The following is a 288,358-nucleotide window of genomic DNA, read 5'->3' as shown; positions in this document are numbered from 1 at the left end:
TTAGAGAAAGCTTTTGACAATGTTGACTGGAATACTCTCTTTCAAATTCTAAAGGTGGCAGGGGTAAAATACAGGGAGCGAAAGGCTATTTACAATTTGTACAGAAACTAGATGGCAGTTATAAGAGTCGAGGGACATGAAAGGGAAGCAGTGGTTGGGAAGGGAGTAAGACAGGGTTGTAGCCTCTCCCCGATGTTGTTCAATCTGTATATTGAGCAAGCAGTAAAGGAAACAAAAGAAAAATTCGGAGTAGGTATTAAAATTCATGGAGAAGAAATAAAAACTTTGAGGTTCGCCGATGACATTGTAATTCTGTCAGAGACAGCAAAGGACTTGGAAGAGCAGTTGAATGGAATGGACAGTGTCTTGAAAGGAGGATATAAGATGAACATCAACAAAAGCAAAACAAGGATAATGGAATGTAGTCTAATTAAGTCGGGTGATGCTGAGGGAATTAGATTAGGAAATGAGGCACTTAAAGTAGTAAAGGAGTTTTGCTATTTGGGGAGCAAAATAACTGATGATGGTCGAAGTAGAGAGGATATAAAATGTAGACTGGCAATGGCAAGGAAAGCGTTTCTGAAGAAGAGAAATTTGTTAACATCCAGTATTGATTTAAGTGTCAGGAAGTCATTTCTGAAAGTATTCGTATGGAGTGTAGGAATTGTATGGAAGTGAAACATGGACGATAAATAGTTTAGACAAGAAGAGAATAGAAGCTTTCGAAATGTGGTGCTACAGAAGAATGCTGAAGATTAGATGGGTAGATCATGTAACTAATGAGGAAGTATTGAATAGGATTGGGGAGAAGAGAAGTTTGTGGCACAACTTGACCAGAAGAAGGGATCGGTTGGTAGGGCATGTTCTGAGGCATCAAGGGATCACCAATTTAGTATTGGAGGGCAGCGTGGAGGGTAAAAATCGTAGAGGGAGACCACGAGATGAATACACTAAGCAGATTCAGAAGGATGTAGGTTGCAGTAGGTACTGGGAGATGAAAAAGCTTGCACAGGATAGAGTAGCATGGAGAGCTGCATCAAACCAGTCCCAGGACTGAAGACCACAACAACACAACATTACTGGCCCGGCAGAAGATAATAGCAGTAAGCTTATATTTAATTATTTATTTATTGCTGGTGATGCACTTATCTCTAATGAAATACTGCATCAATATTGTAACACCCCACCCATCACTTAGCTGGCTGTGGCGTGTGTTCACCCCAACTAATTGACTAACAGATCAACAAAGAGTGCAAAACTGCCGCAATATCGAATAACGCAAAAAAGAAATATGGCCCTGTGACTCCTGACTGAACTGCAGTGGCAGTGTTGACATTAATTTATTCAGAATTGATCCCTTTTTAATTAAAAAGGTGTGCACATTGATGTTATATTCAGCTATTGAACACCAGATGCAAATGTTGAACATAAAATTAGTTAAGAAATTGACTTGGGATTTCAACTACTTGATTGAAAACAGATGCAGTCGATTAGCACAGATTTATTTCAACTCACGACCTTCAATCATCACATTACATGACTCTCCTAACAGGCAGCAGTAATGAATTGCGTTTGTGTGGAGTAAAGCACGATAAATCAAAAGTAATTCCTATCGACTAATCAAGGCGTAATGCAAAGTGCGAGAAGAATTCTACAATACACGGCCCATGAAAGCCTCGTGGAACCTTTGCCAACATGATCCAACAAATTAATCAGTGGCCAGAGCGGGCGCAATATCACCAAATTCGGCGTGGCGGAGTGGGATCGTTATGTGGACGTCGGCCGACCTCGTGGTGCTACAAGGCTGCACTCATCTGTTCACTCCTAGCTATCTTGCTCAATACATAGCTGAACCAAAACTTCCTATCTCCAAGCTCAATCATTCCCTTTGCTAAGTCCTAAACTCCAGAGATGCTCACTCTTTCTCAGGCAAGCCGAGTCAAAAACGCCACGTCCGCACTCTAGGCAAGCTGGGAATGGAAGACCTCTACTGAGACTTCTACCTCGGTTTCCCCTCCAGCAAAATCCCTTACGTCAATTGCAGCACAAGTTGCGTTAATTATGTGTCGCTTCCCAGCGCCGACCATTGCCTGCTCTGGGAAGTGAACAAATTCCCACAAAACATCCCTTCCTCTCAACTTCTTTTATATAGCTCCTCCCAGGCCACCCATCAAGGTTAGCGTCTGCACAAACACCAAGTTTTCCGGAATTCTGACTCCCAGGAGAGTACTTAAAATTCCTTAGTCGTACGTTCCCATTGGAGGCCGGCGTATTTCATGCTGTCGCTCTGCACCTGATTTACTTCAGGCTCCGCGGACCGTGAATTTACCGTGAAGTTGCTATAGTCACGAACATGCATATTTTGACATCTGTTGACCATTCCACCGTAGCTTTGCTCGGCTTTCTCGCATGTTTCACAGAAAACGGGACAACGGACATTTATCAACAGGCATAAAGTTCTCCATCTGTTTCCCAGTACATCAGCATGGGGTCGGGGTCAACCACCCATGCTGTCACTCATCTTAAAGCGGCTGGAGGCCGCTCCGCGTTACCGCTTTCTCAGAGCTTGAGCCGCCCTAAGCTGCCTATTGTCACTTCCCTTCGCCATTCCACATCCGGCCACGGTCAATTCTAAATACTTCCCTGGGGTAAGCTAGCGCCAGATAGCATTTCAGTGTGATGCAAGGATTGCTAACTTACTTTACATATTCATAAATCTTAAATTATCCAATACAAAAGCAAAACATAATAGCGTATGACTGCAGTTTTAATATGTCGCACCTGAATGAGTCAGCAGGGCACATACGAAATAGGATTACCAAATGGTACTAAACATGTACAAAGAAGAGCGTCCATCATGTTGAAACTTCATTTGACATATTGAGAGAGCGTCACTGGGTACTGAAAACTCTGAAGAGGCAGAATATTGAAGATAAATGCCAATTATCCAGCGAAAGCAGTACTGTGTGAGAAACGCACGAAAAGACTACAGACCCAACTGTGCCAGTTTTTGTTTTTTTTTCTCCGTCACTTTTGAATTCTCGCCGTAGCCACCGGTTGCGAAGCTCCTCTGCGTGTTTTGCAGACGGTTCGTCATCGCTGATCAACGCTCTGCTATCGAGTGGCACTGCCGACGGCCGGTGTGGTCGCCACCCATGAAGAGGGAGGCTCTCAGAGGCATGCCGTCGGCCATTTCGGTAACAGCGTCGTTTAAGGGCTCTGCGGTGGCGATGTAGAGTTTTGGCGTTTGCCCTAGTCCTCGTATTCTGTTTTGATATGGCAGGACATGGTCGCAATTAGGTAGCAGCCTGGACTCGGTAAAAGGTTTCATTCTTTGCATACATTAACCGCCACTGCTTGTTATGTTCAGTTGCTTGGTCCCAGTGAAGGTACAGGCCACTGAAATCTGCCATTGAGTGTGTGACACCTATTTTTGAGCTATTATGTACACTACTGGCCATTAGAATTGCTACACCAAGGAGAAATGCAGATGATAAACCGGTATTCATTGGATAAATATACTATACTAGAATTGGTATGTGATTACGTTTCCACGCAATTGGGTGAATAGATCCTGAGCAATCAGTACCCAGAACAACCACCTCTGGCCGTAATAACGGCCTTGATACGCCTGGGCATTGAGTCAAACAGAGCTTGGATGGCGTGTACAGGTACAGCTGCTGCCCAAGCAGCTTCAACACGATACCACAGTTCATCAAGAGTAGTGACTGGTGTATTGTGACGAGCCAGTTGCTTGGCCACCATCGGCTAGACGTTGCATTTGGCGAGAGATCTGGAGAATATGCTGGACAGGGCAGCTGTCGAACATTTTCTGTATCCAGAAAGGCCCGTACAGGACCTGCAACATGCGGTCGTTCGTTATCCTGCTGAATTGTAGGGTTTCGCAGGGATCGAATGAAGGATAGAGCCACGGGTCGTAACACACTTGAAATGTAACGTCCCCTGTTCAAAGTGCCGTCAATGCGAACAAGAGGTGACCGAGACGTGTAACCAATGGCACCCCATACCATCACGTCAGGTTATACGCCAGTATGGCGATGACGAATACACGCTTACAATGTGTGTTCACCGCGATGTCGCCAAACACGGATGCGACCAGCATGATGCTGTAAAAAGAACCTGGATTCATCCGAAAAAATGACGTTTTGCCATTCGTGCACCCAGGTTCGTCGTTAACTACACCATCGCAGGCGCTCCTGTCCGTGATTCAGCGTCAAGGGTAACCGCAGCCATGGTCTCCGAGCTGATAGTCCATGCTGCTGGAAACGTCGTCGAACTGTCGTGCAGATGGTTGTTGTCTTGCAAGCGTCCCCATCTGTTGACTCAGGGATAGAGACTTGGCTACACGATCCGTTACAGCCATGCTGATAATGTGCCTGTCACCTCGACTGATAGTGATACGAGGCCGTTGGGATCCAGCACAGCGTTCCGTATTACCCTCCTGAACCCACCAATTCCATATTTTGCTAACAGTCATTGAATCTCGACCAACGTGAACAGCAATGTCGCGATACGATAAACCGCAATCGCAATAGACTACATTCCGACTTTTATCGAAGTCGGAAACGTGATGGTACGCGTTTCTCCTCCTCACTCGAGGCATCACAACAACGTTTGACCAGGCAACGCCGGTTAACTGCTGTTTGTGTATGAGAAATCGGTTGGGAACTTTCCTTATGTCAGCACGTTGTAGATGTCGCCACCGGCGCCAATCTTGTGTGAATGCTCTGAAAAGCTAATTACTTACGTATCACAGCATCTTCTTCCTGTCGCTTAAATTTCGCGTCTGTAGCACGTCATCTTCGTGGTGTAGCAATTTTAATGGCCAGTAGTGTATCTGTATCGATATTTCTATCTCAATTTGCAGTACTAGTTATGTAGAGAACTTATCTGTCATGGAAATTCTTGACTATGTATACACGTTTCAGTTATGTGAAACTTTGGAACGATGTTGTTTAAAATGTGCTTCTGAATTTAAATAACTACTGATATGACTGTTATGTAATGTACTGCAAATGACTTGGTCCATAGTTAGAGAATGTAGGGTTAAATGTACGCAGCGACGGAAGCAGCCTGGCGGATAGGAAATGGTGTGCTTGGCGTGCAAGTTACAACTCGTTCTTTCTGACGGGTAAGGAGTCCGGGCTGAGAAGTACTGTGGTTAACACCTCGATAGCAGTACTGGATAATTGTGGCGCATATTCTTGGAGTTTTGAGGCCAGAAGAGCTTAAGGGCAGTTTTTATGGGCCTCGGATGCTGCATTTGGTGATACTATTATCATGGCATGGTATTGGGCCCTATAAGAATATAATTCCGACCCAAAGAAGATCCGTAGCAGGGCGAGGCCAACAGTACTGTCATGCCTGCATCTCCGCCAGGTTAACAGCCACTGCAAATTGCGCAACCAGTGCCTTACAGTAAATTGTTTATGTTTGCCTCTCTGCTAATGGACCAAGTATCTGTGAAATCTGGTTGATTTTAATCGTGGTGTTGCTAAAAACTCTGTCATACACCTATGATTACCCCAAATCACAAACCTGGACCGGAATCATATCATAGTGAATTTAATTCCGAGCACGCTAATTTATTAAGAGAAAGTGGATGAACTTGAATTTAATTTTGTGTTGTCATTTGCACACCCAATTACAGTTTTGAGTAGGACAAAAATGACATATGAAACCACATTTGTTATTTAAATAGTTATAATTTGCTTTGATTTACTCAATTAATAATTTATGATAAGAATGCTTACCATTTCTCTTACATACAGGTGCAATTTTGTTAGTGAGCATTGTTTTTCAGACCATAAACGTTTAAGGGTCCTCGTGTACTAGGCTGATTAATGAAGCAATGCAAAGTTTCCTTCAGAGCCAATGTAGTAAGATTTGCATTCTGTTTAGTTGCTTCAAACCGAATTTTAGAAAGAACTATTTACTGTGTTAAAGTTCGTTAGTGCACAGGCATAGAGACGCTGTACTATGCACAGAAGTTATAAATTATGATCATTAGCCTCTTGATTTAAATTCAGAATCATTTCAAGCTTTTTCCCCTTCAGTATTGATACTAGTTTCATGTGTGTAGGTGATCGATTTTATAAACTGTTACACCTAGTTCATTCAAGATACGTGTTGTTGTGAGGCATATGTAACTGTTTACTATCTCATTGGCCATTTGTTTGTTAGTAGCACATTTATCTGCAACGTTAGGTTACTGAGTTGTATTATGAACAGATGTGCGGAAAGAGAGTAGTGAGTGTGTCAAGGAAAGTTAGGTAAGCCTTACCACTGCCTTCTGCTTTATCATGTTGCTTGGCAGAAGAATGCCTAATTAGGCAAGCGACCGATTTTAATATGTAATACTGAACTCGCTATTGTGCTGGGAGAAGGTCTGTTCCAGACCCACCTTTACTGTTGTTTATGCTCTGCTGGAGTGTTTCGGAAATGATTCCCAATTTGATTCTTTTGTTTCCATTAGGTTATATCACGGTCCCAACTTTCACAAATTCCTCGCATCGATTGCCGTTTCAAGGTTTTCCGTTGGTTCCGAGTGTTCGTTGGGATGTTTGCAGATCGTTACACCGTTGTAGGTGAAGTTGTTATAGTGCGTTTAAAATAAGTTGAAAGTTTTGACAGTTTAGTTCGGAGCGAGTGGAGGGCTCGCTTGACTGCGTGAAATGCAAGCCGGCCGATTTGCAGTCTTTCTCAACTGATTTCAAAGAAACTATTCCGTAATAAACTCCGATTCTCGTACTTCTCAAACGATTTTAGAGAAACTACTCCATAATAAACTCTGATTTTGGTACATATCATAGCTTAATTCGTCAGCTTCATGATTAACTACGTATCATTTCGTTAATGGTCGTACTTATTGTGAATTTTCCATGTTACGTAACTACTGCAAGAAATTCTTAAAGTTGTAAGGAGTGTGTCAGAACACTCCATGGTATAAAACATAATATTCAACTTACCGCTATTCTCTGCATAGTGTAGGCACTCAGATATCGATAGTACTAATCTGAGAGCGAAACATGGGTGCGCGATTCTAAGCATTGTTGTGAGACGAGGTCTGTCTGCGAGAGTGGAAGAGCAGTATCGGTCGAGAGCTCGGAGACAGAAGACGTGTCACTCCACCTTCACGTCGGTGATGGCAGATCTTACCACACTCAAGGCCTGATTTCAGTTATATAGCCAGGAGAGATTTAGAACGCATAACTACGCTTGAAGATGGAATTCAATTTAAAATTCGCAAGCATAGCGTGAAGCGCACTTGCAGTGTTAGGCTCGTGATTGTTAGTCTGAGATTGTAATAATCCCATGTTTTGCTTATCAGTTAAAGAAGCCTCCGTACCCTCCAAATAATAATAATTATTCTCCACATCTAATCTATAAATGTGCTGTGGTCTTTAAATGGTAACGGAATTTTGAAATTGAAATAACTTGTTAATCTGGCACTCAGCCATTATTGAGACATATGCCATTTGTGATAGTCATTATTAATTCTTGTTCATGATTATTTCTGAAGTTTTAAATATACTTAATTAATGAAATCCGTTCACAAAAGTTATTTAGTAGTTAACAGGACCCAAGCCAACTCCTTTTTATTAAATACATTCTTAGTAACAATAACCTTTGGCCAGTGTTACCGCATGCTGCTGCGAGTTGCTGTGAAACACATGGAAAAAGGCAGTCATCTAAAGAGATGAGTGCAAAATTCAGGGCCGAAACGTAGACACTGACACACCACAACGTGTCATGTACTATAATCCAGTAAATTCTGTAGCACAAGTCAGATTCTGTATCACTTATAGATTCATATTCAAATACGCAGTCAGATAGCTCATCCAAATGTTAGTTTTAAGTTTTCATGTAACGATCTGTTGAGGGCTCATACAACACGCACACAGCCTTGCGCAGGCTAAAAAATGGCTGTGAGCACTATGGGACTTAACATCTAAGGTCATCAGTTGCCTAGACTTAGAACTACTTAAACCTAACTAACCTAAGGACATCACACACACCCATGCCCGATGCAGGATTCGAACCTGTGACCGTAGCAACAGCGGGGTTCCGGACTGAAGCGGTTACGCAGCTTAGATTCAGTTTACTGATAGCTCAGGTTGCTTATCGAGTCCAATTTCACAGACGAACATAGGAAATATTTGCAGTAGCTACGTTACATATTATTGTATACACGTTGCTTTAGCCGCTGCTGCTGCGGAATTAGTCGCATTTACGTTACAAAGTGACTACAGGGTTATAAACACAAAATAAAATAGGGGCAATGCAGGAGTAGGTTTAATAATGAATAGGAAAATAGGAATGCGGGTAAGCTACTACAAACAGCGTAGTGAACGCATTAATGTGGCCAAGACAGATACGAAGCCCCCACCTACTACAGTAGTACAAGTTTATATGCCAACTAGCTCTGCAGATGACGAAGAAATTGAAGAAATATATGATGAAATAAAAGAAATTATTCAGATAGTGACGGGAGACGAAAATTTAATAGTCATGGGTGACTGGAATTCGGTAGTAGGAAAAGGGAGAGAAGGAAACGTAGTGGGTGAATTTGGATTGGGGCTCAGAAATGAAAGAGGAAGCCGCCTGGTAGAATTTTGCAAAGAGCATAACTTAATCATAGCCAACACTTGGTTCAAGAATCATAAAAGAAGGCTGTATACATGGAAGAAGCCTGGAGATACTGACAGGTTTCAGATAGATTATATAATGGTAAGACAGAGATTTAGGAACCAGGTATTAAACTGTAAGACATTTGCAGGGGCAGATGTGGACTCTGACCACAATCTATTGGTTATGAACCGTAGAAACTGCAAAAAGGTGGGAATTTAAGGAGATGGGACATGGATAAACTGAAAGAACCAGAGGCTGTACAGAGTTTCAGGAAGAGCATAATGGAACAATTGACAGGAACGGGGGAAAGAAATACGGTAGAAGAAGAATGGGTAGCTTTGAGGAATGAAGTAGTGAAGGCAGCAGAGGATCAAGTAGGTAAAAAGACGAGGGCTAGTAGAAATTCTTGGGTAACAGAAGAAATATTGAATTTAATTGATGAAAGGAGAAAATATAAAAATCCAGTAAATGAAGCAGGCAAAAAGGAATACAAACGTCAAAAAATGAGATCGACAGGAAGTGCAAAATGGCTAAGCAGGAATGTCTAGAGGGCAAATGTAAGGATGTAGAGGCTTACGTCACTAGGGGTAAGATAGATACTGCCTACAGGAAAATTAAAGAGACCTTTGGAGATAAGAGAACCACTTGTATGAACATAAAGAGCTCAGATGGAAACCCTGTTCTAAGTAAAGAAGGGAAAACAGAAAGGTGGAAGGAGTATATAGAGGGTCTATACAAGGGCGATGTACTTGAGGACAATATTATGGAAATGGAAGACGATGTAGATAAAGATGAAATGGGAGATACGATACTGCGTGAAGAGTTTGACAGGGCACTGAAAGACCTGAGTCGAAACAAAGCCCCCGGAGTAGACAACATTCCATTGGAACTACTGACAGCCTTGGGAGAGCCAGTCCTGACAAAACTCTACCATCTGGTGAGCAACATGTATGAAACAGGTGAAATACCCTCAGACTTCAAGAAGAATATAATACTTCCAATCCCAAAGAAAGCAGGTGTTGACAGATGTGAAAATTACCGAACTATCAGTTTAATAAGTCACAGCTGCAAAATACTAACGCGAATTCTATGCAGACGAATGGAAAAACTGGTAGAAGCCGACCTCGGGGAAGATCAGTTTCGATTCCGTAGAAATGTTGGAACACGTGAGGCAATACTGACCCTACGACTTATCTTAGAAGCTAGATTAAGGAAGGGCAAACCTACGTTTCTAGCATTTGTAGACTTAGAGAAAGCTTTTGACAATGTTGACTGGGATAATCTCTTTCAAATTCTGAAGGTGGCAGGGGTAAAATACAGAGAGCGAAAGGCTATTTACAATTTGTACAGAAACCAGATGGCAGTTATAAGAGTCGAGGGACATGAAAGGGAAGCAGTGGTTGGGAAGGGAGTGAGACAGGGTTGTAGTCTCTCCCCGATGTTATTCAATCTGTATATTGAGCAAGCAGTGAAGGAAACAAAAGCAAAATTCGGAGTAAGTATTAAAATCCATGGAGAAGAAATAAAAACTTTGAGGTTCGCCGATGACATTGTCATCCTGTCAGAGACAGCAAAGGACTTGGAAGAGCCGTTGAACAGAACGGATAGTATCTTGAAAGGAGGATATAAGATGAACATCAACAAAAGCAAAACGAGGATAATGGAATGTAGTCGACTTAAGTCAGGTGATGCAGAGGGAATTAGAATAGGAAATGAGACTCTTAAAGTAGTAAAAGAGTTTTGCTATTTGGGGAGCAAAATAACTGATGATGGTCGAAGTAGAGAGGATATAAAATGTAGACTGGCAATGGCAAGGGAAGCGTTTCTGAAGAAGAGGAATTTGTTAACATCGAGTATAGGTTTAAGTGTGAGGAAGTCATTTCTGAAAGTATTTGTATGGAGTGTAGCCATGTATGGAAGTGAAACATGGACGATAAATAGTTTGGAGGAGAAGAGAATAGAAGCTTTCGAAATGTGGTGCTACAGAAGAATGCTGAAGATTAGATGGGTAGATCACATAACTAATGAGGAAGTATTGTATAGGATTGGGGAGAAGAGAAGTTCGTTACACAACTTGACAAGAAGAAGGGATCGGTTGGTAGGACATGTTCTGAGGCATCAAGGGATCACCAAATTTAGTACTGGAGGGCAGCGTGGAGGGTAAAAATCGTAGAGGGAAACCAAGAGATGAATACACTAAGCAGATTCAGAAGAATGTAGGTTGCAGTAGATACTGGGAGATGAAGCAGCTTCCACAGGATAGAGTAGCATGGAGAGCTGCATCAAACCAGTCTCAGGACTGAAGACCACAACAACAACATCAACGTTACAAAGTTCGCAGTGAAAAACAGTGGTTATTAATCTGCGTTTGGTGCGTATGCCGCTGCGTATGAAATTTATAAAACATAATGAATCATCCTTCAAAGTTGAAAGGATGTCGAGACATGTCTCCAATACCGAAGAAATGGAATGTATGTAAAGCGCTCCATCACCAATGCATCTACCACCGAAAAATTCAGAATGAAACATTCATAAATCCCTCGTATCTCATTAACAGTGAGAGATATTGAAACAAAATTTTGGCAAATGACAGAGAGGAGAGTATTTTTCCGTACCATTAATATGCAAAACTTCGATATCCATCACGATATTCAAGCAACTACAGGTTTTTTAATGAAATACCGTAATTTTTAAGGACCACCAATAGCTGATGAAACGACAATTGCTGTGGGTTTTGCCATAATATAAGACAAGAACTTACACGTTTATTTTTATACAGGGAATGGCTTTTTACATAACTGTGACCGTCTTACCCTCAGTCGCTTGTTTAGTAAAACACTGTTTCAGGATTTTGTCACAATTTCAACTACATTAGAATGTTAGTGAGACGAATATTTGTAAATTCTGCTTTGATTGAGTAAAGGAAGCATGTTTTAACAAGGCAACAAGAAAAGTTACGTGTCAGTCAAAACTCGCCATAGTCCTTCATGAACCCATGTCTCCTCAACTGCCTTCTCGGCATGCCTGACAGCTGGAGTCTTGTGGTGTAGCATTTGCAATGGCTACTTTTATTCTTTTATCAGCACCTCAGCCTCAGGGCGATATATTCTCAGTCAGATTTAAATGAGCGTGATACGGAGGCAGCGTGATTAAACTATGCCCTTTAGCATTAGCCAGTTCCTCGACCTGGTAGCACGTTTTCGGCCTGTACACCACTACATGCTCCATTAACTTCGCCTTATACGTTATAGCTTCAACTTCATCCAACGCAACATTTATTTGTACCCACAGCAAAATATCTGATATCCTCCACTGAATTGGCGGAGATTGTCCATCAGAATGGAATGGTATGGCGCATTGTCCGCTACTGTTGCCGAATTTGATGGAATATTCCGCAGCAGAACATTATCTTCACAGCCGGTCAAAATGTTCTTGGACGACCACTTTTATTGCGGATGTCGTGTCGAGACGTGCTGCGCTGTTAGTATTACGGCAGCGCCAACACAAAATATTTGTTCACAATACTAATGGGACCACGCCCTGTCTACATAACCCATGTTAATTTAATCAAGTATTTGACCCATTTCTGAAAGAACTATTTTATGCAGGACCTGAGACTGATGACATCATTCACAGCATGTCCCGTCGTCTTCAGGCCTGTACTACTGCCAGACGTGGTCACACCACATACTGAGCACATTAACCAGTTGTCGGAATGTGTGCGCAAATCTGTTAAGTTGGAAAAAACGAAGACCAATTTTCGTCTACCGTTATACTTGTTGCAGTTGTTTGCGTTATGTATTTTTTAGATGGTTTCTGCTTAACTACCACCTGTCTGTCCTGTTTTGTGGCCAAATAAAAGCGTCCCTGCAAAATTTCCTTTTGTTGCTCTAATTTTGGACACCAGTGTATTTCGCTCTACCAATGTACCCATATTTCTTGGCAAGAGCATCTACTTCTTCATTTATTCTGTAATGCGTTGTGTGTGCTCATCCAGACCATACCGGTAGTCATATTTACGAGGAACCGCATTTGAACTGCTTGCGAAATATGGTGTACTGGTATACTAAGGTGCGCGCCATATATCTTGGCGGCCGAGTTTAGGTTCGTTCTGCACATTTGACGTCACAAATCACAGTCAGCCAATGAACAGAGAACGACATTGCCAGATCTCGACTGCAGTGCAGAGCACGGACGAGTGTCCTCAATTTTAGAAACGTTCAGTCATAAATAAAGTAATTGAACAAAAGCAATGTCTTGATAGCAGACTTTCTTTTATAGAAAGTTTGGAAAAAGCATTCTTTACACCAATTGCTTCATATTCTATTAATTAATTAAACCAAACAAACCATAAGCCTCCTAATTCAGGCGATAGCAAGGAAAGGTGTTTGTATCAGTCTCACGAACCGCTTTTTCGCAATAAAGAACAGCGGTAATTGTTTATTTCCTATTGTACTTCGACGCAACGTGAGTAATTCATAGACATCTCAACAGTGTTTGTCGGTATTTTGCAAACGTTTAGAGTGCTCCAGGAGATTGCAGAATTGAGTAGCTGCGTTGTCGTAATGGTTAAGGTGTTGGGCTGCTAATCGGAAGATTCTGAGTTCAAGGCTTGTTGCATACTAAATATTTTATTTATTTAAAAACAATAGTGAAGTGTCATACTTAATGAATTTTATTCGTTGAATGTAATGTTTTGAAATTTCCTGTGCTTCATTATAATCATAAGTTTTCAGTTTTTGTAATTTTCTCCTCCAATATTTCTTTTCACAGCAATTAAAAACAACGAAAAGGCACACATACAATATTCATGTTATCCGTTTTGTTTGTATATCGCCTCTTCCGCAGTCGCTGTTTTACTATTCATATTGAGATATATTCTTTTGCGGCAGTATTAAAAGTATTATTTAAAGCAGAATTTCGGCTCGTACGTTGCCGAGCTATTTGATTGCCTGACGGAATTCTTTCCTTCGCTGCTTTGGCAACATCATATTCAATGGTTTCGTCGACTGATCTATGTTTTGGCAAGTATTTGCTGTCCGTTGTGACAAAAACAAAATCTTTGCGCACTGTGCCTCACTGGCAATATATTTTAGTTTTATGTTTTATTACGTCCAAAATTCAGTTTTGTGTACTTCGCCAACTTCGTTTTAATCAGAACGTTTTAGAAAAAAGCGAAATGACTCTGGTATAAAGAAAGTTTTGTTACAGTTGCTAAAGATAGAATATTTCCCAATTTATAAACACTGTTTATGTTATAAAGGGTGTTCATTTTGTGGGGACATTGAAATCTCTTGAAAACGACACACAGAGCCAAAAGAAATCCTAATGAAAATTAGTTCCTCCCGGAAGGGGACATCCAATTATAACAAATTTGACTACAAATTCGTCGAATTTGGTATCATTGGATGTCCCCCTCTGAGACAAAAAAAATTTAGTTATAAATTTGTTTGATCCGATGTGTAGATTTGCGGATATTTCAATGTCTCCAATTAAAATGAACACTCTGTATAGTTGGAACCATGAACGACTGCGGTCGATTTAAGGCTCGTTCTACGCACCTGACGTCACGCATCCGCTGACAGTCAATGAGTGTTCAGTAGTTTTCTGAACGGTCTGCTGGGAATGTCCTGGCGAGTGCGAGTGTTAAATATGATTGTAGTTATTCTTTGGTGAATTTTTATCGCATTTGTTGCAAGTTGTCATGGCTGATAATGGTGGTAAGCGACAAACTCTCCATAAACAGGCGAGGGACATAATTTACCGGATTCACGCTTTTTTCAAGCGCGAAGCAGAAAACGGTGGACCTATCACGGATGTCGCCAGATCTCAGGAACGCACTGCAGAAGCGACAGGCGTTAGCTTGAGAACCGTTCAGCGGATTGCCAATGAAGGAAAGTTATCTACGGAGACCTGTGGAAGCCCACTTTTCAGATCGCCAGGGAAATATCGCACTCTTGAGAGGACTGTAACTAATTTAGATAATTTCGACAAAGATGTTCTAAGACGAGAAGTGCTCAACATGTACAACACAGGCGAATTTCCTACTGTAAAAAAAATCACTGTGAAAATGCGTGAAACCATAAATTTTAAAGGTAGCATGACTTCAATGAATAGAATACTTAAAAACATTGGATTCAAATATGTACATACAAATGACGGAAGAAAGTTTTTAATGGAACGTAGTGATATCGCTGCTTCAAGGGCACAGTTTTTAAGACGTATTATTGAAGTAAGAAAATCCGGGAATAAGAACATTTTTTTCTTGGACGAAACATGGGTGAACCAAAATCACACAAGGAAAGCGTGTTGGAAAATGAGTGATGGTTCGGGTGGGTTTAAAGTACCAGTTGGTAAAGGTGGACGAATAATTGTGCTTCACGCTGGTTCTGCTTCCGGATTCATTCCAGAAAGCAAATTAGTGTTCCGGGCAAAAAAGAGAAATTCAGGGGACTATCATTCCGAAATGAACTCTGAGACATTTAAATTGTGGTTTAGGAATCAGTTTCTCCCTTACTTGCCTGCAAACTCGGTGATTGTAATGGACAATGCGAGTTATCACTCTGTTGTTGTTGACAAGACACCCACAACAAGTACAAAAAAAGCCGATATCATGTTATGGCTTGCAAGTAAAAATATTCCACATACTGCCAACCAAACTCGTGCTGAAATGTTGAATCTTGTAGTGCTTCATAAGCCTCGCACAAAAGTTTATGAAATCGATTGTATTGCACAGGAACATGGACACACAGTTTTGCGTTTGCCACCGTACCATTGCCAATACAATCCGATAGAGTTAATTTGGGCACAAGTGAAAGGGTATGTCGCAGAACGAAACGTGACATTTAAAATTGCCGATACAGAAAGGCTTCTGCACGAAGCACTTGACAGAATTACTTCTTCAGCATGGACTGAATGTGTTCGGCATGCACAAAGGCTACAGGAGCAGGACATGGACAGGGAAATTGCAATTGACAATCTGCCTGAACCCATCGTCATAACTCTAAGACCTGATGATTCGGACTGCGACACTGACTACAGCGATGCAGAAGACTATCGCAGCGATTGACAACAATGAAGGATAAGGCACATACACAATAATACTCATGTTCTCTTTCTTGTTTTTGTTCCACAGTTGCAATTTTACCAATGGTATTGAAATATATTCCTCTTCTGCACCTGTAATAAGCGTCTTATTTAGACCAGACGCGTTTTTTCTCTTTTGAAGCATCTTCATTGCCCGCATCTCGTGGTCGTGCGGTAGCGTTCTCGCTTCCCACGCCCGGGTTCCCGGGTTCGATTCCCGGCGGGGTCAGGGATTTTCTCTGCCTCGTGATGGCTGGGTGTTCTGTGCTGTCCTTAGGTTAGTTAGGTTTAAGTAGTTCTAAGTTCTAGGGGACTGATGACCATAGATGTTAAGTCCCATAGTGCTCAGAGCCATTTGAACCAAGCATCTTCATTGGACAGCATTTTGTCTCCTCCATTGCCAAGTCACCTTTCGTAGTTTTGTGCTGAGGTAACACAATATTCAACGTTTGTGTCGGCCGATCAGTGTTTTAGCAAATAAATGCTTTTTGTGTGTGCCACACACAAAAATTATATTTGACATAGCTCAGAGCACTGATACACAGTATATTCAAGTCCTAATGTTTTTGTAAGTCCACAGTTTTGTTTAACGTATTTTGTGTACTTCCTTTTGATTGATTGAAGTGCTTTAAAATAAAGTCAAACGCGCCCGGTGTAAATAAAACTTTTATTACAGTCGCGAACGACGGAATATTTCTCAATATTACATACGACACCAATCTGGTACTTAAATGAGATGTTGTTATACAGTAAATTTTATATGAAATTTAGGTATCTTGTCCACATTTCATTCTCAACATTGTGGTAACTACAATCGAACATACGGAAAGTATACGCTATGAACTTTACCTCTGCAAACTCTTCAAAATTTCGTGCAATGGTTTACTACATTTAATGCTGCAATATAACTGCGTTGAAAATCGAAACAAAATTAAGTCATTTATGGGGGGAAGGTATCAGTCAAGAAGATGTGTCAAAATCAAATTTTTGGGCCAAATAGTTTTTGTGAAATCGAATGATAAGTGTGTCAAAGCAGTCGGAACACTATGTGTCTGCACAGGCGAGCTGTGCAGTGGTTACAAAATCGCGCACGGCGTGGAATGCGGGGAGCACGTCTCTGTAGCAGCGAAAGGTTTAATGCGGCCGTGGTGGCTTTACTTCATAAACTGCGCGCTCCCCCCTAAACGTAAGTTTGAGAACTACACTGCTACGGCGCTGCTTCTCTTGGCGCGTACAACTGGCAACGCTGCAATCTCCCGCGTCTGGGCGGGCATGCGCGAGCCGCCAAGATAAATGAATTGAACTATAGATAGTTTTTAATAATATTGACGTATCAGTTTTACAGTATCAGTGACGAATGTTGAGCGTGCATCCAAAAAAATAATTATTGTTCCTCCTGGAAATTATTTTGTGTGTATAGAGTTGAAAAGACTTGCAGATGATGGACAGAGAATAACGCTCAGCCAGTCGGGGTGGCCGAGCGGTTCTAGGCGCTATAGTCTGGAACCGCGCGACGCTACGGTCGCAGGTTCGAATCCTGCCTCGGGCATGGATGTGTGTGATGTCCTTAGGTTGGTTAGGTTTAAGTAGTTCTAAGTTCTAGGGGACTGATAACCTCAGAAGTTAAATCCCATAGTGCTCAGAGCCATTTGAACCAAAAACGCTCCACCAAACCAATCTTCGCGCTGGTGACTACAGTAACAAAATTAACTTTTCCATAAGTGTTGTTTTTCAAAATTGGAAACTGTATGCCCACATTAACCTTTTCCGTCTTTTGTTTCAAGAGCTTCACTGTTTTTAATTTTTATCAATGTGCAGGAAATAAACCGCATCGTAACGACTAACTTACCTTTCCAGTTTGTTCACGAGGACTAATAACTGGTTAGTAGTATTTACTAAATAATAATTATCGCACCTTTCTCCTTCCACATATATTAATGCTAGCAGCTGAAGATGAGTGCATTCTATTAGATGCGTCGAAACCCATCAGGAAACTATGAAATTTCTACAACAATTGTGAAAGAAGTACCGAAACAAGTAGAAATAACCAAATCAGTTCTGACAACCAGATATTTGCCTGTGTCTAGTTCAATAAATGGTTCAAATGGCTCTGAGCACTATGGGACTTAACTTCTGAGGTCATCAATCCCCTAGAACTTAGAACTACGTGAACCTAACTAACCTAAGGACATCACACACATCCATGCCCGAGGCAGGATTGGAACCTGGGACCGCAGCGGTCGCGCGGCTCCAGACTGTAGCGCCTAGAACCTCTCGGCCACTCCGGCCGGCAGTGTGTCTAGTTTCTTAACACTATTAATGAACTTACCAACTTAATTAAACAGCAGAATATTGTACTTGAAATGCAAATAGCGCTCCCTGCTACGAATAAATCCACCCCTTATGAACACATTGTCTAAGGGCCACTGAAAAGGAAAGGAACAACAGAGTTAAGCGCTAATTCGCCTGCTCAAAACATAAAAGAGACAATCTTCTAGGTTACTTTGCGAATTCCACCATGTACTAATTGCACGCACGCCTGCATTATTAATACAGTTCCTGGGGCTGTTAGCGGCCTAAGTGGCTTAATCCCAGTTAAGAGCTAACTCGGCGCCCAACTGGCACGTGCAGCTGCAGGTCCACGGCGCAGAACTTTGCGTCTTCGCACGTGTGTAACCCTTGCAGATTTGATATTTTCATATTTCCAAAATTAAGCTGCAGAACGGTAAATCTGACACCAAAACGTTGGAGGAAGTAAAGAGAATTTTAAAAGTTGGCTGGCAAGAAAAAGAAAAAAAAAATTCCTGGTGAGGAAAAGAATCTCAATTTGAAATATAGCCGCAAGTGTAAAAAAAGTGTAGAGTGCAGCTTGAGATTGAAGCGAAATGTGTACAATACTCATTTTGGACGAAAACAGAGAAGAAACTTTTGGACTGAGATGCTAAAGAAAAATACTATAGATTCGATGGATACGTTCAGAAACTAATCAGGAGATATGGAATCGAATTATGGCATCGATGTCGAATGACCGTCTCTAAATATTTTCTGGTACATGAGCTGATCTCCTTTATCGAATTCCTACTACTACCACCTAGAAATACGACAGTGTAATGGTGCCCGAGTCTTCGCTGACAGCACAGTGTCTCTCTCTTGCTCTCTCTACCTTATTTTTGTAATACACCACGGGGTACAAGTACGAAACATAAAAATTTCGCTGACTTAACAATGGACGGATGGCATGGAAAAATTTCCGTCGATATTGGACGATGTACTGAAATAAGCATCATAGTTGATAGTGCGATCAAGTTTAGCAATTTTAGTACTTTTGCGGTAATTTCAACGTCAACCAGTTACACGGCAGCATGCTTTCCAACTTCCGTAACATGAATAAACCACCCCTACTGTACTTTGAGAATATCATATACTAGATTGCTAATGTAGGTAGATGGATGCGCAGTACGTCCAATCACGATTAATTTTCGGCCGGCCGGTTTGGCCGAGAGGTTCTAGGCGCATCAGTCTGGAACCGCGCGACTACTACGGTCGCAGGTTCGTATCCTGCCTCGGGCAATGATGTGTGAGATATCCTTAGGTTAGTTAGGTTTAAGTAGTTCTAAGTTCTAGGGAACTTATGAGTCCCATAGTGCTCAGAGCCATTTGAACCATTTTTTTGAACCATTAATTCTCGGACATATACACCAAAGTATGCCAGACAGCTTCCTGTACCGATGCACTTAGCTTATTTATATATTTCTTGCACTTCAGTCACAGTACGGAATTTACGATTACGAGTCGATATCATTCACTATGTGAATGGGGGTACAGAGTATTCACGCTTTCATTGGATGCACCCATCGTCGAGGGGTAGTAATCAAAACATCCTGCATCCCAGGTTCGAAACGCACCACCGCTTTAGGATACAGGGCACTTTTCTGGCTCAATATTATGTAAAACTTAACACCTATTTCTTTCAGGCGCTGTTTATAATGTATATGTTTTACAGATTTTTTGTTGATATCAGGTAATGCAGCACACTTTCTAAACAAATTAGAAGTATTTTGAATGTGTATGAACCTGCTTAGTGTTACTAAAGTAATTACATAGAAATTTATGCAGTTTTTTTTCCAAAATGCTTCCTCTGATTGAGGTACCATTTGATCCAATGTTATACATTTGAAGGAAACCAAATTTTGCCAGATATGCATGACATGATGACAGAGGTACTAGACCTATTTAGTTCCACCTATTATGTATATTACAAGGATAAAAAGTATCACATCTTACATTTTAATTTTTGCAATTTTTTTCCTAATAAAAATGTTATTTTTATCATTTAGTTGTTTCTGCAATAAAGCTTAGGTCTACTACGTAAGTATGGACTATTGCAAGTTGCAGAAAAAAATTAGAGCAATACTTTGTAAACTTTAGGAAATATTTTTACCTGTATTCTGAAAAATACAACTTTCTGGAAATTGAGAATGAAGATACGAGTCCAATTAAACTGTGCCTCTGAACAGTCCTGAAGCGTAGTCTTCATCCTGCAACATTTCTTCACCTTCAAGCTTACTCTTTGCATTCCTTTTAGCACTTCTTGCTTCTTTGGTCATTTGAAGAGCGAATCTTTCAGCTTCAATCACCCGTTGTCTGTCACACACAAGCAATTGATCTTCCATATTAGAGAGAAATCTTAAGCCTATATTTCTGAGCACTTCCAACCTTCCTGCCACTCCATCATTGTAACATGTCACTGCGTCTAGTAAACCAACTTTTAGTATATATTTAGTCCTACAAAAACATTCTTGTGTAATCTTACCCATATGTAATGGTTGAAACTTTAATTTATATTCTGAGTGCCCTCATGAAGACATTTACTATGCACAACAGGGTCACACAGGATTCTAAAAATTGGTTTTATTTCATTCATAACAGGCTCAAGATGAGAGTGCTTATGATGGTATATTTCACCACTCCCTTTTGCTCTTTGGTAACCACACCAAGAATCTGCTGCTTTAGGGCAATGTCCATGAACAGGGCGGTGATCTGTGGACAACTTATGAAAGTAGGTGGCCCGTGCAGCTTTCCTCATGCTGTAACATCATTCAGAGGTGCAGTTCGTCTAATGGCCAGTCCATAATAACTCTGAAGAAGGCCTATTTCAGTTCCTGTCAATCAGCCTCGGCCAGATAGAGATTTTCCATCAGATAGCAACTTTCCTTTCATTTCTCTTCGTAGCTTCCTCAGTCTAACACCCATCCTCTTTTGCACATGTCCACAACACTCCAGTTTGGTTACCAAGGTATCACCATAAACAGTAAACTAATTAATTTTTATGAAAGCTGTAGAGTCACCATCGCCTCGGTACTTCGTATATCTAACGTTATAAACGGGCACTGACCTCTGAAATGCTTTTAGAGCTCCATCACACTCCATACCTCCTTCGTAACCATCATATTTCTTAGGACACTGATATTCAATATGTCCTTCAGTGTTACCATGGCAGGTGTGGCAGTACTTACATAAACGATCAACATCAACATCTTTCCCATTCTCCAGAGAAGTAGCACTTACAGGACCATTCAAGGAACGATGTCCTCGACGTTGCCATGTCCCTGGTTCAGATAATATTTACAGTTTCTTCTACTGCAGCTTTCATAGATGCTTTAGACACAACCATCAAGGCACCAAAAGTATTTTTATGCACTTGCGTAACCTACTGCGAGGAGGAGGAAGGTCCATCAAACCACAAAAAGTTTGGGCAGCATTTCTTCCTTTTCCTATTGCACGCATTGCATACACTAACTTCAAATTCACATCATATAAATAGTGTACGATGTTCAAAGTCATTTTCGATGTAGAGTTATTGTAGAATCTACACAGAACAACTAATTTTGACGCTAAACCCTCCCAGCTTCGTGCCGGCCGCGGTGGTCTCGCGGTTCTAGGCGCTGAGTCCGGAACCGCGCGACTGCTACGGTCGCAGGTTCGAATCCTGCCTCGGGCATGGATGTGTGTGATGTCCTTAGGTTAGTTAGGTTTAAGTAGTTCTAAGTTCTAGGGGACTGATGACCACAGATGTTAAGTCCCATAGTGCTCAGAGCCATTTGAACCATTTTTTTGAACCTCCCAACTACTTTGTTGTTCAGTTATTTCCTGATAGCCTATACCATCACATTGTTTACATTTCGTTACCTCCTTTATCAAAGAAGAAAAGATGCCCACATCAACAACAACAAATTCACTACAAACAGTGTCACTGTTAACACAAAAATTGAATCACCAGGACGCGTGCCATGTGGGAGTTTCTTCCCTGAAGAACTGTTGCATAGGGTACTTTCAACAGTGAGGCTTGCTCTGTTTGTGACCTGTTTACCACGGAATTTCCTTTTACTGAATTTCTTGACGTGTGGCATAGTTCATATTTATTGCACACTAAAGTATATGTACTTCTACAAATATATGTAGCACTTGGGCAAGAAACATTCAGTAACTCGCTAACAAACTGTTTCAGCGAAACAAAAGTAAATACTAGCAAAGATAATCATTTACAGACACTATAAACCTGCACTGCTACCAAAATATACAAATTATCATACGTATAATCGCTGGAAACTGAAAGTTCGCAGTTCTTTTCGAAATAATACTGATTTCTGTAACAGAAATAAAGGGGACGTGACGGCATACATGACCGTAACTTTAAAATTTGGTGTATGTATAGGCCATTTTCCATTTGAAACCCTATAATGTGTACATCAATGTAATCAGGAAAGACTAGAATTTAATGAAGTCGTAGAAAAAATTTCGATTTTTCCACCATTTGTAGGTACCCTGTGTCAAGCTTTGATTAATAATCAGCACTGGCGGCCGAAGACTTACCGCATAAGAAATCACCCACATTGTGCCAACGGCCTCGTCAAAGGAGGCCGAAATGCGGACAGAGTTTTAGGGCACTCTCTTCTCCCTGAAGTGGGAAACTACCCCTAAAGGTGGAAGAATCGGCAATGATCAACAGCATGAGGGCGCAGATGGCAATGGAAACCACTGCATTAAAGACATAAAACGTGTATCCACATGACATGTGGCCTGTAATTGAAAAAGTGTCATGATGGTGTCTCCATTGGCAGAATGTTCCAGAACAGTCTCCCATTCGGATTTGCGGGAGGGGGCTGCCAAGGGAGAGATGATCGTGAGAAAAAGATTGAATAACCAACGAAAGGATAACGTTCTACGAGTCGCGGCGTGGAATGTCAGAAGCTTGAACTTCGTAGGGAAGCTAGAAAATCTGAATATGGATGTGCAAATACTTAATCTAGATACAGAAGGGTATAGAGTAATATCAGGAGCAGCAGAAAATGGTATAACGGGACTAGGATTCGTTATGAATAGGAAGGTAGGGCAGATAATGTGTTACTGTGATCAGTTCGGTGATATGGTTGTTCTTGTCAGAATCGACAGAAATTCAACACCGACAACCATAGCTCAGGTACACATGCCGACGTCGCAAGATGAAGATGAAGAGACAGAGAAAGTGTATGACGATTTTGAAAGGGTAATACAGTACATAAAGGGAGACGAAAATCTAATAGTCATGGGAGACTGGGATGCAGCTGTAAGGGAAGGAGTAGAAGAAAAGGTTACAGGAGAATATGAGCTTGGGTCAAGGAATGAGAGAGGAGAAACACTGAGTTCTGTACAAGTTTCAACTAGTAATAGCGAATACTCTGTTCAAGAATCACAAGATGAGGAGGTATACTTGGAAAAGGCCGGGTGATACGGGAAGATTTCAGTTAGATTACATCACGATTAGACAGAGATTGAGAAATCAGATACTGGATTGTAAGGCGTACGCAGAAGCAGATATAGGCTCAAATCGTAAAGTAGTAGTGATGGAGAGTAGATTGAAGTTTAAGAGATTAATGAAGAAGAATCAATGCGCAAAGAAGTGGAATACGGAGGTCCTATGGAATGAAGACATACGCTTGAACTTCTCTAAGACTATAGATAATGCGATAACGAATAGCTCAGTAGGCATCTGAGTGGAAGAGGAATGCCACATTTCTGAAAAGGGCATTCACAGAAGTTCGAAAGAAAACCGTAAGTGCAAACAAGACAACTGCGAAGAAACCATGGGTAACAGACGAAATTTCAGGACATTCAGGATTAGAGAAATACAAGTCGGTGAGGAATGAAAGAAATAAAAAGCGCAGGGAAGCTAAGACGAAATGGCTGCATGAAAAATGTGAAGAAATCGAACAAGAAATGATTGTCGGAAGGACTGACTGTGCTTTTCGAAAAGCCAAAACAACCTTTGGTGAAATTAAAAGCAAAGGTGATAACATCAAGAGTGCTACGCGTATTCCACTGTTATATGCAGAAGAGAGAGCGTGTAATTGGAAAGAGAACACTGAAGGCATCTGTGAGGGAGAAGATTTGTCTGACGTGATGGAAGAAGAAACAGGGTTCGATTTAGAAGAGAGGGGGGATTCAGAATCAGAATTTATGAGAGGATTTGAGGACTTATGATCAAATAATTTCAAAAATTGCGGGGGAAGTGGCCACAAACTGACTATTTACGTTGATGTGTAGAATGTATGAATCTGTCAACATATCATCTGACTTCCGGAAAAATATCATCCACAAAATTCCGAAGAGCGCAAAAGCTGACAAGTGCGAGAACTGTCGCACAATCAGCGTAACAGCTCATGCATTCAAGTTGGTGACAATAATAATATATATGAGAATGGAAAAGAGAATTGAGGATCTGTCAAATGATGATCAGTTTGGCTTTAGAAAAGGTAAGGGTATGAGAGAGGCAATTCTGAAGTTAACATTGACAACGGAAGAAAGACTGAAGAAAAATGAAGACACGTTCTTAGAGTTTGTTGACCTGGAAAAAGCGCTCGACAATGTAAAGTGGTGTAAGATGTTCGAAATTCTGGGGAAAATGGGGCTCAGATATAGGAAGAGACGGGTAATATACGAGAGGTAATAATGAGAGTGGACGACCAAGAACGAAGTGCTCAGATTAAAAAAGGAATGTAAGACAGGGATGTAGTCTTTCGGCTCTGCTGTTCAATCTGTACATCGAAGAAGCAATGATGGTAATAAAAGGAAGGTTCAGGAGTGGCACTAACGTTTAAGGTGAAAGGATATCAACGATAAGGTTCACTGACGGCATTGCTATCCTGAGAGAAAGTGAAGAAGAATTACGTGATCTGCTGAATTTAATCAACAGTCTAATGAGTAGAGAATATGGATTGAGAGTAAATCGAAGAAAGACGAAAGTAATGAGAAGTAACAGAAATGAGAGCAGCAAGAAACTTAGTATCAGGATTGTTGGCCACCAAGTATATGAAGTTAGTATACGGTTCAGAAATTATGATTTGTTCACAACAGTCCTATAAAATGATTGTCAGCAACTGTAAATGCATACTCAGAAACAGCGACATGTTTTACGCGCATGTCATGATCCGATGCTCGAATGTATTGCTCATGTGCAGAATAATACGGCCGTTTCGCCTTTAGAATGCCTCCTCTTTCCTCTGTTAAGGAGTGTATATGCAGCACCAGTCCATTCTGATGCAGAACACGCAATTTTATTGATTTCGGTCAGTAGTTCTTTCATGGTATTTTTTGTCTAATTTTCGTATAGCCGGCCGCTGTGGCCGAGCGGTTCTAGGCGCTTCAGTCCGGAACCGCGCGACCGCTACGGTTGCAGGTTCGAATCCTGCCTCGGGCATGGATGTGTGTGATGTCCTTAGGTTCGATAGGTTTGGGTAGTTTTAAGTTCTATAGGACTGATGACCTGAGATGTTAAGTCCCATAATGCTCAGAGACATTTGAACCATTTTTCTGCGTATACTCAGCGAATTTTCGTAGTTTTGCTAGGTTTTCGAGATTTTAGATGTTTCCTCTTATTTCCCTCAATTTCATGTATTGTACATCATTTGTTTTCGTGATTACACCCTGGTTTAGTCGAATTTTACAGATTTAATTTAATTCTTTAATTTTTTTCAACAGTTATTCCACATGTACATGGTCATTTTGTTGACATCCCCATGTGTTGATTCATTTTCTACTATTTGCGTGTCTTATACACCAGCCTCCTAAAAATTCATAAGACATCCCCTATCCCCGATGATCCACATGCAAGCATTTTGGATAGTAGGATCATACCTATGTGAGGCTCAACGTGTGGAGCAGATGGTGAATGTATTGGAAACTCGAAGTCTGGACACAATTTCATGTACTGTCTGACCCATGAGAGAACCAGTCTGCAGACTGATGTAGTGCTGCACTTGATGGAAACTCAGTCTGGAAACAGTTCTACGTGTTCATTTGAATTCCACTCTACCTTGTAGGGATCTGTAATGCAGAGTTGACGTGTGTACTGAGTTGATTTCTGTTGCTGCACAGATTTTTTCCCCATAACTACACTCCTGGAAATTGAAATAAGAACACCGTGAATTCATTGTCCCAGGAAGGGGAAACTTTATTGACACATTCCTGGGGTCAGATACATCACATGATCACACTGACAGAACCACAGGCACATAGACACAGGCAACAGAGCATGCACAATGTCGGCACTAGAACAGTGTATATCCACCTTTCGCAGCAATGCAGGCTGCTATTCACCCATGGAGACGATCGTAGAGATGCTGGATGTAGTCCTGTGGAACGGCTTGTCATGCCATTTCCACCTGGCGCCTCAGTTGGACCAGCGTTCGTGCTGGACGTGCAGACCGCGTGAGACGACGCTTCATCCAGTCCCAAACATGCTCAATGGGGGACAGATCCGGAGATCTTGCTGGCCAGGGTAGTTGACTTACACCTTCTAGAGCACGTTGGGTGGCACGGGATACATGCGGACGTGCATTGTCCTGTTGGAACAGCAAGTTCCCTTGCCGGTCTAGGAATGGTAGAACGATGGGTTCGATGACGGTTTGGATGTACCGTGCACTATTCAGTGTCCCCTCGACGATCACCAGTGGTGTACGGCCAGTGTAGGAGATCGCTCCCCACACCATGATGCCGGGTGTTGGCCCTGTGTGCCTCGGTCGTATGCAGTCCTGATTGTGGCGCTCACCTGCACGGCGCCAAACACGCATACGACCATCATTGGCACCAAGGCAGAAGCGACTCTCATCGCTGAAGACGACACGTCTCCATTCGTCCCTCCATTCACGCCTGTCGCGTCACCACTGGAGGCGGGCTGCACGATGTTGGGGCGTGAGCGGAAGACGGCCTAACGGTTGCGAATGGTCCTCGCCGATACCCCAGGAGCAACAGTGTCCCTAATTTGCTGGGAAGTGGCGGTGCGGTCCCCTACGGCACTGCGTACGATCCTACGGTCTTGGCGTGCATCCGTGCGTCGCTGCGGTCCGGTCCCAGGTCGACGGGCACGTGCACCTTCCGCCGACCACTGGCGACAACATCGATGTACTGTGGAGACCTCACGCCCCACGTGTTGAGCAATTCGGCGGTACGTCCACCCGGCCTCCCGCATGCCCACTATACGCCCTCGCTCAAAGTCCGTCAACTGCACATACGGTTCAAGTCCACGCTGTCGCGGCATGCTACCAGTGTTAAAGACTGCGATGGAGCTCCGTATGCCACGGCAAACTGGCTGACACTGACGGCGGCGGTGCACAAATGCTGCGCAGCTAGCGCCTTTCGACGGCCAACACCGCGGTTCCTGGTGTGTCCGCTGTGCCGTGCGTGTGATCATTGCTTGTACAGCCCTCTCGCAGTGTCCGGAGCAAGTATGGTGGCTCTGACACACCGGTGTCAATGTGTTCTCTTTTCCATTTCCAGGAGTGTATATGCTCTTATTGCATACCAGATGTGCTTCTTTATTTCTGTTTATGCCTTCCAAGTCAGATATGTACCGACAACCCTGTCAGGACATTAACGAAGTGTAGCTTTTGGGTATTTGTTAGCTAATTAACCCAGTAATAAGTTATTCGTTAGGTGACAGTGTGTCGACTGCAGGTAGCGTCTTGAGCTGTAAGAGTTTCCCTTCTGTCTCTCTGCCCACAGAGTGCGTCTCCCCAGCACCGTCATTTACAGATGAAGAGTTAGGAAGTTATGCGTCCAAACCGCAGCCATACACCTCTGACAACTCTACACACATACACGTAAAGACACTACACGAAATATTAACAATCGCGAAGTCTCGATTTCAACCACTTGTGCGTTATTTCCGACAGTGCTATCAAATAGCGATATACTCTTCACAAAACGGCTCTGCAGTGGTTGTAACCACATATAAATTCTTCCTGCTACAGAGCATAACATCTTCGATATAATTTACATTACCAAAATTTGTAAGAAGATTGTCTAGATTCTCCAATACGAGTAATAACTTCCATCCATGGCATCATGCTGCGTCTATCACACCTCCTTTGATACCCTAAGGATTCACAACAACAGCGCATGACAACCTGAGTCACACTATTTTGTGTGCTAGATGTCTGTTGGAAAGAGGGAGACAGTCCTTCGTGTCAATCTTGTGTACGAGACAGAACCGCACATCAGTTGGTATTGCACTGTGCTCGGATACATCCAGTCACTTCCAACCAAATATTCTACAGTTGTAGTGCATTTGCTCTATTTTCTCTGTCTGTGTCTGTGCGTGTGTCACAGAACAATATTTTAGAATTGGTAGCACAGCTGATTCAACCTCTATCTGCCTGGAGCTCCATCATGCACAAACCGCACTTTTCTCTTTAACTGTCTGTTATATTACCACAAAACTCTCATATGTACTATATACCGATAGCGGGTGTTAAACTCATCGACGTTAAAGTGTCTTGAGAGATCTTCTGCACTTGGATGGGTGCCATGAGTAAGATATGCCTGGAACAGTCTCCGCTGGACAGCAGTTACGGACTCAGCTCAATCTTTTCCTTCACAAGATGTGGAATTTGGTGGGTATAGTACCCTCCTACTTCTGGTAAGTTGCAAATTAAAGCGGTAACAGTGTTGCATGGAGGCTGGTCAAAGACAATGCGGTGAGATTTTTCATTCTCCATCTTTATCCGACGAATGCGAGAATACTCTGTGACTCCCATCCACGTAGGGAATGATGGCCAGTCGTAATCGTAAATTCCCCACAGCGATCAAAGTACAGGAAATACGTTCTTTGTCTAACTGCATCGGTTTGACACTGTCTGGTATACTGTGGAGTGTATGTGCGAGAATTAATCATGAATGGCCGTACTGCACAGTCATCTATCTACTTTCGGAATCTAGTATATGGTACTCGCAGAGTAGTGGAGGGGTGGTTTAGCGATGAAACAGAAATTGTCATTACTTGGCTTTGAAATTACGGAAAAACTGGTGCAGTTGATAAAATTGATCGCACTATCGACTGTGGTGCTTATTACAGTACATTTTCCCGTATAACTGTCTACTCGCCGCGCGGAGTGGCCGCGCGGTTTGAGGCGCCATGTCACGGATTGCGCGGCCCCTACCGCCGGAGGTTCGAGTCCTCCCTCGGGCATGGGTGTGTGTGTTGTCCTTAGCATAAGTTAGTTTAAGTAGTGTGTAAGTCCAGGGACCTATGACCGCAGCAGTTTGGTCCGTTAAGAATTCACACAGATTTGAACATTTGTGTCTACTCCATCCCATCTGTCCACTGGTACCTTGCTGATTACCACATAAAGACTGACTGACACCACTTGCTTGAGGCTGAGAGTGACTTGGTGGGATCAACACATTCTGGGGACGGCCATCACCGAAACATTGATCATGTACATGGCCAGAATATGAAGACTCTATGTTCTTTGTCTCTTTGAAATGGAACACCAAGACATCTGCTACATCGTCACGTTAGAAGATGAGATTGAATATTGAACGCATCACCTACAGACAGCTGTTTAGAAACGTTCCAGAATGGTGCAAACTCTTCCAGTTTCCTTACCTTTCCACGTCTTCTACATTTCTGTCAATAACAAACACCGTCTCTGTCTTTTATTTCAACCATCCTGTGTGTTGTGGCAGCACAGATTACACCATGCGATTTGCGGCTGTCTGTGAGAACTATGTATAGAAACATGTTAATGTCGGTTTAGCACCTAACACAGACCTCGAAGTCACGGTATGGAAAAAAAAAAAAAAAAAAAAATGGATCTCTACAACAGCTGTAGTCATACACTACTTCGATGTGTTACATAAAAAAAAGTGTATAAAACGGCTTATAAAACAACCACACAAGAACCCTCTCCTTGTGATAAGTTGTCGATATGGTCTTCCTCCAGTACAGGTGACAGAACTTTACCAGGTTCGTGGAAGCGACTTCGATGATTGTTCCCCAGCTCCAGTAGACATGTAAGTGTAATGGGATCACGACAGATGGTCGATGTCAACACGCTGACGGTATTTGTTTAACAGTGTACTGGAAAAGAGGGCTGCAGCAGCATCTTCTTGAGTTCTCTACCAGGTGGCGTTAGCGGAGTTTTATAGTTCGCAGTTTTACTCCATTGTGTGTTACACAAATAAAGAGGAGAGAGAGAGAAGGACACTGTGCTGTCAACGAAGACTAGGACACATTATGCTGTCGTATTTCTAGCGTGGCAATCATAGGAATACGATACAGGAAGGATATTTATAGACTGTCCTTAGATATCGATGTAGGTTTTGTGCTTCTGAACTTCATTGTGCATTCCGTGTATTCTCTATATGGTTATCAGTTTTGTCCTGTACATTAGCGTGCTATTTTCTAATTGTGATAGTTCCCTGTCAGCCTTCTAACCAATGGAACTGTGATGTCGGATCTTGAAGGGTTATCCAGAGAATTGGCAGGGGTCTGTAACTTGACGGGGGACACCGCATAATCATCGAAATCACGTGGATTCAAATGCTATATGTTGAAGACTGGAGAATACGGCGTATAAGCAATACTCTGACGATAGGGAGATTGACAGGTGAGCTCTACACCGTTTCTTCTAAGTTTTGTGGGCAAACATATTGCAACCTCTCACGTATGTCTCGCAAAGTGAGGGCAATGAGAGGCCGGCTGGAGTGGCCGTGCGGTTCTAGGCGCTACAGTCTGGAACCGAGCGACCGCTACGGTCGCAGGTTCGAATCCTGCCTCGGGCTTGGATGTGTGTGATGTCCTTAGGTTAGTTAGGTTTAATTAGTTCTAAGCTCTAGGCGACTGATGACCTCAGAAGTTAAGTCGCATAGTGCTCAGAGCCATTTGAACAATTTTTTTTTTTTTTTAGTGGAATGAGAAAATTAGGGGCTAATACGAAGGTTTCTACAGAGAGACAATCAGCAGAAGAAGTTCTGTCTTTTGTTTTTTCGGTAAGTAATATTCAACATTCCTCTATGAGTTTCGTGTGCCTATACATTGATAGAGTGATATCTTAATAGGTTGAGTAAATTTACATCTACATCCGTATGCATACCTCAAAACCATTGTATGGTATGTGGCGGAAGGTACCCTGTACCACTACTAGTCATTTCCTTTCCTATTTCACTCGCAAATAGAGAGAGGAAGATGAGGAGTACCTATATGCCTTTCCATGAGCGCTAATTTCTCGCATTTTATGCTAAATGTACGTTGGCGCCAGTAGAATCCTTCTGAAGTCAGCTACAAATTTCGGTTCTCAATAGTATTCCTCGAAAAGAACGTCACCTTCCCTCCAGGGATTCCCATATGAGTTGTCGAAGCATCCGCCCACTAATTTGTAGAGAGCCAATAGGAATGCTTCTATAGCGCTGTATTCTGAAGGAAGCCTAGGACTGCAGACTTTTACATGTTTGGGATGTGACGATCAGTAGACAGGTACTTTGATATTGATCAGTGCATCAGCCTTTCCGGGATATTTTGTAAACACCTTTCAGAACGTTCTGTTAGCAAGAGGGATGAGAGGAAACATATTGTTGAACATCCTGGTAGTAACCTCAGCGACATATAAGCGCCTAGTCCTTCTGAAGAGGGTAGGACATCTTTTGCGAGTCTGTAGTCATTAACATCTGTCCTGCACAGCGAGCAGTAAGTTGTAGGCTGGGAGTGCGCGGGAGAAGGTTCGCGGCCTGGTAACTGTTCACATGTAACCTGGTGGATGAGGCGTCCTGGGATGGAGACGAGAATGAAATATTCTAAACCTCCCATAAACAGGTCCCCAGGTTCGGGACCAGTATACCACAATTCTAATTGACTTTCTTCCACCGGCGCAACGAGACAACCGAGAGACAGAACAAAATTAGCGTTGGGTGTCTTCAACTATTGGATGACAGTTATCACAAATTGTGGTATCAGATGAAGTGACTACCTAGCCAGTGGGAAATCTACAGAGGCGTCACAGAACTACCTATAAGGGTTACCTGGTGAGTGTAGTCCGACTGCAGTAAAAAAATTACTCACCATGCAAAGAAACTCACGTAATTAAGTAGCCTATCAACTGATATCACTGTTGTGCTGCCTGGTGCGTGGAACTGAGGGCAAGTGTGACGTGGATATGGTTCAAGAGTTGGAGCGGTGATTAGGCGCTTTTTCGTTGCTGCGATACCTTTAACGAAATTTCAATCTCCCACCTACCCGGAGTAAGATGATCATCATAATAAAATCAGATTTAGTACCGAATTTATAATGTGATACGTAGTATAAACCTGATATTTACAACTTCACTGTGCTGTTACCTTAAGAGATTTCTTTTGCAGCAAAGCATTTGTTTACTTTAAGAGTGTTCAAAAGTGAGGAGAGATTCCCGTGACAGCGGTAGAGCATGTCCTTAGCATTATATCATGGGCAAAAAATGAGTTTCATAATCTAACTTTGTGATGCAGGATGTGGCAGATAAGAACAGATTTTTCTACTGGATGAGAGAATACGTTGAGGAAATATAGCCTATGCCATAGTGTTGAATGGTCTCGCGGTTCTAGGCGCGCAGTCCGGAACCGCGCAACTGCTACGGTCGCAGGTTCGAATCCTGCCTCGGTCATGGATGTGTGTGATGTCCTTAGGTTAGTTAGGTTTAAATAGTTCTAAGTTCTAGGGAACTGATGACCACGGTAGTTAAGTCCCATGGTGCTCAGAGTCATTTGAACCATAGTGTTGAAAGCGCGTGTGTGGTCCAGCTTCTTCTGTCTTCGAAAATATCTCATATAAATTGCTGGAATCTCCATATCGCGTGAGAAATTCGACATGTATTGACAAAACATCCCTGTTTCGGATGTTCGGAACTGTGTCAGAGGTCGGACTGCAGTTAGTGCTAGTCATGCCGCATTGTGGCATACCCAGTGGCAGGACTGGTCACGAGGATGTCGGGGCGACCGGAAGTTGAGCCTTATGGCCATCACGGCTCACAGCCGATCCTGTGGGCCAGCTCTTCAGGTACGCAATACGCTCGGTGGATGGTAGTGGACCATACTGGAGGTGACGGGCCAGTTTTCTTTTTCGTCTTGAGACACCATGTTCAGGAAAGACAATCCCAGCCCTGGGCTCATGGGGCAGGGGTATGAAATGACAATAAAGGGGGAAAAACAAGCACAGTGGGTCGCTATTCAAATATCAGTATCCATCCTTATGTTCATCCCAGCAGCAGCTCTTCACTTGTAGATTAGCAAAAAATGGCTCAAATGGCTCTGAGCACTATGGGACTTAACATCTATGGTCATCAGTCCCCTATAACTTAGAACTACTTAAACCAAGCTAACCTAAGGACATCACACACATCTATGCCCGAGGCAGGATTCGATCCTGCGACTGTAGCGGTAACGTGGTTCCAGACTGAAGCGCCTAGATCCGCAAGGCCACACCAGCCGGCGTAGATTAGCAGCAGGCTACTCCCCTGTACTTTATTGATAGCACGTTGTCCTATTATTACTATTACTATTATTGCTATTATTAGTACCCATCATTCCCAACCATATCAATTGGGCAGACTGGCAGGAGCAATTCTCTAGTGCTAGACTAGTAGCGATCCGGCAGTTGTTGACGAAACTGGACGGAGCTATTTTCTAGTACACAATCAGTGGCAACTACCTCGTCCAACTCAAATTATGTAAATGAAATATATTCTGGATTGCATACAAATTATAGACTTACATTCATCCTATCTGGCAGCCAAGCATAGACTTAATCGTTTTCCCACCAATTTCGTGATGTGGAGGGGAGAGGGGTGGTGGTGGGGGAGGTGGGAGAGGAGTGGGGATTGGGGAGTGATGCGTAGGGGAGAGCCAACAGCGCCTTCTAATGATGGTGTTGTGAAGTAGGTTAGCTTGTCTCCGAACCTCAACGTGAAGACACAAAATTGGAAATTTCAGGTCAAATATTTGAATTTCCTTCCGCTTTCTTAATTTCCCGCCATTTCTAGGATAGGGAGGGGGTGGTGGATTGGGGTGGGGAGGGGGAAAACCTATGACACAATCGGGGGGTTGGGTTAATTAATTGATCAGTTATTTAATTCGCATAATTAATTTGATATCAACTTGATATCAAAAGTGCGCCAGAACCGCTTTACCATTGTACTGTTGTGCCCATTATCTATGTAGCACCGGTCACCCGAGAATGACTGAGAAGTACGAGGGCGTGCAAAAATGTAATATCTCCTAACTTTTAACGTGAAAACTATTACAACATTTTAAACAAAACGAGCGTTATTAGGTTTCTACGTCGTTATAATTCATGTCAGTACATTTTTTTCTCAACATTGTCACCGTGCTGATGTACCCATTTCTCCCAACGAGGGACTAGTTTGTTGATACCGTTACTGTGGAATGTTTGACCCTGTTGACAGAGCGACAGTGTGACCTCTGCTGGCATTATTTCACCACTATCAAAGTGAAGTCCTCAAAGGATTTCTTTAAGTTTTTGAAACAGATGAATACCGGATGGGTCCAGGTTGGTACTGTGTGGACTATAATCGGTGACAGTGAACCCAAGGCGACTAATTGTTGCAGGTGCTGCAGGGCTTGCCTGTGGTCAGGCATTATCAAACAGAAGGAGAGGGTGTTCCGTGTGGTCGAACTCTTGGAACTCGGCTCTCGATTACAGCACGCTGTTTCTCATGCATCGACAAACATGGAAATGAGCGTGTGGCATCGTTGGCCCGGAGGCCCCTATTCGGGGAAGTTCGGCCGCCAAGTGCAAGTCTTATTTCGTTTGACGTCGCATTGGGCGACTTAGGCGCCGGTGATGGGGATGAAATGATGATGAGGGCAACAAAACACCCAGGCGACGAGCGGAGAAAATCTCCAACCCGGCCGGGAATCGAACCCGGGCCCGCTCGTATGGGATGCAAGCATGGTACCACCCAGCTAAGCAGGCGGACTCATGCATCGACGTAGGTGCGATACACGTCGATGCGTTACGCGCTACAATTCGGAGCCCTCTAGGTGCAAAGGTCTGCAAATGTGTTCACATGAGGAATAAACGTTTTGTCTTCTACGTATTTCTGTCTCTTTTTTTTCTGGAGTTGCAAATATACAGGACACCTAGGTTAGATAGCGTCATTTGAAACTATAACGAAAATGCTATTAAAACTAAACGTGTGTTCACTTCATTCTAAACTATCTTCAGTGGTCAGTGTAACGATATGGTTTTTTTTTCTCTCTTTCAATTTTTTTTCTAGGGTCATGAACAGTTCGTATGGTTTATTGTAGTATTGTAATTGTTGTCGCTACTCACGATTCTTGTTGTTGTTCACGCCATTCTTCCTGTTCTTTCACGTATATGTGTTAGATTTTAGCGCACAGAATTTTCACTAACACTGAAGAGATTCACGTTCTTATGTTGCGAAGAACCACTGTCGCAGACGAAATCATACAGTGACTAGTGAAGATGTTTTAGAATCAAGCGAAACGCGTTTGATCTTGAGAAGTCTTTCGTTACAATTGCAAAAGACGATATGTAACCTATACGACTTGTGTGAAGAAGAAAGTTATGTTGTGGGTGTTCGTGGATATAAAGCTGTCTTGCAACAAGCGACACTCACCGACGCGAAACCATTATACGGACAAGCTATTCTCGTTCACCATCAATCTTTCGACTGGTTGGTAACTCTCTACTTCGATCTATTACAAACTAACTAGCAACCCCGCCACAAGTTTTCCAAGGGATCGAACTCCCACGTAGTAAATATGTTCAAAAGTCTCATTACTTTACAAGTGAGTTAGTAATAAAAAAGTAATAAATTTAAGCACTCAGTTGGACAAAGAAGTTTCACTGCGTGAACAGTACTAATTTTATAAAGCATGAACTTGTTCCTTCCACAATTTTGTGTTTATGTGCGTGTCTTTGCGAGAGGTAAGAGGGGGGAGGGATGTCAGTGAGAATTGACAGTACAGTTTGTCAAAATGGAGTTCTAGCATCAAAACATCTTGAACTTCAATAAAAGAATGAAAAAGACGGTCTGGCAGGAAATGTGAAGCAAGTAGAAGACATGGTCAATTTAAAGTTTACAACATCGGCGACTAAGTACAATGGGTGACCAAAAAGTTTCCGTTCGGAGACCGTATAACCCAGAATCGCTGTGAGCATTAAGGCAATCGTCCCACCGACGCACCAGACCTTTTTTAAAAGACCGAAGGCATGATAATCGCCTGGTGAGAGAACAGGACTACAGGCCGCGTACTCAGGCCACTTGAGTTGGTGTAATTTCTGCGTCAGGACATTTGGGATATGGGGGCGTGTGTTAACATGAAGCAGCAGTTTCCCTTAGTTCACGTTGCCGCATTTACGGCGCGCTCGTCGGAAAGACGAGAATGCCACACTAATCGTTTTCCTACACGTCGGTGTTTGCATGCACGCATCGGAATCCTGCTACGTCACATATGCGCTGAGGCAACATCCTCAAACGGAAATTTCTGTATCGTCCCTTATAAATTGGGGCTGAAATTCCCCGTGCCAGGGAGAACGGCCAGCAGATTATATTAATTTTAATCAAAATATCCACGGGTGTACTTCCGGTCTACGGTGCCCAACTGGCACAATATTTCGGCGATCATACATGTCGCCATCACCAGGTGAACTGACGGACTGAGCTCCTGTTAACGTGCCGGCACGGAGATCCGTACGCTATGGCTGCTCAGAGGGCACTGGGTTCGGTCGTGGCGGCGGCCGATTTAAATACCCTCCGCCCGCGGCGCGCTCCCTCCGCTGTCCGCGCCCCGCGCCACGGTTGCGCGGTGGAACAGATTGCGACGGCGTCTGAGATGACGTCGGAGTGATGGCTCTGTCCGCCGTGGTCGTCACAACTATACTTTGCTCGATTTACTCTTGATTAACCCAATCGCTGGTTCCCAAGCCTTGCTAAGATTATAGCCACAGTCACGGTTTATGAGGTCGTCATTGGTGCGAATTTCGATGGCCTCTCTAACAACGCTGTCCCAGTATCTCGACGTCTGTACCAGAATCCTCGTGCGGTCATACTCCATGGCGTGATTTTCCGACAAACAATGTTCAGCGACCGCCGACTTGCTCGGATACATCAGTCGAGTGTGCCTCTGGTGTTCACGGCATCGATCCTCGACGGTACGCATCGTCTGACCAATATACGACTTGCCACACTGGGACGGAATCTGGTACACGCCGGCCTTCCTCAAAGCGAGGTCATCTTTGGCGCTCCCCACCAGTGCACGAGTTTTATTCGGAGGACGAAACACACTTCCGACCCGGTGTTTCTTCAAAATGCGGGCGATTTTCCCCGAGAGTGCGCCTGTATATGGAATAAACGCAGTGCCTACCTCCTCCCTCGTGATTTCATCCATCTCCACAGGTTGTGCTCTAGTGGTTGGGTGGAGAGCACGTTGAATCTGCCACTCTGAGTACCCATTTTTTCGAAATACAGTTCTCAGATGTTCCAATTCCTGGATATTTTGATTATCAAATACGCCGGGAGAAACTCAAAAATTATATTAATTTTGTTCGTGTTTAGTGTCTTTACCAGGGTTGGTGGGGTAGATAGGAGGCGAGAACAGCATCAGTTGTTGAGAGTTCACTGTGAAGGGTACCAAGCTGTCCAGATTTGTGAGGCATGCAGATGCGGCAGTGGCCGATGTCCGACTGCGTGTGAACGTGGGGGCAGCTATACAAGGCGTTTGAGGAGGAATAGTAAATACCTGAGGAGGTTGTAGTATAGACCAAATGCAATACAAATGCCATATAACATGTGTCCAGTTTTTATTGACTGTTGAGATACAACTGATAGTATGTAACCAAAACAAACGTAAAGCAAGGGCAAATGAGGATGTACACAGTTGATTTTGAAAGATTCCACCACCAACTTCAGTGCACTTTGAATCTCACTTGATAACATCACGCCGGCCGGTGTGGCCGAACGGTTCTAGGCGCTACAGTCTGGAACCACGCGACCGCTACGGTCGCAGGTTTGAATCCTGCCTCGGGCATGGATGTGTGTGATGTCCTTAGGTTAGTTAGGTTTAAGTAGTTCTAAGTTCTAGGGGACTGATGACCTCAGAAGTTAAGTCCCATAGTGCTCAGAGCCATTTGAACCATCATTTGATAATATCACGTGTAGCTGTTCTGAGGTCGTCCTTGCGTCACTTTATGGGGGCTGCACTACTCATAATCAGAACAATCAAGTCAGCTCTTCTGACTACTTTTTCTTTGTAGACGTCGCCTTTCAACCATCCTCACAGGCAATAATCGAAAGGGGTTAGGTCCAGGGACCTTGGTGGCCAAGAAACGTCCCCATATCTTCCGGTGCATCTTCCCTGGAATATTAGGTTTATATGATGTGTTACTTGACGACTTCAATGTGCAAGAGTCCCGTCATGCTGGATGAGAAAACGCATCCTCGTAGCCAAAGGAATCTCTTGTAATAACGTTGGAAGCTCTTTTTCAAGAAAGTGTTGATAACGGTGTCCTGTAAGACGATGCGGTAACACAACAGACCCAATCAACTGATTGTCTATCAAGCAATACCACACATTTACAGAGAATCGTTTCTTGAAAATGTCTCTCCACAGTGGCATGAGTGTTTCCTTCAGACAACTGATGTGAATTACGAGTGTTATTGAAGCCGTCACGAGTGAAAGTGCATTCATCAGTGAAGAGTAAAAAATGGGATTACCTGGCGAATTTCAAGTATCCAGTGACAACATTACAGTCGGCTATTTTCATCTTTTGCTCGAAGGTGTGAATGAGCTGTAAATGATGCGGATGGAACCCGCGCATAAGTAATGTCTGCCATACTCTTGTATGGAATACCAAAGGGTGCATAAATTCTATACGAGCTTGTTGAAGGACTAGGTTCTACCGACTGAACAATGTCTTCTATTTCATCCACAGTCTGTTCGTTTACACGTTCAGATGCAATATGACTGCTGGTTCAAATGGCTCTGAGCACTACGGAACTTAACATCTGCGGTCATCAGTCCCCTAGACTTAGAACTACGTAAACCTAACTAACCTAAGGACATCACACACATCCATGCCCAAGGCAGGATTCGAACGTGCGACCGTAACAGTCGCGCGGTTCCGGACTGAAGCGGCTAGAACCGCTCGGTCACCGCAGCCGGCCATGACTGCTGGGCATTGTACAAGTGTCAAAGAGTATAATGAACACACGAGTTCCGGCTGTCTGCGGTTAGGAAATCGTATGCCGTATTCTCTACAATCATCGCAGCGTTTCCACTAAGAAACGCACAATCACAAATACCTTATCGGCACACTCAGCATGTGTAAATACGTGCGGCGTGTCTACACGATACTGTACAACAGTCTTGGCCAACAAATCGCTATGAAAACTTCAACTTGAATGTGCACTAAAGCGCAACTTCACATCGTGAACATCAACTCCTGACATTCGATAAATAGGCCCATAGCAACAGATAGCAACCGGTGTACCAACAGACGAAACTAAAATACATTGAAGTCAGCTGTCTGTCTGTACTCAATAAAAATTGGACACACGTTATAAGGCATTTTTTTGCAGTTCGTCTACTGTATTGTATTGCATTGTATGTTAACCGGGGGCCTAGAAACGGCGGAGACGCTCCGTTCCCGCCGCAGCCGCAGTGGTTCAAAACCGCACGACGACTACCGCAGTCCACTTCACCCCTCCACCACCCCACACGGAATCACTCTTTCAGGGTTATTGTGCGGTTCGGCCCCCGTTGGACCCTGCCCCTCCCCCAAAGGGAACGTCTAACACCAGATGAGTGTAACCCCTATGACTGCTTGGTAGAGTAATGGTGGTGTAGGCGTACGTGGAGAACTTGTTGCCGCAGCAATCACCGACATAGACTGTTCGTCTGTACTACCACCTCCTAAAATGCTTACCTTTTATCGTGACCACCCTGTATTCGTCATGAAGGTTCCAGTCGACCACGTGTGACAATCACAGGGGGAGTTCGATCTATCCCTTCACATCCTTTCTGCCATCCAAGGACGAGTAACGGACTCCCAAGAACATTCTGCGTCATACCGCACCACTTGTCGAAGCCTAGCGGCAGCCGCGCTGAGGCATTGACGTACCATGCGCAGGCTGCCGTTAACAGCACAAAACAAACGGCTGCTTTTTTAGTGGTGCCACGACTGGGAAGCATGTAGTGCTCATGAATGGCGTGGCGCTTTCTTCATCAATAAATCGCGGTTCTGCACTAACATGAGTGACCGTCGTCTCGAATATGACGGCGACCTGAGCAGAGGTTCCGTTCTTCCAATATTTTGGAGAGACACAGTGGTCTTATTCTCAAATAGTTGTGTCACTTTTCAATAGGACAATGCTTGTCCCAACACTGCACGTGTCTCTATGAACTTTCTGTGAGGTACTGAAGTACTCTTGTGGCTAAAAATTTTCCCAGATCAGTCGCTGACAGAGGATGTGTGGGATGAGCTCGAACATCAATTCCATCCCACAGCCAATATGCGGGATGTCAAGGGCCAGTTAAGACAGTTACGGGCCAGTTTGTCGCAGAACAGAGTACAGTGGCTTTATGACACTTTTGTCAACCGAATCTCCAATGGCCCTGCTGCAGTGGTAACACCGGTTCCCAACTTCGGTAGAAGTTAGGTGCTGTCGGGATTGGCTGATACTTTGATAGGTTACCGTCCTGGTCTGCCGAGTGCTGCTGGCAACTACATCTACATCTACATTTATACTCCGCAAGCCAGCCAACGGCGTGTGTCGGAGGGCACTATATGTGCCACTGTCATTACCTCCCTTTCCTGTTCCAGTCGCGTATGGTTCGCGGGAAGAACGACTGTCTGAAAGCCTCCGTGCGCGCTCTAATCTCTCTAATTTTACATTCGTGATCTCCTCGGGAGGTATAAGTAGAGGGAAGCAATATATTCGATACCTCATCCACAAACGCACCCTCTCGAAACCTGGCGAGCAAGCTACACCGCGATGCAGAGCGCCTCTCTTGCAGAGTCTGCCACTTGAGTTTGTTAAACATCTCCGTAACGCTACCACTGTTACCAAATGACCCTGTGACGAAACGCGCCGCTGTTCTTTGGTTATTCTCTATCTCCTCCGTCAACCCGATCTGGTACGGATCCCACACTGATGAGCAATACTCAAGTATAGGTCGAACGAGTGTTTTGTAAGCCACCTCCTTTGTTGATGGACTACATTTTCTAAGCACTCTCCCAATGAATCTCAACCTTGTACCCGCCTTACCAACAATTAATTTTATATGATCATTCCACTTCAAATCGTTCCGCACGCATACTCCCAGATATTTTACAGAAGTAACTGCTACCAGTGTTTGTTCCGCTATCATATAATCATACAATAAAGGATCCTTCTTTCTATGTATTTGCAATACATTACATTTGTCTATGTTAAGGGTCAGTTGCCACTCCCTGCACCAAGTGCCTATCCGCTGCAGATCTTCCTGCATTTCGCTACAATTTTCTAATGCTGCAACTTCTCTGTATACTACAGCATCATCCGCGAAAAGCCCCATGGAACTTCTGACACTATCTACTAGGTCATTTATATATATTGTGAAAAGCAATGGTCCCATAACACTCCCCTATGGCACGCCAGAGGTTACTTTAACGTCTGTAGACGTCTCTCCATTGATAACAACATGCTGTGTTCTGTTTGCTAAAAACTCTTCAATCCAGCCACACAGCTGGTCTGATATTCCGTAGGCTCTTACTTTGTTTATCAGGCGACAGTGCGGAACTGTATCGAACGCCTTCCGGAAGTCAAGAAAAATAGCATCTACCTGGGAGCCTGTATCTAATATTTTCTGGGTCTCATGAACAAATAAAGCGAGTTGGGTCTCACACGATCGCTGTTTCCGGAATCCATGTTGATTCCTACATAGTAGATTCTGGGTTTCCAAAAACGACATGATACTCGAGCAAAAAAATGTTCTAAAATTCTACAACAGATCGACGTCAGAGATATAGGTCTATAGTTTTGCGCATCTGCACGACGGCCCTTCTTGAAGACTGGGACTACCTGTGCTCTTTTCCAATCATTTGGAACCTTCCGTTCCTCTAGAGACTTGCGGTACACGGCTTTTAGAAGGGGGGAGCAAGTTCTTTCGCGTACTCTGTGTAGAGTCGAATTGGTATCCCGTCAGGTCCAGTGGACTTTCCTCTGTTGAGTGATTCCAGTTGCTTTTCTATTCCTTGGACACTTATTTCGATGTCAGCCATTTTTTCGTTTGTGCGAGGATTTAGAGAAGGACATGCAGTGCGGTCTTTCTCTGTGAAACAGCTTTGGAAAAAGGTGTTTAATATTTCAGCTTTACGCGTGTCATCCTCTGTTTCAATGCCATCATCATCCCGGAGTGTCTGGATATGGTGTTTCGAGCCACTTACTGATTTAACGTAAGACCAGAACTTCCTAGGATTTTCTGTCAAGTCGGTACATAGAATTTTACTTTCGAATTCACTGAACGCTTCACGCATAGCCCTCCTTACGCTAACTTTGACATCGTTTAGCTTCTGTTTGTCTGAGAGGTTTTGGCTGCGTTTAAACTTAGAGTGAAGCTCTCTTTGCTTTCGCAGTAGTTTCCTAACTTTGTTGTTGTACCACGGTGGGTTTTTCCCGTCCCTCACAGTTCTACTCGGCACGTACCTGTCTAAAACGCATTTTACGATTGCCTTGAACTATTTCCATAAACACTCAACATTGTCAGTGTCGGAACAGAAATTTTCGTTCTGCTCTGTTAGGTAGTCTGAAATCTGCCTTCTATTACTCTTGCTAAACAGATAAACCTTCCTCCCTTTTTTTATATTACTACTAACTTCAATATTCAGGGATGCTGCAACGGCCTTATGATCACTGATTCCCTGTTCTGTACATACAGAGTCGAAAAGTTCGGGTCTGTTTGTTATCAGTAGGTCCAAGATGTTATCTCCACGAGTCGGTTCTCTGTTTAATTGCTCGAGGTAATTTTCGGATAGTGCACTCAGTATAATGTCACTCGATGCTCTGTCCCTACCACCCGTCCTAAACATCTGAGTGTCCCAGTCTATATCTGGTAAATTGAAATCTCCACCTAAGACTATAAAATGCTGAGAAAATTAATGTGAAATGTATTCCAAATTTTCTCTCAGTTGTTCTGCCACTAATGCTGCTGAGTCAGGAGGTCGGCAAAAGGAGCCAATTACTAACCTAGCTCGGTTGTTGAGTGTAACCTCCACCCATAATAATTCACAGGAACTATCCACTTCTACTTCACTACAGGATAAACTACATCTAACAGCGATGAACACTCCACCACCGGTTGCATGCAATCTATCCTTTCTAAACACCGTCTGTACCTTTGTACAAGTTTCGGCAGAATTTATCTCTGGCTTCAGCCAGCTTTCTGTACCTATAACGATTTCAGCTTCGGTGCTTTCTATCAGCGCTTGAAGTTCCGGTACTTAACCAACGCAGCTTCGACAGTTTACAATTACAATACCGATTGCTGTTTGGTCCCCGCATGTCCTGACTTTTCCCCGCACCCGTTGAGGCTGTTGCCCTTTCTGTACTTGCCCAAGGCCACCTAACCTAAAAAACCGCCCAGCCCACGCCACACAACCCCTGCTACCCGTGTAGCCGCTCGTTGCGTGTAGTGGACTCCTGACCTATCCAGCGGAACCCGAAACTCCACCACCCTACGGCGCAAGTCGAGGAATCTGCAGCCCGCACGGTCGCAGAACCGTCTCAGCCTCTGATTCAGATCCTCCACTCGGCCCTGTACCATAGGTCCGCAGTCAGTCCTGTCGACGATGCTGCAGATGGTGAGCTCTGCTTTCATCCCACTAGCGAGACTGGCAGACTTCACCAAATCAGATAGCCGCCGGAAGCCAGAGAGGATTTCCTCCAATCCATAGCGACACACATAATTGGTGCCGACATGAGCGACCACCTGCAGATGGGTGCACCCTGTACCCTTCATGGCATCCGGAAGGACCCTTTCCACATCTGAAATGACTCCCCCCGGTGTGCACAAGGAGTCACATTGGTTTTCTTCCCCTCTCTTGCTGCCAAATCCCTAAGGGGCCCCATTACACGCCTGACGTTGGAGCTCCAAACTACCAGTAAGCCCACCCTCTGCGACCGCCCGGATCTTGCAGACTGAGTGGCAACCTCTGGAACAGGATAAGCAGCCATGTCAGGCCGAAGATCAGTATCAGCCTGAGACAGAGCCTGAAACCAGTTCGTCAGACAAACTGGAGAGGCTTTCCGTTCAGCCCTCCAGAATGTCTTTCGCCCCCTGCCACACCTTGAGACGACCTCCCACTCTACCACAGGTGAGGGATCAGCCTCAATGCGGGCAGTATCCCGGGCAATCACAGTTGTAGTCCGATCGGGGGATGCGTGGGACGAGCTGGCCGTCCCCGACAAACCCCCATCCGGACCCCCAAAGTGATGCCCATTGGCAACAGCCTCAAGCTGTGTGACCGAAGCCAACACTGCCTGAAGCTGGGCGCGAAGGGATGCCAACTCAGCCTGCATCCGAACACAGCAGTTGCAGTCCCTATCCATGCTAAAAACTGTTGTGCAAAGAACGTCTGAACTAATCTACAGAGAGCGCAAACAAATCGACACAAAATTTAAACGGTTATTAAAATACAAGATTGCCTAGTAAATCCAGTAATGCTGCTACTTGCGCACTGCTGACACACTGCTCGGCGGCGGAAGGAGACTACGCGATTTTACACTATTCAGGTACTAAAGCGCGATGCTACAACTCTCAAATACTAATATACGCCCGAAATTTATGAATTAGACAATGCAAGTACCAAAAACACGCAAAGAAATTAAGAATTAAACTATGTAACAAATGAGTGAGCTAGGAGTATACGACTTGCTGCTGCAGCTGCTTATCCAACGGCGGCAGGGAGCACACTGACTGTGACCAACCGACACCGGCCGTTCAAAACAAAAACAGAAGACAGACGACTACGCGAATTTACACTATTCAGGTACTAAAACGCGATGCCACAACGCTCAAATACTAATATACGCCCGAAATTTATGAATTAGACAATGCGAGTACCAAAATCACGCAAAGAAATTAAGAATTAAACTATGTAACAAATAAGTGAGCTAGGAGTATACGACTTGCTGCTGCAGCTGCTTATCCAACGGCGGCAGGGAGCACACTGACTGTGACCAATCGACACTGGCCGTTCAAAACAAAAACAGAAGACAGACGACTACGCGAATTTACACTATTCAGGTACTAAAACGCGATGCTACAACTCTCAAATACTAATATACGCCCGAAATTTATGAATTAGACAATGCGAGTACCAAAAACACGCAAAGAAATTAAGAATTAAACTATGTAACAAATGAGTGAGCTAGGAGTATACGACTTGCTGCTGCAGCTGCTTATCCAACGGCGGCAGGGAACACACTGACTGTGACCAACCGACACTGGCCGTTCAAAACAAAAACAGAAGACAGACGACTACGCGAATTTACACTATTCAGGTACTAAAACGCGGTGCTACAACTCTCAAATACTAATATACGCCCGAAATTTATGAATTAGACAATGCAAGTACCAAAAACACGCAAAGAAATTAAGAATTAAACTATGTAACAAATGAGTGAGCTAGGAGTATACGACTTGCTGCTGCAGCTGCTTACCCAACGGCGGCAGCGGTTGTGTAACTCGGGTACACTCAGCCCTTGTGGGATCAGTTGAGGAGCTACTTGATTGAGAAGAAGCGGCACCGGTCACGAATACTGACAACGATTGGGAGAGCGGTGTGTTCACCACACGCCCCTCCTCGTCCGCATCCGGAGATGCCTACATGCTGAGGTTGACACGGCGGCCTCTCGGTAACGTTGGGTCTTCAAAGCCTGTTCGGACAGTTGTAAGGGGTTCTTTAGGTGCTCATTACTATTCGCCAGCGCACTTGAGCAGATGTAATTTCGATGGATTGCTCAATCGCTGCCTGAGATATGGAATACCTATGCTACAATAGAATCGCAGGTCACAGCAGTGTTGGCAGAAAGTCAAGTTTAGTAGCTCGCAGACGGCAGTCGTGTTTTGTAGCTCGCACAGAGCACTTGAGTTATGGAGTTCGGACAGGGCAGGCCAGCGGTTGACTTGTGTTGGGCCGGTCGTGCAGACCGATGGCAGTGCCTGAGCGAAGTAGTATAAGGTAATTAAAAAAAAATATTGTTCTTTGTTGCCGCGCGCATATGTTAATTGCCACAACTGATTTAACCACAATTGTAATGTTAAAATCCCATATAATTCCTTGCAGAAATGTTTGGGTAATAACTTTTGTTCGGAAGAAAAACTTTTTCAGTGTTCCTTTTCTTTTCCCAACCGAATCAGTACATGCATCCGGACAAGAGGCAGTGCAACGTCAAACTCACAAGTTGCCACATACTGCCGAGTTTCATATCAGTTTGACTCGATTTTGTGATCACTTAAATAACGTCACATACATTCTGATAGCTTGAAGTTTTATTTAGTTTCCTCTTCCCTGGCTGCGTACTTTATTCTTTTTAGACAGACACTCTGAGTACAGCTCGCACGGGGACAGACCTGTATACATAATGAAATGAACTGATTGTATAGCTTTATTGGCTGGGATTTTGGGTTGTATGGCCGTCTGGTGCAGGACTTTACTCTGACGAAAGACTTTGAGAATCCTGGTAATCTGATGGAACACCGTGTACATTTTGAAGTTCGATAGAGTTCTCTTTGAAAATGAGAGAAACTGGTTTTATTCAGTGATTCAAATCGTAACGAATAACTTGGAAATCTTAACAATATTAAAAGAAATTAGTGTCATCAAAGTATCGAAAGAACCATCAGTTTGTCTCGGAGCACATATTCGCTTCTCATAGAAGACCAGTGTTCCGCGGAACAGTCTGGAAAACCCAGCCCTAGAGGTTTCCTCTTGACCACGATTGGCCCCGGTGGTTAGTACACGTTTAAGCTGGATTTCAGCTTTAGAGAACACAACCATCCTGGTGATCGGCTCATTTAAGTCAAGATCCTGTTCACTGCGGAACACTATGCCCCACTGCCATTCCGTATGGTGGTGGTTGAAGCGTGCACCGACTTTAGTGCAGATTATACTGGGCGAGTATTCTGATACGGTCACCTTTTGATTCAACAGACTATGAACTTACGGCTCGTCTAATACCATTGATGCGTCGGGAGTTATTTAGTTTAAGTGTCGTGGTGGTTGTTGTCCTACTTCTCAGAGTACATTTTTAGTCCCATGGGACGAAGTATCTCTGGTAGATGTCCGCAACATCCGTGACTACACCATTCCTTTCTCTTCTATACACAGGTAGTTCTTCAAAATCAACTCCTCACATTTACAAACTATTGTAGCCTGACAGTAATTTTCATGTCACGCATCCAGTGGTCGTGTCTCTCCTGCAATCCAGCAAATCCCAGAGACCTCTACCCTTTTTATTTTATTTTATTAGAGAATTTGGCCAATTCTAGACTGCTTAGAACCTTTGCTGATGGCCTTACTCTGTTCATATGACGCCACTATCCTAGACTGTAATTTCCCTTGTTAGGTTGCAAATTCAGCAGTACCGAACATTAGCCTGAAATGTCCCCTGTCCTGTATGGTGTTTCCTGCAAAGTTAGGTTTTCTCAGACCCTTTCTTGTCTCTTCCAGCCATCGCGTTGTGTTTTTCAATTTTGAAACAAAATTAAAATTTTCTTTGTTAGCGTATTGTCATTTGCGTCTTTGATTTTTCGGTGTTTCTGTATAAACCTTCGTTTCTCCTCTACATTCAATGGTCACCTATGTTCGCTTGTATCCAGACTATTTCCCATACTTTCTTTTCCTGTTCTTCTTGCTCACCACTTTTATTCATTGTAAGACATTCAGATCCGTATAACTCTACCGGTTTAATTGCTGTTGCTGAGTGTTCAATTTTTACCCGGAACGATCCTGATCTTTCATTGTACCGGTTTTGGGTGAGTTTCTTTGCTGCTTCAATTTTCTTTGATCTCTCTTTATTCGTGGTGTTATGAGTGATATGAAATCTGTTTAATCGTATCCATTCTCCCTGATACTTAAAGTTATCAACCCTTTTAATGCTTCCGTGTTTTGATTATAAATATTATCTTTTTTTATGTAAAATGTATTCCGTTTCCTTACACGATATTCCTATCCGGTTTTAGCCCGGCTTTTGTGAAGCGTTTTTATAATGTTTGCATCTGTTTTGTCCATAGGAATTACTACAATGTCGTTAGCAAAAGCGAGACATTTCACTTCAAATCTTTCTTTTCATCAGTATTTTTTCTGTAAATTGATTATATCGATATAATGATGTTGTGAGAGAATATGGTACTTGACGACACTTGAGGACTGTGCAGACTCTGGAACCACCAACACGGCAGACTGGACGTCATGGCCCACGCCAGCCAGGGAGGGCGAAGGGAACGGACAGCCGTAATGACTCTCAGCTGTGGCAGCCCAGGTGTGGGGGACCCTCCACTGTGACAGAACTAGGTCGCAGCTCGCTGACGCGCCTGCGTCACGCAGCCCTGTCGTCTGCCAGTGGGGGCGGTACATCTCAAGCCAGTGCGGACGGGAGGACGCCACCACGTACCAGCAGCCACCCCCTAGCGGCCAACGACCTGCCAGACCGCTATTTGAGGGACAAGCGAGTCACGTGGCACCACAGTTGACGCACACGCAGGTCCTAACCGACTCAGCGTGGTGCCCAGAGGGACGTGTCTCATCAACAAAAGGCAAGCTAATCCAATGTCCGGCACCAGCAGGTGCATTCCCATGCAGAGGCGAACGGGAAGAGCAGGGCTGTCCCACATCCCACAAACGCTGAATGGATTTCCATGCCAGGGGATGGGTTGCACTTCAAATGCAATGCTGTCACACCAGTCGCTGATGGCTAACTGCTGCCTGACCAGGATGACGCCAAGGGTCTAGCTGTGATCCGTAAGCTGCCCTAAGATGGTGGTTGCTGCCCAGTCGCCAAATGCTGCCTCGAGACTGGAGAAAACTCCAGAGACGCTGCCGCCCCTTCTGCCATGTCATGCACTGAGTGAGAGACCATTCCCTTCTGGCGCAGCACATTGCTGTTCTTCGGTACTACCAGCCACAATTTGTGTGAGTGCATAAGTGCTATGTTTTCAATTCGTGTGACATTTTCAGTTGTAAATTTTGTCTCCCCAGGGACCCTCGTAGGGGGAGTGATAGGATATCGGATATCTTTCTGCAATATGATTTTGTAATATCTCTTTGTGTTTTTGTATGTATCCATTGAACTGTCTTGATTGTGATGTATATGTTGTTCTGCACATTTATTAACACCCTGATTATGTTCCTGTACTTGTTTTCATGGTGTAGAAAATAATACACAAATTACACAACTTAAGTAATAAGACAAACAGATTACACATGTGATTTCCTTGTTCATTGAAAATTTGAGAATGTATGAGTTTGATGAATGTGACCAAACGAGTGATAGAGCAAGGGTAAATCAATGAGCAGGGAACAGTTCATTCTCCAGGACACTGTAAATGATTAGGGACATTAGACATCTCTGACCTCAGAATGTGGTGTGAATGGGTATATTTGTTTGCTGAATGGCCTTTTAACTGCCTGTCAAATGTTTATCAGAAGTCTGTGATGTAGCAATGACCCCTGGACCTAACATAATTCATACTACTTACAGGAAACTTTTCATGTACTCTTAATGGCTTGCAGCTTGATGTGAGTGAATGACCCCTGGTATGAATGAGGTCAAGCTAGGATGTGTTTTAGCCATGGGCAATCCTGATTGGCCAAGTTATCTTCTTTCACACATGTATATCGGTTATAGGGATGAGATTCTATTATTATTTTTAATGATTTCCTTTGGTTTGTGTCATGCTAACCAATATTGAAGTGAGACACTACCCATGCAGAAATCAACAGCAGGTAGAGAGCAATGAGAGAGGACAACTTACTCTCTAACCTATTTTTCGTATACCGTAAATTATTAAGGATTTTGTTACAACCTTAGACACCTTGAGCGAGACACTAGAAAGTTAACAGCCTGAAAGTTGTACTAGGAGATTTTAACTGTCACGGTCTCGCATGGGGTTATAAAGAAACAAATGACGATGGCGAAATGCTGGAGGCCTGGGCAGACCAGACTAAACTGAAATTGATACATGACCCAAAGTTGCCGGCATCATTTAACAGCGGAAGATGGAAACGAGGATATAATCCAGATAACATCTTTGTCTCCGAAAAGGTATCCCTGCAAACTGTAAAGCAAATCGAGGACCCAATTCCAAGATCGCAACACAGAGCAATAACTTGCTGCATTACTGCAGTAATCAAATCAGATGTAATGCCCTTCAAGAGACGCTTCAATTTCAAAAAAGCTCATTGGGAACTTTTCACAGAGGACCTTGATAAGGAGATCCTGGAAATTAAACCAGAGATACAAACATATGAAACTTTTATAGACCTTGTCAAGAAAATCTCTCGTCGGCGCATACCTAGAGGGTGCCGCACCCAGTATATCGCTGGACTCAATGGTAGCAGCAAGGAAGCTCTGAAAAAGTATGAAGAACTGTACAATAAGGACCCCTTCTCAGAGGAAACGATCCAGGCAGGTGAGGCACTGATGTCTGGTATCTCCGAAGCGAGAAAGGAAAAGTGGTGCAACCTCCTACAAGAGACGGACATGAAGCACAGCAGTAGGAAGGCATGGAGACTGGTCAAAAGTCTCAACAACGACCCAACAGAACCACAACCAAATTACAGTGAAGTTACACCTGATCAGATAGCTCACCAACTACTCATGAACGGAAAAACTAAAAGGAAGATCAGGAATGGCAAAATTAAAAGAAAATTGAACGAGGAGATTAGCTTCCTAGCTCACCCGTTCTCCATTCAGGAGCTACAAGATGCCATCAAAGATTTGAAAAACAATAAGGCCGCTGGCCTCGACGATCTGAGATCTGAGCAAATAAAACATTTTGGACCGGGAGTACAAGCATGGATCCTAGAGCTAATGAATAACTGTATTACAACAATGCAAATTCCTAAACTGTGGAGGAAAGCCCGGGTTATTGCGTTACTAAAACCAGGGAAAGACCCAGCTGAAGCTAAAAATTTCCGGCCTGTCTCACTGCTTTGTCATTTATTTAAAGTGCTGGAGCGAATGATCCTCAAACGCATAGCTGATTATGTGGACAAAGTCCTCATTAACGAACAAGCTGGATTCCGACCAGGAAAATCATGCTGTGGCCAAATCCTGAATATCACACAGTACATCGAAGACGGCTATCAGAGAGGTGAAGTAACTGGGGTCGCATTCCTGGATCTCAGTGCTGCATATGACACAGTTAACCATAAGTTGCTTACCCAGAAAGTGTATAATGTCACTAAGGACTACACCCTTTCTATGTTCGTGCAATGTATGCTACAGAACAGACGCTACTATGTAACCTTACAATCTAAAAACAGCCGATGGAGGACACAGAAAAATGGACTTGCACAGGGCAGTGTTTTGGCTCCAATATTATTTAACATCTATACCAATGATCTTCCCATCAGCCACCAGACACGAATGTTCATATATGCTGATGATGCAGCAGTGGCCACACAGGATAAAACCTTTGAACAAGTGGAGGAGAATCTCACAGGAGCCTTAACAGAACTTGCTACCTATTACGACGGCAATAATCTCAAACCAAACCCCAGTAAATCACAAGTATCCGCCTTCCATCTTAGGAGCAAACAAGCCAAACGGAAACTCCGAGTCATGTGGCAAGGGGAAGAGCTGAAACATACAAACAGCCCAAAATACCTGGGAGTAACATTGGACAGAGCACTTACTTTTAAGCAGCACTGTCACAACACTAAAAAAAAGGTCTGTGCCAGGAACAACATACTGCGGAAGCTAACAGGTTCATCGTGGGGAGCTCAACCACATGTTTTGCGCACCACAGGTCTGGTGCTGAGTATCTCAGCTGCGGAATATGCGGCGCCAGTTTGGAGGAACTCTGCCCACGCTAAGCAAGTTGACGTCGCCGTAAACGAAACTGTACGTATTGCCACAGGATGCCTCAAACCAACTCCCACAGACATCATTTACCCCATCATAGGCATAGCACCACCCACTATCCGCAGACAAGTAGCCGCCGAGATCGAAAGATCAAAACAAAAGAATGATCCTCGACACCCGTTGTATATGCACCGAAAACAACGTGTCCGGCTGAAATCCCGCAGGAGTTTCATGGAAACTACTGAAGAGCTCGCCACCAAGCCCGTCGCAAGGTGGCTATCTCTCTGGGAAGAAATGGTGCCACACTCCACAATGGAACTACTTGAGGAGGGATCTGCAGGATTTCAACTACCTTTTACAACTTGGAGGTCATTAAACCGGCTGCGCACTGGAGTAACTGGGTGCAAATCAAACCTATTTAAATGGGGTTACAGTGATAGCGATAGGTGTGAATGCGGAGCAATACAGGACTTGGACCACCTACTGATCTGCCCAGACATGTCTATGACATGCACTAAAGATGATATTTTGAAAGTCAATGACAAAGCAATCTACGTTGCTAATTACTGGGAAGGGAAGTTATAATTGGTGCATCCGGACACGGAAGAAGAAGAAGAAGCCTGAGCAGACGTTGATGGAGCCTCGTAGGGAGCTAAAAGCATGAGGTATTCTTACGGCTCTCAGTTCGTTGGAACGGCATGTTGGAAGTTGAAGGCAATTGATGGCTACCCCATCTCTCAGTAAATTTTGCTGGACGGGCCCACAGCCATACAGGGCAGACAGAGCAGCCCCTAATTGAGACAGGACTCCAAGAGGGCAATGCCGCTATACCTTCATTGGCGCCAGCCAAAGGCTGGCTCAAATGGTTCAGATGGCTCTGAGCACTATGGCACTTAACATCTGAGGTCATCAGTCCCCTAGACTTAGAACTACTTAAGCCTAACTAACCTAAGGACATCACACACATCCATGCCCGAGGCAGGATTCGAACTTGTAACTGTAGCAGTAGCACGGCTCTGGACTAAAGCGCCTAGAACCGCTCGGCCACTACGGCCGGCGCTAAGGGCTGGGAATTGGCGATCGACTAAATGGACGCGTCTACACAGTGGAGTCGTAAACCCGACATTGTGTGCAGAGCCATGCGTAATAAAAATTCACGTTTTCGTTTACGCCAATACAGCAAATAGACCTGTGACTCTCTTCCCTCGGCCGCCTCGGCTGTATGAGAAACTCCAGCGTCTGACGAACGTTTAGAGATATAATCTTTATTACTAACTTAGGTAGGATTACATGCTTCAAGGCAGATGCGATTTAGATAAAGGTCTTTAAGACTATATCTGTTCACTTGTTGCCGTGGGAAGCGACGCGACTTCGGAGAAAAAAATCTTCTCTCTCCTTGAAAGCTTTAAAAAGCCAGTAATTGGAGGTTTCTTTTTTTTCTAGAGACACAGGTTTCCTACCTCTTGCGCTGGATTGACATGAGTTTGTGCTGTCGTGTAGAAAGGGAGGTTCAGCGCGTCTAAAGTCCTGTGATTGGCTCAAGGTGGGGGTAAGGCGGTGTCGCTAGTGCACTTTGCGGAAAAACGGAATTTTCTGTCTGGAGACGTGCGAGGCACTCGGGTTCTGGACTTCGGTTTGGCAGCATCTTCTGGTCGAAGCTGTGGCTTGTGTGATTGGTGCTCGGGACCTGCCCTGAGACTGACTCCACTTGCAAGTAGTTTAGAATGGGCAACATGTGGTGAAGTTCTTACTGTACCGATAGTGTGACTTCAAACGTTTCGGACTACTCGTTTGCTGAGGGCACACTTACTCGTTTTTGGTTTACCAGTCTTGACGTTTGGCATCCTTGTGTGATCCGACGTATAAGTGAGCCAAATTGGTCCTTGGTACGACCAGCGAACGGGTTTGTCACACACTGAAGTCCACCGTGATTTCAGGGCTCTGGTAGAGAGTAAATTGCGATCCGTCAGCCTGATCACTAGACGGTGAGAATTTGCATTTCTTTCGTGGCCGCGATCGATTCACAGGTATCGCCTTATGTGTCGCCTCCGGCGCACACATCTCGCCAGCTGCAAGTTACATCGCTGCACGAAGCAAACGGGGTAACATGCTGCTGCTCCGGCTTTGTCAGGGCGTAGAGATCTCAATTGCGAGTTGCTCTCAGCAGCACCTGTATAAAGTTCTGTAGATTTGAACACTCAAAGTATGCTCAGCGTCAGATCAATTCAGATTGCGTTATCCACATTTTTAGGGTTGGAGTACTTGACTCAATTCAGCCACCCATGATCTTTGTCCATTGTGGTCTTAAACCACCGCCGGCCGAAGTGGCCGTGCGGTTAAAGGCGCTGCAGTCTGGAACCGCAAGACCGCTACGGTCGCAGGTTCGAATCCTGCCTCGGGCGTGGATGTTTGTGATGTCCTTAGGTTAGTTAGGTTTAACTAGTTCTAAGTTCTAGGGGACTAATGACCTCAGCAGTTGAGTCCCATAGTGCTCAGAGCCATTTGAACCATCTTAAACCACCTGGTAGTTCTTTAAGATATCCAATCATTACTTGTCTAGCATAATTTATGTCTGTTTTGGTTTTGGGAAAATAAATGTTGTCAGTAAACTAAATTTTGCATACCTTCTCAATCTATTTATATAGTCACCCCACGGGTTAACTTTCATTGTGGCGTCCCATGCCAGGATAACTTCCAACTTGCGCGGAAAAGCGGGCGAATCCTCAAATGTAAAAACATAATGATATGTGCTGCCATCTGTTGATGGGTACGGGACATTGGTGTCATCCCTAAATATCACATTAGGATGTAATACAACGGAGAGACTTTCTTGCGTTTAGCTAGATATGATTCCTGTAATGTCAAAAACGGGCTAACCTTCCGCTACACTCCAGCTTCCCTCTGACGAAAAGAGGCTGATTAGCTCAGTAGCAGGATAGGCAACACTGTGCCAAATGATAAACAAACAACAGAAAATTATCTGTAATTCGAAAAGTTTTGAAGGGCAGAGGTAGATTATATTGGAATCGATGAAACTACAAACAAGAAATATAATCTTTGTGTTGTATGTAATATTACTCACTTTATGAGCCAAGTTTAGCGTGATAGAAGTGTTCAGTTGACACATTCAGAATGGAATAAAAATAGGGAAGATAGCGGATGTAGAAATGGGGAACGTTGACTGAAGTGTGAAAATCACTGGAATTTATTGAAAGAAGAAGCTTAGTCCACAGAACCGTCAAATGGATCAAATGGCTCTGAGCACTAAGGGACTTAACACCTGAGGTCATCGGTCCCCTAGACTTAGAACTACTTAAACCTAACCAACCTAAGAACATCACACACATCCATGCCCGAGGCAGGATTCGAACTTGCGACCGTAGCAGCAGCGCGGTTTCGGAATGAAGCGCCTAGAACCGCTCGGCCACAGCGGCCGGCGCAGGGACAGCTTTTCAAAACTGGCTTTAAAAAACTACGTAGTGACACTAGTCAAGTTTTTTTATCATTTTAAGACGCAAATTCAAGTTTCATCTGAAAAAAACAGGCAGAAAAAGTAATAACTAGAAACAAAGTGAACTTCATTGATAAATAGACTACTGCCGCCTATGAAAATCTGAAAATGGACTCAGAGTATTCAGAAACTAATACCTATGTTGTGGCCACTGCTTTAATCACTGGATGCAACTTTTTTGCGACATCAGACTATGATAGTCGCCATTGTCTCTATCTGCTTGAGCCATATGTGATATTTTACCACCAATTTTCCCTTTTACAGTGCTTTTTACTCCATTTAATGGTAATTTGTGGTTGCGGATGTTTAATAATGTGCTACGAACCATCACGTATCATTGATCTTCTTTATAATTTTTATTTTTCTTGCTACATTCCAATATAAAGGATATGGTAGATCAGAGAGATTAACTGGCCTATACAGTATGTTAAAAGAAAAGAATAAAGTAATATGATACACATTTTCCAGCATTATTTACAAAACACCATTTTTTTCTATTTCTAGACACAGTGTGTTAGCTCGGTTTTCCGCGCATGTCTTCAATTGTTCCTGGATAAGGAAGCCCAAAGCTAATGGAGCAAGTTAACTGACGCACACCATCTCACGAATTTCGCACACCACGTCACTCGTAACTATGGGCCAGCTCGCTAGTGTAACGAAGAAGTCTTGCACGTCTCCTGCTGACAGATTCCCAGAATGAAGTGCCTTTTTCGAACCGTATCTCTTTCAGACTGGCTCCCATAACGAATGTTCACACTACTTAACCGGTCATTGTCACTTTATAGTAACTTCGGTTCTGAGAATGTAATTATTCTTTCCATATATTTGACGGGACATAGACCACCTTTAGCTATATGTCTTGAATTTAAGGAATTAGTGTTTCTAGTAAATAGGGCATACACAATTTAACTGCAGAGCCATGGTTCGTCGACTAAGGTTTTTGGTGGACTCCATAGCTTTTAGGCTGTACCGTCGCCCCCAAATATGCCCTCCACCCCTGGTCGCTCATTAATATCCTTCCGGTCTGCGAAATCCGACTTGGGACACGGTACATCTTCCTCACGTGCGTCTTTTCTGGGATGCATTCAGCCCTGACTGGGTGACAACGTGCGACCGCTTCGTACGGCGCAACTGGAGAAGTTCTCGGAACGAAAGGATATTTGGCAATGGAATGGCCTGTCCATTCTTCGGACATAAAACCCATCGAGCACCTGCGCGATGCGATGGGGAGGCCTACTGCAGCACGTCCACATGAACCAACGAGCATCGAGCAGTTGTCAGAGGCACTTGTGGAGGAATGGAATACCGCACTGCAAGAACTCGTAACGAACCTTGTGGCCAACATGACAACACGCAAGACTGCGCATGGCTATCCGCTGTGATCACACACCCTACTAAGGACTCTGTCAAGCCTTTTGTAATGTCGAGGAGACCATCAAAAAATGATTCAAATGGCTCTGAGCACTATGGGTCAACTTTTGAGCTCATCAGTCCCCTAGAACTTAAGACTACTTAAACCTAACTAACCTAAGGACATCACACACATCCATGCCCGAGGTAGGATTCGAACCTGCGACCGTAGCGGTCGCGCTGTTCCAGACTGAACCGCCTAGAACCGCTCGGCCACTCAGGCTGGCAGTTACTTTCGTCCTTAAGTTTTGCACACCATTGCTTTTGTTAACGGTCACGCTGGCACTCTCAGTTTATGAGTGACAAATTTGAAAGTAACGTGAACATAAAATTTCACTGACAGAAAAAATGATGCAGTAACGACGTGAGGCTGAATATTTTAGTTATTTCTATTCTATGAATATGATGGTTATCTAGGATTCTGGTAATACTGGGCATGAGATTTGGGACAGTTTGTGGAATTGGTGTGATTATTATTGAAAAAATATTAAAGTATGAGGGAAAAGAGCTAATGAGTGGGATGTAGATACTATGAGGCGAGTAGGATTGCAGCTAGAGAAGGAAAGAATTGCTTGAAACGTACGTTTGACTAGAAGGAGTAAAAAAAAGGATGCAAGATTCGTATTTATAATCTCGTCGACAAAGAGGTCATTACAGACGGAGCACAAGCTCGGATTAGGGAAGGATGGAGAAGTAAATCGGTCGTGCCCTTTTGAAAGGAACCATCCCGGCATTTGCCTGGAACGATTTGGAGAAATCACGGAAAACCTCTGGATGGTCTGACGTGGATTTGAACCTCTGCCTACCGAATGTGAGTCCAGTTTTCTGGCTAGGAAGAGAGCGGCCGCTTACGGGTGATACTAGTGGCAGATCTCGGAGATGATGCAATGGTCTGGGGGAATGGGGGAGGGGGTTGATATCATGCGGAGTGCTTGGAAATTGGGGAAAGGAGGGACATGTTGATAGAAATGCGGTATCATTTCAGCGTTCTCGGGGACTGGAGATCCCAAAAAGTATAGGGACTCAGATTTACTGTAAATGCATTACAGGTGGGAGTGTTTTATGTGTGTTGAGGAGATGACTATGAAAACATGAAGTGATTGGGGAAAGGCTGCGAGGTGTGAACTGCGAGAAGGCGTGGATGTCGTTTCAGGACCTGGAGTCTGCAGTGAAACTTGGGAGCAGTGGAGGTCCATGCTGCATTCGCGTAGATGAGGATGGGATTAAGGAGGATCTTGTATGTACAGACCATGATCGTGGGATTTCGACCCATGTTCCGCTGGTTCTTAATTTTTATTGTGGGCTTTCTTTTCGAACGTTGGAAAGTGAAAATAATATATGAATTTTTAGTTATTATTCGAAGATATTTTAGTGTTTTAGTTATGTAAAGTAGGTGGTTTTTTATAATAAGATAGATGTCCGTGTGATATCGAAACGAGGAGGGAAGTGCTTAACTGGAACCATTTATAAGGTTATTAAAGATTACTAGGAGACAGCAAGATTTCCGGACGATTGGAAAGAAGCCATAATCCATCCACAACGTATGAAGAGAGACAGGACAGACACATGAGAAATGTCTACTTTCAGTCACCTACAAAATTATATCCAAAGCTCTACTGAATAAGCTCTACTGAATAAGACAGCAGACCATGCAGAACACACAACTGGCAAATACCAAGCGGGGTTCAAAAAGGGAAAATCGCGCTTAGAGTAAATTTTTAACTTTAAAACAATCCTCAAGATCATAACAGTGAGGAACCTTAACACAATCGTTACAGTAATTGATTTAAAGGACACATATTATTCCGCAGAGAGACATTCAGTATTCCTAACAGTGTAAGAAGCAAATGTTCAAATGTGTGTGAATTCCTAAGAGACCAAACTGCTGAGGTCATCGGTCCCTACACTTACACACTACTTAAATTAACTTATGCTAAGAACAACACACACACTCATGCCCGAGGGAAGACAGGATCCTCCGCCAGGAGGGGCCACGCAGTCCGTGACATGACGCCACAAACTGCGCGGTTACTCCGCGTGGCGTGGAAGAAGCAGGCATCGGCAAGAACACCATTCTCACAGACAGAGAAACAACTTCAAAAGTTCCATTCCTAGGAGAATTTGCTGAACTGTTCAGAACTAACAGAGGAGTTTGGCAAGTCAATACGCTGTCATCGATCGTCTTCAGTTTGATCTTAGACAAGGTCATGATAGATTGGGATAAAAAATTGCAGGAGAAAAACTTCGAAGGAACCAATGTAGGGAAACACAAATTTTTTACCTTTATGTAATATAATTATGTATTTATTCCATTTATTACTAAGGACGGAAATCCAAAAATTAATTTAATGAGTGTAGGTCCCCGTTAACGTTGAATGGACGTAAATTATGTGGAGTGAGGTGTCTTTGTTTGTGTGCGCACGTATTTTTGTTAGTTCTTTGGTTAGTTCTACACGTGACATGTACACTAATTTTTACACTGCCGCTACCTCTATACCTCCACCAACGCGCAGACTTCTCCCAGTACAAAATACTAACTTATATAAATACTAACCTTTGCTAATACTACCAAAGCGAATTTTCATGCATTTCATTCCTTTTATACTCCTCTTTTATTTTCCGATGTCCAGCAGTGTTGTCTGCTGATGCTGATGTGACCAGGAAGGGCGTCTACTCACTCAGGTGCTGGTGATTTGCTTGAAAACTTTGAAGTGGCATTTCATGATTGTGTACAAGTAATTTTACATAGTAATAGGATCCCTCCTGTCCCCTCTGTCAGGATCACTGCTGCTGAAATTAAACACGAACATTATGCATTATTTATATGTATACAGGGTGTTACAAAAAGGTACGGCCAAACTTTCAGAAAACATTCCTCACACACAAATAAAGAAAAGATGTTATGTGGACATGTGTCCGGAAACGCTTAATTTAGATGTTAGAGCTCATTTTAGTTTCGTCAGTATGTACTGTACTTCCTCGATTCACCGACAGTTGGCCCAATTAAAGGAAGGTAATGTTGACTTCGGTGCTTGTGTTGACATGCTACTCATTGCTCTACAGTACTAGCATCAAGCACATCAGTACGTAGTATTGACAGGTTAGTGTTCATCACGAACGTGGTTTTGCAGTCAGTGCAATGTTTACAAATGCGGAGTTGGCAGATGCCCATTTGATGTATGGATTAGCACGGGGTAATAGCCGTGGCGCGGTACGTTTGTATTGAGACAGATTCCAGAACGAAGGTGTCCCGACAGGGAGACGTTCGAAGCAATTGATCGGCGCCTTAGGGAGCACGGAACATTCCAGCCTAAGACTCGCGACTGGGGAAGACCTAGAACGACGAGGAAACCTGCAATGCACGAGGCAATTCTTCGTGCAGTTGACGATAACCCTAATGTCAGCGTCAGAGAAGTTGCTGCTGTACAAGGTAACGTTGACTACGTCACAGTATGGAGAGTGCTACGGGAGAACCAGTTGTTTCCATACCATGTACAGCGTGTGCAAGCACTATCAGCAGCTGATTGGCCTCCACGGGTACACTTCTGCGAATGGCTCATCGAACAATGCGTCAATCCCCATTTCAGTGCAAATGTTCTCTTTACGGATGAGGCTTCATGCCAACGTGATCATATTGTAAATTTTCACAGTCAACATGCGTGGGCTGACGAGAATCCGCACGCAATTGTGCAATCAACACAGATTTTCTGTGAACGTTTGGGCAGGCATTGTTGGTGATGTCTTGATTGGTCCACATGTTCTTCCTCCTACGCTCAATGGAGCACGTTATCAGGGTTTCATACGGGATACTCTACCTGTGCTGCTAGAACATGTGCCTTTACAAGTACGACACAACATGTGGTGCATGCACGATGGAGCTCCTGCACATTTCAGTCGAAGTGTTCGTACGCTTCTCAACAACAGATTCGGTGACCGATGTATTGGTAGAGGCGGACCAATTCCTTGGCCTCCACGCTCTCCTGACCTCATCCCTCTTGACTTTCATTTATGGGGGCATTTGAAAGCTCTTGTCTACGCAACCCCGGTACCAAATATAGAGCCTCTTCGTGCTCATATTGTGGACGTCTGTGATACCTGTGCTCCCTGCCGCCGTTGGATAAGCAGCTGAGCAGCAAGTCGTATACTCCTAGCTCACTCATTTGTTACATAGTTTAATTCTTAATTTCTTTGCGTGTTTTTGGTACTTGCATTGTGTAATTCATAAATTTCGGGCGTATTATAGTATTTGAGAGTTGTAGCATCGCGTTTTAGTACCTGAATAGTGTAAATTTGCGTAGTCGTTTGTCTACTGTTTTGTTTTGAACGGCCAGTGTCGGTTGGTCGCAGTCAGTGTGCTCCCTGCCGCCGTTGGATAAGCAGCTGCAGCAGCAAGTCGTATACTCCTAGCTCACTCATTTGTTACATAGTTTAATTCTTAATTTCTTTGCGTGTTTTTGGTACTTGCATTGTTTAATTCATAAATTTCGAGCGTATTATAGTATTTGAGAGTTGTAGCATCGCGTTTTAGTACCTGAATAGTGTAAATTCGCGTAGTCGTTTGTCTACTGTTTTGTTTTGAACGGCCAGTGTCGGTTGGTCGCAGTCAGTGTGCTCCCTGCCGCCGTTGGATAAGCAGCTGCAGCAGCAAGTCGTATACTCCTAGCTCACTCATTTGTTACATAGTTTAATTCTTAATTTCTTTGCGTGTTTTTGGTACTTGCATTGTGTAATTCATAAATTTCGGGCGTATTATAGTATTTGAGAGTGTAGCATCGTGTTTTAATACCTGAATAGTGTAATTTCGCTTAGTCTCCTTCCGCCGCCGAGCAGTGTCAGCAGTGCGCAAGTAGCAGCATTACTGCATTTACTAGGCAATCTTGTATTTTAATAACCGTTTAAATTTTGTCGATTTGTTTGCGCTCTCTGTAGATTAGTTCAGACGTTCTTAGCAAAACAGTTTTTAGCATGGATAGGGACTGCAACTGCTGTGTTCGGATGCCAGCTCGTCCCACGCATCCCCTGATCGGACTACGACTGTGGTTGCCTGGGATACCGCCCCCATTGAGGCTGATCCCTCACCTGTGGTAGAGTGGGAGGTCGTTTCAAGGTGTGGCAGGGGGCGAAAGACATTCCGGAGGGCTGAACGGAAAGCCTCTCCAGTTTGTCTCACGAACCGGTTTCAGGCTCTGTCTCAGGCTGATACTGATCTTCGGCCTGACATGGCTGCTTGTCCTGTTCCAGAGGTTGCCCCTCAGTCTGCAAGATCCGGGCAGTCGCAGAGGGTGGGCTTACTGGTAGTTGGGAGCTCCAACGTCAGGCGCGTAATGGGGCCCCTTAGGGAAATGGCAGCAAGGGAGGGGAAGAAAACCAATGTGCACTCCGTGTGCATACCGGGGGGAGTCATTCCAGATGTGTAAAGGGTCCTTCCGGATGCCATGAAGGGTACAGGGTGCACCCATCTGCAGGTGGTCGCTCATGTCGGCACCAATGATGTGTGTCGCTATGGATCGGAGGAAATCCTCTCTGGCTTCCGGCGGCTATCTGATTTGGTGAAGACTGCCAGTCTCGCTAGCGGGATGAAAGCAGAGCTCACCATCTGCAGCATCGTCGACAGGACTGACTGCGGACCTTTGGTACAGAGCCGAGTGGAGGGTCTGAATCAGAGGCTGAGACGGTTCTGCGACCGTGTGGGCTGCAGATTCCTCGACTTGCGCCATAGGGTGGTGGGGTTTCGGGTTCCGCTGGATAGGTCAGGAGTCCACTACACGCAACAAGCGGCTACACGGGTAGCAGGGGTTGTGTGGCGTGGGCTGGGCGGTTTTTTAGGTTAGATGGCCTTGGGCAAGTACAGAAAGGGCAACAGCCTCAACGGGTGCGGGGCAAAGTCAGGACATGCGGGGAACAAGCAGCAATCGGTATTCTAATTGTCAACTGTCGAAGCTGCGTTGGTTAAGTACCGGAACTTCAAGCGCTGATAGAAAGCACCGAAGCTGAAATCGTTATAGGTACAGAAAGCTGGCTGAAGCCAGAGATAAATTCTGCCGAAATTTTTACAAAGGTACAGACGGTGTTTAGAAAGGATAGATTGCATGCAACCGGTGGTGGAGTGTTCATCGCTGTTAGTAGTAGTTTATCCTGTAGTGAAGTAGAAGTGGATAGTTCCTGTGAATTATTATGGGTGGAGGTTACACTAAACAACCGAACTAGGTTAATAATTGGCTCCTTTTACCGACCTCCCGACTCAGCAGCATTAGTGGCAGAACAACTGAGAGAAAATTTGGAATACATTTCACATAAATTTTCTCAGCATGTTATAGTCTTAGGTGGAGATTTCAATTTACCAGATATAGACTGGGACACTCAGATGTTTAGGACGGGTGGTAGGGACAGAGCATCGAGTGACATTATACTGAGTGCACTATCCGAAAATTACCTCGAGCAATTAAACAGAGAACCGACTCGTGGAGATAACATATTGGACCTACTGATAACAAACAGACCCGAACTTTTCGAATCTGTATGTACAGAACAGGGAATCAGTGATCATAAGGCCGTTGCAGCATCCCTGAATATGGAAGTTAATAGGAATATAAAAAAAGGGAGGAAGGTTTATCTGTTTAGCAAGAGTAATAGAAGGCAGATTTCAGACTACCTAACAGATCAAAACGAAAATTTCTGTTCCGACACTGACAATGTTGAGTGTTTATGGAAAAAGTTCAAGGCAATCGTAAAATGCGTTTTAGACAGGTACGTGCCGAGTAAAACTGTGAGGGACGGGAAAAACCCACCGTGGTACAACAACAAAGTTAGGAAACTACTGCGAAAGCAAAGAGAGCTCCACTCCAAGTTTAAACGCAGCCAAAACCTCTCAGACAAACAGAAGCTAAACGATGTCAAAGTTAGCGTAAGGAGGGCTATCCGTGAAGCGTTCATTGAATTCGAAAGTAAAATTCTATGTACCGACTTGACAGAAAATCCTAGGAAGTTCTGGTCTTACGTTAAATCAGTAAGTGGCTCGAAACAGCATATCCAGACACTACAGGATAATGATGGCATTGAAACAGAGGATGACACGCGTAAAGCTGAAATACTAAACACCTTTTTCCAAAGCTGTTTCACAGAGGAAGACCGCACTGCAGTTCCTTCTCTAAATCCTCGCACAAACGAAAAAATGGCTGACATCGAAATAAGTGTCCAAGGAATAGAAAAGCAACTGGAATCACTCAATAGAGGAAAGTCCACTGGACCTGACGGGATACCAATTCGATTCTACACAGAGTACGCGAAAGAACTTGCCCCCCTTCTAACAGCCGTGTACCGCAAGTCTCTAGAGGAACGGAGGGTTCCAAATGATTGGAAAAGAGCACAGATAGTCCCAGTCTTCAAGAAGGGTCGTCGAGCAGATGCGCAAAACTATAGACCTATATCTCTTACGTCGATCTGTTGTAGAATTTTAGAACATGTTTTTTGCTCGCGTAAAATGTCATTTCTGGAAACCCAGAATCTACTATGTAGGAATCAACATGGATTCCGGAAACAGCGATCGTGTGAGACCCAACTCGCCTTATTTGTTCATGAGACCCAGAAAATATTAGATACAGGCTCCCAGGTAGATGCTATTTTTCTTGACTTCCGGAAGGCGTTCGATACAGTTCCGCACTGTCGCCTGATAAACAAAGTAAGAGCCTACGGAATATCAGACCAGCTGTGTGGCTGGATTGAAGAGTTTTTAGCAAACAGAACACAGCATGTTGTTATCAATGGAGAGGCGTCTATTGACGTTAAAGTAACCTCTGGCGTGCCACAGGGGAGTGTTATGGGACCATTGCTTTTCACAATATATATAAATGACTTAGTAGATAGTGTCGGAAGTTCCATGCGGCTTTTCGCGGATGATGCTGTAGTATACAGAGAAGTTGCTGCATTAGAAAATTGTAGCGAAATACAGGAAGATCTGCAGCGGATAGGCACTTGGTGCAGGGAGTGGCAACTGACCCTTAACATAGACAAATGTAATGTATTGCGAATACATAGAAAGAAGGATCCTTTATTGTATGATTATATGATAGCGGAACAAACACTGGTAGCAGTTACTTCTGTAAAATATCTGGGAGTATGCGTACGGAACGATTTGAAGTGGAATGATCATATAAAACTAATTGTTGGTAAGGCGGGTACCAGGTTGAGATTCATTGGGAGAGTGCTTAGAAAATGTAGTCCATCAACAAAGGAGGTGGCTTACAAAACACTCGTTCGACCTATACTTGAGTATTGCTCATCAGTGTGGGATCCGTACCAGGTCGGGTTGACGGAGGAGATAGAGAAGATCCAAAGAAGAGCGGCGCGTTTCGTCACTGGGTTATTTGGTAACCGTGATAGCGTTACGGAGATGTTTAATAAACTCAAGTGGCAGACTCTGCAAGAGAGGCGCTCTGCATCGCGGTGTAGCTTGCTGTCCAGGTTTCGAGAGGGTGCGTTTCTGGATGAGGTATCGAATATATTGCTTCCCCCTACTTATACTTCCCGAGGAGATCACGAATGTAAAATTAGAGAGATTAGAGCGCGCACGGAGGCTTTCAGACAGTCGTTCTTCCCGCGAACCATACGCGACTGGAACAGGAAAGGGAGGTAATGACAGTGGCACGTAAAGTGCCCTCCGCCACACACCGTTGGGTGGCTTGCGGAGTATCAATGTAGATGTAGATGTAGATGTAGATACAATACGCCATTCTCCAGGGCTGCATCAGCGCATCAGGGATTCCATGCGACGGAGGGTAGATGTAAGTATCCTCGCTAACGGAGCACATTTTGAACATTTCCTGTAACAAAGTCACGCTGGTACGTTCTGTTGCTGTGTGTATCCATTCCATGATTAATGTCATTTGAAGAGAAGTAATAAAATGAGCTCTAACATGGAAAGTAAGCGTTTCCGGACACATGTCCACATAACATAATTTCTTTCTTTGTGTGTGAGGAACGTTTCCTGAAAGTTTTGCCGTACCTTTTTGTAACACCCTGTATATAAATATTTTTCTAATTTAACTCTCATCCATGGACCATCATTTCGTTTCTGATTCCTATAGCCGAGTCTGGAGTTCGCCACACTACCATGATTTGCACTTGTCCGTGCTAATTCCCATACACAATATTTCTCTGACGGCGCTCATTCGACCGTGATGGCCGAGTGGTTCTAGGCGCATGAGCCAGGAACCGCGCGACTGCTACGGTCGGAGGTTCGAATCCTGCCTTGGGCATGGATGTGTTTGATGTCCTTAGGTTAGTTAATATTAAGTAGTTCTACGTTCTAGGGGACTGATGACCTCAGATGTTAGGTCTCATACTGCTCAGAGCCATTTGAACCATTTTGGCGGCTTTCACATGGCTCTGGCAAAATTCCACCACGAGACAGGCTACATCGCACGACAGGCGATTGCTCATATCAAACCGAGTGTTAGCGTCGACACGCGCCCAAAGCGTGGACTGCTAACACCATACGAAACACATCCGAAAATGGAGACGCATATGCTCTATGGCACGATTTACCGCCTAGACACCACGAAAAACATTAAGTGACGTATACCCGTCCCTTGGACAGAGTACAAGAAACCACGGAAAGTAAACAGAAACTATTTCATCGATCATGGTGATAATTGTGAAGGCTCTTCTACGAGAGCCGACAAGTGTGGCCGAGCGGTTCTAGGCGCGTCAGTCTGGAACCGCGCGACCGCTACGGTCGCAGGTTTGAATCCTGCCTCGGGCATGGATGTGTGTGATGTCCTTAGGTTAGTTAGGTTTAAGTAGTTCGAAGTCCTATGGGACTGATGACCACAGCAGTAGAGTTCCATAGTGCTCAGAGCCATTTGAACCATTTTTTTCTTCTACGAGAATGACATGACAGAGTACGACGCTCAATTGTGGAAATCGGATAACAGTTGTGAGGCCCAAAGAAATAACTGCAGTATTAAGTTGTTTGGAGTACTCAGTATTGTAACGTGCCTGGTTTGGTATGCCACAAAAAGTGCCAATTGGTGATTACATATAACTGGTAACGGAATTGTAATTCCATCTGACACCTTACAGTAAATGTTGGCGTGAAGATGTCAGAAATACGCAACTCATTTGACCTAGTTCAACAAGAACTCACGCTGAAAACTAATGAAAATGACAAAGAAACAAAATAACACTGAAATAAAACAAATGAAAAATTACGCTAAGGAACACAATATCTACATTACATTACGTTAAACAGTTCATCCATGGAGACTATTTACATACTGCACCTTCTCTTCCCATTGCAGTTCTCTTCTAACAGGTTAATATCGCTCGTTCGGGTAGTTTTTGCAGCACTGTTTTAAGCTGAGTCCGGAGTGGCTGTGTGTCAATTCCTGTCCTCTTGCCGTCCCCCGTTACTTTCGTCTCCTGACTCAGACGTGTCGCCATACTCTGCAGGTACTACGCTGGAAATTTCTGCCCGCTCTGCAACTGTTGTCTGTTTATCATTTGGGAGAGTGTAGCCTATCCTGCTATTGAGCTATTCAACTTCATTCCGCCAGAGGGAAGCTGGAGTGTAGCGGAAGGTTAGCCTGTTTTTGACATTACAGGTATCATATCTAGCGAAACGCAAGAAATTCTCTCCATTGCATTACGTCCTAATGTGATATTTAGGGATGAGACCAATGTCACTTTTGACAGTTCCCGTAACCATCAACAGATGACAGCAGTTACCTCTATGTTGCCGGCCGGAGTGGCCGAGCGGTTCTAAGCACTACAGTCTGGAACCGCGCGACCGCTGCGGTCGCAGGTTCGAACCCTGCCTCGGGCATGGATGTGTGTGATGTCCTTAAGTTAGTTAGGTTTAAGTAGTTCTAAGTTCTAGGGGACTGATGACCTCAGATGTTTAGTCCGATAGTGCTCAGAGCCATTTGAACCTCTATGTTTTTACATATGAGGGTTTGCCCATTTTTCCGCAAAAGTTGAAAATTATCCTGGTATGGGACGCCACAATGAAGGCTAACCCGCGGGGAGACTATATAAATTGATTGCGAAGGTATTCAAAATTTAGTTTACTGACAAAATTTATTTTCCCAAAACAAATAGAGACATAAATTATGGTGAACAAATTATGACTGAATACGGTAAATAACTAACAGGTGATTTTATACCACAATATCTAGTATCGTGGGTGGCTGACGTGAGTCAAGTACTCTGGCCCTAAAAATGTAGGTGCGGATGAGAGCAACTGGCAATTGAGATATCTACCCCCTGACAAGGCCGGAGCAGCATCATGTTACCCCGTTTGCTTCGTGCAGCGATGTAACTTGCAGCTGGCGAGATGTGTGCAGCGGAGGCGAGACATCAGGCGTACCTGTGAATCTATCACGGCCACGAAAGAAATGCAAAAATCTCACGGTCTAGCGATCAGCCAGACGAATCGCAATTTACTCTCTACCAGAGCCCTGAAATCACGTTAGATTTCAGTTTGTAACACGCCCATTTGCTGGTCGTACCAAGGACCAATTTGGCTCAGTTATACAACAGAGCGCACAAGGATACCAAGCGTCAAGCCTGGTAAACCTAAAACGAATAAGTGTGCCCTCAGCAAACCAAACGAGTATTGAGAGCCGTTTGAAGTCACACTGTCGGTACAGTAAGAACGTCACCACAGGATATCCAGTCCAAACTACTTGCAAGTGAAGTCAGCGTCAGGACAGGTCCCAAGCACGAACCACACATGCCAGAGCTTCGACCATAAGATTCTTCCAGAGTGAAGTCCAGAACCCGAGTGCCTCGCACCTCTTCGGATAAAAAATTCCGTTTTCCCGCAAAATACACGAACGACACCGCCTTCACCCATCTTCAGCCATTCACAGGGCTTTAGAGGCCCTAATTCACCCCTTCTACACGACGGCACAAACTCATGTCAAACCAGCAAAGGAGTTAAGAAACCTGTGTCTCTGGAAAAAAAGAAACCACCAGTTACTGGCTTTCTTAAGTTTTCACGGAGGGAGAAGATGCTTTTCTCTGAAGTCGCGTCGCTTCCCGCGGCAACAAGTGAACAGATATAACGTTAAAGGTCTTTATGTAAATCGCCTGTGCTTTGGAGCATGTTACTCCTAGCTATTAGGTGTAATAAAGATTCGATCACTAAAAGTTTCTCAGACGCTGGCGTTTCTTATACAGTCAAGGCCGCCGATGGAAGTACGTCACAGGCCTATTTGCTGTATTGGGGAACACGAAAACTTGTAAATTTTTACTACGCATGGCTCTGCACACAATGCCTGGTTTACGACTCCACTGTGTAGACGCGTCCCTTCAGTCCGTCAGCCATAGCCCAGACCTTGGCTGGCGCCAATGAAGAAGGTATAGTGGCATTGTCCTGCTGGAGACTTGTCTCAATTCGGGGCTGCACTGTCTGCCCTGTACGGCTGTTGGTCTGTCCGGCAAGATTTACTGAGGGATGGGCTCGCCACCAATTGCTTTCAGCTTCCAACATGACGTTTCTACGAACCAAGTACCATAAAAATACCTCATGCTTTTAGCGCTCTACGAGGCTACATCAACGTCTGCTCAGGCCATTAACTTTGTAGTCTCACTCAAGGTGTGTAAGGTTCTAACAAAATCTTTAATAATTTTCTGTATACAAAAAATAGGTGAGAGAGTAACTTGTCCTCTCTCAAAGTCTTCCATTCATGGCTTAGCCATACTTATGTAAGGAATTAACGTAAGATATAATTAGTGGTTCCGATAAGTAAGTTAGCAAAGTAATGTTGTTCGTGTATAGATATTGTAATAAAAATAGGCTTATCCTGACATTGTTTATACCAGACTGGGAACGCGCTGGCAATGTTTGCGTTTGTGACAGTTCCTGCTGTCATTGTTGCACATGCTATATGCAGAGCGTTTGCTGTATCCATTGTGCGACAGGACGCAGAGATGAATATATATGTGGTGAATGGTCAGCTCTGCTTGGGCAGTACGAAGCAGGTCTTTACCTTCCGCAAATTACGGAATTCCCAAGCACAAGCAGAGCACAGAAACAGCACTTCTACATCTACATCTACATCCATACTCCGCAAGCCACCTGACGGTGTGTGGCGGAGGGTACCCTGAGTACCTCTATCGGTCCTCCCTTCTATTCCAGTCGCGTATTGTTCGTGGAAAGAAGGATTGTCGGTATGCTTCTGTGTGGGCTCTAATCTCTCTGATTTTATCCTCATGGTCTCTTCGCGAGATATACGTAGGAGGGAGCAATATACTCCTTGACTCTTCGGTGGAGGTATGTTCTCGAAACTTTAACAAAAGACCGTACCGAGCTACTGAGCGTCGCTCCCGCAGAGTCTTCCACTGGAGTTTATCTATCATCTCCGTAACGGTTTCGCGATTACTAAATGATCCTCTAAAGAAGCGCGCTGCTCTCCGTTGGATAGTCTCTATCTCTTCTATCAACCCTATCTGGTACGGACCCGCCGAAGTGGCCGTGCGGTTAAAGGCGCTGCAGTCTGGAACCGCAGGACCGCTACGGTCGCAGGTTCGAATCCTGCCTCGGGCATGGATGTTTGTGATGTCCTTAGGTTAGTTAGGTGTAACTAGTTCTAAGTTCTAGGGGACTAATGACCTCAGCAGTTGAGTCCCATAGTGCTCAGAGCCATTTGAACCATTTGGTACGGATCCCACACTGCTGAGCAGTATTCAAGCAGTGGGTGAACAAGGATACTGTAACCTACTTCCTTTGTTTTCGGATTGCATTTTCTTAGGATTCTTCCAATAAATCTCAGTCTGGCATCTGCCTTACCGACGATCAACTTTATGTGATCATTCCATTTTAAGTCACTTCTAATGCGTACTCCCAGATAGTTTATGGAATTAACTGCTTCCAGTTGCTGACCTGCTATTTTGTAACTAAATGGTAAGGGAACTATCTTTCTATGTATTCGCAGCACATTATACTTGTCAACACTGAGATTCAATTGCCATTCCCTACACCATGCGTCAATTCGCTGCAGATCCTCCTGCATTTCAGTACAATTTTCCATTGTTACAACCTCTCGATACACCACAGCATCATCCGCAAAAAGCCTCAGTGAACTTCCGATGTCATCCACAAGGTCACTTATGTATATTGTGAATAGCAACCGTCCTATGACACTCCCCTGCGGCACACCTGATATCACTCCTATTTCGGAAGACTTCTCTCCATTGACAATGACATGCTGCGCTCTGTTATCTAGGAACTCTTCAATCCAATCACACAATTGGTCTGATAGTCCATATATGCTCTTACTTTGTTCGTTAAACGACTGTGGGGAACTGTACCGAACGCCTTACGGAAGTCAAGAAACACGGCATCTACCTGTGAACCCGTGTCTATGGCCCTCTGAGTCTCGTGGACGAATAGAGCGAGCTGGGTTTCACACTACCGTCTTTTTCGAAACTCATGCTGATTCCTACAGAGTAGATTTCTAGTCTCCAGAAAAGTCATTATACTCGAACATAATACGTGTTCCAAAATTCTACAAAATGGTTCAAATGGCTCTGAGCACTATGGGACTCAACTGCTGAGGTCATTAGTCCCCTAGAACTTAGAACTAGTTAAACCTAACTAACCTAAGGACATCACAAACATCCATGCCCGAGGCAGGATTCGAACCTGCGACCGTAGCGGTCTTGCGGTTCCAGACTGCAGCGCCTTTAACCGCACGGCCACTTCGGCCGGCCCAAAATTCTACAACTGATCGACGTTAGACATATAGGTCTATAGTTCTGCACATCTGTTTGACGTCCCTTCTTGAAAACGGGGATGACCTGTGTCCTTTTCCAATCCTTTGGAACGCTACGCTCTTCTAGAGACCTGCGGTACACCGCTGAAAGAAGGGGGGCAAGTTCCTTCGCGTACTCTGTGTAAAATCGAACTGGTATCCCATCAGGTCCAGCGGCTTTTCCTCTTTTGAGCGATTTTAATTGTTTCTCTATCCCTCTGTCGTCTATTTCGATATCTACCGTTTTGTCGCCTGTGCGACAATCTAGAAAAGGAACTACAGTGCAGTCTTCCTCTGTGAAACAGCTTTGGAAAAAGATATTTAGTATTTCGGCCTTTAGTCTGTCATCCTCTGTTTCAGTACCATTTTGGTCACTGAGTGTCTGGACATTTTGTTTTTATCCACCTACCGCTTTGACATAAGACCAAAGTTTCTTAGGATTCTCTGCCAAATCAGTAAACAGAACTTTACTTTCGAATTCATTGAACGCCTCTCGCATAGCCCTCCTCACACTACATTTCGCTTCGTGTAATTTTTGTTTGTCAGCAAGGCTTTGGCTATGTTTATGTTTGCTGTGAAGTTCCCTTTGCTTCCGCAGCTGTTTCCTAACTCGGTTGTTGTACTACGGTGGCTCTTTTCCATATCTTACGATCTTGCTTGGCACATACTCATCTAATGCATATTGTACGATGGTTTTGAACTTTGTCCACTGATCCTCAACACTATGTGTACTTGAGACAAAACTTTTGTGTTGAGCCGTCAGGTACTCTTTAATCTCCTTTTTGTCACTTTTGCTAAACAGAAAAATCTTCCTACGTTTTTTAATATTTTTATTTACGGCTGATATCATCGATGCAGTAATCGCTTTATGATCGCTGATTCCCTGTTCTGCGTTAACTTTTTCAAATAGTTCGGGTCTGTTTGTCACCAGAAGGTCTAATATGTTATCGCCACGAGTCGGTTCTGTGTTTAACTGCTCAAGGTAGTTTTCAGATAAAGCACCCAAAAAAATTTCACTGGATTCCTTGTCCCTGCCACCCGTTATGAACGTTTGAGTCTCCCAGTCTATATCCGGCAAATTAAAATCTTCACCCAGAACTATAACATGGTGGGGAAATCTCCTCGAAATATTTTCCAAATTACCCTTCAGGTGCTCAGCCACAACAGCTGCTGAGCCAGGGGGCCTATAGAGACATCCAATTACCATGTCTGAGCCTGCTTTAACCGTGACCTTCACCCACATCATTTCACATTTCGGATCTCCGTCAATTTCCTTCGATACTAATACACTTCTTATCGCTATAAACACGCCTCCCCCTTCACTGTCCAGCCTGTCTCTGCGGTATACATTCCAATCTGAGTTTAGGGTTTCATTACTGTTTACTTCTGGTTTCAGCCAACTTTCTGTCCCTAGTACTATATGGGCGTTGTGACCGTTTATTAATGAGAGCAGTTCTGGGACCTTTCTATAGACGCTCCTGTAGTTTACTATTAGCACATTAATTTTGTTATTCCCTGTAGCATTTTGCCTACTCCTACCTTGCCGCGTCTCAGGAGGCGTCTTGTCGGGCCTATGAAGGGAGTTCTCTAACCTAAAAAACCCACATGTGCACTCCATACGTACTCCGCTAGCCTTGTAGCCGCTTCCGGCGTGTAGTGCACGCCTGACCTATTCAGGGGGACCCTACATTTCTCCACCTGATAACGGAGGTCGAGAAATTTGCACCTCAGATCTCCTCAGAATCATCTGAGCCTCTGGTTTAAGCCTTCCACTCGGCTCCAAAGCAGAGGACCGCGATCGGTTCTGGGAACGATACTACAAATAGTTAGCTCGGATTCCACCACGCGAGCGAGGCTTTCCGCCTTCACCAATTCCGCCAACCGCCTGTACGAACTGAGGATGACCTCTGAACGCTGAAGGTAGGAGTCATTGACGCCGACATTAGCAACAATTTGCAGTCGGGTGCACCCAGTGCTCTCTATCGCCGCCGGCAGGGCCTCCTCCACATCTCGGATGAGACCCCCCCGGCAAGCAGAGAGAGTGAAAACTGGCCTTCTTCCCCGATCTTTCCGCTATTTCCCTAAGGGGCTCCATCACCCGCCTAACGTTGGAGCTCCCAATAACTAATAAACCCCTCCCCCCGTGTGCCTGCTCGGACCTTGCTGAAGGAGCGGCCACATGTCCACTCACAGGCAGAGCGGGCGATGCCACACGGCCAGCCCCCATATTGACCCTTCCGCCTCGTGCGCCGCGAACGCCGCTGAACCCGCCACTCCCCTTGGGGAGAGGGTTGCGCAACCGCGCCCGGTACCCGCGAAGATTTCTCGTCAGCAGGGACAGTGGGTGAAGCATGTAAACCCTGGGGTATACCATGCGACGCACCAGACTCCCCACTGCCGCTACACTCCGAGGTAGCAGCCTGAAGACGGCTGACCGCGGCCATCAACACGTTCAGCTGTTCGCGAACAGTGGCCAGCTCCTCCTGCGTCCGTACACAGCAGTCACTCATCCTATCCATCCTAAGAAATCAATTTACTGTAGCGAGTTAATCAACTTTTAACTAGACTGCTAATTCACTAAAGGCGGCTGATTGCTGACTAAACTGTGGTTGCTATCCACTTCTTGTAGAAAACAATGAAATAGCGCTACCTGTCTCTGGACTGTATTGAAAACAAACACTAGCACTATGGTTGACTAAAGGGACGCTGACTATTCAAATCAAACACGAAATCTATGGAACACTATTACTAGCGCTCGACAATTAAAACTTCCTAAAAGCAAAAACACACGGAAGAAGAAGTGACAAGTAAGAAAAATACATTTAATGGCACAAGCACGTCATAGAACCGCAGTAACTACTCCAGGTACAGCATACGCTTCGTAGCAAGCATTACCGTGGGTGGGTTTATTTTGCTACGGCCGCCAAAACCCTGACCTTTGAACCTGAGCGCTTGAGTGAGTCTGCCTGTTGTCGTCTTCATCACGTCGCTGCGCAGTACTCACATCTTCCACAATGGACTGTGAGCCATGGGACCACCTGAACGTTCAGACTAGCCAGCCAATAATATTGCTTGGTGCGGAGTCGTGAGTTCGCTGGAACTGTTTCTTTTGGATTGATAAACAGTCCTGCCTCACCAAACACTGTTTCGCCTTTCGGCTGCTGCTATGAACAACACTCTTCGCTGGCTGCCGTGAATGTGGCGAACAGTGAAGATGCTTCGCCTTGTGATTCTGTGGAGGGTACAGTGGAAGTGCATTGTCCAGGAGTCTGGTGAGGTGGTTCCTTGCACGCGTTGCATTGCGTAATTGTATGTACGCAATTTTTCAAGTATATTTACGTGAGATCTTTGGCAGTTGTATTTCACATTATTAATGTTAGTTCCTTGTTCTTATTTGCGGCATGTTTAGAACACGTGAGCATCGATATCTAATTTCTTTTAGGTCATCCAAGTGTATAAGTTACTTATCTCATTATTTTATCCCACATTAAATAATTTTACAGGTGTCTGTATGAATATGGGATTATTCTTCTGTCTTTTAAAAGTTTGTGTTTCTGTATAGGTCAATTGAAATACGTGTTTATTTATTATTAACGGGGCTTCGTGTCCATCTTGTAACGTTCTGTTTTAAAAAAGATATTTAGTATTGTGTTTGTTTCTTACTGAATATGCAATCCGTAATATTCGTCTTACGCAAATTTTCTGTGTGATGCGTTGTTGAGCAGATAGTGTGCTTAAGCAGTTTTACTGTAATCCAAAAAAAAATTTTTGACAACCTTATCTGGAAAACAAGTATGCATTGCTTATAATGAACTCAGTCCCTCTGAAATTTACTCAGTCTTGCGAGCACCGAATTCTATGGCCCTGTGCAAGAAACTGATAAAATTCCCTATGCAAATAAACAATGAAATATATTTTCCATAGCTCTTGAGTCGCAATGGATGTAATCTTGGTATTCTGTTATCTCCACAGTAGGCATAGAAAATATTCCGTCCTAGCACAGTGAAGTGGAATACCGGCCATAAAATAACTTCATAGAAATAATGCCAGTAGAGTGGTGGATGAATGAATAATCTTGCAAATGTTCAGGGATAATTTTGGATATTGGTTCAGCGCTGTGCAATGCTACCCGCAATGAAGCTGTTACAAACATTAATATTTTATGATTCTGGTACAGTAATATTTTTCTGACTCTGATTGAAAAATCATTTCTTTTAAAAATATTCATTGGATTTAAGAAAGTATGACATGGAAGAGGATGAGGCATTGATAACGGGATATGCTAAGACCAACTGCTTCAGTTTGAGAACTGTGTTCAAAATAAGGTTTCACCTTCACAAAGTCTGATATGAAACATTTTACATTAACTTGAAAATCAGTTAACTTCTGAGATTTTCTACAATTCTAACTTACTGTCGTAATTAAAAACACTTCGATTGTTACATTAGAAAAGGTCTGACGTCGTTTGAAGATATAGATTCCTAAATTTAACTTCACTGTATCAGGTTTACAAAATACACAAAATATTGCAAATCGGTTATAACTAATCAACCTCTACATTAAACCTGATGGAAGATACTTGGTTCCTACATAAAAGGGTCGGTACTGTTAGAATTGGCAAAAATCCATATTGCGTTGCTGCATACTTCAAACTAAATATATAAAATTTCATTACCTTATAAATATGTTCCAATTGCTTTACCTTTGATTTACAGTATCATTCATCACTTCATTTCATAAAAACTGTATTTTATTGTGTCCATCGGCCAATAACTAAATTCTCACAGGTAGCTACAAGCTTAAGTCTTACATCCCACCTTTAACAGAGTGCAACGGCAACTGCTACTGTGCTCTGCGCGCCCCTACTTACAATCGATTCTGCCACTCGGGCAACATCTTTGGTTCAGTGGTGTCAAAGATACAATCTCTTCTACATGTGATAACCATTACATGTCACTTTTCATAAAATATATTACAAAATCGGGCTCTACGCACAAGTGGACCCTCACAATCTTCTGAACCGAATAATAATTTATGCATTCGGTTAGCATATAATTTGGATTTCTTACGGAGCTATTTTCACTCGTCTTGTCACTATCCTAAAATCCTCACATCTGCTCACTTTAATCTTGTTCGTGAAAGATCACTGTTGGAAAGCAGTGTACTGAAATATGAAAGCACATGACCTGCCTGTAACAGAGATAGGTTTTTTTTTTTTTTAACTTAGTGTTTATCTAACAAGTTAAGTGTAGGTCGCAGTGGACAAACAAAACACGTCTTTTGTAGCCACGAAGCCGCCGAGATTTTGCTATGAATGAGGCATTTTTCACTTTGGTTTGTAGAATACGGTGTGCAGGAACATTTCGATGGCACGAATCGCTTTTGTGCTAGTGATTCACAAACATTTAGGCGAAGCATTAGATTCACTGCAGAGATTGTGGAATCAGTCTACCTTGTCTTAAGTTATGTTAAATACCGCTTTGATTAGTCTGTTACGCTGTGAGACTTCTGGTTCACTACAGCATCCACACGAATTCCAAAAATTGATCCAAGTATGTGTGTATGCATGTACGTTCCACATCTCCTCCTAAACCACTGGACCAGTTTAAACCAAACTTAGTACACATATCCCTTACTGACTGGTAACAATCACAGAGGTGGTAATAATCCTCTACCTATCATAGTTCGGAACATGTGATGTCGTAAACAATGAGATAAGTCAAAACCTGCAGGATTGAGCATGACGTTTCAATTTATTACTTCTTTTCTACTAATTGTATTCGCAAGACATTTTTTAGACAGTATCCACATATGCCGCCGAATGTACCTACAAAATTATATCATTGTGTGACTCACAGATCAGCAGATATGAGGCAATAAAGACTGAGATACGGGAAAAACTGCAGTATCATTCATGACTTTTAAATTTATTACTTTTGTGCTACACAATGAGTTTCTCAGACAATAGTCACGTATACCGCTAAATTTATCTACAAAATTATATCAAGGTGCGACACATAGTTGAAGAGGTATGACATCATAAACACAGAGATACATGAAGAAATACGACGTCACGCATGAAGTTTTAATAAATTTGTTGTTTACTACTGGGAAACTCCTACAGTCGAGTTAACTTAAGGAAATCCCTGACACCTGACAGCTTTTGCCATAGAGACATTTAGAAAATCGCTTTGCAGACACAGGAAGCAGCTACGCCCATTTTACTTCAAGAGACTGCAGTTTCCGGTGATAGTTGCATTTGCCATTACAATTAATAAATCACAGGGGCAGTCTATTAAATAGTTGCGGAGCCTATTTGACATATCGAAGTTTTTCTCATGGACAACTTTTACGAGCTTGCTCAAGCATGGGCTCACTCAAGAATTTTTTCATGATGGCTCCTGGACACGTAACTAGAGATATTGTTTGTAGTCGGGTTCTGAGTTACATGAGTATTTCAGAGAATTTCTGTTTTTCATACTATGGTTCTTAATTTGGTTCGAATGGTTCAAATGGCACTGAGCACTATGGGACTTAACTTCTGAGGTCATCAGTCCCCTAGAACTTAGCACTGCTTAAACCTAACTAACCTAAGGACATCACACGCATCCATGCCCGAGGCAGGATTCGAACCGGCGACCGTAGCGTCTCAATTTGGATATTGTACTTATACATATGTAAAGTATGCATATTTCTTTATAAGACTGTTTCATAATTTCAGAGTTGTTTTCCCGAATCCATAAAATTACGGTTTTTCCATAAAATACGGTTAATTTTTTGTTTTAGTTTCTAATGAGAAATTTAAAATCTAAATCTACATGCAGAGTCCGCCTCACACTTAAGTGCCTGGTAGAGGATTTATCGAACCACCTAGACACTAATTCTCTATTATTCCACTCTCGAACAGCAGGTGAAAAAAACAAACACGTATATCTTTCCGTGCGAGATCTGATTTCCCTTATTTTGTCATGATGCTCCTTTCTCTCTATGTAGCTCGAACGTTTTCGAAATATATCGCATTCGGAGGAGAAAGTTGGTGATTGAAATATCGTAAGAAGTTTCCGCCGCGACAAAAAACGCCTTTCTTTTAATTATTTCTGTCCCAAATACTGTATCGTGTATGTGACACTCTTTACCCTATTTCGCTATCGTACTAAACGTGCAGCCCTTCTTTGAACTTTCTCGGTGTACGCCGTCAGTCCTATCTAGTAAGGGTCCCACAGCACGCACAGTACTCCAAAAGAGGACGGACAAGTGTAATGTAGGCACTGTAAGATGGTTCACCTTCCCCACATTATTTTCTGTGTGTTCATTCCAATTTAAGTAGTTCTTACTTGTAATTCATAGGTATTGAGTTGAATCTGCGGCCTTTAGATTTGACTGATTTATCGTGTAACTGGAGTGGAACGAATTCTTTTTAGCACTAATGTGGATGACCTCACACTTTTCACCATTTAGTGTCAACTTCCAATTTCCGCACCATACAGATATCTTTTCTAAATGAATACACAGGCAATGCCGCATTTGTCAGCTGTATTCACTACAAGTGTCGATAGTCAGGTGGCGTTGTTGTTCATTTATTGGTAAAATTTCATATAAAGAGGACTGTGTCGGGGTATTGAAACGAGTGTCATAAAGTGTTATGTACTCAGAGGTTAAATTTTAGATGTAATGGTCATTTTCGAGCCTTCCTTCTTTAGTATTTGACCCAATAATGATAGACAATGAGTTTAATATTCAGATACATACCGTCCTAAATTTTCTGTAACAGTGGGACGACAGGAACAGAGTGTCTACATCTACATCTACATCCAAATGATTACTCTGCAATTCACATTTAAGTGCTTGGCAGAGGGTTCATCGAACCACAATCATACTATCTCTCTACCATTCCACTCCCGAACAGCGCGCGGGAAAAACGAACACCTAAACCTCTCTGTTCGAGCTCTGACTTCTCTTATTTTATTTTGATGATCATTCCTACCTATGTAGGCTGGGTTCAACAAAAGATTTTCGCATTCGGAAGAGAAAGTTGGTGACTGAAATTTGGTAAATAGATCTCGCCGCGACGAAAAACGTCTTTGCTTTAATGACTTCCATCCCAACTCGCGTATCATATCTACCACACTCTCTCCTCTATTACGTGATAATACAAAACAAGGTGCCCTTTTTTGCACCCTTTCGATGTCCTCCGTCAATCCCACCTGGTAAGGATCCCACACCGCGCAGCAATATTCTAACAGAGGACGAACGAGTGTAGTGTAAGCTGTCTCTTTAGTGGACTTGTTGCATCTTCTAAGTGCCCTAACAATGAAACGCGACCTTTGGCTCGCCTTCCCCACAATATTATCTAGGTGGTCTTTCCAACTGAAGTTGTTCGTAATTTTAACACCCAGGTACTTAGTTGAATTGACAGCCTTGAGAATTGTACTATTTATCGAGTAATCTAATTCCAACGGATTTCTTTTGGAACTCATGTGGATCACCTCACACTTTTCATTATTTAACGTCAACAGCCACCTGCCACACCACACAGCAATCTTTTCTAAATCGCTTTGCAACTGATACTGGTCTTCAGATGACCTTACTAGACGGTAAATTACAGCATCATCTGCGAACAACCTAAGAGAACTGCTCAGATAGTCACCCAGGTCATTTATATAGATCAGAAACAGCAGAGGTCCCAGGACGCTTCCCTGGGGAACACCTGATATCACTTCAGTTTTACTCGGTGATTTGCCGTCTATTACTACGAACTGCGACCTTCCTGACAGGAAATCACGAATTCAGTCGCACAACTGAGACGATACCCCATAGGCCCGCAGCTTGATTAGAAGTTGTTTGTGAGGAACGGTGTCAAAAGCTTTCCGGAAATCTAGAAATACGGAATCAACTTGAGATCCCCTGTCGATAGTGGCCATTACTTCGTGCGAATAAAGAGCTAGCTGCGTTGCACACGAACGATGTTTTCTGAAACCATGCTGATTACGTATCAATAGATCGTTCCCTTCGAGGTGATTCATAATGTTTGAATACAGTATATGCTCCTAAACCCTGCTGCAAACAGACGTAAATGATATGGGTCTGTAGTTCGATGGATTACTCCTACTACCCTTCTTAAACATTGGTGCGACCTGCGCAATTTTCCAATCTGTGGGTACAGATCTATCGGTGAGCGAGCGGTTGTATATGATTGCTAAGTAGGGAGCTATTGCATCAGCGTAATCTGAAAGGAACCTAATCGGTATACAATCTGGACCTGAATACTTGCCCGTATGAAGCGATTTGAGTTGTTTCGCAACCCCTAAGGTATCTACTTCTAAAAAGCTCATGCTAGCAGCTGTTCGTGTTTCAAATTCTGGAATACTCCAGTCGTCTTCCCTGGTGAAGGAATTTCGGAAAACTGCGTTCAATAACTCCGCTTTAGCGGCACAGTCGTCGGTAACAGTACCATCGGCACTGCGCAGCGAAGGTATTGGCTGCGTCGCCGCTTGCGTACTTTACATACGACCAGAATTTCTTCGGATTTTCTACCAAATTTCGAGACAATGTTTCGTTGCGGAACCTATTAAAGACATCTCGCACTAAAGTCCGTGCCAAATTTCGTGCGTCTGTAAATTTTATCCAATCTTCGGGATTTCACGTTCTTCTGAACTTTGCATGCCTTTTCTGTTGCCTCTGCAACAGCGTTCGGACCTGTTTTGTGTACCATGGGGGATCAGTTCCATCTCTTACCAATTTATGAGGTATGAAACTCTCAATTGCTGTTGCTACTGTATCTTTGAATTTGAGCCACATCTCGTCTACATTTGCACAGTCAGTTCCGAAGAAATGGAGATTAGGAAGGCTTCTAGTGACACTTTATCCGCTTTTTTACATAAAATTATTTTGCGTTTGTTTCTGGTGGATTTGGAAGAAACGGTATTGAGCCTAGCTACAACGACCTTGTGATCACTAACCCCTGTATCAGTCATGATTCTCTCTATTAGCTCTGGATTGTTTGTGGCTAAGAGGTCAAGTGTGTTTTCGCAACCACTCGGTACCGTAACGCCAGTTGAGGAGCAACACTAATAAGTAGCCCCAGCAGCGTCTGGGAGGCTTACAACAGCTGGGAGAGCGCTGTGTTGAATCCACGTCCATGCACACAGCATCCAAATGACGCCATTGGCAGAGTGGTCAGTCGCGGCCCGGAAGGCCGAACTTGTAGCGCACGAAGAATATTACAGGAGGACGAGTCTTATAATGGGAATCATCGGTGCTTCAGGCTTCAGTGCTCCCGGCCACCGTAAAAATAAACGACCTACTGACAAACAACGTCCTGAACCGGCGTATCGACTACTGCACGAACGAATTTTACTCCGCGGATGTCCACAACTGCTCCTTCCTGTGGAGATTTGCCGACGCGATGAACGCCATTAAGACGCAGTAATGTCTCCTTAGCAGATCCATGAAATCCGTAGCGGAACTCGGCGCGCAGTATTTATGGTAATGAGGCAAGCTTAATAGGGCTAACTTGGAAGTTCTTGGGCGAGCGAATGTCCACCCTCGAGATTTGCCTTCTTCCGGCACTTCCTCCCTCCTTCCCACACCACTTTTACGCCCCCTATTCCCCCTCCCACACCTCCCACACCCCTCGCCCCCCGACCCTCGCTTCCTTCTTAAGCACACCCGTTGGCGGCGGATTAAAATGCAAATAACTGTTCGCAATAACGTGGCGAATATCGCGAGGGACGCATCAAACCGCCTCCACCCCGTGCGGCGTCCGGACGTCTTTTATACGTCCTAAAGGCTGCACGCCGGAGACCCAGTGCGTGTTTCCTGTTCGAAATTACAAGGCGTGTAATTCTAAGCTTTTCGCCGGCCTCTGGGTATCTGCAAGAGCCAGTGGTTCCCTGGGGGTCGTTCTGGCTTGATGTAACGACCCGCACGCCTTGTGAGGAAGCGGTGATTACAGCACCGTAGTCGGTCTCCTGCGCGGAATAATCGCCAGAGCCTTTCGCTCCCGCCGCTGCCGTGATACTAGACGCTTTACGGCCTGCGAAAATTGCTTACAAGATATTCGTAACTGGACGTTAGTACCTGAAAGGTCGAGGAGAGCGTATTAGATTTTATAAGACTTTTGCGCGGGCGAGAATAATTTGCATCAGCGGGGCTTTAGCGGAGTTCGTTAAGTCGCAGGTCATGTACATATATTAGCCGTGAACGAGGAAGCTTGATAGACACTTGTCACGCTTTTGCATATCACACCGTCGTTCGTGCATATATGGGAAAGAAATCTCTTTCACGCAGCAGTGATCAAGATAAACCTCTCTGACCAATACGTTTACTCTCCTTACTCCCATTGTAAGCAATGCAAAGCAGAGTCAGAAACGTGTATAACAAATACTTGAATTGTGTCATACCAGATGGAGAAGGCCAGAATAGTTTTGAAGGGGTTCGTCAAGGAAGAGTTCTCTCACGACAGTTCGTAAATATAGTCATGGACAACATCGTACGGAGAGTTTGCCAAGGGTAAACAGCAGGAGATATGAAAATCATATCGTATGCCGATGATGTGATGATTTTGGAAGACAATGATCAGAGCTTTGATGAACTCCTAAATACCTGGAAGAGGGTAACTGAAGAATTAGGCATGGAGATAAGCTTAACATAAAGCGAGGTAATGAAAAGCGACAGGAAAAGTAAAAAATGAAGGTTGTTAGTTGTAATGGAAAAATTTATTGAAGAAGCGGATGCTTTGAAATATCTTGGAAACAAGCTAAGAAAGGAATCATCATGAGTGGCATTTGGAAGATAACTAAAAATTGTTCAAAATATTATTGTTGTGTACCGGTTATAATTAGGAAATGGAAAATACCTGCCAAAGCAAAGATCATGACAAACAGCTCATATAATCTACCAGTTTTGACATTGGATCAGAATGTTGGGGTTACACAAAGAAACATCTGAGTAGAAGAGAAGGGACAGAGGGGCACTGCCTGCGAGGGATCGTGGGTAATACGAGGAGGAAAAGGATACGGAATAAAACAAGGGGAAAACACACTTGAAGTCAATCACCCAAGAATAGAGAATTAGGCCGAAATGGCTCAGCGAAGTTCAATGAAAGGGAGAAGAAAAACATCCAAGAAGAGCTTGGAATGTACAGAATCTGGAATAAAACTGATCGGAAGGCCACGAACAAGATGCATGGACAAGGAGAAGATGATGTCAACCGAGCAGGACTACAGCGGAAGGAAATCCTGAACTGTGCACTGTGGGAGAAGAGAGAATCTTGGAAGAACCCCTCTGAACGACCTGCATAAGGAGAAACGTTACAGGAACAGTAAGAAGAACGAAAAGGCATCCACCTTCCGGTGCACATTAGGACAACAGCTGTTGTTGTGTCTTACACGTGATAATATTAAGACCATAAGCTGTATTTATTATTTTCGTTCATATATACCCGGCTTTGGCTGAATAATACACCATGGTTAGGCCCCTGTATAACTGGGATATCACACTGATACTGGGAATCAGCACCATACCTTCTGTGTACCGATAACATACATCATAAATATAATGCTTTCCTTAACACATCTCTCATGCTGTTTAAGAGCTGCTTTCCATTAGAACGCTCTAAACGGGCTACTACCAGTAATAGTCAGCCCGCGTGGCTGACTAGTGGGATAAGGATATCATGTAGAACAAACAGCGAACTATACCAAAATGTTAGAAATAGTCTCAATCAAGCTACAGTAGCCCATTACAAACAGTACTGTAACGTGGTTAAAAATGTTATTAGGAAGGCAAAGAGTATGTGGTACGCAAATAGAATAGCTAATTCGCAGGATAAAATTAAAACCATATGATCGGTTGTGAAGGAAGTGTCCGGTCAGCAACATAAGGTCGCCGATATAAAGTGAGTTCGTAGTAAAAATACTTTTGTTACTGATAAATCAGATTATGTACAGTATTTAACAATCATTTTCTGAACATTGCTGGCGAATTAAATAAAAATTTAGTTTCTACATCGAATCACATAACATTCCCGGCAAATGCTTTTCCGAGATTGAGGTCTGAAATACTCCTCTGTGATATAGACAAGGGTGAGTTTGGGTCAATAATTAAATCACTGAAGACTAAGGACTCTCATGGTTATGATGGAGTGCCTAGTAAAATATTAAAGTACTGTACTGCACATCTTAGCCCTGTATTTAGCCATATTTTTAATTTTTCTCTTAGGAATGGTCAGTTTCCTGAACGGTTAAAGTACTCAGTAGAAAAGCCGCTTTATACAAAGGGAGAAAGGGATAATGTGGACAATTTTAGACCTATTTCTGTGGCACCAGTGTTTGCTAAAGTTATTGAAAAGGCTGTATACATAACGATAATTGATCATTTTATATCTGACGGTTTGCCGTCAAATGTACAGTTCGTTTAAAACTGAAAAAGCTGTATTCTCTTTTCTCTGTGAATTACTGAATGGGTTAAACAAAAGGTTTGGAACGGTAACCATATTCTTTGATTTAACTAAGGTATTTGATTGTGTTAATCACAAAATATTGCCCCAGAAGTTAGACGATTACGGAATACAGGGAGCAGCTCACGACTGGTTCACCTCTTACTTTAGCAACAGACAGCAGAAAGTCATTACTCATAGTGTTGAGAGTAGCTGTGACGTAGGGACTGAGGTGTACAGTCAAATAGGGGGTGCCCAGGGATCAGTGTTGGGGCCACTCCTGTTCCTTACTTATATAAATGATATACCCTCTAGTATTATGGGTAACTCTAAAATATTTCTGTTTGCTGATGACACTAGCTTGGTAGTAAAGGATGTTGTGTGCAACATTGGCTCGGTTTCAAATATTGCAGTTCATGGCCTAAGTTCGTGGGCTGTAGAACATAAACTAACGCCAAATCACAGTAAGACTCAGTTTTTACAGTTTCTAACACTCAGTTCAACAAAACGTGAAGTTTTAATTTCACAGAGTGGGCATATGATTCGTGAAACTGAACAGTTCAAGTTTGTTGGTGGTCTGATGGATTGTAAACTGTCGTGGAAAGCCCACGTTCAGAGACGTAAAGCTGCCATTTTTACTATTCGAACGGTATCTGAAGTGAGTGATCATTTGACACGAAAATTAGTCTACTTTGCTTATTTTCATTCGATTATGTCGTATTGTATTATATTTTTGGGTAACTCTTCCCATTTTAAAAGGCTATTTTTGGCTCATAAACGGGCGTTTCGGGCAATAACTGGTGTAAGTTCACGAACCTCTTGTCGACCCCTGTTCACGAGTCTGGGTATTTTGACATTGGTCTCTCAATATATATATTCTTTACTGTCATTTCTTGATAACAATATTAGTTTATTCCTAAGAATAAGCAGCTCTCACTCAGTTAATACTCAGCAGAACTCAAACCTGCATTTGGACCGGACTTCCTTAACTCTTGTGCAGAAAGTAGTGCAGTATACTGCTGCATCCATTTTCAGTAATCTTCCGCTAGAATTCAAAAATCTTAGCAGTAGTCCACGCTCTTTCATATCAAAACTGAAGAGTTTCCTCATGGGTCACTCCTTCAGTTCTGTCGAGGAGTTCATCGAAAAATTAAGCAGATTCTTGTTGTACTATTGATTGCGTTTACTTAAACTTAAGGATTGACTTTTTTCGGGTTCATAAACATTTTATTTTTATCTGTTATTACTTTTATGTAGTAGTTTCATGTACTGACACATTCCACGACCTTGGAAATTTACTCCTCAGTTCGGTCCTACGGAACTTGACGTGTAAATAAATAAGTAAATAACCATACGTGATAAGAAATGTAGTGGTGGTTCCCGAGTACGACAAACCAAAGTACAGTACAATGCCTGAGAGTAGTAACAAAAAGTTGAACGAGGCCACGTAGTACTAAAACACTGTTAAACAAATCTTAGTACTAAGGTCCGTGTAAGTCAGAAAAATCAATCACTTCATCCTCTAAGAGCCTAGTGAGACTTAGTACCGACAAGTCACAGGATAAATATTATGATCAAAAATAGAAAGAAGAATGTGTACAATTCCGCAATATCTTTGCCCCTGTAGAGACAGTAGCAACCACGGGGATCAGTTGACATGCGTGGCGACCAATATAGAGTGACGCCATCGGTAATGGTAATCTCTGTGGACTGTAATACTTTTTCTAAGCAAACTCTTAGTGACTTTCGTCAATTAGACTAGTCTTTATGGTTCTGTACTTTTTTTTTTTTTTGGAAGATGGCAGATGATGAGCTGTGTCCGAAACGCGTCAATAATAAGCATTTTTGAACACCTAGTAACCAGTTATTCTAGCGATATATTCAGCTGTGGTTTAAGTCTCCTCAATAAGACCCCTACACTCCGAGCTTAACTGTCCGCCATGTTTTCCGCAAAGTATAGCTTGTCCATACTTGTTTACATCTGAGTCACGATCCGAGTGGAGATTTCTAACTAAATTTATTGAAGAATTCGTCGAAGATGTGGGTGGCCGCTCAGCTTTGAACTGCACTAACTTTTCCAAAAATAGTGTTCGACTGTTTGCATTTCCCAGAGACCTCGAACGAAGAAAAATTGGGCCATAAGTTGCCGGAGAGACAGTAGGGAACCTGGACCTGGTTACCTGTTGTTGAGTTTTGTAAATGCCTGTTAATAAAAGTAGTTATAAACGCGAAACCAATTGTATAAAATATCGTTTTTCCCCCAGTTAAATCTATTCTAAAGCAGTTAGTCTCAATTTTTACGATTGCTGGGATATTTTCGCAATTAGCGAAGTAGAGAGGAATATGTGTCATGTATTTATACGTCCTACCATAACCATACATAAACATCTGAATAATATTTAACCACATTTCTTATAAGGGCACGGTAGGACGAGTGGTATTTCGGATATTTTTATAGCGGAATGCTCAATGTGAGGGAACCTGCCCAAGTACTTACAATATAATCGTCAAAGAGTAAAGTTTTTACCGCAACTCAACAAGCGACAAACCTGTCACGAAGTACAAATGAATATTGGTTAAATAATAGATGAAATAATTAGTAAAAATTCGTTTCACTGTAACATGAAAATATTTTTTAATCATGATCGGGTAATTTAAGAAATGCGTCATTTTTATTGTACAGCGGGAAGAAAAGTACAAACACCATTTTTACGTGTATCTGTATGTGGGCGAATACTAATAAATAGGCGCAGTTTGTTAGTGTATAATACCTATGTTCGAAGGTATTGGTACCGAGTTCGTTACTCATTACTTTAAATATTTACTAACTATCACGCAAATTCCAAGCCTACATTTCTACAGCTGTATATTTCAGTTTTTCTGTTATATGAAAAAGGCATGCCATACACAGTAACTGCTGTTCGGTACACTCCACACATGCAGTGTCAAATATTCTATAAGAAATATTCTGTAAAGTCGCGTGAATAAGTTAACCATCGACAAGGTAAATATAGCCGAGTCCTCAGAGCTGGGGAAAACATCGCGGACGCTTCAGCTTATTATCTAGGTACTCTACTCAAGTGTACGTCACGTTCTCAGGCCCCTTGCACGGCTTTATATCGAACCTTAGCAAAGACAACACGGCTGTCAGGAATCATCTCTTTTTTCTTTTTACTGCTCATGAGGAATAGAGGTGCATATTTACATACACCACCAATTTAAAGCTCTGCGCTGAGTTTCTGTCTGCATGTGAAGACTAACATCAGGAACTGCAGGGATTTTGACACAGTTTTCATTCACGTACAGATTATCCATAATTAAAGTTCCAGTTTTAAAACTCTGTAGAAAAAGAGAACCACTGGTCAAAATGATGTCACATTTGAACAACATATTACTTAAGCATGGGGAAACGTCAGGGAAGCAAAAAAATTAACGAAAATTTGACCAATACATGAGGCTATAAGCGTCAGAATACGCACACCAACGGACGAACGGAGCACAGCTGTTTCTCAACGCTGCTAGTAAAGCTCTGTTACAAGAACGGTGATAGCGCTCCAGTAGCTTTGGACAAGTTCCGGACGTTCCAGGGTATGAAAAAAGGCATTGGTCCGATGTCTGCTAAGGGTCTGGAGAAACGATTATGTAACTCGAAAACACAGGTTCTTTTGAAGTGTAGTGTGGCCGAGGGAAGAAAGCAGTCCATCCGGCGTTTCTCGTAAATGTGGCCACAACAATGCAGGACGGGTGAGTGCTGGTGTGCAGACACTGTTGGGGGAGGTGCCCGCACGTTGGACATCGTGCGAGCACGGTGCATAAAATCCTATGAAACATCCTGCATTGCTATCGATACAAAATCCCCCATGTTCAGAAGTTGCTTCCTACTAACCTGCCAACTAGACAAACGCTGGCATTAGAATTTCTTGCTCGCGTGGAGTTGGACAGTGATTGGCCATGGGACACTCCTTGGACAGATGAAGCCCATTTCCATCACCAAGGACATGCCAATACAAAGAATTGCAGAATATCGGCAACGGAATATCCCCCGCACGTCAACCGGTACCACTCCATTCTGAAAGGTGGCTACGTGGTTCAGATTGACACCATCGTTTATCGCAGGGCCGCATTTTTTTCGAGGAGATGAGTCCTGAGGCTCATGTTACCTGTACCGGCGCTGGTAAACTCCACGACAGTCTAAACTTCCTGGCTGTGCCGGACCGAGTCTCGAACTCGGGACCTTTGCCTTTCGCGGGCAAGTGCTCCACCATCTGAGCTACCCAAGCACGACTCACGCCCCAACCTCACAGCTTTATTTCTGCCAGTACCTCGTCTCCTACCTTCCGAACTTTACAGAAGCTCTACTGCGAGCCTGTAAAGTTTGGAAGGTAGGAGACGAGGTACTGGCAGAAATAAAGCTGTGAGGTTGGGGCGTGAGTCGTGCTTGGGTAGCTCAGATGGTAGAGCACTTGCCTGCGAAAGGCAAGGTCTCGAGTTCAAGTTTGGTCCGGCACACAGTTTTAATCTGCCAGGAAGTTTCATTTCAGCGCACACTCCGCTGCAGAGTGAAAATCTCATTCTGTCCACGATAGTCTTTTGCGCACCAACGTCATTCTAGCCCTTCAACAGCGTGAGTGTGTGGGTAGGATCATTTTCATGCAAGATGGCGCTTCTCTGCTCGTTGCACATCCGAAGAAACGAGTGCTGGAGAGGCATTTCAGAAATGCTAGAATTATGAGCGTCATCTTCCTACAGTCTGACCGTCCAGATCACCTGACGTTAATCCGTGTGACTCCTGGCTGTGGGGGTAACTGAAAGATGTTGTGTTAGTGTTCCAATTACAAACGTAGTTGTGTTGAAGGCATGAACTGTGCAACGCATTCTGAACGTGACCCTCAAGAAACTCCAACATGTTTCTCGGTTACAGAAAACGGTGGCAGAAAACGGTGTACAGAACATCGAACATGTCTTGCGGCAGAGTCACGAGAATTAGAAACCGACGTCGCTTTGTTTTTTATGCAGTCTTTGGCCCCAGGACAATGTTCCACAGACAGTGCCACAACTGTCGACTGCCGAACTTGTGCAACACATTGGACAATACGCGTAGTGTAATAAAAAACTCAAACCATAGCTATCGAACTGCGATTTATTTGTCGTTTATAGCCGACCCTATTTACTTTAAGAGGCTTACAGCGCCACCTACTAGCAAAATTTTAGTTTTTTGTTCAATTGTTCAAATGTGTGGGAAATCTTATGGGACTTAACTGCTAAGGTCATCAATCCCTAAGTTTACACACTACTTAACCTAAATTATCCTAAGGACAAACACACACACCCATGCCCCAGGGAGGACTCGAACCTCCGCCGGGACCAGCCGCACGGTCCATGATTGCAGCGCCTGAGACCGCTCGGCTAATCCCACGCGGCTTTAGTTTTTCCTCCCCATGACGTTTACCCCTGCGTCAATAATATGCTGTTCAAAAAAAATGGCTCTGAGCACTATGGGACTCAACTGCTGAGGTCATTAGTCCCCTAGAACTTAGAACTAGTTAAACCTAACTAACCTAAGGACATCACAAACATCCAAGCCCGAGGCAGGATTCGAACCTGCGACCGTAGCGGTCTTGCGGTTCCAGACTGCAGCGCCTTTAACCGCACGGCCACTTAGGCCGGCAATATGCTGTTCAGTTTGACGTCATTGTCAGCAGTGGTTCTCTTTCTACAGCGTTCTGAAACTGGAACTTTGATTATGGACACCGTGTATATACTGATTCACGGGGAAGGTCTGCATACATAGTTTATTACCACTTCACCAGACAGATTGTCCGGCCGTAGATGCTTGGTGTCACACGTGCGAAGCTTGGACAGGTCGCTACTGCATACTAAACAAAAAATGTCTCCTGTACAGGGAACTTCTCTAGGCCTATAGGCGGTGGGGCAAGATCTTTAGACTGCATCGAGAGTGAGATGGTATAACTCTGCCTCGGAGTATGTTTTTGCTAATACCCCTTCAAATACTTTTCTGCTACAAAACTGAAGCAATTTTCCGAATGTAATTTATCTGGTACTTTGTGGAAGACCGTTCCTTAGTCGTATTCCAGATACAGAACCCAGACGTTTGATATAGTGCAGCAGAGGGGATTTTTGTTGTTGAGAGCCACTGATCCCGATATGCCGTTTGGATAGCAGCGTCACAGCATGTTCGCCGAATATGCCCCAGGAAACTTAATGTTCCACATGCTTTCCCCTGCTGCAAATCTAGATTTCAGGTGAGAGCATTTTGAAGATGTCCAACCGATTAAACGCAGTGTGGCAGCGATTTTGAACAGCATTCAAGTCGGAGTCTTTGCCAAGTGTTCGAGAGCCTCACTGGTCGGTAGCGCGAGTGTGTGGCGAGGGTAGGCCATGTCCATCTACATCTACATCTATCTGGGTATTCTGCAAATTACACTTAAGTGTCTGGCAGAGGGTTCTTTGAACGAACCACCTTCCAACAATCTTTTACTATTCCAATTGTAACGCCGGGAATGCATATCCTCCTTTCCATCTATTGTACTATAAATTTTTTGCTTATTTTATTACCTGAAGATATGACATTTCTGTGTCTTTATATAATGTAATTGTTCTACAATTTGTATATATATGTGTCGATGTATAATTGGTTTGTTTTGTAAATATTACTTGCATTTTTACGCTTGGTCTTTCCTAGGGAAAACTGTGCTATCGAACGATTACATCGATAGGTCGTGTGGAGAACCAAAGTGTGTAGGATCTTGGAGAGTGTTAACTCTCCCGCGTGGAGCGCGAGCGGAGCAGAGTCTGGCTGGGGTAGGGCAGGGGAGCAGGTGTGTTGAGTGACGCACCCGCGAGTTGCCGCGCTTTCTGGGTTTGGCAGCATGTAATTGCTCTCGACTTGCTATGATAGTTTCTGGCACGGTGTAGCGGACGGAAAACAGCTGGCACACATCAAGAAAAAAATGGTTCAAATGGCTCTGAGCACTATGCGACTTTACTTCTGAGGTCATCAGTCGCCTAGAACTTAGAACTAATTAAACCTAACTAACCTAAGGACATCACACACATCTATGCCCGAGGCAGGATTCGAACCTGCGACCGTAGCGGTCGCTCGGCTCCAGACTGTAGCGCCGAGAACCGCACGGCCACTCCGGCCGGCGCACATCAAGAGCCCGTTTCGCCTGGTGACCGTGTCGAGAAGATGGCGCGCCAACATCCAGCTTCTGCAACAGCGACGGCCGACAATAAGTGATGGTCGCTGCCTCCTCGATCGACGACTTCAAACTTTCAATCAACCAACAAGGAAGACTGAACGCACGTAAAGTTTTAGAACTGTATGGCAGACCTCAGCTTTTCAAACTGTTCCATTTGCATCACAAAAATACAGCAACTTAGCATGAACCTTTGTTGGTCATTGTCCCAATTGCATTACCAAGCAGGGTCCCTTCCTCTTGCGAAATGAACGCAAGTGTCGTTGAAATTCAAACGCCAGCATTAAAGTAATATCATTCCATTCCACTGCTTTCATTTCAAAGTGCAGTTAAAGTATTCATAGCTGGCTACAATAAACAAACAGAACTATATTTATATTACACAAGCACAAATTAAGAGTGCTAGTTTTGTCACCATATTTTAGCTTACCTGTGACTGCAGCTCAGCTTGGTACGTACTAAATTTTACTATTGTTAATTGTTCAAAATCATTTAATTGAAGTTCAAAGTTAAATCTATTATTTCCAAATTGGGTAGATTCAGGTTGCTTTTGAGATAGCCAAAGACTAACCTTATTTCATTTAATTTCGTAGTACTACAGAAATAAATTTCACTATTAATTTCAGTCACTAAATTAACTTTCAGTTTTCCAGTTTCATTAATTCTTTTGCTAAATTAAGTCAGAGTGTAGTGAAATTTATTACTCCTCACAAACATTCAGTTTTCACACAACACATGTCATCCTTCAGTTGCCACGCTTTTAGTGCTAATTATATGTGCATTAACCTTTCTTTTTCAGTTATTACAGTAGTTGTCCATAGGACTGGCGACTGGAATTTTCCCCAAATCTCAAATATCTAATTAACACCAGTTGATTGTTAACGTAACGATCGCACATTTACTTTCTTTATTAACATAACCCTTTTTCAAAATTAATTTCCACCAATTTCATTTGCATGTTTCCCTTCATTTAGATGTAACCCTTTCTCCCTCTTTACCGACAGATTAACTTCGGTGACGATTGCTTTTCCCAAATTTCCATTAGGTACAGATGGTTTAATTTTTCACTGTCATTAAGGTCGGTAAGAGAGGGGGAGATTACACAATCTCGAACAGCGCGCTGGAAAAAAAAAAACACCTATATCTTTCCGTTCGAGCTCTGATATCCCTTTTTTATTTTGATAATCGTTTCTCCCTATCTAGGCCGGCGTGAACAAAATATTTTCGCATTCGGAGGAGAAAGTTGGTAATTGAAATTTCGTGAGACTATTCCGCCGCAACGAAAAAGTGACACTCTCTCCCCTATTTCGCGATAGTACGAAACGTGCTGCACTTCTGTGAACTTCCAAGATGTAAAACCCCGTGGCAGTACACCAAAAGAGGACGAACAAGCGCAGTGTAGGCAGTCTCTTTAGTAGATCTGTTACATTTTCCACGCGTTCTCCCGATAAAACGTAGTCATTGGTTTCCATTCTCGACAACATTTTCTATGTGAAAGGAATCCGTTAAACTTCGGTTACACTCGTGTGGATAACCTAACACATTCCATTATTTAGAGTCAATTGCCAATCTTCACGTTATTCCGGTGTCTTTTCTAAACCGTTTTGCAATTTTGTTTCCGTCTTCTGATGACTTTACTAGACAATAAACGACAGCATCACCCGCAATCAAGGTAAGACGGCTGCTCAGATTGTCTCCTAAATTATTTATATGGATAAGGAACTGCAGAGGACCTATGATACAACAATTAATTTGCTTAGCGTCGATTAGTGTTTCATATTGAGGTACTTTCAGAACCTACTGATGGTACTTGTATAACAGACCATAAAATTAGAGGTACCTTCTTCCTCATTATTAAATTTTCTTCGTTTACTCCCAGAATCGTTTCGTTCTTTCTCTTATTCTGTGCACTCTTTCTCCGATATCTTCTATACTCTGTTCTTCTGTCTGCTCCACTGGTGATTTTGAATCCTGTTCCTATGACGTTTTATGGCGTTAATCTGTGCCATACTCTTTGGCGTGTACTTGCTACTCCCGATTCCATTTCGTTTCATGTTACCCTCAATTCCGATCAATTCTTCATGTGTTCAGCAATATACTTGCTTGCACACTAACCATTTGTGCTACCCGTTCTCTCCCACATTCTTCTTGCAATGTTCGTCCGGATCACAAGTCTCGCAAGTATTGTCCTTTTTAGTTTGATTCCTGTTCTTGTTCCTCTAAAGTTTTTCGCTATGTCTTCGCATGCATCCCTCACCACCTCATTCAGGGTCTAGTATTATCCTCATTATTTTTCTTTCTGTTTTTGATAATTGATGTGCACCGTGTTATCGTCTCATTCGCACACAGTACCACATTCCTTACTGCTACCTTGCAGTGTCCAATACACCTATCGGCACAAATTTTCTTTTTTGTTGCTTTTACCCCAAGCCATACTGAAGGCTGGCCTCATCCTCTTCATCCCCTTCACAATTCCAATTTCCAATCTCCAGTGGTGTTGAGCGTTTTTATTTTCCTATATGTGATAGTCACATCCACCTGGTTGTCTGACTTACACCATCGAGTTCTGTCTTTGTCTTCTTCTGTCCCGTTTACTATAACTATCCCGTCTGCAAAGGCCAGGCAATCTAGTTGTTCCCTATTGTCGTTTCTGTCCCATACGTGCGTCTTTGGGGTACCCATTTATTTCCTCGTTTACCACCTCATATTCCAGGTACAGAATCCATGTCGGGACTAGAGAAGAGATTAGACTAAAATATGTAATTGTAGACCTTTAGTCTGAACATTGGTTTGATTCAGCTATCCATAACAGCCTATCATAAGGAAGCGTCTTCATCTCCGAACAACTACTCGCTCTCCATCTACAATCCACCCCCCCTCCCCCTCCCACCGGCCTCCAGTAGCAAATTCACTGTTAATCGGTACCTGAAGATGTTTCCTACCAAATGACCATTACTTTTAATGCTGTGCCAACAATTAATTTTTTCCTCAATTTGACTCAGTGTCTCGTCATTAGTTACTGATAAACCCATCTAATCCTTAGTATCCTTGAACAGCACCAAATTTCAAAAGCTTGCATTATGTGCTGATCAGAATTGCTTACCATTCACGTTTCACTTCCACACTAGACCAAAGTCTAGACAAATGTCTGCAGAAGAAAATTCGTAACACTTGTATTTATTTTCCATATTAATAAATTTCTTTTTTATAGTAACGCTTTCCTTGCCAGTCTCTATTTTATAATCTCTGTGCTTAGGACACCATAAGCTACTTCGCTGTCCAAATAACTAAACTCATCTGCAACATTTAGTCTCATTTCCTAATCTTATTTCCTTCGACTACATTACATTAGCCTTATTTTACATCTTTGGTGCTCTCCTTATGATCCCCTCTTCAACACAATCTGTGTTTCGTTCAAGTGTCTTTCCAAGTCCTTTGCTGTCTCAGACAGAATCACAATATCATCGACGAACCTCGAAGTTTTTATTTATTCCTTCTTGTTGTTGTTGTGTTCTTCAGTCCTGAGACTGGTTTGATGCAGCTCTCCATTACAGTAAAAGCTGCATGCCCTCGGGAAAAATTACGGCTGTAGTTTCCCCTTGCTTTCAGCCGTTCGTAGTACCAGCACAGCAAGGCCTTTTTGGTTAGTGTTACAAGGCCAGATCAGTCAGTCATCCAGACTGTTGCCCCTGCAACTACTGAAAAGGCTGCTGCCCCTCTTCAGGAACCACACGTTTGTCTGGCCTCTCAACAGATACCCCTCCGTTGTGGTTGCACCTACGGTACGGCTATCTGTATCACTGAGGCACGCAAGCCTCCCCACCAACGGCAAGGTCGATGGTTCATAGGGGCGGATTTTAAATCCTTCCCCAAATTTTTCTTCGGTCTCCTTCGCTGTTTGTTGAATTTACTGACAGAATAACATCAGGGGTATACTACACACCGTCTCACTCCCTTCTCAACTGTTATAAAGATTGCTTCATTGTCCTTGTAGCGTGGAATGTAGAGTAGGTTTGCGCGAGTTGTACCACATAAAGGAAATATACTGTATTTGATAGGATGGTTTAAATAACAAATTTTGTTATGCATAGAATTAAAATTTATTTTTTAAGCTTTCAAGTGGCTTCCACACCATTACAGAGATCTTTTCTCAAAATGAAGTTTTAACCTTTTTCGAATCTGTACCTTCTGTACGATTAAGGAGTCTGGTTTACTAATCCGTACTCCCTACAGCCTCAGTCGTACGCAGTATAGGAAGTCAGCTACGGCATAATAAATCCATGAAATAAAGTAACAAAACGTCACAGAAACCAATTAGAAACGATAAACGTAACGCTACTTTCATGGATACACATAATGGGAGAATGCAGAGGAAGAAGTATGAATTCATAACAAATTAAGTTACTTAATTCGGTATGTCGAAAATCAGTTAGTTTGCACAAGATATCACAACAATATTTGTTATTTTTACAGCTAAATTGCTTCTAAAATTTGGTGTGTGTACAATGTCACCCAGTGAAAGCAAAATTTGTTCCTGGTCCCTTTTTTTCTACTTTTGTACATGTTATGAAATGTTGTAGCCTTCTATAGACAGTCCTAAGGTTACCCACCCATTTTTGGAGCATTTAAATGCTGTGTTTGGTGGAGCTCCGCTTCTTACGACATCATTCGTTCGGCTGCTCTTAAATATTAATCGGAGGCATGAATTCTCATGCTGCGTTCGCTGCACATACACATGTCGTTTTAAGTCCCTCTCTCCGTCTATGATTGCGCCCACCTAGAATTTTCCTTCTCGGACAGTTGCTATAGACGCTTTGTGAACTGTGGATAATGCGATTTCATCTAAGTTACATAATTGGACTGCAGTAAATTTATGTTTATGAATTATTTCCTCATATTTATCAAAGCGGTCAATAACACACTCTTTATTAAACAGTTTCCTTCGTGCCGTCAATACTGCTTCGGCAACTCGCAAGCACAGAATGGGATGATCTTTCGTAAACCTGTAATACGATTTTTTTAGCGGCTATCCTTTTCTTCTTCATTGAAGCGAATCGGTAGATGATATTTCTCAGTAAGTTGGTAGACAAGTTTGTTTATTCAGTAATAGTTACTCCGAAGAAACTAGACTCTAAATTAATTATATGCTGTACTAACTCATCTTCTGTCCCTGCGGTTGGCTTTGGTACAGTAAATCTTATACCTGCTTCATTAAAGCCAGTTACGCTAATATGATATTTCCATAAAGCTTCGTCAATGGCCTCCTACTACCACTTATTGTAAGCCCTTTTCGTCATATTGATCAGCTGAAACAAATAATTTTTAGCTTGTAACACCAATAATCGACAGATTAATGTATAATTCTCTCCTGGGATTGTACACTAGTGTATCTGCATAATCAAGGTCTCTGGTTGTGGAAATATGTAATAATTACATTAATTATTTTGGTGTTTTAAGGAAGTATATTGTAACTGTACGTCTGGTTTTATATGTAATACTCTGTGATTGTAATAACTGTAAAAACTCTGTACATTTTACTGATACATAAAAGTGGGGAAGCTAAATGTAAAACCCGTAGTAAAGTCCCGCCTCCGCGGAATTAGTTTGCCGGGACTGGAAAAGGTGGACTTGGCGCACAAGACTCTTGTTTCTTTTGTGGCGAGTGGTAATTCGAGCTCTGACTGTGATACTGAGCGGTCAGAGGGAGCCTTGGTCATCTATTGTGGTTAACTTGGATGTCTAAATTGAGGCAAGAAGAGCTTGCGAGCGTATAAATTGGCCTCGGATGGAATGTAAAGTGGCCTATCGACCATGGATCATTATTGGCACTGTTTGGTTGAATTTACGATGCCAAAACGTGTTATATCGGGGTATCGCTAAAATCAAGAACCATGGTTGATTTACTGCCAGTTTTATGGGCAATGTAATTTGCCACACGCACCACCGCTTTCAGCAGAACTTTTATCAAAATATGTATCTACAATGGACCAGGCCAGGTATTATGTACTGAATAATAACTTTTTGTGGAACTTCTAACTTACGTGGGCACATCCGTGATTATCCCTCATCACATTCCTAGACAGGGCCCTCTCCAAGTGAATTAATTGACGAGTATCATGTGTTTATTAAATTAACAATTTTGGCAGTAAAATATTTTGCAGTTTTATTAACTTTGTAGAGTATGAAGTTTGGTTAGTTTTCTGTACAGTAGTAAGTGATTTACTCAAAATAATTTTTCATCTTAAGGCTTCCTAAAGAGTGTCCATAAATAAAGCTTTTCATTAAATAATGAACTACCAGCAAAATAATCAACGACAAGAATATAAAATGCTTATAGCTGTCTGCAAGTAAAAATTGTAAAAGGGGAGCAGTATTATTTCGCTCTGAACAGGTTTGCATACTTGTAATTTTTTTCTTTCTTAGTATATGTTCCTCTAAAGTGGCTTTTCAGGCTGTATAGTGATTTATAAGGCCAGTTTGACTTTGAGTCCAATGAGAGACTAGTTGCTAGGTCCCCTTATTCACTGTTGAAGTAATTTTGTATTATTCGTTATACTTAAACTTGCGACTAAAGGTATTTGCCATGTTCTTAATTTTGTCTGTTACTATTTACAAATGCTCATGATTCTCCAAACCATGCCATTTTAAGGGACCCCATAAACTACTTAACTTATGTGATTAATGAAAGTAAAGAATCGTTATGAGCAATTGTAGCAGTCAGTACAATCATTTGTTCTGCTGCAAAACTTTTCTTTTAAATAATAATTTTACTGCTCATTTGTATAGAGTAGCCTCTTGTGCTAATTTCTGAAGTCCATAGTAATCATTACTGTTTCAAATCATTATCTTTTTTGTAAATGTTACTTAAAATAATAGATCATCCTATACCTGACAGACTTTGTTAGTAGGTTCATATGCCCTTCTGCATTTGTTCATTATACTGCATAGTGTTTTTTGCCAATAGTAAGTGTTATTGTGAGACAGTGTGTACTGCTGCATTTATTGGCGACCCTATGTTCTGTACAGGGTTTATTTGTTCTGTTGCTTGCTAGGGCAAGTTACTGTATAATATTGAGTGTAACTTCAGATGGCTCTGAGCACTATGGGACTTAAATGCTGAGGTCATCATTCCCCTAGAACTTAGAACTACTTAAACCTAACTAACCTAAGGATAACACACACATCCATGCCCGAGGCAGGATTAGAACCTGCGACCGTAGCGGTCGCGCGGCTCCAGACTGTAGCGCCTAGAACCGCTCGGCCACTCCGGCCGGCTTGAGTGTAACTGTGTTAGAAGAGATTAGTTATGTTATCAAGTGACGTTACTTTAGGTAAAGTGTATTTCCGCTTTGCCATAAAATTTGATACCATATTGCCTAATTAGGCTGGTGACCGCCTGTATATACAATTACAGTTTACTTTCGTAGCAGTAGAACTTATGCTCAAAACCATTTTGCTTTGCTGTTGTTACTGTTTCACTAATTTCATGATTACGAAATTACAGTCCGATTCCTTGTAATTAAGTACAATCACGGTCAGGCTAAACATTTTACAGAAGGTTCACGGTCAGGCTAAATATTTCACAGAAAATTGGCTCTGAGCACAATGGGACTAAACTTCTAAGGTCATCAGTCCCCTAGAACTTACAACTACTTAAACCTTACTAACCTAAGGACATCAAACACATCCATGCCCGAGGCAGGATTCGAACCTGCGACCGTAGCGGTCGCTCGGTTCCAGACTGCAGCGCCTAGAACCGCTCGGCCACCCCGGCCGGCATGTCACAGAAGGTTAACGTTATCGGCGATTGCCGATTTGGTGAGGGCCGGTAGTGCTACATGCTGGTATGTAATTGCCATCAACGCCTTAGTCGTACCGGTACGATTAACGAATTCTCCACAAGTACGACTTAGACAGTGAGACCTCTACCGTTTGAAACCAGAACTACAGGCGTGACCTAAAAGATTTCTAACGCGGAGTAGCAAGAAAATAAACGCTATAGAAAACATTTACTTTAATCATTGTCTTCTCTGAAACTGGTTACAACTGTGAGAGAAAACATAATAAAAACAGTTACGTAACTTTAGACGGTAGGCGAGTTGAGGGGAGGAGGGGGGTGAGGAAGGAAGGAACTGTCGATTTCAGCTGAATCGGGACTTCATGCGAAATCAGCGGCGATGCGTGAAAATGTGTGCCGGATCGGGACTCGAACCCGGGGTCTCCTGCGTAGCAGAGAGTTGCGTTAGTCACTACATCATCCAGACACGATGTGCCTGTGCAGACTATCTCTTCATGCTCTCTAATCGACCCACATTCCCACCCAGCGCCACCTGTCCCCGTACGTGTCCTCCATAGTCGCCTCCTATTTTTGTACGCCATCGTTCATATGAGGCTTATTTGTTAATTATATTTCTGTCACGACAGCCAGCGGGCCGGGCATTAATTTTGCTTACTAGTCTCATTATTTAATTTAATTATAGGGCTCTTGCTGTACTGTTTATGCACTGGGGATCGAATGTTACAGGAATGTGACTTGGGCTGTGGTATGGCTGATGCCGTGACTTGGGCTGTGGTATGGCTGATGCTTCATGGCCGGGGGGCGGATGAGTATTTGCATGTGAATTGTTTTTAACGTTTGTTTAAGTTTCTGTGACAGAATGTCATTTCCAGCTGCGAGAGAAACAAAATGTATCTGCCTGCGAGAATACAACATGAAATGGGCCCTGATTTACAATCTTTCTAAAAATGTGCAAACGGCTAAATCCTAAACTTTCCATTCATCTATTTAATTTAACAATGTGGTCCCTGTGCGTTAATGATCTGCCTGATTCTGCTGTTCCTGGAATGGTCCCTGCGCTTTTTCGTAGCAGACTGATCCTGAAATGGAAATATCTTACTTCGCAATGTAATTGCTTGTAAATGCGGTACTTGCTGCTCCGTGTGCGCCGAGTGCAAAATTCTGACTGCAGTAGCAGAGGGCTTAACGCAATGTTCCAGGCAGCAAGTAAACTGTTCTATACTAACCACAGAGTGAGACACTTTTCAAATAATCTGACTTGGATCGAGGATGTGGACACTACTCTTAGGCGAAATATTTCTTTAAGAAAATGTATTTAAATTACCTGACTTATTACTGCTTGTATGAAGTTCATGTTAGAATACTCATTAGCACAGACAAAGGGTAACATTGATACCAAACTCTTACTCTCAGAAATGTTAGACAGGTCATTAATAAACATGAAAAAATATCTTACAGTGAAAAGTCTTTTATGAAAAATCTAAAATTCCCTGATAATGGATGTCTCATTTAACAGTGACTCTAATCACGTGTGACTGCAGTGGCACTAAATAAAATTATTACTTTCATTCCTCTTCATACTCTTTTCTAATCACATTACATCTCATTTCATTCTAGGCTATTAATCAAATCATTCTCCTATATTTTATAATACTGAAATACATCTACATCTACGTGATTACTCTCCTATTCACAATAAAGTGCCTGGCAGAGGGTTCAATGAACCACCTTCATGCTGTCTCTCTACCGTTCCATTCTCGAAAGGCACACGGGAAAAACGTGCACTTAAATTTTTCCGTGCGAGCCTTTCTCTTATTTTATCGTGATGATCATTTCTCCTTGTGTAGGTGGGTGCCAACAGAATGTTTTCACAATAGGAGGAGAAAAATGGTAATTGAAATTTCATGAGAAGATCCCGTCGCAACGAAAAACGCCTTTGTTTTAATGATTGCCACTCCAATTCACGTATCATGTCTGTGACACTATCTCCCCTATTTCGCGATAATACAAAACGAGCTGCCCTTATTTGTACTTTTTCGATGTCATCCGTCAGTCCCACCTGATGCGGATCCCACACCGCACAGCAGTACTCCAGAACAGGCCGGACAAGTGTAGTGTAAGCAGTCTCTTTGGTAGACCTGTTGCACCTTCTAAGTGTTCTGCCAATGAATCGCAGTCTTTGGTTTGCTCTAGCCACAATATTATCTATGTGATCGTTCCAATTTAGGTTATTTGTAATTGTAATCCCTAAGTATTTAGTTGAATTTACAGCCCTCATATTTGTGTGACTTATCGTGTAATCGAAATTTAGCTGATTTCCTTTAGTACTCATGTGAATAACTTCGCACTTTTCTTTATTCAGGGTCAATTGCCACTTTTCGCACCATACAGATATCTAAAGCATTTTGCAAGTCGTTTTGATCATCTGATGACTTTACAAGACGGTAAATGATAGCGTCATCTGCAAACAATCTAAGACGGTTACTCAGATTGTCTCCTACGTCGCTAATATAGATCAGGAACAATAGAGGGCCTGTAACACTTCCTTGGGGAACGCCGGATATTACTTCTGTTTCACTCGATTACTCTCCGTCTATTACTACGACCTGTGACCTTTCTGACAGGAAATCACGAATCCAGTCGCACAACTGAGGCGATACTCCGCAGGCACTTAGTTTGATTAGAAGACGCTTGTGAGGAACGGTAGCGAAAGCCTTCTGGATATCTAAAAGTATGGAATCAATTTGACATCCCCTGTCGATAGCACTTATTACTTCATGAGTATAAAGAGCTAGTTGTGTTCCGCAAGAACGATATTTTCTGAATCCGTGCTGACTATATGTCAATAAATCGTTTTCTTCTAGGTACTTCACAACGTTCGAATACAGTATATGTTCTAAAACCCTACTGCAAATCGACGTTTGTGATATAGGCCTGTAATTCGGCGGATTACTCCTACTTCCCTTTTTGGGTATTGGTGTGACTTCAGCAATTTTACAGTCTTTAGATGCGTGTCTTTCTGTGAGCGAGTGGTTGTATATAATTGCTAAATATGGAGCTATGTTACCGGCATACTCTGAGAGGAACCTGACACGTATACAATCTGGACCAGAGGCCTTGCCTTTACTAAGTGATTTAATACAAATCATTTCATTTGAACACAGATGCACTTAGCTTTACGCCTACATTGCCACGGGTCCTCTACCTAATCGGCGTCTGTCTCACTACTCTTCTGGCGACAGAACTCTCGCTCTCTTCATCTCTAAGCAGCGATGACAATACAAGCTCATCTTCCAGCGACAAGCTACTCTGACCAAAGACTGCGCACAAATAAGAAGCGACTCAGAATTGTGTCTTAGGGTCTGAGACATCCAAAGTACACTACTGGCCATTAAAATTGCTATACCAAGAAGAAATTCAAATGATACACGGGTATTGATTTGACAAATATATTATACTAGAACTGACATGTGATTACATATTCACGCAATTTGGGTGCAGAGATCCTGAGAAATCAGTATCCAGAACAACCACGTCTGGCCCTAATAACGGCCTTGATACGCCTGGGAATTGAGTCAATAAGAGCTTGGATGACGTGTACAGGTACAGCTGCCCATGAAGCTTCAATACGATACCACAGTTCATCAAGAGCAGTGACTGGCGTATTGTGACGAGCCAGTTGCTCGGCCACCATTGACCAAACGTTTTCAATTGGTGAGAGATCTGAAGAATGTGCTGGCCAGGGCAGCAGTCGAACATTTTCTGTATCCAGAAACGCCCGTACAGGACCTGCAACATGCGGTCGTGCTTTATCCTGCTGAAATGTAGGGTTTCGCAGGGATCGAATGAAGGGTAGAGCCACGGGTCGTAACACTTCTGAAATGTAACGTCCACTGTTCAAAGTGGCGTCAGTGCGAACAAGAAGTGACCGAGACGTGTAACAAATGGCACCCCAAACCGTCATGCCGGGTGATACGCCAGTATGGCGATGACGAATACTCGCTTCCAATGTGCGTTCACCGCGATGTCGCCAAACACGTATGCGACCATCATGATGCTGTAAGCAGAACCTGGATTCATCCGAAAAAATGACGTTTTGCCATTCGTGCACCCAGGTTCGTCGTTCAGTACACCATCGCAGGCGCTCCTGTCTGTGATGCAGCGTCAAGGGTAGCCGCAACCATGGTATCCGAGCTGATAGTTCATGCTGCTACAGACGTCGCCGAACTGCTCGTGCAGATGGTTGTTGTCTTGCAAACGTCCCCATCTGCTGACTCAGGGATCGAGACGTGGCTGCACGATCCGTTACAGCCATGTGGATAAGATGCCTGTCATCTCGACTGCTAGCGATACGAGGCCGTTGGGATCCAGCACGGCGTTCCGTATTACCCTCCTGAACCCACCGATTCCATATTCTGCTAACAGTGATTGGATCTCGACCAACGTGAGCAGCAATGTCGCGATGCGATAAACCGCAATAGCGATAGGTTATAATCCGACGTTTATCAAAGTCGGAAACGTGATAGTACGCATTTCTCCTCCTTACACGAGGCATCACAAAAACGTTTCACCTGGCAACGCCAGTCAAATGCTGTTTGTGTATGAGATATCGGTTGGAAACTTTCCTCATGTCAGTGTCGCCACCGGCGCCAACCATGTGTGAATGCTCTGAAAAGCTAATGATTTGCATATCACAGCATCTTCTTCCTGTCGGTTAGATTTCGCGTCTGTAGCACGTTATCTTCGGGGTGTGGCAATTTTAATGGCCAGTAGTGTATGTACAAATTCCAGAAATACAAATAACATATTCCCGTGTTTCCACTGCAAGGAACCCGCGCCAGGCCATCCTACTTTAGGTCTTCCAACGAAATCGCTTCAGGCAAATGCCGGGATTGTTCCTTTGAAAGGGCACGGCCGACTTCCTTTGCTAATCCATAGGACTGATGTCCTCGCTGTTTGGTCCCCCCCCCCCCCCTTCCCTTCCACCGCAAAATAAACCGACCAATCAATTGCTTGAGACGACATCATTACAACGGCGACAAGAGGTCGCGATCACCGACGTCATCGCGCGTGGAACTGGAGCGAGGGAGGAGGAGGAGGAGGAGGAGGAGGAGGAGGAGGACGTGGGGGAGGAGGGATGGCGGGGAGTGTTGAATAGAGAGTTGGACAGGTAGCCGACACGGATGCCTGAAGAGAACTGAGGGAAAGGCTTCGGCGGCGTTGCTGGCGGGAAGGAGACGGGAACTGGTCGCTTAATGAATGGCGGCGGTGCGGCGTGCCGTGGCGTTCCAGGCTGCGGCGGGCGGGCAGCCGGCAGCCAGACGCGCCGAGCCGGCTGTGGGCCGGTCGATAGCCGGCGGGGCTGCGAGCCGGGCGCGTGGGTGCGCGGGACCCGGCCCGGCCACTGTGCGGCGCGGCGTAGGGGGCCTGCCCGTAGACTGCCTGCAGACGGCGTGTACACTGCCTGTAGACAGCGTGTAGAACCCAGGGAGAGCCGTGCGGCGCGGCGTAGAGGGCCCGCCCGTAGACTGCCTGTAGACGGCGTGTAGACTGCCTGTAGGCAGTTTGTAGAACCCAGGCAGAGTCGTGCGGCGCGGTGTAGAGGGCCTGCCCGTAGACTGCCTGTAGACGGCGTGTAGACTGCCTGTAGGCAGTTTGTAGAACCCAGGCAGAGTCGTGCGGCGCGGTGTAGAGGGCCTGCCCGTAGACTGCCTGTAGACGGCGTGTAGACTGCCTGTAGGCAGTTTGTAGAACCCAGGCAGAGACGTGCGGCGCGGCGTAGAGGGCCTGCCCGTAGACTGCTTGTAGACGGCGTGTAGACTGCCTATAGACAGCGTGTAGAACCCAGGGAGAGCCGTGCGGCGCGGTGTAGGGGGCCCGTCCGTTGACTGCCTGTAGACGGCGTGTAGACTGCCTGTAGGCAGTTTGTAGAACCCAGGCAGAGACGTGCGGCGCGGCGTAGAGGGCCTGCCCGTAGACTGCCTGTAGACGGCGTGTAGACTGCCTGTGGGCAGTTTGTACAACCCAGGGAGAGCCGTGCGGCGCGGTGTAGGGGGCCCGTCCGTTGACTGCCTGTAGACGGCGTGTAGACTGCCTATAGACAGCGTGTAGAACTCAGGGAGAGCCGTGCGGTGTGGCGTAGGGGTCCTGCCCGTAGACTGCCAGTAGACGGCATGTAGACTGCCTGTAGACAGCGTGTAGAACCCAGGAATGGCCGTGCGGTGCGGCGTAGAGGGCCTGCCCATAGACTGCCTATAGACGGTGTGTAGACTGCCTGTAGACAGCGTGTAGAACCCAGGGAGAGCCGTGCGGCGCGGCGTAGGGGGCCCATCCGTAGACTGCCTGTAGACGGCGTGTAGACTGCCTGTAGACAGCGTGTAGAACCCAGCCGCGCGGCGCGGCGTAGAGGGCCTCCCCGTCGACTGCCTGAAGACGGCGTGTAGACTGCCTGTAGACAGCGTGTAGAACCCAGCCGTGCGGCGCGGTGTAGAGGGCCTGCCCGTAGACTGCCTGTATACGGCGTGTAGACTGCCTGTAGACAGCGTGTAGAACCCAGGGAGAGCCAAGACAGGGGGAGCTGGGGCACGGTACACGACAGTGCCGATCTGGTGTCCAGTGGAAGTCGCAATACCCTGACGAAGAAAGTAATCGTAGCAACAGAAAGGTTGTGAGACAGGTGTTACGATTAATCAAGGAAAACCCCCAGTTGGGAAACGGGGCCAAAATTAGTTGTATATTGTCGAGTTGAAATTTACAATTTCTTTATAGATTACTTCAACCATTAAAAGTCATTTCTTTATCTTTTGACCAGGAGCAGATCCAAAAAAGCTAGTTGGCATAAGTGCCTTTTCAAAAAAATTTACCTTGCAGTTAACCGCCAAGCCATTTTACTTAAAACCGACTTTGATAAAACATTTGATAACAAATAAAAATTTTCCATGTTGTTGTTTTTGTTGTGGTCTTCAGTCCTGAGACTGGTTTGATGCAGCTCTCCATGCTACTCTATTCTGTGCAAGCTGCTTCATCTCCCAGTACCTGCTGCAACCTACATCCTTCTGAATCTGCTTAGTGTATACATATCTTGGTCTCCCTATTCTATTTTTACCCTGCACGCTGCCCTCCAATACTAAATTGGTGATCCCTCGATGTCTCAGAACATTTCCTACCAACCGATCCCTTCTTCTAGTCAAATTGTGCCACAAGCTCCTCTTCTCCCCAATTCTATTCAATACCTCCTCATTAGTTATGTGATCTACCCATCTAATCTTCAGCATTCTTCTGTAGCACCACATTTCGAAAGCTTCTAGGCTCTTCTTGTCGAAATTACTTATTGTCCACGTTTCACTTCCATACATGGCTACACTCCATACAAATATTTTCAGAAACGACTTCCTGAAATTTAAATCTATACTCGATGTTAACAAATTTCTCTTCTTCAGAAACGCTTTCCTTACCATTGCCAGTCTAATTTTGTATCCTCTCTACTTACGACCATCATCAGTTATTTTGCTCCCCAAATAGCAAAACTGCTTTACTACTTTAAGTGTCTTGAATATCTACTCCGTACTTTTCTTTTGTTTTCTTCACTGCTTGCTCAATATACGGATTGAATAACACTGCTTTCCTTTCATACCCCTTGACCCTTATAACTGCCATCTGCTTTCTGTACAAATTGTAAATAGCCTTTCGCTCCCTGTATTTTACCCCTGCCACTTTCAGAATTTGAAAGAGAGTATTCCAGTCAACATTGTCAAAAGCTTTCTCTAAGTCTACAAATGCTAGAAACGTAGGTTTGCCTTTCCTTAATCTTTCTTGTAAGATAAGTCGTAGGGTCAGTATTGCCTCACGTTTTCCAACATTTCTCCGCAATCCAAACTCATCTTCTCCGAGGTGGGCTTCTACCAGTTTTTCCATTCGTCTGTAAAGAACTCGCGTTAGTATTTTGCAGCTGTGACTTATTAAACTGACAGTTCGGTAATTTTCACATCTGTCAACACCTGCTTTCTTTGGGATTGGAATTGTTATATTTTATTGAAGTCTAAGGGTATTCCGCCTGTCTCATACATCTTGCTCACCAGATGGTAGAGTTTTGTCAGGACTGGCTCCCTCAAGGCTGTCAGTAGTTCTAATGGAATGTTGTCTACTCCGGGGGCCATATGCCTGCCCAAAAATACACTTCCTCCCATGCAGTACTAATAAGAAGCCAAAAGATCACTGCCTATAATTACACCGCCGACCGGTGTGGCCGTGCTTTAGTCTGGAACCGCGCGACCGCTACGGTCGCAGGGTCAAATCCTGCCTCGGGCAGTGATGTGTGTGATGTCCTTGGGTTAGTTAGGTTTATGTAGTTCTAAGATCTAGGGTACTGATGACCTCAGATGTAAAGTCCCATAGTGCTCAGAGCCATACGAACCATATAATTAACCCGGCGACAGGGACAGGAAATCCGAACACAGGAGGCCACAAGGCAGAAAAAATCTAATCTAAAACATTAATCACTCCCCAAAAATACACTTCCTACCGGGCAGTACTAAAAAGAAGCGGAAAAGATCACTGTCTATAAATACACCGGCGACAGGGACAGGAAACCCGAACGCAGGAGGCCACAAGGTGGAAAAGACGCTGGTTTCACAAACCAAAATTCTTCAGTTAACATCTAAACCCTTAACCAACTTAACTTGCAGTTTATCAGAGGAAAGGCCGGTGAACTCCGATGCAAAGGTTCCTCACACCCGACCGTGTACATGTCGCCAGCGTGCCCAACTGGGCACAGTCACACAGCCACGCGCTCTGTCACCGGAGCCCCCGTCTTCTCTGCACGCACGGCGGCGAAATACCACTCCTCAGGTTAGGCGAGTTACTACCCCATCATTCCCGCCTCCAGACGGCAAATTTAAAGACATCCGTTGCCTCTCCCACCAAGTAGTGACTCGGAACCACAGCCGTGGCCCCCGGGTGCTCACAGCAAGAGCTTACAGCCTTGTCCAGTCAACTCGTCCCACTTGTCTCGCACTGCCAGGATAGACCACGCGGCTTCTCGGAACAACAGCCAACTGTCCACCGCCACGCCACGCCGCGGTCTCTCCGTCCGACAATCTCTAATTCCCTATTTTAAAAACCGACCGACAGACTCGTCATCGCTAGGCAACCAACCAACCATCCCCCCAACGATCTTATTCCCTTACACAAGGCTAACAGGAAGCAACGACTCGAAGATCGATAAGACCAGACACGCCACAAGAGGGGAATCTCAACAGAATCGTACGCAGCATAACGATAAATATGAACGAATCAATTAACGATGGAATGGAAGGACTCAGGACAATCTTTACAGCGCGATATATGTTGAGAGCCGACACACGGCTCAGGTTGAAATTCCGGGAATATATTCGTCTGCGTGACATATTTTAGTGAATATCGTTGCAACATCACAGGTTAATGTAAACGTGAGATAAGCCTTCGCAAATGTGAAATGAACATTTTCAGTAGGTGACTATTAACAGACGTCGAGTAATGTACAAGAGGCATCTTTGACCATCAGCTGCTTTTTCATTAAAATTCAAATATCGAGCAGTTTCCGTCGCAGACCATCTACACGGATTAGGGCTAAAACAGATTAAACCACAACATCACACCTGTCATTACGTAAATAATGGATACGTCTCATATGTACAGTATGCCATGAATTCTATTGTAGCACACAGGGCTCTTGAAGGCAACCGCGCTAAAGCTGCTTCACAGAGGAAGACTGCACTGTAGTTCCCTCTCTAGACTGTCGCACAGATAACAAAATGGTAGATATCGAAATAGAGGACAGAGGGAAAGAGAAACAATTAAAATCGCTTAAAAGAGGAAAGGCCGCGGGACCTGATGGGATACCAGTTCGATTTTACACAGATTACGCCAAGGAACTTCCCGCTGTTCTTGCTGCGGTGTACCGTAGGTGTCCAGAAGAGCGTAGCGTTCCAAAGGATTGGTAAAGGGCACAGGTCATTCCCGTTTTTAAGAAGGGACGTCAAACAGATGTGCAGAACTATAGACCTATATCTCTACCGTCGATCAGTTGTAGAATTTTGGAACACGTATTATGTTCGAATACAATGACTGTTCTGGTGTCTAGAAATCTACTCTGTAGGAATCAGCACGGGCTTCGAAAAAGACGATCGTGTGAAACCCAGCTCGCGCTACTCGTCCACGAGACTCAGAGGGCCATACACACGGGTTCCCAAGTAGAAGCCGTTTTTCTTGACTTCCGCAAGGCGTTCGATTCATTTCCCCACAGTCGTCTAATGAACAAAGTAAGAGCATATGGTCTAACTGACCAATTGTGTGATTGGATTGAAGAGTTCTTAGATAACAGAACGCAGCATGTCATTCTCAATGGAGAGAAGTCTTCCGAAGTAAGAGTGATTTCAGGTGTGCCGCAGGGGAGTGTCGTAGGACCGTTGCTATTCGCATTATATATAAATGACCTTGTGGATAACATCGGAAGTTCACTGATGCATTTTGCGGATGATGCCGTGATATATCGAGAGGTTGTAACAATGGAAAATTGTACTGAAATGCAGGTGGATCTGCAGCGAATTGACGCATGGTGCAGGGAATGGCAATTGAATCTCAATATAGATAAGTGTCATGTGCTGCAAATACATAGAAAGATCCCTTATCATTTAGCTGCAATATAGCAGCTCAGCAACTGGAAGCAGTTAATTCCATAAATTATCTGGGAGTAGGCATTAGGAGTGATTTAATATGGAATGATCATATAAAGTTGATCGTCGGTAAAGCAGATGCCAGACTGAGATTCGTTAGAAGAGTCCTACGGAAATGCAATCCGAAAACAATGGAAGTAGGTTACAGTACACTTGTTCGCCCACTGCTTGAATATTGCTCACCAGTGTGGGATCCGTACCAGATAGGGTTGATAGATGAGATAGAGAAGATCCAACTAAGAGCAGCGCGCTTTGTTACAGGATCATTTGGTAATCGCGAAACCGTTACGGAGATGATAGATAAATTCCAGTGGAAGACTTTGCAGGAGAGACGCTCAGTAGCTCGGTACGGGCTTTTGTTGAAGTTTCGAGAACATACCTTCACCGAGGAGTCAAGCAGTATATTGCTCCCTCCTACGTATGTCTCTCGAAGAGACCATGAGGATAAAATCAGAGAGATTAAAGCCCACACAGAGCCATACCGACAATCTTTCTTTCCACGGGCAATAAGAGACTGCAATAGATGGGAGAACCGATAGAGGTACTCAAAGTGCCCTCCGCCACACACCACCAGGTGGCTTGCGGAGTATGGATGTAGATGTACATGTAGAGTAGACTTGTGTAGGCCGGCCGATGTGGCCGTTCGGTTCTAGGCGCTTCAGTCTGGAACCGCGCGACCGCTACGGTCGCAGGTTCGAGTCTTGCCTCGGGCATGGCTGTGTGTGATGTCGTTAGGTTAGTTAAGTTTCAGTAGTTCTAAGTTCTAGGGGACTGATGACGTCAGATGTTAAGTCCCACAGTGTTCAGAGCCATTTGACATGTGTAAGGAGAGCAGTGCTGAAAAGGCACCTCGGTATTGCTCTCTTTAGGGAGTCATTAGTATGGTTGCCGTCAAGAGTCCTGCCTGCTGTACTCGAATTCATAGCATGCTCTACAAATAAGTCGTGCCCATTATTTACGTAATGGCGGCTGTGTTGTTGTGGCTTAAACTGTTTTAACCCTAATCCGTGAAGATGGGCTGTGACGGAAACCGCTCGATATTTGGGTTTCAAATTAAAAAGCAGCTGATGCTCGAACAAGCATTTGATACAAATGTGAAATACTGGTGCACTAAAAACCAGTGTAACAGCCGAAATGTTGAAAGCAAGCATGCAGACGTGCATGCATCGAGTTGTACAGATGCCGGATGTCAGTTAGTGGGACGGAGTTCCATGCCTGTTGCACTCGGTCGGTCAGCACAGGGACGCATGATACTGTAGGTGCATGACGCAGGAGTCCTCGTCAGATGATGCTCGATTGGAGACATATCTGGTGAACAGCGGTATGTCAGCGAGCGTTGTAAATCGTATCAAGTTAAAATTTATGTTGGAAAACAACCCGCTTTGATGCTGTTCATGAAAGGCAGCACAACATGTGGAATGAACAGACTGACGTACAGGTTTGCAGTCAGTGTGCGTGTGATATATACTAGAGTGCTCCTGCTGTCATATTAAATTGCACACCCCAGACCTTAACTGTAGGTGTAGGTCCACTGTGTGTTGCATGCAGACACGTTGGTTGCAGGCACTCAGCTAGACTCCTCCTAACCAACACACGGCCATCACTGGCACCTAGGCAGAACCAGCGCTCGTCAGAACAAACAGACCTCCATCCCAATTATGCCTGACACAACTGAAGTCGCTAATGGGGGTGGTTTTGTGTCAGTGGAATGCACACTGCAGCGCGTCTAGCTCGGAGCTGTCCTTGTAATAACCGATTTGTAACAGTTGTGTTACAGTGGTGGCAACTGCTGCTCAGGTTGCTACAGGAGATGAAGTACAATGTGCCAGAGCCGTACGCCGAATACAATGGTCTCCCTTATCGGTCCGTCTGGAGCCCAGTCATCTTGCAACCGTACATTCTCGTAGCCAGCGCCGCCAGCAATCATGTACAGTGGCTACATTCCTGTCAAGTGTTTCTGTAGTATCGCAAAAGGACCATTCAGCTACTCGCAGCCGTATTACAAGAACTCGTTCAAACTGAGCGAGCTATTAATAATGTCGTCTTTATTGCCTTAATGGCATTCTTGACTAACATCAGCTCACCACGTCCAGTCTCAAAAGCAACTGACCTTTACAGCGTGCATTTAGAGCAAACCTGATTTTCTACTAGCGTCGCTCTTATCCGACTGATGCCAAATTCGGATATACATCATCTTTCAGATGTAGAAACACGCCTACCAACTTTAATTTACGTCGCACAGCTCCTTCTTGCTGCTGCGATGTTTTTTTTCCCGTCAGGGTATTTCGATGTCTATCATATGGCTTGCTCGCAACGCATCTGTTCTCCCAGGTGCCCCCGGTGCTTTACAAAGACGATCATTGCTTGAAAAGACTAGACGGCTAGTCCTAAGATTCGCTCAGCAATGACGTTAATAAGAAAAAATTGTATTTACTCAACAGTGGAAAGCAGGATTCTCAACCTGTGGGGCGCCCCCCCCCCCCTTAATTATGTATGCGGACATTTCATCCATAATGGAAACCGAGAATCTCGATCACTTTTGCCTGGTATCTACTCTGATACTCGCAAGATATTGGTCTCAGGGATCCAAAGACTATCGAGAATCTTGCACTTTAAACTTGGAAGTCGGGCATCAGATGACAAATGGAATATTTTTTGATGTCATATAATTAAAATTTAAGTTTTTCAGATTATTGTTTCTTTACTTGTACCGTGAAACCCTGATTCTTGCGAAATTTCGTGATACTACGTCACCGGGAAGTACCCCATATGTTTTAATGAGTGAGAATACGAGTATCAAAATATGTTACATGACTGGCTGTATCATTTGACTGCAATGACTTAGAAGCTAACGTTAATTGCACCACCAAGGGTCCATATACCTTGGTATGTGATATAAATTTTAGCTTGGTACCTCTATCCGTTTCTGAGAAAAAGGGGTGTTAACATGAAAGAGAGTGGTGTACTTACAAATTAACAATTTTCCGAATTTTTTTCTTTGTTTACACTGTAAAATCTTCCTTCCTCTCAAATTTCATGATTATGGACTACGGAGAGATACCCTACAGATTTTGGTGTGTTAATTTGCAAGTATCAAAAAATGTGACATACACTACTGGCCATTAAAATTTGAACACCAAGAAGAAATGCAGATGATAAACGGCTACTCATTGGACAAATATATTATACTAGAACTGACATGTGATTACATTTTCACGCAATTTGGGTGCATACATCCTGAGAAATCAGTACCCAGAACAACCACCTCTGGCCGTAATAACGGCCTTGATACGCCTGGCCATTGAGTCAAACAGAGCTTGGATGGCGTGTACAGGTACAGCTGCCCATGCAGCTTCAATGCGATACCACAATTCATGAAGAGAAGTGACTGGCGTATTGTGACGAGTCAGTTGCTCGGCCACCATTGACCAGACGTTTTCAATTGGTGAGAGATCTGGAGAAAGTGCTGGACAGGGCAGCAGTCGAACATTTTCTGTATCGAAAAACGCCCGTACAGGACCTGAAACATGCGGTCGTGCATTATCCTGCTGAAATGTAGTGTTTCGCTGGGATCGAATGAGGGGTAGAGCCACGGGGTGTAACACGTCTCAAATGTAACATCCACTCTTCAAAGGGCCGTCAATGCGAACAAGAGGTGACCGAGACGTGTAACCAACGTCACCCGATACCATCACGCCGGATGATACGCCAGTATGGCGATGACGAATACACGCTTCCAATGTGCGTTCACCGCGATGTCGCCAAACACGGATGCGACCATCATGATGCTGTAAACAGAACCTCGATTCATCCGAAAAAACGACGTTTTGCCATTCGTGCACTCAGGTTCGTCGTCGAATACACCATCGCAGGCGCTCGTGTCTATGATGAAGCGTCAAGGGTAACCGCAGCCATGGTCTCCGAGCTGATAGACCATGCTGCAGCAAACGTCGTCGAACTGTTCGTGCCGATGGTTGTTGTCTTGCAAACGTCCCCATCTGTTGACTCAGTGAGCGAGACGTGGTTGCACAATTCGTTACAGCCATGCGGATAAAGTGTCTGTCATCCCGACTGCTAGTGATACGAGGCCGTTGGGATCCAGCACGGCGTTCCGTATTGCCCTCCTGAACCCACCGATTCCATCTTCTGCTAACAGTCATTGGATCTCCACCAACGCGAGCAGCAATGTCGTGATACGATAAACCGCAATCGCGATAGGCTACAATCCGACGTTTATCAACGTCGGAATCGTGATGGTACGCATTTCTCCTCCTTACACGAGGCATCACAACAACATTTCACCAGGCAACGCCGCTCAACTGCAGTTTGTGTATGACAAATCGGTTGGAAACTTTCCTCATGTCAGCGCGTTGTAGGTGTAGCCAACGGCGCCAACCTTGTGTGAATGCTCTGAAAAGCTAATCATTTGCATATCACAGCATCTTCTTTCTGTCGGTTAAATTTCGCGTCTGTAGCACGTCATCTGCGTGGTGTAGCAATTTTAATGGCCAGTAGTGTAATGGTCCTTATCTTTTGCTGCGTTGACTTACAAGTGTACATTTATGACATTGCCAAGGAATTATAGACCTTAGCACGAAAATTCAACTTGACGCGTCTAGCCGTTCTTTCGAAAAAGGGGACGTGACAGACGGATGGACAAACAGACTGACAGTCACGTAAAAAAGACCAAAATTTTTTGTATGATATAGTTACAAATCAATAATTTTCAGATTTTTTTCCAGTAGTTGTGCAGTGGAATCTTTCTTCTTGCCAAATTTCATTATTATAGACTAACGGGAAGTATCATACACGTTTCGATAAATGAATTTGCAAGAATCAAAATAAGTAACACAAATGGCCGTATCCTTTGACAGCATTCATTTAGATGTTTAAATTTATTAGGGACGATAGAATTTAGTCTTTTGCATAAATTTTAATTTGGTATGTGCACATGTGCCTCAGAAAAATGGGTCTTAACGAAGTGACGGACAGACAGAGAGTCTGAAAACAGGTGACAAATTTTTTTTCGTGTGATGCAATTACAAATTAACAATTTTCGGAGGTTTTACTTTGGTTGTACTGTGAGATCTTACTTTTTGCCAAATATGATGAATCTAGCTGAACCGAAAGTACAATATAGGTTTTTATGAGTAGAGTTTTGCGAGTATCTAAAACGTGGCATGAACGGTCGTCTCTCTTGATTGCAGTGACATGGACGCTTCACTTTTATACATCGCCAAGGGATCGTAGACCTTAATAAGTGACAGACATTACAACCTGATACGTATACCCATTTCTGAGAAACAGCGTTTTTAACTATCGCACAGACAGGCACATACATAACAAAGGGATTCTGTAAGGTTCCGATTTTCCAAATCATGTACAGGACCCTAAAACATGAATTCAAAAACCGATTAATTTCCCGAATGACAAGAAATACAAAGTACATGTTGATAAAATAATACTTTAACATTTGTAAAATAAAGAACAAAATACTTCAGTCATAGTCGCGATTTTATTTAAATCCACGATGCATTTCGGGTCTCGAGGACTCATCTTCCGGTACTCTGACAGTCTACATCAACTTCCTTTCCCAATGTAGGTTAACTTTTATCCTGGACCAGTAAATGAACCTCAGAGTTCACAAAGCATCGTGCGGTAAAGTCAAATCACGATTGTGACTGAAGGCAGGTTTTCTTTACTTTACTGAAATAATACAGTCACGGAAGAAACACTACCAGCAATGAATACATTAAAACATTAACATTCACATGTACCCCAATATTAAGGGCTTATATATGGGGCTATGTCAGTACTGCACAGTGGATTTAATTTAAATCAAGACCTGGCTAGAAGAGGTTAGTTTTGACTTGCATTCATTGAAACTTTCACATTTTGTTCAAAATAGTACTTATGAATGTGCAGTGCAGTACTGTGGAAGCAGGCAGCGTGTAAATACAGCTGTGTATTTTAACAATAATTCCCATCCCCTTGTGTTCTTTGTCATAATCAGTTTCGCGGGAATTCGTTCGCGTCGAGGCAACCAGCTCCGCCCTTCGCATACGTCTCAGGTTACCAGTATATTCCTCCTCTCACATCCTCGTATCCTCGTACCCCAAACCACTCGTGCTTCTTCTCCTTTGCACCCTCTGTTCCGCTGAGATAATCCATCAACTTTTTATGCGCTACCTCTAACACAGACAGTAATAGAGCGTTATCGGTTCTCGTTTTATCAATGTAACGTATTGTTGTTGCGAAATAGCCCTACACTTACTTATTCTTGGTAATCTGTAAGATTTGTAACTTTGTAGCTTTAGTACATATATTGTCATTGATTGAGGAAAGGGCGATGGGTGAATGGAAGGGGTGTGTGGGGCGGGAGGAGTGAGATAAAATTTTAATTTGTAAGATCTTTCACGAACACTGAAAGGTTGAAAAACTGCTTTACAGAGCGTACAAGGGCAGCGATCTGTCCGGTGTTTGATCAGATGTAGATGTTCAGCACGTTGTCGCTCGGCCACTTTTCGTAGATTCCCGTCGAGTACTTGACATACAGAAGACAAAATGTTGTGCTGAATAATTCAGACAGTGTACGAAAGGTAGAAAATTTTAGTGACTGGAATAAAATAACAAAGGGAGTCCCACAACGTTCAGGTTTCAGTCGACTCCTATTCTTAACAGAACCGGCTTTTCCCAGATGCAATGTGTCACCGGCACACTAAGTTTTTACAGACGGATTGAAATATGCAATTAATAGACCACTTCATAAGAATGTTGACAAGACCAACTTAAACAGTTGTTATCCAATTCCATTATTGGCATCTTTTTCCAAAACGTTAAAAAAATGTATTCAAGAGTAATCGCGCAGTTGGGTGGACACAATAACACAGTTGTGATTCCATGAAGGTTGTTCGACTAAGATTGTTATTTATACATTCACATATCAAATAGTACAACCCTTAAATAATAATGTATCGTCAGCTGGTGTCTTTTGTGATCTCGACAAGGCCTCTGGAGATCTCAATACTCTCCTAGAAAAACGGAAGCTCCATAGCTTTGCGCACAGCTGCTTTAAATCGTACTTGATCCTTTATTGTGTGATTATATGATAGCGGAACAAACACTGGCAGCAGTTACTTCTGTAAAATATCTGGGAGTATGCGTGCGGAACGATTTGAAGTGGAACGATCATATAAAATTAGTTGTTGGTAAGGCGGGTGCCAGGTTGAGATTCATTGGGAGAGTCCTTAGAGAATGTAGTCCATCAACAAAGGAGGTGTCTTACACAACACTCTTTCGACCTATACTTGAGTATTGGTCATCAGCGTGGGATCCGTACCAGGTCGGGTTGACAGAGGAGATAGAGAAGATCCAAAGAAAAGCGGCGCGTTTCGTCACAGGGTTATTTGGTAAGCGTGATAGCGTTACGGAGATGTTTAGCAAACTCAAGTGGCAGACTCTGCAAGAGAGGCGCTCTGCATCGCGGTGTAGCTTGCTGCCCAGGTTTCGAGAGGGTGCGTTTCTGGATGAGGTATCGAATAAATTGCTTCCCCTTCTTATACCTCCCGAGGAGATCACGAATGCAAAATTAGAGAGATTGGAGCGCGCACGGAGGCTTTCCGGCAGTCGTTCTTCCCGCGAACCATACGCGACTGCAACAGGAAAGGGAGGTAATGACAGTGGCACGTGAAGTGCCCTCCGCCACACACCGTTGGGTGGCTTGCGGAGTATAAATATAGATATAGATGTAGACAAACAAAGGCCAAAATTTGTGCTGAATAATTAAGACAATGTCAGAAAGGTAGAAAATTATAGTGACTGGGGTAAAATCACAAAAGGAGTCCCTTAGTGTTCAATTATGGGTCCACTCCTATTCCTCATATATGTGAATGATATTCCACTTAAAATTGAACGAGCAAAATTGATACTATTTGCAGACTAGGGTTATTACAAATCCCATTAGAGAGAAAGCAGCACAAGAGTTAGTAAAGTATATTGTACGAAGAATTATTAAGTGATTCTCTAAAAATGGACACTCGCAAAATCTTGAAAAAGAAAAGAAAACAACACTACATTAAGTTCTGTAGAAGAAATAGAATCATACAAACAAATGATGTAGCATATGGGCAGGAGTCAGTAAGTAGGGCAGAATGCTCAAGATCAGACTGACGTACAAATCAGCAGTGAGGGCGCATTGAGTAACCAGGAGGGTGCGCCTGCTGTCATACGAAATCGCACCCCAGACCACAACTCAAAGTATAGGTCCAGTGTGTCTAAAACGCAGACAGGTTGGTTGCAGGCAGTCTACTGGGCTCCTCTACGGCAACCACTGGCACCGAGACAGAACCAGCTTTCATGAGAAAACTCAACAGCCTTCAACCCTGCCCTCCAATGAGCTCTCGATTGATACGACTCAAGTCGCAAATTGTGGTGGTTTGGGGTCGGTGGAATTCACGCAACCAGCTGCCTGGCTCTAAGCTGTCCTTCAAGTAACCGACTTGTAACTGTTCATTGTGTCACTGGGGTTCCAACTGCTGTTCAGATTGCTACAGGAAATGCCGTACAATGTACCAGAGCCATACGCCGAACACAATGATCTCCCTTCTAGGTATTGCCAAGTGGTCGTCCGGAGCCCAGTCATCTTGCGGTCGTACATTCTCGTGATCAGTGCCGCCAGCAATCATGTACAGTGGCTACATTCCTGTCAAGTCTTTCTGTAGTGTCGCTTTACACGACCTCGTTCAAACTCAGTGACGTGTTGATAATGGCGTCTTTACCGCCTTAATGGCACTGTTGACTAACATCAACTCACCACCTCCAATCTCAAAGGTAACTAAAGCTCAAAGTCGTTACAGTGTGTATTAAAATGCAAACTTGATTTGAATCCTCATAATGGCGCTACTAGCCCCACTCTGATGTGACTGATACGAAAAGGACATAGATACCATCTTTCGGTTGTAGAAACACGTCTACCAACTTTCATTTATGTTTCGCAACTCTTCGGTGTTGCGATGTTTTTCTCTGTGTAATTCTGCCTCTCACTGCTCGGCATTTATCCCGTCAGCAGCGGCGAGTACACATCCCCGTTAACAAGGATCGTGCAAGGCAGGGCTTCGCGTGAGTAACTACGTTAGTACTCGCCTACAGACATTTCGAAGAGCTGCGCAAAATGTAAACCATCACATCTGACGTGTAACGTCGAGAGCTGACTGTGATTAATACCGCTAATTGTATGTTGAAACTGGCTAGAGTGGCACGCGAGATTCGAATATTTCGGCCGTGTTAGCGGGTGGGATATCTGCAGCACTAAGCAGTTTCGAGAGTGGCAGTTCCGATCGCTATCAACATACACTTCACCGAAAAGCAGAGCTGTCTCCTTCTTAGACAAACAGTCCATGCAACGATAGAATGATAACGTGAGAGAAAATGTTAAGCATTTCAAAAGGAGCTCCGAAGTCTAAACAGTCTTTGTACACATGGTAACAAATCTTCATGTTACTATAGTATCAAGGGTGACTAACATTAATCAGAATGGACAAAAACATTAAATATGCATTATCATCTAACACATACTTGACTGATTCGGTATGCAGTTCTACCGAAACGCATAAATTTGATTAATGATATAAATTTTCTTCTCACGTGTCAATAAAATGTTCTTTTGCTCTATTGTACCCAGTTCTATAAATTTGTATTTCAATACCATCTCAATATTTTTCAATGAAAAACTGGTCCAACATGACTCTGACTACGCGGTATGGCGACAGTAGTGATAAAGGCGGAAAGATTTTTATTATTACAAAGTATAAGACAGTATATAAATTAAAGGAACATCGCTATTAATGTGTAATGAACAGGTTATTGTGTTGAAAATTAATGTAACTACAAATCAGATTTCTTCATGTTAATACCAGTTATACACTCATTTTACTCCCATCATAAAGGTTGATAGTTATTGAACTATATGGAAGAAACTTAAATTAATTACAAACTGCTGTGTGCACACACTTTATTTAACACGTGAACGTCACACAGATATTTGGATTTAGGTTACGACATGTTCGATACGGCTGCCATCACTGGCGTTGATGTGACGCTGACGAATAGCGAAATTCTGCATGACCCGCTGAAGTGTCGGAACATCGACGCTATCGATGACCTCCTGAGTGGGTGTTTTCAGCTCAGCAATGGTTTGGTGTTATTGCTGTAAGCCTTGTGTTTAGTATAGCCCCAAAAAAAGAAGTCACATGTCTTCAGATCTGGAGAATATGGCGGCCAGTCGAAGCCCATACCAGTGGCCTCTGGGTATCCCAGAGCCACAATACGGTCCCCTGGGTGCTTCTCCAGGATATGAAACACTCTCCTGCTTCGATAGGGTCAAGCTCGGTCTTGCATGAACCACCTCTTGTCGAAATCAGGATCACTGTGGATAGTGGGGATGAAATCATCTTCCAAAACCTTCAGATACCGTTTGGTTGTCACTGTGCAATCAAAGAATATCGCACCGATTACTTCGTGACTGGACATTGCACACTACATAGTCACCCATTGAGGATGAAGAGATCTCTCAATCGCGAAATGCGTATTCTCAGTCCACGAAATGCACCAATTTTGCTTATTGAACGAACCCATCGAAATGAGAGTTCCTTCGTCGCTAAACCAAACGGCATTCACATCAAAATCCTGTTTGTCAATTCTGTGGACAAAAGTGTTGGCGAAACACATCCACTGTTCCATGGGCTTGGCGATTAATGGCTAACGGGTTTGAATTTTGTATGGGAAGAGATGCAGTTGTTCAACAACTATTTGTCACAGTGTCTCCCGGTTGATTCCCACCTGTTGCGCTGCTCGTCTGATCGAGTTCCTGGGGCTGGTCTGAAACACAGTACGTGTCGTCTAGATGTCTTCAGGCGTTTTCACCCTTTTTAGATGGCCGACATTGCCAACGCTGTCATCTCAAACTTGAAAATGTAGTTCTTGATTGTTAGGACACTTGGACCAGTTGTCTTGAGCTTGAACTCAGTTGCAAAGTTCCTTTGAGCCGCAGTTGGGCTGTTGTTGCTCGCACAGTAGGCCTTCACAAGCGCTATACTCTCAGGCACGCTGTACCGTGATAATTTTCACGTGCAAATGGCCGACAACAACAAGACACGTGCGCATGTGCATAGTAATTCCCATCATCCCCGCCCCCAACGGCTAACAGTGCTAACGCAAACCGTTCAGAAGTTATGATGATTTAATTTCATACAGTTCAATAATTATTACGCCACAATGTGTGATATTTGCAAAGTACATCCTAGCACATGAGAACACTGTGCCGCACTTCCTTTGGATGGTTTCATCTGTTGCTTTAAACGTGCTTGTTACGCCTTCTTGTCAACCAAAATATATTTCATAGATGAGTCAGTTAAAATAATAGCACATTGCATACTGTGACTCTTCCGTGGTCACCGAGCGAGGTAGCACAACAGTTAGCCACTGTATTCCCATTCGGGAGGCCGTCAACAGTTGTCGGCAGACTCAGCAGCAACAGCGAAGTAACAGATTTTGTGACGTTTTACGAGCTCCGAACCAGGAGCGAATTATATACTTTCATCTGTGTGCTTTGGAAGTTTAGTTTATGAATTTCTGTGTATTAATTTAATATTTAATACACACAGTTCTCGCGTTTTCGTTAGCATCGGAGAGTAAAACGATTTTGTGACATTTTACAGATTCCTAACCAGGAGCGAATTGTTTACCTCCACTTGTGTGTCTTGGTAGCTTCGTTTTTGAATCTCTGCGGGTTAATCTAACAAATCATTTTCGTCACTGTCTGCAGTAGAGTTATGCAGTACGTGTCGATAGTTGTTGGTTTGTCCGTGTAGGGTAGTTTCTCACGGTCTTTAGTATGTATATGGACTGTGATTGCTGTGCGTGGATGCGAACCGAGTTGGTGACACTCCGCTCTCAGCTCCAGGCTGTGCTGGCGTCGGTTACACAGCTTGAGGCTGCTGTGGATGAACATCACTGTTGCGGGCCTGCCATGGGTATCCAACGGACGTCCAACATGACCCAAGAGTCTGCCGATCAGTTCACACCAGTGGCCAGTTTAGTTATTGCTCGCACTGAGGTTAACTCCTCACCGATGATCCAGTTGGAGGTCGCCTTGGGGCGTGCCAGGCTGCGAAGACTTCCCAGGCGGCAAAGGTAAAGCCTCCCCAGCTTGACAAACAGGTTCCAGGCGCTGTCTGTGGCTGACATTGTCCCTCAGCTGAATTCAGTATCTTGTCCTGTTTCAGAGGGAACCTCTCAGCCTGTAAGATTCGGGAAATCACAGACGGTGGGATTATTAGTGGTTGGGCACTCCAGTGTTAGGCACATTGTGGGGCCCCTTAGGGACATGGCTCTCAAGGGTGGGGGGGAAGAAATCCAGTTTGCACTCTGCGTGTGTACTGCATGGAGTTATTCCAAATGTGGAACGGATCCTTCTGGATCCATGAGGACTACAGGGTGCCGCAGACTGCAGGTGGTGGTTCACGTCGGTACCAATGATGTGTGTCACTTTTCACTGGAAGAGGTTCTTTCTGGTATCGAGTTGCTATCACAAATGCTAAAGGCTGCTAATCGTGCCTGAGATGAAAGGAGAGCTCACCATTTGCCGCATAGTCGAAAGAACCGATTGCGAACCTCTAGTACAGAGGCGAATGGAAGATCAGAATCAGAGGCTCGTATGCTTCTGCGACCGTGTAGACTACAGATTCGTCGACTTGCACCATGCGATGGAAAGGTTTCCGGTTCCGCTAAATTGGGCAGAAGTCCATTACTCACAGGATACTGAAAACAGATACGTTCAGCCGAAAGTTTTAGGAAGGACCTAAATGTGTTAAAAAAGGATACGCTAAACACAGTTGGTGGTGGCGTGTTTGCTTCTGTTGCAAGTAGTTTATCTTGTAGCGACATTGAAGTAGATAGTTCCTATGAGTTAGTGTAGGTACACGTCATTCCTGGAAACCGGAATAAAATAATAATTTGATCAATTCACCTACCTCCCAACTCACATGATGCAATTTATGGAAGGTTCAAAGAAAACTTGAATCTCCTTTCAAACACGTACCCGACTCATTCAGTTACAGTTGGTGATGACTTCAATTTACCCTTGGGAGAAAGTAAATGTTTAAATAATAAAGCGTCATCCGAAATTGTGCTAAAATCATTCCCTGAAAATTATTTAGAATATGTAGATTATGAGCCCAGACGAATACAGGGATTAGTGAACACAGGGTTCTCGTGGCGAGACTCAGTACCGTAAATCCCAAATTCTCAAAAAATAAACAAGAAACATATCTATCGAAAAAAAGCAGATAAAAATTCATTCGACGCCTTCCTAAGAGACAGTCTCCACTCCTTGCAAAATAACAGAGTAAGTGTAGACCAGTTAAGGCTTGAATTCAAAGAAATAGTATTTACAGCAATTGAGACACTTATACTAAATAAAATAATAAACAACGGCACTGATCCCCCATGGTACACAAAAGAGGTCTGACCACTGTTGCAGAAACCACGCAAAAAGCATGCCAAATTTAAACGAATGCGAAATTCCCAAGCTTGGTAATCTCTTACACAAACTCGAAATTTAGCACTTACTCGAATGCGAGATGCTTATGACAGTGTCCACAACGAAACCTTATCTGGAAAACTGGCAGAAAAATCGAAAGAGATTTTCTGTGTATGTGAAGTACGCTTATAACACTAACGTGCCGAGAAAACCGCTAATGTTACCCTCTGAAACGATTTCGAAGTTCGACCGCGTGTGAGTCTAATGGTCAAGGAATCGGACTATAATTTCGAATCTGGTGAAATTGACAGAAAAACCAAACGGGCTTTAACCCTGTGAGTTAACGAAAGTGGTAAAATCGTAAAGGAATGAAAAAATGAACGGTCAACAGCCCAATTGGGCACATTAATTTTGAAATATCTGTTAGATAAACCTGAATATTAGTTGTTGAAGTTGAGATTTCCCTTTGAATAGCAAAGAAGATACAAACTGACACAGTGTTCTCTGTACTATGTGTAGCAGCCGTTGCAAGAACACACTGAGCAGTAAATTATGAGGAGCAAATTTGCGCAGAACTCATACTAATGACGACCTCACTCAAGAACATTACTTAACCAAATACTGAAACGTCACTGCATGAAGTACAAAACTAATTTTGGACACGAGGGTGCGGCGCGTCACGTTTCTTTTTACCGCCCTACCAATGTCCAGCGGTGTTCATTTGTCTAGCTAAAAAAAAATGGTTCAAATGGCTCTGAGCACTATGGGACTCAACTGCTGAGGTCATTAGTCCCCTAGAACTTAGAACTAGTTAAACCTAACTAACCTAAGGACATCACAAACATCCATGCCCGAGGCAGGACTCGAACCTGCGACCGTAATGGTCTCGCGGTTCCAGACTGCAGCGCCTTTAACCGCACGGCCACTTCGGCCGGCGTCTAGCTAAAAGCTGTAGTAGAAAATACTAGACCACTACTGTCTATTGCAGGTCGCAACTTACATAGAATTGTCCGGTGAACGGGATGTGGCCAGCTACTGAAATAAAAGTTTTAACTTGGCAATGTAAATTTTCAGGTGTATTTTTACGATAAAGATCACAGTTAATACTGCCAAGTCCGTACTAAGTGACTACGCAATGTAAAGCTCCCACGCACACCACAATCACACACGTAGCCAGTTTATGGAATTTTCACCCGTTACCGAAGTTAATAGAGTTCACTGGATCGTTTAGTTATGAAAATGCTCGCTCAAATGTTGTGCACTCTGCTCTACACGTAATACCTGTTCCAGTCTTAGGCCGCACAACACGCCACGCGGTTTTAACTAACAGTCAAAAGCAATAATTTTGATATTCCGTCCGAAATTCCACACGACTTCCACTATACCGTTCACTTAAATACACTTTGTACTACTTCGAGAACTCGTAATAGGCATTTTTCCGCGATTTTACAGTACTGTCGTCGGAGCTGCTTTCAGTGAGATGTTACTAGTTCGAACACTCAGCGCCGACTTACCTAGATCACACTAAAGGCTTTGTTCCCAGCATAGATTGGCGCGAGCCTGCATTTTTCTGATTGGCTGATATCACAAACAACAAATCAGGTTGCAGTATTATCCCGCGCTATCTCGCAATTTACTTCAATGACCAATCATAGTAAAACATTTCTTTCTATGGCAATTGCTAAATAAATAAATTTAGAAAAGTATCAAATATAAAATTACTCCTTCCGAAATTACCGATTAATTTGTGTTCTACTCGCGATTTATTAGTACCATAAACTGACTGCACATTTAACTATAGTAAATCCCCTGTATAGTTTAACTAATACTTCGTGAATAAACAAAACAATTTTCATTTACTTCTGTTCTTCTTCACTCATACAACACTCACACTGCTAATTACTACACATATAAAACAATTATAATTGTGCAAATACATTAAATATTAAGCAAACATAACTTTACAACATTGTTTTGACTACGACTGCTAGCACTGTCCATCAACTGCTGTCCTCTGCCGCCTACTAGTACAACTACGTGCAGCTCTGTGACTCAGGTCCATGTCAGCTGGTGACATCTGTCGATGACTCATGCCTATAACGATATCGTCCTAACAAGTGACAGGAGCGATGCGAAGGCGCTACGCCTCAAGGGGATTCTATCTTGACTGACATGAGAAACACAAATAAAGATGAATAACATCTTTAATACACTGTTTAAGCTCATCTGCATATAGCAGTTTTCCTTAGTAACAGTAACAGTCAAATTTTTTTCTTAATAGGTGGAGAAAATGATGACTACCCATAAACTAGTGTAGTTTCACTAGTCAAAGATGATTGGTTATTGCAATAATAAAGACTAACTCTAAAAGCTAATCATTCACTTAAATTATTTTGCAAGGCAATAAGATACAATAATGGGCTTCATTAACGTCGAAAAGGTACCTTTCATGATGGTTACCAAAACTACCCTTTCTTTGAAAATGTGCATAATTTTACTTCTATCAGTACTACCATAAATCTGTCCATTAAAGATTTATATGTACTTGAACATTAGTTACCTGCGAAGTAGGTATTCTTTGCAATATTATTTACACAATCTTGCACTGTAATACTACAAAAATGTATTTCATAATAAACTAAGCATACCTTAACAAAAGCCTATCCAATTTCACTTTTGTGGTTTCAGCTTTTTAATAAGTAAGATTTTGACCTTACTATTAATCGATTTTTGAATTTTTGTACTTAGTGTTCCCACCTTAACAATTTCACTTGGAGTAGTTCATTAACAAAGCATCCAAATGTTACTCTTACTTTAAATTGTACTACTGCTTTTGCTTAAAACAAAAAATCATTTTTAAATACATGAATGCAAGAATTGTTCGTTTAAATCAGGTTACTCGGTTTTAGTAGCACTTGGGTGAGGACCCTGCGTGCGTTAGTGATCAGGATTGAAATTATGGTTCCGGACACGAATTTATGCTTTATGTGATCATTATTGAAACAATACACAAATTACTGGTCCATGCCCATATACATTACTTAACTCAATATATGAAGTTTGTGAAGCAGTGGCGAAGGTTGGTGGCAGGCTCAATGCCGGCTAACTGCATTCACGGCTCTTGATGTGCGAATGCTCTATAAATTCTCATCTTGCTGTCGGATTTCCAACATACTCGTATTAGAGTCATTCTACGAGTATTATGCCGTGAATACAAAACAATAGCCAGATCCACATCCGAGGTAAATCCATTATAATGCAGCTTCCAATGGCCTGTCTTAACATCGTCGAGGTACACCGTGTAAGGATAGCCACACACAGTGTGTCGTTCAGACAAAGGAGCCGCTCGGTTCGACTGCCAAGTCCACCTTTTACACCACACCATGCTACTTTCGTTGCGGAGGACAGCGTTTACATTTTACAAGTACAAATCCCCTAAGCATGAACCAGATTTTAAGAAACATATTCTTACTCATAAACATACTCATATTATAATAATTTAAAATTTCTACGTATTCGTTTGCTTTTTTCTTATATACATTACAAAACTCTAATTTTCTTGCCATACATAAAGGAGTTTAAACAACACAGAATACACACTTCATAAATTGCAGATACACAGTTACATAAAATAAACCTACTCCTAATCGATGTAAGTGTTACATGCTGGCGGCAAGACACAATCAGTGCCTTCCCTGCGCGATAGCAATGGAAATACTATCAGTGAGAGTGCTGCTAAAGCAGAGCTACTAAACACAGCCTTACGAAATTCCTTCACCAAAGAAGACGAAGTAAATGTTCCAGAATTCGAATCACGAACAGATGCCAAGTAGATATCCTCGGAGGAGTGAAGCAAATCAAATTACTTATCAAAAGCTTCCAGTCGAAACTGTGTACCAACTAGGTTCCTTTCAGAGCGTGCTGATGCAATTGCTCCATACTTAACAATCATATACAATCACTCCCTCGACGAAAGATCCGCACCCAATGACTGGAATGTTGAACAGGTCACACTAATATTCGAGAAAGTCACTAGCAGTATTCAACTAAACTATAGGCCGTATCATTAACATCGTTATGCAGCAGGATTCTGGAACATATATTGTGTTCGAACGTTATGAATTACCTCGAAGAGAACGGTCTATTGACACGTTGTCGACATGGATTTAGAAAACATCGCCCTTGAGAAGCTCAACTTGCTCTTTACTCACAGAAAGTGTTGAGAGCAATCGTCAAGAGATTTCGAATTGATTCCGTATTTCTACACTTCCAGAAGTCTTTTGATATGGTATCTTACAAGCGGCTTTTAATCAAATTGCTTGCTTATGGAATATCGTCTCAGTTATGCGGTTGGGTTCGTGATTTACTGTCAGAGAGGTCACAGTTCTTAGTAAGTGATGGTAAGTCATCGAGTAAAACAGAAGTGATTTCTGGCGTTCTCCAAGATAGTGTTATAGGCCCTCTGCTGTTCCGTATCTGCACGCACGATCTAGAAGACTACATGAGCAGAGGTTTTAGGTTTTTTATAGATGATGCTGTCATTTACAGTACAGTAAATTCATTGTAAGATCAAAATGAATTGGAAAACGATTTAGGAAAGGCATTTGTATGTTGCAAAAATTGGAAGTTGACCCTAAGCAATAAAAAGTTTGAGGTCATCCACATAATGCTAATAGGTATCCATTCAACTTCGGGGCCACGATAAAATACCTAGGAATTACAGTTACCAAAAACTTAAATTGGAAATAACTCACAGAAAATGTTCTTGTAAAGGTGAACCGAAGACTGCGTTTTATTGACAGAACTCGTAGAAGATGCAACATAAGTGATTTCCTACACTGCGCTTGTATGCGGTGTGAGATCCTTACTATACGGGATTAACGGACTACTTCTAGAAAGTTAAAAGAAGGGAAGCACGTTTTGTATTATCAAGAAATAGGGGAGAGAGTGTCACAGACATGTGGAGGATTTGGGGTGGACATTATTTTTTAAAAAAATGGCGTTTATCTTTACAGCGAGATCTTTTCACAAAATTTCAATCACCAAATTTCTTCTCCGAATACGAAAATGTTTTGTTGACGCTAGCTTACATAGATAGAAACGATCATCAAAATAAAATAAGGCAAAATCTGAGCTCGAACGGAAAGAAATAAGAGTTCGTTTCCTTCGCGCGCTGTTCGAGAGTGGAATAATAGAACATTATTGTGAAGGTGCTTCGATGAACTCTCCGCCAGCCATTTAAGTGTGATTTGCAGAGTATGCCTGTAGATGTAGATGTAGACGGTTAAAACCCGCCTCTGGCCATCATGATTTAGGACCGCCCAGCACGCTGGAATAATTGTAGGTCAGTGGTACAACGCGTTACGAAGCGGTACAACGAAAAACCAGCCAAATTTGCAAATTTCATTTCTTTTAATTACTCAGTGATTAGTTTCGGGCGGGGACCCGTTTTCACATCATCGTAACAGAGTCAAAAATGGTGTTTCCGAAACTATAAAATCCATGACACATTTTTGACAGGGTTTTTACATTTCCGAAAATAGCATCTCTGGCAAGTCAATAACGCCCTTATGCGATCGGTAATTCGGCTTGACACTGATTGACAGAGTTGTTGGATGACGTCCTGAGGGATATAGTGCCAAATTCTGTCCAGCTGGCCCTTTAGATCGTTAAATGAAATGTCGTCTGGCTAGGGCAAGCCGTCGCCTGGTGCAAGTCTTGTTGACGCCACTTCAGCGACTTGCATGTCGAAGGATGATGATATGATGAGTAATACAACAAAACCGCAGTCCCTGAGCGGAGAAAATCTCCAACCGAGCCGGGAATCGAACCCGGGGCCCTTTGCATAGCATTCCGGTGAGCTGACCACTCAGCTATCGAGGCGGACCTTAATATCGTGAAAATCCCGAGCTAGTTGGAGGGCCGTATCCATAATGTTCCAAACATTTTCAATTGGGGAGAGTTCCGGCGATTTTGCTGACCAAGGTAAGGATTGGCAAATACAAAGCAGTAGAACGTCTCACCGTGTGCAACCGAAATTATTTTTCTCATACATAAGCCCAGGATGGCTTGCCATGGAGGACAACAGTCAGACTGGTATGCCATTGCTGTCCAGGTAGTCTCCAGACACGTCTTCGACCTGGAATCTCATTGAATGGAGTAGAATTGTCTTCACTGACGAGTCTCGCTTTAGACTGTGTCCCGAGGACCAGCAAAGACGTGTCTGCAGACGCCCCGGACAGTGGCGGAGTATCAGCTACACTGTTGCCCGACAAAACCAGGAGTGATGGTCTGGGGTGTCACTTATTTTCATAGCAGAGCCTCTTTCGTTGTCATCCGCAGCACACTTACGGCATAGCGGTACGTCGACGATATTCTACGAGCAGTTTTTTTGCCCTTCATGACAGGCCATCCTGGCTTACTTTTAACCAAGATAATGTCCGCCTGAACACGGTGAGAGTTTCTACGGCTTCTATTCGTGCTGGCCAAAACCTACCTTCGTCTGCAAGATCACCAGATCTCTCCTCAGTTGAGAATATTTGGAGTATTGTGGGCAGGAGCTTCCAAACCATCCTGGTATTCCGACAACCTAATTCGCCCAATGGGCAGACTTTTGCACGATATTCCTCACTGAGAACATCCAAAAACCCTATCTAAATTAGAATTGTATATTAATACCTTCAGCTGCTGACGGACCTTGATATACGTCAACGGGGACAGGTTGAAATGTATGCCCCAACCGGGACTCAGACCCGGGATCTCCTCCTTACATGGCAGACGCTCTATCCATCTGAGCCACCGAGGGCACTGAGGATAGTGCGACTGCAGGGACTATCTCGCGCGCCTCCCGCAAGACCCACATTCTCACCTTATACGTCCACACACTACATTCGTAGTGTCCCAACCCAACACAGTCATTACTAGTGGAAGATATTCTTACCTAGTCCCGTAAGAGTTCGGGTAATAGGTATGCATCCGCACAGAAGAGGAAGGTCATGGCCGGTATTGCCAGAACTATATACTTATATGGATGCCCGAAAGAACAGACACCACATTCATATAAGTATAAAAACCCTATCAGTCAGTCCTAAGCCGAATAACTGCTTGCATAAGAGACAGAGGTGACAGACGCGATATTCATTTGCTCAATTTATGAAGCTATTTGTCCTGAATAATTCATCCAATTTTTTACAAAATACAGGAAGAAAGTTTGTCTATTGTTGTAAGACAATTTGTTTTCAAAATGCTTCAAATGGCTCTAAGGACTATGGGACTTAACACCTGAGATCATCAGTCCCCTAGACTTAGAACTACTTAAACCTAACTAACCTAAGGACATCACACACATCCATGCCCGAGGAAGGATTCGAATCTGCGACCGTAGCAGCAGAGCGGTTCCAGACTGAAGTGCCTAGAACCACTCGGCCACAGCGGCTGGCTGTACCGATATCCGTCGCATTCGGATACTTTCTTCGTAGTGCTTGCGTCGGTTTACTTTTCAGTTTTTTGAGTGTATTAGAACACCTGGTTAACACGTTTCATTTTTTTTTAATTGTATCTACGAGACTTGTCGATGGCTGCTCTATCATTATCAGCCGGAGAAGCATGTCTAGCATGCTACTTCTTTTCGCCATCAGTTACGTAAATAGTTCAGTTGACGATGATGGAGTAACCACCGAAACGTATGAGTAGTAAATTTAAAAACTTGTGACTATGGCAGGTAATGTAACATTTTCATTCGCGAAAGTAAAAGCTATGGCGGCACGTCTCTAATGGCAGCTGCACGATACGGACATTGTGTGTCACGCTGGTAAACATAACGAATGCTGGATAGAACCTCAAAAACAATTTCAAGCGGTAACCAACAAACTTCCTCCACAGATATGACGATGCCATCCGTACCATCCATATTTCCCACTGAGCCCCTGTGAATGTTTCCCGTGGCTTCAGACTCCCGTATGCCCAGACTGCCAGTATGCCCAGTATGCCATGCTGACTTAGTCACCATATTTCTGAAGGTACATTTGTAGCGTGCTCAATAAAGGTGCGTGGGTGCACCTAGAGTGAGGTCACAGGGCGCCATGCATTTATACCATTGTAGAGGAAGGTTGTTGGCACTTTCTAGCCAAGTTTCAAACCTATGGTCCGCAGTCGGAGACAATTATGGACTCCTTTATGCCACGCAGTTTTACTTGAGCTTGAAAGAAATATCCGGGAACATATTCCTATTTTTCCTACTTCAGCTCCTAATAAGGCGCAACATGCCAAATTAGAGCTCCTGTAACAGACTACAGAAGCTGCCAATTCGGCAAACATAGCAATTGTAAAATAGACTACTGGTCATTAAAATTGCTACACCAACAAGAAATGCAGATGATAAACGGGTATTCATTGGACAAATATATTATACTAGAACTGGCATGTGATTACATTTTCACGCAATTTAGTTGCATAGATCCTGAGAAATCAGTACCCAGAACAATCACCTCAGGCCTTAATAACGGCCTTGATATGCCTGGGCATTGAGTCAAACAGAGCTTGGATGGCGTGTACAGGTACAGCTGCCCATGCAGCTTCAACACGATACCGCAGTTCATCAAGATTAGTGACTGGCGTAATGTGATTAGCCACCATTGACAAGGCGTTTTCAATTGGTGAGAGATCTGGAGAATGTGCTGGTCAGGGCAGCAGTCGAACATTTTCTGTATCCATGAAGGCCTGTACAGGACCAGCAATATGCGGTCGTGTATTATCCTGCTGAAATGTAGGGTTTCGCAGGGATCGAATGAAGGGTAGAGCCACGGGTCGTAACACATCTAAAATGTAACGTCCACTGTTAAAAGTGCCGTCAATGCGAACAAGACGTGACCGAGAGGTGTAACCAATGGCACCCCATATCATTACGCCGGGTGATACGCCAGTATGGCGATGACGAATACACGCTTCCAATGTGCGTTCACCGCGATGTCGCCAAACACGGATGCGACCATCATGATGCTGTAAACAGAACCTGGATTCATCCGAGAAAACGACGTTTTGTCATTCGCGCAGCCAGGTTCGTCGTTGAGTACACCATCGTAGGCGTTCCTGTCTGTGATGCAGCGTCAAGGGTAACCACAGCCATGGTCTCCGAGCGGATAGTCCATGCTGCTGCTAACGTCGTCGAACTGTTTGTGCAGATTGTTGTTGTCTTGCAAACGTCCCCATCTGTTGACTCAGGGATCGAGACTTGGCTGCACGATCCGTTACAGCCATGTGGATAAGATGCCTGAAATCTCGACTACTAGTGATACGAGGCCGTTGGGACCCAGCACGGCGTTCCGTATTACCCTCCAGAACCCACCGATTCCACATTCTGCTAACAGTCATAGGATCTCGACCAACGCGAGCAGCAATGTCGCGGTACGATAAACCGCAATCGTGATAGGCTACAATCCGACAATTATCAAAGTCAGAAACGTGATGGTACGCATTTCTCCTCCTTAAACGAGGTATCACAACAATGTTTCACCAGGCAACGTCGGTCAACTGCTGTTTGTGTATGAGAAATCGGTTGGAAACCTTCCTCATGTCAGAACTTTGTGTGAATGCTCTGGAAAGTTAATCATTTGCATATCACAGCATCTTCTTCCTGTCAGTTAAATTTCGCGTCTGTAGCACGTCATCTTCGTGGTGTAGCAATTTTAAAGGTCAGTAGTGTATATTTTCGTTGTTATGTTTTGTGAGCCGTAGATTCAAACATACACATCCTTTGAAACTGTTAATTACAGTAATGTAAGAAAAACCATCTCGTAACGCCATTAAGTTTCTTCGATTTTAGTTTTTCAGTTTTTATACCCGAGAAGAAATTCACATATTTTCAGTGCCAGCTGTCGAAAGACTCTATGTGCTGTGATTCGTATCGTTGGATTCCACCTCAGAGATGAAGCCAGGCTTGTTTTTTTAACTATCAGCATACGTTTCCATGAGGAGGATGCAATAAATAACGCGCTCTGTAACTATATCTACTGCAAGCACTGGTTTTCTCTCGAGTTTCTTGGTTTCTGTCCCGATTAATTTCCTTCGCTCTTTCTTTTTCCAACGTGCACTCGACTAGTTCACATTGTAAATCTAAACGTTTATTAGTTTTCACTCTACCCATTTCTTTGTTCTTGATAATGTAGATGCAACTTGAAAACTTGGTAAGTATCATTTCATCAATTTCCTAATCTCATTTGGGATCTGCCCGCATCTCGTGGTCGTGCGGTAGCGTTCTCGCTTCCCACGCCCGGGTTCCCGGGTTCGATTCCCGGCGGGGTCAGGGATTTTCTCTGCCTCGTGATGGCTGGGTGTTGTGTGCTGTCCTTAGGTTTGTTAGGTTTAATTAGTTCTAAGTTCTAGGCGACTGATGACCTCAGCAGTTGAGTCGCATAGTGCTCAGAGCCATTTTTTCATTTGGGATCTATTTAAAAAAATTGACTGTATTAAACTGCTAAGATTCAAAAGTGGGATACTCAACGGAAGGACGGTATGTGGTACATGATATGGATTTTTCCAGAGTTATCTATATTGGGGCGATATTGACACAATTCATTTGATAAGTTCACTCAGAACACTATATCTCAAAAAGCTTATATTTGTTAAATGCTATATTCTTAATACTCCATTTGAGGCTATTTAGATAGTATCAACCGAAAGAAGACTGGGTACACATAGCTGATCATATCTCACACGAAACGCTGGCCAAAGAAATACGATAACAAGGTTGGAAACCCTCCAACTCCATCACTGTCTTGTATGTCAATGACTAGAAGCTGCGTGTAATGAGACCATAAAAATGACAGCATGAGATCAGAGATGGCGAGCATATTGCCTTAGGAACAGGTGCGGACAGTAAGAACCACGGATTCATTATTTGGGACGTCATCCAGAGCTAGTACGTTCTCGACTACTTGTGTTTTACGACTGATCGTCTTCAAATACACACGGTGTAACGGGTATAAGTGGAGATATTTTTATTGTTAACTGCGGATAGTCCACTGAACTTTACGTTAGTATTTACTTCATTTGCAGACTAATAATTATAGCCATTACAAGTTTATGTCTTTAGGTTGGGTGATACCTCCAAGTATATGTGGCAAGAACAGGCCGTTAATGCTTGTTTTCCACTGGGCAGCATGTCAGGTGTTGAAGTGTGCATAAATGGACGCAACAGGGTTAGTCTAAGCTGAGAGGCCCAGCCCACTTAGTGGTGCAGCTACGGTCATGCAGAAAGCATCAGGCGAAGTTTGTGACGTGTTTGTTGAAAGACTGTTACACTGAAGGAAAAAAACCACCACATAGATATATGTACCGATTAAAGTGCCAAACATGTGAGCTTATACACGTTAAAGCTTATTTCCTTGTTACAGCCTTTAAAGATTCATTGACTTAGCTTGATGACACGTGATTACTACTTTCGGACCCTACTTTACACTTAATAAGGACGACAAAGTGATGAGATCGGTATTTTATATCATGCCTTACTACTCCAATACCACTGCTCGTAATTTGCTAGAATCTGAATCTCGAAGACAAGTATCCTGCTACAACTGTTGGGAAAAAGATACTCTCACTGTCAATGACATAAGAGTAAAAACAGGCAACTGAAATTCTGATTTGAAAACCTGGTACGTAATTGTATTTCTGTCACAATTGCCTTAAGTTACATAGACTACTTACAATTTCATTCCTTTAAAATATGCTGACAAAAGACGCCGTTTCATTTAGGTATGCGAAATTCTACGACCAATACTTCTCTCCCTCCAGAGAACCCAGCAACGGCACCAGAATAAAGATCATTATTTCCCAGATACTACTTCGTCGAGCTCTATTGCCAGTGCCAGAATATCGGGAGTATTTCAGGCGCCTGCAGTTTCAAACTATGCAGCAAATATGAATGAGTCCGCTGCGAATTCCGTAGAACAACAGAACAAGAAATCGCTTTCCTAAAGTTCTGCGGATATATATAGAGCGCCGGGACGAATTTCTCATTGTTTTCATTCAATCGTTATGCGCCTCACGATCGTCCTGAAAAGCCTCCACCTTGCAACTTCAATACCTTTCGGATTTACAAAAAAGAAACAACGTGGCTTATATCGCCACGTTTCTCCAAAATACATTTTCTGAGCAAAAACCGAATACCAATGCTTTCTCTGACATTTTTGTAACGCCACAACTCTACCTCCGTTCATTTCCTGTGCTTTGTCATAATATTGTTATATGGTCGTCTACTACATCCAGCTACGATAATATATCCATTATCTATCCCATGACTAATTTGTCACGTCATTTATTTGTAGTTGCATTTATCAAAGTATTTCGGTACTCATCTGTATGTTTTGGTATCCTTTCAGTTCGTAATACACTCCTAGAAATGGAAAAAAGAACACATTGACACCGGTGTGTCAGACCCACCATACTTGCTCCGGACACTGCGAGAGGGCTGTACAAGCAATGATCACACGCACGGCACAGCGGACACACCAGGAACCGCGGTGTTGGCCGTCGAATGGCGCTAGCTGCGCAGCATTTGTGCACCGCCGCCGTCAGTGTCAGCCAGTTTGCCGTGGCATACGGAGCTCCATCGCAGTCTTTAACACTGGTAGCATGCCGCGACAGCGTGGACGTGAACCGTATGTGCAGTTGACGGACTTTGAGCGAGGGCGTATAGTGGGCATGCGGGAGGCTGGGTGGACGTACCGCCGAATTGCTCAACACGTGGGGCGTGAGGTCTCCACAGTACATCGATGTTGTCGCCAGTGGTCGGCGGAAGGTGCACGTGCCCGTCGACCTGGGACCGGACCGCAGCGACGCACGGATGCACGCCAAGACCGTAGGATTCTACGCAGTGCCGTAGGGGACCGCACCGCCACTTCCCAGAAAATTAGGGACACTGTTGCTCCTGGGGTATCGGCGAGGACCATTCGCAACCGTCTCCATGAAGCTGGGCTACGGTTCCGCACACCGTTAGGCCGTCTTCCGCTCACGCCCCAACATCGTGCAGCCCGCCTCCAGTGGTGTCGCGACAGGCGTGAATGGAGGGACGAATGGAGACGTGTCGTCTTCAGCGATGAGAGTCGCTTCTGCCTTGGTGCCAATGATGGTCGTATGCGTGTTTGGCGCCGTGCAGGTGAGCGCCACAATCAGGACTGCATACGACCGAGGCACACAGGGCCAACAACCGGCATCATGGTGTGGGGAGCGATCTCCTACACTGGCCGTACACCACTGGTGATCGTCGAGGGGACACTGAATAGTGCACGGTACATCCAAACCGTCATCGAACCCATCGTCATACCATTCCTAGACCGGCAAGGGAACTTGCTGATCCAACAGGACAATGCAGGTCCGCATGTATCCCGTGCCACCCAACGTGCTCTAGAAGGTGGAAGTCAACTACCCTGGCCAGCAAGATCTCCGGATCTGTCCCCCATTGAGCATGTTTGGGACTGGATGAAGCGTCGTCTCACGCGGTCTGCACGTCCAGCACGAACTCTGGTCCAACTGAGGCGCCAGGTGGAAATGGCATGGCAAGCCGTTCCACAGGACTACATCCAGCATCTCTACGATCGTCTCCATGGGAGAATAGCAGCCTGCATTGCTGCGAAAGGTGGATATACACTGTACTAGTGCCGACAATGTGCATGCTCTGTTGCCTTTGTCTATGTGCCTGTGGTTCTGTCAGTGTGATCATGTGATGTATCTGACCCCAGGAATGTGTCAATAAAGTTTCCCCTTCCTGGGACAATGAATTCACGGTGTTCTTATTTCAATTTCCAGGAGTGTATATTAGCAGCCTTTATCTTTAACATCCTCCCGTCACAACATGTATAAGATGATTTATGTTGTGTGTTGTCTGTTCTTCTCTTGGACCACGTTTTGTTTTCTCACAGTGCTCTATGCAGTCAATCAAAGTCAAGAGTGTCTTTCTCAGTGCCCTGTCAAAATTCGATACCAGCAGAGTTCTGCTGTTGGTGAACGATTTCTTCATGTGCAGAAATATGCGTCCTGATCTCAGAAGTTCTCACGAATCTTATGCCCCATATCTGAGCATTCCTTTGTCTCTACTTCACGTATCCAGTTCAGCTGATTAGCTTCTTCTTACTTTCGTTTACCTTTACATGTTTGCGCTACATACACTTCATTGAACATTCCTTCCGACTATCGTTTCCCTATGCCAGCTGATCTAATGTTTTGTCTCCGGCGAAGTCTACAAGGCTATGTGAAAAGGATATTAAATTCCATCTTTCAATTTTTCCGCTTCCACTAATGAAGTTGCCGACCAAGTGTTTATACTAAACACATCTTCAATGGCGTTAGTGCTCGCAATGGTATGAAGTATTCTTCGCCACGAACCGTAGACTGGCTTGCTGCAGTATATAGTAAATTGGTATAGTCATGCATATTCAAATACACAGATACATAAATAGGCAGAATACGGTGCTGCGGTCGGCAACACTTACATAAGACAACATGCTTCTGACACAGTTGAAAGTTCCATTACTAATGCTACAATGGCAGGTTATCAAGATTGAGTTTGAACGGGGTGTTATAGTCGGCGCACGAGCGATGGGACACAGCATCTCCGAGGTAGCGATTAACTGGGGATTTTCCCGTATGAGCATTTTACGAGTGTACCGTGAATGCGAGGAATCCGGTAAAACATCAAATCTCCGATATCGCTGCGGCCGGAAAAAGATCCTGCAAGAATGGGACAAACGATGACTGAAGAGAATCGTTCAGTATGACAGAAGTGCAACCCTTCTGCAAATTGAGGCAGATTTCAGTACTGGGCCATCAAGAAGTGTCAGCGTACGAACTACTCAGCGAAACATCATGGATATGGCCTATCGGAGCCAAAGGCCCACTCGTGTACCCTTGATGACTGCACGACACAAAGGTTTACGCCTCGCCTGGACCCGTGAACACCGACATTGGACTGTTGATGACTGGAAACATGTTGCCTGGTCGGACGAGTCTCGTTTCAACTTGTATCGAGTATATGGACCCTGCAGGTCAGGAGTACACTTCAAATTGGCGGTGGCTCTGCAATGGTATGGGCGTGTGCAGTTGAAGTGATATGGGACCCCTGATACGTCTAGATACGACTCTGACAGGTAACACGTACGTAAGCATCCTGTCTGATCAGCTGCATCCAGTCATGTCCATTGTTTATATCGACGGACTTGGGTAATTCCAGCAGGACAATGCGACACCCAACACGTTCAGAATTGCTACAGAGTGGCTCCAGGAACACTCTTCTGAGTTTGAACCCTTCCGCTGGCCACCAAACTCCACAGATATGAACATTATTGAGCATATCTGGGATGCCTTGGAACGTCCTGTTCAGGAGAGATCTCCACCCCCTCGTACTCTTACGGATTTATGGACAGCCCTGCAGGATTCATAGTGTAAATGCCGTCCAGAAATACTTCAGACATTAGTCGAGTCTATGCCACTTCGTACGCCATGTTGCGGCAGTTCTGCCTGATCCCGGGGGGCCTACGTGACATTACGCAGGTGTACCAGTTTCAGGCAGACCTATAGGTTTCACTGTTGTCTTCCACTACGAACGGCAGCTGTGCAACGTGGTCAATACGTTGCGAGTGTCAGCCGTAGTTAGAACAGCGTTCTGTTTTGTTGTGAGTGTGTTATGTCGGAATTAAGTGAATTCGAACTTCGACACATTATTAGTGCTCGTAAGGCGGGTGCATCCGTAAGCAATGTAGCCGAAGGTTTTTAAATGGCACCGTACCGAAGGTTATAACACATAGAGATAGGGCAGAAAGAGATCATTTGCTAAGTGACAACGCGGATAAAAGTGTGTGTTGGTTGATCGTGGCAGAGGACCACTGAAAAGTCGTGTGAGGAAATATAAGAGGACGGCAGATGAAAAAATCACTGCAGAACTGAATATTGCACTCACGAACCCTGTTAACGCCAAAATGACACCGAATTCCATAGTGAAGCAAATGCCCGTAAGAGGAAAAAGGGGTACCGAAGCAGCATAACCTGGACTGTGGAGGAATGGCAGAAAGTCATTTGGTCTGATGAATCTTGGTCATAGTGTTTCTAACTTGTGGCCGATCTTATGTGTAAAGAGTGAAACGTAGTGAGGATTCGGGCAACCATATCTTGGCATTACGTGGACCTTATGATTGCTCTGCAAGATTGCCTTATTGCCGCCGGTAATATCACAATTTTGGGTGGTGAGGTCCATCCCACGGTACAGTGTTGTCTCCGCAGTGATGATGCTGTGATCTAAGATGACAGGATCATTGTTCCGTCAGCTTGCGTCTACTGGGATTGTTTTGTGAACAGGGGGGTGAACTGTCACACCTCCGTGGGCTACAACAATCGCCTGATCTCAATATTATTGCGTCTTTGTAGCCTTCTTTTTTTTTGGGGGGGGGGGGGGGGGGGAAGGGTGCGTGATCACTATCCACCCAAATCATCTTTATCTAAACGTGGCACCATTTTTGGAAGAACGATAGTATAACAATCCATTGTAAATCATACGGGACCCGTATTTTCACATTTCGATAGAAGTGGATCCGGTTTGGAGGCTAGCGCTTGTCCTGCACTACATTGGGCATGGTAAAGTGCTTTGTTTGTGGTGTTACCTTATATTTGTCCAGCCCCTCTAGGTACAGGCCTACGTAACGAACAAAGTGTAATATCTAGTGATGATTTTGACCTATCCTATTAAGGATGTACAGTTATAGGACTTAATACCATGTCAGTTTTTGGGATATTAGTTGAGTCATAATCAGAATACATCCCATGCTATATACTTTATTGGGCGACTGTTTGCTTACGAGTAAATCTAGGAAATATACCGCATGTAATAAATCTACTAACACCAGCTTCACTGCCTCAGATAGTGAGTTGTAATTTCATCCCAACTGTTGATGTTCCAGAAGCTTAGCTAGAGATATTGTAACTGCTACGAATCAATAACATATTCTACATTTCAGCTTTTTAATGTTTTTCTACAGTAACCCATATCGTTTCTCTCTGGTTACATCTTTGGTGTGTGATCGGTTTTATTAAATTTAAACCACGGTGATTTTTAGACGTAAATTGTTAGCATGCAGGCATATCTTCAAATAAACGAAATCATTCCTGATTATTTCGATTGATCTGTGGGACACGTGTCAAACTAGTTTTGGGCGTGGTCTGAAAACCGTCGGAGCACAGAGTGTCAAATGACTGGTTTCATTGCCTTCTATCAGTATCCGTGCTAAAGGTACGTATTTATTAGTGGTCAGTTTTCGCTATCCAAATATATCTTTTAATAAGGTCGTGAAAATTTGAAACCTTGACGAAAAAACAGCCTCCTCAATCTCATTAACTCATTACTAAATTCGTCGTTGTTACTACTCACATTTACTTGAGCGATTGGCTGATGATTGTCTGTAAGCTGTCAACATAAATGATGAATAGAAACTTGTACTTTCCACTTGACAACTTTAATGTCTGAAGGCTTAATAAATTTTGTCCTCACTAAGAATCACAAATTAATGTACTGGGTTCGATATCATTATGAGACATGTTTGGTGAGAAAAAATATTGTGTATGTTTAAAATTTTAACTTTCTGGCAATTATAAATCAGTCATTAGCGATAGAATGAAGTGTGTGGCACCTAGGTCAGGCACTAACAACTCACTCACCCTAAGGTAGTGCAGCAAACATTGTCGTCTGAAAATGGGTTGCTTTGAAGGACGATCAATAAAGTAATGGAAAACATATTTTTTCGGCCGATTTAGGTTGAAAAATTGCGGAATTTGTTGTGGGGCAACGTGGAATAGTCCCGCTTCAGCCCCTATAGTTTCGTGAAGTTTTGATGAGTGGCGGCGCTATATGTGGCCTTCAAAAATTCAAATGGCTCTGAGCACTATGCGACTTAACATCTGAGGTCATCAGTCCCCTAGAACTTGTTGTTGTTGTTGTGGTTTTCAGTCTTGAGACTGGTTTGATGCAGCTCTCCATGCTACTCTATCCTGTGCCAGCTTCTTCATCTCCCAGTACTTACTGCAACATACATCCTTCTGAATCTGCTTAGTGTATTCATCTCTTCGTCTTCCTCTACGATTTTTGCCTCCAGGCTGCCCTCCAATGCTAAATTTGTGATCCCTTGATGCCTCAGAACATGCCCTACCAACCGGTCCCTTCTTCTAGTCAAGTTGTGCCACAAACTCCTCTTCTCCCTATTCTATTCAATACCTCCTCATTAGTTACGAGATCTACCCATCTCATCTTCAGAATTTAGAACTACTTAAACCTAACTAACTTAAGGACACCACACACATCCATGCCCGAGGCTGAATTCGAACCTGTGACCGTAGCATTTGCGTGGTTCCGGACTGAAGCACCTAGAACCACTCGGCCACCTCGGCCGGCTGTGGCCTTCTAAATGGCGTCTGTAACGGAGCTGCGTTCCAAACCCAGAGCTTCTATTGGCTTCTTTTGGCTGAAAACCAGAGCATCACAGATGTTCGTAGACACTTGCTGAATGTCTACGGAGACCTAGCCGTGAACAAAAGCATAGTGAGTCGCAGGGCGGGGCGTCTATCATCATCGCAACAAGGTGCGAAAACCTGTGGCGGTCGGCCGCACACAGCTGTAACTTCTATACTGTTGGAACGTGCGGACACTCTCATTCGAGGTGATCGGCGGATCGCAATCAAACACCTCGCTGCTGAACTGGACTCCTGAAAGGCCTGCCCACTGGGTTCCTCGTCGTCTAACAGGAGACCATAAAGAGCAACTGTGTGGAATTCCTTGTCCGTTAAGAGGCTCATTGTGATAGTTTTTGTCAAAAATCGTCAAAGTAGGTGAAACACGGGTTTGTCACTTCAAACCAGAAACAAAATGGAATCCCTGGAGTGACGCCACACAATCTCTCCTCAGAGGAAGAGGTTCAAGACTGCATCCTCAGCCAATAAAGTCGTGGCGAAGGTTTTATGGGACTCTCGAGGGACATTCTGTTTTATATACTCACTCATGATGATGCAACGATCAACTCTGAAGTGTATTGTGCTAACCTCAGGAAATTGAAGAAACGACTTCAGCGTGTTCGTAGCCACAGAAATGCAAACGAACTTCTCCTTCTCCATGGCAAGTCAAGGACTCACTCAAGTCTGCGCTTCCGAGAGGAGCTCACAAAACTTCATTGGACTGATCTTCCTCTTCCATCCTACAATCCGGATATAGCACCTTGCGACTTCCGTCTTTTTCGCACAACGAAAGATGCAACGAAAGAAGTGTGGGGAATAATATTGTCTATAAGAATCCTAAGTAAAACAACCTGATTTTTCAGAAAAAAATGTGTCGCCTTATTTGTTGAGCGTCCCTCATAGCAATGGATTCTAACTCTAGGTATTATTCATTGCTACTGTTAGTGCAACATTAACTGGCTTACGCAAAGGGAACCACAACACTCTCGTCAGCATAATATGCTTACTAACAAGTAATGCAATTCGACAGTGGAAGAGCGGCGAAGAGGTTCATATTTGTTAGTGTATATCATAACGTGATCGTACTACTTTGCCCTAACAGCATGTGCCGTATATTACTAAACAAACAGGTTCTTGGCACCGGTTACGTTTGGAGGTTGTCTGCGTCACAGATTCTAGGTACAAATAAAAAAAAAATTGATCGAATTTAAAAATTTAAAATTCAGTCGTGATATACTTAAGGGGTACAGCATTAGGTTAAAGGTTTAACACATAAGACAAGTTTTACGATTGGAATCTTTGTGTACGTCTTGAAGCTGTGTTACCCTCAGCTCTCTCTTTGTATATTCAAGCAGTACCTGAGAGTGAGAGCACTTTGCGATTTGCAACAAAATTTACACATAATTTCAAACGTTTACGAAACTCTTCCTCGCTGATAACCCCTATTAAACAAAGAAAGAAAAAAAAGAAATAAAGTTTGTCGCTTAATACATTGTTGCTCTTCACGCGGGGAAACTCAGCATCAGGAACGACGTTTTAATATATTATTTCTTTACTAATAAGTCTATTCTTAGCATTTTTTGTACACTGTATCCATATATAACACTGAAAGTACGTGCAAAATTACTTTATTGTACGATACATAGGCCAGGATAAATGATGTATTGAGCATTGAGCTACATGAATAAAAAAAGAAGAGAAAGAAGCTCTTGCTTCACAGAGAGCGCAAAATTACCTAAAATAACTCATGCAATGGTTGGTAATGAGAGCACTTTACGTCTTCCAAGAAACTTCACATATCCGAGAGTTATTTGGAAAGTAAGGAACGATCGGTCGCGTAATGGAAACCAGAGTGAAAATCCGATGCAGTTTTGCACAGGTGTGTTGCGCAGTGTCTCTAAGTATGCCCGTCGATCACGTTACGTCGTTCCTTTTAGTTCTGAGCACACAGGAAGCACATAAAGATACCTAGAACAACAGTGTCTCCCGCCAAGTACGAGGGCCTGGTGAGAAATTTCGCCTGAAGCTATGCTGCCAACATTACATAACTGTTGTGCGGTTTCTTCTTCAAGATCATTCTCAGCCGCATTCTGCAGAGGCAATGAAGATGTCCCTGCATCGCTTTCAATTGTAAATGTTTTATTACCCACAATACAGCCCGTAATTGTCTCCCTCTGAGCTTCATCCCTGCTAACATGAACCGCTGGCTATGAAGACAACATTTTGGCACAGACAACGAGCTGTAGGCCACACAGAAATGGCGGAAAGCGCCGGCGGCTGCCTTCTATAACGAGGGTATCGGAAAGTTGGTACAACGCTACGACAAACGTCTAAGTTGGATTGGCGGCTATGGAGATAAGTAGCTGGAAGTTGTAACTAACTGTTGCAAATAAAACAGTTTTGATTTTCACTGTGGTTTCCATTTCGCGATTTATCGTTCCTTCCTTTCCGGATAGCCCTCGTAATTTTAAAACTGTTTCCAAACTTTACTCGCTTACATGCTTATCGTCAAATATTGGACATATTTACTTATTTTTAAAGTAATCAGACGTTAGAGTCTGTTTTATAGAGGGGAGTTCGATACCTGAAGGAATCGGTAGTGGAGGGTTTCCTGATCAATATTAAGCCCAAGCAATCTGTAGCAAAAGTCACTGCAGGTTTGGTGTATTAATAAATATTTGCACAGTAACAAGTTACAGAAATTATAATGTTCTTAGCCCGTCTAGAGGGTGAATTTCGGCCCTCGGATCTTGGTGAATGAGTACAAAGGGGAAAAAACAGATTTCTTCTTCATTTCATTTGTGGCGTTTATTTCAAAATATTTTGCAAAAACATTTAAATGAACGGAGTATGAGATGATAATGATCAAGTCCCATCAGAGAACAGTATGCGAGGCCACTTCTCTTTGGTCCATTTCCTAAGAGATCTGCGCAAAAGCAATCGGCAACCCTTAGGGCACCTCTGGCGTGCGTGCAGCCTACATGGCCCCTGCACGCCTCAGTGTCACTCACTCACCCTGCCTCAGTAACGGAGGGAGACATGGGGGCCGTACCAGCGCTAGCAGTAGCCGCCACTTCCAAGGAACCTATTTGTATCTACTACACATGTGAGCAGAAAATAGTGCCACGAGTACTTCGCCGCCTTCCGCCATAAAAGTAGGAATCAGAGCTGCACAGCTGAGTTCCTCCGGCTTCCTGAGCCTCTCCTAGCCTCTTGGAGGGGCCAGACACACCATGGTCTTAGAACACTCTCGAAGTCCATCGTAGGGACCGAAGCAGCAGTATTCAGCATTCATTGTTGTTTCCATTGGTGAAATTAGACTGAATTCTGGATAGACTTTTCTGTTCTTATTCTGGTGTCATCCAGGACAGCTTCATCGGAATTGGAATATTTTCCATACAAGCGCATTTATCCTTGAAGATCGTAATTGTTTTTCTTGTCAGACTCTGGAATCGCCATACTGTCAAGTCTTCGTACCTGTGAGACACTGTAATTGTGATTTCGTTGTTATCATCAAAGCAGACATTTCTTTGCTTGGTCAATAAACTTTTGTAAGCTTTGATCACTGTTTTCACTGTGTCGGTGTGAGCGGCACATTACCCAATGCTCTTGGCACTTACGCAGATGGTGTCGCCAATGTGCGGGTGTCAATGAAACACAACGCACTGGTCGTCGGGAAAACAGACCATCCCCATTCTGTCTCCGTGTCATTGCATAGTGTAATGTTGCGTGCCTTGCAGTCCTATTAAATTTGACTGCAGCCGCGCGGATTGGCCGTGTGGTTTGAGGTGCCATGTCACAGACTGCGTGGCCCCTCCCGCCGGAATTTCGATTCCTCACTCGGGCGTAGGTGTGTGTGTATGTGTGTGTTGTTCTTAACATGTTACTTTAAGTAGTGTGTAGGTCTAGTGACCCATGACCTCAGCAGTTTGGTCCCTTAGGACTTCACACACATTACATTTGACTGCAATTATTACCGCTGCTTGATATGTGTTCCTTCTTTGGTACTGCACAGCCTAGCTGTCATCTGCTGCTGCAGTTGACAGTAGTCGACCACTCCCACTCCTTTGGGCAACAGCGCATGTGGTTCGAAATGTCCCCCATGCATATGAAACTCTGTTGTGAACAACGGCAAACACCTGGGGTACAATCGTCACACTTCGTCCTTCTTCCAGTTTCCCATTGATTCTTCTTCGTGTGAAGTCGTCCATGTGTTGTCTCCAAGCCATGTTGTGATGAAGAATAGCACCACAGAGCACCGTAAGTGCTCGCTGATAGACACACGCTGTCTTTTTCCATCCTTCAACTGCCTCATGGTGTGGGGCCAGCCCCATTTGGCGCTGTACTCATGACATTTGACTCCCAGCTTTCTGTCCTCAACACGCTACAGCACCTTCACTCATTTCCCCAGAGCAATTAATATGTTACGTAAATGCTATCTACTTCGTCCTCAAGTTTTGCAGTACAGTGTAGACTGTTAGGCACCTTTATAGGTATCTGAACAAAATCCCATCTGACCAAATAGCGAAGTTGCTGGTGCTTCTAGAACAAATAAATAAATTACATTTAACAAACACATAATAACCAAATCACAAGATGGGCAAATCTTCCAAGTCCCCCAAATTAAACCTCACAAACAAGAATACGTAAAAAACAAACAATAATACTTGTTTCTCACAGCAATAATTATTAACTTTTCATTAATAAACCACCAATAACAAGTCCTGGTAAACCTAGTACATTCGTACTACAGCTGCGTTCAATATTTCAAGAAAGTGTGACGATCACAGGAATACAATCAAATAGAATTAAGCAAAGTTGCACCATGAAATAAGATGACGTACAAAAAAACTGACATAATATAAATCTTAAAACTAGACGCATTCGCTGCACAAGATCATATCAGCTGCACCACTCAAATTTATACTACCCCTTCACCCTGTCACTCAGGCCAATGAGCGAGCAATTCAAACTTAAGACCAAAAAATTAAATTTCGACCCGCGATGACAGGAACAAATTAACGGGTGGAAGCCATATAACATGAAACAAGGAATAATCCACTCTTTTAAAATCTGCTAGAATTAAGTATCAAAACCTACCGCAACCCAGTGGGGAGAAAGGTACGGTAAACAGCACTAAATTGACTGAGCTCTATGTTACAGTCGGGTCTGCGGTACGAGCGTACAGGAGCTGGCAATGTTTCGAAACGTACTCATCAAGTTTAGTTCTTTTGGGTTGAAAGGGAGCTGTCCCAAGTGGTAACTGGTACATCGCACCCCGAGACCCGACGCTTTCTTTGCCCAAAGTGCGAGTGACCACTTTGCCTTCTGTCCACACTCTCGTAGGTCCCGACGCTGAAGTCGCACAGTTGGCCACACACCCACCTTGTCCATCGGGAACCCGAGACGGCGCTGTTGTTGCCAGCCGGCTACCTCGTTCTTGGCCCGCCAGCGCGAGTCTCCCCCACGTAGTCCGCTACGCCCGTAAAAAGGCTCAGAACTCGCCGCACACAACCTGTATGTCGCTACGCGTGAAGCCGTTGCTTGGCAACAGTCAGAGAGTGTAACTACGCGCAATATCGATAAGAGCCGACACGGGTGAGCAGTATTTAGGGCAAACATACGTCTACTAAATAATTCAGAGATAATCCATTATATTATACAGTGTGTGAAAACAAATGTTATCTCGAAGATCTCATAAATTTACTACACTCATGCTCATAAATTAAGGATAACTGCAGAATGTGGTGCCACACAACGTGGCACTAGACAAAACTGGCGCTAATAGCATAGGCACATAGGCAACACACACGATACCGATCTGTAAGCCCATGATATTGGTGATAAGTAGAGAAAACCGTCCCGAAACACATATGCTACAAAACGCGACTGTATCCCGACATCAATATGGGATATGATCACCATGCCCACATACACAGGCCGCACAATGTGTTGGCATACTCTGGATCTGGTGGTCGAGCAGCTGCTGGGGTATAGCCTCCCATTCCTGCACCAGTGCCTGTCGGAGGTCCTGAAGTGTCCTAGGGGTTTGAAGACGTGCAGCGATACGTCGTCCGAGAGCATCCCAGACGAGCGCGATGAGGTTTAGGTCTGGAGAACAGGCAGGCCACTCCATTTGCCTGAAATCTTCTGTTTGAAGGTACTCTTCCGCGATGGCTTCTCGGTGGGGCCGTGCGTTCTCATCCATCAGGAGGAAGGTGGGACCAACTGTAACCCTGATAAGGTGGACACACTGGTGCGAAATGATGTCCTGATCCACCTGACCTGTTACAGCTCCTCTGTCAAAGACATGCAGGGGTCTACGTGCACCAATCATAATCCCACCCCACACCATCAAACCACGACCTCCATACAGGTCCCTCTCAACGACATTAATGGGTTGGTATCAGGTTCCTGGTTCACGCCAGATGAAAACCCGGCGAGAATCACTGTTCGGACTATACCTGGTCTCGTCCGTGAACATAACCTGAGACCACTGTTCCAATGACCATGTACTGTGTACTTGACACCAGGCTTTATGGGCTCTCCTGTGACCAGGGGGCAGTGAAATGCACCTTGCAGATCTCCAGGCGAATACACCATGTCTGTTCAGTCATCTGTAGACTGTGTGTCTGGAGACAACTGTTGCAGTGGCTGCGGTAATTTCCCGAGCAAGGCTACCTGCAGTACTCCGTGGCCGTCTGCGGGCACTGATGGTGAGATATCGGTCTGTTTGTGGTGTTGTACACTGTGGACGTCTCGTCCTGTAGCGCCTGGACACGTTTCCTATCTGCTAGAATCGTTGCCATAATCTTGAGATCACACTTTGTGGCACACGGAGGCCCCGTGCTACGACCTGCTGTGTTTGACCAGCCTCCAGTCGCCCTAATATTCTACCCCTCATAACGTCATCAATATGCGTTCTTTGAGCCATTTTCAACACACAGTCACCAATAGCACGTGTGAAAACGTCTGCACACTTACTCGCTGCACCGTATTCTGATATGCAGCAACATACCTCTGCGTATGTGGACTGCTGCCAGCGTCGCCGTGCGACGACCGCAGGTCAGATGCACCGCACGGTCATACCCTGAGGTGATTTAAACCCACAAACCGGCCACCAGAGCGTTGTTTCACCATGTGTCATCATTGTCCTTAATTTATGAGCATGAGTGTAGAACAAGACATATCAATTTCATCTGATAAAATACCGAACATGATTCTTGAACTATACTTCAAGGATTTGCATTCATGTCTTAATAATACAAAACAAACTGCTTCTTCGTAAACGTTAGGGGAGCCAGATACACAGTGAGAGGAGGATGGTCATGAGATACCTTGTAATATGGTATCGGACCTGCCTTTCCTCGGCGTAGAGCTTCAGCTCGACGTGGCATGGACTCAACGAGTCGTTGGAAGTCCCCTGCAAAAATATTGGGCCATGCTGCCTCTATAGCCGTCCACAATGACGAAAGTGTTGCCGGTGCAGGATTCTGTGCACCTTTCGATTATGTCCCTTACATGTTCGATGGGATTCATGTTGGGCGAGCTGGGTGACCAAATCATTCGCTCGAATTGACTAGAATGTTCTTCAAACCAAACGCGAACGGCTGTGGTCCAGTGAAGTGGTGCATTCCGTCACTTTTTGGGAACATGACGTCCGTGAGTGGCTGCAAATGGTCCCAAAATATCCGAACGTCCAGAGCACCCAGTTTACGGCACGTAAATACAGCCCACAGCATTGTGGAAACATCACCAACTTGCAGAGTGCCTTGTTGACGACTTGGGTCAATGGTTTTGTGAGGTCTGCGCCACACTCGAACCCTACCATCAGCCCTCACCAACTGAAATTGGGTCTCGGCTGACCAGGCCACGGATTTCCAGTCGTCTAGGGTACAACCGATACTGTCACCATACCAGGAGAGCCGCTGTAGACGATATCGTGCTGTTAGCAAAGGCAGGCGCGTCCGTTATCTGCTGCCTTGAGTACTGCTCATCCATCTGGGATCCCTGTGAGGTAGGACTAATAGAGGAGATAGAGAATATCCAACGAAGAGCGGCGCATTTCGTCACGGGATCGTTTAGGTGGCGAGAGAGCGTTACGGAGATGCCAAACAAACCCCACTGGCAGACGTTACAAAAGAGACATTGTGGATCGCGGAGAGATTTTCTATTCAAATTTCGTGACAGAACTTTTCAGGAGGAGAAGGACAACATATTACTTTCCCTCACATTCATCTCGCGTATTGACCACGGGGAGAAAATACGAGAAGTTACGGCCAATACAGAGGGATTACCAACAACCATTCCTTCCACACGCTATTCGTGAGTGGAACTGGTTTGGAAGGATCAGATAATGGTGCTGAAAGTACCCTTCGCCACAAATCATTAGGTAGCTTGCAAAGTATGATATAGATGACATCGTCCGTTAACGCCAAATTTCACCGCGCTATCCTAACGGATACGTTCGTCGTACGTCCCACATTCAATTCTGCGGTTATTTCACGAAGTGTTGCTTGTGTGGCAGCACTGACACCTCTACGCAGACACCGATGCTCTCGATGGTTAAGCGATAGTCATCGGCCATTGCGTTGTCTGTGGTGAGAGGTACTGACTGAAATTAGGTACTGTCGGCACACTGTTGACACTGTCGATCGGAGAATACTGAATTACCTAACGATTTCCGAAATGATTTGTCCCATGTGTCTAGCTCCAACTACCATCCCACGTTCAAAGTCTGTTCTTCCCCGTCGTGCGGACGTAATCACGTCGGAAACCGTTTCACATGAATCACCTTGAACCCACGAATTTACTTTCAAACTTTTTCTTAAGAATTTGCTTTATTCCCTAGCGATTCATCAAGATCATTAACACATTTAATCACACTATGTGAGCGTGGAAGTAGTTGCCAGGGAGTAACTGATGAAATCAAAACGAAATTGCCTTTAACATATGGGAATTTTATTCCCAAAAGCTTTTTTTTTTAAGAAGCAGATTTAAAATTGTAAGCAGAAAGCACCCTCTAAACATCGAGTTACAATGTATTCAGAGGCAGAAAGAAACAAATTTTTGAGTGTATGAGCTTTCGGGCTGAGAACCTTGCCGCTCCCTTTTGACACGGCTGTAGTCACGACCGCTCACAACAACCTCTGAAAGACTACACAGGTGCAAATCTGCAACTCACCAGATTACCTTAAAGTAAAAGTTTTAACAATTCACACAAGCACACAAACTATGCACCCCGTAGGAGGGATGGGAATGGTACAAAACAATAAAATTAAAAGATTAACTTGCCACCGAAGATGCAACTTGATTTTAACTTCTAAGGAAAGTCTTACGGTGGAAGGGTGGCAACTTTATATACCAAATGACCATTTAAATGAAAGCCCATGAAATGCAGTCTTACATAAAATTATACAAGGTTCGCCAAACATGCTCTACAGTACACATATACCGCCTCTCAAGACGACAGGCAAGATAGAAACTTATTTCAGTAATTAGGCCGTTACACTTCGAGCAATAAATTCGTTAACACACCGAATCCGACAAACATTACAGAGGCAGCTATTAACGTACGGCAGATTGATAGGGAGATTACCGAACAACCCGAACCGCAGGTTGCTCTAACCCGCCCCTACTCCACAAGGGAAAAACGGACCACCCAATTCCTAAATAATCAACTTCCCGCGGTTGGGCAAACGGAGAAGAATGGTGGGACGACCCCAAAACAAAGCGGCTAGTGACCTCATCAAGAAAACAAGTAGAATTTAACAAGTAAATGAAACAACACATCACCAATCGCTTAACTTCTAATAAACTGCGATATCTGGCGAAGACCTGGCGCAGCACCCTCAAAACGATCTCCCGAACCGTCCGCTGCCAGCCGCTTCAACGGACGCAGGAAGGCGCGTCGATCTCCCAACTCAAGGCGTCGCAGCTCGCACAAGCCAGACCGATGTCGTGGGTTGACTCCTGTTGCTCTCGTGTCGGCCGCGAAGCCACTACTCCTCGCTATACGGCGCGGCCCACTGGACTCACGTGGCGACCTCACATGCACCCACACTCAAGGCCGACAAGTCATCTTGTGTCTCAGTGCGCGACAGGCCAACTGATCGACCCAACCGCCAATGACCATTGCCTGAGCAACTCGAGCAGACTGGCGGCCTAACGCACAGACTCAGATGCAGGAACTAAGCCACCGACCGGGCGATCACTCGTTGAGTTCTCTCACTGCGCCACAAATTCGAACGAGAGACAGACTAGCAAGCTGGGGACGAGAGACTGATCCCACACTGACTCCAGACTCACCCAGACTGACCCCGGACTGACCTTGGCGAGCTCATAGCGCCCCTCAAATGCACGCGAACAGGCAACCTTTCCCCTTTCCCACCAGAGGGAGACACCAAAGCTTCGGTTGCCACAGCGGCGCCACCGCCAGAAACGGAGGGCGACTGCTTCACACTATGCGCTGCGGCGCGCTCTTCAAAAGAGCAATTTTTACCACGGCTCACACCTGAGTACAAATCACAGCTCCAGCTATCCACCGCCCTTTTATACATTATGTACGCGATACTACCGACATCTGCGTATCTGCATATCGCTGTCCAATTACTTTTGTCAGCTCAGTGTGACATATGAATATAAATTACCTGCTCCGTAGTCTCACAAACTTAATGTAAAATACAGCTTCTTCTTCAACAAAAGGGAAAGCAGATATAACTCTGCTGAGAACAATGGCACGTGGGAATCTGGGGAAACGAGGTGTAGGTTGTAATTTCGCTGTTGAATCAGAGAGGCACGCAACTATGGAAGCAACAGTAATTGCCCGTGAAGGACAATTATGTGCGGCCAGTGAAGCCAACTGTCTGGCCGCAATATATCTCAAGCTCGTCGCGCTGGCGGGTTGCAGTAAACCTGACCTGCTGTGCAAAAGAGCATTGCCCCCTGACACGTGTCTGCACTGCAAACTCCGGGAAGAGAACCAGGGAACTCCCCTCCCCCCACCCTCCCGTCCTTCCCACGAACCCTTTGGTGTACAACTCACTACATGCCACATTTTGACCTAGTGCATATTATGTTGTGATGAGAGGTCAAATGTAGGAAGAAACCTGCACAGTGAGTGAGAGACGAGTGTAACGAAGCTTTTAAACTTTTGGATGGTATATGGACTCCAGACTAAGATGCAGACGGCTTGGCTTACCCTTTCTATTCCACTGATCGGGCAGCTACAGCTATCTGCTGTACTATCATGTAAATTATTTCTCAAGACAACATTCCTTTTTGTCAACACCTACTGTAACACCGAAAATGCAGGATGCATGGCACCTGCTACCGATATGTAACTTTTTTTTTAATTGTATGTAAATATTTGTAATTTAGATGCTCTCTTTTACGTTTCATTGTGTTTATCTGTGTTTTACTGTGAAACTTATAAGCTCTGGGAAAAAGCCAAAGGAATTGTTATATGCATCGACTAGCAACGATAAAAGCAGTGCTTGTGCGTTGTAAAATCTTTGGGTACAGAGTTGTTGCGCAGACCCCGCGGAGACAGGGAGAGACGGGTTCCAGCGCTTGCAGTGTGCGGAAGTGTGGTGTTAACGCTCTCGCAGTAGAGAGTACTATTTTCGGCGGCATCACGCACGCGCGCCGGCCATATGTCTAGTGCAGGAGTACGGACAGTGGACGGGAGGAAGATGCTGTATTAATTACGATTGCCCGTTGTTCTAATTAGCCGTGGCTCCACAATGTGCTAGCGTCGTCGACGACAGCAGCAGTTCCAGCAACACAGTTTCGTCGTCGGCTCCGAGTTTTGTCGTATGCACAGCACTGAAGTAAGACTGTTCATTGCTAGAAAGTATTAACGGCTAACCCAGCAGCACAACTGAATGTGATTTGATTGATAAGATTTATTTAATTAATAATCTGTTAAACTCACTGAGGTTGTGTCCTCATTGCCCCCAGACATTGTTACCAAGCAGGGCCCTTGTTCCTTTTTTTCCCTAATATGCTAACTGAGTGTCATAAGAAGGAAATTGAATAGTTACAGCTAGTTTATTAATGAATAATTTCTCTTTCAAGAATTTTTGCAATTAACTGTTATACAACAGAGGCTTCAGTATATAACTAAAGTAAAGCAATTTCACTTTTCAAGTTTGAGAATCAATCACTGGAAAAAATCCAAATCTAAAGAAATACACAAATTAAGAGTGCAGAAGTTTTATTTATTTTACATACAGCTTGGAGCACATTATTGTTTGGTTTGGTACGTATTCTAGTATTTAATTCTGTTCAAGTCAGTAAAAAATGCTCAGTTGTTCAGACAATAATATGAAATCCAATTTGCAAAATAAGTAATGGCAAAGTAAAATCTGCTTGCTTTTCTTCTAAATTACTTTGATGACGTTATGCCGAGGTCACTGAAAGTCATTGTTCACGTAACGAAGTTCAGTACTAACAAAGAGTTTAATTGCATAATTTCAAAACATTACTCGATTGCCTTTTTCAATATTAAATGCCGAAAATAACGTAAGAGTGACTTCTCAGTTTTCTTTATCATTACATACTCACTTAAAATTAGTGTAAAAAATTTAAAAGAAATAAAAAGAAAAACGTGGCAACTTTAACAAATAAAAATAAAATAATATTAATTTTTAATGATAATAATTATTGTTGTTTGGATAAGTAATTGAGAGATTAAAGTTTGTTTCGCCTTTAAGATTGGAATTGAATTTCTTAATGTTTCATATAATCTTACGTAGTATTTTTCATTGAGGTCACACAGTAAAGTAAATGCAATTTACGCCGTGAATTTATCGAGCACAAAAAGTCTGATATCTGACCTCAGCTTCAATCATGACAATGGGGTGACTAAAACTACTAAAACAGAGAAAAGCATACTATTAAATAAAACATACATTCATTTCAACATTTACATTACGATATGAATGACACTTACGTAAAATTCTAGGTAAATAATTGCAGATAATTCACAAATGAGAGCGACTTATTAATTCTGTGCCTCTTTTCTGCAAATAAGCATCAATATGGCTAACTGTGGAGCCACACAAAATATTATGTCCTTCTAGGTCAAGGAATGACATAAGAGTGTGTTGATGCCTACTGGCTGCGACAAGAGAGCGGTGTTAATTCCTTTGTTTCGCTTTCTCTTGTCTTAAAAAGTCGATACATATAATCTAAGTTCAGTAAATTAAACATCGTCTGTGCTCGAGTGGAAATGGTTCCTTAAACAACCTTTAGTTGCCACGTCAGTGTTTAATGATACATGTTTTCCTTTCCCATCATCTTGTACAGCATTTTGGATGTAAATTGCTCTAGTGGGCTGGCGACCGTTAATTACTTCTTTTCGTTCATTAGTGTAACTTTTGGATTCATGATTAGTGGTACCCCTTTCTGTCCAGTGTTGTTCGTGAGTGAATGCAGAAAATAACTTTCATTTTCCAAATTATAGTCCTGTTCGGTGTAGTTACTTTTATTTTTAGTAGACCTTCCATCAGAAGGGTCGGTTGTACACGTTGCTCCTACTTATCGGTATCACTTCTTCGTGAAAGATAGCCTTATACAATTAGAAAAAATCCGTTAGGCATACACGCGATTTACGATCATATTTTATATCGCAAGCAGGATAGGTCGATTAGTAAGAGGGAGGTTACAGTACTAATCGTACGGGGAGGCACGGTGTATTGTTCGAAATGCATTTAAACAAACTTCTGACTTTGCATATCGATTTTGGGCTAAAACTTACTACCTGTGAAAAATTTTAACATGAAACAGACTTCGAACTATCACTGACAAAAGGGCATCATCGGTGCCCAGCTTCTTACCTGTAATTTACGAATCTAAGTTATTAATAACAAATAAGAGTCTTTCTTTTCATATTATCTTATTAGAAAGACCAATTTACTTCTTTTAAAGTAGTTGTTAACTGGATAATTTGTATACAGCATTGTCATAAATAAAATCCGTGGCCACTGCGGTACTCCGTCATCTCTGCCCGCCGCACAAGTTGAGTTTTCTAAACCAATAAACTTTCCAAAACACAAACATATTTGTCATTGTCACCTTCAATTGCCATTTACCTATTGCTAGTACGGCCTAATGTGCTTACTGTAAGTGAAAATATTTGTCGAGTTTAAATTATAGGTTATGTGGCCCTACCGACAGTCCGCGATCTCTGAATTGTCTACAAGCCGGGACAAACATTCCGGATGCAAAAGACGTGGAAACGTGTATACAAGGATGAATCATAAATTGATGATTATTATTTCACATCGTTCGGTTCATTTTTAAAGATTAATCTCTTCAGTCTCGCAGCTACCCTTACCTCAACTGCTACGTTTATTCCAAAAACTGTCATTATGTAACACTATAAATCAGCGAAAGTTTCGCACGTGTCCCTCGGTTTTAATTCTTTCCCACAAATTGATGCTTCAGTTATATTTGTGCTTTTATTCCACTGCCATTCGCATGCACATCGTCTAAGAATTTTAGTATCAGCCCTAAATGTCTGGCACTGAAACAGAGGATGACACGCGTAAAGCTGAAATACTAAACACCTTTTTCCAAAGCTGTTTCACAGAGGAAGACCACACTGCAGTTCCTTCTCTAAATCCTCACACGAACGAAAAAATTGGCTGACATCGAAATAAGTGTCCAAGGAATAGAAAAGCAACCGAAATCACTCAACAGAGGAAAGTCCACTGGACCTGACGTGATACCAATTCGATTCTACACAGAGTACGCGAAAGAACTGTTCCCCCCCTCCCCTTCTAACAGCCGTGTACCACAAGTCTCTAGAGGAACAGAATGTTCCAAATGATTGGAAAAGAGCACAGGTAATTCCAGTTTTCAAGAAGGGTCGTCGAGCAGATGCGCAAAACTATAGGCCTATATCTCTGACACTGATGTGTTCTAGAATTTTAGAACATGTTTTTTGCTGGCGTATCATGTCGTTTCTGGAAACCCAGGATTTACTCTGTAGGAATCAACGTGGATTCCGGAAACAGCGATCGTGTGAAACCCAACTCGCCCGATTTGCTTATGAGGTCCAGAAAATATTAGATACAGGCTCCCAGGTAGATGCCATTTTCCTTGATGGCTCAAATGGTTCAAATGGCTCTGAGCACTATGGGACTTAACATCTGTGGTCATCAGTCCCCTAGAACTTAGAACTACTTAAACCTACCTAACCTAAGGACATCACACACATCCATGCCCGAGGCAGGATTGGAACCTGCGACCGTAGCGGTCACGCGGTTCCAGACTGTAGCGCCTAGAACCGCACGGCCATACCGGCCGGCCCATTTTCCTTGATTTCCGGAAGGCGTTCGATACAGTTACGCACTGTCGCCTGATAAACAAAGTAAAAGCCTACGGAATACCAGACCAGCTGTGTGGCTGGATTGAAGAGTTTTAGCAAACAGAACACTGGATGTTGTTCTCAATGGAGAGACGTCTACAGACGTTAAAGTAATAGATAGTGTCGGAAGTTCCATGCGGCTTTTCGCGGATGATGCTGTAGTATACAGAGAAGTTGCAGCATTAGAAAATTATAGCGAAATGCAGGATGATCTGAAGCAGATAGGCACTTGGTGCAGGGAGTGGCAATCGACCCTTAACATAGATCAATGTAATGTATTGCCAATACATAGAAACAAGGAGCCTTTATTGTATGATTATATGATAGCGGAACAAACACTGGTAGCAGTTACTTCTGTGAAATATCTGGGAGTATGCGTGCGGAACGATTTGAAGTGGAATGATCATATAAAATTAATTGTTGGTAAGTCGGGTGCCAGGTTGAGATTCATTGAGAGAGTCCTCAGAAAATGTAGCCCATCAACAAAGGAGGTGGCTTACAAAACACTCATCCGACCTATACTTGAGTATTGCTCATCAGTGTAGGCTCCGTACCAGGTCGGGTTGACGGAGGAGATAGAGAAGATGCAAAGAAGAGCGGCTCGTTTTGTCACAGGGTTATTTGATACGCGTGATAGCGTTACGGAGATGTTTAGCATAATAAAGTTGGAAACTCTGCAAGAGAGGCGCTATGCATCGCGGTGTAGCTTGCTGTCCAGGTTTCGAGAGGGTGCGTTTGTGGATGAGGTATCGAATATATTGCTTCACCTTACTTATACCTCCCGAGGAGATCACGAATGTAAAATTACAGAGATTCGAGCATGCATGGAGGCTTTCCGGCAGTCGTTCTTCCCGCGAACCATACGCAACTACAACAGGAAAGGGAGATAATGACAGAGGCACGTAAAGTTCCCTCCGCCACACACCGTTGGGTGGCTTGCGGGGTATAAATGTAGATGTAAATGTAGTGTGCGCCCAGACATCATTACAAAAGAATGAAACTAAATACAGATCATATTCCCTCATTTTCCTAATCGTCTACAGCACAGCCGGAAGTCGGACGCCCACAATGCCCTGTGGAGTCTGTCCTATGAATAGGATCGTATCACTAAGCGGGGATCAGCCGGGTGGAGGTGAGGAGGTGGAAACGGCCGCCTCTGGCGATATGCACGGCAGGCACCCCGTGTGTACCGAGGCGTTTAGGGCAGCACGTGCGCGGCTCGTGTAAACACGAGCTCAGCCGCAGTTGCGGCCGCCATGTTCGGGGGCGGCAGGTGGCGATCCTGCGACGTCACGGCTGCTGCAGCTACAAGCGCGGGACACAGGACACGCCGTCACGCCACGTCACGTGTAAGGCAGCCGTCAGCTTGCGACTGCCTATGGTCTACGCTGTCTGCTCACTTCTGAGCTGGCAGTTTGAGGACTGTAGTCCGTGAGGCGAATGATTGTTATTGACAGTTTACACGATAAGGTGGCAATGTTGCCAGACTAGTTTACGGCACCCTGCGTCCTGTCAGTACTAGATGCCCACTCTAGTCTGTGATGCAATGAGTCCTAAGTCACAATATGAACTCTGTGATACTGACGGGTATCGAACCGCCAGGGTATCCGAGAGCGCTAACGCGCTGCTTCCTGGGCTCTGGGAGGCTCGCCGGCCCCGGATCGAATCCGCCCGGCGGATTAACGACGAAGGCCGATGTGCCGGCCAGCCTGGATGTGGTTTTTAGGTGGTTTTCCACATCCCGCTAGGTGAATACCGGGCTGGTCCCTATGTTCCACCTCAGTTACATGGCTCGCAGACATTTGAACACATTCGCACAATTCCCTGGATTACACTCGATGCAGACAGTTGGGGTGGCGGCAGGAAGAGCATCCGGCAACCCCTTAAACATTAACATGGCAAATCCGATTAACGATGGCTGACCCTGCGTAACTGCGGGACAAGGCTCAAGCGATAGAAATAGAATAGAATACTGACAGGTATCGATAATTTCATTCGTGAGAAAATAGCCTCTATCAAAACTATATGCACGAAAATATCACACGTTTCATGTATTGCATGTTTAATTCATTCATTTTGTGTGATCAGAATAATTTTCTTCGAGACGTTATAATTCCGCGAGACCATGGCCGATCGTTGTTCCACTTATCAGTTGGTACTGACTATGTTATAGGAAGAAATTGGGACTGCTCTCCGGTAAAGAGTGCTCACATTCTTTAAGACATGCCATTAAGTTGTTCAACGCTACAATTCGCGCCTCAACACTGTTCATAACAATCATTTATAGCTATACTACATTCAACAATGTGTAACTACTTTATTCAGCCCGCTATCAGCACGCAAGTCGCGATCTTAAACTCTTTAACTACACTGATGTCCAAAATTAAATCAATAAACCCCTATTTTCCCGTCCTGTGTCTACTTCACGATATCATCATACAGACGGCCAACAGATGTCCGTACGATCGAGATGGCATTCTGGTCAATGAACAACCACTTCAACGATGATGTCCACCCATACTTTACTTTCAAGGATTCTATTACATTTGTATTAATAACATCATTATTAATTATATTGTGCTTGATTAATCCTTAGCTCCTAGGGGATCCAGATAATTCTGTACCTGCTAACCCAGGGCGGTCGGCCGGTGTGGCCAAGCGGTTCTAGGCACTTCAGTCTAAAACCGCGAGACCGCTATGGTGGCAGGTTCGAATCCTGCCTTGGGCATGGATGTGCGTGATGTCCTTAGGTTAGTTAGGTTTAAGTAGTTCTAAGTTCTAGGGGACTGATGACCTCATAAGTTAAGTCTCATATTGCTCAGAGCCAATTGAACCATTTTTGACGTCAGGGCACCTATCAAACGATGTAGTGTTTTCCGTGTAGTCCCGTTTCCACACATGCTCAGTACACAGCCACAGGAGGCGCAGTGTGACACAGAGATGACACCTACCAGACTCTCTGCGGTGGAGGCAGTGGAGAGTCACAGGAAGAATGGAAGCAGGAATGTTGCAACTTGATGTGGCCCGATGGCTTAATGTGAATTGTTATGTTGTTTCTCGAATGTGGTGACAGTTTACAAAGGCCGGAACTGTAGCCCAAAGACCAGGACAGGGCCGACCACGTGTGAAATCAGGAAGAGGGAACTGTTATTTGGCTGTGAGGGTTCGACATTACCGCCATAGTACTGAGCAGCAACTGGTGTCTGACCTCGCACCATCCAATGGAGGTGTTGCATCTAGGCAAACGGCGTACAGAAGACCGACGCAGAGTGGCCTTTATTTTCGGAGACATGCTGTATGGGTGCCTGTGACGTTGAGAGATTGCTGTGAAAGATTGCAGGGCACTCTCAGTTCTGATTTGGTGTAGGGAATACAATCTACGGTGATTTGACTTCATACATTTGGATGACATGGTGAACAGCAGTTTATGGTCTTGTTTGCGTACTCAAAGAAATACGAAAAGCTTTACCTGCATTCAAAGGAACAGGGAGCTGACTTAAACAACTGCAGTAAAAGCACAGCGTTGGTGGGGCGACAAAGCGCGTTTTGTCTGGAGGACGATGGAGAGACACTTCCAGACAGCCCCGTGATGTGGTCATATTGTGCAAAACACATTAGCTTTACCGGCCGGTGTGGCCGTACGGTTGGGGAACCGCATGACCGCTACAGTCGCAGGTTCGAATCCTGCCTCGGGCATGGATGTGTGTGATGTCCTTAGGTTAGTTAGGTTTAAGTAGTTCTTAGTTCTAGGGGACTGATGACCTCAGATGTTGTGTCCCATAGTGCTCAGAGCCATTTTGAACCATTTTTGAACATTAGCTTTGGTGTCAGACGTCCAGGTATACGGCCTAGCGCCGAAAAGTGGCCGACAGCGCATTGTAGGCCTTATTAGCTAGCAAACCGCCAAATGTCTGTGGTGTCAGGAAAGCTGGCGCCCAGACATGCAGACTCTGTTTCAAAACATCTTTTGACAATGCGAGTTTATGGCCGTTCCCTGCAAACTTTGAAATGGGCGCAACAGGGGAGATAACAAGCTGTTTATGGAGGGCTGTGCTTCCACCCTGCATTGTATTAGCAAAAGACATGGCAAACGTGTGGGAAAGAGGCCGCGAAGCTGAATTTTTTTGCGTTTTCTGCCAATTAACTTTAAGTCTCTGATTGGTCAAATCGGTTTGCAGTGCAAAGACCATTCACCAAGCTTAGAATGCCGGGCTCCAGCTCGTGATTGGCTTGTGCGAAATTGGGGGAAGTCAAAAATGAGAAATGTGGTTTTGGAACCGAGCTGAGAAGGCAATACAGAGAAAGGGAGATCGTCACTCTTGTAAAAGTCACTTGTACCCATGCTTCGCTAGTAAAGAACTGCAGGTCTCTACCTAAACAGTGTGACTTGTGTCCTTTGCTAGGGTGCGACTTAGAGCCTATGCCAGTCACCTTCTGAACCATCAGAGGTACTGCTTATATCATCACGGTCACAACGAGTGACGCATGGTTGTACTTATTCGTCTTGAGTCGGCCGTCTAAACGTTTGGTGTATTCCGACATGCACAGTCGTGGCACGGAGTCAAATTGGTTTGTCAGACCAGCAAACGGGTCCACCTGCACACTGGAGTCCGTCGGGGTTTCAGAGGCTCTTAGGGAAGTACCTGGATTCTGAATTAACTGAACGCGAGACCGCGTACTTCCGTTTTTCGGGAACGCGCATTTAATAACAGATTTCCGCCGTCCATGAATTCAGTCGCTGAACGCATGATAGTGTGCCGCCTTGACCAGTAGGATGGTAAAGTATTGCCTGCTGCGAAGTGGGGCTATAATATCTATTTCGCAGCACCCTGTTCTTTTGAACCATATTTTTTCCTTTTTTTTTTTTTGGTATGGTAGAATAAAGATGCTTGGTGGTGGCGTAGTTTGATGCCATAACCTGGATTCACGTGTGTGAAATGAGATAGAGCGAGTAGTGTCCTGGTTAGTGTCGTGTGTCGATCCCCAGCAGATCGCTGTGTCCACCATTGATCCCATTTTAGTAAGGCTTTTGTTAAATAAATATGTTTTGTATGCTGTTTCTTTAATAATTTTGTTGTCTTGTCTTGTTTAAAATCAATAAATCGATTGTGAATTAGACTATAACTTCTCCCTGAGTTCTGATTAACAGTTCATTCGCATTTTTATTGCAGTCTAGATCAGAAACATGAGGAGTAGCTTTTTCATTTGGTGTCCACTGTGTGTATTTTTACTTCATTAACAGTAATCTTCTTTCAACGTGTCTTCACAGAAGGGAACGTCTAGAGTGGAGTCATCAACATGCCAGCTGAACAGTCGAACAGTGGGCCAATGTTCTTTTTACAGATGAGTTCCGATTTAGTCTGAAAAATAATCCTCAACGGATTCATATCTGGAGGGAACGTGGACCACAATTTCGTGATCCAAACGTAGTTGGAAGAGATCAATATCGAGGAGGATCCCTAATGGTGTGGGCAGGGATTATGTTGGCCACACGAACGCTTCTTCATGAACTGGTGAATCGGCAAGGCTTAACTGCTGTCAGGTATCCTGACAGGATCTTGAGACCTCATGTGCGGTTGTTGCTAGGTTCTGTGGGCCCAGACATGGTACTGATGGGCGATAACGCTTGACCTCATAGAGCGCGGGTGGTTGAAATTTCCATGGAAGCGGAAGATACTGCACGCGTGGCAAGACCTGTTCGCTCTCCCGATTTGAATTCCATAGAGCAAGTCTGCGATGTACTAGGGAGACGGCTAGCATCACGTCAGCATCCGCCAACCACTCTTGAAGATTTGCGAGCAGCTCTGTAGGACGAATGGGCGTTACTGCCTCAACGTGGGATTGATAGAATCATTTAGGTCTGTACTGCTGCCAGAGTTAGTTACACCCCATGCTGAACACATTAACCAGTGACGGAACGTGTGTGCCAATCCGTTAAGTTGGGAAAAACGAAGAAAATTTTTGTCTTCCGATATGCACGTTGCAGTTGTTTACGTTCTGTATTCCAACATTGTTTCTACTTTAATGTTACATGTTTATATTGTTTTGTGTCAAAATAGACCCCCCCCCCCATGAACCATGGACCTTGCCGTTGGTGGGGAGGCTTGCGCGCCTCAGCGATACAGATAGCCGTACCGTAGGTGCAACCACAACGGAGGGGTATCTGTTGAGAGGCCAGACAAACGTGTGGTTCCTGAAGAGGGACAGCAGCCTTTTCAGTAGTTGCAAGGGCAACAGTCTGGATGATTGACTGATCTGGCCTTGTAACAATAACCAAAACGGCCTTGCTGTGCTGGTACTGCGAAATGCTGAAAGCAAGGGGAAACTACAGCCGTAATTTTCCCCGAGGGCATGCAGCTTTACTGTATGATTAAATGATGATGGCGTCCTCTTGGGTAAAATATTCCGGAGGTAAAATAGTCCCCCATTCGGATCTCCGGGCGGGGACTACTCGAGAGGATGTCGTTATCCAGGAGAAAGAAAACTGGCGTTCTACGGATCGGAGCGTGGAATGTCAGATCCCTTAATCGGGCAGATAGGTTAGAAAATTTAAAAAGGGAAATGGATAGGCTGAAGTTAGATATAGTGGGAATTAGTGAAGTTCGGTGGCAGGAGGAACAAGACTTCTGGTCAGGTGACTACAGAGTTATAAACACAAAATCAAATAGGGGTAATGCAGGAGTAGGTTTAATAATGAATAGGAAAATAGGAATGTGGGTAAGCTACTACAAACAGCATAGTGAACGCGTTATTGTGGCCAAGATAGATACGAAGCCCACACCTACTACAGTAGTACAAGTTTATGTGCCAACTAGCTCTGCAGATGACGAAGAAATTGAAGAAATGTATGATGAAATAAAAGAAATTATTAAGATTGTGAAGGGAGACGAAAATTTAATAGTCATGGGTGACTGGAAGTGTAGGAAAAGGGAGAGAAGGAAACATAGTAGGTGAATATGGATTGGAGCTAAGAAATGAAAGAGGAAGCCGCCTGGTAGAATTTTGCACAGAGCACAACATAATCATAACTAACACTTGGTTTAAGAATCATGAAAGAAGGTTGTATACATGGAAGAACCCTGGAGATACTAAAAGGTATCAGATAGATTATGTAATGGTAAGACAGAGATTTAGGAACCAGGTTTTAAATTGTAAGACATTTCCAGGGGCAGATGTGGACTCTGACCACAATCTATTAGTTATGACCTGTAGATTAAAACTGAAGAAACTGCAAAAAGGTGGGAATTTAAGGAGATGGGACATGGATAAACTGAAAGAACCAGAGGTTGTACAGAGTTTCAGGTAGAGCATAAGGGAACAATTGACAGGAATGGGGGAAAGAAATACAGTAGAAGAAGCATGGGTAGCTTTGAGGGACGAAGTAGCGAAGGCAGCAGACGATCAAGTAGGTAAAAAGACGAGGACTAGTAGAAATCCTTGGGTAACAGAAGAAATATTGAATTTAATTGATGAAGGGAGAAAATACAAAAACGCAGTAAATGAAGCAGGCAAAAAGGAATACAAACGTCTCAAAAATGATATCGACAGGAATTGCAAAATGGCTAAGCAGGGATGGCTAGAGAACAAATGTAAGGATGTAGAGGCCTATCTTACTAGGGGTGAGATAGATACTGCCTACAGGAAAATTAAAGAGACCTTTGGAGATAAGAGAACGACTTGTATGAATATCAAGAGCTCAGATGGAAACCCAGTTCTAAGCAAAAAAGGGAAAGCAGAAAGGTGGAAGGAGTATATAGAGGGTCTATACAAGGGCAATGTACTTGAGGACAATATTATGGAAATGGATGTAGATGAAGATGAAATGGGAGATATGATACTGCGTGAAGAGTTTGACAGAGCACTGAAAGACCTGAGTCGAAACAAGGCCCCCAGAGTAGACAACATTCCATCGGAACTACTGACGGCCTTGGGAGAGCCAGTCCTGACAAAACTCTACCATCTCGTGAGTAAGATGTATGAAACAGGCGAAATACCCTCAGACGTCAAGAAGAATATAATAATTCCAAACCCAAAGAAAGCAGGTGTTGACAGATGTGAAAATTACCGAACTATCAGTTTAATAAGTCACAGCTGCAACATACTAACACGAATTCTTTACAGACGAATGGAAAAACTAGTAGAAGCCAACCTCGGGGAAGATCAGTTTGGATTCCGTAGAAACACTGGAACACGTAAAGCAATACTGACCTTACGACTTATCGTAGAAGAAAGATTAAGGAAAGGCAAACCTACGTTTCTAGCATTTGTAGACTTAGAGAAAGCTTTTGACAATGTTGACTGGAATACTCTCTTTCAAATTCTAAAGGTGGCAGGGGTAAAATACAGGGAGCGAAAGGCTATTTACAATTTGTACAGAAACCAGATGGCAGTTATAAGAGTCGAGGGACATGAAAGGGAAGCAACGGTTGGGAAGGGAGTAAGACAGGTTTGTAGCCTCTCCCCGATGTTATTCAATCTGTATATTGAGCAAGCAGTAAAGGAAACAAAAGAAAAATTCGGAGTGGGTATTAAAATTCATGGAGAAGAAATAAAAACTTTGAGGTTCGCCGATGACATTGTAATTCTGTCAGAGACAGCAAAGCACTTGGAAGAGCAGTTGAATGGAATGGACAGTGTCTTGAAAGGAGGATATAAGATGAACATCAACAAAAGCAAAACAAGGATGATGGAATGTAGTGTAATTAAGTCGGGTGATGCTGATGGAATTAGATTAGGAAATGAGGCACTTAAAGTAGTAAAGGAGTTTTGCTATTTGGGGAGCAAAAAAACTGATGATGGTCTAAGTAGAGAGGATATAAAATGTAGACTGGCAATGGCAAGGAAAGCGTTTCTGAAGAAGAGAAATTTGTTAACATCCAGTATTGATTTAAGTGTGAGGAAGTCATTTCTGAAAGTATTTGTATGGAGTGTAGCCATGTATGGAAGCGAAACATGGACGATAACTAGTTTGGACAAGAAGAGAATGGAAGCTTTCGAAATGTGGTGCTACAGAAGAATGCTGAAGATTGGATGGGTAGATCACATAACTAATGAGGAAGTATTGAATAGGATTGAGGAGAAGAGAAGTTTGTGGCACAACTTGACCAGAAGAATGGATCGGTTGGTAGGACATGTTCTGAGGCATCAAGGGATCACCAATTTAGTATTGGAGGGACGCGTGGAGGGTAAAAATCGTAGAGGGAGACCAAGAGATGAATACACTAAGCAGATTCAGAAGGATGTAGGTTGCAGTAGGTACTGGGAGATGAAAAAGCTTGCACAGGATAGAGTAGCATGGAGAGCTGCATCAAACCAGTCTCAGGACTGAAGACCACAACAACAACAACGTCAAAATAAATGCTAACTTCCAAAATTTCCATTTGTTGCATTAACCTTGGACACCAGTGTATAATGCTTATCACTGTTAAACCTACGTCGTCAATAACAATGACGAATGTCCTTAGTGATCAACGAACTTCCACTGAAATTACGAAGCAATCGCCATTAACTAAATGGCGAACGTTGGCCACCTCTCAGTGTATTTACCTTATGCTTTCAGTTTAGGAACTTATGCTATTGCACTAACAAGTTTTTTAGTTTTCGCAATATCAATAGACACAGCACGCAGTACACTGAAACTCACTGAAGGTTATAAATGTATTGCGCACAATCACTGTTGATACAGGCCTTATCTCTCTTTTATCGATGTTGTTTCCAAGTCAACAGTATTGGTGTTTTCTTGTAAACTTCACCATTACCCAAGTGAAATTATCAAATTGGAATAAGCCACTCTTCCTTTAACGCAACCCAACTATATTTCGATATGCCTGTGAGAGCTGCAACAGTCAAATAAATACAATACTTTCAAACATTGAATAACACCACTCTTTTCCACAGTTAGCTGAGATTTATATTTGAATAGTAAAATTAGAGTATCATGTAGATGTGTCCTGTTGGAGTATCACACTCGAAGAAAAACGCTATTCCAGTCACTAACCTCCGGCGCTCATTATGAACTTTTTCTGATCATCCATAGCATCACTGCTTTGTCACATGCCTCTCCACTCTCGACTCATGCTCCCTTCTCCGAGAGTCCAGCTTTACGTCGATCAGCTGATATTTTCGCCTCGATCGAACCTATCCGTTACGAGTGGCTGCGCTCGATTGGAAGGAAACGGAAAACATCCGAGTGCGTTCTCCAAATATGCTGTTTCGGTACATTGTGCTGACTAAGCGACGTCGACGGCAACCTTTCTCATCTCCTCACCCTACAGACATGCCCCACTGTAATGGTAGTACTTAGCATGAATGCGATGGGAGTACTTGCACCCAAGGGAGTACTATTTGGCCAGCCTGCATTAGACCTTTACATAAAACCTAACGCGTCTATGGTAACTTGAAAATAGGCGGAGTACTTATTAACGATTATTCTTGATTCACAAACACTGTAGTCTAAAAAAATGTATAATGCAGAGAGTGTCGAGAAGTGGAGGCTAAGAGTTTGTCATCACTGACTCTTACACTGAGTGAGAACCCGCAGTTAAGATTCTCCTGTGGTGAACTTTGGTTTAGTGGTTACGGCGTACGAAACATTTATCTTCCATTTTCAGGCAACCTCGAAAATTGTGTCCACGTGGTACAGGATGTGTTAGTAGTGTTCAGTTCTATGGTCTCATCGCATCAGGAATAGCATTATGGGAGGACAGATCCTGCGCGCGGTGCAACATGACATATGGCAACAAAAAATATTAATGAGAATGAGAAGGTGGAAAAAACTTGTAGGTAGAAATGTTGAGCTTGTCCCGGAAGCTAACTGGGTACTTCAACTGCCAGAAGACTATTCACAGTAGAAATTGATCCCATTTGTGTGCCATCCTGCAACAAGACATCTCTTACAAATGTCCACAAAAAATTGTGAACATGTGGGAAATTTCTTTCGTTCGTGCGATGATTTGAAGGAGGAGCACTATGATCTTGCTCAGTGAATCAGCTTTGCAAAAAGACGTTCAGTATTTCTGCCTTTCCTGTGTCATTAGATTAGATTAGATTAGATCAGTACTTGTTCCATAGATCATGAAGACGACACTTCGCAATGATGTGGAACGTGTCAGGTTAATAAAAGGTGTCTATACAAAATATTACATTACACAAAATATTACATGACACTTAATTTTTTTGTGAGGTTGGGGAAATTACCCACTTATTATATCCAAAAATTCATCTAATAAGTAGAAGGAGTTGCCATTAAGAAACTCTTTTAATTTCCTTTTAAATGCTATCTGTGTGACTTTTGATGCTATTAGGTAAGTGACCAAAGACTTCACGTGGCAGCATAATTTACCCCCTTCTGAGGCAAAGTTAGATTTAACCTTGAGTAGTGAAGATCATCTTTCCTCCTAGTGTTGTAGCCATGTACACTGCTATTACTTTTGAATTCGTTCGGATTGTTAATAACAAATTTCATAAGTGAATACATATATATTGTGAGGCTACAGTGAAGATCTCTAGCTCTTTAAATAAGTGTCTGCAGGATGATCTTGGATGAGCTCCAGGAAATATTCTGATTACACGCTTTTGCGCAATGAACACTCTTTTACTCAATGATGAGTTATCCCAGAATATGATGCCATACGAAAGCAGAGAATGAAAATAGGCGTGGTAAGCTAATTTACTCAGATGTATACCGCCAAAATTTGCAGTGACCCTAATAGCATATGTAGCTGAACTCAAACGTTTCAGCAGATCCTCAGTGTGTTTTTTGCAGTTTAACTCCTCATTAATGCATACACCTGGAAATTTTGAATATTCTACCTTACCTACCGATTTTTGATCGAATTCTATATTTATTAATGGTGTCATTCCATTTACTGTGTGCAACCGTATATACTGTGTTTTGCCAAAGTTTAATGAGAGCCCATTTGCAGAGAGTCACTTAATGATTTTCTGAAAACCTTCGTTTACAATTTCACCAGTTAATTCTTGTCTGTTGGGTGTGATAGCTATACTCGTATCATCAGCAAAATGTACCAGCTTTGCATCTTCGTGAATATAGAATGGCAAGTCATTAATATATATTAAGAACAGCCGAAAACTTCGTTTCGATCTACAACTACATTATACATCTACATGAGTACTCTGCAATTAATACTTAAGTGCGGTACCTGGCAGAGGGCTCATCGAACCATTTTCACACAATTCCTCTACCGATCCACTCTCGAACTGCCCGCGGGGAAAGACGAACACTTTCATCTTTCCGTGTGAGCTCTCATTTCTCATAGGCCAATTTTATTACAATCATCATTTCTTCCTGTGTCGGTGGGTGTCAACAAAGTATTGTTGGATTCGGTGGAGAACGCTGTTGATCGAAATTTTGTGAAAGACTTCTCCGCAATAAAAAGAATGCTTTTCTTTTAATGATTGCCACCACAACTCGCGAACCATGTCCATTACACTCTCTCTCCTATCTCGGGATAACACAAAACAAGGTGCCAGTCTTTGAACTTCTTCGATCTCCTCCGCCAATCCTATCTTGTAATGATCCATTACTGCACAGCAGTACTCTAGCAGGGAGGACGGACAAACGTTATGTAGGCAGTCTCGTTAGTAGACTTGCTGTATCTGCTAATATGCTTATTATAAAACGTAGCCTTTGATTTGGTTTCCCCACAAAATTATCGATGCGATTGTTCCAATTTAAGTTGTCCGTACTTGTATTCCTAGTTATTTAGCTGAATTGGCATTCTTTAGAGTCATGTGATTTACCACGTAACCGAAATGTAATGGATTCCTCTTAGTACTCGTGCGGATGACTGCACACTTTTAATTATGTAGCGTCAGCTGCCACTTTTCGCGCATGGAGGTATCTTGTGTAACTCATTTTTCAATTAGTTTTGATCTCCTGATGACTTTACAAGATTGTAATTGACAGCATGATCTGTAAACAATCTAAGATTGCTACTCAGATTGTCTCCTAAATCGCTTATACAGAGTAGGAACAGCAGAGGTCTTGTAAACTTCCTCGGGAAACGCCAGGTGTTAACTTCTGTCTTAATCGATGACTTCCCGTCAATTACTACGAATTGTGATCTTTCAGACAGGCAATAACCAATCACGCAACTGAACCGATACTCCATAGGCATGCAGCTTGATTATGAGCCACTTGTGAGGAATGCAATCAAAATCCGTTATGTCCACAGATTGTCTGGAGAGATGGCTTCGATCCATTTACTGACTATCTTAGGATTTTGTATCAGGTCGGTGGATAGAATTTTACTGTCAAATTCATTGGACGCTTCACGCATGGCTCTCGTTTTGTTCTCCCACGAGACGCAGAAATCAGTGGTGTATACAGGTGCCCAAGTTTATGCTTTCTTGCTTGTGTTCTGGCAGGGTTCGATGCATTTCCGCAATAGGGGACAAAACAGAATGCCACACCAGTTGTGTTACTGAACTGAAGACTTTCTAGCAAACAAACACGGAATGTTATTCACAATAGAGAGAACTCTTCAGACGTAAAAGTGGCCGTACCACAAGGGGGTGTAATAGGACTCTTAAGTACCTCTGCTTTTCAAACTGTATGTAAATCACTTAGTGTATAGTGATGGAATTTCCATGAGGCTTCTCGCGAATGATGCTACTGTATACAGTGAAGTAGATTAGAGGAGGGGTAGGAGTAGGTTAATGTTTAAAGTCCCGTCGACAACGAGGTCATTAGAGACGGAGCGCGAGCTCGGATTAGGGAAGGATGGGGTAAGAAATCGGCCGTACCCTTTCAAAGGAATCATCACTGCATTTGCTTGAGGTGATTTAGGGAAATCACGCTAAACCTAAATCAGGATGGTCAGACGCGGATTTGAAGCGTCCTTATTCAGAATGGGAGTCTACTGTGCTAACCACAGGGCCACTTCGTTCTGTGCAAAGTAGTTTGTAGTAAAGTACAGGAATACCTGCAGAGAGTCAACGCCTGGTGCCGGGAATGGCAACTGACCCTCAACATAAACAAATGTAACGTATTGTGAATACGTATCCAAGAAGAACCAAAATTGTATGATTAATCGATTGCAAAACATTCAATAGACGCAGTTATTTCCATACGATTGTGCGTAAGGCGCGACCTGAATAAGAACGATCGCCTAAAATTACCCGTGAGTGGGGCACATGACAGACCGGCACTCATTGGAAACATTCTCAAGAAATGGAGTCCATCAGCAAAGGAGGTAACTCACAAAACCGTTGTTCGACCAGTACTAGAATATTAGTCAAAAATCTGGTATTCGCACCAGATAGAACTGATAGGCGAAATAGAGAAGATCCAAAGAAGACCGGCGCTTTTCCTCACGTGTTCATTTAGTAAGCACGAAAACTTCACGGAGATGATCGGCCAACTCCAATGGCAGACACTGCAACAGAAGCGCTCTACATCACTATGTGATTTACTGTTAATGTTCCGAGACAGTACGTTCCTGGAAGAGTCAACCAAAATATATCTTCTTCTTCCGTGTATCTCGTGAAAAGACCATGACGATAAAATTAGAGAGATTACAGCCGACACAAAAGCCTACCAGCCATCTTTCGGTCCTCTAGTCACTGACGAATGCAACAGCAGAGGTGGAAGTGACACTGATGTAAAATGTACCCTCCGCCGTAATCGGTAAGCTGGGATGCGAAGTATACACTCGTATGTAGATAACCAAGATTCGAAAAGTTCTTTTCCTTCCAGATATACCATTGGTGTCGGTTCAATGGGGAACGACACATATCTTGTGCAATTTCCATGTCAATGTTTATGTATCAAATAACATTATTTCATAGAGAAAGCTTTGTTCAGTGATGTCAACCGACTTCAGATGTTCTCCTCTCCTTGAGCACAATAACTTTCTTTCTAGATAGGGGAGTTGTTTTGACTTCAGCATCGATGCTACGGATTGTGGGGCATTTTATATGAGTACGGTACATTGCTTTGAATCTTGAGCGCATAGTGCATAGAAACGGTGAAAACACGAAAAACTGTGCCCAAAAAATTAATTTCCGTCTGCAGCCGACTATCAGAAATTTTGCCTTCTTTATATCTGCAGGTGTCTGCCTTGCATAACAGAAGTCACCCTGCGTGACCTTCCCTTGATAGTGCTACTGAGAAGGACGGTTTGTCGTCGTGGAAAGCCCGCGAGGTTGAGAAACCACTTACATATCAAGGAATTTTTCAATAATCAACTAGTCAAAGTTTATGTCTGGATGTCGTGGCATACACCTGCAAATGTGCGTATTCCTGGGTCCTTATAATATGAATCAACGGTACTAACTGCACTCAGAACAATAAGCAAATGTTGGAGGTGGTGCGAGAATGACTGAAAGACGGAATACCGTGGTTACTATTAGCAATTATAATATTTATTGTGTTGAGTACTTTAACATCTCACATTATTCAAGGATTCCGATCGGACGATCGAGGTTGGCTGAACTGAAGCTCTAAGAACACTGCAGTTTATTCAGTATATTTCCAAATTCCTTCGCATTTAAGGAGCATAATTAATTTACTAAAAAAGCTCAAGTTCATGTCATTCACGACGAAAATACTCATACACTGTTTAACTCACCTGCGACAAGTACATTAGAAAATCTACAGTATTAATTTAAATTCAAATTTAAAGACTCCATCAGAAGCGTTTATTATTTCTAATAGATTTTATGTTCGAACGTAATGTTATATCAACCATACTTTTGGACAATGTAACTGATAAACCCCTACGCACACATGCTGCCAAATAAAACAGCAGATAAATGTAACTTACGCTAGCCATCCGCAGGTTTTAAAGTAGTTTTTGGAAGCAAATCTTCATTTACTATTTTCAAATGCCATGAAAATTATTCTTACATATTTATATCATATGCAAAGTGATAATAAAATATTCGTTATGTGTTTAGGTTACTTGCTGCATATTTCTGAGAGTTCAATCGTGCGTTTACTATCTATAGACAAATTTTGACACCGTACGCAGACGCTTGTCGTTATAATTGTGCGCAAAATATTCCAATCAATCAAATCAGCCCCTAATGACGTAATTTTGATATTGCCGTTAGCACGAGGTACGCGTTCGATAGCTCTCGACAATACCTATCCATTGACATCTTGTTTAACAATGTCTCGTCATTAAGTTAGTAATGTGACGTGTATTAATTAGCTCATACCATGGTATGGTAATTTGGTCTTTGTCGCTTTACTGAGATGTCGTATCGAGACTCACGGCACGAGGAAATTAAAAGTCATCGCCTGCTACATCACCTGACACTTTATCCCAATGTGTGACTCTTTCAGGTCAAAGAATTAATTTTCAGTGTTATATTGCATTATTTACGTTGACTTGCATCGTGACAGGTCACAGCGGATGAAATCCACGCCAGTCAGATGACAATTTCCCGCACTCGCTTTCAGTAGTCTTTCCACTATATCAGCGCGACATTTGGCCTGCATCTTATGACTTCATAAATGTAACTGCGTACGGAGCCAACAGATCCGCAAGCACTGTTTGTACTGCGCCTAGCTTAGACATGGTGTTTTCTGATACTGTTCTCATTACGCTGAAGCACCTAAATAACAGGTATAGGCATGCTTAATCAAATACAGAGACACGTAAATAACCAGAATACGGTGCTGCGGTCGGTAACGCCTATATGACGACTAGCTTTACGCCTCGCCTGGGCTGCCGACATTGGACTGTTGATGACTGGAAACATATTGCCTTGTCGGACGAGTCTCGTTTCAAATTTTATCGAGCGAATAGACGTGTACAGCTATGGAGACAACCTCATGAATCCATGCATGTCAGCAGGGGACTTTTCAAGCTGGTGGATACTCTGTAATGGTGTGAGGTACGTGCAGGTGGAGTGATATGGGGCCCCTGATAGTCGAGATACGAATCCAACAGGTGGCACGTACGTAAGCATCCTGTCTGATCACCATTATCCATTCATGTCCATTGTTCATATCGACGGATTTGGGAAGTGCCAGCAGGAAAATGCGACACCCACACGTCCAGATCTGCTGCAGAGTGGCTCCAGGAATTCTCTTCTGAGTTTAAACACTTCCACTGGTCACCAAACTCCCCAGAAATGAACATTATTGAGCATATCTGGGATGCCTTGCAACATGCTGTTCAGAAGATATCTCCAGCCCCTCCTGCTCTTGTGGGTTCATGGTGTCACTTCCCTCCATAACTACTTCAGACATTAGTCGAGTACATGTCACGTTATGCTGTGGCACTTCTGCGAGCTCGCGGGGGCCCTACACGATTTTAGGCAGGTGTACCAGTTACTTCAGCTCTTCGGTGTAGATTCTGCGAAAGCATGTGCTCGACGGAGATTTGGAATATCTCACCAATGTGTTGATGAATTCTGGCTATTAGTAGGCTGAAACCAAACAAGCTTTAAGGTTCCCACAGAAAGACCACAGTAACCTGTAGCCGACTGTGAAAACCGACGTCTTCCTTCCCTGCAGTAAAAATTCCAGTGACCTCATACATAAGATCGTACAGAAACGTATGATCGGTGTAGTTTACAGAAACATGCGAAAGATAGAGGGACGCCTTAGTACGGAAATGATACTCACAAGCCACTAGAATACGCAGGAATTTCCAGGTTACCATGTAGTTGTGGAGACGTGTACGTGGGTACTGCAAAGGGAGTGATAGGAAAACGACTGCGAGGGACGTTTGTTCATGATATGTGGTCGCGAAGTGTATGTACAGCGTGGTGAAAAGTTTATGTTGCGTGATGATGAGAGAAGAGAGAGGATGAAACACAATTCTGGTGCAAAGTCTACGCCTCTCGAATAGCACCAATGCCGCCACCGCCTACGGCGCTACGTATTGGCAAGTTTGTAATCAAATATGAAGCATTCAGAGACGTAGAGGCGGCTCAAAAAAAGAAGAGCCAGACCTGTTGATGGAAGAAGTGTCGAAAGTAACTTTTGAGGAGATTTAATAACAAGAAGAGAAGAAAAAGAGTAATTAAGGGTCGTTTACTGTCAAACAGCAGGTGCGACTTGAATGAACATCTGAACAGCTAACAGGACTTCGATTTTAATACAGCTAGCATAAGGTGAATGGACTGTGTTTTACCGACAGTGACATTAGGAGTCATTTTATTAGGCGACGAAGCAGTAAACGTATTTTGAGTATGTAGCGAAGACGAACTGTGGCGTAAGAACAATCTGATTATTGAAATTTTTGCTAACAACAACCTGTTTAGAACCATTGTAACTGACTGTAGCAAAGCACGAGCGTATGGAATTTTCAATAAATGTGCCCTTCTCTCGTCAAATACAGCTACTGTGCAATTCCGTTGTTATGATCAACTGTTTTTCTCGTCATATCTTATTAAAATCCGATGCAGACGTTTTAACATTTGTTGTTGCCGAGTAGAATTTTGAAGCCAATATTGGAACGGAAGTAGCTACCTGTGAATTTATAAATCTTGAAGTGGGAGAAGACGTCATCTGGTCGTCATCTTAGTCCAGCAGAATCGAGGCAGTCAGAAATCAGGTCACTACAGCTCCAATCTCCAGCAAGTACGGCGATGGCAAGTAGGCGAGTTGAGAAACTATAATTTGGAACAGTCACTTTCAAAACAGCGACATAAGACGACGCAAACTTCATTATGTCAGTGTCGTTAATGATTCAGTATTATACTGGAACAATCTACAACAATAATAAATTAAATGACAAAAATTAAAATATTGTTACGACAAATTGTAAGAAATAAATTCAAATATCAGTGTACAATCTAACTGCCGTTATGTTCTCGGCAATAACGAATTGTTCCACAGCTATTTGACGTACAAATTCTGTAGCTATATAATCATTTACGTCAGATTATCTATGAAAGTATTTTGAATGTTAATAACAGATTAACCGTTGTTAACTTCATGTTCGAGAATTCGGACAGTAATATTGATGTTTCGTTATTCTGCTCTAACTTAATGTTATTAACAAATACTACATCACTGACTCAAATAATTAATGTTATTCTACGTTATTATCATTATGTACATTTCGTTTTGTTGTAGGGTATGAACGTGGATGTGTGTGAGTATGTATACTGCTAGTATTAGCGAGAGAAGACGTGTGAGAGCGCAGTAAGAGAAATTTGTGCTTACCAGTGCATTTGGTTACCAACTGGACAGGCTAAGGACAGTGAAAGGAAGTTTTGTGCCGGCCTCGGTGGCCGAGCGGTTCTAGGCGCTTCAGTCTGGAACCGCGCGACTGCTACGGTCGCAGGTTCGAATCCCGCCTTGAACATGAATGTGTATGATGTCCTTAGGTTAGTTAGGTTTAAGTAGTTCTAACTTTAGGGGACAGATGACCTCAGATGTTAAGCCCCATAGTACTCAGAGCCATTTGAACCAAGCCAAGTTTTGTACGTGTGTCAGACCAGTAGCTGGGAGCATTTTGTCATAGATTCAGTAAGATATTTCGATGTGTTATAACAGAGTTGACAACTATTTTCTGTTCATTTTGGTAAAACGCTATTATGTGAAAGAACGTTAGTTAATACGAGTTAAAGAAAACAAGGAAGATCATGGTTTCACCATCCGATAGATGGATCACGGCCGGCCGAAGTGACCGTGCGGTTAAAGGCGCTGCAGTCTGGAACCGCAAGACCGCTACGGTCGCAGGTTCGACTCCTGCCTCGGGCATGGATGTTTGTGATGTCCTTAGGTTAGTTAGGTTTACGTAGTTCTAAGTTCTAGGGGACTAATGACCTCAGCAGTTGAGTCTCATAGTGCTCAGAGCCATTTTAGATGATCGCCGTCAACACTGTCACACGCTCTCGCTCCACGAGACATTGCGAAGAGGTTTGGAATTTTATCCAGTAAACTGGTCTCCACCTCAGCATTCTTGCCATGTAAATACGGCTGGAGAAAATTTTCATTACCGTTAGGATTAGAGCAGGCTCATTCCGAGTCGAGCGCCTCTGTACGGGGCCTGTTAGTGGTCTTCGGTGTGCGGGCAGGTTAGGAGCTAACATGCACTGTTCAGTCACCTATCAGAAGACTGAATAACCATCTACTGCAGCGCGAGACGTGCAGGAGGAGAGTCAGTGAGGTTCTGCGAGGCACCGGCAGGGATGTGGAACCACATCAAGTGCCGTGGCGACTTGCGCTAGGACTGTGGATAGAGGATCCATTGCGCGAACAGCCCGATCGAAGTGATCCCACAGGCTCTCGACTGAGCTGGAATCGGGGGATTTTGATGGCCAGAGGAGTACGGTAAACTGGTTTTCGTTCTCTTCGAACCACACACACACAGTTTGAGCTCTGTAACAGCTTGCATTGTCGTGCTAGTAAATGCTATCGTTCTAAGGATAAAGAAACTGCATTAGGTGGATATGTTTACCAACGATAGATGCTTACCTGTGTCGATCCATAGTGCCTTCCAGAATTACGATGTTCCCTAGGGGAGGCCACGAAAACATTCTGTGGACCACAACGCTCCCACGAGTGGTGCAGGGTATTCGCTTTCAGATTTTTCGCGCCAACGGCGATCTGTCCCATGGCAATTACGATGTTCCCTAGGAGAGGTTACAAAAACATTCCGTGGACCACAACACTCTCTCAATTGGTGTAGGGTGTTCACTTTCAGATGTTTCAGGTCATACGCGCCAACGGCTATCTGTCCCATGGGATTTACGATGTTCCCTAGGGGAGGTCACAAAAACATTCCGTGGACGACAACGCACCCTCGAGTGGTGCAGGGTGTTCGCTTTCAGATGTCTCAAACCGTACGCACCAACGGCCATCTGTCCCACGGGAATTACGATGTTCCCTAGGGGAGGACACAAAACATTCCATGGACCACAATGCTGTCTCGAGTGGTGCAGGGTGTTCGCTTTCAGATGTTTCACGCCGTACGCACCAACAGCGATCTGTCTCATGGAGCATAAAACGTGACCCATCTGAAAATGCCACCAGTCGTCGCTCAGTGGACGGCCAGGTGAGATATTGGCGTGCAAAATCCAGCTTTTGTCGCCAAAGAACAGCAGTCAGCATCGAAACATCAACCACGCGCCTGCTGCAGAGGGCGATACGCAGTAATGGTTGCTGAATGGTCATTGAGGAGACGCCGCTGGAAGCCCCTTAGTTCATCCGGGCGACAAGTTGCTCAACATGTCGTTCACCCCTGTCATATATGGCACGTGGCGCAACACATCTGCCTTGGCACTAGTTTTGGATACCACCATTGCCGAGCGGTCCTAGGCGCTACAGTCTGGAACCGCGTGACCGCTACGGTCGCAGGTTCGAATCCTGCCTCGGACATGGATGTGTGTGATGTCCTTAGGTTAGTTAGGTTTACGTAGTTCTAAGTTCTAGGACACTGATGACCACAGCAGTTAAGTCCCATAGTGCTCAGAGTCATTTGAACCATTTGATAGCACCATTTCGCCCTGCATGATGTATTCCAGCTATGGCGGCACACGAACAGCTTACAAACTTAGCCGCTTCAGAAATACTTCCACCCTGTAACACCACAACCCCTTTTGGCACCCTGTATCCTATCCAGTCACATCTCCACTCTCCCGAAGAAGACATATATGTAATATTAGTGATGATGACGATGAGGTCCCATACTCCGAGGAGCGTAGGGGACGATGCAGGAGACCCACACGCCGTACTAGGCAAGGTTCTAGCGGAGGTGGTTTGCCATTGCCTTCCTCCGACCATAATGGGGATGAATGATGATGATGACGACGACACAACAACACCCAGTCATTTCGAGGCAGGAAAAGCCCTAACCTCCCCGGGAATCGAACCCGGCACCCTGTGTGCGGGAAGTGAGAATGCTAGTGCAAGACCGTGACTAATGTTGGTAATTTACACTAATTCAAACTGTTGCTTTGACATTGTCGACATTGTGTCTCACTAGTATATAGACTGAAGGAAACACGGTGGATTAAAACCTAATGCACCATCTTAATTTACACACAATAAAAACTACAGGCAGATTGTAGGAATAAAATTGCTATTGTAATTATAGAGTAATTAACGATTAAAATTCCGATATCTCAAGTCAGCGAGAGACAGCTATTTTCATGTTTTTTAAGCCAAAAATTGTTTATTCTCCTAACAGAAATATTACACGGTGATTTTTCAGTCAGAATCAAGCATTCTCATGTGCTTGGTGTTAGTTAGTAGAATTGTAATTACGACCATATAGTAATGTAAAATTTTACTCGTGCAAAATTTACTTAATTGAATCTAGGCCTTTCGTTCAATAATACTAATCGCTCTGTTCACGCGAAAATGATAATGTCATTTCCCCTTAACTCAGTAAAATAATATATGCAAATTAACAAAATACATTGTTGCAATTATAAAACATGTGGTTTATAGTGTTAATAGAAACAGATTTTTTCCTGGCTTTGTATGAAATTATTCACTGTTGTTCCATGTAGTTTTCTATGTGATTTGGGAAGATGTATGCAAAAACTTTAACTGTTACCATGCAAAATTTTATACGTAACAATGACTGTGATTGTTTAAAACCGTATAAATAGAGGCGACTTGGACGCCACCATAAGTTGGTCTTGGATCGAATTTTGTAGCAACAGCATGTAGTCAGACTTTGTAAGTTCGCCACCGAACATCTTGCAGAATAAAAGATATGGTGAACATGAAGCACTGAAAGTTATTGAATCCATTGCATAAATCCCATGTGTCAATGCAGTAACATCACAATGACTCTAAGGCAGCTTCAAGAAGCAGCACCCCGGATTAAACAAGATACGTATTATTTTTCTTGGTGGAGAATATCCGTACTAATACATGGTATATTGAACATCGTTTTTCTTGAGTTAAGCAACGATACACATCGCAAAGTGCACCACAAAAACATTTTCGCCACGTTTTATTACAGCCCTAGTCCCGAAAGCCAATGATCATGTCCTTTGGGCCGTCAGATAAATCGCTCACTTCCAGCATTACTACAACAACGACACTGTTTTCTGCGTCCCCCCAGCGCGTTATGTATACCCTCGATTGCTGGTGCTGCCGCCTGCCGGCTGTAAGTGGTAATTGGACCCTGAAGTCGAACGTAAGTGGTATTTACATTGATGTGACTGGATCGTGTTGTTGCTTGCGTTAGTTTTGTACTGTGAAAATTGTCTTTTATTATCTATGCGATTGATACAGAGAGTGGAAAAGCAAGTACGAGTTGACCACAAGTATCTGCTGTCACTATCTCACAAGTACACGGTGGATTCGGAAGAGCGGTGGTACAGTAGAATGGTTCAAATGGCTCTGAGCACTATGGGACTTGACATCTGAGGTCATCAGTCCCCTAGAACTTAGAACTACTTAAACATGACTGACCTAAGGACATCACACACATCCATGTCCGAGGCAGGATTCGAACCTACGATCGTAGCAGTCGCGCGGTTCCGGATTGAAGCGCCTAGAACCGCTCGGCCACCGCGGCCGGCGGTACAGTAGATAAATGCAGAAATTCTTACCTACAGGAAACATAGATCACGCAATGCTGCACCCCTGCAGTCTGAAAGTTGTCTGTGGACATTTATCATTATGGCCTAATAGACAGCAATTAATTATATAGGGACGCGAGAATCGCGCCGGCGTCAGGAGATAAATCACTCAGCGCGACGCCCAACATGCCTGTACCGCACTTACCCCAGATTCTCTGGAAAAGATGGCGGTAATTAATAACGCATTATTGCCAACTTAACAGCGGTCACCTCTGCAGAGTGCCTACGTCCATTCACAGAGGACCATCGTTCATTAGGCCAGCTGCTCTGCCCCCTGTCTTTATTTTTATTTGCACCAAGAGGGCGAATAAATATTTTATGCGTCAGCTGCCAACGGCACATGATGGCAGGCACTTAGTAACCGTCGCGATAATTATTTCTCGTAAATCATTCGCACCTGAGCTACACGTCAAGATTTGTACAGTTCACAGTATACGGCAGTGGGCACACAGAAGTAGGGAGCGAAGCTTTCGTTATGCCGGTGGTAGGCGGTCCATCTGTAGCGATATTGAGCAATTTAATGTCTAGGCCTGACCACGTGGGTGAGTTCTGCTACATCGGACAGAGCGCTAATGAAGAAGGCAGAAGTGCACTTATCAAAAGCACGAGGCCACCTTAATATTTAATATGGGGTGTGTATCTTTCGCCTCTTTGACGGACTTGAACCCTCCTGGAGACACTTTCAACGAGTTGTCTCAGTGTGTATGGACGAAGGGCAGCACATTCTTACTCAGGAGCTGAAATCAGAAAAGGTAGATTTATTTAGAGGTGAGGGTGTAAACATGGAAGCGTGTGGGTAATGTGGAAACCTCTAGTATTTGGCCTGCAGAGTGCTGCACTGTAGCGGGGCAGCCAGAAAATGTCGCAATAGTTCCTATTTGTCGCGGTAGAGGGTTAGCAGTCAGTTGAGCAAAAGACGCCGTGACAATGATGCAGTTGATGTTCGCGCATTTTCTAAGCCTTTTTCGAGGTAAGTTTTGGTATTACATTTATCTACATACTTTGTAGTTATCTTTCCTTTACGTCTGATAGCTTATAAAGGGAGGTGCATAGAAGGGTTTAGCAGTCGTTTGTCAACCTTAAATGGATAGTTGCTTAATGTAATCTTCCGAAATATAAAATGGTCATTGTGTAGGTAATGTGGAAGCATACATACGATGGCATTGTGGAAACGTTTCCACAATACCAACATCAAATACATTCCAATACGTTTTGCGTCTGTTTCTAGATGCCACGAAAGCTAACTGATCGGAAACCAAGAGCTATTGTGAAGAAGTGGGATGCTGGAAACATGTTTAGGGCTATAATAGCCTTAAGGGAAAAACAGGTGGGGTTAAGAAGAGCAGTAAAAGCTTTCAGTGTACTTCAGACGACACTTCAAAGGTTTGTGCATAGTGATATGTCACCTGAAGAATGTGTTTATTTGAGACTTGGACGTAAGCCTGTACTACTTGATGCTACTGAGAAACAGTTGGTGCAGTATCTCATTGAAATTAATAATCCCTTCTATGGCCTTATCAGATTAGATCTCAAGACAAAGGCATATCAGCTAGCGGAAAGAAATAATATTAATCATCCTTTTACTTCAAATGCTGCAGGTAGAGCTTTGTTTGACCTTTTTCTTAGACGACACAAAAATAAACTCACAATCCACAAACCTATGGGTACCTCATTCTCGAGAGCAAACGGGTCCAACAAAGAAGCTGTAGACAAGTTTTTTGATATTTTGGAAGCTTAGTACAGTAAACACTTCTTCAGTTACCTGAGGATTCAGATGAAGAACCCAATGCACCAACTGTCTCTTCAGGCGAGTCAGATTTGTATCTCCCGGTTGGGGAACAAAAACCTACTGAAGAAGATGCCATTTGTTTTTTTTTTGTGGAGGCGCATTTTCCAAAGACTTTCGGGGAGAATTATGGATTAAGTGTGTAGTGTGTGAGGAGTGGAGTCACTCTTTGTGTGCCAGAAATGAAGGAGATATTTACATATGCGATTTTACTTCGCTTATGAAGCATTTTTCTATTACAGTTGCGTTTAAAAATATTTTTGTGTAATTTAAATTTAATATAAAATAAAGTAGTTCCCAAAATTTTTAATAGTTTTCGTTTGAAGTAGTCAATTTCCCACAAATTTATGGCGTTTCCACATTACCCGCACTTCTTGAAAAATTAGTGAGTTGTTGTGCAAGCAGAAAATGTTTTTTAATTTTTAACATATTTCGTTTTTGTGTTTCATAATATTACATTAATTTCTAAAACATTATTAATTAGCGTTGGCTAATTTTTGAAGCTGAAAGAGAAGTAAACATTTCTTTTATACAGCAAAAACAAATTGTGTTTCCATATTTACACCCCTACCTTTAATTATTTCTTTTCACAATTGGAAACTGTTATTTTAAAAGTTAAAATAGGCCACACATATCATTTTTTCTCGGTTAATAATAAATTTATGTATTAACTATTTGTTGAATGAAACAACAAGTTTACTGTTACCAGTCACGACGCATTTCAAGGATTTAAAACCCCATTATTAGGTGAATTTACATTTGTTAGTATGACATTTGTGTATATGTTGTGTCACGACTTTTTTTGAGGAACTTATGGCACTGTCTCCAGTGGTCACAGGTACCTTTCGCAGTCGTAACGCACCACATGTTTACTGTCATATTTTGTAGACAAATCGTGACAAGACACACACTGTGGGGGGAGGGTGGCTTTAATATAATGATAATAAATAATATAATAAGTCATAAGTAGTACGAAATATTAGAAATATTTTAATATTGTTCGCCGTCCTTTAGGAGAGCCTGGAAAGCGATGGAGCCAGCAGAGAGCGATGGAGAACATACTGACCATAGTCCCGAGTCTGCAAGTCCACATTCTTGTCCAGCCCACTGAAAGACCTGTTCCTAGTCTCTGTTTGGTCAGCGGGATCAGAACTATGATTATAAATGAATATTTCTAGCTCTCATTGATATATTTGGTAAAGTTTCACATACACAACATCGTAATAACCATTATATTAGTACTAATAATAATCTCTCTATCCTAAACAGCACTAAGAGCAGTTCACAGAAGCGACATCTACGGTAAGTTCCTATTAGATTGTCTTTCGCCTTGATTTTGATTATCAAAATAACTGCTTGCCACAAAAGTGGAAAATAATTGTTGCCACTTTCCCGCAGGTTTGTTTAACCTTACGGGCAGCACACTAACAGTTACTTCCGCGAAATCTAAGCGATCCAAGACGGTATACAGTCCTCGTGATTTCACTTCCTGTTTGTACCGAACACATGAGTGTAGTTGCGGTCTGACTGTGACGTCATCCGAGGCATCGCGTACTCCGGCGTTTGACTGATGAGGATCGTACAGTGGCTAGGTGCGAAGTGAAGACTAGTCTTCCCTCTTGGGCTGTATCTATATACTGGCGCAGCGGACGGCCAAGGGAACACCTGGTGTTATTCTCTCTATGCCCACGCTAGCAACTTTCTCGGAAACATAATATTTTATAGCATGGTTGTGTATTAATTTTCAATGTTCGTAATTTTTATATGAATGTAGTCAAGTTATTTAAAATTACAGAAAAAGGTTTAGCTCGTGTGCATTTAAACTTCGCCGTCTAGAATTTTTAAAAGAGAACTGACAGTAGAACATGACCTCTGAACTACAACTTTTAGAGACTTTGTATTCGTTATTATTTACATCCAGGCCTTGAAACTTTTTGTAGCTCTATTATTCAATGGGTTTAATCACGTGCTGTAACCAAAATTCTCTAGCATTAATATAACAGATACTTAATCTATTACACATAAGGACGTTTTTGTTCCAAATTTAGTTTACAGCAAATTACTCGAAAACTATTAGTGGTAGCTCAAAGGGATTACATAGTTATTACTTTTATGTTGAACTCGAGCTCCATACAAATTTTCATATTTCTAAGTCTAAAATTTAGCGCCTTCAATTTTTCTTGAAAACGCGGATTCTGACCAAAATATTGCGTTAATCACGTTGAGACTTATACCAGTTAATTTTGAGATATATCTGCACATTATGAGCAATTTTTAGCCTCATAGCTTTATTATTTACTGCCACTTTTTTTTCGTAAAACGATGTATTTAGGGGAAAGTATTCGTCTGATCAGTCTGAGATATGACAGTTTAAACATGAATATACTAAAGCCCATGCCCAAAAAGTTTAGAAAAGCAACTTTAACTTTTAATTTTGTTCATAAATTATGGTGCAATACTTTGTGTGCTACGCACAGATGCGCTGTGGTGACGTGGCGCTACTGGCAGTTGACTGGGCTGTCTCGGCACACTCGCTCACCTCGGTGTCTCTAAAATGATACAGCGCTTGTTTCGCCACAACACAAATGTCATATTAAGAAATGTAAATCCGCCTGATGATGGAAGTTTAAACCTTTGAAACGCGTCGTGAAGATAAATAAACAGCGATTGGTAACAGTAAACTTGTTGTTTCATTTAATGTGAATAACAGTCACGGTAGAGCCTAATCTAAAATGTTCGCATTTAACTATTTATTTCTGATACTTAGTTCCTTTAAGTACTACAACGGCTTCTACAACTAGAAAAGTATAGTAAAACACTTAGCCGGTTACTACTATATGCACTACAAAATCTGTTCTGTGTTTGTTCATTTACTTTGGTGCATTTAACCTCATATTACCTCGGTCAACAGCCATTGTTGCTGGTTTCCTTGGGAGTCAGGCAGCACGCTATCTACTATGTCATTTATATATGAGGTGTTTATTTTAACACGAGACAGCTAAATATCTCGAAAATGAAGCATAGTACGTACGAAATGTTCTACGTGATAAGTTAATATTAGTAAAGGGGACATATCTCTCTGCCAAAACCGGCCACATCCTAACCACCCTCTTGCATGGGTGGGGTCAACTATGTATTTTCAATAGGTAATCCCTCCCCCATTTCACATTTCTACTTCATGCTCGGATGCTACGCCAAGAAATACGTACGGTTTACTCGAACCATTGTTTCCTATTCGTGGCAGAATACGCTGTAGCCGACAAATATCAAGTGTCCCTGTTTATGCAATTAAGAACAGACGCATTTGATACTACATTTCATTTAACACGTAAATGTAACGCTTTGTGATCTAATGGTTGACATTTATGTTCTAAATTTACTTAACTGATGCGAATTTGATTGTCCGGCGTAACATGGTTAGACGTTTCAATGTCTGCTTAGCAACTTAGCGTGATGCAGGAACAAGGACGTTGATGTAATGGTTTCCTGTTGGGATTCTGATGCTTGTTAGCGCTGAGTCTCCCTGCCTCTCATGGTTGGGGTGCTTGATTGCGGGGAGCGTCTGAGCGGACGATATGGGGGTATCCACGGCAGGTGAACCTGCCGCTATAACTTCATGGACATTTTACCTTATGACGATGTTTGTATTTTGTATTGCCCCAGTACTCGCATAGCGACCAGCACGAGAGTTACGGCGACTGAATGGAAACTGTAATGTTCCACAAGTGTTAGTGGATTTCGTGACTGTGTGTTTTCGCGCAGTAGCGCTGAGACGATTTTATCACTGCTTAATAGACACTGCGATTACAACAAAACCTCTCTGTAATTATATAATCTATGTAATTTTAAATGAACCGGACAGGCAACCTTTTGCTCTCTCTCTCTCTTCCTGTTCACCCATTGTCCGGTACGGTCGCAATAATCTGTGATACCTACGGATTCTGTTTCTTGCGCTCATTTTACGTAATAATAACTAATTTCATTGTGTTTATCATTATGACTAATCATACCTTATTCCCTCAACTTTTTTCATGAATTTGATAAGTAAATGGGGCTTACTTTGTGTGGGTATGCCTGTTCGTGAATGTCGGCATATTAACGGCACCAATCAGTGCATACGTTTGGTTTACTTTCAAAATAGAACCTGCATCTAAAATTTCACTTTCTGCAAAACGGAGTCCGATAGCTTTTAGGCGTAAATCACGTCCCAAAATTATACTCGCGAACAGACAATCGGGTAAGGAAGCCCAGCTAAAGAAATGTGAATCATGATGACGGTAATTAAATTCCAAAAATAAAATAAAATGTAAAATATAAAAAATAATAAAACCACCACCATAAAACGCACACCGAAATCAGTCACCCTGATGGCGGTGTTTGAGGACGGGTGCCGAAATCAAGCATTCCAATGGTTCGGGGACTCACCACAATCAACTCCTTTGGCAACAGAGAACTGTGTTACCATACAGGTAGCTTATTTGGCAGGAGAGCCAATGTGTAACCATATTATCTGTACCGTACAATCATATTTGCAACATTCAGTTAACGTCTGAATATCAGTATCAACCGTTAGAACACGACAGTTTACATATGAGTCCGTTTGCTCAGGAGAGGTGGATAGGTGTGTGTGCGTGTGTGTGTGTGTGTGTGTGTGTCTGTTTCTGAACCGTATTCCGCCAATAAATTGTTTTCTTACCACTAATAATTGTTTAGGCGCTTAAAAACACTGCTCATGCAGTGAACGCAGTTGGATTTAAATTAACAGTCCGGAAAAAAATGGTTCACTAGACTCAGCTGTGTAAACCTGGTCAAATTCACTTACATTACTTCTTTTATGCACTTAATAATAGTGCTCTGCAGCGGCGTAGTGTACTAACTAAGAACGATTGTTTCATGTGATACAGATCTATTTTGGAATAGGCCTACGCATTCTAATATGCTTACTGAATTACTATTGTTCTCTGAAGAGCATTTGTTGTTTCATGGTAAGCCAGATGTTTTCCCCTTATATGCAGTTTAGAAATACTGATGCACTTGTAGTACCATGCCAGAGTTATCAACATAAAAACTAACATTATAACTATAGTAAAACCTGTTTTTACATTAACAGACCATACATTTTGCCGCCATTTTCGTTTGGTCCTGTTTAACGTCCATTTATGACACAACTGATTCTTTTAATATGTAAAGAACGAACAATGGGCGTGCTTTCAGGAAAAATGCTTAAATGTTGCTCAAGAATGCATTTGTAAAAGTTAACAATAAACTGCTGGTTCATCTGATTATTCCCATTGTTCCCTCACTTGCTGTTGTTAATTTCTACTACGTGTGGGTGTAGAAATAAAAATAGAGATACTTCGTAGGCAATAGCTGTAAGACGGATATTTAACAATTTTGCACATCTTGAACGAACGAGATTTCTTAAAGAAAAACACACAATTTTTAAATTTATCATCATTTTTTAATTTCAGTTCGCTTCTGCTTTAAAGTTTTTCATTGCTCTTGTTCATCCTGTAATTCTGTTTATATATGTTTTATATCATTTTTACGTTTATTTTATCGATATTTTCCGGTTATTTTAGTGGAAATTTTACAGGTATTTTAAACCATACATAACTGAGCCCTAAAGTTACAGATAGTTTTTATATTCGTAAACTGAATGAATTCTCACTAGGAGCAACTGCCCCCCCCCCCCCTGGCCTCCGGCCCCCCCCCTCCACCCCCTGCGGGCGCCTCTGATTCGCAGTTGTGAGTATGGACAACCATCAGCTATGTAACGGAATGACAACAATGAAAATTGGTGCCGCACCGGGCCTCGAACCCGGATTTCTCCCTTATCGCGAGCACTCACCTTTGCATTTGGCTCTCCGTGCACGACTCGGGACCAGCCCCAAACTTCCATAAGTCTTCAGCCATGTGTCTACAATCTGTACTCGGACATTCATTACGTACTGCCCCATACAGGGGAGACACTTTTAAATGGAAATCGCTTGCCCAGTAACAGCGGCGCTGCAATACCGCACCGGGTGCTTAGGAAGTGGCCAGTTGTAGCAAAGACACGTATTTACAATACTAACACTAAATTTTCAACTGGAACATTTTTTTCGTACTATGCATTCTTTTGAAGATATATAATTGTCTAAAGTTCAGACACTCTGTATAGTCTGAAAAGTAACGGCCCCGTAACACTCCGCTGGGGAACGGCCGATGTTACTTTTACGTCTAAGGATTCCTCTCCGTTGAGAATGACATGTTACGTTCCCTTTGCTGAAAACTCTTCAGTTCAGACTAAAACTGGGATGATATTCCGTACGCGCGCGTTTTTTATCTTAGGCGTCAATGTAGAACCTAATGGCTTCCGGAAGTCAGGGAACAAGTCATCTACCTCGACCCCTGTATCCGCTGCTTTCTGAGTCTCGTGGACGAACCTGGGATTCACACGATCATTGTTGCCACAACCCAAATTGATTGCTACAGAGGAGAATTTCGCTCTCCAGAATTCTTTAACAGGTCGACGTCAGCGATGTAAAACAAAGTTTTTTGTTCGATAAACCACCTTTGAAACGGGAATTACTTCCTCTTTTTCCGCGTCACTGCGGACCTATCGCTTCTCCAGACACCTACGTACACTGCGGTCTGAAGAGGAGCTATTTCTTTTGCATACTCTATACAGAACTATACAGAATCGTATCGGTATCTCATCAGGTCACTTGGCATTGTTTCTCGTGAGCGTTTTCAGTTACTTTTCTATCCCTTGTTTCCATTCGAGACATTTTAATGTTCGTGCAGCGATTGAAGTGAAGCACTACGGTGCGAACATCCTCAGCAAAAAAGTTTGGAAAATCAGAATTCAGCATTTCCGTATCCTTCTTGTCTACCTCCATTTGGATGACAGCATAGCAACAGAGTGGACAGTGAGATTCGATCTGTTTACTGATAACATTAACAACTCAGCAGACAAAGTAACATCTGCTAATAACAAGGCTTTACTTCCATAGGTGCCTGCATTATGTATACGAACGGTGACACATTAATCCACAGGCTTCCTTGTGGACACGCTGGCGATATCTGCGGTTTCGTTGGTCAGAAATTGTCAGTGCCTGACAGAGCAGCCCCTGCAAATGTAGACATAACTGGACTGATACGACCGAAAAGTCTCAGATATGTGAAGCAAAGAACGACGCTCCAATATGGATTCTTGAGCACTGCTCGAGCATTTGGGATCCCTATGAGGTCGGATTGAGGGAGAACATAGAAGCAATTCAGAGGCGGGCTGCTAGATTTGTTACTGGTAGGTTTGATCACCACGCGAGTGTTACGGAAATGCTTCAGGAAGTCGGGTGGAAGTCTCTGGAGGAAAGGAGGTGTTCTTTTAGTGAATTGCTACTGAGTAAATTTAGGGAACCAGCATTTGAGGCTGACTGCAGTACAATTTTACTGCCGCCAACTTATATTTCGCGGAAAGACCAGAAAAATAAGATAAGAGAGATTAGGACTCGTACAGAGGCATTTAGGCAGTCAGTTTTCCCTCGTTCTGTTTGGGAGAGGAACAGGGAGAGAAGGTTCTAGTTTTGGTACGAGGTACACTCCGCCACGCACCGTATGGTGGATTGCGGAGTATGTATGTAGATGTAGATGTAGATGCTTGCGTATACAGAAAAATCATTGAGCAGTAACAGACTCTGACTATTTAACATACGTTGGAAACGAACACTGTGAAGTCGCAGCAGACGTCAGATATACAGATAGCTCTGTCAGCATGCAAACACGATACAGTCGACAGCGCAAATATATATATCGTGTGCATACTACAAACAATTTACAACAAATTCACACATTAATTTGTCCTCTGTAAAATTTACAATATTTCAAGGCTAATTTATAAATAAAATACATGGAACATTATATACATTATAATAAAATATTATGCAGTCTTTGCTTCATATCTCATTCTTCCAGAAGTTCACATATGCCCTCGCTGTTTCGCTGCACGCCGTCAGGTCTTGGGCCGTGCACGTTCTTGGATGGTTTACTAACGGACACTGAAGCAGGTGGTTCATGGTCTGGATGTTCCCACACGGACACAAAGCACTTTCACTAATTCCCCACTTGTGCCGATTCTTGTTACATCTGCCCATTCCGGAACGCAGCCTGTTCAGGGTTTCCCATCTCTCCCACTGAAGTTCCGCACCTGGTGGCAGCACTTCCTCAGAATCGTGAGCAGATTCTTGTTGTTCCCGCCAAAGTCTTTTCCTAGAAGTTTTTGGTGGATCTGTGAGTGGTTCGGTTGAGTGGAGAAAACTACATCTTGATTTAAGGCGTTTTTGTACCATTTGGTGCCCATGTAGCAGATGACGTTGAGAAGAGCAGAGCAAAAGTCCAATTACGGAATAACTTACTTGACAAGCTAACAACATCAAAATGGGGAGCTAATCCAAAAGTTTTACGCACCACCGCAATAGCACTCTGTTACTCTGCTGCTGAGTTTGGGTGTCCTGTTTGGGAGCGGTCATGCCACACAAACAAACTGGACGCTGTCCTGAACCAGACGTGTAGGCATATTACTGGATGTCTTAAGCCAAAAATAGTAGAGCACCTGTACTCTTTATCAGGAATTGCTTCGCCAAATGTCCGACGTTCAATACAGTGCAGAATTGAAAGAACAAAACAGGTTCAAGATCTTATTTCAAATACGTGGATTATAGGTGCGATGTTCTGTGCCTCCAGGAGACAGCGCAGCTGCAGTTATGGACGCAAATGATGTCATATAACACCTACAGTTTTATATAATTTCTGCTTCAGTAATAGTTTCATTTTTATTTTTAAATACTTTACAAGGAAAGAGGGACGAGGTATAAAATTTCCCTTAACGTGGGTGATGGTTTAACATTCTGTGATTGAAAACATTTGTTTTCCTCTAGTAACAAAACGTTATGCTGCACGAGAAAGGACGAGAAATTCTATAACTTTCTTTGCGACAGGTAATTTTTCTTAAATTTTTTATATACTCATCTGATGACACAAACAAAGAAGGAGCCCAAATAATAATAATTTTGTTAAAATAATAATGATAATAATAACAGTAAGAAGAAGAAGAAGAAGAAGAAGAAGAAGAAGAAGATTTTGCTTCTGCTGCTACTGCTGCTGCTGATGAAAATGATGAAAATCAAACTGCTGGTAGCAATGATTTTGTACTTCTTTATTCAAAAAGAAAGAAATGTCAGTTTCTGTGGTAAGAGGACGTGAGACTATTATAAAGCGCCGATAACAAAAGACATTTTTGTGTTCTGTGTGAAGTGAATACGTATGTATTATATTGAAAGATTGTAAATTTACTACTAATAAATTAAATTGGAAAGGAAAAGGTACCATGTGGACACAGAGTAATATTCTTGACAAGAAATCGGAGTAAAGTCAACTGTGTGTTAACACTGAAAATCACACTATACCTCTTAAACAATGCACCTAAATATATCTCGGGTTAGAACCTAAGGCACAACCGTGAAACGACCAGGTGTAAGTCTTATAATACTCTTCACACCACCAGATTTCTTATTTTCACAATCGATCACTGGTAGGTCACTAAACGAAGATCCTTTGTAGACGAACTGCTGTCGTATGCCTTTCTAGTATCTAGAAGGAATTACAGATGGGCTAAAACTTTTTGCAATGAAACGGATAGAATGTGCCACATAACTGACTGTGATACGTTATTATTTCCGCAAAGGATAGTGGATCGTAGAGTTTTAAACATCCGTTTGTGTCGCATATGCCACCCCTACCTCTGACGATGGTAGACGAATCGTATAAAAGTTATGGTTTGTGCGAAAGTATTAACCTTCCCGATACCTCCTTTTTACTCTTCGCACGAAAGCTTCTTCGTACACACAACTAAATTGGTTTCTCCTGTCTCCTCAGAATGTCATCGGAGCCGGCCGCGGTGGTCTAGCGGTTCTAGGCGCTCAGTCCGGAACCGCGCGACTGCTACGGTCGCAGGTTCGAATCCTGCCTCGGGCATGGATGTGTGTGATGTCCTTAGGTTAGTTAGGTTTAAGTAGTTCTAAGTTCTAGGGGACTGATGTCCTCAGATGTTAAGTCCCATAGTGCTCAGAGCCATTTTTGAATGTCATCGGAAGATGCACATTATAAACTATGTTTTCTCTCTCTGGTACTGGTAGTGATAGATTTTCTTTGAAATAAAAGAACTTCAATGTTTTCAGTTTCCTTGTTATGCTGACAAAAGCACAACAGCACAGTAAACACGCGTTGCCTGGAACTGCCTCGAAAGCAAGTACTGCGTGCCGCCGACTGGGCAAACACTGAACTTCTCCACTTTTCCAGGAATTGTTTGCGAACTTGCCGTGGCTGGAACTGTTCAAATCAACCCTGCCCGTCCTTTCCCACACAATCTAAATGCAAAATCGGTGGAGCGGTGTGGTTCGTGTACCTAAAGGTACTGGTTTCTTTTCGTGTTAGCTCACAGAAACAAATATTGATCTAACAGTGGAGCACATTGCTTATTGCGTCTGTAGCTTCAATTTTCAGCGACATTACATCTGCCATACTTCGTGCATACCACGGACAGAAGCCTGTGGGAAGTGTGGAAAAAAAAGTCATGAAAATACATGGCCGGAAAAAATCGCAATATCAAAATTTATTAATGTAGAGTGATAAAATTTTGGGAATACATTTGTCTCGGTAACACAAGTGATAAATGTTGCATGATCACAGGTTAGTGTAAGCACGATATGTGAAACGCTGGTACATTAGTAGTGAGTGCACAAATGCAATTATGCATTATGTCGACAGGTGCCGGATGTCAGTTTGTAGTGTTAAGTTCCATGCCTGTTGCACTAGGTCAATACCGGAACGGTTAACGCTGTTTGTGGTTGACGATGGAGCTGTCATCCGGTGAGCCGGCCGGAGTAGTCGAGCGGTTAAAGGCGCTACAGTCTGGAACCGCACGACCGCTACGGTCGCAGGTTCGAATCCTGCCTCGGGCATGGATGTGTGAGATGTGCTTAGGTTAGTTAGGTTGAAGTAGTTCTAAGTTCTAGGGGACTGATGACCACAGCAGTTGAGTCCCATAGTGCTCAGAGCCATTTGAACCATTTGTCATCCGGTGATGTCTCATATGTGCTCGATCGGAGATAGATCTGGTGATCGAGTAGACCAAGGTAATATGTCGACGAACTGTGCAGCATCTTGGGTTAAAACAGTGGTACGTAGGTGAGCGTTATCCTGTTCGAACCACCCCCTTGAATGCTGTTCACGAATGGCAGCACGGCAGGTCGAATCCGCAGACTGATGGACAAATTTGCAGTCATGGTGCAGAGGATAGCCACGACAGTGCTCCTGCTGTCATACGAAATCGCACACCAGACCATAACTCCAGGTTTAGGTCCAGTGTGTCTAGCACGTAGACAGGTTCGTTGGAGGCCCTCAATTCTCCGCCTTCTGATCAGCACACAGACCATCACTGGCACCGAGACAGAACCAGCTTCCCTCACAAAACATAACAGACCTCGAACCTGCCGTCCAGTGACATCTCGCTTGACAAAATTGAAGTCCCAAGTGGTGATCATTTGGGGTCAGTGGAATGCACGCTACAGGGCGTCTGACTCGGCCTGTCCTTGGAGTAACTGATGTGTAAAAATTCGTTGTATCGCTGTGGTGCAAGCTGCTGCAGATGCAATTGGATGTGCCAGAGCTATATGCCGAAAATGACGATTTCCCCTCTCGGTAGTGCCACGTCGACTTCCGGAGCCTGGTCTTCTCGCGATCGTACATTCTCGTAACTACCGCAGCCATCAATCATGTACAGTGGCTAGATTCCCGCCTAGTCTTTCTGCAGTATCGCAGAAGGAACACCCACCTTCTCGTAGCCCTATTACACGGCCTCTTTCAAAGTCAAAACGGTGTTGGTAATGGCGTCTTTGCCGCCTTAACGGCGTTATTGACTAACGTTAACTCACGTCGCCCAATCTCGAGAGCAACTAACGCTCACGAGCGTTACAGGATGTATTTAAAACAAACATTATTTGCCTCCTCATAGTGGCCCTAATAGTGACACTCTTACGCGACTGGCGATAAATTTGAACAGAAATCATCTTTCAGATGCAGAAACATGCCTACCAATTTTCGTTAATGCCGCACAACTACTTTTTTCCAACAGTGTACGTTCCACGTAAATGGAACAAAATGAAACGACTTACGTTATGACATGGAACAGAATGAATTGCCCAACATAAAGTTCTTTAATTCAGTCTTAAAATGTACCAAGCTAACTAAGCTCCTCCGTCATGGCCTCATGGATCCGAACGAGACCGACCGACCGCCGCGTCATCCTCATCCAGTGGCGTCATTTGAATACGGTATCGAAGGGCGTGGGGTTAACACATCGTTCTTCCGGCTTAGCAGACCTTGTAGCCGCTACTTAGCATTCAAGCGAATTATTGGTACTCATCACGAGACTGAGTAGATCCTGTTCCAGTCCTCTCACAAAGGGAAAATCCCTGGCGGCACCGAGAACCGAGATCATGTCCTCTGGAATGTGGCCAGCGTCGCTGACCAATCTAGTACGTAAGCAAACTACCAAATTTACTACGAAAAGTTTAATGTACTCCTCATCCCTCTCCACACCTTGTCTATCTACACTCCTGGAAATGGAAAAAAGAACACATTGACACCGGTGTGTCAGATCCACCATACTTGCTCCGGACACTGCGACAGGGCTGTACAAGCAATGATCACACGCACGGCACAGCGGACACACCAGGAACCGCGGTGTTGGCCGTCGAATGGCGCTAGCTGCGCAGCATTTGTGCACCGCCGCCGTCAGTGTCAGCCAGTTTGCCGTGGCATACGGAGCTCCATCGCAGTCTTTAACACTGGTAGCATGCCGCGACAGCGTGGACGTGAACCGTATGTGCAGTTGACGGACTTTGAGCGAGGGCGTATAGTGGGCATGCGGGAGGCCGGGTGGACGTACCACCGAATTGCTCAACACGTGGGGCGTGAGGTCTCCACAGTACATCGATGTTGTCGCCAGTGGTTGGCGGAAGGTGCACGTGCCCGTCGACCTGGGACCGGACCGCAGCGACGCACGGATGCACGCCAAGACCGTAGGATCCTACGCAGTGCCGTAGGGGACCGCACCGCCACTTCCCAGCAAATTAGGGACACTGTTGCTCCTGGGGTATCGGCGAGGACCATTCGCAACCGTCTCCATGAAGCTGGGCTACGGTCCCGCACACCGTTAGGCCGTCTTCCGCTCACGCCCCAACATCGTGCAGCCCGCCTCCAGTGGTGTCGCGACAGGCGTGAATGGAGGGACGAATGGAGACATGTCGTCTTCAGCGATGAGAGTCGCTTCTGCCTTGGTGCCAATGATGGTCGTATGCGTGTTTGGCGCCGTGCAGGTGAGCGCCACAATCAGGACTGCATACGACCGAGGCACACAGGGCCAACACCCGGCATCATGGTGTGGGGAGCGATCTCCTACACTGGCCGTACACCACTGGTGATCGTCGAGGGGACACTGAATAGTGCACGGTACATCCAAACCGTCATCGAACCCATCGTTCTACCATTCCTAGACCGGCAAGGGAACTTGCTGTTCCAACAGGACAATGCACGTCCGCATGTATCCCGTGCCACCCAACGTGCTCTAGAAGGTGTAAGTCAACTACCCTGGCCAGCAAGATCTCCGGATCTGTCCCCCATTGAGCATGTTTGGGACTGGATGAAGCGTCGTCTCACGCGGTCTGCATGTCCAGCACGAACGCTGGTCCAACTGAGGCGCCAGGTGGAAATGGCATGGCAATCCGTTCCACAGGACTACATCCAGCATCTCTACGATCGTCTCCATGGGAGAATAGCAGCCTGCATTGCTGCGAAAGGTGGATATACACTGTACTAGTGCCGACATTGTGCATGCTCTGTTGCCTGTGTCTATGTGCCTGTGGTTCTGTCAGTGTGATCATGTGATGTATCTGACCCCAGGAATGTGTCAATAAAGTTTCCCCTTCCTGGGACAATGAATTCACGGTGTTCTTATTTCAATTTCCAGGAGTGTATATCTACATGATTACTCTACAATAAACAATTAAGTACCTGGCAGAGGATTGACTGAACAACCTTCAAGCTATTTCTTTACCCTTCCACTCCCGAACTGCGCGCTGAAAATACGAGCACTTAAATTTTTCTTTGCGAGCTCTGATGGTCTTATTTTATCACAATGATCAATTCTCCCTCCATAGGTGGACGCCAACCCACCAGAATATTTTCGCAATCGGAGGAAACTGTTGGTGATTGAAATTTCTCGAGAAGATCCTGCCGCCTCGAAAAGCGCGTTTTGTGGCGGGGCGGGTTATGATAGTTTTCGTTCCTCGTACTGCTCAACACTGAATGTCCACCTACCTCAGTACGGCGAACGCTCGTTGTCCCTTTTCTTTGCAAGCGTAGATACTAGAAGACTAAAAAGCACCGTTGAAGAAAGACGTCACCTAATATCTATCCTGCAATGTCTGCGTAAACTCTAGTAGTATTTCAGGTCCTGCAATCTCTCATTTATCGGGCTTTCATGCGGTAATATGACGCATTAGACTGAAATGAACGTCCTACAATTTTCGGACTAGTAAAGTTTATTGCTGAATAACAAGGGTTTATGCTCTACCAAGTCCGCATTTAGTGAAGAACTATTCTATTATTCTTCATGCTCAGTCAAACAACAAACTTCACACGCAAAGAAGCCAGAATTTTACACAAGACCGATCCGATTGAGGACGCGATCTCACAGCTACAGATCCGCTACTATAAACGACGTTCACATTCGGTCCTATTCAATCGGTTTCTTTAAAGAAACTGCTCTCCAAATACTCCATAAATGATAACAGAATACGCCACGCGGAATGCTCACAAAGACCGAAAGTTCACACGCTCCTAACTTTCCAACAAAACAATCCAAAAACACGAAAATTTTCTTCGAACTGTCCGTAATTGCAACGTATTACATTACGATTCGGTTTAACGCGCGTCACTCAATAATTCTTCATCTTACACGTAATGAACACTGAGACATTTAACATCATCTTTGCGCGTCCGAAGCTCGCAAGCGACTCTGTCGAGACTCTCTCACTCACAGCATATCTAACTACACTCCTGGAAATGGAAAAAAGAACACATTGACACCGGTGTGTCAGACCCACCATACTTGAGTCGTGTGAAGTTAGCACCCCTTTTTCGAGAAATATACATTTTTTTCAGAGTTCTTGATAGATATGGCATAGTTCTAGAGTTCTTTCTACAAAATTTCAATAGTACTGCAGAATTTAGCGAAGAAAACAACAATATTCGAAAAAATTTTCGTATCGAAAACGTTCTTTGGCAATTTCCGCAAAATGTAAATAAGTACAAGAGTTCTGAGCACAGTTCTGAATAGAGCTCCAAGAGTTCTTTCGAAAATCCAAGTAACATTTTTTTGTGCAGCTAATAGTTTACGAGATAATTGCATTTTAATGAGAAAATCTTTTCACTTACTGTGAAGTTGGCACCCTTTTTTTTAGAAAGATATCTTTTTTTCAGAGTTCTTGATAGATATGGCATAGTTCTAGAGTTCTTTGTACAAAATTTCAATAGTTCTGCAGAATTTAGCGAAGAAAACAACAAAATTCGAAAAAATTTTCCTATCGAAAGCATTTTTTGTCAATTTTCGTAAAAATTAAACTTGTACAACAGTTCTGAGGACAGTTCTGAACAGAACCCCAAGAGCTCTATCGAAAATCGCAACAACATTTTTCTATGGCGATAATGGTTTGAGATAAATTGATTTAATATGGGACACACTTACTTTACGGATAATATAAATATATTCGTACAACAGTTCTGATGACAGTTCTGGACACCACGTGAAGAGTTCTATCGAAAATCCTAGTGAAATTTTTTTGTGCAGGTAATAGTTTAAGAGGTAATTGCAACTTAATTGAGAATTCCATAAGAGCTCCTACTGTGAAGCTGGCACCCTTTTTTTCACAAATGTATAATTTTTTCAGATTTCTTGATAGATATGCCATAGTTCTAGAGTTCTTTGTACAAAATTTCAATAGTTCTACAGAATTTAGCGACGAAAACAATATTCGAAAAAATTTTCGTATCGAAAACGTTCTTTGGCAATTTCCGCAAAATGTAAATAAGTACAAGAGTTCTGAGCACAGTTCTGAACAGAGCTCCAAGAGTTCTTTCGAAAATCCAAGTAACATTTTTTTGTGCAGCTAATAGTTTACGAGATAATTGCATTTTAATGAGAAAATCTTTTCACTTACTGTGAAGTTGGCACCCTTTTTTTTAGAAATATATATTTTTTTCAGAGTTCTTGATAGATATGGCATAGTTCTAGAGTTCTTTGTACAAAATTTCAATAGTTCTGCAGAAGTTAGCGAAGAAAACAACAAAATTCGAAAAAAATTTCGTATCGAAAACATTTTTTGTCAATTTTCGTAAAAATTAAACTTGTACAACAGTTCTGAGGACAGTTCTGAACAGAACCCCAAGAGCTCTATCGAAAATCCCAACAACATTTTTCTATGGCGATAATGGTTTGAGATAAATTGATTTAATATGGGACACACTTTCTTTACGGATAATATAAATATATTCGTACAACAGTTCTGATGACAGTTCTGGACACCACGTGAAGAGTTCTATCGAAAATCCTAGTGAAATTTTTTTGTGCAGGTAATAGTTTAAGAGGTAATTGCAACTTAATTAAGAATTCCATAAGAGCTCCTACTGTGAAGCTGGCACCCTTTTTTTCACAAATGTATACTTTTTTCAGATTTCTTGATAGATATGCCATAGTTCTAGAGTTCTTTGTACAAAATTTCAATAGTTCTACAGAATTTAGCGACGAAAACAATATTCGAAAAAATTTTCGTATCGAAAACATTCTTCGTCAATTTTCGCAAATTTTAAATAAGTACAACAGTTCTGAGCACAGTTCTGAACAGAACTCCAAGAGTTCTATCGAAACCCAAGTAACATATTTTTGCGCAGCTAATAGTTTACGAGATAATTGCAATTTAAGGAGAAAATCTTTTCACTTACTGTGAAGTTGGCACCCTTTTTTCAGAAATGTATATTATTTTCAGAGTTCTTGATAGATATGGCATAGTTCTAGAGTTCTTTGTGCAAAATTTCAATAGTTCTGCAGAATTTAACGAAGAAAACAACAATACTCGAAAAAAATTTCGTATAGCAAACATTCGTTATTAATTTTCGCAAAAAGTAAATTCGGACAATAGTTCTGAGGGAAGTTCTGAACAGAACCCCAATAGTTCTATAGAATATCATAATTACAATTTTTTGTGCAGGTAACACGTTACGATATAATTGCAATTTAATTAGGGAACCTCTTCACTTACTGTGAAGTTGGAATCCTTTTCTTCAGAAATATATATATATTTTCAGAGTTCTTGATAGAAATGTCATAGTTCTAGAGTTATTTGTACAAAATTTGAATAGTCCTGCATAATTTAGCGAAAAAAACAATAATACTCGAAAAATTTTTCGTATCGAATACATTCTTTGTCAATTTTCGCAAAAAGTAAGTTCGTACAACAGTTTTGATGAACAGTTCTGGTTAACACGTCAAGACTTCTATCTATAATCATAATAACATTTTTTGTGGTTGTAATAGTTTGTATGGTAATTGATTAATTGTGGGGCACTCTTACTCAAAAAAAAAATTATGTCTGTTCATATGCTCTGATGCCAGCTCTGGATAGCATTGTAAGAGTTCTATCGAAAAAACTAGTAACATATTCTGTGCAGGTAATTGTTTACGTAGTAACTGCCATTATTAAGGAATGCTTATCAGCATTTCCCGTGAAGTTTGAACGCCTTTTACGATAAATATAAATTTTTTTTCACAGTTCTTGATATATATGCAATAGTTCTAGATTTCCCTGCTCAAAACACGAATAGTTCTACAGAATTTCGGGAAGAAAACAATAACACGGCAAAATTTTGGTATGGTAAAAAATTATTTGTCAGTTTGGAAAAAATAAATTTGTATAACAGTTCTGTTGGCAGTTCTGGATAGCACCGGAAGAGTTGCATTGAAAATGATAAGAACATTTTTGTGGCGATAATAGTTTATACAATAATTGTTTTAATCTGATACTCACTTTATCTAATATAGCAAAATTCGTAGAATAGTTCTGATGACAGTTCTGAATATCACCCACAGAGTTCTACCAAAAACTATAATAACATTATTTGTGACGATGACATTATATGAGATAATTAATGTGGGACTCACTTTTGTCATGTAAAAGTACTAAATTCGTACAAAAGATCTGACGGCATTTCTTAATACGACCCTAAGAGTTCTACCGACAACTGTAATAACATTTTTTGTGGGGATAACAGTTAATGAGATAATCGCATTTTCGAGAGACCCACTTGGTCTACATTATAATAAATTGGCACAACCCTTTTGCTGCCAGTTCTGGATAGCACCGAAAGAGTTCTTTTAAAAACACTCATAACATTTTTATGGTGCCAGTAGATTATGAAATAGATTGTGTGTTCACTCTGCAGTGGGTGTGCGCCGATGTGAAACTTACTGGCAGATAAGAACTGTGTGCCGGACCGGGTCTCTAACCCCAGGCTGTGACCAAAGAATATCGTCACAATATCCTTTCGTCCAGGAGTGCTTCTTCTGCAATTTTCGTAGGACAACTTCTACGAAATTGGGAACGCAGGAGATGAAGTACTGCTGGAAGTACAGCTATGAGTACGATCGTAAATTCTTACTTTTATTTTGGAAAACCGAAAATCGAAAACCGGATGTATATTCTACTAAATACAAAAAGTCTAAATGTTCAGCACTATACAAATGCCAGTACACCTTCTTAAGACTGACTGTAGTAACTGTAGGTGGAAGCGTGGGATGTGCACGCTTAGATGATTCAAGGAGAGAAGGCTCGTCAGTGCAAAACAAACAGATGGCTGAGAGAGCAGATACATTCACACGCGCCACTAACCAGATGGTGTCACACCTGTCGAGAATCGCACCAGAGGTACAATGAGCTGTGGTGGAGTGCTGTTGGCGTGGTTACTATGCAACTTAGTTGATGGGCATCAATACACCGTTATATTAATGTACAATACTTGAGAAACAATGTCATTCACACACTCAGAGTTCCTTATCACTCAGTACTAGACTAAATTACCGGTCTGGTGATAAGCAGCCTATGTACCTCACCGACTACACATCTTCGTGTTAAAAGAAAAAAAAGAGAAAAATACCAAGGGACACAAAATATGAATCCGGATAAACCGAAAATCCGGATTATTGAGGACCAAGTAAAGGAGGTTCTTATTTACAAATTTCGAACTTCTTATTAACTTTAATACTGTATCCCCTCAACATTATAACACCTCTATCAGTCATGTATTGAATTAGGATTTAAACATACTACTTAGTTCGTTTGTACGATATATTCAGTAAATATACTTACATTTCTATACATTGTAAAGACTTTTAACTCTCGCTGTAGTGTAGCTCATCAAATTTCCACACTTCCTTTCTAACTAGAACAAATGTTTGCAACAATATTAACGACATCAATTTCAAATGTATTCGTTACACACAGCACATGTTTTTATGTATCCTAGCGGCTGGTGATGTTGCAATATAACTTTCATCCATGAGGGTCCTGGGCATATTTTTAGCTGTTAGTGGGTCCTGGATGTCATGAGAGTTCAAAACAATTACTGTTTTACGTGATAAAATTCATCTGGTTCTTCCTGATTCTAAAAATATACACTTCATGTGTGCCTTTCATTGTTGTATGTATGATTCAGTATCGACGCTAATGCTCTCTTGATGAGATATGAGCCGATTGCTCGTTTTTATCCACTGTGCCCTTTCGTATTTCATTTCAGCGATTAGTTTATTTGTTTATCAACGTAGTAAGTAGTACAAAGCTAATCCAGAATGTAAACTGCACTTAAATTCTGTTTGAACTGTTTAATAGTCTGTGTCCGCTGTCTGAACGTCAAATATCAGATTAATACACTGCGCCTGGTTGCGTTATTCTATAGGAATTTTATTATTTTAAGTGGGAAGTACTAGATAATGTTGAAGAAATTCGAAGCATATTGTTCGAAGAGCATAATATTATTCGAAATTTACCTGTACCAATAGGTGCAGCCAAAGCAGGATTTGTGATGCTGTAATTACCTCATAGATAACGATATTTGTCTATTGTAGTTTTGTATTCCAATCAGAATTTTGAGAGCATCAAAGACTCATTTCAGCGTGAGAGAGGGGTAAAATCAAAAGATGATATTGAATTGAAAGCCTTCATCAGTCTCTTGTTTTTAATTGTTGTTAACAAAAGTAACAGATAAAGCCTGGAAGATCTGTGTGGAACTGATGGTGATGGCATTGAAAAATTTCACCTCGCAAACGAACATAAAACGTTTCAAATTTATTCTGGAGAGACTTTGATTTTACAGTCGCGCTATTCGTGATGAAAGGAGACAATTAGACAAGCTAACAGCTATTCGGGAAATATTTACTGTGTTTGTACGCAACTACCACAAATCTTACACCCTTGGAGAAAATGTTACAGTAGGCAAGAAGCTGGAAGGATTCTGTGGAAGGTACAGTTTTCACCAATATGTGTCAATCAAAACAAACGAGTATGGATTCTTAAGTGTGGATTCTTAAGTAGTTTACCTGTACAATTTGGAAATATATGCTGTGTTGCAACCAGAAGGATTTACCAACTGAGCAATAAACAATTTGATGTTGTTCTGTGACTGTGTAAACCTATATATCAGTCAGGTCGAAATGTGAAAGCGGACAACTGGTTTACTAGTACTGGAATGATAATAGAGCTATGAAGGGAGAGTTTTTCTTTTGTTGGCATGATGAAGAAAAACAAGTGTGGAGATTTCTCTAGAGTTTGCTGATAAGTAAAAGAAGGGCTGCCCACATTTCCTTTTTTGACTTCCACAAGACTGAACTCTAGTTTCCTCCGTACCTAAAAGGGGAAGTGAGTGATCCAGGCATCACGTTTGCATGAAGATAATTCGATAGATGCTGACATTGTAGATAAACGGAAGCCATCCACCGTAAATTTTAAAATAGCGTTAAGTGTGGTATTTTCACAGCGGATAAGCCGAATGCTTTGTACAACGCTGCAAGAAATGTGCGCCGCTGGTCAATTTTTGTAATGATCAGTACAGTTGGAATCTATGCACAAGTGATTTATTGTGGCAACAGGAAGAATTGTATCAAAAGGAAAGGGTTCCTGAATCAGCTTTGTTATACAATGTTGTTTTCTTCGCTAAATTCTGCGTAACTATTGAAATTTTGTACCGAGAACTCTATAACTATGACTTATCTATCAAGAACTCTGAAAAAAATATATATTTCTGAAAAAAAAGGGTGCCAGCTTCACAGTAGGAGCTCTTATGGGGTTCTTAATTAAGTTGCGATTACCTCTTAAACTATTACCTGCACTAAAAAATTCTACTAGGAATTTCGATAGAACTCTTCACGTGGTGTCCAGAACTGTCATCAGAACTATTGTACGAATATATTTATATGTTCTGTAGAGAAAGTGTGTCCCACATTAAATCAATTTATCACAAACTATTATCGCCATAGAAAAATGTTATTAGGATTTTCGATAGAGCTCTTGGGGTTCTGTTCAGAACTGTCCTCAGAACTGTTGTACCAGTTTAATTTTTGCGAAAATTGACAAAAAATGATTTCGATAGAAATTTTTTTTCGAGTATTGTTGTTTTCTTCCCTAAATTCTACAGAACTATTGAAATTTTGTACAAAGAACTCTAGAACTATGGCATACCTGTCAAGAACTGTGAAAGAAATATACATTTCTGAAGAAAAGGGTGCCAACTTCACAGTAAATGAAAAGATTTTCTCCTTAAATTGCAATTATTTCGTAAACTATTAGCTGCACAAAAATATGTTAATTGGGTTTTCGATAGAACTCTTGGAGTTCTGTTCAGAACTGTGCTCAGAACTGTTGTACTTATTTACAATTTGCGAAAATAGACGAAGAATGTTTTCGATACGAAAATTTTTTCGGATATTGTTTACGTCGCTAAATTTTGCAGAACTATTGAAATTTTGTACAAAGAACTCTAGAACTATGGCATATCTATCAAGAAATCTGAAAAAAGTATACATTTGTGAAAAAAAGGGTGCCAACTTCACAGTTAGTGAAAAGATTTTCTCCTTAAATTGCAATTATCTCGTAAACTATTAGCTGCACAAAAAAATGTTACTGGGATTTTCGAAAGAACTCTTGGAGCTCTGTTCAGAACTGTGTTCTGAACTCTTGTACTTATTTACATTTTGCGGAAATTGCCAAAGAATGTTTTCGATACGAAAATTTTTTCGAGTATTGTTGTTTTCGTCGCTAAATTCTGCAGAACTATTGAAATTTTGTACAAAGAACTCTAGAACTATGCCATGTCTATCAAGAACTCTGAAAAAAATTTATCTTTCTGAAAAAAAGGGAGCCAACTTCACAGTAAGTGAAAAGATTTTCTCATTAAAATGCAATTATCTCGTAAACTATTAGCTGCACAAAACAACGTTACTTGGATTTTCGAAAGAACTCTTGGAGCTCTGTTCAGAACTGTGCTCAGAGCTCTTGTACTTATTTACATTTTGCGGAATTTGCCAAAGAACGTTTTCGATACGAAAATTTTTTCGAATATTGTTGTTTTCTTCGCTAAATTCTGCAGAACTATTGAAATTTTGTACAAAGAACTCTAGAACTATGCCATATCTATCAAGAACTATGAAAAAAATGTATATTTCTCGAAAAAGGGGTGCTAACTTCACACGACTCCATACTTGCTCCGGACACTGCGAGAGGGCTGTACAAGCAATGATCACACGCACGGCACAGCGGACACACCAGGAACCGCGGTGTTGGCCGTCGAATGGCGCTAGCTGCGCAGCATTTGTGCACCGCCGCCGTCAGTGTCAGCCAGTTTGCCGTGACATACGGAGCTCCATCGCAGTCTTTAACACTGGTAGCATGCCGCGACAGTGTGGACGTGAACCGTATGTGCAGTTGACGGAGGTTGAGCGAGGGCGTATAGTGGGCATGCGGGAGGCCGGGTGGACGTACCGCCGAATTGCTCAACACGTGGGGCGTGAGGTCTCCACAGTACATCGATGTTGTCGCCAGTGGTTGGCGGAAGGTGCACGTGCCTGTCGACCTGGTACCGGACCGCAGCGACGCACGGATGCACGCCAAGACCGTAGGATCCTACGCAGTGCCGTAGGGGACCGCACCGCCACTTCCCAGCAAATTAGGGACACTGTTGCTCCTGGGGTATCGGCGAGGACCATTCGCAACCGTCTCCATGAAGCTGGGCTACGGTCCCGCATACCGTTAGGCCGTCTTCCGCTCACGCCCCAACATCGTGCAGCCCGCCTCCAGTGGTGTCGCGACAGGCGTGAATGGAGGGACGAATGGAGACGTGTCGTCTTCAGCGATGAGAGTCGCTTCTGCCTTGGTGCCAATGATGGTCGTATGCGTGTTTGGCGCCGTGCAGGTGAGCGCCACAATCAGGACTGCATACGACCGAGGCACACAGGGCCAACACCCGGCATCATGGTGTGGGGAGCGATCTCCTACACTGGCCGTACACCACTGGTGATCGTCGAGGGGACACTGAATAGTGCACGGTACATCCAAACCGTCATCGAACCCATCGTTCTACCATTCCTAGACCGGCAAGGGAACTTGCTGTACCAACAGGACAATGCACGTCCGCATGTATCCCGTGCCACCCAACGTGCTCTAGAAGCTGTAAGTCAACTACCCTGGCCAGCAAGATCTCCGGATCTGTCCCCCATTGAGCATGTTTGGGACTGGATGAAGCGTCGTCTCACGCGGTCTGCACGTCCAGCACGAACGCTGGTCCAACTGAGGCGCCAGGTGGAAATGGCATGGCAAGCCGTTCCACAGGACTACATCCAGCATCTCTACGATCGTCTCCATGGGAGAATAGCACCCTGCATTGCTGCGAAAGGTGGATATACACTGTACTAGTGCCGACATTGTGCATGCTCTGTTGCCTGTGTCTATGTGCCTGTGGTTCTGTCAGTGTGATCATGTGATGTATCTGACCCCAGGAATGTGTCAATAAAGTTTCCCCTTCCTGGGACAATGAATTCGCGGTGTTCTTATTTCAATTTCCAGGAGTGTAGTTGTGCGCGGGAACTACTTAATTCTGATCATTCTGACGGACCAATCAGAATGATCCTTCGAGATCATTCTCGCAGAAGAACTCACCTAAGCTAATCACTATTCAGACACTCATTTGCGTCTTCCAAAATGCAAATACTAACACAACGTTTAATAAAACAAAACGAAAATAAAATTAATCTCGAAAATAATTTAGAAAACGATTGCATTTCAAACTGATATTCTGGCTGCCTTCTTACAAAAGCAATCCACCTAGACATACGCCATCAGCAATGTGGGAAAAACACATATTTCGTACGTTCCATTTACGTAATGTTGTACATAATATAATATTGAATTTTTTCGTATGTCCCACATACACACTCTCACTCATTCTCATTTCTTCATCCAACAACATGATAAACACATAATAATTTCTCTGAATTTTTATACTACGAAATGAGGAATAATTAAAGTTTTGAAAATGAAAATCCAAACTAATTGATTTGATACATTGAGAACTCTGTGAATGATTTCAAATGTTAACAAAAGACAAACTGTAATCGTTCCTAACTGAATTTTTCACCATGAGTTTCGCTTTGGTGGGTTTTAGGTAATTTTCTGAATCTCCGCAACTATAATATGTACAGCTTTGCAATTTGGAGGAGATCTTCTTCTGAATAACAAAAAATAGTCTACCAAGTTTGAAAATAATCGGTTAATATTTAATATGTTTTATTTAAATTCGTAGGTGGTATGAAAATAGGGTCGTTCTAAGCGACACAGAAGCGCGTCCTCACGCTGGCCAGTAGCGACAGATGTGCTTGTGAGTCAGGGCTAAGGCACAAGTTTGGAGTCTCCTGTAAGTTCACTGGGCTCCACGTCTAGGTATCTCACTGCAATAAATGTTATCCCGTAATAACTTCCGACGTCAGAATTTGTTTTAATGATTGCCACCCCATTTCATGAATCATGTCCGTGACACTCTCTCCAATATTTTGCCATCATACAGAACGAGCTGCTCGTCTTTGAACTTTTACCACGTCCTCCGTTGAGACAAGTAGATAAGGATCCATTATTGCAAGCAGTACTCTAACAGGGGACTGGCAAGAGTATTATTGAGAGTCTCTATAGCAGCTCTGTAGCATCTTCTAAATGTTCGGCCAATAAAACTCAGTCTTTGATTTGCCTTTTCCATAACATTATATGTGTGATAGTTCCAGTTCAACTTGTTCGTAACCATAGTACCTACGTATTTATTTGTACTTACAGCCTTTAGAATTGTCTGACTAACGGTGTCACAGAAATACGTGAATAACATCACACATTCCTACAGATATGTTGTCTAAATCAATTTGCAACGGCTTTTGATCTTCTGATGACTTTACAAGTGGAAACGGACAGCATCATCTGCAAACAATCTAATTATATGCGCCCATTGTCTCCTAAGTCGTTTGTATGGATCAGGAACAGCATACATCTACATCTACATCTACATCTATACTCCGCGAGCCACCTTACGGTGTGTGGCGGAGGGTACTTATTGTACCACTATCTGATCCCCCCTTCCCTGTTCCATTCACGAATTGTGCGTGGGAAGAACGACTGCTTGTAAGTCTCCGTATTTGCTCTAATTTCTCGGATCTTTTCGTTGTGATCATTACGCGAGATATATGTGGGCGGTAGTAATATGTTGCCCATCTCTTCCCGGAATGTGCTCTCTCGTAATTTCGATAATAAACCTCTCCGCATTGCGTAACGCCTTTCTTGAAGTGTCCGCCACTGGAGCTTGTTCAGCATCTCCGTAACGCTCTCGCGCTGACTAAATGTCCCCATGACGAATCGCGCTCCTTTTCGCTGGATCATGTCTATCTCTTCTATTAATCCAACCTGGTAAGGGTCCCATACTGATGAGCAATACTCAAGAATCGGACGAACAAGCGTTTTGTAAGCTACTTCTTTCGTCGATGAGTCACATTTTCTTAGAATTCTTCCTATGAATCTCAACATGGCGCCTGCTTTTCCCACTATTTGTTTTATGTGATCATTCCACTTCAGATCGCTCCGGATAGTAACTCCTAAGTATTTTACGGTCGTTACCGCTTCCAGTGATTTACCATCTATGGCATAATCGTACTGGAATGGATTTCTGCCCCTATGTATGCGCATTATATTACATTTATCTACGTTTAGGGAAAGCTGCCAGCTGTCGCACCATGCATTAATCCTCTGCAGGTCCTCCTGGAGTACGTACGAGTCTTCTGATGTTGCTACTTTCTTGTAGACAACCGTGTCATCTGCAAATAGCCTCACGGAGCTACCGATGTTGTCAACTAAGTCATTTATGGATATTGTAAACAATAAAGGTCCTATCACGCTTCCCTGCGGTACTCCCGAAATTACCTCTACATCTGCAGATTTTGAACCGTTAAGAATGACATGTTGTGTTCTTTCTTCTAGGAAATCCTGAATCCAATAACAAACCTGGTCCGATATTCCGTAAGCTCGTATTTTTTTCACTAAACGTAAGTGCGGAACCGTATCAAATGCCTTCCTGAAGTCCAGGAATACGGCATCAATCTGCTCGCCAGTGTCTACGGCACTGTGAATTTCTTGGGCAAATAGGGCGAGCTGAGTTTCACATGATCTCTGTTTGCGGAATCCCTGTTGGTTATGATGAAGGAGATTTGCATTATCTAAGAACGTCATAATACGAGAACACAAAACATGTTCCATTATTCTACAACAGATTGACGTAAGCGAAATAGGCCTATAATTATTCGCATCTGATTTATGACCCTTCTTGAAAATGGGAACGACCTGCGCTTTCTTCCAGTCGCTAGGTACTTTACGTTCTTCCAGCGATCTACGATAAATTGCTGATAGAAAGGGGGCAAGTTCTTTAGCATAATCACTGTAGAATCTTAAGGGTATCTCGTCTGGTCCGGATGCTTTTCCGCTACTAAGTGATAGCAGTTGTTTTTCAATTCCAATATCGTTTATTTCAATATTTTCCATTTTGGCGTCCGTGCGACGGCTGAAGTCAGGGACCGTGTTACGATTTTCCGCAGTGAAACAGTTTCGAAACACTGAATTAAGTATTTCTGTCTTTCTTCGGTCGTCCTTTGTTTCGGTGCCATCGTGGTCAACGAGTGACTGAATGGGGGATTTAGATCCGCTTACCGATTTTACATATGACCAAAACTTTTTAGGGTTCTTGTTTAGATTGTTTGCCAATGTTTTATGTTCGAATTCGTTGAATGCTTCTCTCATTGCTCTCTTTACGCTCTTTTTCGCTTCGTTCAGCTTTTCCTTATCAGCTATGATTCGACTACTCTTAAACCTATGATGAAGCTTTCTTTGTTTCCGTAGTACCTTTCGTACATGATTGTTATACCACGGTGGATCTTTCCCCTCGCTTTGGACCTTAGTCGGTACGAACTTATCTAAGGCGTACTGGACGATGTTTCTGAATTTTTTCCATTTTTGTTCCACATCCTCTTCCTCAGAAATGAACGTTTGATGGTGGTCACTCAGATATTCTGCGATTTGTGCCCTATCACTCTTGTTAAGCAAATATATTTTCCTTCCTTTCTTGGCATTTCTTATTACACTTGTAGCCTACAATACTTTCTTGGGGATCGCCAGATATTTCTTCTGTTTTACTCGATGACTTACCGTCCGTTACTGCGAACTGTGACGTTTCTAAAAGGAACTCACAAATCCAGTCGCACAATTGAGGCGATACTCCATAGACACGCAATTTGATTAGAAGGCGCTTGTGAGGAAGGGACGGTGTCAACCAACCTCTGGAAATCTAAAACTTGTTCCATTCGCAAGTAGTTTGTGAGAAGAATGAACTATGATATTTCTGATATCCTCATTGTGACTATAAAGCGAGAAGTATATGAAACGAAGTAGTACGTTGCCTGACTCTCCAAAATCATGTGCACTCGGAGTGTAAACAGTATACCTCTCCACGACACACAATGCCCCTCTCGTAGGGCGTGCGACTGGAAATTGTTGAGCATCTCCAGTATATCTTCATTCTGACTAAATGACCCCAGGACGAAACGCTCCACTCTTCATTGTATCTTCACTCCTCATGCGTACCCATGTTTCTGAGTCATTTTGGTACTAATATCAAGTCCTGGAAGCCCTCCTAGATGTTAGTTTTAATCCTAGGCTTATAAAACTTCTTGTCACTACTTTTTGAGAAATAATAATAATGACAGTGGACATAAGAGAATATATATGTTGTGAAGCAATTGCCAAATAGCAAGTGTTTTGAAGAGGTCCTTGCAAGATATTCTATAATTAACACCAGAAATTATCCTTATAATATGTTTCTGTATTATCAAAATACTGCCCTTGTAACTAGAATTCCCCCAAAAGCAAGTTCCACAGCTGATTAGTGAACACAAATATGCAGAACAAACTAGGTTCGTCATTTTTCCATCACCTATATCAGTAAGGATGAATACTGGCTCAAATGGCTTTGAGCACTACGCGAATTAACTTCTGAGGTCATCAGTCGCATAGAACTTAGAACTAATTAAACCTAACTAACCTAAGGACATCACACACGTCCATGCCCGAGGCAGGATTCGAACCTGCGACCGTAGCGGTCGCTCGGTTCCAGACTGTAGCACCTAGAACTGCACGGCCACTCTGACCGGCAAGGATGCATACTGCAAATGCAGCTGAACTTGGAATATTAAGCACTTGTTGCCACATGAACTACCGGTTCCTCCAGGTCGCAAGAAGTATTGTGTCGTATAGTCGGGATCACGGGGTTCCGGTTTCGTTTCCCGACCTGGTAGGGGATTTTCTCTGCCGTGTACTGGGTGTTCGTGTTGTCATCATCATCAACATCATCATCATTAACGACAGTGGCTTGAGTGGACCATGTAAGAAAAATTGGTCTTTGTTAAATTTGGGACTTTGTATGGGCGCTGAGTACACCGCAGTTGAGCATCCCACAAACAAAACATCATCATCATCATTACCGTAGAATTGCTTTTAGCGAAAGTATTTATTTAGATCGGTAGGATAACATTCGCACGTTCACGGCAAAATTTATTGACTACAAAAGGCGTGTTCAGTGTAGCCGGACCCACACTCTGTTGGCTCTACACTGGGGCTGTAAAAGCTATACAGAATCTCAATACCCCTGAAAACAGGCCTGGACACAAACTCATCCACTTTCACTCTTCACATTTTATCGTCTGGACTCGTCACAAAGTGAAACTGTCGACATCCATACCACTACTCCACATCAGCCTGAGCTCTCAACACTATCCATAGGACACCCTAAAACTGAAAGCAAAGTCCACCGATACGCGAGTGAATCAAGCCCGAAATACTTTACGCAAGCGAGTCGCTAACACTCCATACGTGAAACGATATGGAAAACATACTGACGGAAGAAAGCAAGAGCATCAGAAAAACCCAAAGAAGAGGGATATAGATTACTCTCTCGGAAAACCACAGATAAGATGTGAAACCTAGCTGCAGATGTCAGAAAGGTTAAAGTTCTATGGACACATTATCAGGTTGCCGACAACAAGACTCATCAACAGAATTCTGACATACATACAAGGGACCAAGTCAACAACACTGTGGATGACACAAGTGAAACTTGCCCCAGAAAAAGCACAAATCGATCCAACAGAAGTTTAAGACAGAAACGTATACAGAGACAAGAGGTACAAGTGGAATGGATGTCCAGTCAGAGAATGAAGTCCCAAAAAGACCAGGAACAAAGTGAACTGAGGACGGAAAGAGACTCAGGGGAAAAAATGAATAGTGGAAGGTTCGAAAGAATGCTCAAATGGGGTGGAACGCTGTGCGTGGTCTTGACACACACATACATACATAAACACACACGCACACACACACACACACACACACACACACACACACACATATATATATATATATATATATATATATATATGTATATATACACTCCTGGAAATTGAAATAAGAACACCGTGAAATCATTGTCCCAGGAAGGGGAAACTTTATTGACACATTCCTGGGGTCAGATACATCACATGATCACACTGACAGAACCACAGGCACATAGACACGGGCAACAGAGCATGCATAATGTCGGCACTAGTACAGTGTATATCCACCTTTTGCAGCAATGCAGGCTGCTATTCTCCCATGGAGACGATCGTAGAGATGCTGGATGTAGTCTTGTGGAACGGCTTGCCATGCCATTTCCACCTGGCGCCTCAGTAGGACCAGCGTTCGTGCTGGACGTGCAGACCGCGTGAGACGACGCTTCATCCAGTCCCAAACATGCTCAATGGGGGACAGATCCGGAGATCTTGCTGGTCAGGGTTGTTGACTTACACCTTCTAGAGCACGTTGGGTGGCACGGGATACATGCGGACGTGCATAGTCCTGTTGGAACAGCAAGTTCCCTTGCCGGTCTAGGAATGGTAGAACGATGGGTTCGATGACGGTTTGGATGTACCGTGCACTATTCAGTGTCCCCTCGACGATCACCAGTGGTGTATGGCCAGTGTAGGAGATCGCTCCCCACACCATGATGCCGGGTGTTGGCCCTGTGTGCCTCGGTCGTATGCAGTCCTGATTGTGGCGCTCACCTGCATGGCGCCAAACACGCATACGACCATCATTGGCACCAAGGCAGAAGCGACTCTCATCGCTGAAGACGACACGTCTCCATTCGTCCCTCCATTCACGCCTGTCGCGACACCACTGGATGCAGGCTGCACGATGTTGGGGCGTGAGCGGAAGACGGCCTAACGGTGTGCGGGACCGTAGCCCAGCTTCATGGAGACGGTTGCGAATGGTCCTCGCCGATACCACAGGAGCAACAGTGTCCCTAATTTGCTGGGAAGTGGCGGTGCGGTCCCCTACGGCACTGCGTAGGATCCTATGGTCTTGGCGTGCATCCGTGCGTCGCTGCGGTCCGGTCCCAGGACGACGGGCACGTGCACCTTCCGCCGACCACTGGCGACAACATCGATGTACTGTGGAGACCTCACGCCCCACGTGTTGAGCAATTCGGCGGTACGTCCACCCGGCCTCCCGCATGCCCACTATACGCCCTCGCTCAAAGTCCGTCAACTGCACATACGGTTCACGTCCACGCTGTCGCGGCATGCTACCAGTGTTAAAGACTGCGATGGAGCTCCGTATGCCACGGCAAACTGGCTGACACTGACGGCGGCGGTGCACAAATGCTGCGCAGCTAGCGCCATTCGACGGCCAACACCGCGGTTCCTGGTGTGTCCGCTGTGCCGTGCATGTGATCATTGCTCGTACAGCCCTCTCGCAGTGTCCGGAGCAAGTATAGTGGGTCTGACACACCGGTGTCAATGTGTTCTTTTTTCCATTTCCAGGAGTGTATATATATATATATATATATATATGAACATTATACACTCCTGGAAATGGAAAAAAGAACACATTGACACCGGTGTGTCAGACCCACCATACTTGCTCCGGACACTGCGAGAGGGCTGTTCAAGCAATGATCACACGCACGGCACAGCGGACACACCAGGAACCGCGGTGTTGGCCGTCGAATGGCGCTAGCTGCGCAGTATTTGTGCACCGCCGCCGTCAGTGTCAGCCAGTTTGCCGTGGCATACGGAGCTCCATCGCAGTCTTTAACACTGGTAGCATGCCGCGACAGCGTGGACGTGAACCGTATGTGCAGTTGACGGACTTTGAGCGAGGGCGTATAGTGGGCATGCGGGAGGCCGGGTGGACGTACCGCCGAATTACTCAACACGTGGGGCGTGAGGTCTCCACAGTACATCGATGTTGTCGCCACTGGTCGGCGGAAGGTGCACGTGCCCGTCGACCTGGGACCGGACCGCAGCGACGCACGGATGCACGCCAAGACCGTAGGATCCTACGCAGTGCCGTAGGGGACCGCACCGCCACTTCCCAGCAAATTAGGGACACTGTTGCTCCTGGGGTATCGGCGAGGACCATTCGCAACCGTCTCCATGAAGCTGGGCTACGGTCCCGCACACCGTTAGGCCGTCTTCCGCTCATGCCCCAACATCGTGCAGCCCGCCTCCAGTGGTGTCGCGACAGGCGTTAATGGAGGGACGAATGGAGACGTGTCGCCTTCAGCGATGAGAGTCGCTTCTGCCTTGGTGCCAATGATGGTCGTATGCGTGTTTGGCGCCGTGCAGGTGAGCGCCACAATCAGGACTGCATACGACCGAGGCACACAGGGCCAACACCCGGCATCATGGTGTGGGGAGCGATCTCCTACACTGGCCGTACACCACTGGTGATCGTCGAGGGGGCACTGAATAGTGCACGGTACATCCAAACCGTCATCGAACCCATCGTTCTATCATTCCTAGACCGGCAAGGGAACTTGCTGTTCCAACAGGACAATGCACGTCCGCATGTATCCCGTGCCACCCAACGTGCTCTAGAAGGTGTAAGTCAACTACCCTGGCCAGCAAGATCTCCGGATCTGTCCCCCATTGAGCATGTTTGAGACTGGATGAAGCGTCGTCTCACGCGGTCTGCACGTCCAGCACGAACGCTGGTCCTACTGAGGCGCCAGGTGGAAATGGCATGGCAAGCCGTTCCACAAGACTACATCCAGCATCTCTACGATCGTCTCCATGGGAGAATAGCAGCCTGCATTGCTGCGAAAGGTGGATATACACTGTACTAGTGCCGATATTGTGCATGCTCTGTTGCCTGTGTCTATGTGCCTGTGGTTCTGTCAGTGTGATCATGTGATGTATCTGACCCTAGGAATCTGTCAATAAAGTTTCCCCTTCCTGGGACAATGAATTCACGGTGTTCTTATTTCAATTTCCAGGAGTGTATATATAGCCAGAACAAGGTGTAATGGCGGCGAAGACTCTGTGCTTGGCGAACAAGTAGTACAAAATGCATGCGTAACGCCAAAAGCGAGAGAAGTGAGTGTGACCTCGATAAAAAAAAAAAAAGGAAAAAGCACCACAATACCAAAAACTGTAAGTATCACGCTAAATATAACATTAAATAGTGATGTTCCGTCGGAAATGCGTAATAAAAGGAAAACTAAAATAACATTTTGCTGTTTGCAAATGACAAGCTGTAGAATGCGTAATAGATCTAAAGCAACTGACAAAAACTTCCTATAGCTTCATGTGAGGTATGCACACAAATCCACATATTCACTTTATTTCCAAACGTACTTTGAATCTAAAAACTTTAGACATACCGTTGACAAATAATGTAGAGTGCCTCAAGTCAGTGATACACGTCTCAACTCTGTGTTGTGTGCATTCACAATAAAATATATGACAATAATTGCTTATTTTAAGAATGTAAATATTTTGTACCAAAAGTTTCTTTAAAGGTAAACATGTAACAACAATTTTGCAGGGAAAAATAAACAAATAAACCCACTCAAACTAGCACAAAATGTACTGAAACATGTCTGGGAGAAAAAAAACTAAAAAAACAGCAAAGGTGTTTTGTATAAGGAGGAATTTCTCTCCAATGAAAAACAAAAGTTTCTTACCAATCTTGCTACTAAAATATTAGTGAAAGCAATTACTAATTGCTTGCAACGATACCTTCCTGCACTGTACATTTAGCCCTCGGAGTCTCCATGATCGAAGTCTTATAGAATAGCTGTAAACCGATTTCTAGGAATTGTGCAAATGATGTACATTACACAGATTTACCTGTCACATTCCTTTTTTTCCACATTTGTTATCATGACAAACGCAATGAAAACCACATTCTTTTTCACAAGAAATGTTTTTATTCAAATATATCACGCGCACTCTCCTAAGACTCAGTATATCAGTGGGAATTACGATCACAGCGCACTTTTACTTGCACTCGGACAGATGAACATTTGCAAGTTAGTATGAAATTGCACAGTTAGTGGACATGATATGTTACACGGCGACAGATAACGGAGCACAGAAATGTATTTACTTCACACGGAAACATTAACACAATGTAAGCAGGTGATAATTTTGAAGTACTCTCAGATCGATGTCTAGGCACGAACTCAACTATCGACTTTAACGCAGTCCAGTCTGGCGGTGTTTTCTCTAGATTTCGGGCGTGTTTTTGATCGACTGCTAACTGCTCCAAGATTGAACATTTTGGTTGTTGTCGTACTATTTAAATAGCGGCCAATGAACATTTTGCAATCCCGGAAGCTACTGCAAAATGGCCAGGTTACATTTTACACTAAGTCTGTTTAGGAATAAGTGATGGTTCACGAGTTAGAAAAGCTTATGAACCCATTTCATGCATATACGTTGGGAATACCCCATTTATCGGTGCAAGGATCGTCTTTACAACAGAGGTAAATAATGCGAAAATCTTATCTAATGGCTTAACAAATTTTTGATGTATGTCAGCTTGTGTACAAAATCTAAGGCAACAAAGGTATAATAGAAAAGGTAAGATCTAACAAGCGCAGAGTCAAAATCTGCAATGGAAAATGTAGCTGAACACAAATTTCAATATTAATTAGCTCATAAGTTATTTGGTGTACCATAATGTCAGCCGTTCTAACGTGTGATATCACCATGTTTGTAAATACATATTTGCTCACACGGAAATTACTGTGATATGCGGCAAGCAATTTCGCATGCCTTTTTCATCCAATCTGAGGTCATTTCGATAATTACAGAGAGATAACGGTGCAGAAAAAATCTTGCATACTTTGCCTACTTTCATTCCATAATGCCATATGGTATAATATTTTGGGATAACTCTTCAAGTCAAACAAAAGTTTTCAGTGTCCAAAAGCGCGTAATACGTATTATTTGTGGAGTAAATTCACGGACGTCCTGTAGAAACCTCTTCAAAGAACTGGATATACTAACTACTGCCTCTCAGTATATTTACTCCTTAATGAAATTTGTCCTAAATAATATATCTCTTTTTCCAACAAACAGCTCAGTTCATACATACAATACCAGGAACAAAAATGATCTGCACAAGGACCTAAAAGCACTTACTTTAGTTCAAAAAGGGATCCACTACTCATCTTCAATAATTTGCCAGCAAACATAAAAAATTTAGTTACAAATAAAGATCAGTTTAAAAGGAGCCTGAAAGACTTACTAGTGGCCAACTCCTTCTACTCCATTGACGAATTTTTTAATAGAAACAAATGATGCCTAGATTCATACTATTAGTATTGTTATTTCAGCTTTTAAAAAAAATTGACATGTTCCACATCCACTAGGATTTCCTCAGCATGGATCTATGGAACTAATCGAATCTCATTTAATGTATTTCACCGGCAATGTTTTTGATCTAAATATATCGAATGACAGTAATTGGATGTGCTACGCTCCTTCTGTGTTCATTTCCTATCATTTAACACGGGCAGGGATGGCTTGTTTTTTTGCATGATGGTGTGCACAGGAAAGCACAGCGGATTGGATTTGGGGTACGTCGGGCAGAGAATGCTATGAATAGAGCGGTTCTTTGCTGTCAGTGCAACCTGGAGCTAGAAGTCATGTTGCTACAGATCTGGTAAGGCGTACTGCCGGGTGGCTGTTAGTGCGCTCCTGCTATATCGTGATTCACAAGCAATTGACACTCACGTTCATCTCTGTCACCCGTTGTAATAGTTTCTGGTTTGGGAAAAATCAATCCGATAACGTTACTGCGGTGAAAAATTGATTCAGGCTATGTGAGTCACATCGTTACAGAAGCATAGTAAGTGTACATTATTTGAATTTAAAAACATGCCAAAAGCCTTCCCATTCAATTCTATATTTGTTGTCTACAGTGTGTAAAGTTATTATAGACTGCGTTAGATGTTATATGACAGTATGAAGGGGAAATTTATATGAATCAGCGACAAAAATGCATATGGGAGTAAAAATAAAACAACTGGAGCTTGAAGCAAATTAGCACACTAACGAAAATGTGTAATTGGCCAAACTTAGACGTGTTGCCAGAAGCAACAAAAAAGCACGAGAGGGGTAGAACTATGATTTCCCGATTGGTGGCAGCATTGTCTGTAGCGAGAAAAGAATTTGTAGTTCATGTACCGGCTACCACAGGGGCTATTCTGGTACGGTTGTCGAACTGAAAATTTATTTTATTGTTTACTCGCAAACTTTCATCTGTACGAGCAACTTCACAGGACACAAAGTGCTGTTGCTGTTCAGAAAAATTTTAAAGGAAAATGTCACTGTTTTTATAACTTTCTGGCACGTAGACGCATCTGTGATGATAAAATTTTAGTTCATCTTGTTTCAAACCTTATTACCTATCAGTAAATCAATAGGAAAAAAGATTAGGCTCAGGTAACCCTACTATAAGTCTAACATGACTCTAAAAAAATTAATCTTAAAATAAGTAATTTGTAAGGATTTTTATTTTAGGAATATTCCGTATTTTCGAAAAAGCATATCTGAAGCACAGAATTTTCTTAATCATACCTGATAATTTAAAGTTATTAGGAAGAAATGAGTCTTAGGTAGCCCTAGTTTGCGGTACTTTCTTCGCTGATCCCACATGCACAACAATCAGCCTGGTCCCTTTCCCAACAGGTACCTTATGCGCCCAGTTTGGCTTGAATTCTACCAGATGTACCTTTAGTGAATGGTTTTGAGTAACACAAGTTTCATCGAAACAGAATGTAGATTGCATATCATCTGAAGTACACAGTGAATACCAGAAGAAAAGTTACAATTGGCAGAATCTGCAGTACACATTTTGGAAGATGTGGAGACATTGGAGCAGTGCATTCGCGCTGCCTTTGACACTGTTCAAGTGCAGCCTGGCAAATGTGAACGTGTGAGGCAGAATATGCTACAATCAATGGAAAATCCAGTGTGGAATGTAACAATAGTACGACACACACAAAACTCATGTACACATGACTGGCAGGTGTGTGTGTGTGTGTTTGTGTGTGTGTGTGTGTGTGTGTGTGTGTGTGTGTGCACGCGCGCGCGCGCGCACGTATTAGACCAAAGTCTCTGTAGCAATATATGATTGAATAAATGGTCTCTAGTATCGGCCATAACTTCATTAGACCTTTTTTGTTTCTTATCCTCTCATTGATCAATCCCTAGAGCTTATAGACGGTGGAAAAAATAGCCCTGTATAACTTTGATCTGATGAGTGCGTGGAAGGTTACGTGCAACTTTTATAGAAACTAGACTGCAGTTCTAAAAGTCAAAGGACATGAAAGGAACGTAGTAGCTAGGAAGGAAGTAAGACACATTTGTAGCCTATCCTGTATGTTGTATTCCAGCAGACGTGTTAGTGACACCACATAACCGAGGATGATCAATGACAAAATTATTGATAGCGAAAATTAATTAACAGCGCATGATCAAGTATCATTAACTTTGTCTATGTGCTGTTTGAGTACGGAGAAAGTAGGATTGTAAGTATAATTTAAACAGAAACCTCCGTCTCTATTGATACGTTCACTTGCTAGTTTAATCTTGTCTGCTTACATAATAACACTTCCTTCCACCCACTTCCAGCTGCTGTGATGATGTCATTAAGGTAGTAGTTATTAAATTCGGAAGTGATCTTGTAAGTGATGATGGAGCGTTCCAAGGTCTTAAGAGGCTGACGCTGCATTCGTGGGAAAGAGATATGGTGCCGACGAAGAATGAGATGAAATGCAACGAAGTGAAATGTTTATTTCGGTCGGCTTTTGTGACGCAGTTTTAAATTTCCTGAGATTTCCAGCTCACCCACTGCTACCACTAGTGCTTTCACGGTCACTGGGCTGTTATTGCTTCACATTAACGTACCATATTCCTGGCAATCCTTCCGGTTGTGAAGGCACGAGGTCCTGGGCTTTAACCATCAATAACTTCCAAAGCCTACCGACGCAGTCGCTTCGCTACTCCTTCCTCTGGTCGTTCTTCGAGATTTGTTACTTCATCCCATTTCCGGTATTGCTTCAGTGCTTATGCTGGAGGCAGCACATCACGGCCTCCATTACAGATCTCTGATACGCTTGCTGCTTCGCCAGCCAGAACATTTTAATATATCTAAGTAACTCAATAGACTACTTGAAAAATCTCATTGGAATAAGTAATTTTAATAACATACATCACTAGTATCTAGAATCATACATCTGTTAATTTCAAACTCATCATTTTATATATCTACTGTAAAAGATGGAGAACACGTAAATAACGAAACGAACTAAACAATAACTCTCCCACGATTGTGCGAAACAATATTTGAACAGAACTCAATCCGTCGGCAGATTATGGTCGTCATTGTTTCTCCAAGTACGTTCGCAATACACAATTAAAGGCCGGCCACTGTGGCCGAGCGGTTGTAGTTGCTTCAGTCCGGAACCGCACTGCTGCTACCCTCGCAGGTTCGAACCCTGCCTCGGGCATGGATGTGTGTCATGTCCTTAGGTTAGTTAGGTTTAGTTGGTTCTAAGTCTAGCGGACTGATGACCTCAGATGTTAAGTCCCATAGTGCTTAGAGCCACTTGAACCATTTGAACACAATTAAACAATAACTGTTTACGACGTACTTCAGTGATGTGGATGAAGGCGTGATAGGTCACTTGCCGTCTATCAAGACGGGGAACAACTTCTAATTGGCGAAAAAACCCACCTAAGCTACACCCCGTGCGCACCGCACGAGATTTTCAATTTCCTCTTGTCATCTTACGCCACCGGCTACAGCTATTTTGTTAAAATTATTAATTCAAAATTTCCCTTGAGGGTGAAGAAAGAAAACTGACTTTAGTAAGCGCCGCGTAGGAACTAGTTACCTTTACGTTTCGAGCTAAGCTTGACCTTAACAAGCACAATCGTTCCGTAGCAAAGACGTCAGACAAACAATTGACTTATTTGTTAATTTTGTACTGTTAGAATCCCCAATATTTTGAGGTAAGATTTGGATGTTACTTTTACATTTTATAAGTTCATAAACAAGGGGCCTCTAATACTTGTATTCAAGGGCGAATTTTGTTAAAATTCTCCACAGCGCTTATGCGCTGTAGTGTGGGTGACTTCCATAGGACAATTTGAAACCTCTCCCACTTTGGTAGACCACGAATGTCATGTAACAATTTGTTCGTGTCTCCTCGTCTACAACAATGTGGTGCTATGTAGACAGTCATCGTTAACACGCTGTGTATAGTACCGTAACATTTTACTTATACCAAGCCTTGCATAGCCCAGTACGGTTGCAAGCAGACCAGTGCGGACCATGTGTTCTAGTCATACTGTCAGTGTTCCTAAGTCACTACTTACAGTTTACTTTGATGCAATTCGAGGTACTAGGAGTCCGCCTAACGCAGTCAAACTGTCGTTAAATCTGTCAGCTCCACACTAGCCTACAAAAAGCCTGTTAACAGAAATCATCTGTGGTAAACCTACAAATAGTAAGGTACGCTCCATGTAGCGTAGCACCACTGTATCACTGTCAGCGAAACAGGCTGTATATGCACTGACGCAAGATATACCAGACTCAATAAATCAGAAGCAATCACGATTGATAATACTTTTTGACCAGTTTAAGGTTATTTGTCTGAGTGAACTGTTACAACCTCATGCAAAACTTTATGGCAGGCACGACAAGTTCATTATTTTTGTCCATCGGAATGACGCAAGGAAGTGTATTACTTTCACGTTTATCACATAGTATTAGGCACTCAGAATTTGAGGCAGCCAGATACGATGTACCACAGAATTCTATTCTTGGTCTTCCATTACCTACTCTATATCTTCTTCTATACGAATAACATATTTCTAAAACCATCAAGTCTTTTACGCTAATCTCCAAAACTAATTGACAGACGTCTGTGGGGTTTTCGCAGGTAACTTGAGCATAGTTCGGTGCACCATATGGACTTACTTCATCAAAGTCGATTTACAGAAAAAAAGGTATAGTGAATTAAAGGATTACTAAAACTTTCTTGTCTCTCTGTCTGAACACGCTAAGCTCCAGCAGTACCAGACGTATTTTTATTGGATTTTCAGTGGTGAATTCGTCATAGCTACAGGCACCGTATAGGCTATATTTCATCAAAATTGGATGATGGAAAAAAGATATTCATACATATTATTAAGGGGCTCCGGAAAGGCTCAAAATCATGAAAAGTTCAATTTTTACTTTTTTGCGTTTTCTGAATCTGCAGACTATTACCTTTTAATAGATATATAATTTATTCAATTCCGAAGACTACAACTATTTTTAAATTTTTTTTAAATGTATTCTACATGGGCGTGACCCACTGTGGCGCTGTTAAACTGCTGTCAAATGGTGTTATTATTAACGTCCGTGTTCATCAGGTACATTTTAGTGATGTGAGATAAAGTATGTGTTGTGGCTAACCTGTGATGGTTCAATATATATCGCTGGTGTGATTGTCGATTGTTTCATGTTTATTTACTCTGTCGTTATCTCGAAAATATTCGTAATTAATTCTGTTTCTTGAGTCTCTGTTTTGTTGAAGTATAATAATGAGTAAAAGTAAAGTTATTAGAAATCCTCTGAAGGCTTTTAAGAAAAGGAGAAATGTTGGAAAGCCAAAGGTATGTGCTATTACTGTAAACAATAAAGACGATAACCAAGTGAGTGAACCTAACCTCTCAAGTACACCTGCCCATAGCAGTCAAAGTGGGAAAGAAAATAATTCACAGAAGAAGTTTGGTTCAATGAGTGAAAACTATGAATGTCTTATGGGCGAATCGAATGTGAATGAAATATTTGATATGTCGGTTCTCAAAGGAATTTTTTCAAACTGTGTAAGATGTATTCATTGTAGTGAAGTTGGTCTGGAACTCTCCATAATAAAGCATGTAGGACTTACTAGTGAAATACAACTGAAATGTGATAAGTGTTCATACATGACCACCTTTTGGAACAGTGTTGCAGTAACTGCAACTGAAGAAAATGGTAGCAAAATCTACGAACACAACATTAGATTTGTTTATTCCTTGCGTTCAGTTGGTAAGGGTGCTACTGCAGGTGCAATTTTCTGTGGCATCACGAATCTTCCAAATCCCCCAACCAAGTTTACGACCTATAATAAATTAATAGGGTCTAAAGTAGAAGATGTCTGTATAGAATCTATGAAGAACGCTGTGGAAGAGGCAGTAATGGAAAATAATGGTAACAGAGATTTGACTGCAGCGTTCGATGGTACCTGGCATAAACGGGGACACACATCTCTTCATGGTGTAATATCTGCCACCAGTACGTATACAGGGAAAGTTTTAGATGTAGCAGTAATATCAAAGTATTGTAGATGTCCACAAAAACATATAGGTACACATGAAAATAATTGCAAAGCTAACTATAGTGGCAGTAGTGGAGGAATGGAAGTGGCTGGTGTTGCCAGTATATTCCAGCGTTCTGAGGCGTGTGATAAAGTGCGATATGTTAATTACCTTGGTGACGGTGATTCTAAAAGTTTCAAACATGTTCAAGGACTGAAGCCCTATGGTGATGATGTTGTAGTGCAGAAATTTGAGTGTATTGGACACGTACAGAAGCGAATGGGAACAAGACTTCGGCGACTGAAAGCTTCGTACAAAAAACAAAAACTCAGTGATGGTAAAGGGTTGGATGGGAAGGGAAGGTTAACTGACAGTGTAATTGACAAAATACAGAACTATTATGGAATGGCTATTAGGCAAAATACACAAAGTGTCGACGAAATGAAGAGGGCTGTTTGGGCTCTTTTTATTTCATACTTCTTCAACCGATGAAAATCCCCAACATAGCTTGTGTCCCAAAGAAAAAGACAGTTGGTGTAGATATAACAAAGGATTACTAACTGGTGAAGTGTACACTCATAAGCATAGTCTGCCTCATCCAATAATGGTGGTGATAAAACCTATTTTCAGAGACTTAGCAGCACCTGAACTGTTGAAAAAGTGTATTCACGGAAAAACTCAAAACCCCAATGAAAGTGTAAATAGTGTTATATGGTCGAGAATCCCCAAGACTGTATTTGTTGGAATAGAAACACTTCACTTTGGTGTGTATGATGCTGTTGCGACTTTCAATGATGGCAACATTGTAAGGTGCAAGGTATTTAGAAATATGGGAATGAAGATAGGTTCTAACATGGCGATGCTTGCTTTAGACAAGGAACGCCTTCGGGCTGCAGACAGGGCTGTAAAGAGTTTAAAAATACAAGCAAGAGTAAACAGGAGGAGGAACAAGGGGAAGCTGGAGGAGGAGTTTGCAGAGGATGAAGATAATCCATCCTATGGACCTGGAATGCACTAAAAAGTTAATCCAATCTTTGTCGCTCGATTCCCAAAACTTTTATTTTCTCATACTAATTACATGTTTTCTAAGGATCTTCCAAACATATTTGTTTCAAACTTTCAGTAAATGTTGCACTACCTTCTGCATAATTTAACACAGCCTTTTTCCAAAAAATTGTATATTTTTGAATATATAAATAAAAAATTGCAAAAAAATGTTGTGAATTTTCATTACAATTGAAAAAAAATCATCTTTAATAACTGAACTAAAATTTTGTAAAATCCCTGTGATAAGTTGTAGCCCATATTCCAATAAATAATCTGTAAAAAGTTCAACTTCCTACCTCAAATACTTTGTGAGGAAAGATGTAATTTATAACCGTTATTTTTAACATTGCAAGTATATGGCGTTCCGGAGCCTCTTAAATGTATGTATACATGTTCCACATGTGCTCCGAAACCACTCGACAGATTTGAACCGAAATTGGTATACATATCACTTACTGTTTGGAAAGAACCACTTTTGGGGTAAGAACCACGTTCCCATGAAATAAGAAGAGTGAGGGCGAGAAAGAAGTGTAGGCCATGGCGCGCGTATACCTGGATTGTATTAATCCAGTATTTGAGAACCAGAGCACTTACTGACTTGCAACAAACCTTACACATAAAAGTAAACCGCCACGAAACTTTTTCTCGCTGACAAGCCCCTTGTAATGAAGAAAGGAAATAAGTTTATCGCTTACAGCCTTTTTGATGTTCATATTCGCATCAGGCGTGACGACTTAATTTATTACTTCTTTACTACTAACTATATTCGCCACATTTTTTGCAGATGTTAGCCATATATACCGCTGAATGTATGTACAAAATTAGATCATTGTACTGCACAGAGAGAGGGGGAGAGGCAGATGGAGGGAGGAAGAGAAAATTTGGAAATATGTGGTAAGGTTCTATGGGACCAAACTGCTGAGGTCATCGGTCCCTAGGCTTACGCACTAATTAAACTAAGTTAAACTAACTTATCCCAAGGACAACACACACACACCTATGCCCGTGGGAGGATTCGAACCTCTGTCGGGGGCAGCCGCGCCGACCATGACAAGGTGCCTTAGAGTGCGTGGTTACCCCTCGCGGAAGAGGAAGGGAATGGACGGAGAGTGAGAGGGGGGAGGGGAAGCTGATATAGAAAGGACGCAGAAGGAGATCGACACAGAATGGGGAGATGGGGATGAACAGAGAGGTGTTCAGTGGAGATGAACAAAGAGACTGGTGGGTGGACATGGACATAGAAAGGAAGGAAAGGTGATGGAAAAAGAGAGAGATGGAGAAGGAGATGGACAGAGACAGGCGAGTAGCAAATGGAAAGAGAGGGGGGCAGGAGGAGATTGACAGACAGTGGGAGTTGGATGAAGTGCACAGACAAGGGAGAGAAGTAGATGGACAGAGAGGAGGTCAGTGCAGATGGACAGAGAGGGGCAGGAGGAGATGGACATTGAGTGGGAGTTTTAAGAGGTAGTGTGTTCACGCCAATTGATTACAGCTTGTGTGTGTGTGTGAGAGAGAGAGAGTGTGTGTGTGTGAGTGTCCGTTGCTTATGGCGTGTTGTGGTACTTCGTCGTGCAGCACATCTGTGGCAATATCGTCGGTTGTCGATGACGTCACCCGGCATTCCCGGAACATTTACGAGTCGCTAAATGCTAAGCCACCGCAGATGATGAAGAGTTCGAAGACATGAATGATGCGATAAAATAAATTATTCAGATAGTGAAGGGAGACGTAAATTTAATAGTCATGGGGGATGGAATTCGATGGTAGGAAAAGGAAGAGAAGGAAAAGTAGAAGGATAATGTGGAGTTGGGTAAGGAATGAAAGAGGAAACCGCCTGTAGAACCTTGCACAGAGCAAAACTTAATCATAGCCAACACTTGGACTTTAAGAAACATGGAAGAATGTTGTATACATGGAGGAGACCTGGAGACACTGGAAGCTTTCAAATACTCGTAGATTATATAATAGAGAGAGATTTAGGAACAAAGTTTTAAGTTATAAGACATTTCCAGTTTCAAATGAGGATTTTGACCACAATTTATTGGTTATGAACTGTAGAATAAGACTGAAGGAACTTCAAAAAGATGGAAATGTAAGGAGATGGGACCTGGATAAACTGAAAGAACCAGAGGTTGTAGAGACTTTCAGAGAGAGCATTAGGGAACGATTGACTAAAACGGGGGAAAGAAATACAGTAGAAGAAGAACGGGTACCTCTGAGAGATGAAATGGTGAAGGCAGCAGATGATCAAGTAAGTTAAAACGCGAGGGGTAGTAGAATTCCTTGGGTAACAGAAGAGATACTAAATTTAATTGATGAAAGGAGAAAATATAAAAATTTAGCAAATGAAGCATGCGAAAAGGTATACAAACGTCTCAAAAATGAGATCGGCAGGAAGTGCAAAATGGCTAAGCAGGGATGGCTAGAGGAGAAATGTAAGAATGCAGGCGCATATATCACTAGGTGTAAGGAAGATATTGCTACAGGAAAATGAAAGAGACCTTTGGGGACAAGAGAACAATCTGTATGAACATCAAGAGCTCAGATCGAAAACCAGTTCTAAGCAAAGAAGGGAAAGCAGAAAAGTGGAAGGAGTACATAGATGGTCAATACAAGGGTCATGTACTTGAGGCCGATATTCTGCAAATGAAAGAGGACGTAGAGGAAGATGAAATAGGAAATATGATGCTGCGTGAAGAGTTTGACAGAGCACTGAAAGACCTAAGTCGAAACAAGGCCCCGGGAGTTGACAACATTCCATTAGAACTACTGATAGCCTTATGAGAGCCAGAAATGACAAAATTTCCATCTAGTAAGCAACATGTATGAGACAGGCGAAAAGCCCTCAGACTGCAAGAAGAATGTAATAATCCCCATCTCAAAGAAAGCAGGCGTTGACAGGTGTGAAAATTACCGAACTATCAGTTTAATAAGTCACAGCTGCAAAATACTAACGCGAGTACCTTACAGACGAATGGAAAAACTGGTAGAAGCGGTCCTGGGGGAGATCAGTTTGGATTCCGTAGAAATGTTGGAACACGTGGGGCAATACTGACCCTACGACTTATCTTAGAAGACAGATTAAGGAAAGGCAAAACTACGTTTATAACATTTGTAGACTCAGAGAATGCTTTTGATAATGTTTACGGGGATACTCTCTTCTGAAGTTGGTAGGGATCAAATACAGGGAGCGAAAGGCTATTCAAACATGTTACATGTACCATACGGCAGTTATAAGAGTCGAGGTGCCTGAAAGTGAAGCAGTGATTGACAAGGGAGTGAGACAGGGTTGTAGCCTAGCCCCAGTGTTATTCAATCCGTATATTGAGCAAGCATTAAAGAAACAAAAGAAAAATGTGCAGTAGGAATTGAAATCCATGGAGAAGAAATAAAAAGTTTGAGGCTTGGCGATGACATTGTAATTGTGTGAGAGACAGCAAAGGACCCGGAAAAAGCAAAACGAGGATTATGGTATGTAGTCGAATTCAATCAGGTGTTGCTGAGAGGTAATTAGATTAGGAAATGAAACATTTAAAGTAGTAGATGAGTTGTGCTATTTGGGGAGCAAAATAACTGATGATGGTCGATGTAGAGAGAATATAAAATGTAGACTAGCAGTGGCAAGAAGAGGAGAAATCTGTTAACATCGAGTCAAATGTCAGCAAGTCTTTTGCGAAAGTAACTGTATGGAATGTAGCCATGTATGGAAGTGAAACATGCACGATAAATAGTTTAGACACGAAGAGAGTAGAAGCTTTCGAAATGTGGTACTACAGAAGAATACTGAAGATTAGATGGGTAGATCACGTAACCTAATGAAGAGGAAACGAATAGAATTGGGGAGAAAAGGAATTTGTGCCACAACTTGACTAGAAGAAGGCATCGGTTTGGTAGGACATCAAGGCATGTAGGGATCACCAAATTTAATACTGGAGTGAATTGTGGAGGATAAAAATCGTAGAGGGTGACCAAGGGATGAATGCACTGAGCAGATTCAGAAAGATGTAGGTTACAGTAGTTGAAACGTCCCCTTAGAAAAATTACTAACACACAATATTTTTTTGGCGCAACGCAATCTGACTTTCAAAAATCCCTACAAATGAATGGCCCTGACTAACATTAACCTACACGTTTCATAAATCACTTACCTCACAAAAATCTTGGTTACTCGAACTACTGCAATACAGCGAGCGCCACTACTGCCGGCTAAATAAAAGATTCAAACTACGGAAGGCACTAACTACTGATAGGCATAGTTAGCAAATGAAAGATTTTAATAGAGAACAAACAATGTATTTACCTTAATAGTCATCAAAAGTCATAATATATATAGTAGTTCATGACATCCAGTCTTACAAATTTCAAAATTCCGCCATTTCTCTCCCCACATACACCACTGCTGGCGGCTCACCTCCAACTGCGCAACGCTACGCGCTGTTAACAGCCGACAGCCCAACACTACAATGGCCAACAACAATGCAAACCAGCCACAGACTGCACACAGCACAGAGCGCTACGTGGCGTTACCAATAAGAAAACCTAAACAGCCTACTTACATAGTTACTCGGTGGTGAAGAAGCTTGCACACGATAGAAGTGCATAGAGAACTTCATCAAACCAGTCTCTGGACTGAAGACCTCAACAACGACAAATACTAAGCTTCTACATCAACATCTACACTTACATTGGTTTTCTGAAGTTTACAGTAAGTGCCTGGCAGAGGGTTCACCGAGCCACCGTCGACTATTTCTCTGCCGTTTCATTCACTAAAAGCGCCTGTGAAACATGAACACTTTACAGCTTTCCATAACAGCTCTGATTTGTCTTACTTTATTACGATGGTCATTCCTTTCTATGTAGGTAGTAGCCAGTAAAATATTTTGGCAATCTAAGGAGTTAGTTGGTGATTGAAATTTCGTGAAAATATGACGCCGCAGCGAAATCCGTCTTTGTTCTATTGATTGCAGTCCAAAGCATCTTATCATGGGCACGACACTCTCTTCCATATTTCGCTAACATAGAAAACAAGATGCCATTCTTTGGGCTTTTTCGATGTCCTCAGTCAATCCTATGTGGTAAGCATCCCACACCGCACATGAGAACTCTAGCGGAGGGTGGACAAACTTACTGTAGGCAGTCTATTTAGTAGACCTGTTGTATCTTATATGCGTTCTCCAAATAAAACGGAGTCCATGGTGTGCCTTCCACACAACATTATCTATATGGCGGTTCCAGTTTAAGTTATTTGCAGTTGTATATCCTAGGACATAAAAAGCAGACTGTCAGTGGTAGGAGTGGCGTTCGTTCCAGAGAGAAATCTACTAGTATCAAACACGGGCCTTAAACTGAGGAAGAAATTTCTGAGAATGTACGTTTGGAGCGCAGCATTGTATGGTAGTGAAACAATGACTAAAGGAAAACCGGGACAGAAAAGAATCAAAGCATTTTAGATGCGGTGCTACAAGAAGAATATTGAAAATTCGGTGGACTGATAAGGAAAGGAACGAGGAGGTTCTCCGCAGAACGGTGAAAAAAGGTAGCAATACATGGAAAATAATGACAAGAAGAAGGGTCAGGATGATAGCACACCTGTTAAGACATGAGGGACTAAGAAACCTCCTGGCAGATTAAAACTGTGTGCCACACCGAGACTGGGATTCGGGACCTTTGCCTTTTGCGGCCAAGTGCTCTACCATCTGAGCTACCAAAGCACGTCTCACGACCCATCCTTACAGCTTTAATTCCACCAGTACCTCGTCTCCTATCTTTATTCTGGATCAGGGAATAACTTCCACGGTACTAGAGAGACCTGAGGGTAAAAACTGTAGAGGAACGCAGAGACTGGAATATATCCAATAAATGATAGAAGACGTTGGTTTATAACACTCCTGTCTGCTACTGCTGTACCATAACCTTAAAGTTGGAAGCATGTTGTGAAATAAAACTATTTTATTAAAGCAATTATGGTACAACGCAACAGAGCAGTGTTACCCTCTGAGAGGAATTTTGTTATGTTGACCGTGTTGTATCTAATGGAGGTGGCTTATCGGAAAATGAAAGTCAGAATTACGTAAATATTCGAACAGTAACAAACAATATTTTTTCCTATCTACATTGTTTAAGAAAAAGGAAAATGGTCGCCAGCCTAATTAGGCAAGAGAAAGATTAACGTTCTCTTTTAAGAAAGTAGGTATGAATAACTTTAACGGACAAACACAACCTAGACTTGGCCACACGCGAGTGCAATGAACTCTGACACATACATATGTTTACGGTAAGATTGAAGCTAACAGCTAGAGCAGCAGAAACTATTTGAGAAAATATAACAGATACCGAAACCCATTATTACTGTCAGGGTTTGTTCAAGCTGAATGGTCTTTATAACATTGCTATCAACATTCACTGCAGAATCATAAATTGGACATAGATTAAGTATTATTTTTCAATCACTTTCCTAATTGACATAGAATTGTAAATGTTGATCACTGCAAAATAATGAGCTGGTAACAAGTTAAGTCTTTCTCAGTTAAATACTTTACTATTTAAAATGAAAGCTACATGGAATTCACTAATGGGTCACTTTTCACTGTCTTTTGAATAAAGAAGTTATTGTTTTCTCAAATAGTGGTAAAGGATGACCTGTGGATCTTATTACACTATTAATATGCACTTTCAATACCCAAAAGAAACACGTGCTTAGCAAGTATGATTGTATAACTTTCCATAAATGCAGTTCACGACTCTTACTACAGTGAGACACTATGTTGATAAATTTACAAGAAACTTACTCACCTTTTAAAATTTACTACAGGCAGCACTACGATCATTAATTAATCAGCACTTTATAAGCCTCAATTTTAAGAAATTTAATTTATAAAAGGAACAGCGTATTTTACTTTCAAGTTGCAACCTCCCCAGAAAATAAAAATAAATAATATGAATATGATTCTAATTTAGTGTAACCTCCCCACGATGTATATTAAAGTAAATAATATGAACAATATTCCCCACCAAAATTCGTTCCCATTTAGTGTAACCTCAAAACAGAATTCTTTCTCATTTTTAACCTCCCTAAAAAATTCTTTTCACATTTAACCTCCACACAAAATTCTTTCTGATTTAATCTAAACTCAAAATCCATTCACATTTAGCGTAACCTCAAAAAAGAAAAATTCCTAAACCTCTCAACAGTAAAAATTATAATTATGTCGTTCACATTCAGTGTAACGGCCAATAAAAAAATAAATTCAGTAACCTGGTAATAAAACAATGTAACTAACCTCTCAATTAAATTGTCGCTCACTTATGACTTCTCAATAATTCACTGTGAATTTTACCTGGTAAATTTTGGACGACAGCAGTGCTGCGTCATGGCCCTGAAAGATCATTCTCAATAAAAAAGGAAAAAATTCTTACCTCAATGAAGTCGCCGAATTTATCTGCTCTTACAATAAAATTTTCCGGCACAGCTCTGTGCAATGCTGGCCGACCTATCTGTCACTTATGAAAGGGAGCAACTGATTCTTCTATTGTAATAATCGGAATGATCATCTATGGGAGAAATTAGTAAATTCTTTAAATTGAAATGAATGGTTGTTAAAAATTACTTTTTATGAGGAAGATTATTATTACGACAGTTTTAAAACATTTACATGCGACTTGAGATAACATTACTACATATGCACGAGGCTGCTTTTTACCTTATACAATAATACTCAGGCTCCGGCATCGCTGCACCGCGAGCGGGCCAGCCAACACGATACACCATACCAGACCAGAGCAGACTCCAGACTAGTAACAACTTACTGCTACAGCTACACAGTTCGTACTGCAGTCAACACTGCTCTCTGGTCAGAGACCTTGCATATCGCAGGCAGCGCATGAACAATACATCGAAATTACATCTGCTCGGACCTCTTACATAACCCTCCACTGGGTGGGGGGAGTGGGGGTCATCATTCAAATAAGAGTTAATTATTGGCATAGCATTTATAGAGTATAAAAAAAATTTTGTTTACTGAAATTATTGGCATAGCATTTCTGCATTATTATAAAACATCATTCAGTGCTACTCAGAACCCATCATTCAAGTGACATAGGACACATCCAGAATGCAACACACTGCAACTATTACTCAAGGTACATGGTCCAATAATACATAGATATAATGGATTCAATACATCTGACAAATCTGCATTACATTTAGTACTATAAATGTCTCCTAAACTAGTAGAATTATTTGGGACTGGTAATACATTTTTTTGTGCTAGCAATGCATAGCGTTGGGATCGATAATTAATTGCTGGTGCATGAAAATGTTTGCTTTTGACTTATTGCTGCAAATAAGGATTAGTAACGTCATTCGTCATATGTCAGCTGTAGCAAGGTTATGAAACGAGTAGAGTATATGTGATCACATTCATGAATGACACACACAAATGGGTAAAAAAATGGAATTACTTGAACAGGTTTAATAACTAACTGCTTATAGCGCATTAATTTCATGAATAGCTTCTCCTGGGAAAAATACAAAATGGATTATTAAGCTGAAAGAAGAAATGCATATTATGCTGAAAAGAAGGGAACTTCGAATTAACAGGTAATGAAACGTGTACTCAATATGCATGTACTCTAGCTGTCCTTTCCAAAATATTCAGTCATTATACCATGCGATATAAGACATACTGTCAAAACGAACTGCAACAAATACTTAAATAACTACATAGCATTTCTTAACTAACAGTAAATATATAAACTTCATCATTATTCTCATCTGCAAAGAAAAACTTCATTATTCTTATTATCATAACTTCATCACTATCACCAGCTGCAAAGAAAAACCTCATTATTCATATCAGCATATTCTTCATATAACTATTCATCATCATTCATTATCACCTGCAAAAAAGACACTTCATTATTCGTTATTCATATTACCATTTACTCATACAACTATTCATAGCATAGAGTTTCTTATTTCTAACATATTTCATCACTTAAACTAAGATGTGTAGTTCTGCCTGACAGCCTGCATCAATCGCCTCGCATTCTGAAAGAAAATAATTAGTTAAGATTGCTATCATACAATGTGTATAGTATATTGTTGTTAATGCTTGTTAATTCTGGTCCATTTACTCTTCATCACAAGGTATTCCATTTTCTTTCGTTCATTCCGAAGGTCAAATTACCATTTCATAGTAATCCACTGTGGTTTGTTTAATTTATTTCTTTTACACGTTATTGCTTTCTGAAAATAATGAATAAGGATTAATATCTTGCACTCAAATCATATACCCATTAAATATAAACTAGTTTCTAGTGATATAATTAAGCATACAGCATAGCATGACAGAAAACGTATTATGTCAAAAACATAGAGAGTGTTCAGGTGCAAAAATGTACACACGGTCTCATAATGCAGTAGCCAAAAGTGTAGAATAGTCAAGATATTGAGAAATCATAAAGAAAAATGTTAAAGTCAACTGGTGTTTGTTATAACTTAAACATTTCGTAGTGCATACAACAAAACAGGAAAACCATCATACATACACAGAAAATGGAATATTTGCATGGTCTGATATATAACGACAAGAAAAGCCACCTGCTAACCCTACCTTGCCGGGCACTTGTCAAGAAAAAATATGATAATCATCAGTAAGTAGTCATATAAATATAATTGCGTAAGTGGTCATATAAAAATCAGAAAATGGCATTACAATGTGATAAATCATAAAGTATGTTCATTCAATAAAAGGTTTGATATTGGAGGCATGGTGATTGCCTTTCCTTTTTCTAGTTCTCAGAGTTTCGACGTGTACTACATTGGGGTGAGGAATGCTGCGAATTCTGTATGGACCTGCGTATAGAAGCTCAAATTTACTGCATCTACTCTTTCCTCTGTTGGATAAATAATGTGTGCGTACTAATATCGTCTGTCCATTGTGAAAGTGACGGCGTGTACAAACCTGTTTTTGCTGTCTTCTCCGGCGCTCTGCTGCACGTTTGATGTTGTTCAGCGCAATGTCAATTATTTCATGGTGTCGTAGTCGACGAGATGTAGGAAAGGATACTAATTCTTTAATTTTGTTAGGTGGTTCAACATTTTTCAGTATAACAGTCGGAGATAGCATAGTAGAATCATTTGGTATTGAGTTAATTACATCCTGGAATGACAGTATGTGTGTATCCCAATCAATATGTTTTTTATGGCAGTTTACCAATACCTTTGATTAGTCGTTCACAAGGGTTCGAAGAAGCGTGATACTTGGATACATAGATCGGAGAAATGTTTCTTGTTCGTAACATACGTGTCGATATAGCAGGTCGAAACTGTGGTCCATTGTCGGAAATTACTTTCAATACATGCCCTACATGAAATAGAAAATGTTTTATAAATGCATTCGAAATAGTTTTAGCAGTAGCTTTGCGTAATGGTGTGAAGGTTACAAATTTCGAAGTGAGACCAACAGCGACAAAGATGTAGCTAAAACCTCTATTAGTTCTGGGAATCGGACCAAAAATGTCTACAGCGGCCATGTGTCTTAATTTAACAGGTACAATGGGATGTAACGGAGGAATATGTGAAGTCGTGTCTGACTTAGCTTTCTGGCAGATTTTGCATGACGCTAAGACTCGTCGAATACGTTTCTCCATGTTGGCAAAATAACAGTTCTGTCTCAGTATAAGAAAACATTTTCTGACTCCATAATGTGCGTAACTTAAATGAGTATACCAAATTAATTTGTTAACAAGCTCGTCAGGAATACATAGTAACCAATTGTTGCTGTCAGGGTGAGAGCGGCGAAACAGAATATTATTGCGTACAGTGTAATGGTTTCTAATGGTAACATTATTCCTATCTTGCCTAAGGTGTTTAATTTCTTTCCATACGTTGTATTTACTCTGCTCTTGTGCTATGTCTCGTAATGACGACGAAATGAAGCTTTCAAATGCAACTTGTTGAATATACATGACGCTAAAATTTGCTTGGCAGAAGTTGGTTGCGATGTCTTGCTGATTGTTGCTGAGAGAACGGGATAGTGCGTCTGCTACAATATTTTGTATACCGGGAATGTGAACAATTGTAAAATTAAATTCCTGTAAATAAAGTTTCCATCTGCTTAATCTGTCGTGTGTAAATTTTGCTGAAAGTAAAAACTGTATCGCTCTATGATCTGTGTAAACGGTCGTATGTCTTCCATAAAGAAAATGCCGAAATCTCGTAAATGCACATACAACACATAATGTTTCAAGTTCTGTGACAGAATAATTGCGTTCAGCAGGTGACAGAATGCGACTCGCAAAGGCGATGTTTTTAGTTACTGTAGTACCGTCTTCTTCAATTTCCTGAAAAATGTGTACGCCTAAAGCGATGTTAGAACTATCGGTGGCAATGAAAAAATTTCTAGTAAGATATGGATGTGATAAAAGTGGTGCATACAACAAAGCTTGTTTCAGATTGACAAATTCAGAATGTGCTTTGCTATCCCAGGACCAAATAGTGTTTTTACCCGTCAATTGACATAATCTAGGGGTGTCCAAAGCAGAGTAATGAATAAATTTACGAAAAAAGTTAATTAAAACTAAAAAGCTGCGTAGTTGTTTCTTCGTCGTAGGTATAGTAATGTCACGCAAAGCTTGAAGTTTTTCCGTGTCAGGTGCAATGCCTTCTGCTGAAATTACATGTCCAAGAAATTGCATAGATGTTTTGCCAAAGTGCGATTTGCTAAGATTAACTGTGAGTCCTTATGCACGAAAAGTTCGGAACAGTTGTTCAAGAATCAAATTGTGTTCAGACCAGTTAGCTTCTGCAATAAGAATGTCGTCTACATACGTTGTGATTCTGTCTTTTAATTCTGTCGGAAGTATAGTATTCAAACCGCGAGTAAATGCTGCTGAAGAAATTGTTAAACCGAACGGTAATTTACAAAATTGATAACAGTCACCAAAATAGAGAAAAGCTGTGTACTTTCTGCAGTTCGGATGGAGCTGAATTTGCCAAAATCACGATTTCAAATGTAATGTGGAATAAATAGCAGTACCATGAAATTTCTGTAGAAGTTCTTCTAGTGTCTGTGGGCGATCTGTTTCATTAACAATAATGTCACTGATGTGACGCGAATCAAGTACGAGGCGAAGTGAACCATCCTTTTTCTTAACAATATGGAGCGGGTTTATGTACGGACTAACTGCCGGTTCAATAATTCCTTGGTCAAGCATAGCTTGCAATTCTTTCTTAACTTGTTCTCTGTGAATATACGGAAGGGATTGTTGTGGACTGGCAAGACAGCCAATCCACAGTGACGGGTAACCGAAAGGCACGCGGTTAAACTCACGCAGGCTGGCGTGAGGTCTGAAACAGGATACGTAATGAATGCTATAAAGAAAAGTACGTAGCTGCTGGAATACTTAACTTTAATCCACATTTGTAGAACATCGCTCTTGATGATACATGTTATAACCACAATATATATAGCAAAGGATTATGGCGCCTTGCTAGGTCGTAGCAATTGTAGCTGAAGGCTATGCTAACTATAGTCTCGGCAAATGAGAGCGTAGTTGTCAGTGAACCATTGCTATGAACGTCGGCTGTACAACTGGGGCGAGTGCTAGTAAGTCTCTCTAGACCTGCCGTGTGGCGGGTCTCGGTCTGCAATCACTGATAGTGGCGACACGCGGGTCCGACGTATACTGATGGACCGCGGCCGATTTAAAGGCTACCACGTAGCAAGTGTGGTGTCTGGCGGTGACACCACAGGGATAATGTATGGCTTTAAATGTATCGTGATGTTTAACTTGAAATTCATACATAAAATTGGACATAGTACCAGGGACGTTGTCAAAAACTGGAGCTTGCTGTAAAAGAATTTTGCGTAGTTGCGTGCGTTCGTCGTCTGTATTTGCACTGCTCTGTTTAATTGTATCAGAAATCATCTGTATAACGTCATAGTCGGCTTCGTCTGGAGTATTATAGTTGTGTACGTACGTATCTGTGAACAATGTGGAATGACAGTCTATGTTACGTGATGCAGAAATGACCTCTGTACGATTAATTGTTTGTTCTTCTACAGATAAAGAGTGCTGAAATTCTAATGCCAGTTGTACATTTTCATCCTTTAACATTAAATAGGAATTTTGAAAGTCAATAATTGCGTCGTGTTGTACCAGAAAATTCGTACCTAAAATAACATCGGTTGTCAACAAGGGAACAATCCAAAAATTTGAGTGAAACGTATGACCTGCAATACAAAACGATAAGTGTGTCTGTAGCTTTACATCTACTCCTTTACGAGATACTGCTCCTTTTACTTTGGTTTTGCCTAATGGTAACGTAGGATAGGTATTCTCTTTGTTACATTCGTTGAATGTTTCTTCATTTATAACTGACATAGATGATCCAGAATCGATTACTGCTGAAAATTTGGATGATCCAATCTTTAGTTCAATGACAGGGTGTGAAATGGTTTTTTGAATAACTGGTTTTTCCTGCAAAAGAGTGTCTCGAATGCCGTCAAAAGTAATAACATTTTCGTGAACAAGATTCTGTGTGTCGTAAGTATTGCTTGCGTTGCTGGAAGATGCAACCTGTACTGCATCTAGTCAAATTCTATCTGACGTGCTATTATTTGCCGGAGGATGCTGTGGTATTTCAACTATTTGTACTGTTCTGTTATTTCGTCCTGACGCATTAGGTTCGGGATGATATCTGCTGTCTGGTTCATTCATGATAATTTGTTGTTGCGGATGATTCTGTTGCTGATAAGACCTACTGTTATTAAACGTACGCTGAAAATTATGCTCATTACTTTTACGTCTGTCATGATAGTCATTTCTACACGGTGCATTGCGATGTGAGTTAAAATGGTGTGTTTTCTGTACGTACTGATTTCCTTGTTGCTGTGCATTACTATTTGGCGGAGCCGACGCTATACGTGTAGGCGGCGAAACATTAAAGCTTGGTTACCTTGCACATTACATTGTTGGTTAGGTATGCTAATCGGATGGTTTTGTTGCTGTTGTTAGGAAAACCTCTATTGTTACCAAAATGTGGTTCCTGTTGCTGATAATTTTGACGATACTGATAATTAAAATTTTGTCTGATATTAAAATTACGCTGATAGTTGTTGTCATTTCAGGAGTGTCTAATGAAAACTGTCACTTTCGGTAAAACTTGTCATATCAGGTTTTCATTATTCATTCATAATTATAGATAGATCGATAGTTGAAGAGCTGTTTTGAAAGGTATAAAGGATAGTAGAAGAGAAGGCATCAGTGCAGAAAACGAAAGATGAAACAGCACTACTACGGCTCGGGGCCCTGTGCACATATTCATCGAAGCTTAATGAATCCCCTGAGGTCTCTTACGCACTGCAAATAAATTTTAGTTTCTGCGTTACAGGCAATGGCAGTGAAAATTCAAAAACAATTTGTCGTATCCAGTCCAAATCTAGTTTCTGCATTACAGGCCAAGCTGGTAAAAATACAAAAGCAAATTGTCGTATCCAGTCGAAAGGTTGAATCTGTCTTCTGTCATTATTAAATACCTTAAATTTTCTCACAGATAGAAAGTGTTTGTAATCAAAATTATCGTCTCTGTATGTCTGAACAGGTTCAGGATTGTATGATAATCTGTTTGCCTGTGACTGTTCGGAATCTAACTCACGTACTCTCTGTAAATTACCTAAATTATACTGGCTGTGTAGACTTACAAATGTTCCGGAAGTGGCGTATGCTGTGATGTGTTAAAGGCTGAAATATTTTTCATCTCCGTCACTTCGTGCTGTAAAGATGACATTTTTCTACGTAATGTATTATTAGACGAACCTATCGCACTGATCGTCTGCTGTAAATTTTGGGATTCGGGTGTTTGCTTAAACGAAACTGGTGACGTATCGTCTGATTTGGTGTCATTATTACTTTCGATAACGTCAATACGACTGGCCAGTTCATCGTATTTTTCAGTCAGTGTTTTTACCTGGTCATCGTTTTTAGTATCACAAGTATTAATTTGTTTTTGTATTTTACGTGCGGTTTTGTTCAATTTCTTAACTGCATTTGCTGCCTCCCACAATTTCACTAAATCCACAGTAAATCTGAATATGGCCTTCTCATCAAAGATCAAATAACATTATGTAATTAACTGTCTAACTTCGAGGCTTTCACTTTTTCCACAAAATAAGACACTCGGTAATCATAATTCAAATGGAGAGGAACCTGAGAGGTGTTGTGATAGGAAAAAATCAAGGTAGGTACATAAATTCAGTTATAAGTTACCTTATATTTGTGCACACTAAACCGCCCAATAAGCTGATCCTTCACTGTACATTATTATAGTACTCCTTTACAGTGATTGCGCAATGTGGTGGCAACTGCATGTTGGTAGGCGGATTTGCAGACAGAATTGCTGGACTTTGGCCCTTCTTGGTGACGAGGATGAATACCAATTCCAGAATCGTTCCAGCTATTTATCCATCCATCCGAGGCATTGGAAAGTAGCAGAAAAAGCCTCTCTCGGAACCAGGACAATATGCCACTTTCACATGGCGGTGCACAGTTTGGTAGCTCGTCCCCGACTGACTCTTGTTCCACCTTTCCTACCTAGGCCAACCACAATTTGCGCGCGCTACACAGTTCCGTTCCCGAGGGGAACCACTACACTTTTTATATCCTAAAGAACTAAGGATCCTAAGTGAAGGTCAGCAGTTTACATAACGGCACCCAAACACATTAAATAAAACAGAACATTTGCACGTATTGACATTTCTACCAAAAATTATTCACACAAAATTACAATTAAATACACTAAGTTTTGTTCCCTCCAAAGAATTTAAATGAAAGATACACTACTTTGGATACAACCAAACCATGACATCAAAGTTTGTACAAAGAAAGGAGTATACAGTTTTATGTTATCGATTCAGTCACACATATTTACAGACGCTCAACGATGTAACATTAAATAAAACAAAAGCAAAATAAATCAGTAGAGTATTAGAGATATGGTGTTACAGGTTGTAAGTGCTACTCTGAGATGGAGAGGTTGGCAGAGAGGAATTCGTGGCGGGCAGCATTAAAACCCAATCAGAAGACAAATCACAAAAAAGATAGTTAAATTCACAGTCTTTTGATTTGTGTGATTCATCGTGTAACCGAAATCACGCGTAACCGAAATTAACGGAATTCCTTAGCTCTTATGTCGGTGACCTTACATTTTTCCTTATTTACAGCGAGTTCCACTTTTTATATCATATAGATATCCTTCCTTCTTATCCTGTAGCGTTTTATACGCCGGAAAAGACTGAAGTTTCAGTGTGAAATCAATTGCAACATTGTAAACGTCTCGTATTTGGCCAACAGCCGTTCCCAAGACGGCACCGTTATCCGGCGGGAGCTGCTCTCCGTGCTCCTGCAGGGGTTCGCCGCAGTGTTTCGCTGCTGGCGGTTTTTACGCGCGCGCCTGTATTGAAACATAACACGGCAGGCGGGATATCGCGGAAGAGCTTACGTCATTTGCATATCTCACCCCGGCGCCGGCCGGGCAGCCCGAATCGCTAATACGGCGTTATCGGGGCGGGCAGGTGTGGGCCACGCCTGTGCTTTCCATTCAAATGAGCGCACGGGACTTCTGGCGCATCGCTATGGCCTGCTTAGCGGCCGACTAATGTCCGGTGTGTACACGACACGCCCGATACTGCCGGCGTAAAGACAGCCGCGGGTAGTCGCGCGCCTGCGCAGTAGCAGGGGGCGCATAGGTGGAGGGGGGGGGGGGGAGGGGGGGGAGGTGCTGCAGTTGCTGTTGCTGTGGGTGTCCAGTTACGTCAATTTGCACCGTGCCTCGATTGACGCCAACATAGCCATGTTCTACGCACCCCAAGGACGGCTTGAATGTTCTGCCGTAGTAACTATGCACGAATCATTTAAATAATGCTCCCTTTAGACAGTCAATAATATTGCACGGTTTTTCCTGAAGCGGAATAAATTTGATCGTCTAAGGGTGGGGTTGAATAGATGCGCAATAATTCTGAGTACATCAAAAGCTTCTTCTGTTCTTGGTGCATCTTGCTGTCTTCTTATTTGTGTCTTCGCTCTTCTCTGGGCTGGGAATTGGGATTGAAGACCTGTTTAATCTCGTTATCGCTACTGACAGCCTTGGGAGAGCCAGTCACTGACAATACTCCACCATCTGGTGAGCAAGATGTATGAGACAGGCGAAATTCCCTCAGAGTTCAAGAAGAATGTAATAATTCCAATCACAAAGAAAGCAGGTGTTGACAGATGTGAAAATTACCGAACTTTCAGTTTAATAAGTCACAGCTGCAAATTACTAACGCGAATTCTTTACAGACGAATCGAAAAAGTGGTAGAAGCCGACCTCGGGGAAGATCAGTTTGGATTCCGTAGAAATGTTGGATCTCGTGAGGCACTACTGATCCTACGACTTATCTTAGAAAATAGACTAAGGAAAGGCAAACCTACGTTCCTAGCATTTGTAGACTTAGAGAAAGCTTTTGACAATGTTGACTGGAATACACTCTTTCAAATTCTGAAGGTGGCAGGGGTAAAATACAGGGAGCGAAAGGCTATTTACAATTTGTACAGAAACCAGATGGCAGTTATAAGAGTCGAGGGACATGGAAGGGAAGCAATGGTTAGGAAGGGAGTGTGACAGGGTTGTAGCCTCTCTCCGATGTTATTCAATCTGTATATTGAGCAAGCAGTAAAGTAAACAAAAGAAAAGTTTGGAGTAGGCATTAAAATCCATGGAGAAGAAATAAAAACTTTGAGGATCGCCGATAACATCGAAATTCTGTCAGAGACAGCAAAGGACTTGAAAGAGCAGTTGAACGGAATGGACAGTGTCTTGAAAGGAGGGTATAAGATGAACATCAACAAAAGCAAAACGAGGATAGTGGAATGTAGTCGAATTAAATCGGCTGATGCTGAGGGAATTAGATAAGCAAGTGAGGCACTTAAAGTAGTAAAGGAGTTTTTCTATTTGGGGAGCAAAATAACTGATGATGGTCGAAGTAGAGAGGATATAAAATGTAGACTGGCAATGGCTAGGAAAGCGTTTCTGAAGAAGAGAAATTTGTTAACATCGAATATTGATTTAAGTGTCAGGAAGTCGTTTCTGCAAGTATTTTTATGGAGTCTAGCCATGAATGGAAGTGAAACATTGACGATAAATAGTTTGGACAAGAAAAGAATAGAAGCTTTCAAAATGTGGTGCTACAGAAGAATTCTGAAGTATAGATGGGTAGATCACATAACGAATGAGGAGGTATTGAATAGAATTGGGGAGAAGAGGAGTTTGTGGCACAACTTGACTTGAAGAAGAGATCGGTTGATAGGACATGTTCTAAGGCATCAAGGGATCAGCAATTTAGTACTGGAGGGCAGGGTGGAGGGTAAAAATCGTAGAGGGAGGCCAAGAGATGAATACACTAAGCAGATTCAGAGGGATGTAGGCTCCAGTAGCTACTGGGAGATGAAGAAGCTTGCACAGGATAGAGTAGCATGGAGAGCTGTATCAAACCAGTCTCAGGACTGAAGGCCACAACAACAACATCCTCGTTTAATCCGTTGTTATGGTGTCTCCTTTGAAATTGTTGAGTGTTCTTTTATTGTATTCGGTTGTTCATCTAGATAGATCGGACAGCCTGCCATCGTTTTCTTGCCTCGTCCCATGAGTACTCAGGGGGTGTTCTGCCGTTGTTGAATTCCGTATGGTCTGATAACAGTTTCAGCTATTCTGCACGTTGACTTACAGAAATGCGCCTCTTCCTCTTCCTGTGGTGAATTTAAACACCTGCTCATCCTCGCCGTAATACGTCTGCCTCCGTTCCGGTTCGGTGGACATCCATCATCTCTCCATATGCTGCTTTAAACAGTTCCCGATGGAAGTGCGAAGTATCTTACGCTTTCACAAAACCACTGTTATAAAACTTGTTTGTTGCTTTCGTATGAATAAAGCTCACGTCAGGGTACATCTTGATCTTATCCAGGATGTGTTGTAGCTCTACAAACTTTTCCCCAGAGGTGTTATCATCTTGGACCGTTGCTTCCACCAAGGCCTCTTCTTTCGTCATCTCGTAAGCTGACGTACCAGGCACTCACACTCAATGTCTCTTCCTCTCACTATTGACCACTCTCATCAGTCCTGCCGTCGATCTGGCCACAATGATGCAGCACGTTGTCTGCTGACTTCATATTTAATACAATGTCTGTCCCTGATTTGATTATCTTACTGCCCTCATAACCCCACCTATTCTCTATTTCACATGATACCATTATCTATTTTATTATAATCCTTACTCCCTTAAATTACGCAACAACTTTAAAAACATTAAAATTTTTAAGAAGCTTTACAAAAGTTGTCATTTACTCTATAAAAATATTTTTCTTATCACTGTTTTTATTTATTCATCTCTTCTTCCCATTTTATTTGATTTTCTTAATATGCACATCGTGGTTTCCTCATCTTCATCACGATGGATAGTAAGACAGAAAATGATGGCGATGACGGTTATTAAGTAAGTGAATTCCTCCCATGACCTCATTTTATTGCTCTAACTACAAGTACCTCATATTATTTTTTTAAAACTTCGCACCTTCACTACGACTCCCGCGTCTTTTTTTCTGCAATCTCTCCTTTTTGGCATTAACAGTAACAGAACCTCAAATTATGAGATGTATCTCTCCTCCTTTCATTTGAGGCAACGGCTTTGCCGCAGTGGGTACACCGGTTCCCGTCAGATCACCGGAGTTAAGCGCTGTCGGGCGTGGCCGGCACTTGGATTGGTGACCATCCAGGCCGCCATGAGCTGTTGCCATTTTTCGGGGTGCACTCAGCCTCGTGATGCCAATTGAGGAGCTACTCGACCGAATAGTAGCGTCTCCGGTCAAAGAAAACCATCATAACGACCGGGAGAGCGGTGTGCTGACCACACGCCCCTCCTATCCGCATCCTCATCAGAGGATGATACGGCGGTCGGATGGTCCCGATGGGCCACTTGTGGCCTGAAGGCGGAGTGCTTCCCTTTCATTTTCTTTCCAAAAATGATCTGTTTTGTTCTATTGCATTGTTTTATAGCTAAGAAAGTTTTCTCGGTTTCACTTACCCCTTTCACCTTTTTCTCGATAGTAAACTTTTATGTTCCTTCTTTTCCACATCATACTCTTCCTTATTGAAATCTTTTCTCCGTTAATCTTACTTCCTACTGTTTACCTCCTTGCACGAAATAATATATTTCTTCTTTAGCTTAATAAATCAATTCTTTTTCCTAATTATTACGTCCTAATGACTTCTTATATTTATTTCCTTTATATCTGTATTTCAGTTTCAGTTTGTGGTACCTTCCACATATCATACATGCTTCATATATTCCTCCAAAATATCTCCTCAATTATATGTTCACCGTCCTCGACGGTGAAAATTGGAAATGACTACCTCCTTCTTACCTAATTCTTTATTTCCTTCCTACTTCTTTACTTCCTTTCGTCCACACAAATCAACTTCCTTCTCCTTTACACGACGTCTTTAAGAGAGAATCTACCACTATTCCGTCATACTATCCACATGCTGATCCCTATCTTCCTCTTTGCTTTCTACTCTTTCTCCAGAACAAATTTCGTTTGTAGAAAAGTTACTTAAGTTGTTACTTTCCTGTCTTTTCTTCATAATATCCTTTTAGCTTCCTAAGAAATTTGTTTTATTTATTTAGCTGAGATAGGTACAAGTTACAAGTTTTACCTGTGTGCATTTTGTTATCTTTCATACTCTTTGATTTCTAGATATTTAATACAACTAAATTCTCGTGTGGAGTTACTCTTTTTTTTCTTTTGTTTACTCTTTATACAATTTTAAATGACGCATATGGTGCAAGCCCAATGATTTTCCTGTCATTTGCCTTAGGTACCATTATTGGTGTTATCAGTGGTGCTTTATCCTTTTGGCATACCATTTCTCTCTCCGTTTCGTATACGTGGGCTACATCTTTCACAATTTGATCATCATCAGTTTTGTACAACTGTCTACATTCACCGTTAATACATCCTGTTCCTCATCATCGGTCGATTCCCAGTCAACTGTATCCCAGCTTTCTGGTGTTTGTATCCGAATACCCCCTAAAACTACTTCAGAATCTTGCTGGTCAAAACTAAGTCTATTTACATGTTTTATTATATAATTAACTTCGTTTTGCGACTGAATCACTTCCGACTGATCTTCGCACCGTTCATCTCGTCAATTCTGTCTTTTACCTGGGTTTGGTGGCCTCAACTCGATTTTCTGTACCGGTTCATTTGGCGTGTTTTGTCCCGCTGGGGCCTGGTTTTCGCATCCTTCCTGCTTTCCAGGCATCTCATTTCCACCTGAATAACTTGGATTTTGCTTCTGAAAACCTCTAAAACTGCCTGCCCCGTCTGTACGGTAATTATATCTCGGATCTCAGTTACCACCGAAGTTTCTTGGACCAAATCCACTTTTGTAATTCCGCGGCCCACCAAAACCATAATTATTATTCAACCTCTGTGAGTTTCCAACACCGTAGTTATTATTGTTATCCCAATAAGCGATTACCATTCTTTTCAAAACCATTACCTCTTCCTACGTTCTTATTGCCATTGTAATTATTATTAGAGCCAATTGGGTTGCTGTTATGCCCTCTACCATTGTTTTCTCCCATTACACGTTGTTTCTTCGCGTCATCTTCACTGAAGATGAATTCACGTTCTCTTAACATCCCTTTATGGGGTTGTGTATGATCTCCAGCCCTACCAACCAATGACTGCTTATAACCTAACGATAACTTCATTCTGTACATGCGTATTAGTTCCCCATCACTGTATGGATTATCTAAACACTGTAACCTCCCCACAAAATAAAATAAATGTTATGGATAATGATTCTGGTTTAGTGTAACCTCAAAACAAAATTCTTTCACAGTGTAACCTCGGCACAAAATTCATTTACATTTAATCTACCCACAAAATTCTTTCTGATTTAATCTAAGCTCAAAATTCATTCACACTTAGCGTAACCTCACAACAGAAAAATTCCTAAACCTCTCAACAGTAAAAATTATAATTATGTCGTTCACATTCAGTGTAACGTCCCAATAAAAAAATAAATTCAGTAACCTGGTAATAAAACAATGTAAGTAACCTCTCAATTAAATTGTCGCTCACTTATGACTTTTCAATAATTCACTGTGAATTTAACCCGGTAAATTTTGGACGACAGCAGTGCTGCGTCATGGCCCTGAAAGATCATTATGAATAAAAAAAGGAAATAAATCTTACCTCAATGAAGTCGCCGGATATATCTGCTCTTATAATAAAATTTTCCGGCACAGCTCTGTGCAATGCTGGCCGACCTATCTGTCATTTATGAAAGGGAGCAACTGATTCTTCTATTGCAATAATTGGAATGATCATGGATGGGAGGAATTAGTAAATTCTTTAAATTGAAATGAATGGTTGTTAAAAGTTACTTTTTATGAGGAAGATTATTGTTACGACAGATTTAAAACATTTACATGCGACTTGAGATAACATTACTACATATGCGCGAGGCTGCTTTTTACCTTATACAATAATACTCAGGCTCCGGCATCGCTGCACCGCGACCGGCCAGCCAACACGATACACCAGGCCAGACCAGAGCAGACTCCAGACTAGCAACAACTTACTGCTACAGCTACACAGTTCTTACTACAGTCAACACTGCTCTCTGGTCAGAAACCTTGCATATCGCAGGCAGCGCATCAACAATACATCGAAATTACATCTGCTCGGACCTCTTACAACACTGATTCTTTTTTGTAATTTCTTCCATAAATCTAACTGGTTTCTTTTCTCCTGAATTTTCGAATAACTCTTTCTGTAACAATTCATACTTTATTCTATTTTGGGTTTCCGTGGACCAGTATCGCTCCCAGAATGCAGATTTAAATTGCTCATACGATTGACAGTTTTCAGCTACTCTTTGCATGGTTTCCGCTATTGCGCCGTCCATATGTCCACAAATGTAAAGTTTATGTGTAAGTGGCCAATGCTCTGGTAATCCGATCTTGAATTAATTTATAAACGTGCGTGGATGCAAGCTGTTCCCTCTTTCTTTGTAATGTTAGAATTTTCTGACTGTCAAAAAGTAATCGTCGTCAAATTTTTCCATTCCACCACAAGGCGTTTGTGTTTTCACAACACTATCCGTTCCCTTCAACTGTGTCATGTTGTTTTGTATTCGTTCTACTATATTTCGGTGCTGATCTGACAGATTTAAGTACCATCTAGCATCGTATCAGCGCAGTGGTGTGCAGTTATCTAAACCGTACCGTTCCTCGTATATCGGACTGAAAGATTCGTTTAAATTTCCCGATCCTGGACCATTGCTTTGTCTCCCTATTTGATTCATATTGACTTGCGGTCTATAACCTGTAGTACTATAACTTGTAAATTGCGGAATTGGTACCTGTGTCGTCGCAGCTTGCTCTGCTCTCGCGTCACTGGCGTACTTTCGGAGGGTCGGCTGCCGCTCTGTTGGAATGCGCGCTCACCGTTTCTGGCTCCATTGTCTCTTGTAGCCGCACATTGCCTGCTTCGCTCACCTGTGTTAACTGTTCTCTTCCCATTTGCTTCTGTTTCGTTTCGGTAGCTATTGACACAACCTCTTGTGAATGTACCACTGGAATCTGATGCAATTTTTTTGTTTCCGCTGCTACTACGGAAGATTGCACAACTGACTTGTTTACTTCTGGATATCTGTCCATCACTGTGTCGGATGATACTACTTCTTTCTGTGCGGTTCTCGATACACTGTTTCAATTCTGTACGAAGCTGTTCATACTGTTTCTTATTTTTCAATGCTTGTGTCGAATCTTTTTAATGAGTCTCACGTGACACGTATTTCTGACACTGAGCTCTTCCAGGATTTGTTGCGCCTTTCCAAATGTCTTACGTGCTAAATTATCAATTCTTTGATTTACAATAGACACTGTATCCTGCACCTGGTCAACGTCAGAACGCATCTTTTTGTGGTCAGCCATTAGCGCTTGCACCAGCTTGCGAGTGTATCTCGCCTCTCCGGATTTCGGTAAACTGTTCATTTACTTCCGTTCGCAACTTTTGCTGATCTTTGCGGATTTTTTCCAACCCGGCATTGGTTTCAAATAGGAGACCATTTAAGGCAGAATTGGTTGTTGATATCGCTGCATCTGTTGCTGTTTTTAAATCTGCTAACGTTTCATTTGTCATTTCACTCGTTTGGTTTACGACAATAGTGGGTTGCTTCAACATTTCGAACACACTATCAGATGTGATACCAATTGCGAAACTGCCGCCATTCCCTCGGATCTATCACTACGTTCCTTTCCGTGACTCGCCCTCGATACTTGTGTTGTACATCACTCTCTATCCTGTCAAAATCTTCGGTGTGCCCTATCTGCGATAATCTCCATTCTTCCACCATCTGATCGTCTAACTAACCTCTGTCTTTCTCGAATTGTGCGAGCCTGAGCTCTAGTCAACATCAAGTTATATGTTCTTACACGTTTTGAAAATATCATAGAAAGTTTCTTAGACTACATACACATGATTAGTAACGCCGTTCACTGTTTGTAGAATTTCAAACCAACTCAACAACACCGAGAATAACTTCGCGCGCGCCCTCAAGGTCATGCACAATCTACATTTACACCAACATAAAAATTATCTTATTTATTAATACAACTTTTCTACACTTATGATCACACGTTTATTGTATTCTGACCACTATACATACACATACATTGGGTAACCTTGTCACAAAAACAACAAAACAAAAAAGATATTTTTTCAATTCAAAAAATTAAATTTCCGTCTCTAGTCTGTCTAAATTGCCATCCAGGCAGACCAACAGCTATCCTGTCTGGGTCGCCATTCTGTAAGGTTTTGAAGACAGAACAATAACTGCGTATGCTGTAAACATTTTTCGGTTTAATGTTGCAATATTATTACAGAAATACACACATTTACGCAGTTTACAATATGACAATGTTACGATAGTTGTCAGACGAACGTATCTCGTCCTCAGAAAGTGAAATAATACTAAACACAACAGTGGTAAATTTTAACTAGAAGTTTCTTTACAAAATTATTCCTATGACTACGTCATCATCCGATTCTGGTTCAGAGTTCGGTACTATATAGCATGACAATCAAGTCTACAGAGGATGGTTAGTTTTGTGACAAACTGAATAAAAGTTTACCCAAGGTCGCTCGTGTTTACAGTGGATGCAATCTGGTGAACCAACGAGTTTACGCCTCTGCTCACGGTATTTACCTCAACTGCAATGAGCTGTCACCTTCATGGGAGCTCTGGTCCTCAGAAATTTCTGCAAAACTAATTAAGCCTTTGCTGATTTTTCCCGCAGAAATTCTGCATATGCATTTTGTTACGCAAGAAAATATACACAAATCCCTATGGCGATATGCACGTGCATGGCTGGAGCAGTGTGCATATTAAAATGCCCACTCAATTCTTGCAAGAACGATTACTAACTGGCTGGTTCGTTTCTCCACAGATGGAGCTCAACAACGCTACAGCAAATATCTAGTTGAATGACAGCCACAGTGAACACAATGTTGACACAAATTTTACCTCTGCATCATACAGAGCGTTATGCACCTCATTCTGCACTTGACTTCAGTTCAGGGAAGTGTCGTCGAAAATTTCGCTTTCGTCTTTCTCGTAGCCAACTGTGTCCCCACCTGTGTTCATTTGTTCTCCACATCACAGCTTTTTCCGACCAATGGGAGCGTTTCTCTTATTTTTGTGGAAACTCTCTCTGCCAATCGCAAAGGCCCTACCATTAAACTGCGTCGAAATCTGAGCACTTTACTCCTTCCTAGTTCGTTTCCGCCATTCGGACGTTTTGTGCCCGCTTCGGATACCTAAGAGTTAGACGCGTACATCACATGAGTACCACTCACTGTTCACGTGATCAACCACGTCACTGGATTTGTTCGTATCCATTTTAAATTCCAAAATGCAGTTTTCTAAAGGTTCTTTCTGTCCTACTTCTGGTGGCGTGTTACTTGTTCTACAGTATGCGTCACCTGTCCAGTCACTGACTACCACCGCGGGACTCCCCCTAAGAGATTTCTGTGGTGTCACACATAGTGCCGTCTCTGCTTCTGCCCATGCCTGATTCCACACAAAACATTTTCTCTCGTTGCTTGTTTCACCTTCTTCTCATTGACGTGCATGATATAGAAGCGGTGTGTTAATACCATCGATTGAGTGTCATCCCTTTTGCAATACCTACTTATAGGCAAATTTACTCATTAGTGCCAAAGTAAATTAGGTGTCATATTCACCTCCCCGTTACAATGTACAAATCTCTTATGTAAGACGCCAAATTGACCTTCATTTATTCTGCCACCTTACAATGTATGCCGACAACCATTTCCATTAATGAATCAGAGGTTAGACCATCAACACAGAGAAAGTTATTATAATTTTGTTTCATGGAACCTCAGTGATTTTTGACGCTATTTGACCCAGTTTTTTATTCCAAGTTTTTCTTCTGTTGCAACTAAGTTCAGTAGTTAACAGAGCAACGGCCTCCTTGTCTTTTTATAGGCCACTTGACACCGGTCGGAGCTACAGAAATGGTCTTTACTGTAGGTCAGTGATATTACTAGGCTTTCTGAGTATTGTCATTTGTGTCGAGACTGTTTCATTGTCCGGGGTCAAAGGGCCTAGCACACCGACATTTGGTTGAATCAGCGTTGTTGGAAAATCACTGCAAATGGACCATATAACCCACTACAACAGTATGATACTACCATTGAAAATATCATACAATTTTATTTTTCAACCCCTGCTCTCCTACTACCATCTCGACCTATGCTGATAGTATTAATTGGTCTGTGTTCCATAGTTACAAAATACATAAAAATTATTTATCAAAATAAACATATGAATGCACAAATTGCCGCTATGAACATTGTGTAAATTGAGGGTATATTGGGGGATGGGGGGGGGGGGGGGGAAGGAAAGGGACTATTGACGTCAGTTGCATGCGGTCTTTATGTGCAGTCAGCGGCGACAAGCGAAATTGTGTGCTGGACCAGGATTTGAACCCAGGATCTCCAGCTTACTAGGCAATTGCATTAACCACTGTACCACCTGGACGCAGAGGTTATCGCCATTGTGTGGACTATCTCGGCGTGCCTCTCAGCCGAGCCACAGTCCACACCTAGCGCCACCTATCTCCAGCCCCGTTGATGACCTCCATGGTAGTTACTTTGAGATTCCCACACAAGATCGCACGTAATTGTTAATTCCACAATGAAGGTGGTGGATTCATTGCTCATTGAGGCCAATCAGTTACGTGAATGCGTGGTGCCTGTTCCTTTGGATATGTCCTGTAGGAATCTCAAAATAACGAGCATAGAGGTCATGGATGGGGACTGTGGACAGGTGTCGCTAGATGGGGGTATGGGTCAGCTGAGAGGCATGCCCAGGTAGTCCAAACAGTTGCGATAAACACTCTCCCCTTCACCTGTAGTTTACATAAAATAAACAATATTACTGCTAGATTTGTTTGCACCTTTATGGAGGACTTTATCCACTGTCACGGACTTCAATACAATCGTCTGATACAGTTGGAAAAGTAGGTAAAAAGACGAGGACTGGTAGAAATCCTTTGGTAACAGAAGAGATACTGAATTTAATTGATGAAAGGAGAAAATACAAAAATGCAGTAAATGAAGCAAGCAAAAAGGAATACCAAGGTCTCAAAAATGAGATCGACAGGAAGTGCAAAATGGCTAAGCAGGGATGGTTAGAGGACAAATGTAAGAGTGTAGCGGCTTATCTCACTAGGGGTAAGATAGATACTGCCTACAGGAAAATTACAGAGAAATTTGGAGAAAAGAGAACCACTTGCATGAATATCTAGAGCTCAGATGGAAACCCAGTTCTAAGCAAAGTAGGGAAAGCAGAAAGGTGGAAGGAGTATATAGAGGGTCTATGCAGGGGCGATGTTCTTGAGGACAATATTATGGAAATGGAAGAGGATGTAAATGAAGATGACATGTGAGATATGATACTGCGTGAAGAGTTTGACAGAGCACTGCAAGACCTAATTCGAAACAAGGAGTAGACAACATTCCATTAGAACTACTGACAGCCTTGGGAGAGCCAGTCCTGACAAAACTCTACCATATGGTGAGCAAGATGTATGAGACAGGAAAAAATCCCTCTGAGTTCAAGAAGAATACAATAATTCCAATACCAAAGAAAGTAGGTGTTGACAGATGTGAAAATTACCGAACTATCAGTTTAATAAGTCACAGCTGCAAAAATTCTTTACAGACGAATGGGAAAACTGGTAGAAGCCGACCTCGGGGAAAATCAGTTTGGATTCAGTAGAAATGTTGGAACATGTGAGTCAATACTGACCCTACGACTTATCTTAGAATTAAGATTAAGGAAAGGCAAACCTCCGTTTCTAGCATTTGTAGACTTAGAGAAAGCTTTTGATAATGTTGACTGGAATACTCTCTTTCATATTCCAAAGGTGGCAGGGGTAAAATACAGGGAGCGAAAGGCTATTTACAATTTGTACAGAAACCAGGTGACAGTTATAAGAGTCGAGGGACATGAAAGGGAAGCAGTGGTTGGGAAGGGAGTGAGACAGGGTTGTAGTCTCTCCCCGATGTTATTCAATCTGTATATTGAGCAAGGAGTGAAGGAAACAAAAGCAAAATTCGGAGTAGGTATTAAAATCCGCGGAGAAGAAATAAAAACTTTGAGGTTCGCCGATGACATTGTAATTCTGTCAGAGACAGCAAAGGACTTGGAAGAGCCGTTGAACGGAATGGATAGTGTCTTGAAAGGAGGATGTTAGATGAACATCAACAAAAGCAAAAAGAGGATAAAGGAGTGTAGTCGAATTAAGTCGGGTGATGCTGAGGGAACTAGATCAGGGAATGAGGCACTTAAAGTAGTAAAGGAGTTTTGCTACTTGGGGAGCAAAATAACTGATGATGGTCGAAGTAGAGAGGATATAAAATGTAGACTGGCAATGGGAAGGAAAGCGTTTCTGAAGAAGAGAAATTTGTTAACATCGAGTATAGGTTTAAGTGTGAGGAAGTCATTTCTGAAAGTATTTGTATGGAGTGTAGCCATGTATGGAAGTGAAACATGGACGATAACTAGTTTGGACAAGAAGAGAATAGAAGCTTTCGAAATGTGTTGCTACAGAAGAATGCTGAAGATTAGATGGGTAGATCACATAACTAATCAGGAAGTATTGAATAGGATTGGGGAGAACGGAAGTTTGTGGCACAACTTGACTAGAAGAAGGGATCGGTTGGTTGTACATGCTCTGAGGCGTCAAGGGATCACCAATTTAGTATTGGAGGGCAGTGTTGAGGGTAAAAATCGTAGAGGGAGACCAAGAGATGAATACACTTAGCAGATTCTGAAGGATGTAGGCTGCGGTAGGTACTGGGAGATGAAGAAGCTTACACAGGATAGAGTAGCGTGGAGAGCTGCATCAAATCAGTCTCAGGACTGAAGACCACAACAACAGCAACATAGTTGGAAAATTCGTCTGCAGCTGGAACACTGCTGGATTTGTTTGCACTTGCCTGGAGGAATCTATTCACTATCACTGACTTCAATATAGTAGTCTGATATAGTTGGGAACTTCATCTGCACTGTTCGAGAGGGGAGAAAATATGAGCAGTGGCCGATCTATCAATCATAGACTCAATCATAGACTTGGTGAGCTGGAATATTGAACAGCATCCGCTGGACCATTTGACACACTGTAATGACAGAAGAGTTCCACTCGTTGCAGACGTAGACAGCTGGATTCAGAACTTGGTTTTAATTATAAATACCTTGCTGAAAACAAAAATTTAAAAACGAAATTAATTTTGAAAATTAATGTTGAAAATTAGGGAATTGGCATGTCTTATCTCTCACTCTTCCTCGTTCATTAAGTAGTCTCACTAGATGCCGGTAAGTATGGTAACAGTAAAATCAACCAACTTACAATGTTCTGGCAATAATGATTTTTATCTTACCTGAATACTCGCTAGCAGTCTTCTGTTTAATGTAGAAGTGATACTACTGCCATGAAGACGTCTGATAAAGCATTGTACAAATGCGCACCATCATTGGATGAGATTTGTCCAAATGAAAACATTTACATTGCACTTTAATTAGGCCTGTATTTATATACATTTATACCATGGCCTAACACTTTTCCCTTGATATGCGGATTCGAACTAAAATTATTTTAAAAGTTCATACATAGAATCATACATAGAATATTATTGTGAAGCACTACATGTACCTTTTGCCTAAATCTGTCGTGTTTATATTCCAAAGAAACTTCTGATGGGACAACATTCAGGGCAAAGAACCCCATGCACCATCATTTTTTGCATTTCGGTTGGTTTAATAGGTTTAATTGGTGGTACAAGATCAACCAGCATGGTTAAATTAGGTGCAACTTCTCTCTGTGTACGAGGCAATGCTCTTGTTGGAGATAATACAGATAAATGGTCTAATAAAAGGTCATAAAACTTAAAACGCATCTGAATTCCTTTACATCCATGAATTAAGAAGTTGTGGAATCTTTCCCTAAATTCCCTTTTAAGGCGAGCAATGGCCAAAATAACCTTCGACTTCATTGCTTCCAGACATTCTACACCTAAATACATGCTGTTAATGTCCAAAAGACTGGTGTCCTCTGCAGCCTCTACAGCATCCACAATAATTGCAGCCAGATATCCTTTATGACCATAATCTTGTTTCCGGTAGGTCAGCAAAATCTGTTTAAAGACTTTTCCGTTTGTTTCTTTTAAGTTTAGCACCACAGCACTGAAGATTGGAAGTAAGCATTCATTGTATTAAATTCGGGCAAAATTCACATTAGGATTGTCATGAGCTGTTAGGAACTAGGTATTTTTGCCCTCGACTTCAGTAGTATGTTTATCCAGCATTGTGGTGCCTTTAGACAAAAATTTTACTGAAGCTGCGCATGATTTTTCAGTGATACCACTCATTTCATTAATATGCTCTTCTGACTGCATGTGTTTCTTTAACAGAGTGAGTGTAGCTACTATAGAATCATTACAGCGTGTGCATTTTACCTTATAGCAGTTATTAGGGTCATTTGCTGTCCATGATCGAAACGCTGGATCCTGCGCCCATGTAGTGCGGTATTGGTGAAGCCTGAGCTGAAGTTTCTGACTTTTTGGCAACTCACCTCTTTGCATCTTCTTTATCTTTGGCGTTGAAACACCGCACATGTCTTCATCACTACCTGAGGTTAAAGCCACTTCATAAATTATACGAATATTAATGTTATATGTTATCTGGCAAGGTGTGCTAGGTACCAAACTAGAGGACAAACAACTGAAAATGTTTGTTAAACAACTGACAGCACAACTGCTAGTATAACTATATGCAATAATAAATCTTACATTACAGGAAGCACCCAGCCGAAATCCATTATTGATTAAATATTTTATGCTGAGCCGAACTGTGGTGAAAACATAGAGCTAAAAAGAACCTTCCTGCGTAACAAAGTCCTTTCGACGTATGTCAATCAGAAGACGATCTTACACTCAATTAAATAAATTTAACGTGAGTACAGTTCATATGATCGCCCGTTCTTCGTTATCACTTGGTAGTGACTCATCATTGCATGCAGAATTGAATTGTTACGCAAATGTTTTCCTCTCAGGAACTTCCACTTGCGAAATTGTAGTCTTCCATGTATCATGTTTCCTAAAGAGCCATACGTTACACAGCATTTATAATTATATTGTGCCAATCATCATATAGCGCGACGCAATTATACGGCTAGTATAGAAATTACGAGTGCGAAAGCCCGAGACTGTATTTAATGTTAACTCCTTACGTAAGGGGAGAAAAAAGGAACAAAGACGAGTTTTTTGGAGGACGACGGCTGGAATTCGAGGAAAGCAGACGTTTTAGGTGAGGGATTAAATCTTGTAGCGACATTGTTGCGACGCTATTGAAGAAATCTCGGTATCATTCAGAAAGTTGAGAGTTATGAGTATTAACTCAGATTATTCGTCAGTGTCAGCGCTTTTAGATGAGTATTAACTCAGATTATTCGTCAGTGTCAGCGTTTTTACATGCTAATAGTTTCAAAATATAGATCGACAGTTATTATCAACGGTATCTCGTGTCAATTTCGTTTAATGGAACCCATTTAGTTGCTAGTTGTGTGATTCGTAAGTCATGTGGATCGATGGTTTCCGGATGTTAGTAAAGAACCTGCATCAGACGGTCCTCTTTAATTTGCCAAATAGTTACTTTCTTTTTGATTTTTCAGTTCTATGTAAGGCACTATTTTATTGGACGACTATCATCCACAGTCAATCGAAATAGTAATCGTTGCACACGGATGATTCCATGCGGCGTGTGAACACGAGAAATAATTTCAGCGATAATTCTAGACAAGCCGCTGCATCATCGTAACACAGCTGATACCAGACGCCGCCAAGAGGAGCAGCAGTGTAAATATTCTCATAAGCTTGACTGGAGACAGGTTGAATAACTTTACACTAATCTGTACATACGTGCGCGACCTAACACTCAGCTGGTACATATTACTCACAAGATTAATGTATTTGGGTGTTTTATCTGATTTCTGAGTGTTCTAGCGAAGTCCTCAGGACTTCGCTGCAACAGTTATCATACCAATAGAGAAAAAGAGAAATACTAAAAAATGTGAAGAGCACCGGCCCATCAGTCTAATTTCTCATGCAGCTGAAGTCTTGCTGAGAGTGTTGAATATAAGGTTATATGGCAAGCTAGATAGAGGGATTGCAGAAGAGCAGTTCGGATTTAGAAGAGGAAAAGGAACAATAGATGCTATTGGCCTGCTAAGAACTATAGGGGAAAGGTATATGGAAATGGGTAGATAAATCTTTGCTGTATTTTTAGATTTAGAAAAGGCTTTTGACAGAGTTCAGTGGAACAAGCTGATGGATATCTTGAAGAGGAAAGGAGTACATTGGAAAGAGAGACGACTGATACAGAATATATATTTACACCAGAAAGTAAGGATAAGGATTGGAAATGAAATGTCAGAAGGAAGCAGCATTGTCGATGTGTTAGACAAGGTTGTTGCCTTTCCCCACTGTTGTTTAACGTATATCTTGAAGAGATTATTGCGAAAAGTTTGGATGGGAGAAAAGGAATATGTATTGGTGGAAAGAGAATAGAAAGTACAAGATTTGCTGATGACATGGTATTAGTGGCAGAAAGTGAGCGGACAGTGAATAGCATGCTCAAGGATCTGAATGAAGCTTGTGTGGAATATGGGATGCAAATAAGCACGGCAAAAACAAAGAGTATGGTTATCAGTACAAGACGCAGACTGTCCAATATTAAAATAGGACAATCTAACATTAGCCAAGTAAGTGAATTTAAATATCTCGGAATTATCACAGATACTTTCCAAAATGTAATATGAGTCTGACTTTACAGGCATCACTTTCAACACTTTAATTTACGTTATACTCTATTTCAAGTGTAAAAAACATATAAAAGTCACGTCAGCAGATTTCAATAAACGCATCTGCACTATCATAGAAACACTTAAACATGAAATGTAATGCCATTTCCCCCGACAAAACGCTGAGTACAGCCGTAAGCGCAACACGAAACAACCATGTTTTGCCAACATTCACGTGACTTTAGCCCAGAGATGTTGGAGCCATGAAAATGACGTCAGGGCCAGTCAATTATATTTATGGTCGAAGGGATAAACAGCCCGTACACCAGACGCATCGATACTCAGCTTAATCAGACTACACGTGTCATCACAGGAACAATACTCAAACTTTCTGGCTACCTAATGTCAGCCATATATCGCTCCGTGAAGCTGCTCTCAACGCGGTTTTTACAGAAAGTAGCTGGTGACCTTACCTCCCTATCAATGAGGACATTCCTGTACTCAGTAGGAACATATTTCGCTCCCGTCACACACTTCAACAAGATGCTGAAACTCTGGTGGAAAACGGAGGAACAGCAGTGGACCAATGGACAGAAATGTGGCAGAACGACGCTACCCCAGGAGAGACAAAGATGCCCTGCATATCGACGAGGACAGCAAGGTCGAAGAGCTTCGCAAGATCTAGTCTGTACTAAATAGGATAAGGACATATAGTGGAAGATGTGTTACCTCAATGCACAAATGGGAATTAACAACTTCACCCAGCTCTGACTATGGTTCAGAACAACAAACTGTTGAGAGCATTATACTTACGTGCCCAAGTCTGTCCTTTCCTGGCGATCCTGTTAACAACTGAATCATCAGTTGTGTCTACGTTCAGAGGTAGAACATAAGCCTATGGTCGTCTGTGCTTTGTAAACAACGTAAATTTAATCACTTTATAATCATCCATTTTTCTATGAATTCAATATTTGTATAAGTTTTATTAAACGAAAAAATCTTTCCTTGTGTGGCTTAATGCTAGTCATACGTTAAATACATAAATAAATAAACTATCATATTACGTAATCGATTCGAATACCTACATCACTGCACACATAAATTCTATATTGTCGATATTTTTAATAAATTATTCATTACATTAAAAAATTACAATTTTGTTAACAAACTTTTACAAAATGTCGATAATTAAGAATTTATATTTCGAATGAAAACGTATTTCGCGTGACATACGTAGTTGTAAACAAGAAGACGTGCATTTTTGTAAAATCTGATGATTAGTTATAAGGCAATAGCATATATTTGATGAACTTTATGTTGTAAGGGTTGTAAGTGAACAAAACATCAAACGAAAAAAAGACGGGAGCGAGATTCGAACCAGCAATTCACCGATTACCCAAGAACCATTTACCAACGCAACCGAGTGAACTACGCGGTCCTCCATGTAAGTTGTCTTCATTTTAGTAAATTACAGTTCCTCGGGAAATTTGAAAGTAGATTTCCTCGAGAATTATTCACAGTTGCAACAATCCAAGTGGACGATCGTTATTTGAGTTCTGTACTCCACTTAAAAAGTTACAAAAATCAGGTACTCGGATGGTCTCCTTGTCCGCCAGGCAAGCTCCGTAGTAAGCGAAACAATAGAATGTTTCTTTTTTGTATCAAACACCTCTTGTTCCATTTCATCATTTGAGTGGAAATAAAGGGAAGGCAGGGAGTCGTCTCGAACTATACACTCAGAAGTTGCGTGGACGAAAGCAGTAGTCAAAGGTCAGTGAGTGAAACGGTTCCGTATCATTATTCGTCGATGCAGATACGAGGAAAGCGGTGGACTTAACGGAAATATTGATACAAAAGCAGGCATTGCAGTTTCTCTGACCAAAGTATGTCTGTCAATGATCTTGTAACGCGCAAGATTTTATTTTTCCTCATTAGTGTACTGATGGCCCTCCACGCTGTCCAGTTCATATCATTGTAGCACTAATACCCAAGGTCATCGCCTATTTGATGGATATATTCCAACAGTTCTTTTCCGCTAGAGGTTTAGATCTCTACGGCTCCCTCTAGTACTGTGGAAGTGATCACTTTGTACTTTAACAAATGTGCTATCGTCTTGTCCGATTTGCTACAGGTGGTTTACCTTATACTCCTCTCCTCTAGAATTAATTAGCATTCTGTGACGGAATGTGTGATAATCTGCAATTTCGTGGTAGATTTTTGAAGTACTAGCGAACCCGGAAACTCTTCGTACTTGCTGCATATGCGTGGGAATTGGATGTACGTCATCATCTCCCTCTCCCCCATCTCTCTGTCCATCTCTTGTTTACACCTCTCTTTCTGCATCTTCTCCTCCTTCCCCCTCTCTCTGTCACTACCTGATCTCTATCTGCCCATCTGCTCCTCCTCCATCTCCCTGTAAATCTCCTTCTACCCGCTCTCTGTTTCAATTTCCCTCCCCATCTGTCTATCCATCTCCTCTTTCTCCCTCTCTTTGACACTGAGCCTTGTTTTCTCTCATTGCAGACGCACCCTTGACTGGAAATGGAAACCGCTTGAAATGAGTGGATAAATCGGTTGGGATCATCGATATGTAGCGTATGAATAAGACCACTCCATTTACTGGACTGTGAGAGCAGTAGTTAACAGTATTTGGCATACTGTTAATCTGCGAAGGGGTAGGATTACACAATTTTGCAGGATTGAAACTCCATATTATTACTCTAATCACAGATCGAAAAGCCATTAGTATATAGCCACTGAACAACTTCGCCGATACTACAGTTAATTTTAAAAATGTCTCTGACATAGTTAAAATTAACTGTGAGTAGTGGCGAAGCTCTTCATGTCTCTGACATGTCTCTTCTGTCTCTGACATAGTTAAAATTAACTGTGTTGTGAGTAGTGGCGAAGCTCTTCATTGGTTTTAGACTCTTATCCTACCCAAAAATTTGATGAGAAAGTACAATTAGAGTCAGAATGCAACAATACGCAGCAGACAGTGTAACTATGTTTAGTATGTTACCACAGGTTTCTTCGATCCACCAGTGGCTTGAGAGTTCACTGAGTTATGCATGCTGTCGCGTTAAACAGTTTACTGGAGGCTTCTAGAAATAACGTCTGGTTTCCACGCGGAAGCCGGCGGGCAGACACGTGTGTCGTAGCAGCGTGCGCAGTGAGGTTTGCGTCAAATGTGAAAATTTTGTGTTGTTATTTCATGCGATGTTCAGTCCAGGATTAACAAAACTTCCTTTAGCAGTACAACTCGCGACTGAAGGTGATTAAATGAAAATTTTATGGCTTTGTCAGAGGGAACAGTTGTGTCTTTATTTCACGAATCAGCTGGACTTACGAAGCGGAGTGCACTTATAAATATAAGCGATTCGCACCCCAAATGGACATTAAAATAGTTGATCGGAACATATCAGAACATTTCAATTTGCTTGGTGTAAAAAGTATCCTTGGCTTTATATGCTGCTCTGTAGCAGATAAATTGTAATGTTACAAATGTATTTTGCTTGGTATGTGAGGAACAGTAAAAGAACGGACATCAGCTTATTTCGGAGTATGTGTGACAAAAAATTTTGGCGAAAAAATTGAGAATCACCAGAATTCAAGTAGGCACCTACATAACCAAGAGAGTTATCAGTTGTTGGGTCAGGGAAGAACTGAACGTTCAAGTTCTGAAGGAGCCGTACATAAAAAATGTGCGATTGAGAAACAAAATGGATATGTAATTGTGGGACTTATTTAAGTTTTTTGTTTGTTGGGCAAGCAAGAACTTCCATTCATAGGAGACTTTTAAGATTAAAATTCAGACACCAAGGGCAATTACGTTGAAATATTGGAGCTTTTACCTCGACAGGAACAGTTTATTAGTGATCACTTGCAGAGCACACTTCAAAACGAAGTGATTGAATCTGTTACCGATGTCATTAATGATCGCATTAAAGAAGAGTTCCACTCACACGTGTATGTTGGAGTGCAAGCAGATGCATAGCTGTATGTCTCTTGTAACTCATAAGTCAGCATTATTCTCATTGTTTATATACAAGACTGTCCCATAGGAAGATTTATTGGTGGTCACAATGTTTCTAGTGACAAGGTTTATCACAGATTGCACTCAGTGCACTTGATGTTTGAGGAGCTAGTGACAAAATAGTTCCCAAACATATGATGGAGCCCTAGTAATGTCTTGTATATATTTGGTGTTCAAAATTTTGTGTGTATCAGCTAACTATAATGTTTACACTTTTATATTCAACAGCTTAATGTATTGGTGTCACATTGTTCTAAAAATGACAATGCAGTTAGACTTTTCATTTACAGTCTTGTAGCATTACATTCATTTTTGGCAAGACTTCAAAAAAAACACAACTCATGGCACATAAGGGATTCAGATTCCCTTAAACATGTACTGCATGTTGGAATTTCAATTCACGAGCTGATCAGACAATATATCGTAAATACGATGTGCTCAAATTTTTTTTCCAAAATAGCTACACAGATGTTGCAGATTGAATGCAGAGTTCTTCAACAGTGCTTGTGATTTGCTTAACATTCTTAATAAAAATCATATTTTTCCTACTTTGCCTTTACAAAGAAGTATTTGTTTATGATGACCATCTCTATGCACGTCTTCAACAGGAAACGGCGTGTAACATAGGTATGTGTAATCAAGGTGACCATCAGTTTATTAATGGATACGGGTTCAGAAAAATCTGCGGCCTCATACATTGAAAGGTGGAACAAGGAATTTCACAGTGAGATAACTGTTAGAGTGACTTCCAGGCTTTAAGATGCTTTCTAATGAGATCTTAGAAATCACGACAATGTAAACAGAAACGCGATTCTTAGATCTCCAGAGTATTCAGTTTATAGAGTTGCTTGATAAGAATGAACAATGAAACTGAACGGCCTTGCCAAAACTTACCCATTCTTCAACAAAGAAGGAATGGATAATGGGTTAGGAAGTATTTACACTGACAAACATAAATATTTACCACCTGCAAACCTTCTAAAATTCTTAATGGACAATGATTTTTGAAGTATTAATAACGAAGTAAAGAAGTTTATCACATTTATTCTTATATTCCCTGTCACTACAGCTTCTTCTGAAAGAAGCACAACTGCCATAGAAGAAACTTGGTTAAACAGCGTATAAGTGATCAGAAATTTAAACATAACATCATTCATAACTTTGCCACCAAGAAGAATCGACGGAAGGATCTCCTGTATAAAAAGGTATAAAGTAAGCCTACCTGCACTTAATCCTTTATCTTCGCCACTCATTGTGGCAAAGAAAGCGAAATCACGGATTTCGCAGCACGGCGCGGCATTTCCTTTCTCCTAGTTGATTCCAGCAGAAAAGACCTACAGTGTTGCTTAAAGACATATATAGCGTATGTTCTTCTCAATGTTTAATGGAGTATCATTTAAAAAGCTGAAGTAAGGCGGTGAAGAGTTTTAGAGATTTTTGATAACAATGTTAAACAACGCCTTATCTTTATATAGTAGTATAATCGATGGACGAGGACACAGACCTGTGATTTTCGCCTGTTGCAGGCAAGTGCGCTACTGACCGAGCTGTCCAACACAACGACTCACGCTCAGTTCACAAAGCTTCACTTCCGCCAACGCCTCTCTCCAGTCTCCAGAACTCCTCCTGTAGAGTTTTTGTGACTAAACATCCTTGAAGGCTGACCTTGATTCTAGTAGATTTTTACTTGGTTTTCTTGCATCATTACCAGCCCGCTGAAACATTTTGAGTTTATTTTATCCATGACGGAGGCTGTGTAACTCCGTGACGGTTGGTCTAAAGGCTTAATGTTGAATAAATTTCGCTACCAGTCGCAACTGAAGGTCATTTATTTTAAAACACGACCGGTTTCGGACTTACGTCCATCTTCAGGTGATAATAGATTCAATTTCATGTTTCCATCATCACTGTATGAGTTCACTACACTAGATACAGGGTGGCGCACGAAATGTGTTACCAACTGTTCCTTTCGCAATTTACGACGCACATTAGATATCCCGCTGGGATCTCTACCAGAGTACCAGCAGAGCTTGGATAAACAAATAAGTTACGTGTAATTCTTGATACTGCCGCTAGGAGACTAGTAAGCAGCAATGGCTGACAATGGAAGACTGACGACACAGCAACGATCAGCATTTGTGTTACTTTTTCATGAAACGAAAAGCCTTGTTGTGACTCAGAGGCGTTTTCGACAACAGTTTAACATACGATGGGTCCCTTGCAAGAAGACCATCCTAGGTTGTACGATAAATGTGTACAGGAAGGAACAGTATTGGAAGCGAAGCGACCTCGGCCTAAGCCTGTTTGTTCGCCGGAGAATATTGAAGCGGTACGAGTTGCTATACAGAGAAGTCCCGGGAAATCGTGTAGAAAGGCCGCAGTGCAACTGGGAATATCCAGGCGCTCCGTTCAACGCGTTCTTAAAAGTGACCTCCATATGTACCCATACAAGATGACCTGTGCACAGAAGCTCACTGAGGAACACAAGCAGCAGAGACTACTGTTTGCTCAGTGGGCGGAGAATACGGAAGAAACTCTCATCAACGTTTAGTTTTCAGACGAGGCGCATTTTCATTTAGACGGCGTGGTTAACAAACAAAATGTACGCTTTTGGGCCACTGAAAACCCACAAGTGCTTCATGAACGACAACATTATGCTCCGAGGATTACAGCGTGGGCGGCATATTCCAGTCAAGGACTTATTGGGCCCTTTTTCTTTGAAGAAACTGTGAACAGCGAGCGTTATTTGAGCATGCTTCGCAATAGCTTCATTCCACAGCTTCTTGCTACTGCCTTGCCCTTCAACACGCAGTGGTTCATGCAAGATGGAGCAAGGCCACGTACTGAAAACACTGTGTTGGAGTTTTTACACGAGCATTTCGACATGCGGATCATTTCACTCAGGTTCCAGGTCGCTTCAGTTATTTTTTACTTTGGGGGCACCTAAAGGAAAAAATTTTCCCGAAACGTCCAGGTGATTTAATGGAGCTCAGAAGACTTAATCTTCAAGCTTGCAGTGAAATTACGGAAGACATGTGCCGTAGGGTAATCACTAACTTCAGTGTTCGTTTGAAGGAAGTTAGGAAACGAAATGGTGGACATACTGATCATGTGCTGAGTTAGAAAAAATCTCCGTGGACGGCTCTTCGTTGCAGTACATGTTCCCTTCAGATTGTATTGACAATAAAGTTTACATTCAAAAACAAAATGGTAACGCATTTCGCGCGCCACCCTGCACATCAGGGCCGGCCACAGCGTGCCACACATGAAGTGTGCCAGGAGTGCGGGCCGCCTAAAAAACGAGGATCCAGCCCATCTCGCCTTTGTTCGGTCCTTCTCGGAAGTAGCCGACACAGTACAGTGCGGGATTTCGTTCAATATTGCGGTGTGTCCTTTTTCGGCAGGCAGAACTCTCTTCATTTCGACAGAATCGTGATGTCAGCGCTGTTTGTCCTTTCCTGTTTGTTCGTGGTATGAAAGACGTTCACAGGTCCAGTGGTTGTTAGCACAAAAAGAGTCAGTCTAGCGATCTAGCATCACAAGCTTTTAAAAATCAGTGGGAATGGCAGAAGAGAGGCATGAGAAATTTCAGAACCTATTGTGTAGTCGTAGAAGCGACTGGTACAAAAAATTTGCTATGAAACACATTAGAACCCCATGCTGAAAGAATTTGAAGATGTGGTTGACAATGAAAGAGCAAAAAGCTGTAGCTGTCAACAGAAGACAGCGAGTTACGCTATCTAAAATTCGTGCGAGAACGACGCGAACATCAGGCAGAAGTCCCGTTTATTCAAAATGTCAGACGGGATTCATTATTCGTCGTTCTGGTACTTAGCGAGGTGGGACAGTGCTTAGTACACTGGACTCGCATTCTGGAGGACGACGGTTCAAACCCGCGTTTAGCCATACAAATTTAGTTTTTCCTTGATTTCCCTAAATCGCTCCATCCAAAGACCAGCATGCAAGGTCGACTTCCTGCCCCATCCTTTCCTAATCCGATCGGACCGATGACCTCGCTGTTTGGTTCTCTCTCCCGAATCAACCAACTGATGAGTTGGTCATGATTCAACATATACTACCAATACCATGACCACATGGTGAAGAAGGTGTTTCATCATTAAGCAGCCGTTTTGGACGCCATCATCCCATCAAGCGATGCAAGAATGGTCGGATCTAGAGCGTCAGTAAGGCAGGTGAGTTTCTCTATGGGCAAGATAGTGAAAACTAAGTCCAGTAGATAGAACAACAATGATTATGTGGAGTAATTTATACTGCCGCAGACACTTTTTACTATTATTTTATTAGCACAATACATTTCGGCAGCATGCTGCCATCATCAGGTGCATTATACAGTTACTTATACATCAGCTGATAGATTATGTACATTAGCTGTGTGTGCCAGTGGGGTTAAGAATCACAATGAAATCGCCAACAGAAATGTAAGTGAAGGTATTAATACATTACCTAATCATGCTATTCACATGATGTACACGCTGTAACAGATTTACCCTTCCACACAGGTTTATTTTTCAATTCTCAAGCCCACTGGCACACACAGCTAATGTACCTAACCTATCAGCTGATGTATAAGTAACTGTGTAATGCACCTGATGATGCCAGGATGCTGCCGAAATGCATTGAGCTAGTTAAATATTAGTGAAAAGTGACTGCAACAGAACAAATTATTCCACATAACCTTATAATACACCTCAAACAACATCCATATAACATGGATAAATTTAAATAAGAATAACAATGATGATGTTCAAGGCTGTTATCTAGTGAGAGTGACAGTTAACTGGAAGGAAGGTCTTGTCATATTGTGTGCTATTAACCAACAAATCTGGCCCCTTCAGTATCATTTTCTGTGCACCATCGAAAGACTCTCGTTGGTAGCAGGTGAAAATGGCGGTTCCTTTGCAAGAACGTGGCCGATTTCCTTCCCCATCCTTGATACAGTCTGAGCCTTCGTTCTATCTCTAATGACTACGATGTCGACGGGACGTTAAACGCGATCTCCATTCATTTTTTTCATTGTTCTGTTCATCAAGAAGCACTTCGTTCTAAATTTTCAGGTATGGAGAATGTGAAGGAATTCGTGATAGGAACAGCAAAATTTCTGAAGTCGCACGCGTTATTCCGCTATCACTCGCAACAGTTTTCGATGAGTGTGAACGAAGAGTAGGGAGACTTTATATGTTACTGAAAAGTATGCACGTTAAGTCAGTGGGCAGGACTGGGACCATTGTTCGGTTTAAGACTCGCTATTGTTCGTATTAAGAAGGGAAAATGGATGCAGGAACGAACACTGAAACGAGCAGAACAGATTGCAGACCTCGCATTCACATGGGCCTGCCTGACTGTAAACTGCCCACAGTAGGCCACTGTAAGGTGAGAAGCAACTTTTTTCTTGTATGACGGGTATGCTTTCAAAAAGGAAGTCGCATTGTACAGACACATTCCGACAAACACAGTCCAATTTCATAAGCTCACTGGCGTTAAAGAAAACACAATGTTTGAAAAATTCATTTTGGAATTTTAAATAATTACAAGGAAAGTTTTAAAAACTTTTTGGGACATGCTAATCTTATATCTGTGTTCGAACAGTTATCGAGACCGTATGCCATTTGAGTTAAAAGCGCCCCGGTGTATGTCCAGATGTAACTGATTGATCTAAGGGGTAGGTCCTGTTTTAAAGACAAATCGTTTTACAATTAAAACTGTTCAGGACGTCTACATTGCTTTCCTAGGGTATAATTTTCATGTCTCCACAATGAGGTAGCAAAATTACTACAATACTTCCACCAACATATGTATGTGAAAGAGGTTTTTCGATAATGAAACTAAATAAATCACGATTTTGTGGCAATCTAAGTGCAAAAATTCGTGGAATTGTCTGCGTCTGTCCGTATGCTGACAGTTTGTACCAGATAAAAAACAAGTATTCACCGCGCCAAAAATACTGAGAATTTGTTTAGTTTTAGAACTATGGTGTTAATAAATGTGATATATAAAACCAAGTCGTTAGCAGAGCGACTGAACTGCCATTTAAATGCGGCGCCTTCGCAACTTCCCCCCCTTCCCCCTCCGCCCACTCAGACAGTGTGGCGTGGTGGGGGGGGGGGGGGGAAACGTGCAGCTAGTCTGAGTGCTGTAGTCGTCATGGTGGGGCACGGCTCATGTGTCGAATACCTGGTCATCCTTGAGATAGAGGATTCAAATTGTAATACCATATTTGATGCGAAAGCTACCATCTGAAACCACATATTGCGATTTTTACACATTAATGCCACTCATTTTGTTAACTGTAGATAATAAGTTGCGGTTGATAATGAAAGCAAGACTAAAAAAAATAAAGACATGTTCATAGGATTTGTCGACCTGGAAACAGCGGTCGCCAATGTAAAATGGTGCAGAATGTTCGAAATTCTGAGAAAAGTAGGGGTTAAGCTATAGGAAGAGATATACATTATGTACAATAACCTAGAGGGAGTAATTCGAGTGGACGGACAGGAAAGAAGTGCTCGGATTTAAAGGGGTGTAAGACAGAGATGTAGTTTTTCACCCCTAGTGCTCAATCTGTACACTGAAGAAGCAACGATGGAGAGGAAAGAATGGTTCAGGAGTGAGATTAAAATTCAAGGTGAAAAGATATTAATGATAGATTCTCTGATGACATTGCAATCCTGAGTGAAAGTGAAGAAGAGTTATGTGATCTGCTACATCAAATAGACAGGCTGATGAGTATAGAATATGAATTGAGAGTAAATCGAAGAAAGACGAAAGTAATGAGAAGTAGCAGAAATGATAACAGCGAGAACCTTAACACCACGACTGACGGTCACGAAGTAGATGTAGTTAAGGAATTCTGCGACCCAGGAAGCAAAATAACCTACGATGGACAGAACAAGGGGGACATCAAAAGCAGACTAGCACTGGCAATGAGTGCAATTTTGGCCAAGAGAAGTCTAATAATATCAAACATAGGCCTTAATTTGAGGAATAAATTTCTGAGAATGTGCGTTTGGATGATGATGATGATGATGTTTGATTTGTGGGGCGCTAAACTGCGCGGTCATCAGCGCCCGTACAGAGTTCCAATTTTGCACAGTCCAATTTTGTACACAGTCCAATCTAGTCACTCTCACGAATGATGATGATGATGAAATGGTGAGGACAACACAAACACCCAGTCCCTGGGCAGAGAAAATCCCCAACCCAGTCGAGAATCGAACCCAGGACCCCGTGTACGTTTGGAGCGGGGCGTTGTATTGCAGTGAAACATGGACTGTGAGAAAACCGGAAGAGAAGAGAATCGGAGCATTTGAGATGTGCTGCTACAGATGAATGTCAAAAAATTAAGTGGAGTAAGGTAAGGAACTAGGAGGTTGTGCGCAGAATCGGAGAGGAAAGGAATATAGAAAACAGTGACAAGGAGATGGGGCAAGATTATAGGACATCTGTTAAGACATAGGAAATGACTTCCACGGTACTAGAGGGAGATGTAGAGGGAAAAAAACTGGAGGGAAAGACAGAGATTGGAATACAGTCAGCAAACCAGTCAGAAGAAAAAGATTAAAAAAAAAGGTGACGTCGTCGCTCTCTGTAGACGGACTCCTTGATTAGGGGCCGGTTGGAGCTGTGCCCGCAGCCGCGTCTGGAAGCACGGACTCTCGCAGGACGGCTGTCCAGGTCCACTTCCAGCGGCGGCCAGCCGCGTAACTCTGGGAGGCAAGGCGTGGCGCGACGCCGTCGTAAATACCACCCGCCGCCACATTCCTGACCCCGCAGCGCGCCTAAAGCCCACCGCTTAGCCGGCTGCTCGCTCCTAACTCCCAGTTCTTTATTAGCACCCGAAATGTGCTCCCGCCAGCGCAGTGGGACGCCCTTTGAAATCCTTTAACGTCCCTCTCCACATCTTACCCTGCTTACCAACTCCCTGCGAGCAACGGTCACCTTCAAGGAAATAATGCTAAAAAGTTTGAATACCGGAAGACCACAGCAACGCCTTTCGACACCGGTTGTCGGAAATAAGTATTTATGCGATCTTAACTATAGAAAGTTTTTTACCAAGTAAAACAGATCGCTCCCTCTCATTTCTCATCATAATAAAATTTGATAAAAATTAATTTAAAATGTTTCTGAATGACGATAATGATACAAGAAGAAGAAGAAGAAGAAGAAGAAGAAATTATATTCTATATTAGAAGAAACCCATCCATGAACCATGGACCTTGCCGTTGGTGGGGAGGCTTGTGTGCCTCAGCGATACAGATAGCCGTACCGTAGGTGCAACCACAACGGAGGGGTATCAGTTGCGAGGCCAGACAAACGTGTGGTTCCTCAAGAGGGGCAGCAGCCTTTTCAGTAGTTGCAAGGGCAACAGTCTGGATGATTGACGGAGGTGGCCTTGTAACACTAACCAAAACGGCCTTGCTGTGCTGGTACTGCGAACGGCTGAAAGCAAGGGGAAACTACGGCCGTAATTTTTCCCGAGGGCATGCAGCTTTACTGTAAGGTTAAATGATGATGGCGTCCTCTTGGGTAAAATATTCCGGAGGAAAATAGTCCCCCATTCCGATCTCCGGGCGGGGACTACTCAAGAGGATGTCGTTATCAGGAGAAAGAAAACTGGCGTTCTACGGATCGGAGTGTGGAATGTCAGATCCCTTAATCGGGCAGGTAGGTTAGAAAATTTAAAAATTGAAATGGATAGGTTAAACTTAGATATAGTGGGTATTAGTGAAGTTCGGTGGCAGGAGGAACAAGACTACTGATCTGGTGACTACAGGGTTATAATTACAAAATCAAATAGGGGTAATGCAGGAGTAGGTTTAATAATGAATAGGAAAATAGGAATGCGGGTAAGCTACTACAAACAGCATAGTGAACGCATTATTGTGGCAAAGATAGATACGAAGCCCACGCCTACTACAGTAGTACATATTTATACGCGAACTAGCTCTGCAGATGACGAAGAAATTGAAGAAATGTATGATGAAATAAAAGAAATTATTCAGATAGTGGTGACGAAAATTTAATAGTCATGGGTGACTGGAATTCGGTAGTAGGAAAAGGGAGAGAAGGAAACGTAGTAGGTGAATATGGATTGGGGCTAAGAAATGAAAGAGGAAGCCGCCTGGTAGAATTTTGCACAGAGTACAACATAATCATAGCTAACACTTGGTTCAAGAATCATAAAAGAAGGCTGTACACATGGAAGAAGTCTAGAGATACTGACAGGTTTCAGATAGATGATATAATGGTAAGACAGAGATTTAGGAACCAGGTTTGAAATTGTAAGACAGTTCCAGGGGCAGATGTGGACTCTGACCACAATCTATTGGTTATGACCTGTAGATTAAAACTGAAGAAACTGCAAAAAGGTGGGAATTTAAGGAGATGGGACCTGGATAAACTGACTAAACCAGAGGTTGTACAGAGTTTCAGGGAGAGCATACGGGATCAATTGACAGGAATGGGGGAAAGAAATACAGTAGAAGAAGAATGGGTAGCTCTGAGGGATGAAGTAGTGAAGGCAGCAGAGGATCATGTAGGTAAAAAGACGAGGGCTACTAGAAATCCTTGGATAACAGAAGTTACATTGAATTTAATTGATGAAAGGAGAAAATATAAAAATGCAGTAAATGAAGCAGGCAAAAAGGAATACAAACGTCTCAAAAATGAGATCAACAGGAAGTGCAAAATGGCTAAGCAGGGATGGCTAGAGGACAAATGTAAGGATGTAGAGTCTTATCTCACTAGGGGTAAGATAGATACAGCCTACAGGATATTTAAGGAGACCTTTGGAGATAAGAGAACCACTTGTATGAGCATGAAGAGCTCAGAAGGAAACCCAGTTCTAAGCAAAGAAGGGAAAGCAGAAAGGTGGAAGGAGTGTATAGAGGGTCTATACAAGGGCGATGTACTTGAGGACAATATTCTGGAAATGGAAGAGGATGTATATGAAGATGAAATGGGAGATACGATACTGCGTGAAGAGTTTGACAGAGCACTGAAAGATCTGAGTCGAAACAACGCCCCCGGAGTAGACAACATTCCATTAGAACTACTGACGGCATTGGGAGAGCCAGTCCCTACAAAACTCTATCATCTGGTGAGCAAGATGTATGAAACAGGTGAAATACCCTCAGACTTCAAGAAGAATATAATAATTCCAATCCCAAAGAAAGCAGGTGTTGACAGATGTGAAAATTACCGCACTATCAGTTTAATAAGTCACAGCTGCAAAATACTAACGCGAATTCTTTACAGACGAATGGAAAAACTGGTAGAAGCCGACCTCGGGGAAGATCAGTTTGGATTCCGTAGAAATGTGGGAACATGTGAGGCAATACTGACCCTAAGACTTATCTTAGAAGCTAGATTAAGGAAGGGCAAACCTACGTTTCTAGCATTTGTAGACTTAGAGAAAGCTTTTGACAATGTTGACTGGGATAAGCTCTTTCAAATTCTGAAGGTGGCAGGGGTAAAATACAGCGAGCGAAAGGCTATTTACAATTTGTACAGAAACCAGATGGCAGTTATAAGAGTCGAGGGACATGAAAGGGAAGCAGTGGTTGGGAAGGGAGTGAGACAGGGTTGTAGTCTCTCCCCGAAGTTATTCAATCTGTATATTGAGCAAGCAGTGAAGAAAACAAAAGCAAAATTCGGAGTAGGTATTAAAATCCATGGAGAAGAAATAAAAATTTTGAGGTTCGCTGATGACATTGTAATTCTGTCAGAGACAGCAAAGGACTTGGAAGAGCTGTTGAACGGAATGTATAGTGTCTTGAAAGGAGGATATAAGATGAACATCAACAAAAGCAAAAAGAGGATAATGGAGTGTAGTCGAATTAAGTCGAGTGATGCTGAGGGAACAAGATTAGGGAATGAGACACTTGAAGTAGTAAAGGAGTTTTGCTATTTGGGGAGCAAAATAACTGATGATGGTCGAAGTAGGGAGGATATAAAATGTAGACTGGCAATGGCAAGGGAAGCATTTCTGAAGAAGAGAAATTTGTTAACATCGAGTATTGAATTAAGTGTCAAGAATTCTTTTCTGAAAGTATTTGTATGGAGTGAAACATGGACGATAAACAGTTTGGAAAAGAAGAGAATAGAAGCTTTTGAAATGTGGTGCTACAGAAGAATGCTGAAGATTAGATGGGTAGATCACATAACTAATGAGGAAGTATTGAATAGGAATGGGCAGAACGGAAGTTTGTGGCACAACTTGACTAGAAGAAGGGATCGGTTGGTGGGACATGTTCTGAGGCAACAAGGGATCACCAATTTAGTATTGGAGGGCAGTGTGGAGGGTAAAAATCGTAGAGGGAGACCAAGAGATGAATACACTAAGCAGATTCAGAAGGATGTAGGTTGCGGTAGGTACTGGGAGATGAAGAAGCTTACACAGGATAGAGTAGCATGGAGAGCTGCATCAAACCAGTCTCAGGACTGAAGACCACAACAACAAAACATTAGAAGAAAGGTAGGTAAACGTACGTTTATGGTATTTGTAATCTAGCAAATGTTCTTGACGATGGAAGCCTATTGTAAGGTATATGCAACCAATTTCGCAGCAACAGCGGCTGACATTGCCTATGTTCGTCTGTGAAACTGAACTCGGTAAGTAACCTGAGCTATCAGTAACAGGAATCTATCCTGCATAAGATTGTGTGTGTGTTGTATGAGTGTCCGTTTCACTGTCATCTAAGCCCTCAACAGATCGTTACATGAAAATTTAATACTAACATTTGGATAAGCTATCTGACTGCGTATTTGAATATGAAAAACTACAGGAACAAAAGAACCTGTAACAATCAATGCCTAAGCTATAAGACTGCGTATTTGAAGAAGAATTTTGAGTGATAAAATACTTTTTATTCCCAAGTGATCCCTCCCGAGGGACACTGCCTTATCGAAGGTACCTTCAGCACCGGGCAGGAGGGTTTGCGTACTCCAGCGAAGTTGAGGGCTATGCCGGCGGTAGCGTAGCTACTGGCAGGGTCACCCAAGACGGACATGCCTCAACGGTGGAGCCAGACGAGATGTGTCCCACATAGGGAAGGGAGGCTGTAACGCCGGAAATGCATATCCTCCTATTTCCATCTATTGTACTATCAAGTTTTTCCTTATTTTGTTACCTGAAGATATGACATTTCTGTGTCGTCATATATTGCAATTGTTTTACTATTTGTATATATATATTTATGCACTTATATCGATGTATAATTGGTTTGTTTTGTCAATACTATTTGAATTTTTACGCTGGATCTGGCCTAGGGAAAACTATGCTATCCACCGATTACATCGATTGGTCGTGTGGAGAACCAAAGTGTTTAGGATCTTTGGTAGTGTTAACTCTGCCGCGTGGAGCGCAGGTTGTGCAGTCTGGCTGGAGTAGGGCGGTGGGGCAGGTGTTTTGTGTGACGCTCCCGCGAGTTGTCGCGCTTTCGGGGTTTGGCAGCATTTAATTGCGCTCGACTTGCTATGATAGTTTCAGACCACGGTGTCGCGGACGGGAAGCATTAGCTGGCGCACATCAAGAGCCCGTTTCGCCTGGTAACCGTGTCGAGAAGAAGGCGCGCCAACATCCAGCTTCTGCAACAGCGATGGCCGACAATGGGTGACTGTCGCCACCTCCCCAATCGACGACTTCAAACCTTCAATCAACCAACAAGGAAGGTTGGAAACACGTAAAGATTTTAGAACTGTATGGCAGACCTCAGCTTTTCAAACTTTTCAATTTGTCTCACAAACTTACAGCAACGTACCATGAACCTTTGTTGCTCATTGTCCCAATTGCATTACCAAGCAGGGTCCCTTCCTTTTCCGGAATGAACCCGAGTGTCATTGAAATTCAAACGCCAGCATTAAAGTAATATCATTCAATTTCACTGCTTTAATTTCAAAGTTCAGTTAAAGTATTCATAGCTGGCTACAATATTTAGATTACACAAGCACAAATTAAGAGTGCGAGTTTTGTTACCATATTTTAGCTTACCTGTGACTGCAGCACAGGTTGGTACGTACTAAATTTTTCTATTGTTAATTGTTCAGAATCATTTAATTCAAGTTCAAAGTTAAATCTCTTATTTCTAAATTGCGTAGATTCAAGTAGCTTTTGAAATGATTGTTGAGGTAGCCCAAGACTAACCTTATTTTATTGAATTTCGTAGTGCTTCAGGAACAAAGCTCACTATTAATTTCATTCACTAAATTAACTTTCAATTTTGTCCGCAGCTCGTGGTCGTGCGGTAGCTTTCTCGCTTCCCGCACCCGAGTTCCGGGGTTCGATTCCCTGCGGGGTCAGGGCTTTTCTCTGCTTCGTGATGACTGGGTGTTGTGTGCTGTCGTTAGGTTAGTTAGGTGTAAGTAGTTCTAAGTTCTAGGGGACTGATCACCATAGATGTTAAGTCCCATAGTGCTCAGAGCCATTTTTTAACTTTCAATTTTCCGGTTTTATTAATTCTTTCGCTCATTTAAGTCAGAGTGTAGCGAAATTCATTACTTCTGACAAACATTCAGTTTTCACACAACACGTGTCAACCTTCAGTTGCCACGCTTTTAGTGCTAATTATATGTGCATTAATCTTTCTTTTCAGTTAATATAGTAGTTGTCCATAGGACTGGCTACCGTAATTTTCCCCAAATCTCAAATATCTAATTAACGCCAGTTAATTGTTAACGTAACGACCGCACATTTACTTCCTTTATTAATTTTACCCTTTTCTCAAATTTAATTTCCATCAATTTCATTAGCATTTTTCCTTTCATTTAGATGTAACCCTTTCCTCCCTCTTTACCGACAAATTAACTTTGGTGAATATTGCTTTTCCCAAATTCCCATTAGGTGCACGCGGTTTAATATTTCACTGTCTTTAAGGCCGATAAGTGAGGGGGAAGCTACAAGGTCTCTATAGACCAATGCGCCAGCACCCCATTATCCACAACAAACTTCTACAGGCTTTAAAATCTAAAGCGGAGCCTCTGAAATAAAAAAAAATCCCTTTATGACAACTTTTGGCAAGGAAAAGGAAATTGAGAGTTGGTACATGGAACATTCAGAGCCTGACGAATAAACACACCGAAATAGAGAATGAAATTAGATGACTGAAGGTGGACATAATTATTCTGTCACAAACAAAAAAGAAGGGACAAGGGAATGAGAAATCTGAAAATTTCATCCTTTTTTGGTCTGGAGTTGATAAACATAAACGAGCAAAAGCAGGCTTTTCCATTCTAATTAACAAAACTCTGAGCGCTTACATCAAGGACTGTGCATCTTTATACGAAAGAATTGTCACTATTACCATCAAGTTATATGGCATTCAAACAGTTATAGTAAGGGTGTATGCATCAAACGACGATGCGGCACAGGAAACCACAGACCATTTCTACCAGAAATTAGACTATCTACTCAAGCAAAAAAGCACCAAGAAGTATTAATAGCAGGAGATTTTAATGCGAGGGTTGGCTCACAAGTAAATGATGCAGTAGGAGGAAGATATGTAGAAAATGTCATTACTAGTTCTGGAGGAAATGTAGAATTCCGTAATCAATATGATTTGAAAATTCTGGACACACACAATTCACATAAAGATATCCACAGATATACATGGGAGAGACCATCATTACGGTTGAAATCAATAATTTATTACATCGTTACCAAGCAACGCCAAAAAATGTACATTCATGAGGATAGCCAACTGTGGGTCTGATCACTACTTAGTTTTATCGAAGTTGACATACCCATTTAACAGAAAACCATCAACTACTGGACAAATGTCTGATCACAGCAATCACGAGAAATTAGAGCAGGCAAGGTATAAGCTCTTTCTCCTGAAGCAGTTCAGCATCAAGGATTTATTTCAAAGTAGATTATAAAATGAACTAAAAGCGATTCCAGAAGATGACAATGTTGAAGTAGAATATGAAAATACTAAAGCAGCACTTAACAAAAATTTCTCTATAGGAACTAGGGACTGAGAGTAAAAGTCTAGGTAAACGGGATCCTCCATGGATGTCCAATGACCTGAAGATGTTGATTAGGGAAAAGAAAAATCTCTACAAAAATGGTTATCAACTAAATCACTACAGGACAGGCCAAACTACCGGACAACAGATTACGAATTAAGGAACAGAATTAAATTAGAAAAGAACAAAATGTGGGAACAGAAATGTATTGAAATTGAGAGTCTAAAAGGTGGATCACAAACAACAGAAATGTGGAGGACAATTACCAGTATGAAGAAAACACAAGCCTAATTCCCTTAAAGGAATGGAAAAAGCATTATGTAGACCTTTTAATTGAAGATAGACCATATTACACGCAAGGGTATGAAGAGAAGATGGAAGTAACTGATAGAAATATAAACAGTACAGTAGAGGAAGTGAAGTGTGCATTAATTAAAATGAGGAATGGCCGATCACCTGGTTCAGGAAACATTCCTGTTTTTGTTTTAATTATTGAAGGCTGGAGGAAGATATATGAAGAAAATAATAACCTGCTTGGTGAACAAATGTTGCAAAATGATTGAAATTCCCTCAGAATGGAAAAGTCATATATGATTTCTACTTTCAAGACAGGGAATAGAAAAGACACAAACTTCTATCGAGGCATTAGTGTCAACTGTACAATGAGCCGCTTATTTGGCAAGATATTGTTTGAAAAAATGAGACAAAATGATGCCACTATGTTGGTGAAGGCCAGAGCGGGTTTAGGCAGAACAAATCATGCACAGATAACCTATTTATCTTACAACAAATAATGGAGAAATTTATAGCAGTAGGGAAGGAGCTAAACATTCCCTTTGTAGATTTAGCAAAAGCTTACGATGCTATCACTACATCTAAGCTGTGGGAAGCTATGAGAGATATAGGTATGGATGATCACCCTTTACAAATTATTATGTAAATGTACAGAGTTAATGTGGTACAGATTAAACGATGTTGAAAGTTATGAAAACCTATTAATGTCACTAAAGGTCTGTGATAAGGCTGCAGTATGTCAGCCATCTTGTTCAGTTTACAGGTGGAAGTGGCTCTCCGAAATTGGAAGAACAGCAGCAGAGGAATGCGAATCACTGTCAACGATGTACACATATTTTCATTAAGTTTTGCTGATGATCAAGCTATTATAGCACAAGATGATTATGACCTTGAGTTCATGATACGACGATTATATCAAAAATACAACAGATGGGGACTGCTAATGTGTCTAACGAAAATAGAGTATCTGCTGGTGAATAGTGATTCTAAATTTGAAGTACACATCAATGACAACGCAGTTATGAAACAGGTAGAGATATTTAAATATCCCCAGGCACATATTGATGAAAATGGTTTGGTCCATACAGAAGTAGAATATAGAATACAGCAAAGCAGAAAGGTATTAGTGTGTATGAATTCTTTTTGGTGGGATAAGAATATTTCCAATAGCAATAAGAAAAGATTAGGTAAGATAATGGTTGAATCAGTGCAATGCTATGGGTCATAACTATGGATCTTAAATACGGATCTCAAAAGAAGACTAATTCCTGTGGAAATGGATTATTTGCGTGAGAGTGCCAGGATATTAAGAACGGAAAGAAAAATTAATTATGAAGTAAGAGCTAGAATGAAGGCAAATGATACAGTGATAGAATTGAAAGAAAATCATTGATATGGTACGGACATATCATGAGAATGCCAGATCATCGGTGGCCAAAGAAGGTGTATGAATGGAAACCACCCGGCAGACGTAAGCGCGGAAGACCACGACATTCTTGGACAGATCATATAAATGGGGTAATGGAACATCGCAGCATCGACAAGGAAGATGCGGTGGATAAAGAGACTTGGCGGAGGATAACAGGAATACAAGAAGATGATACTAATTTATCTCTGTATTAAATAATCCTGTAATAATATAAATTTTCAAGCGATACAGAATCTAACTTGTGCAACGGAACTTATTGGACTGAAGTACATGACATGTTGTGGTGTGTCAGTGTCTCTGTTTTGGCCCTAAGTTTTGCACTCACCTCTTCAGATGACTGCGTTTTTCCATGTGGTATACAGCAATGCGCAGCAGGTATTAAATAACTTTTGAGAAAGGATTTCATTAATTGAGTCTATATAAAACTCTAACATCATCAAGAACACTCCTTAATAATGAAAATGACAAATGACATAAGCGTCAAAAATTGCTGAGGGCCAGATTAACAAGTTATTTCAATTTCAAATTTGTATCAACATTTCATTATCACAGATTATTATTTAGATGTGGAGAATAATTATTATTATTTGGAAGATAAAGAGGCTTCTTTAACTGACAAGCAAAACATGGGATTATTGCAAACTCGGACTAACAATCACGAGCCTGACACTGCAATTACTTTTGCGCTATGCTTGCGAATTTTACCTTGAATTCTATCTTCAAGCGTAGTTACGTCATCAAAATCTCTCTTGGCTATATAAATGAAATCAGGCCTTAAGTGCGGTAAGATCTGCCATCAGCGACGTAAGGGTAGCGAGACACATCTTCTGTCTCCGAGCTGTCGTCCAATGCTACTGAAATTTTACTCTCGGAGACAGACCTCGACTCACAACAATGCTTTGAATCACTCTCCCATGTTTCGCCCTCAAATCGTTACTTTCGATATCTGAGTGCTTACACAATGCAAAGAATAGCGTTAAGTTGGATATATTATTTTATGTAATAGAGATTTCTGACACAGTCCTTACACTGTCAATAATGTATACCTTCACCTGTTAGTTCATAAGAGCCTATGACATCTATTATCGATGCCCGAAACATTCCCCTTTCAATGAAATCCGAACCATAAGTGAACAAACGCAGTCTAATTTGTTTTATATTTCGTGGTGTAAAGAAGCTTTTTTCATGGCGTAACGGAATAACTGTGGAGATGATTTCACATGAACTACACGAAAACAATACTGAAACCGTAATCCTTACAACAGAGATCATATAGTTGTTCGCTATCAGTATTTATGAATTAGACCTTATTGGTATAATACATGCAATGCAAATACAGGGTGACAATTATAGAACTATATGAAAAAAAATTAATTAGTTACAACCCTCCTTATTCAACATGTAAACGTCACTACAGATATTCGGATTTAAGCTATGCTGTGTCCAATATCCGTGCAATCATTGGCGAGGACGTGGCGCAGACAAATAGCGAAATTCTGCATGACCCGCTAAAGTGTCGGAACATCGATGCTGTCGATGAACTCCTAAATGGCTGTTATCACCTCAGAAATGGTTTTGAGGTTATTGGTGTAGACCTTGGCTTTAATATAGCCCAACAAAAAGAAGTCACATGTGTTCAGATCCGGAGAATACGGCGGCCAATCGAGGCCCATGCCAGTGGTCTTTGGGTACCCCAGAGCCAGAATGAGGTCCCCAAAGTGCTCCTCTAGGACATCAAACACTCTCCTACTTCGATAGGTTCAAGCTCCTTCTTGCATTAACCACATCTTGTCGAAATCAGGGTCACTTTGGATAATGAGGGTGAAATCATCTTCCAAACCTTCAAGTACCGCTCGGTAGTCACAGTACCATCAAGGAATATAGCGCCGATTATTCCGTGGCTGGACACTGCACACCACAGTTACCCGTTGGGGGTGAACACACTTCTCGATCGCGAAATGAAGATTCTCAGTCCCCCAAATACGGCAATTTTGCTTGTTGGCGAACCCATCCAAATGGAAGTGGGCTACTTGGCTAAACGAAACCATACAGCGAATGCTAATTTCCATGACACCCTGTGGCGGGCAACCGTGCAGTTTGAACGTTCTAAAGCAAACCTTTCAAAAGTTATGCTGATTTTATGTCATTTCGTTCAATAATTCTCACGCTGTATGTTAGAACTATATCCCTTACTACACCTAATAAATTGAAAAGATTTGAGTTAGTGTAATATAAAATGTCCAAATCTCCGTCGCTGGAACCACATGCCTTGAAGATCCACTGCACTGCAACACTAACTTACGTGACTAGAGGAAAATTTTATTCGAAAATAAGGAACTGCGAAGTGCTAAAGCCATTTATTCTCTCTTTTGCTTGAAACGGAGCGGAACGAAACCTAATTCAACCGAGAAACTACTTCTTAGGTGAACACATGTAAAGATCTGAATAAATATCAAAAGAGTCAAAAACAAGATTCCCAAATTATGTGAATATATTGTTCAGAAAATGAATAAAAACGTCATGTTTCACAAAGCAGAGCCCTTCAACGCGTCATTTGACTTTCCATGAACATACGTACATGGAGACACACGGTGAATCGCCTTAAACTTACAACGAAGACACTGCGGAAATGGAAAGTGCTATAGTTGTCGGTTTTGACAGAATGGATAGGTAGTAAGGAACTCGCATTGTTAGCTAATAAAGAGATTGTAATAATACTTAGAAAGTGCATTTTGTGTCTCTAAAAGATTTGTAATAATTTTGGTTGTCCGACTGTTTAGGCTTTGTAACCCATTTTTATTTCATATATAATTACGTATTCTTATTTTACGTATTTTCAATAAATATCTGATGATGGCAGCCCCAAACGCGTAATACTGGAAGCGACTTTTTCTCCAGTGACTTAGTCAGTATTTTAGCAGTCTACACATGTTTTTCAACGTGGTCACTTACCGCCTTGGTGACTGTATGTCACAGCTATGTTACTTGTGAAATGTGCTGCTGTAGAGTGACGCTGAAAATTAATAGGAAGTGTGGGATAACTAAAGACGAGGTTCTACTTCGAATTGCGGAAGTAAGAAATGTATGGCTGAATTTGACTAAAGAAAGGGACCTGTTGACAGGACACATGCTGAGGCATCAAGGAATAGTCAACTTGTTAACATTGGATTGTGTGGGGGTAAAAACTGTAGAAGGGGACCAAATCTTGAATCCAGTAAGCAGTTTGAAATGGATTTCGGGCGTGGCAGTTATTCGTAGATGAAGAGGGTTGCGCAGAATAGGCTAGCCCGCAGGCCAGCATCAGACCATCTTCGGACTGAAGACTATGACAACCTTTGAACACTTCCTATAGGCGACAGTCGATATGTGTCATGTATTTTCTTATTTATTTTACTTCCAGTTCCGTAGGATTAAACTGAGGAGCAAATCTTCATGGTTATGGAACATGTCAATACATAAAATTACAATAGAATGGTAATAACAGATAAAATAAATTATTTAAGAATCCTAAAAATACGTTAAACTATAAGTTTATGTTAACGCAGTCGACAATGCAACACAGGAATCAGCTTAATTTTTAAAGGAACTCCTCGACAGAATAGAAAGAGTGACCCATAAGGAAACTCTTCAGTTTAGATTTGAAAACGCGAGGCACTGTTTCAAATAGCGCAGTTCATGACCTAAGTTCATGATAAATTAACGGTAAATCATAGTAACATTCAGTTCTTACATTTTCCAACACACAATTCAACAAAACCCGAAGTTTTAATTTCACAGTTTGGGCATATAATTAGTGAAACTGAACAGTTCAAATTTCTTGGTGTTTAGACAGACAGTAGACTGTCGTGGACAGCCCACGTTCAGAACCTTGTTCAAAGACTTAATGCTATCATTATTACTATTAGAACAGTATTTGATCTAAGTGATAATTCGACACAAAAACTAGTCTAGTTTGCTTATTTTCCATTCGCTCATGACATATGATATTATATTTTGGGGTAACTCTTCCATTTCTCAAAGAGTATTTTTAGCTCCGAAACGGGCAGTTCGGGAAACAAATGGTGTAAATTCGGGAACCTCTAAAATTTTTGAATTTCTTAGGTAGCTTATTGAAAATGGATGCAGCAGAATACTGCACGCCTTTCTGCACAAGAGTGAAGGAAGTGCGATCCTAATGTAGATTAGATTTCTGTCTAGCGTTAACTGAGTGAAAGCTGCTAATTCTTGGGCATAAGCTAATATTCTTAACAAGAAACTACAAAAAAGGATATAGGAATTGAGAGGTCAATGTCAGAATACCCAGACTACTGAACGGGAGTCGACAAGAGGTTTGTGAACTTACACCACTTATTGTCCGAATTGCCCGTTTCTGAGCCAAAAATACCCTTTGAGAATTGGAAAAGTTACCCCAAAATATAATATCATATATCACAAGCGAATGAAAATAATCAAAGTAGACTACTTTTCGTGTCGAACTATCACTTAGATCAGATAATGTTCTAATAGTAAAAATGCTAGCAAGTTTTTGAACGAGATCCTGTACATGGGCTTCTCACGAGAGCTTACTGCCTATCTGACAACCAAGAAATATGAAATGTTCAGTCTCAGGAATCATATGCCCATTCTGTGTAATTAAAACGTCAGATTTTGTTGAATTGTGTTGGAAACTGTATAAACCGAGCCTTACTCTGATTTAGCGTTAGTTTATTTTCTACAAGCCATGAACATATGTCTTCACTTGCACCATTTGAAATAGTACCAACGCTGCACAGAACCCCATTTTGCTATCAAGCTTATGCCCTGCAACTCGTGTTGTAAGACGCCCTAACAACTGCTGACTGCCACCCATTTTTGTGCTAGCAGCTTTGAACTTCGAACATGAATCCCTGGAGCGCCTACACATTAAGGGGATGATTTGTGACCCAATGATTGACTTCTGCGCCGAAACTTGTAGCACAATAAAGAGATACACTTCGCAGCTTCTCTGTGTCATCCAGCATCATTTCAACAAGGAAGATAGAGCAAGAAATTATCATACTTTTGACCTAGATACCTATACTAACCATTTGGATGCAATAAAAATGTAAACCGAAGACACAGGCGCTTACTGCCACCTATAAACAGGATCGAGAATGAGGCAAGTCAAAGAAAACTGCGTTACAAGTGCAACAGGTTCGACGAGAAGAGATTCGAAAACAAATGTTCTCAGGTTACACTGCAGCCGAAATTAATTCCTACTTACCAAAACTGTTCGTTTCATCATTTAGCGCTGGCAGTGAGACGATAGTGATTAGGAATAGCAGAAAGGTCGAAGATTATTTAAGCTAAACATGTTAAAATAACTAAAACAGACTCGGGAAGGTGACTAGTGATACCGATATGCTCAGCTGAAAAGGCTAGTGTAAGGCAGAGTGACAAGGGAGACGGAGTGGAACATAAAGAAAAAATAGTAATTTAAAAGAAATTATTGTGACTTAATCGAGACACACTTTAACATTCTGTTGTAGCAAATCATTCTGTCCAATCAGCCATTTTTTTTAATGTTTTACGTGAAACATATCCCCAGTTGAGCATATGGACAAATTTTATGGTATAATGACGAGAATGAAAAGTTGAGCCATACCGGGACTCGAACCCGGACTTCCCGCTTGACGTGAGCTGTCACTTTACCTTCAAGCCATCCGAGTACCACTTAGGGACAGACACAAACTTCCGTATGTCGTCTACTCTATGTCAACAACCTGTATTCGGACATTTATTGTGTATACTTTCGTAGAGGGGAGACATTTTAATTGAGAGTCCCTTTCCCGGTGTCGCATGCATACTGATGTGTCCGAAGGAATTTCTCATCGCATTTATGAACAACACTGGCACTGCAATATAGTATTTTTAATGTTGCTGGTCGTCATGACTCTAAAAGAACATCAAAGAAGATCAATTTATGACATTCAGAACGGATTAAATTAAGAGAAGCCCATAGTTTGAAACCAAGTACATGAAAACAAATAAACAGGTCTCAAATCTTTTTAATGAGTCAACGAAGTAAACTTCAGCCCACTGCATCTCAGAGTACTTGACGTGGCAGGAAAATTGATTGTACGCTAATTTTTCGACCGTTGAATGCAGTTGGCAGTTGCGTGTGTGCTTCACAAATGTTCATATGTCAGCTGATTGAGGTGTCACCAGTGGTGGCGAAGCAGAAGTCCTGCACAGTATTCCCACGCCCGGGTTCCCGGGTTCGATTCCCGGCGGGGTCAGGGAATTTCTCTGCCTCCTGATGACTGGGTGTTGTGTGCTGTCCTTAGGTTAGTTAGGTTTAAGTAGTTCTATGTTCTAGGGGACTGATGACCATAGATGTTAAGTCCCATAGTGCTCAGAGCCATTTGAACCATTTTTCTTGCACAGTACTTCCGGCGAGGTACCCTAGCACTCCACTACGCTTCTCGTGGTGTCACGCGCTGGGCCGTTGACTACTCGAATTTCCAGTGAGGTGTCCGATGAGCGAGGCAGCCGATAGATCATAGCCGCGTTCATGGGCTCTTCAGCTGCACTTATTAAATCCATTTACGACCAAACATACATCGGTAAACCTATCCGTAATGCTGTCTGTCCGTCTAGGTATACATCTATACTCCGCATGTTATCTCATTGAGTGGCGCGTGCTGTACGTCTGGCATCATTATCTTTTGTCCCCTCCTCTGTTCCATTCAGAAATGTTTAGTTCGATGATTAATTGTTGGTAAAGCTCATTATTGTCTTTAATTTCTTCGATTTTCTCACTATGACAACTTCGCAAAATGTGTGCGGGAGGTCATGATACTCTTCCCATTACATCCACAGAACGTACCCTCTCGGAGAACAACAGTGAACATCTGTGTGAGGCACAACACTCTTCCTGTAGCGTCTTCCACTGGAGTTCCGCCCTCGCGCCGACTAAAACCATCCCGTGACGAAACGCGCCGCTCTCCGTTAATCTTCTCTGTCTCTGATCAGTCCTAGGTCTGAGACTAATGAGTATTATTCATGAATCGATCGAACACTTATTTTGTAAGTCATTTCTTTCATCGATGAACTACACTCCTGGAAATTGAAATAAGAACACCGTGAATTCATTGTCCCAGGAAGGGGAAACTTTATTGACACATTCCTGGGGCCAGATACATCACATGATCACACTGACAGAACCACAGGCGCATAGACACAGGCAACAGAGCATGCACAATGTCGGCACTAGTACAGTGTATATCCACCTTTCGCAGCAATGCACGCTGCTATTCTCCCATGGAGACGATCGTAGAGATGCTGGATGTAGTCCTGTGGAACGGCTTGCCATGCCATTTCCACCTGGCGCCTCAGTTGGACCAGCGTTCGTGGTGGACGTGCAGACCGCGTGAGACGACGCTTCATCCAGTCCCAAACATGCTCAATGGAGGACAGATCCGGAGATCTTGCTGGTCAGGGTAGTTGACTTACACCTTCTAGAGCACGATGGGTGGCGCGGGATACATGCGGACGTGCATTGTCCTGTTGGAACAACAAGTTCCCTTGCCGGTCTAGGAATGGTAGAACGATGGGTTCGATGACGGTTTGGATGTACCGTGCACTATTCAGTGTCCCCTCGACGATCACCAGTGGTGTACGGCCAGTGTAGGAGATCGCTCCCCACACCATGATGCCGGGTGTTGGCCCTGTGTGCCTCGGTCGTATGCAGTCCTGATTGTGGCGCTCACCTGCACGGCGCCAAACACGCATACGACCATCATTGGCACCAAGGCAGAAGCGACTCTCATCGCTGAAGACGACACGTCTCCATTGGCCCCCCATTCACGCCTGTCGCGACACCACTGGAGGCGGGCTGCACGATGTTGGGGCGTGAGCGGAAGACGGCCTAACGGTGTGCGGGACCGTAGC

The 288,358-nt window shown here is 42.6% G+C and overlaps 1 protein-coding gene across 1 annotated transcript; it reads right to left on the bottom strand.

The window, feature by feature from the left end:
• Window positions 1–105,524: 105,524 nt before the first annotated feature.
• On the bottom strand, window positions 105,525–264,995 carry LOC124545896. Its single transcript, XM_047124855.1, has 3 exons — window positions 264,965–264,995; window positions 257,365–257,537; window positions 105,525–106,904 (listed from the first exon to the last, which is right to left on the bottom strand). The coding sequence occupies exons 1-3, from the start codon at window positions 264,993–264,995 to the stop codon at window positions 105,525–105,527; spliced, it is 1,584 nt and encodes a 527-aa protein (XP_046980811.1).
• Window positions 264,996–288,358: the final 23,363 nt, after the last annotated feature.

The sequence above is a fragment of the Schistocerca americana genome, chromosome 8, assembly GCF_021461395.2.
Source record: "Schistocerca americana isolate TAMUIC-IGC-003095 chromosome 8, iqSchAmer2.1, whole genome shotgun sequence".
Lineage (NCBI taxonomy): Eukaryota > Metazoa > Arthropoda > Insecta > Orthoptera > Acrididae > Schistocerca > Schistocerca americana.
Note: the sequence above shows the minus strand (reverse complement) of the source record. Positions and strands in the feature narration are given on the sequence as shown.

What these genes read in the sequence shown, in the direction of transcription:
- LOC124545896 (XM_047124855.1), bottom strand. Translation starts at nt 264,995, where the DNA reads ATGAGTGGCGAAGATAAAGGATTAAGTGCAG. An exon ending in AGATAAAGGATTAAGTGCAG is followed by an intron (nt 257,538 to 264,964) that starts GTAGGCTTACTT and finishes CTTTAACCTCAG; the next exon opens with GTAGTGATGAAGACATGTGC. An exon ending in ACCCTAATAACTGCTATAAG is followed by an intron (nt 106,905 to 257,364) that starts GTAAAATGCACA and finishes TTTCTTCGTCAG; the next exon opens with GGTATTGCGACTTCCACTGG.